At 64.5% G+C, this 265990-nt stretch overlaps 80 non-coding genes across 80 annotated transcripts; all 80 read left to right on the forward strand.

The window, feature by feature from the left end:
- The first annotated feature begins 335 nt into the window (after positions 1–335).
- Positions 336–454, forward strand: LOC132512271 (5S ribosomal RNA). The gene has a single exon (XR_009538004.1). It is a non-coding gene; the product is annotated as a 5S ribosomal RNA (ribosomal RNA).
- A 2691-nt stretch (positions 455–3145) lies between these two features.
- Positions 3146–3264, forward strand: LOC132512272 (5S ribosomal RNA). The gene has a single exon (XR_009538005.1). It is a non-coding gene; the product is annotated as a 5S ribosomal RNA (ribosomal RNA).
- A 2724-nt stretch (positions 3265–5988) lies between these two features.
- On the forward strand, positions 5989–6107 carry LOC132512273 (5S ribosomal RNA). Its single transcript, XR_009538006.1, has one exon. It is a non-coding gene; the product is annotated as a 5S ribosomal RNA (ribosomal RNA).
- Positions 6108–8836: 2729 nt separating this feature from the next.
- On the forward strand, positions 8837–8955 carry LOC132512275 (5S ribosomal RNA). The gene has a single exon (XR_009538007.1). It is a non-coding gene; the product is annotated as a 5S ribosomal RNA (ribosomal RNA).
- A 936-nt stretch (positions 8956–9891) lies between these two features.
- LOC132512276 (5S ribosomal RNA) lies at positions 9892–10010 on the forward strand. The gene has a single exon (XR_009538008.1). It is a non-coding gene; the product is annotated as a 5S ribosomal RNA (ribosomal RNA).
- Positions 10011–12698: 2688 nt separating this feature from the next.
- LOC132512277 (5S ribosomal RNA) lies at positions 12699–12817 on the forward strand. The gene has a single exon (XR_009538009.1). It is a non-coding gene; the product is annotated as a 5S ribosomal RNA (ribosomal RNA).
- Positions 12818–15543: 2726 nt separating this feature from the next.
- Positions 15544–15662, forward strand: LOC132512278 (5S ribosomal RNA). Its single transcript, XR_009538010.1, has one exon. It is a non-coding gene; the product is annotated as a 5S ribosomal RNA (ribosomal RNA).
- A 2729-nt stretch (positions 15663–18391) lies between these two features.
- Positions 18392–18510, forward strand: LOC132512279 (5S ribosomal RNA). The gene has a single exon (XR_009538011.1). It is a non-coding gene; the product is annotated as a 5S ribosomal RNA (ribosomal RNA).
- Positions 18511–19447: 937 nt separating this feature from the next.
- LOC132512281 (5S ribosomal RNA) lies at positions 19448–19566 on the forward strand. The gene has a single exon (XR_009538013.1). It is a non-coding gene; the product is annotated as a 5S ribosomal RNA (ribosomal RNA).
- A 2725-nt stretch (positions 19567–22291) lies between these two features.
- LOC132512282 (5S ribosomal RNA) lies at positions 22292–22410 on the forward strand. Its single transcript, XR_009538014.1, has one exon. It is a non-coding gene; the product is annotated as a 5S ribosomal RNA (ribosomal RNA).
- Positions 22411–23346: 936 nt separating this feature from the next.
- LOC132512283 (5S ribosomal RNA) lies at positions 23347–23465 on the forward strand. The gene has a single exon (XR_009538015.1). It is a non-coding gene; the product is annotated as a 5S ribosomal RNA (ribosomal RNA).
- Positions 23466–24402: 937 nt separating this feature from the next.
- Positions 24403–24521, forward strand: LOC132512284 (5S ribosomal RNA). The gene has a single exon (XR_009538016.1). It is a non-coding gene; the product is annotated as a 5S ribosomal RNA (ribosomal RNA).
- Positions 24522–27245: 2724 nt separating this feature from the next.
- LOC132512285 (5S ribosomal RNA) lies at positions 27246–27364 on the forward strand. The gene has a single exon (XR_009538017.1). It is a non-coding gene; the product is annotated as a 5S ribosomal RNA (ribosomal RNA).
- Positions 27365–30093: 2729 nt separating this feature from the next.
- On the forward strand, positions 30094–30212 carry LOC132512286 (5S ribosomal RNA). Its single transcript, XR_009538018.1, has one exon. It is a non-coding gene; the product is annotated as a 5S ribosomal RNA (ribosomal RNA).
- Positions 30213–31149: 937 nt separating this feature from the next.
- Positions 31150–31268, forward strand: LOC132512287 (5S ribosomal RNA). The gene has a single exon (XR_009538019.1). It is a non-coding gene; the product is annotated as a 5S ribosomal RNA (ribosomal RNA).
- Positions 31269–33993: 2725 nt separating this feature from the next.
- Positions 33994–34112, forward strand: LOC132512288 (5S ribosomal RNA). Its single transcript, XR_009538020.1, has one exon. It is a non-coding gene; the product is annotated as a 5S ribosomal RNA (ribosomal RNA).
- A 936-nt stretch (positions 34113–35048) lies between these two features.
- LOC132512289 (5S ribosomal RNA) lies at positions 35049–35167 on the forward strand. The gene has a single exon (XR_009538021.1). It is a non-coding gene; the product is annotated as a 5S ribosomal RNA (ribosomal RNA).
- A 937-nt stretch (positions 35168–36104) lies between these two features.
- LOC132512290 (5S ribosomal RNA) lies at positions 36105–36223 on the forward strand. The gene has a single exon (XR_009538022.1). It is a non-coding gene; the product is annotated as a 5S ribosomal RNA (ribosomal RNA).
- Positions 36224–38912: 2689 nt separating this feature from the next.
- LOC132512292 (5S ribosomal RNA) lies at positions 38913–39031 on the forward strand. Its single transcript, XR_009538024.1, has one exon. It is a non-coding gene; the product is annotated as a 5S ribosomal RNA (ribosomal RNA).
- Positions 39032–41722: 2691 nt separating this feature from the next.
- Positions 41723–41841, forward strand: LOC132512293 (5S ribosomal RNA). Its single transcript, XR_009538025.1, has one exon. It is a non-coding gene; the product is annotated as a 5S ribosomal RNA (ribosomal RNA).
- Positions 41842–44572: 2731 nt separating this feature from the next.
- On the forward strand, positions 44573–44691 carry LOC132512294 (5S ribosomal RNA). Its single transcript, XR_009538026.1, has one exon. It is a non-coding gene; the product is annotated as a 5S ribosomal RNA (ribosomal RNA).
- Positions 44692–47420: 2729 nt separating this feature from the next.
- LOC132512295 (5S ribosomal RNA) lies at positions 47421–47539 on the forward strand. Its single transcript, XR_009538027.1, has one exon. It is a non-coding gene; the product is annotated as a 5S ribosomal RNA (ribosomal RNA).
- Positions 47540–48475: 936 nt separating this feature from the next.
- LOC132512296 (5S ribosomal RNA) lies at positions 48476–48594 on the forward strand. The gene has a single exon (XR_009538028.1). It is a non-coding gene; the product is annotated as a 5S ribosomal RNA (ribosomal RNA).
- A 937-nt stretch (positions 48595–49531) lies between these two features.
- LOC132512297 (5S ribosomal RNA) lies at positions 49532–49650 on the forward strand. Its single transcript, XR_009538029.1, has one exon. It is a non-coding gene; the product is annotated as a 5S ribosomal RNA (ribosomal RNA).
- Positions 49651–52375: 2725 nt separating this feature from the next.
- Positions 52376–52494, forward strand: LOC132512298 (5S ribosomal RNA). Its single transcript, XR_009538030.1, has one exon. It is a non-coding gene; the product is annotated as a 5S ribosomal RNA (ribosomal RNA).
- A 2724-nt stretch (positions 52495–55218) lies between these two features.
- On the forward strand, positions 55219–55337 carry LOC132512299 (5S ribosomal RNA). Its single transcript, XR_009538031.1, has one exon. It is a non-coding gene; the product is annotated as a 5S ribosomal RNA (ribosomal RNA).
- Positions 55338–56274: 937 nt separating this feature from the next.
- Positions 56275–56393, forward strand: LOC132512363 (5S ribosomal RNA). Its single transcript, XR_009538099.1, has one exon. It is a non-coding gene; the product is annotated as a 5S ribosomal RNA (ribosomal RNA).
- A 2724-nt stretch (positions 56394–59117) lies between these two features.
- LOC132512300 (5S ribosomal RNA) lies at positions 59118–59236 on the forward strand. The gene has a single exon (XR_009538033.1). It is a non-coding gene; the product is annotated as a 5S ribosomal RNA (ribosomal RNA).
- Positions 59237–60173: 937 nt separating this feature from the next.
- Positions 60174–60292, forward strand: LOC132512301 (5S ribosomal RNA). The gene has a single exon (XR_009538034.1). It is a non-coding gene; the product is annotated as a 5S ribosomal RNA (ribosomal RNA).
- Positions 60293–63016: 2724 nt separating this feature from the next.
- LOC132512303 (5S ribosomal RNA) lies at positions 63017–63135 on the forward strand. Its single transcript, XR_009538036.1, has one exon. It is a non-coding gene; the product is annotated as a 5S ribosomal RNA (ribosomal RNA).
- Positions 63136–64072: 937 nt separating this feature from the next.
- LOC132512304 (5S ribosomal RNA) lies at positions 64073–64191 on the forward strand. Its single transcript, XR_009538037.1, has one exon. It is a non-coding gene; the product is annotated as a 5S ribosomal RNA (ribosomal RNA).
- Positions 64192–66915: 2724 nt separating this feature from the next.
- LOC132512305 (5S ribosomal RNA) lies at positions 66916–67034 on the forward strand. The gene has a single exon (XR_009538039.1). It is a non-coding gene; the product is annotated as a 5S ribosomal RNA (ribosomal RNA).
- Positions 67035–69759: 2725 nt separating this feature from the next.
- On the forward strand, positions 69760–69878 carry LOC132512306 (5S ribosomal RNA). Its single transcript, XR_009538040.1, has one exon. It is a non-coding gene; the product is annotated as a 5S ribosomal RNA (ribosomal RNA).
- Positions 69879–72602: 2724 nt separating this feature from the next.
- On the forward strand, positions 72603–72721 carry LOC132512307 (5S ribosomal RNA). Its single transcript, XR_009538041.1, has one exon. It is a non-coding gene; the product is annotated as a 5S ribosomal RNA (ribosomal RNA).
- Positions 72722–73658: 937 nt separating this feature from the next.
- Positions 73659–73777, forward strand: LOC132512308 (5S ribosomal RNA). Its single transcript, XR_009538042.1, has one exon. It is a non-coding gene; the product is annotated as a 5S ribosomal RNA (ribosomal RNA).
- Positions 73778–76502: 2725 nt separating this feature from the next.
- LOC132512309 (5S ribosomal RNA) lies at positions 76503–76621 on the forward strand. The gene has a single exon (XR_009538043.1). It is a non-coding gene; the product is annotated as a 5S ribosomal RNA (ribosomal RNA).
- Positions 76622–79307: 2686 nt separating this feature from the next.
- LOC132512310 (5S ribosomal RNA) lies at positions 79308–79426 on the forward strand. Its single transcript, XR_009538044.1, has one exon. It is a non-coding gene; the product is annotated as a 5S ribosomal RNA (ribosomal RNA).
- A 2724-nt stretch (positions 79427–82150) lies between these two features.
- Positions 82151–82269, forward strand: LOC132512311 (5S ribosomal RNA). The gene has a single exon (XR_009538045.1). It is a non-coding gene; the product is annotated as a 5S ribosomal RNA (ribosomal RNA).
- A 2731-nt stretch (positions 82270–85000) lies between these two features.
- On the forward strand, positions 85001–85119 carry LOC132512312 (5S ribosomal RNA). Its single transcript, XR_009538046.1, has one exon. It is a non-coding gene; the product is annotated as a 5S ribosomal RNA (ribosomal RNA).
- Positions 85120–87844: 2725 nt separating this feature from the next.
- Positions 87845–87963, forward strand: LOC132512314 (5S ribosomal RNA). The gene has a single exon (XR_009538048.1). It is a non-coding gene; the product is annotated as a 5S ribosomal RNA (ribosomal RNA).
- A 2688-nt stretch (positions 87964–90651) lies between these two features.
- LOC132512315 (5S ribosomal RNA) lies at positions 90652–90770 on the forward strand. Its single transcript, XR_009538049.1, has one exon. It is a non-coding gene; the product is annotated as a 5S ribosomal RNA (ribosomal RNA).
- Positions 90771–91707: 937 nt separating this feature from the next.
- LOC132512316 (5S ribosomal RNA) lies at positions 91708–91826 on the forward strand. Its single transcript, XR_009538050.1, has one exon. It is a non-coding gene; the product is annotated as a 5S ribosomal RNA (ribosomal RNA).
- A 2693-nt stretch (positions 91827–94519) lies between these two features.
- On the forward strand, positions 94520–94638 carry LOC132512317 (5S ribosomal RNA). The gene has a single exon (XR_009538051.1). It is a non-coding gene; the product is annotated as a 5S ribosomal RNA (ribosomal RNA).
- Positions 94639–95575: 937 nt separating this feature from the next.
- Positions 95576–95694, forward strand: LOC132512318 (5S ribosomal RNA). The gene has a single exon (XR_009538052.1). It is a non-coding gene; the product is annotated as a 5S ribosomal RNA (ribosomal RNA).
- Positions 95695–98379: 2685 nt separating this feature from the next.
- On the forward strand, positions 98380–98498 carry LOC132512320 (5S ribosomal RNA). Its single transcript, XR_009538054.1, has one exon. It is a non-coding gene; the product is annotated as a 5S ribosomal RNA (ribosomal RNA).
- A 2731-nt stretch (positions 98499–101229) lies between these two features.
- On the forward strand, positions 101230–101348 carry LOC132512362 (5S ribosomal RNA). Its single transcript, XR_009538098.1, has one exon. It is a non-coding gene; the product is annotated as a 5S ribosomal RNA (ribosomal RNA).
- A 937-nt stretch (positions 101349–102285) lies between these two features.
- LOC132512321 (5S ribosomal RNA) lies at positions 102286–102404 on the forward strand. The gene has a single exon (XR_009538055.1). It is a non-coding gene; the product is annotated as a 5S ribosomal RNA (ribosomal RNA).
- Positions 102405–103341: 937 nt separating this feature from the next.
- On the forward strand, positions 103342–103460 carry LOC132512322 (5S ribosomal RNA). The gene has a single exon (XR_009538056.1). It is a non-coding gene; the product is annotated as a 5S ribosomal RNA (ribosomal RNA).
- Positions 103461–106185: 2725 nt separating this feature from the next.
- Positions 106186–106304, forward strand: LOC132512323 (5S ribosomal RNA). Its single transcript, XR_009538057.1, has one exon. It is a non-coding gene; the product is annotated as a 5S ribosomal RNA (ribosomal RNA).
- Positions 106305–109029: 2725 nt separating this feature from the next.
- LOC132512324 (5S ribosomal RNA) lies at positions 109030–109148 on the forward strand. Its single transcript, XR_009538058.1, has one exon. It is a non-coding gene; the product is annotated as a 5S ribosomal RNA (ribosomal RNA).
- A 2692-nt stretch (positions 109149–111840) lies between these two features.
- Positions 111841–111959, forward strand: LOC132512326 (5S ribosomal RNA). The gene has a single exon (XR_009538060.1). It is a non-coding gene; the product is annotated as a 5S ribosomal RNA (ribosomal RNA).
- A 937-nt stretch (positions 111960–112896) lies between these two features.
- Positions 112897–113015, forward strand: LOC132512327 (5S ribosomal RNA). The gene has a single exon (XR_009538061.1). It is a non-coding gene; the product is annotated as a 5S ribosomal RNA (ribosomal RNA).
- Positions 113016–115700: 2685 nt separating this feature from the next.
- LOC132512328 (5S ribosomal RNA) lies at positions 115701–115819 on the forward strand. Its single transcript, XR_009538062.1, has one exon. It is a non-coding gene; the product is annotated as a 5S ribosomal RNA (ribosomal RNA).
- A 2724-nt stretch (positions 115820–118543) lies between these two features.
- On the forward strand, positions 118544–118662 carry LOC132512329 (5S ribosomal RNA). Its single transcript, XR_009538063.1, has one exon. It is a non-coding gene; the product is annotated as a 5S ribosomal RNA (ribosomal RNA).
- A 2728-nt stretch (positions 118663–121390) lies between these two features.
- LOC132512330 (5S ribosomal RNA) lies at positions 121391–121509 on the forward strand. Its single transcript, XR_009538064.1, has one exon. It is a non-coding gene; the product is annotated as a 5S ribosomal RNA (ribosomal RNA).
- A 2731-nt stretch (positions 121510–124240) lies between these two features.
- LOC132512331 (5S ribosomal RNA) lies at positions 124241–124359 on the forward strand. The gene has a single exon (XR_009538065.1). It is a non-coding gene; the product is annotated as a 5S ribosomal RNA (ribosomal RNA).
- Positions 124360–127053: 2694 nt separating this feature from the next.
- On the forward strand, positions 127054–127172 carry LOC132512332 (5S ribosomal RNA). Its single transcript, XR_009538066.1, has one exon. It is a non-coding gene; the product is annotated as a 5S ribosomal RNA (ribosomal RNA).
- A 937-nt stretch (positions 127173–128109) lies between these two features.
- On the forward strand, positions 128110–128228 carry LOC132512360 (5S ribosomal RNA). The gene has a single exon (XR_009538096.1). It is a non-coding gene; the product is annotated as a 5S ribosomal RNA (ribosomal RNA).
- An 899-nt stretch (positions 128229–129127) lies between these two features.
- On the forward strand, positions 129128–129246 carry LOC132512333 (5S ribosomal RNA). Its single transcript, XR_009538067.1, has one exon. It is a non-coding gene; the product is annotated as a 5S ribosomal RNA (ribosomal RNA).
- A 2717-nt stretch (positions 129247–131963) lies between these two features.
- LOC132512334 (5S ribosomal RNA) lies at positions 131964–132082 on the forward strand. The gene has a single exon (XR_009538068.1). It is a non-coding gene; the product is annotated as a 5S ribosomal RNA (ribosomal RNA).
- A 2727-nt stretch (positions 132083–134809) lies between these two features.
- On the forward strand, positions 134810–134928 carry LOC132512335 (5S ribosomal RNA). The gene has a single exon (XR_009538069.1). It is a non-coding gene; the product is annotated as a 5S ribosomal RNA (ribosomal RNA).
- A 2724-nt stretch (positions 134929–137652) lies between these two features.
- Positions 137653–137771, forward strand: LOC132512337 (5S ribosomal RNA). The gene has a single exon (XR_009538071.1). It is a non-coding gene; the product is annotated as a 5S ribosomal RNA (ribosomal RNA).
- A 937-nt stretch (positions 137772–138708) lies between these two features.
- On the forward strand, positions 138709–138827 carry LOC132512338 (5S ribosomal RNA). Its single transcript, XR_009538072.1, has one exon. It is a non-coding gene; the product is annotated as a 5S ribosomal RNA (ribosomal RNA).
- A 2724-nt stretch (positions 138828–141551) lies between these two features.
- Positions 141552–141670, forward strand: LOC132512339 (5S ribosomal RNA). The gene has a single exon (XR_009538073.1). It is a non-coding gene; the product is annotated as a 5S ribosomal RNA (ribosomal RNA).
- A 937-nt stretch (positions 141671–142607) lies between these two features.
- Positions 142608–142726, forward strand: LOC132512340 (5S ribosomal RNA). Its single transcript, XR_009538075.1, has one exon. It is a non-coding gene; the product is annotated as a 5S ribosomal RNA (ribosomal RNA).
- A 2725-nt stretch (positions 142727–145451) lies between these two features.
- LOC132512341 (5S ribosomal RNA) lies at positions 145452–145570 on the forward strand. The gene has a single exon (XR_009538076.1). It is a non-coding gene; the product is annotated as a 5S ribosomal RNA (ribosomal RNA).
- A 2725-nt stretch (positions 145571–148295) lies between these two features.
- On the forward strand, positions 148296–148414 carry LOC132512342 (5S ribosomal RNA). Its single transcript, XR_009538077.1, has one exon. It is a non-coding gene; the product is annotated as a 5S ribosomal RNA (ribosomal RNA).
- Positions 148415–151138: 2724 nt separating this feature from the next.
- On the forward strand, positions 151139–151257 carry LOC132512343 (5S ribosomal RNA). The gene has a single exon (XR_009538078.1). It is a non-coding gene; the product is annotated as a 5S ribosomal RNA (ribosomal RNA).
- A 937-nt stretch (positions 151258–152194) lies between these two features.
- LOC132512344 (5S ribosomal RNA) lies at positions 152195–152313 on the forward strand. The gene has a single exon (XR_009538079.1). It is a non-coding gene; the product is annotated as a 5S ribosomal RNA (ribosomal RNA).
- Positions 152314–155037: 2724 nt separating this feature from the next.
- Positions 155038–155156, forward strand: LOC132512345 (5S ribosomal RNA). Its single transcript, XR_009538081.1, has one exon. It is a non-coding gene; the product is annotated as a 5S ribosomal RNA (ribosomal RNA).
- Positions 155157–156093: 937 nt separating this feature from the next.
- LOC132512346 (5S ribosomal RNA) lies at positions 156094–156212 on the forward strand. Its single transcript, XR_009538082.1, has one exon. It is a non-coding gene; the product is annotated as a 5S ribosomal RNA (ribosomal RNA).
- A 2724-nt stretch (positions 156213–158936) lies between these two features.
- On the forward strand, positions 158937–159055 carry LOC132512348 (5S ribosomal RNA). The gene has a single exon (XR_009538084.1). It is a non-coding gene; the product is annotated as a 5S ribosomal RNA (ribosomal RNA).
- A 937-nt stretch (positions 159056–159992) lies between these two features.
- Positions 159993–160111, forward strand: LOC132512349 (5S ribosomal RNA). Its single transcript, XR_009538085.1, has one exon. It is a non-coding gene; the product is annotated as a 5S ribosomal RNA (ribosomal RNA).
- Positions 160112–162836: 2725 nt separating this feature from the next.
- LOC132512350 (5S ribosomal RNA) lies at positions 162837–162955 on the forward strand. The gene has a single exon (XR_009538086.1). It is a non-coding gene; the product is annotated as a 5S ribosomal RNA (ribosomal RNA).
- A 2730-nt stretch (positions 162956–165685) lies between these two features.
- On the forward strand, positions 165686–165804 carry LOC132512351 (5S ribosomal RNA). Its single transcript, XR_009538087.1, has one exon. It is a non-coding gene; the product is annotated as a 5S ribosomal RNA (ribosomal RNA).
- A 2730-nt stretch (positions 165805–168534) lies between these two features.
- LOC132512352 (5S ribosomal RNA) lies at positions 168535–168653 on the forward strand. The gene has a single exon (XR_009538088.1). It is a non-coding gene; the product is annotated as a 5S ribosomal RNA (ribosomal RNA).
- A 2713-nt stretch (positions 168654–171366) lies between these two features.
- LOC132512353 (5S ribosomal RNA) lies at positions 171367–171485 on the forward strand. The gene has a single exon (XR_009538089.1). It is a non-coding gene; the product is annotated as a 5S ribosomal RNA (ribosomal RNA).
- A 2714-nt stretch (positions 171486–174199) lies between these two features.
- On the forward strand, positions 174200–174318 carry LOC132512354 (5S ribosomal RNA). The gene has a single exon (XR_009538090.1). It is a non-coding gene; the product is annotated as a 5S ribosomal RNA (ribosomal RNA).
- A 2725-nt stretch (positions 174319–177043) lies between these two features.
- On the forward strand, positions 177044–177162 carry LOC132512355 (5S ribosomal RNA). Its single transcript, XR_009538091.1, has one exon. It is a non-coding gene; the product is annotated as a 5S ribosomal RNA (ribosomal RNA).
- Positions 177163–179874: 2712 nt separating this feature from the next.
- On the forward strand, positions 179875–179993 carry LOC132512356 (5S ribosomal RNA). Its single transcript, XR_009538092.1, has one exon. It is a non-coding gene; the product is annotated as a 5S ribosomal RNA (ribosomal RNA).
- The last annotated feature ends 85997 nt before the right edge of the window (positions 179994–265990 follow it).

Genomic DNA, 265990 nt, shown 5'->3' on the forward strand with positions numbered 1-265990 from the left:
GGCCGGGCTGCGCCTAGCGCCGCGTGGGCGGGCAGGGCCGAGGCCCAAGGGACCGCGGGCCCCGGGCCCTGAAGCCTCCGGGGCCACGTGCCTGTGAGCGACGTGCGGGATCTTGGGCGGGGCGCCAAGCGCCGAAGGGTTTGCTGGGTCACGGCCGCCCTGGGCTGGGAGGTGGTCGCCAAACCCTCCGCCGCCGCCCGATACCCGAGACCTCCGTTCCCCCTGCCTGGGCGGGCGAGGGGGCCCTGCCGGGGCGGGCCGGCCGCCGGGCTGGCGTTAAGGCGCCAGCGCCAGCGAAAGTGGGCCTCAAGAGGCAGCCCGCGGCCCCCGCCCCCGTCTACGGCCATACCACCCTGAACGCGCCCGATCTCGTCTGATCTCGGAAGCTAAGCAGGGTCGGGCCTGGTTAGTACTTGGATGGGAGACCGCCTGGGAATACCGGGTGCTGTAGGCTTTTTGCCTCCCGCTCCGCCCGCCTTCTCCTTCACTCGCCCGCGGCGGGGGGGGGGGGGGTGGGGTGGGGGTGGGGGTGGGGGGCAGCCGGCTCCGCCCCCGCCGAGCCCCGCTGCAGGCAGTAGTCAAGGTGGTTTGCCTGCCCGAGCAGGAAGCTTGGGCGATGGCAGAAGCGGGAAGAAACTCTTGAGCACAGGTTCTTGGGATCCACGGAGCAGCGCATGCACATGCGATGGCTGCCTACACAGCTGGCTTGCTTGTCTGTGGGGAAAGGCGAGATGGGTCAGGGCCTGGGTTCCTGAGGGGCTGAGAATCAAGGCAGGGATAGAAGAAAGGGGACAGGCCCACATCCCCTGAACCCACGCCGGCGCCCACTCACCTTTGTGGAAAATACGATTGAAAAGTGCCCGCAAGAATCTCTTCAGATGCCTCCAGAGTTGAGGGAAGAAGGGGAGGGGGGAGGCCGGGAGCAGGGTGAGCCCTGAAATCCAACCCTTGTCCGGTCACACCCCAGCAGCCCTCCCACCTCAGCCCCTTCAAGACCCCAGGGCTCCCCCAACCGCGCTGCACAGATCCTGCCCTGACCATAGTCACCACGTTGATCCCCACGTTGAGCAAGATGAAGCTGACCGGGATCAGAAGAATTGAGTATCCTTGCTCCTGGCATTTCCTGGGGATGGGGCCAGTGAACGGCTCGGCTCGGTAGTAGTTTCGCTCACCCATGGCCGTTGGTCCCAGGACTGCCTGGGCCCCCTGCCCTCCAGTTTTAACTGGGAGCCAGACTGGGTCATAATGGGGCAGGTGGTGAGGTCACAGTGAGGGAGGGGGATGAAAAGGAGGGCCCAGAGTGGCATTCCCTGGTAACCAGGGTCAGGTAAGCTGAGGCTGGACAGTCAAACAGGGCCCGGTGGCCGGCATACATCCCCTCGAGCGGTCATTCATTCGCTCACCGCCCGCTGACTCACTTGTTCAAATGACACATTGCGTCTCTTGGCCCCTCTTGAGACTAGGAAGACCTTGGCCTCAGAGGCCTGCTGAAGGCCTGGCTGGAGTCCAGAGCCTCAGCCTTCTTCATGCCCTTCACTGGGCCTGGAGCTGGACCTGCCCAGATGTGGAACCTCCCAGTTTGGAAGCAACTTCTTGTATGAGGCTCTCTGTGGACAGGGACAGCTGAGACACAGAGGAGGTGCCCAGAGACCAGGGGTTTGGAGTCTGCAGCTGCAGATGTACTTAGTGCATGGTATAGGACCAGGAGGGGCCTGCTGGCGGAACTGTGGCCACTAAACCAAAGGGACCCTCAGGCCAAGAAGGGGACACTGGCTTCTTATTGCAGGAAGCCAAGCGCAGGGACCCAGGCTGGCAGAAGGAGTGGCGCTTCCAAGCCACAGACCACCAATGTTTCCTGGACTCTGGCGCTCTTTATTCCTCTCTCCATGCCCTGCCGCCCCCTGCCCCTGCCCCCATTTGCTGCTGGTAAGTTCATTTTCCCAGTCTGGCTCCCGTGCAGAGAGGGCCTGGAGGCCGAGGTGGAAGGTAGCAGCGAGTTGGCCCGCGCTTGGCCCTCCTGCGGTTGCCGCTTCAGCACCAGACGGTCATACACCTGGTAGTTGGCATTGCCTCCCGGGTTCCGGCTGAGTGGCATGAAGGTGGGCGGGGGTGGAGGGTGCTCGGTAGCCTGGACGTCGGGCAGGAGGTGAGAGGGGCGGAGGAGCAGCGCTGAGCTGGGAGCCGGGGCCCGCTGGTCCGAGGCCTCGGCCAGTACCGTGAGGGAGGCGGAGGTGGCCACAGGGCGCCGCAAGGGCAGGATCTCAGCCCATTCGGCCGCCGGGTGCCGCACCTCGTGGGGATCGCGGGAGTAATCCAAGTGTCCCGTGGAGGGGTGCAGGCTGCGGTTGGACTCGCTGTGAGCACAGCTGGGGAGGCTACGTCTGTGGGCCGGTGGGGTGTCGCGCTACCAGGCTTCGGGCCGGTAGCCCCGAGGCACCAGAGCGGATGGAGGCTCAGAGCCCTCCAGACCCAGACTCCGCCGCGGGCCCAGTTGCCGTCCTTTCGGCCCGCGAGCCCCTCGACCTGCACCTGGCCGCCCCCACCGGCGCCCAGCCCCGGCGCCGCCACCTGTGTGCCGGTGTGTCCCTCCACAGCTCCCTCCGACTTAAGCCCCCCCACACACCACCCCGCCCCTCTGGCGTGTCACCGCGGCCGGGTGCGGGAGCGGGATCGAGGGCAGGGGCCGCTTCCCCGGGCCTGCCGGCCACCAGGGGCGGGGTCCTGAGCTCGGCGGGGGCTGTGGGGGCAAGGGTGGCCTGGCCGGGGCTGAGGGGCCGTGGCGACTCAATGGTGGCTCCCAGTGGCTTCGGGCCAGCTGCTGTCAGGCAGGAGGGCCGGCCCGGGCTGCGGCCGGGCTGCGCCTAGCGCCGCGTGGGCGGGCAGGGCCGAGGCCCAAGGGACCTGTGAGCGACGTGCGGGATCTTGGGCGGGGCGCCAAGCGCCGAAGGGTTTGCTGGGTCACGGCCGCCCTGGGCTGGGAGGTGGTCGCCAAACCCTCCGCCGCCGCCCGATACCCGAGACCTCCGTTCCCCCTGCCTGGGCGGGCGAGGGGGCCCTGCCGGGGCGGGCCGGCCGCCGGGCTGGCGTTAAGGCGCCAGCGCCAGCGAAAGTGGGCCTCAAGAGGCAGCCCGCGGCCCCCGCCCCCGTCTACGGCCATACCACCCTGAACGCGCCCGATCTCGTCTGATCTCGGAAGCTAAGCAGGGTCGGGCCTGGTTAGTACTTGGATGGGAGACCGCCTGGGAATACCGGGTGCTGTAGGCTTTTTGCCTCCCGCTCCGCCCGCCTTCTCCTTCACTCGCCCGCGGCGGGGGGGGGGGGGGTGGGGGTGGGGGTGGGGGGCAGCCGGCTCCGCCCCCGCCGAGCCCCGCTGCAGGCAGTAGTCAAGGTGGTTTGCCTGCCCGAGCAGGAAGCTTGGGCGATGGCAGAAGCGGGAAGAAACTCTTGAGCACAGGTTCTTGGGATCCACGGAGCAGCGCATGCACATGCGATGGCTGCCTACACAGCTGGCTTGCTTGTCTGTGGGGAAAGGCGAGATGGGTCAGGGCCTGGGTTCCTGAGGGGCTGAGAATCAAGGCAGGGATAGAAGAAAGGGGACAGGCCCACATCCCCTGAACCCACGCCGGCGCCCACTCACCTTTGTGGAAAATACGATTGAAAAGTGCCCGCAAGAATCTCTTCAGATGCCTCCAGAGTTGAGGGAAGAAGGGGAGGGGGGAGGCCGGGAGCAGGGTGAGCCCTGAAATCCAACCCTTGTCCGGTCACACCCCAGCAGCCCTCCCACCTCAGCCCCTTCAAGACCCCAGGGCTCCCCCAACCGCGCTGCACAGATCCTGCCCTGACCATAGTCACCACGTTGATCCCCACGTTGAGCAAGATGAAGCTGACCGGGATCAGAAGAATTGAGTATCCTTGCTCCTGGCATTTCCTGGGGATGGGGCCAGTGAACGGCTCGGCTCGGTAGTAGTTTCGCTCACCCATGGCCGTTGGTCCCAGGACTGCCTGGGCCCCCTGCCCTCCAGTTTTAACTGGGAGCCAGACTGGGTCATAATGGGGCAGGTGGTGAGGTCACAGTGAGGGAGGGGGATGAAAAGGAGGGCCCAGAGTGGCATTCCCTGGTAACCAGGGTCAGGTAAGCTGAGGCTGGACAGTCAAACAGGGCCCGGTGGCCGGCATACATCCCCTCGAGCGGTCATTCATTCGCTCACCGCCCGCTGACTCACTTGTTCAAATGACACATTGCGTCTCTTGGCCCCTCTTGAGACTAGGAAGACCTTGGCCTCAGAGGCCTGCTGAAGGCCTGGCTGGAGTCCAGAGCCTCAGCCTTCTTCATGCCCTTCACTGGGCCTGGAGCTGGACCTGCCCAGATGTGGAACCTCCCAGTTTGGAAGCAACTTCTTGTATGAGGCTCTCTGTGGACAGGGACAGCTGAGACACAGAGGAGGTGCCCAGAGACCAGGGGTTTGGAGTCTGCAGCTGCAGATGTACTTAGTGCATGGTATAGGACCAGGAGGGGCCTGCTGGCGGAACTGTGGCCACTAAACCAAAGGGACCCTCAGGCCAAGAAGGGGACACTGGCTTCTTATTGCAGGAAGCCAAGCGCAGGGACCCAGGCTGGCAGAAGGAGTGGCGCTTCCAAGCCACAGACCACCAATGTTTCCTGGACTCTGGCGCTCTTTATTCCTCTCTCCATGCCCTGCCGCCCCCTGCCCCTACCCCCATTTGCTGCTGGTAAGTTCATTTTCCCAGTCTGGCTCCCGTGCAGAGAGGGCCTGGAGGCCGAGGTGGAAGGTAGCAGCGAGTTGGCCCGCGCTTGGCCCTCCTGCGGTTGCCGCTTCAGCACCAGACTGTCATACACCTGGTAGTTGGCATGGCCTCCCGGGTTCCGGCTGAGTGGCATGAAGGTGGGCGGGGGTGGAGGGTGCTCGGTAGCCTGGACGTCGGGCAGGAGGTGAGAGGGGCGGAGGAGCAGCGCTGAGCTGGGAGCCGGGGCCCGCTGGTCCGAGGCCTCGGCCAGTACCGTGAGGGAGGCGGAGGTGGCCACAGGGCGGCGCAAGGGCAGGATCTCAGCCCATTCGGCCGCCGGGTGCCGCACCTCGTGGGGATCGCGGGAGTAATCCAAGTGTCCCGTGGAGGGGTGCAGGCTGCGGTTGGACTCGCTGTGAGCACAGCTGGGGAGGCTACGTCTGTGGGCCGGTGGGGTGTCGCGCTACCAGGCTTCGGGCCGGTAGCCCCGAGGCACCAGAGCGGATGGAGGCTCAGAGCCCTCCAGACCCAGACTCCGCCGCGGGCCCAGTTGCCGTCCTTTCGGCCCGCGAGCCCCTCGACCTGCACCTGGCCGCCCCCACCGGCGCCCAGCCCCGGCGCCGCCACCTGTGTGCCGGTGTGTCCCTCCACAGCTCCCTCCGACAAAAGCCCCCACCACCACCACCCCGCCCCTCTGGCGTGTCACCGCGGCCGGGTGCGGGAGCGGGATCGAGGGCAGGGGCCGCTTCCGCGGGCCTGCCGGCCACCAGGGGCGGGGTCCTGAGCTCGGCGGGGGCTGTGGGGGCAAGGGTGGCCTGGCCGGGGCTGAGGGGCCGTGGCGACTCAATGGTGGCTCCCAGTGGCTTCGGGCCAGCTGCTGTCGGGCAGGAGGGCCGGCCCGGGCTGCGGCCGGGCTGCGCCTAGCGCCGCGTGGGCGGGCAGGGCCGAGGCCCAAGGGACCGCGGGCCCCGGGCCCTGAAGCCTCCGGGGCCACGTGCCTGTGAGCGACGTGCGGGATCTTGGGCGGGGCGCCAAGCGCCGAAGGGTTTGCTGGGTCACGGCCGCCCTGGGCTGGGAGGTGGTCGCCAAACCCTCCGCCGCCGCCCGATACCCGAGACCTCCGTTCCCCCTGCCTGGGCGGGCGAGGGGGCCCTGCCGGGGCGGGCCGGCCGCCGGGCTGGCGTTAAGGCGCCAGCGCCAGCGAAAGTGGGCCTCAAGAGGCAGCCCGCGGCCCCCGCCCCCGTCTACGGCCATACCACCCTGAACGCGCCCGATCTCGTCTGATCTCGGAAGCTAAGCAGGGTCGGGCCTGGTTAGTACTTGGATGGGAGACCGCCTGGGAATACCGGGTGCTGTAGGCTTTTTGCCTCCCGCTCCGCCCGCCTTCTCCTTCACTCGCCCGCGGCGGGGGGGGGGGGGGTGGGGTGGGGGTGGGGGTGGGGGGCAGCCGGCTCCGCCCCCGCCGAGCCCCGCTGCAGGCAGTAGTCAAGGTGGTTTGCCTGCCCGAGCAGGAAGCTTGGGCGATGGCAGAAGCGGGAAGAAACTCTTGAGCACAGGTTCTTGGGATCCACGGAGCAGCGCATGCACATGCGATGGCTGCCTACACAGCTGGCTTGCTTGTCTGTGGGGAAAGGCGAGATGGGTCAGGGCCTGGGTTCCTGAGGGGCTGAGAATCAAGGCAGGGATAGAAGAAAGGGGACAGGCCCACATCCCCTGAACCCACGCCGGCGCCCACTCACCTTTGTGGAAAATACGATTGAAAAGTGCCCGCAAGAATCTCTTCAGATGCCTCCAGAGTTGAGGGAAGAAGGGGAGGGGGGAGGCCGGGAGCAGGGTGAGCCCTGAAATCCAACCCTTGTCCGGTCACACCCCAGCAGCCCTCCCACCTCAGCCCCTTCAAGACCCCAGGGCTCCCCCAACCGCGCTGCACAGATCCTGCCCTGACCATAGTCACCACGTTGATCCCCACGTTGAGCAAGATGAAGCTGACCGGGATCAGAAGAATTGAGTATCCTTGCTCCTGGCATTTCCTGGGGATGGGGCCAGTGAACGGCTCGGCTCGGTAGTAGTTTCGCTCACCCATGGCCGTTGGTCCCAGGACTGCCTGGGCCCCCTGCCCTCCAGTTTTAACTGGGAGCCAGACTGGGTCATAATGGGGCAGGTGGTGAGGTCACAGTGAGGGAGGGGGATGAAAAGGAGGGCCCAGAGTGGCATTCCCTGGTAACCAGGGTCAGGTAAGCTGAGGCTGGACAGTCAAACAGGGCCCGGTGGCCGGCATACATCCCCTCGAGCGGTCATTCATTCGCTCACCGCCCGCTGACTCACTTGTTCAAATGACACATTGCGTCTCTTGGCCCCTCTTGAGACTAGGAAGACCTTGGCCTCAGAGGCCTGCTGAAGGCCTGGCTGGAGTCCAGAGCCTCAGCCTTCTTCATGCCCTTCACTGGGCCTGGAGCTGGACCTGCCCAGATGTGGAACCTCCCAGTTTGGAAGCAACTTCTTGTATGAGGCTCTCTGTGGACAGGGACAGCTGAGACACAGAGGAGGTGCCCAGAGACCAGGGGTTTGGAGTCTGCAGCTGCAGATGTACTTAGTGCATGGTATAGGACCAGGAGGGGCCTGCTGGCGGAACTGTGGCCACTAAACCAAAGGGACCCTCAGGCCAAGAAGGGGACACTGGCTTCTTATTGCAGGAAGCCAAGCGCAGGGACCCAGGCTGGCAGAAGGAGTGGCGCTTCCAAGCCACAGACCACCAATGTTTCCTGGACTCTGGCGCTCTTTATTCCTCTCTCCATGCCCTGCCGCCCCCTGCCCCTGCCCCCATTTGCTGCTGGTAAGTTCATTTTCCCAGTCTGGCTCCCGTGCAGAGAGGGCCTGGAGGCCGAGGTGGAAGGTAGCAGCGAGTTGGCCCGCGCTTGGCCCTCCTGCGGTTGCCGCTTCAGCACCAGACTGTCATACACCTGGTAGTTGGCATGGCCTCCCGGGTTCCGGCTGAGTGGCATGAAGGTGGGCGGGGGTGGAGGGTGCTCGGTAGCCTGGACGTCGGGCAGGAGGTGAGAGGGGCGGAGGAGCAGCGCTGAGCTGGGAGCCGGGGCCCGCTGGTCCGAGGCCTCGGCCAGTACCGTGAGGGAGGCGGAGGTGGCCACAGGGCGCCGCAAGGGCAGGATCTCAGCCCATTCGGCCGCCGGGTGCCGCACCTCGTGGGGATCGCGGGAGTAATCCAAGTGTCCCGTGGAGGGGTGCGGGCTGCGGTTGGACTCGCTGTGAGCACAGCTGGGGAGGCTACGTCTGTGGGCCGGTGGGGTGTCGCGCTACCAGGCTTCGGGCCGGTAGCCCCGAGGCACCAGAGCGGATGGAGGCTCAGAGCCCTCCAGACCCAGACTCCGCCGCGGGCCCAGTTGCCGTCCTTTCGGCCCGCGAGCCCCTCGACCTGCACCTGGCCGCCCCCACCGGCGCCCAGCCCCGGCGCCGCCACCTGTGTGCCGGTGTGTCCCTCCACAGCTCCCTCCGACAGAAGCCCCCCCCCACACCACCCCGCCCCTCTGGCGTGTCACCGCGGCCGGGTGCGGGAGCGGGATCGAGGGCAGGGGCCGCTTCCCCGGGCCTGCCGGCCACCAGGGGCGGGGTCCTGAGCTCGGCGGGGGCTGTGGGGGCAAGGGTGGCCTGGCCGGGGCTGAGGGGCCGTGGCGACTCAATGGTGGCTCCCAGTGGCTTCGGGCCAGCTGCTGTCGGGCAGGAGGGCCGGCCCGGGCTGCGGCCGGGCTGCGCCTAGCGCCGCGTGGGCGGGCAGGGCCGAGGCCCAAGGGACCGCGGGCCCCGGGCCCTGAAGCCTCCGGGGCCACGTGCCTGTGAGCGACGTGCGGGATCTTGGGCGGGGCGCCAAGCGCCGAAGGGTTTGCTGGGTCACGGCCGCCCTGGGCTGGGAGGTGGTCGCCAAACCCTCCGCCGCCGCCCGATACCCGAGACCTCCGTTCCCCCTGCCTGGGCGGGCGAGGGGGCCCTGCCGGGGCGGGCCGGCCGCCGGGCTGGCGTTAAGGCGCCAGCGCCAGCGAAAGTGGGCCTCAAGAGGCAGCCCGCGGCCCCCGCCCCCGTCTACGGCCATACCACCCTGAACGCGCCCGATCTCGTCTGATCTCGGAAGCTAAGCAGGGTCGGGCCTGGTTAGTACTTGGATGGGAGACCGCCTGGGAATACCGGGTGCTGTAGGCTTTTTGCCTCCCGCTCCGCCCGCCTTCTCCTTCACTCGCCCGCGGCGGGGGCCGCCGGCACCGCCCCCGCCGGGCCCCGCTGCAGGCCCCGCCTCCTCAGGCCCCTCCCACCACGGCGCGCGCCGGCGGGGGCGCTCCCCGCCGGCCCGGCCGGCCAGGCGGCCAGAAGGCGGCCCTGGAAGGCAGCCGCACCCCAGACGCTCCTGGGGCGGCTGGCCCGGACTCAGACTCCGCCGCGGGCCCAGTTGCCGTCCTTTCGGCCCGCGAGCCCCTCGACCTGCACCTGGCCGCCCCCACCGGCGCCCAGCCCCGGCGCCGCCACCTGTGTGCCGGTGTGTCCCTCCACAGCTCCCTCCGACAAAAGCCCCCACCACCACCACCCCGCCCCTCTGGCGTGTCACCGCGGCCGGGTGCGGGAGCGGGATCGAGGGCAGGGGCCGCTTCCCCGGGCCTGCCGGCCACCAGGGGCGGGGTCCTGAGCTCGGCGGGGGCTGTGGGGGCAAGGGTGGCCTGGCCGGGGCTGAGGGGCCGTGGCGACTCAATGGTGGCTCCCAGTGGCTTCGGGCCAGCTGCTGTCGGGCAGGAGGGCCGGCCCGGGCTGCGGCCGGGCTGCGCCTAGCGCCGCGTGGGCGGGCAGGGCCGAGGCCCAAGGGACCGCGGGCCCCGGGCCCTGAAGCCTCCGGGGCCACGTGCCTGTGAGCGACGTGCGGGATCTTGGGCGGGGCGCCAAGCGCCGAAGGGTTTGCTGGGTCACGGCCGCCCTGGGCTGGGAGGTGGTCGCCAAACCCTCCGCCGCCGCCCGATACCCGAGACCTCCGTTCCCCCTGCCTGGGCGGGCGAGGGGGCCCTGCCGGGGCGGGCCGGCCGCCGGGCTGGCGTTAAGGCGCCAGCGCCAGCGAAAGTGGGCCTCAAGAGGCAGCCCGCGGCCCCCGCCCCCGTCTACGGCCATACCACCCTGAACGCGCCCGATCTCGTCTGATCTCGGAAGCTAAGCAGGGTCGGGCCTGGTTAGTACTTGGATGGGAGACCGCCTGGGAATACCGGGTGCTGTAGGCTTTTTGCCTCCCGCTCCGCCCGCCTTCTCCTTCACTCGCCCGCGGCGGGGGGGGGGGGGGGGGTGGGGGTGGGGGGGGGGGCAGCCGGCTCCGCCCCCGCCGAGCCCCGCTGCAGGCAGTAGTCAAGGTGGTTTGCCTGCCCGAGCAGGAAGCTTGGGCGATGGCAGAAGCGGGAAGAAACTCTTGAGCACAGGTTCTTGGGATCCACGGAGCAGCGCATGCACATGCGATGGCTGCCTACACAGCTGGCTTGCTTGTCTGTGGGGAAAGGCGAGATGGGTCAGGGCCTGGGTTCCTGAGGGGCTGAGAATCAAGGCAGGGATAGAAGAAAGGGGACAGGCCCACATCCCCTGAACCCACGCCGGCGCCCACTCACCTTTGTGGAAAATACGATTGAAAAGTGCCCGCAAGAATCTCTTCAGATGCCTCCAGAGTTGAGGGAAGAAGGGGAGGGGGGAGGCCGGGAGCAGGGTGAGCCCTGAAATCCAACCCTTGTCCGGTCACACCCCAGCAGCCCTCCCACCTCAGCCCCTTCAAGACCCCAGGGCTCCCCCAACCGCGCTGCACAGATCCTGCCCTGACCATAGTCACCACGTTGATCCCCACGTTGAGCAAGATGAAGCTGACCGGGATCAGAAGAATTGAGTATCCTTGCTCCTGGCATTTCCTGGGGATGGGGCCAGTGAACGGCTCGGCTCGGTAGTAGTTTCGCTCACCCATGGCCGTTGGTCCCAGGACTGCCTGGGCCCCCTGCCCTCCAGTTTTAACTGGGAGCCAGACTGGGTCATAATGGGGCAGGTGGTGAGGTCACAGTGAGGGAGGGGGATGAAAAGGAGGGCCCAGAGTGGCATTCCCTGGTAACCAGGGTCAGGTAAGCTGAGGCTGGACAGTCAAACAGGGCCCGGTGGCCGGCATACATCCCCTCGAGCGGTCATTCATTCGCTCACCGCCCGCTGACTCACTTGTTCAAATGACACATTGCGTCTCTTGGCCCCTCTTGAGACTAGGAAGACCTTGGCCTCAGAGGCCTGCTGAAGGCCTGGCTGGAGTCCAGAGCCTCAGCCTTCTTCATGCCCTTCACTGGGCCTGGAGCTGGACCTGCCCAGATGTGGAACCTCCCAGTTTGGAAGCAACTTCTTGTATGAGGCTCTCTGTGGACAGGGACAGCTGAGACACAGAGGAGGTGCCCAGAGACCAGGGGTTTGGAGTCTGCAGCTGCAGATGTACTTAGTGCATGGTATAGGACCAGGAGGGGCCTGCTGGCGGAACTGTGGCCACTAAACCAAAGGGACCCTCAGGCCAAGAAGGGGACACTGGCTTCTTATTGCAGGAAGCCAAGCGCAGGGACCCAGGCTGGCAGAAGGAGTGGCGCTTCCAAGCCACAGACCACCAATGTTTCCTGGACTCTGGCGCTCTTTATTCCTCTCTCCATGCCCTGCCGCCCCCTGCCCCTGCCCCCATTTGCTGCTGGTAAGTTCATTTTCCCAGTCTGGCTCCCGTGCAGAGAGGGCCTGGAGGCCGAGGTGGAAGGTAGCAGCGAGTTGGCCCGCGCTTGGCCCTCCTGCGGTTGCCGCTTCAGCACCAGACGGTCATACACCTGGTAGTTGGCATTGCCTCCCGGGTTCCGGCTGAGTGGCATGAAGGTGGGCGGGGGTGGAGGGTGCTCGGTAGCCTGGACGTCGGGCAGGAGGTGAGAGGGGCGGAGGAGCAGCGCTGAGCTGGGAGCCGGGGCCCGCTGGTCCGAGGCCTCGGCCAGTACCGTGAGGGAGGCGGAGGTGGCCACAGGGCGCCGCAAGGGCAGGATCTCAGCCCATTCGGCCGCCGGGTGCCGCACCTCGTGGGGATCGCGGGAGTAATCCAAGTGTCCCGTGGAGGGGTGCAGGCTGCGGTTGGACTCGCTGTGAGCACAGCTGGGGAGGCTACGTCTGTGGGCCGGTGGGGTGTCGCGCTACCAGGCTTCGGGCCGGTAGCCCCGAGGCACCAGAGCGGATGGAGGCTCAGAGCCCTCCAGACCCAGACTCCGCCGCGGGCCCAGTTGCCGTCCTTTCGGCCCGCGAGCCCCTCGACCTGCACCTGGCCGCCCCCACCGGCGCCCAGCCCCGGCGCCGCCACCTGTGTGCCGGTGTGTCCCTCCACAGCTCCCTCCGACAGAAGCCCCCCCACACACCACCCCGCCCCTCTGGCGTGTCACCGCGGCCGGGTGCGGGAGCGGGATCGAGGGCAGGGGCCGCTTCCCCGGGCCTGCCGGCCACCAGGGGCGGGGTCCTGAGCTCGGCGGGGGCTGTGGGGGCAAGGGTGGCCTGGCCGGGGCTGAGGGGCCGTGGCGACTCAATGGTGGCTCCCAGTGGCTTCGGGCCAGCTGCTGTCAGGCAGGAGGGCCGGCCCGGGCTGCGGCCGGGCTGCGCCTAGCGCCGCGTGGGCGGGCAGGGCCGAGGCCCAAGGGACCTGTGAGCGACGTGCGGGATCTTGGGCGGGGCGCCAAGCGCCGAAGGGTTTGCTGGGTCACGGCCGCCCTGGGCTGGGAGGTGGTCGCCAAACCCTCCGCCGCCGCCCGATACCCGAGACCTCCGTTCCCCCTGCCTGGGCGGGCGAGGGGGCCCTGCCGGGGCGGGCCGGCCGCCGGGCTGGCGTTAAGGCGCCAGCGCCAGCGAAAGTGGGCCTCAAGAGGCAGCCCGCGGCCCCCGCCCCCGTCTACGGCCATACCACCCTGAACGCGCCCGATCTCGTCTGATCTCGGAAGCTAAGCAGGGTCGGGCCTGGTTAGTACTTGGATGGGAGACCGCCTGGGAATACCGGGTGCTGTAGGCTTTTTGCCTCCCGCTCCGCCCGCCTTCTCCTTCACTCGCCCGCGGCGGGGGGGGGGGGGGGGGGTGGGGGTGGGGGTGGGGGGCAGCCGGCTCCGCCCCCGCCGAGCCCCGCTGCAGGCAGTAGTCAAGGTGGTTTGCCTGCCCGAGCAGGAAGCTTGGGCGATGGCAGAAGCGGGAAGAAACTCTTGAGCACAGGTTCTTGGGATCCACGGAGCAGCGCATGCACATGCGATGGCTGCCTACACAGCTGGCTTGCTTGTCTGTGGGGAAAGGCGAGATGGGTCAGGGCCTGGGTTCCTGAGGGGCTGAGAATCAAGGCAGGGATAGAAGAAAGGGGACAGGCCCACATCCCCTGAACCCACGCCGGCGCCCACTCACCTTTGTGGAAAATACGATTGAAAAGTGCCCGCAAGAATCTCTTCAGATGCCTCCAGTTGAGGGAAGAAGGGGAGGGGGGAGGCCGGGAGCAGGGTGAGCCCTGAAATCCAACCCTTGTCCGGTCACACCCCAGCAGCCCTCCCACCTCAGCCCCTTCAAGACCCCAGGGCTCCCCCAACCGCGCTGCACAGATCCTGCCCTGACCATAGTCACCACGTTGATCCCCACGTTGAGCAAGATGAAGCTGACCGGGATCAGAAGAATTGAGTATCCTTGCTCCTGGCATTTCCTGGGGATGGGGCCAGTGAACGGCTCGGCTCGGTAGTAGTTTCGCTCACCCATGGCCGTTGGTCCCAGGACTGCCTGGGCCCCCTGCCCTCCAGTTTTAACTGGGAGCCAGACTGGGTCATAATGGGGCAGGTGGTGAGGTCACAGTGAGGGAGGGGGATGAAAAGGAGGGCCCAGAGTGGCATTCCCTGGTAACCAGGGTCAGGTAAGCTGAGGCTGGACAGTCAAACAGGGCCCGGTGGCCGGCATACATCCCCTCGAGCGGTCATTCATTCGCTCACCGCCCGCTGACTCACTTGTTCAAATGACACATTGCGTCTCTTGGCCCCTCTTGAGACTAGGAAGACCTTGGCCTCAGAGGCCTGCTGAAGGCCTGGCTGGAGTCCAGAGCCTCAGCCTTCTTCATGCCCTTCACTGGGCCTGGAGCTGGACCTGCCCAGATGTGGAACCTCCCAGTTTGGAAGCAACTTCTTGTATGAGGCTCTCTGTGGACAGGGACAGCTGAGACACAGAGGAGGTGCCCAGAGACCAGGGGTTTGGAGTCTGCAGCTGCAGATGTACTTAGTGCATGGTATAGGACCAGGAGGGGCCTGCTGGCGGAACTGTGGCCACTAAACCAAAGGGACCCTCAGGCCAAGAAGGGGACACTGGCTTCTTATTGCAGGAAGCCAAGCGCAGGGACCCAGGCTGGCAGAAGGAGTGGCGCTTCCAAGCCACAGACCACCAATGTTTCCTGGACTCTGGCGCTCTTTATTCCTCTCTCCATGCCCTGCCGCCCCCTGCCCCTACCCCCATTTGCTGCTGGTAAGTTCATTTTCCCAGTCTGGCTCCCGTGCAGAGAGGGCCTGGAGGCCGAGGTGGAAGGTAGCAGCGAGTTGGCCCGCGCTTGGCCCTCCTGCGGTTGCCGCTTCAGCACCAGACTGTCATACACCTGGTAGTTGGCATGGCCTCCCGGGTTCCGGCTGAGTGGCATGAAGGTGGGCGGGGGTGGAGGGTGCTCGGTAGCCTGGACGTCGGGCAGGAGGTGAGAGGGGCGGAGGAGCAGCGCTGAGCTGGGAGCCGGGGCCCGCTGGTCCGAGGCCTCGGCCAGTACCGTGAGGGAGGCGGAGGTGGCCACAGGGCGGCGCAAGGGCAGGATCTCAGCCCATTCGGCCGCCGGGTGCCGCACCTCGTGGGGATCGCGGGAGTAATCCAAGTGTCCCGTGGAGGGGTGCAGGCTGCGGTTGGACTCGCTGTGAGCACAGCTGGGGAGGCTACGTCTGTGGGCCGGTGGGGTGTCGCGCTACCAGGCTTCGGGCCGGTAGCCCCGAGGCACCAGAGCGGATGGAGGCTCAGAGCCCTCCAGACCCAGACTCCGCCGCGGGCCCAGTTGCCGTCCTTTCGGCCCGCGAGCCCCTCGACCTGCACCTGGCCGCCCCCACCGGCGCCCAGCCCCGGCGCCGCCACCTGTGTGCCGGTGTGTCCCTCCACAGCTCCCTCCGACAAAAGCCCCCACCACCACCACCCCGCCCCTCTGGCGTGTCACCGCGGCCGGGTGCGGGAGCGGGATCGAGGGCAGGGGCCGCTTCCGCGGGCCTGCCGGCCACCAGGGGCGGGGTCCTGAGCTCGGCGGGGGCTGTGGGGGCAAGGGTGGCCTGGCCGGGGCTGAGGGGCCGTGGCGACTCAATGGTGGCTCCCAGTGGCTTCGGGCCAGCTGCTGTCGGGCAGGAGGGCCGGCCCGGGCTGCGGCCGGGCTGCGCCTAGCGCCGCGTGGGCGGGCAGGGCCGAGGCCCAAGGGACCGCGGGCCCCGGGCCCTGAAGCCTCCGGGGCCACGTGCCTGTGAGCGACGTGCGGGATCTTGGGCGGGGCGCCAAGCGCCGAAGGGTTTGCTGGGTCACGGCCGCCCTGGGCTGGGAGGTGGTCGCCAAACCCTCCGCCGCCGCCCGATACCCGAGACCTCCGTTCCCCCTGCCTGGGCGGGCGAGGGGGCCCTGCCGGGGCGGGCCGGCCGCCGGGCTGGCGTTAAGGCGCCAGCGCCAGCGAAAGTGGGCCTCAAGAGGCAGCCCGCGGCCCCCGCCCCCGTCTACGGCCATACCACCCTGAACGCGCCCGATCTCGTCTGATCTCGGAAGCTAAGCAGGGTCGGGCCTGGTTAGTACTTGGATGGGAGACCGCCTGGGAATACCGGGTGCTGTAGGCTTTTTGCCTCCCGCTCCGCCCGCCTTCTCCTTCACTCGCCCGCGGCGGGGGGGGGGGGGGTGGGGTGGGGGTGGGGGTGGGGGGCAGCCGGCTCCGCCCCCGCCGAGCCCCGCTGCAGGCAGTAGTCAAGGTGGTTTGCCTGCCCGAGCAGGAAGCTTGGGCGATGGCAGAAGCGGGAAGAAACTCTTGAGCACAGGTTCTTGGGATCCACGGAGCAGCGCATGCACATGCGATGGCTGCCTACACAGCTGGCTTGCTTGTCTGTGGGGAAAGGCGAGATGGGTCAGGGCCTGGGTTCCTGAGGGGCTGAGAATCAAGGCAGGGATAGAAGAAAGGGGACAGGCCCACATCCCCTGAACCCACGCCGGCGCCCACTCACCTTTGTGGAAAATACGATTGAAAAGTGCCCGCAAGAATCTCTTCAGATGCCTCCAGAGTTGAGGGAAGAAGGGGAGGGGGGAGGCCGGGAGCAGGGTGAGCCCTGAAATCCAACCCTTGTCCGGTCACACCCCAGCAGCCCTCCCACCTCAGCCCCTTCAAGACCCCAGGGCTCCCCCAACCGCGCTGCACAGATCCTGCCCTGACCATAGTCACCACGTTGATCCCCACGTTGAGCAAGATGAAGCTGACCGGGATCAGAAGAATTGAGTATCCTTGCTCCTGGCATTTCCTGGGGATGGGGCCAGTGAACGGCTCGGCTCGGTAGTAGTTTCGCTCACCCATGGCCGTTGGTCCCAGGACTGCCTGGGCCCCCTGCCCTCCAGTTTTAACTGGGAGCCAGACTGGGTCATAATGGGGCAGGTGGTGAGGTCACAGTGAGGGAGGGGGATGAAAAGGAGGGCCCAGAGTGGCATTCCCTGGTAACCAGGGTCAGGTAAGCTGAGGCTGGACAGTCAAACAGGGCCCGGTGGCCGGCATACATCCCCTCGAGCGGTCATTCATTCGCTCACCGCCCGCTGACTCACTTGTTCAAATGACACATTGCGTCTCTTGGCCCCTCTTGAGACTAGGAAGACCTTGGCCTCAGAGGCCTGCTGAAGGCCTGGCTGGAGTCCAGAGCCTCAGCCTTCTTCATGCCCTTCACTGGGCCTGGAGCTGGACCTGCCCAGATGTGGAACCTCCCAGTTTGGAAGCAACTTCTTGTATGAGGCTCTCTGTGGACAGGGACAGCTGAGACACAGAGGAGGTGCCCAGAGACCAGGGGTTTGGAGTCTGCAGCTGCAGATGTACTTAGTGCATGGTATAGGACCAGGAGGGGCCTGCTGGCGGAACTGTGGCCACTAAACCAAAGGGACCCTCAGGCCAAGAAGGGGACACTGGCTTCTTATTGCAGGAAGCCAAGCGCAGGGACCCAGGCTGGCAGAAGGAGTGGCGCTTCCAAGCCACAGACCACCAATGTTTCCTGGACTCTGGCGCTCTTTATTCCTCTCTCCATGCCCTGCCGCCCCCTGCCCCTGCCCCCATTTGCTGCTGGTAAGTTCATTTTCCCAGTCTGGCTCCCGTGCAGAGAGGGCCTGGAGGCCGAGGTGGAAGGTAGCAGCGAGTTGGCCCGCGCTTGGCCCTCCTGCGGTTGCCGCTTCAGCACCAGACTGTCATACACCTGGTAGTTGGCATGGCCTCCCGGGTTCCGGCTGAGTGGCATGAAGGTGGGCGGGGGTGGAGGGTGCTCGGTAGCCTGGACGTCGGGCAGGAGGTGAGAGGGGCGGAGGAGCAGCGCTGAGCTGGGAGCCGGGGCCCGCTGGTCCGAGGCCTCGGCCAGTACCGTGAGGGAGGCGGAGGTGGCCACAGGGCGCCGCAAGGGCAGGATCTCAGCCCATTCGGCCGCCGGGTGCCGCACCTCGTGGGGATCGCGGGAGTAATCCAAGTGTCCCGTGGAGGGGTGCGGGCTGCGGTTGGACTCGCTGTGAGCACAGCTGGGGAGGCTACGTCTGTGGGCCGGTGGGGTGTCGCGCTACCAGGCTTCGGGCCGGTAGCCCCGAGGCACCAGAGCGGATGGAGGCTCAGAGCCCTCCAGACCCAGACTCCGCCGCGGGCCCAGTTGCCGTCCTTTCGGCCCGCGAGCCCCTCGACCTGCACCTGGCCGCCCCCACCGGCGCCCAGCCCCGGCGCCGCCACCTGTGTGCCGGTGTGTCCCTCCACAGCTCCCTCCGACAGAAGCCCCCCCCCACACCACCCCGCCCCTCTGGCGTGTCACCGCGGCCGGGTGCGGGAGCGGGATCGAGGGCAGGGGCCGCTTCCCCGGGCCTGCCGGCCACCAGGGGCGGGGTCCTGAGCTCGGCGGGGGCTGTGGGGGCAAGGGTGGCCTGGCCGGGGCTGAGGGGCCGTGGCGACTCAATGGTGGCTCCCAGTGGCTTCGGGCCAGCTGCTGTCGGGCAGGAGGGCCGGCCCGGGCTGCGGCCGGGCTGCGCCTAGCGCCGCGTGGGCGGGCAGGGCCGAGGCCCAAGGGACCGCGGGCCCCGGGCCCTGAAGCCTCCGGGGCCACGTGCCTGTGAGCGACGTGCGGGATCTTGGGCGGGGCGCCAAGCGCCGAAGGGTTTGCTGGGTCACGGCCGCCCTGGGCTGGGAGGTGGTCGCCAAACCCTCCGCCGCCGCCCGATACCCGAGACCTCCGTTCCCCCTGCCTGGGCGGGCGAGGGGGCCCTGCCGGGGCGGGCCGGCCGCCGGGCTGGCGTTAAGGCGCCAGCGCCAGCGAAAGTGGGCCTCAAGAGGCAGCCCGCGGCCCCCGCCCCCGTCTACGGCCATACCACCCTGAACGCGCCCGATCTCGTCTGATCTCGGAAGCTAAGCAGGGTCGGGCCTGGTTAGTACTTGGATGGGAGACCGCCTGGGAATACCGGGTGCTGTAGGCTTTTTGCCTCCCGCTCCGCCCGCCTTCTCCTTCACTCGCCCGCGGCGGGGGCCGCCGGCACCGCCCCCGCCGGGCCCCGCTGCAGGCCCCGCCTCCTCAGGCCCCTCCCACCACGGCGCGCGCCGGCGGGGGCGCTCCCCGCCGGCCCGGCCGGCCAGGCGGCCAGAAGGCGGCCCTGGAAGGCAGCCGCACCCCAGACGCTCCTGGGGCGGCTGGCCCGGACTCAGACTCCGCCGCGGGCCCAGTTGCCGTCCTTTCGGCCCGCGAGCCCCTCGACCTGCACCTGGCCGCCCCCACCGGCGCCCAGCCCCGGCGCCGCCACCTGTGTGCCGGTGTGTCCCTCCACAGCTCCCTCCGACAAAAGCCCCCCCCCCACACCACCCCGCCCCTCTGGCGTGTCACCGCGGCCGGGTGCGGGAGCGGGATCGAGGGCAGGGGCCGCTTCCCCGGGCCTGCCGGCCACCAGGGGCGGGGTCCTGAGCTCGGCGGGGGCTGTGGGGGCAAGGGTGGCCTGGCCGGGGCTGAGGGGCCGTGGCGACTCAATGGTGGCTCCCAGTGGCTTCGGGCCAGCTGCTGTCGGGCAGGAGGGCCGGCCCGGGCTGCGGCCGGGCTGCGCCTAGCGCCGCGTGGGCGGGCAGGGCCGAGGCCCAAGGGACCGCGGGCCCCGGGCCCTGAAGCCTCCGGGGCCACGTGCCTGTGAGCGACGTGCGGGATCTTGGGCGGGGCGCCAAGCGCCGAAGGGTTTGCTGGGTCACGGCCGCCCTGGGCTGGGAGGTGGTCGCCAAACCCTCCGCCGCCGCCCGATACCCGAGACCTCCGTTCCCCCTGCCTGGGCGGGCGAGGGGGCCCTGCCGGGGCGGGCCGGCCGCCGGGCTGGCGTTAAGGCGCCAGCGCCAGCGAAAGTGGGCCTCAAGAGGCAGCCCGCGGCCCCCGCCCCCGTCTACGGCCATACCACCCTGAACGCGCCCGATCTCGTCTGATCTCGGAAGCTAAGCAGGGTCGGGCCTGGTTAGTACTTGGATGGGAGACCGCCTGGGAATACCGGGTGCTGTAGGCTTTTTGCCTCCCGCTCCGCCCGCCTTCTCCTTCACTCGCCCGCGGCGGGGGGGGTGGGGGGTGGGGGTGGGGGTGGGGGGCAGCCGGCTCCGCCCCCGCCGAGCCCCGCTGCAGGCAGTAGTCAAGGTGGTTTGCCTGCCCGAGCAGGAAGCTTGGGCGATGGCAGAAGCGGGAAGAAACTCTTGAGCACAGGTTCTTGGGATCCACGGAGCAGCGCATGCACATGCGATGGCTGCCTACACAGCTGGCTTGCTTGTCTGTGGGGAAAGGCGAGATGGGTCAGGGCCTGGGTTCCTGAGGGGCTGAGAATCAAGGCAGGGATAGAAGAAAGGGGACAGGCCCACATCCCCTGAACCCACGCCGGCGCCCACTCACCTTTGTGGAAAATACGATTGAAAAGTGCCCGCAAGAATCTCTTCAGATGCCTCCAGAGTTGAGGGAAGAAGGGGAGGGGGGAGGCCGGGAGCAGGGTGAGCCCTGAAATCCAACCCTTGTCCGGTCACACCCCAGCAGCCCTCCCACCTCAGCCCCTTCAAGACCCCAGGGCTCCCCCAACCGCGCTGCACAGATCCTGCCCTGACCATAGTCACCACGTTGATCCCCACGTTGAGCAAGATGAAGCTGACCGGGATCAGAAGAATTGAGTATCCTTGCTCCTGGCATTTCCTGGGGATGGGGCCAGTGAACGGCTCGGCTCGGTAGTAGTTTCGCTCACCCATGGCCGTTGGTCCCAGGACTGCCTGGGCCCCCTGCCCTCCAGTTTTAACTGGGAGCCAGACTGGGTCATAATGGGGCAGGTGGTGAGGTCACAGTGAGGGAGGGGGATGAAAAGGAGGGCCCAGAGTGGCATTCCCTGGTAACCAGGGTCAGGTAAGCTGAGGCTGGACAGTCAAACAGGGCCCGGTGGCCGGCATACATCCCCTCGAGCGGTCATTCATTCGCTCACCGCCCGCTGACTCACTTGTTCAAATGACACATTGCGTCTCTTGGCCCCTCTTGAGACTAGGAAGACCTTGGCCTCAGAGGCCTGCTGAAGGCCTGGCTGGAGTCCAGAGCCTCAGCCTTCTTCATGCCCTTCACTGGGCCTGGAGCTGGACCTGCCCAGATGTGGAACCTCCCAGTTTGGAAGCAACTTCTTGTATGAGGCTCTCTGTGGACAGGGACAGCTGAGACACAGAGGAGGTGCCCAGAGACCAGGGGTTTGGAGTCTGCAGCTGCAGATGTACTTAGTGCATGGTATAGGACCAGGAGGGGCCTGCTGGCGGAACTGTGGCCACTAAACCAAAGGGACCCTCAGGCCAAGAAGGGGACACTGGCTTCTTATTGCAGGAAGCCAAGCGCAGGGACCCAGGCTGGCAGAAGGAGTGGCGCTTCCAAGCCACAGACCACCAATGTTTCCTGGACTCTGGCGCTCTTTATTCCTCTCTCCATGCCCTGCCGCCCCCTGCCCCTGCCCCCATTTGCTGCTGGTAAGTTCATTTTCCCAGTCTGGCTCCCGTGCAGAGAGGGCCTGGAGGCCGAGGTGGAAGGTAGCAGCGAGTTGGCCCGCGCTTGGCCCTCCTGCGGTTGCCGCTTCAGCACCAGACTGTCATAAACCTGGTAGTTGGCATTGCCTCCCGGGTTCCGGCTGAGTGGCATGAAGGTGGGCGGGGGTGGAGGGTGCTCGGTAGCCTGGACGTCGGGCAGGAGGTGAGAGGGGCGGAGGAGCAGCGCTGAGCTGGGAGCCGGGGCCCGCTGGTCCGAGGCCTCGGCCAGTACCGTGAGGGAGGCGGAGGTGGCCACAGGGCGCCGCAAGGGCAGGATCTCAGCCCATTCGGCCGCCGGGTGCCGCACCTCGTGGGGATCGCGGGAGTAATCCAAGTGTCCCGTGGAGGGGTGCAGGCTGCGGTTGGACTCGCTGTGAGCACAGCTGGGGAGGCTACGTCTGTGGGCCGGTGGGGTGTCGCGCTACCAGGCTTCGGGCCGGTAGCCCCGAGGCACCAGAGCGGATGGAGGCTCAGAGCCCTCCAGACCCAGACTCCGCCGCGGGCCCAGTTGCCGTCCTTTCGGCCCGCGAGCCCCTCGACCTGCACCTGGCCGCCCCCACCGGCGCCCAGCCCCGGCGCCGCCACCTGTGTGCCGGTGTGTCCCTCCACAGCTCCCTCCGACAGAAGCCCCCCCCCACACCACCCCGCCCCTCTGGCGTGTCACCGCGGCCGGGTGCGGGAGCGGGATCGAGGGCAGGGGCCGCTTCCCCGGGCCTGCCGGCCACCAGGGGCGGGGTCCTGAGCTCGGCGGGGGCTGTGGGGGCAAGGGTGGCCTGGCCGGGGCTGAGGGGCCGTGGCGACTCAATGGTGGCTCCCAGTGGCTTCGGGCCAGCTGCTGTCGGGCAGGAGGGCCGGCCCGGGCTGCGGCCGGGCTGCGCCTAGCGCCGCGTGGGCGGGCAGGGCCGAGGCCCAAGGGACCGCGGGCCCCGGGCCCTGAAGCCTCCGGGGCCACGTGCCTGTGAGCGACGTGCGGGATCTTGGGCGGGGCGCCAAGCGCCGAAGGGTTTGCTGGGTCACGGCCGCCCTGGGCTGGGAGGTGGTCGCCAAACCCTCCGCCGCCGCCCGATACCCGAGACCTCCGTTCCCCCTGCCTGGGCGGGCGAGGGGGCCCTGCCGGGGCGGGCCGGCCGCCGGGCTGGCGTTAAGGCGCCAGCGCCAGCGAAAGTGGGCCTCAAGAGGCAGCCCGCGGCCCCCGCCCCCGTCTACGGCCATACCACCCTGAACGCGCCCGATCTCGTCTGATCTCGGAAGCTAAGCAGGGTCGGGCCTGGTTAGTACTTGGATGGGAGACCGCCTGGGAATACCGGGTGCTGTAGGCTTTTTGCCTCCCGCTCCGCCCGCCTTCTCCTTCACTCGCCCGCGGCGGGGGCCGCCGGCACCGCCCCCGCCGGGCCCCGCTGCAGGCCCCGCCTCCTCAGGCCCCTCCCACCACGGCGCGCGCCGGCGGGGGCGCTCCCCGCCGGCCCGGCCGGCCAGGCGGCCAGAAGGCGGCCCTGGAAGGCAGCCGCACCCCAGACGCTCCTGGGGCGGCTGGCCCGGACTCAGACTCCGCCGCGGGCCCAGTTGCCGTCCTTTCGGCCCGCGAGCCCCTCGACCTGCACCTGGCCGCCCCCACCGGCGCCCAGCCCCGGCGCCGCCACCTGTGTGCCGGTGTGTCCCTCCACAGCTCCCTCCGACAAAAGCCCCCCCCCACACCACCCCGCCCCTCTGGCGTGTCACCGCGGCCGGGTGCGGGAGCGGGATCGAGGGCAGGGGCCGCTTCCCCGGGCCTGCCGGCCACCAGGGGCGGGGTCCTGAGCTCGGCGGGGGCTGTGGGGGCAAGGGTGGCCTGGCCGGGGCTGAGGGGCCGTGGCGACTCAATGGTGGCTCCCAGTGGCTTCGGGCCAGCTGCTGTCGGGCAGGAGGGCCGGCCCGGGCTGCGGCCGGGCTGCGCCTAGCGCCGCGTGGGCGGGCAGGGCCGAGGCCCAAGGGACCGCGGGCCCCGGGCCCTGAAGCCTCCGGGGCCACGTGCCTGTGAGCGACGTGCGGGATCTTGGGCGGGGCGCCAAGCGCCGAAGGGTTTGCTGGGTCACGGCCGCCCTGGGCTGGGAGGTGGTCGCCAAACCCTCCGCCGCCGCCCGATACCCGAGACCTCCGTTCCCCCTGCCTGGGCGGGCGAGGGGGCCCTGCCGGGGCGGGCCGGCCGCCGGGCTGGCGTTAAGGCGCCAGCGCCAGCGAAAGTGGGCCTCAAGAGGCAGCCCGCGGCCCCCGCCCCCGTCTACGGCCATACCACCCTGAACGCGCCCGATCTCGTCTGATCTCGGAAGCTAAGCAGGGTCGGGCCTGGTTAGTACTTGGATGGGAGACCGCCTGGGAATACCGGGTGCTGTAGGCTTTTTGCCTCCCGCTCCGCCCGCCTTCTCCTTCACTCGCCCGCGGCGGGGGCCGCCGGCACCGCCCCCGCCGGGCCCCGCTGCAGGCCCCGCCTCCTCAGGCCCCTCCCACCACGGCGCGCGCCGGCGGGGGCGCTCCCCGCCGGCCCGGCCGGCCAGGCGGCCAGAAGGCGGCCCTGGAAGGCAGCCGCACCCCAGACGCTCCTGGGGCGGCTGGCCCGGACTCAGACTCCGCCGCGGGCCCAGTTGCCGTCCTTTCGGCCCGCGAGCCCCTCGACCTGCACCTGGCCGCCCCCACCGGCGCCCAGCCCCGGCGCCGCCACCTGTGTGCCGGTGTGTCCCTCCACAGCTCCCTCCGACAAAAGCCCCCCCCCCACACCACCCCGCCCCTCTGGCGTGTCACCGCGGCCGGGTGCGGGAGCGGGATCGAGGGCAGGGGCCGCTTCCCCGGGCCTGCCGGCCACCAGGGGCGGGGTCCTGAGCTCGGCGGGGGCTGTGGGGGCAAGGGTGGCCTGGCCGGGGCTGAGGGGCCGTGGCGACTCAATGGTGGCTCCCAGTGGCTTCGGGCCAGCTGCTGTCGGGCAGGAGAGCCGGCCCGGGCTGCGGCCGGGCTGCGCCTAGCGCCGCGTGGGCGGGCAGGGCCGAGGCCCAAGGGACCGCGGGCCCCGGGCCCTGAAGCCTCCGGGGCCACGTGCCTGTGAGCGACGTGCGGGATCTTGGGCGGGGCGCCAAGCGCCGAAGGGTTTGCTGGGTCACGGCCGCCCTGGGCTGGGAGGTGGTCGCCAAACCCTCCGCCGCCGCCCGATACCCGAGACCTCCGTTCCCCCTGCCTGGGCGGGCGAGGGGGCCCTGCCGGGGCGGGCCGGCCGCCGGGCTGGCGTTAAGGCGCCAGCGCCAGCGAAAGTGGGCCTCAAGAGGCAGCCCGCGGCCCCCGCCCCCGTCTACGGCCATACCACCCTGAACGCGCCCGATCTCGTCTGATCTCGGAAGCTAAGCAGGGTCGGGCCTGGTTAGTACTTGGATGGGAGACCGCCTGGGAATACCGGGTGCTGTAGGCTTTTTGCCTCCCGCTCCGCCCGCCTTCTCCTTCACTCGCCCGCGGCGGGGGGGTGGGGGGTGGGGGTGGGGGTGGGGGGCAGCCGGCTCCGCCCCCGCCGAGCCCCGCTGCAGGCAGTAGTCAAGGTGGTTTGCCTGCCCGAGCAGGAAGCTTGGGCGATGGCAGAAGCGGGAAGAAACTCTTGAGCACAGGTTCTTGGGATCCACGGAGCAGCGCATGCACATGCGATGGCTGCCTACACAGCTGGCTTGCTTGTCTGTGGGGAAAGGCGAGATGGGTCAGGGCCTGGGTTCCTGAGGGGCTGAGAATCAAGGCAGGGATAGAAGAAAGGGGACAGGCCCACATCCCCTGAACCCACGCCGGCGCCCACTCACCTTTGTGGAAAATACGATTGAAAAGTGCCCGCAAGAATCTCTTCAGATGCCTCCAGAGTTGAGGGAAGAAGGGGAGGGGGGAGGCCGGGAGCAGGGTGAGCCCTGAAATCCAACCCTTGTCCGGTCACACCCCAGCAGCCCTCCCACCTCAGCCCCTTCAAGACCCCAGGGCTCCCCCAACCGCGCTGCACAGATCCTGCCCTGACCATAGTCACCACGTTGATCCCCACGTTGAGCAAGATGAAGCTGACCGGGATCAGAAGAATTGAGTATCCTTGCTCCTGGCATTTCCTGGGGATGGGGCCAGTGAACGGCTCGGCTCGGTAGTAGTTTCGCTCACCCATGGCCGTTGGTCCCAGGACTGCCTGGGCCCCCTGCCCTCCAGTTTTAACTGGGAGCCAGACTGGGTCATAATGGGGCAGGTGGTGAGGTCACAGTGAGGGAGGGGGATGAAAAGGAGGGCCCAGAGTGGCATTCCCTGGTAACCAGGGTCAGGTAAGCTGAGGCTGGACAGTCAAACAGGGCCCGGTGGCCGGCATACATCCCCTCGAGCGGTCATTCATTCGCTCACCGCCCGCTGACTCACTTGTTCAAATGACACATTGCGTCTCTTGGCCCCTCTTGAGACTAGGAAGACCTTGGCCTCAGAGGCCTGCTGAAGGCCTGGCTGGAGTCCAGAGCCTCAGCCTTCTTCATGCCCTTCACTGGGCCTGGAGCTGGACCTGCCCAGATGTGGAACCTCCCAGTTTGGAAGCAACTTCTTGTATGAGGCTCTCTGTGGACAGGGACAGCTGAGACACAGAGGAGGTGCCCAGAGACCAGGGGTTTGGAGTCTGCAGCTGCAGATGTACTTAGTGCATGGTATAGGACCAGGAGGGGCCTGCTGGCGGAACTGTGGCCACTAAACCAAAGGGACCCTCAGGCCAAGAAGGGGACACTGGCTTCTTATTGCAGGAAGCCAAGCGCAGGGACCCAGGCTGGCAGAAGGAGTGGCGCTTCCAAGCCACAGACCACCAATGTTTCCTGGACTCTGGCGCTCTTTATTCCTCTCTCCATGCCCTGCCGCCCCCTGCCCCTACCCCCATTTGCTGCTGGTAAGTTCATTTTCCCAGTCTGGCTCCCGTGCAGAGAGGGCCTGGAGGCCGAGGTGGAAGGTAGCAGCGAGTTGGCCCGCGCTTGGCCCTCCTGCGGTTGCCGCTTCAGCACCAGACTGTCATACACCTGGTAGTTGGCATGGCCTCCCGGGTTCCGGCTGAGTGGCATGAAGGTGGGCGGGGGTGGAGGGTGCTCGGTAGCCTGGACGTCGGGCAGGAGGTGAGAGGGGCGGAGGAGCAGCGCTGAGCTGGGAGCCGGGGCCCGCTGGTCCGAGGCCTCGGCCAGTACCGTGAGGGAGGCGGAGGTGGCCACAGGGCGGCGCAAGGGCAGGATCTCAGCCCATTCGGCCGCCGGGTGCCGCACCTCGTGGGGATCGCGGGAGTAATCCAAGTGTCCCGTGGAGGGGTGCAGGCTGCGGTTGGACTCGCTGTGAGCACAGCTGGGGAGGCTACGTCTGTGGGCCGGTGGGGTGTCGCGCTACCAGGCTTCGGGCCGGTAGCCCCGAGGCACCAGAGCGGATGGAGGCTCAGAGCCCTCCAGACCCAGACTCCGCCGCGGGCCCAGTTGCCGTCCTTTCGGCCCGCGAGCCCCTCGACCTGCACCTGGCCGCCCCCACCGGCGCCCAGCCCCGGCGCCGCCACCTGTGTGCCGGTGTGTCCCTCCACAGCTCCCTCCGACAAAAGCCCCCACCACCACCACCCCGCCCCTCTGGCGTGTCACCGCGGCCGGGTGCGGGAGCGGGATCGAGGGCAGGGGCCGCTTCCCCGGGCCTGCCGGCCACCAGGGGCGGGGTCCTGAGCTCGGCGGGGGCTGTGGGGGCAAGGGTGGCCTGGCCGGGGCTGAGGGGCCGTGGCGACTCAATGGTGGCTCCCAGTGGCTTCGGGCCAGCTGCTGTCGGGCAGGAGGGCCGGCCCGGGCTGCGGCCGGGCTGCGCCTAGCGCCGCGTGGGCGGGCAGGGCCGAGGCCCAAGGGACCGCGGGCCCCGGGCCCTGAAGCCTCCGGGGCCACGTGCCTGTGAGCGACGTGCGGGATCTTGGGCGGGGCGCCAAGCGCCGAAGGGTTTGCTGGGTCACGGCCGCCCTGGGCTGGGAGGTGGTCGCCAAACCCTCCGCCGCCGCCCGATACCCGAGACCTCCGTTCCCCCTGCCTGGGCGGGCGAGGGGGCCCTGCCGGGGCGGGCCGGCCGCCGGGCTGGCGTTAAGGCGCCAGCGCCAGCGAAAGTGGGCCTCAAGAGGCAGCCCGCGGCCCCCGCCCCCGTCTACGGCCATACCACCCTGAACGCGCCCGATCTCGTCTGATCTCGGAAGCTAAGCAGGGTCGGGCCTGGTTAGTACTTGGATGGGAGACCGCCTGGGAATACCGGGTGCTGTAGGCTTTTTGCCTCCCGCTCCGCCCGCCTTCTCCTTCACTCGCCCGCGGCGGGGGGGGGGGGGGTGGGGTGGGGGTGGGGGTGGGGGGCAGCCGGCTCCGCCCCCGCCGAGCCCCGCTGCAGGCAGTAGTCAAGGTGGTTTGCCTGCCCGAGCAGGAAGCTTGGGCGATGGCAGAAGCGGGAAGAAACTCTTGAGCACAGGTTCTTGGGATCCACGGAGCAGCGCATGCACATGCGATGGCTGCCTACACAGCTGGCTTGCTTGTCTGTGGGGAAAGGCGAGATGGGTCAGGGCCTGGGTTCCTGAGGGGCTGAGAATCAAGGCAGGGATAGAAGAAAGGGGACAGGCCCACATCCCCTGAACCCACGCCGGCGCCCACTCACCTTTGTGGAAAATACGATTGAAAAGTGCCCGCAAGAATCTCTTCAGATGCCTCCAGAGTTGAGGGAAGAAGGGGAGGGGGGAGGCCGGGAGCAGGGTGAGCCCTGAAATCCAACCCTTGTCCGGTCACACCCCAGCAGCCCTCCCACCTCAGCCCCTTCAAGACCCCAGGGCTCCCCCAACCGCGCTGCACAGATCCTGCCCTGACCATAGTCACCACGTTGATCCCCACGTTGAGCAAGATGAAGCTGACCGGGATCAGAAGAATTGAGTATCCTTGCTCCTGGCATTTCCTGGGGATGGGGCCAGTGAACGGCTCGGCTCGGTAGTAGTTTCGCTCACCCATGGCCGTTGGTCCCAGGACTGCCTGGGCCCCCTGCCCTCCAGTTTTAACTGGGAGCCAGACTGGGTCATAATGGGGCAGGTGGTGAGGTCACAGTGAGGGAGGGGGATGAAAAGGAGGGCCCAGAGTGGCATTCCCTGGTAACCAGGGTCAGGTAAGCTGAGGCTGGACAGTCAAACAGGGCCCGGTGGCCGGCATACATCCCCTCGAGCGGTCATTCATTCGCTCACCGCCCGCTGACTCACTTGTTCAAATGACACATTGCGTCTCTTGGCCCCTCTTGAGACTAGGAAGACCTTGGCCTCAGAGGCCTGCTGAAGGCCTGGCTGGAGTCCAGAGCCTCAGCCTTCTTCATGCCCTTCACTGGGCCTGGAGCTGGACCTGCCCAGATGTGGAACCTCCCAGTTTGGAAGCAACTTCTTGTATGAGGCTCTCTGTGGACAGGGACAGCTGAGACACAGAGGAGGTGCCCAGAGACCAGGGGTTTGGAGTCTGCAGCTGCAGATGTACTTAGTGCATGGTATAGGACCAGGAGGGGCCTGCTGGCGGAACTGTGGCCACTAAACCAAAGGGACCCTCAGGCCAAGAAGGGGACACTGGCTTCTTATTGCAGGAAGCCAAGCGCAGGGACCCAGGCTGGCAGAAGGAGTGGCGCTTCCAAGCCACAGACCACCAATGTTTCCTGGACTCTGGCGCTCTTTATTCCTCTCTCCATGCCCTGCCGCCCCCTGCCCCTGCCCCCATTTGCTGCTGGTAAGTTCATTTTCCCAGTCTGGCTCCCGTGCAGAGAGGGCCTGGAGGCCGAGGTGGAAGGTAGCAGCGAGTTGGCCCGCGCTTGGCCCTCCTGCGGTTGCCGCTTCAGCACCAGACTGTCATACACCTGGTAGTTGGCATGGCCTCCCGGGTTCCGGCTGAGTGGCATGAAGGTGGGCGGGGGTGGAGGGTGCTCGGTAGCCTGGACGTCGGGCAGGAGGTGAGAGGGGCGGAGGAGCAGCGCTGAGCTGGGAGCCGGGGCCCGCTGGTCCGAGGCCTCGGCCAGTACCGTGAGGGAGGCGGAGGTGGCCACAGGGCGCCGCAAGGGCAGGATCTCAGCCCATTCGGCCGCCGGGTGCCGCACCTCGTGGGGATCGCGGGAGTAATCCAAGTGTCCCGTGGAGGGGTGCGGGCTGCGGTTGGACTCGCTGTGAGCACAGCTGGGGAGGCTACGTCTGTGGGCCGGTGGGGTGTCGCGCTACCAGGCTTCGGGCCGGTAGCCCCGAGGCACCAGAGCGGATGGAGGCTCAGAGCCCTCCAGACCCAGACTCCGCCGCGGGCCCAGTTGCCGTCCTTTCGGCCCGCGAGCCCCTCGACCTGCACCTGGCCGCCCCCACCGGCGCCCAGCCCCGGCGCCGCCACCTGTGTGCCGGTGTGTCCCTCCACAGCTCCCTCCGACAGAAGCCCCCCCACACACCACCCCGCCCCTCTGGCGTGTCACCGCGGCCGGGTGCGGGAGCGGGATCGAGGGCAGGGGCCGCTTCCCCGGGCCTGCCGGCCACCAGGGGCGGGGTCCTGAGCTCGGCGGGGGCTGTGGGGGCAAGGGTGGCCTGGCCGGGGCTGAGGGGCCGTGGCGACTCAATGGTGGCTCCCAGTGGCTTCGGGCCAGCTGCTGTCGGGCAGGAGGGCCGGCCCGGGCTGCGGCCGGGCTGCGCCTAGCGCCGCGTGGGCGGGCAGGGCCGAGGCCCAAGGGACCGCGGGCCCCGGGCCCTGAAGCCTCCGGGGCCACGTGCCTGTGAGCGACGTGCGGGATCTTGGGCGGGGCGCCAAGCGCCGAAGGGTTTGCTGGGTCACGGCCGCCCTGGGCTGGGAGGTGGTCGCCAAACCCTCCGCCGCCGCCCGATACCCGAGACCTCCGTTCCCCCTGCCTGGGCGGGCGAGGGGGCCCTGCCGGGGCGGGCCGGCCGCCGGGCTGGCGTTAAGGCGCCAGCGCCAGCGAAAGTGGGCCTCAAGAGGCAGCCCGCGGCCCCCGCCCCCGTCTACGGCCATACCACCCTGAACGCGCCCGATCTCGTCTGATCTCGGAAGCTAAGCAGGGTCGGGCCTGGTTAGTACTTGGATGGGAGACCGCCTGGGAATACCGGGTGCTGTAGGCTTTTTGCCTCCCGCTCCGCCCGCCTTCTCCTTCACTCGCCCGCGGCGGGGGCCGCCGGCACCGCCCCCGCCGGGCCCCGCTGCAGGCCCCGCCTCCTCAGGCCCCTCCCACCACGGCGCGCGCCGGCGGGGGCGCTCCCCGCCGGCCCGGCCGGCCAGGCGGCCAGAAGGCGGCCCTGGAAGGCAGCCGCACCCCAGACGCTCCTGGGGCGGCTGGCCCGGACTCAGACTCCGCCGCGGGCCCAGTTGCCGTCCTTTCGGCCCGCGAGCCCCTCGACCTGCACCTGGCCGCCCCCACCGGCGCCCAGCCCCGGCGCCGCCACCTGTGTGCCGGTGTGTCCCTCCACAGCTCCCTCCGACAAAAGCCCCCCCCCCACACCACCCCGCCCCTCTGGCGTGTCACCGCGGCCGGGTGCGGGAGCGGGATCGAGGGCAGGGGCCGCTTCCCCGGGCCTGCCGGCCACCAGGGGCGGGGTCCTGAGCTCGGCGGGGGCTGTGGGGGCAAGGGTGGCCTGGCCGGGGCTGAGGGGCCGTGGCGACTCAATGGTGGCTCCCAGTGGCTTCGGGCCAGCTGCTGTCGGGCAGGAGGGCCGGCCCGGGCTGCGGCCGGGCTGCGCCTAGCGCCGCGTGGGCGGGCAGGGCCGAGGCCCAAGGGACCGCGGGCCCCGGGCCCTGAAGCCTCCGGGGCCACGTGCCTGTGAGCGACGTGCGGGATCTTGGGCGGGGCGCCAAGCGCCGAAGGGTTTGCTGGGTCACGGCCGCCCTGGGCTGGGAGGTGGTCGCCAAACCCTCCGCCGCCGCCCGATACCCGAGACCTCCGTTCCCCCTGCCTGGGCGGGCGAGGGGGCCCTGCCGGGGCGGGCCGGCCGCCGGGCTGGCGTTAAGGCGCCAGCGCCAGCGAAAGTGGGCCTCAAGAGGCAGCCCGCGGCCCCCGCCCCCGTCTACGGCCATACCACCCTGAACGCGCCCGATCTCGTCTGATCTCGGAAGCTAAGCAGGGTCGGGCCTGGTTAGTACTTGGATGGGAGACCGCCTGGGAATACCGGGTGCTGTAGGCTTTTTGCCTCCCGCTCCGCCCGCCTTCTCCTTCACTCGCCCGCGGCGGGGGGGGTGGGGGGTGGGGGTGGGGGTGGGGGGCAGCCGGCTCCGCCCCCGCCGAGCCCCGCTGCAGGCAGTAGTCAAGGTGGTTTGCCTGCCCGAGCAGGAAGCTTGGGCGATGGCAGAAGCGGGAAGAAACTCTTGAGCACAGGTTCTTGGGATCCACGGAGCAGCGCATGCACATGCGATGGCTGCCTACACAGCTGGCTTGCTTGTCTGTGGGGAAAGGCGAGATGGGTCAGGGCCTGGGTTCCTGAGGGGCTGAGAATCAAGGCAGGGATAGAAGAAAGGGGACAGGCCCACATCCCCTGAACCCACGCCGGCGCCCACTCACCTTTGTGGAAAATACGATTGAAAAGTGCCCGCAAGAATCTCTTCAGATGCCTCCAGAGTTGAGGGAAGAAGGGGAGGGGGGAGGCCGGGAGCAGGGTGAGCCCTGAAATCCAACCCTTGTCCGGTCACACCCCAGCAGCCCTCCCACCTCAGCCCCTTCAAGACCCCAGGGCTCCCCCAACCGCGCTGCACAGATCCTGCCCTGACCATAGTCACCACGTTGATCCCCACGTTGAGCAAGATGAAGCTGACCGGGATCAGAAGAATTGAGTATCCTTGCTCCTGGCATTTCCTGGGGATGGGGCCAGTGAACGGCTCGGCTCGGTAGTAGTTTCGCTCACCCATGGCCGTTGGTCCCAGGACTGCCTGGGCCCCCTGCCCTCCAGTTTTAACTGGGAGCCAGACTGGGTCATAATGGGGCAGGTGGTGAGGTCACAGTGAGGGAGGGGGATGAAAAGGAGGGCCCAGAGTGGCATTCCCTGGTAACCAGGGTCAGGTAAGCTGAGGCTGGACAGTCAAACAGGGCCCGGTGGCCGGCATACATCCCCTCGAGCGGTCATTCATTCGCTCACCGCCCGCTGACTCACTTGTTCAAATGACACATTGCGTCTCTTGGCCCCTCTTGAGACTAGGAAGACCTTGGCCTCAGAGGCCTGCTGAAGGCCTGGCTGGAGTCCAGAGCCTCAGCCTTCTTCATGCCCTTCACTGGGCCTGGAGCTGGACCTGCCCAGATGTGGAACCTCCCAGTTTGGAAGCAACTTCTTGTATGAGGCTCTCTGTGGACAGGGACAGCTGAGACACAGAGGAGGTGCCCAGAGACCAGGGGTTTGGAGTCTGCAGCTGCAGATGTACTTAGTGCATGGTATAGGACCAGGAGGGGCCTGCTGGCGGAACTGTGGCCACTAAACCAAAGGGACCCTCAGGCCAAGAAGGGGACACTGGCTTCTTATTGCAGGAAGCCAAGCGCAGGGACCCAGGCTGGCAGAAGGAGTGGCGCTTCCAAGCCACAGACCACCAATGTTTCCTGGACTCTGGCGCTCTTTATTCCTCTCTCCATGCCCTGCCGCCCCCTGCCCCTGCCCCCATTTGCTGCTGGTAAGTTCATTTTCCCAGTCTGGCTCCCGTGCAGAGAGGGCCTGGAGGCCGAGGTGGAAGGTAGCAGCGAGTTGGCCCGCGCTTGGCCCTCCTGCGGTTGCCGCTTCAGCACCAGACTGTCATAAACCTGGTAGTTGGCATTGCCTCCCGGGTTCCGGCTGAGTGGCATGAAGGTGGGCGGGGGTGGAGGGTGCTCGGTAGCCTGGACGTCGGGCAGGAGGTGAGAGGGGCGGAGGAGCAGCGCTGAGCTGGGAGCCGGGGCCCGCTGGTCCGAGGCCTCGGCCAGTACCGTGAGGGAGGCGGAGGTGGCCACAGGGCGCCGCAAGGGCAGGATCTCAGCCCATTCGGCCGCCGGGTGCCGCACCTCGTGGGGATCGCGGGAGTAATCCAAGTGTCCCGTGGAGGGGTGCAGGCTGCGGTTGGACTCGCTGTGAGCACAGCTGGGGAGGCTACGTCTGTGGGCCGGTGGGGTGTCGCGCTACCAGGCTTCGGGCCGGTAGCCCCGAGGCACCAGAGCGGATGGAGGCTCAGAGCCCTCCAGACCCAGACTCCGCCGCGGGCCCAGTTGCCGTCCTTTCGGCCCGCGAGCCCCTCGACCTGCACCTGGCCGCCCCCACCGGCGCCCAGCCCCGGCGCCGCCACCTGTGTGCCGGTGTGTCCCTCCACAGCTCCCTCCGACAAAAGCCCCCCCCCACACCACCCCGCCCCTCTGGCGTGTCACCGCGGCCGGGTGCGGGAGCGGGATCGAGGGCAGGGGCCGCTTCCCCGGGCCTGCCGGCCACCAGGGGCGGGGTCCTGAGCTCGGCGGGGGCTGTGGGGGCAAGGGTGGCCTGGCCGGGGCTGAGGGGCCGTGGCGACTCAATGGTGGCTCCCAGTGGCTTCGGGCCAGCTGCTGTCGGGCAGGAGGGCCGGCCCGGGCTGCGGCCGGGCTGCGCCTAGCGCCGCGTGGGCGGGCAGGGCCGAGGCCCAAGGGACCGCGGGCCCCGGGCCCTGAAGCCTCCGGGGCCACGTGCCTGTGAGCGACGTGCGGGATCTTGGGCGGGGCGCCAAGCGCCGAAGGGTTTGCTGGGTCACGGCCGCCCTGGGCTGGGAGGTGGTCGCCAAACCCTCCGCCGCCGCCCGATACCCGAGACCTCCGTTCCCCCTGCCTGGGCGGGCGAGGGGGCCCTGCCGGGGCGGGCCGGCCGCCGGGCTGGCGTTAAGGCGCCAGCGCCAGCGAAAGTGGGCCTCAAGAGGCAGCCCGCGGCCCCCGCCCCCGTCTACGGCCATACCACCCTGAACGCGCCCGATCTCGTCTGATCTCGGAAGCTAAGCAGGGTCGGGCCTGGTTAGTACTTGGATGGGAGACCGCCTGGGAATACCGGGTGCTGTAGGCTTTTTGCCTCCCGCTCCGCCCGCCTTCTCCTTCACTCGCCCGCGGCGGGGGCCGCCGGCACCGCCCCCGCCGGGCCCCGCTGCAGGCCCCGCCTCCTCAGGCCCCTCCCACCACGGCGCGCGCCGGCGGGGGCGCTCCCCGCCGGCCCGGCCGGCCAGGCGGCCAGAAGGCGGCCCTGGAAGGCAGCCGCACCCCAGACGCTCCTGGGGCGGCTGGCCCGGACTCAGACTCCGCCGCGGGCCCAGTTGCCGTCCTTTCGGCCCGCGAGCCCCTCGACCTGCACCTGGCCGCCCCCACCGGCGCCCAGCCCCGGCGCCGCCACCTGTGTGCCGGTGTGTCCCTCCACAGCTCCCTCCGACAAAAGCCCCCACCACCACCACCCCGCCCCTCTGGCGTGTCACCGCGGCCGGGTGCGGGAGCGGGATCGAGGGCAGGGGCCGCTTCCGCGGGCCTGCCGGCCACCAGGGGCGGGGTCCTGAGCTCGGCGGGGGCTGTGGGGGCAAGGGTGGCCTGGCCGGGGCTGAGGGGCCGTGGCGACTCAATGGTGGCTCCCAGTGGCTTCGGGCCAGCTGCTGTCGGGCAGGAGGGCCGGCCCGGGCTGCGGCCGGGCTGCGCCTAGCGCCGCGTGGGCGGGCAGGGCCGAGGCCCAAGGGACCGCGGGCCCCGGGCCCTGAAGCCTCCGGGGCCACGTGCCTGTGAGCGACGTGCGGGATCTTGGGCGGGGCGCCAAGCGCCGAAGGGTTTGCTGGGTCACGGCCGCCCTGGGCTGGGAGGTGGTCGCCAAACCCTCCGCCGCCGCCCGATACCCGAGACCTCCGTTCCCCCTGCCTGGGCGGGCGAGGGGGCCCTGCCGGGGCGGGCCGGCCGCCGGGCTGGCGTTAAGGCGCCAGCGCCAGCGAAAGTGGGCCTCAAGAGGCAGCCCGCGGCCCCCGCCCCCGTCTACGGCCATACCACCCTGAACGCGCCCGATCTCGTCTGATCTCGGAAGCTAAGCAGGGTCGGGCCTGGTTAGTACTTGGATGGGAGACCGCCTGGGAATACCGGGTGCTGTAGGCTTTTTGCCTCCCGCTCCGCCCGCCTTCTCCTTCACTCGCCCGCGGCGGGGGCCGCCGGCACCGCCCCCGCCGGGCCCCGCTGCAGGCCCCGCCTCCTCAGGCCCCTCCCACCACGGCGCGCGCCGGCGGGGGCGCTCCCCGCCGGCCCGGCCGGCCAGGCGGCCAGAAGGCGGCCCTGGAAGGCAGCCGCACCCCAGACGCTCCTGGGGCGGCTGGCCCGGACTCAGACTCCGCCGCGGGCCCAGTTGCCGTCCTTTCGGCCCGCGAGCCCCTCGACCTGCACCTGGCCGCCCCCACCGGCGCCCAGCCCCGGCGCCGCCACCTGTGTGCCGGTGTGTCCCTCCACAGCTCCCTCCGACAGAAGCCCCCCCCCCACACCACCCCGCCCCTCTGGCGTGTCACCGCGGCCGGGTGCGGGAGCGGGATCGAGGGCAGGGGCCGCTTCCCCGGGCCTGCCGGCCACCAGGGGCGGGGTCCTGAGCTCGGCGGGGGCTGTGGGGGCAAGGGTGGCCTGGCCGGGGCTGAGGGGCCGTGGCGACTCAATGGTGGCTCCCAGTGGCTTCGGGCCAGCTGCTGTCGGGCAGGAGGGCCGGCCCGGGCTGCGGCCGGGCTGCGCCTAGCGCCGCGTGGGCGGGCAGGGCCGAGGCCCAAGGGACCGCGGGCCCCGGGCCCTGAAGCCTCCGGGGCCACGTGCCTGTGAGCGACGTGCGGGATCTTGGGCGGGGCGCCAAGCGCCGAAGGGTTTGCTGGGTCACGGCCGCCCTGGGCTGGGAGGTGGTCGCCAAACCCTCCGCCGCCGCCCGATACCCGAGACCTCCGTTCCCCCTGCCTGGGCGGGCGAGGGGGCCCTGCCGGGGCGGGCCGGCCGCCGGGCTGGCGTTAAGGCGCCAGCGCCAGCGAAAGTGGGCCTCAAGAGGCAGCCCGCGGCCCCCGCCCCCGTCTACGGCCATACCACCCTGAACGCGCCCGATCTCGTCTGATCTCGGAAGCTAAGCAGGGTCGGGCCTGGTTAGTACTTGGATGGGAGACCGCCTGGGAATACCGGGTGCTGTAGGCTTTTTGCCTCCCGCTCCGCCCGCCTTCTCCTTCACTCGCCCGCGGCGGGGGGGGGGGGGGGGGGTGGGGGTGGGGGGGGGGGCAGCCGGCTCCGCCCCCGCCGAGCCCCGCTGCAGGCAGTAGTCAAGGTGGTTTGCCTGCCCGAGCAGGAAGCTTGGGCGATGGCAGAAGCGGGAAGAAACTCTTGAGCACAGGTTCTTGGGATCCACGGAGCAGCGCATGCACATGCGATGGCTGCCTACACAGCTGGCTTGCTTGTCTGTGGGGAAAGGCGAGATGGGTCAGGGCCTGGGTTCCTGAGGGGCTGAGAATCAAGGCAGGGATAGAAGAAAGGGGACAGGCCCACATCCCCTGAACCCACGCCGGCGCCCACTCACCTTTGTGGAAAATACGATTGAAAAGTGCCCGCAAGAATCTCTTCAGATGCCTCCAGAGTTGAGGGAAGAAGGGGAGGGGGGAGGCCGGGAGCAGGGTGAGCCCTGAAATCCAACCCTTGTCCGGTCACACCCCAGCAGCCCTCCCACCTCAGCCCCTTCAAGACCCCAGGGCTCCCCCAACCGCGCTGCACAGATCCTGCCCTGACCATAGTCACCACGTTGATCCCCACGTTGAGCAAGATGAAGCTGACCGGGATCAGAAGAATTGAGTATCCTTGCTCCTGGCATTTCCTGGGGATGGGGCCAGTGAACGGCTCGGCTCGGTAGTAGTTTCGCTCACCCATGGCCGTTGGTCCCAGGACTGCCTGGGCCCCCTGCCCTCCAGTTTTAACTGGGAGCCAGACTGGGTCATAATGGGGCAGGTGGTGAGGTCACAGTGAGGGAGGGGGATGAAAAGGAGGGCCCAGAGTGGCATTCCCTGGTAACCAGGGTCAGGTAAGCTGAGGCTGGACAGTCAAACAGGGCCCGGTGGCCGGCATACATCCCCTCGAGCGGTCATTCATTCGCTCACCGCCCGCTGACTCACTTGTTCAAATGACACATTGCGTCTCTTGGCCCCTCTTGAGACTAGGAAGACCTTGGCCTCAGAGGCCTGCTGAAGGCCTGGCTGGAGTCCAGAGCCTCAGCCTTCTTCATGCCCTTCACTGGGCCTGGAGCTGGACCTGCCCAGATGTGGAACCTCCCAGTTTGGAAGCAACTTCTTGTATGAGGCTCTCTGTGGACAGGGACAGCTGAGACACAGAGGAGGTGCCCAGAGACCAGGGGTTTGGAGTCTGCAGCTGCAGATGTACTTAGTGCATGGTATAGGACCAGGAGGGGCCTGCTGGCGGAACTGTGGCCACTAAACCAAAGGGACCCTCAGGCCAAGAAGGGGACACTGGCTTCTTATTGCAGGAAGCCAAGCGCAGGGACCCAGGCTGGCAGAAGGAGTGGCGCTTCCAAGCCACAGACCACCAATGTTTCCTGGACTCTGGCGCTCTTTATTCCTCTCTCCATGCCCTGCCGCCCCCTGCCCCTGCCCCCATTTGCTGCTGGTAAGTTCATTTTCCCAGTCTGGCTCCCGTGCAGAGAGGGCCTGGAGGCCGAGGTGGAAGGTAGCAGCGAGTTGGCCCGCGCTTGGCCCTCCTGCGGTTGCCGCTTCAGCACCAGACGGTCATACACCTGGTAGTTGGCATTGCCTCCCGGGTTCCGGCTGAGTGGCATGAAGGTGGGCGGGGGTGGAGGGTGCTCGGTAGCCTGGACGTCGGGCAGGAGGTGAGAGGGGCGGAGGAGCAGCGCTGAGCTGGGAGCCGGGGCCCGCTGGTCCGAGGCCTCGGCCAGTACCGTGAGGGAGGCGGAGGTGGCCACAGGGCGCCGCAAGGGCAGGATCTCAGCCCATTCGGCCGCCGGGTGCCGCACCTCGTGGGGATCGCGGGAGTAATCCAAGTGTCCCGTGGAGGGGTGCAGGCTGCGGTTGGACTCGCTGTGAGCACAGCTGGGGAGGCTACGTCTGTGGGCCGGTGGGGTGTCGCGCTACCAGGCTTCGGGCCGGTAGCCCCGAGGCACCAGAGCGGATGGAGGCTCAGAGCCCTCCAGACCCAGACTCCGCCGCGGGCCCAGTTGCCGTCCTTTCGGCCCGCGAGCCCCTCGACCTGCACCTGGCCGCCCCCACCGGCGCCCAGCCCCGGCGCCGCCACCTGTGTGCCGGTGTGTCCCTCCACAGCTCCCTCCGACAGAAGCCCCCCCACACACCACCCCGCCCCTCTGGCGTGTCACCGCGGCCGGGTGCGGGAGCGGGATCGAGGGCAGGGGCCGCTTCCCCGGGCCTGCCGGCCACCAGGGGCGGGGTCCTGAGCTCGGCGGGGGCTGTGGGGGCAAGGGTGGCCTGGCCGGGGCTGAGGGGCCGTGGCGACTCAATGGTGGCTCCCAGTGGCTTCGGGCCAGCTGCTGTCAGGCAGGAGGGCCGGCCCGGGCTGCGGCCGGGCTGCGCCTAGCGCCGCGTGGGCGGGCAGGGCCGAGGCCCAAGGGACCTGTGAGCGACGTGCGGGATCTTGGGCGGGGCGCCAAGCGCCGAAGGGTTTGCTGGGTCACGGCCGCCCTGGGCTGGGAGGTGGTCGCCAAACCCTCCGCCGCCGCCCGATACCCGAGACCTCCGTTCCCCCTGCCTGGGCGGGCGAGGGGGCCCTGCCGGGGCGGGCCGGCCGCCGGGCTGGCGTTAAGGCGCCAGCGCCAGCGAAAGTGGGCCTCAAGAGGCAGCCCGCGGCCCCCGCCCCCGTCTACGGCCATACCACCCTGAACGCGCCCGATCTCGTCTGATCTCGGAAGCTAAGCAGGGTCGGGCCTGGTTAGTACTTGGATGGGAGACCGCCTGGGAATACCGGGTGCTGTAGGCTTTTTGCCTCCCGCTCCGCCCGCCTTCTCCTTCACTCGCCCGCGGCGGGGGGGGGGGGGGGGGGGTGGGGGTGGGGGTGGGGGGCAGCCGGCTCCGCCCCCGCCGAGCCCCGCTGCAGGCAGTAGTCAAGGTGGTTTGCCTGCCCGAGCAGGAAGCTTGGGCGATGGCAGAAGCGGGAAGAAACTCTTGAGCACAGGTTCTTGGGATCCACGGAGCAGCGCATGCACATGCGATGGCTGCCTACACAGCTGGCTTGCTTGTCTGTGGGGAAAGGCGAGATGGGTCAGGGCCTGGGTTCCTGAGGGGCTGAGAATCAAGGCAGGGATAGAAGAAAGGGGACAGGCCCACATCCCCTGAACCCACGCCGGCGCCCACTCACCTTTGTGGAAAATACGATTGAAAAGTGCCCGCAAGAATCTCTTCAGATGCCTCCAGAGTTGAGGGAAGAAGGGGAGGGGGGAGGCCGGGAGCAGGGTGAGCCCTGAAATCCAACCCTTGTCCGGTCACACCCCAGCAGCCCTCCCACCTCAGCCCCTTCAAGACCCCAGGGCTCCCCCAACCGCGCTGCACAGATCCTGCCCTGACCATAGTCACCACGTTGATCCCCACGTTGAGCAAGATGAAGCTGACCGGGATCAGAAGAATTGAGTATCCTTGCTCCTGGCATTTCCTGGGGATGGGGCCAGTGAACGGCTCGGCTCGGTAGTAGTTTCGCTCACCCATGGCCGTTGGTCCCAGGACTGCCTGGGCCCCCTGCCCTCCAGTTTTAACTGGGAGCCAGACTGGGTCATAATGGGGCAGGTGGTGAGGTCACAGTGAGGGAGGGGGATGAAAAGGAGGGCCCAGAGTGGCATTCCCTGGTAACCAGGGTCAGGTAAGCTGAGGCTGGACAGTCAAACAGGGCCCGGTGGCCGGCATACATCCCCTCGAGCGGTCATTCATTCGCTCACCGCCCGCTGACTCACTTGTTCAAATGACACATTGCGTCTCTTGGCCCCTCTTGAGACTAGGAAGACCTTGGCCTCAGAGGCCTGCTGAAGGCCTGGCTGGAGTCCAGAGCCTCAGCCTTCTTCATGCCCTTCACTGGGCCTGGAGCTGGACCTGCCCAGATGTGGAACCTCCCAGTTTGGAAGCAACTTCTTGTATGAGGCTCTCTGTGGACAGGGACAGCTGAGACACAGAGGAGGTGCCCAGAGACCAGGGGTTTGGAGTCTGCAGCTGCAGATGTACTTAGTGCATGGTATAGGACCAGGAGGGGCCTGCTGGCGGAACTGTGGCCACTAAACCAAAGGGACCCTCAGGCCAAGAAGGGGACACTGGCTTCTTATTGCAGGAAGCCAAGCGCAGGGACCCAGGCTGGCAGAAGGAGTGGCGCTTCCAAGCCACAGACCACCAATGTTTCCTGGACTCTGGCGCTCTTTATTCCTCTCTCCATGCCCTGCCGCCCCCTGCCCCTGCCCCCATTTGCTGCTGGTAAGTTCATTTTCCCAGTCTGGCTCCCGTGCAGAGAGGGCCTGGAGGCCGAGGTGGAAGGTAGCAGCGAGTTGGCCCGCGCTTGGCCCTCCTGCGGTTGCCGCTTCAGCACCAGACGGTCATACACCTGGTAGTTGGCATGGCCTCCCGGGTTCCGGCTGAGTGGCATGAAGGTGGGCGGGGGTGGAGGGTGCTCGGTAGCCTGGACGTCGGGCAGGAGGTGAGAGGGGCGGAGGAGCAGCGCTGAGCTGGGAGCCGGGGCCCGCTGGTCCGAGGCCTCGGCCAGTACCGTGAGGGAGGCGGAGGTGGCCACAGGGCGCCGCAAGGGCAGGATCTCAGCCCATTCGGCCGCCGGGTGCCGCACCTCGTGGGGATCGCGGGAGTAATCCAAGTGTCCCGTGGAGGGGTGCAGGCTGCGGTTGGACTCGCTGTGAGCACAGCTGGGGAGGCTACGTCTGTGGGCCGGTGGGGTGTCGCGCTACCAGGCTTCGGGCCGGTAGCCCCGAGGCACCAGAGCGGATGGAGGCTCAGAGCCCTCCAGACCCAGACTCCGCCGCGGGCCCAGTTGCCGTCCTTTCGGCCCGCGAGCCCCTCGACCTGCACCTGGCCGCCCCCACCGGCGCCCAGCCCCGGCGCCGCCACCTGTGTGCCGGTGTGTCCCTCCACAGCTCCCTCCGACAGAAGCCCCCCCACACACCACCCCGCCCCTCTGGCGTGTCACCGCGGCCGGGTGCGGGAGCGGGATCGAGGGCAGGGGCCGCTTCCCCGGGCCTGCCGGCCACCAGGGGCGGGGTCCTGAGCTCGGCGGGGGCTGTGGGGGCAAGGGTGGCCTGGCCGGGGCTGAGGGGCCGTGGCGACTCAATGGTGGCTCCCAGTGGCTTCGGGCCAGCTGCTGTCAGGCAGGAGGGCCGGCCCGGGCTGCGGCCGGGCTGCGCCTAGCGCCGCGTGGGCGGGCAGGGCCGAGGCCCAAGGGACCTGTGAGCGACGTGCGGGATCTTGGGCGGGGCGCCAAGCGCCGAAGGGTTTGCTGGGTCACGGCCGCCCTGGGCTGGGAGGTGGTCGCCAAACCCTCCGCCGCCGCCCGATACCCGAGACCTCCGTTCCCCCTGCCTGGGCGGGCGAGGGGGCCCTGCCGGGGCGGGCCGGCCGCCGGGCTGGCGTTAAGGCGCCAGCGCCAGCGAAAGTGGGCCTCAAGAGGCAGCCCGCGGCCCCCGCCCCCGTCTACGGCCATACCACCCTGAACGCGCCCGATCTCGTCTGATCTCGGAAGCTAAGCAGGGTCGGGCCTGGTTAGTACTTGGATGGGAGACCGCCTGGGAATACCGGGTGCTGTAGGCTTTTTGCCTCCCGCTCCGCCCGCCTTCTCCTTCACTCGCCCGCGGCGGGGGGGGGGTGGGGGGGGGGTGGGGGTGGGGGTGGGGGGCAGCCGGCTCCGCCCCCGCCGAGCCCCGCTGCAGGCAGTAGTCAAGGTGGTTTGCCTGCCCGAGCAGGAAGCTTGGGCGATGGCAGAAGCGGGAAGAAACTCTTGAGCACAGGTTCTTGGGATCCACGGAGCAGCGCATGCACATGCGATGGCTGCCTACACAGCTGGCTTGCTTGTCTGTGGGGAAAGGCGAGATGGGTCAGGGCCTGGGTTCCTGAGGGGCTGAGAATCAAGGCAGGGATAGAAGAAAGGGGACAGGCCCACATCCCCTGAACCCACGCCGGCGCCCACTCACCTTTGTGGAAAATACGATTGAAAAGTGCCCGCAAGAATCTCTTCAGATGCCTCCAGAGTTGAGGGAAGAAGGGGAGGGGGGAGGCCGGGAGCAGGGTGAGCCCTGAAATCCAACCCTTGTCCGGTCACACCCCAGCAGCCCTCCCACCTCAGCCCCTTCAAGACCCCAGGGCTCCCCCAACCGCGCTGCACAGATCCTGCCCTGACCATAGTCACCACGTTGATCCCCACGTTGAGCAAGATGAAGCTGACCGGGATCAGAAGAATTGAGTATCCTTGCTCCTGGCATTTCCTGGGGATGGGGCCAGTGAACGGCTCGGCTCGGTAGTAGTTTCGCTCACCCATGGCCGTTGGTCCCAGGACTGCCTGGGCCCCCTGCCCTCCAGTTTTAACTGGGAGCCAGACTGGGTCATAATGGGGCAGGTGGTGAGGTCACAGTGAGGGAGGGGGATGAAAAGGAGGGCCCAGAGTGGCATTCCCTGGTAACCAGGGTCAGGTAAGCTGAGGCTGGACAGTCAAACAGGGCCCGGTGGCCGGCATACATCCCCTCGAGCGGTCATTCATTCGCTCACCGCCCGCTGACTCACTTGTTCAAATGACACATTGCGTCTCTTGGCCCCTCTTGAGACTAGGAAGACCTTGGCCTCAGAGGCCTGCTGAAGGCCTGGCTGGAGTCCAGAGCCTCAGCCTTCTTCATGCCCTTCACTGGGCCTGGAGCTGGACCTGCCCAGATGTGGAACCTCCCAGTTTGGAAGCAACTTCTTGTATGAGGCTCTCTGTGGACAGGGACAGCTGAGACACAGAGGAGGTGCCCAGAGACCAGGGGTTTGGAGTCTGCAGCTGCAGATGTACTTAGTGCATGGTATAGGACCAGGAGGGGCCTGCTGGCGGAACTGTGGCCACTAAACCAAAGGGACCCTCAGGCCAAGAAGGGGACACTGGCTTCTTATTGCAGGAAGCCAAGCGCAGGGACCCAGGCTGGCAGAAGGAGTGGCGCTTCCAAGCCACAGACCACCAATGTTTCCTGGACTCTGGCGCTCTTTATTCCTCTCTCCATGCCCTGCCGCCCCCTGCCCCTACCCCCATTTGCTGCTGGTAAGTTCATTTTCCCAGTCTGGCTCCCGTGCAGAGAGGGCCTGGAGGCCGAGGTGGAAGGTAGCAGCGAGTTGGCCCGCGCTTGGCCCTCCTGCGGTTGCCGCTTCAGCACCAGACTGTCATACACCTGGTAGTTGGCATGGCCTCCCGGGTTCCGGCTGAGTGGCATGAAGGTGGGCGGGGGTGGAGGGTGCTCGGTAGCCTGGACGTCGGGCAGGAGGTGAGAGGGGCGGAGGAGCAGCGCTGAGCTGGGAGCCGGGGCCCGCTGGTCCGAGGCCTCGGCCAGTACCGTGAGGGAGGCGGAGGTGGCCACAGGGCGGCGCAAGGGCAGGATCTCAGCCCATTCGGCCGCCGGGTGCCGCACCTCGTGGGGATCGCGGGAGTAATCCAAGTGTCCCGTGGAGGGGTGCAGGCTGCGGTTGGACTCGCTGTGAGCACAGCTGGGGAGGCTACGTCTGTGGGCCGGTGGGGTGTCGCGCTACCAGGCTTCGGGCCGGTAGCCCCGAGGCACCAGAGCGGATGGAGGCTCAGAGCCCTCCAGACCCAGACTCCGCCGCGGGCCCAGTTGCCGTCCTTTCGGCCCGCGAGCCCCTCGACCTGCACCTGGCCGCCCCCACCGGCGCCCAGCCCCGGCGCCGCCACCTGTGTGCCGGTGTGTCCCTCCACAGCTCCCTCCGACAAAAGCCCCCACCACCACCACCCCGCCCCTCTGGCGTGTCACCGCGGCCGGGTGCGGGAGCGGGATCGAGGGCAGGGGCCGCTTCCGCGGGCCTGCCGGCCACCAGGGGCGGGGTCCTGAGCTCGGCGGGGGCTGTGGGGGCAAGGGTGGCCTGGCCGGGGCTGAGGGGCCGTGGCGACTCAATGGTGGCTCCCAGTGGCTTCGGGCCAGCTGCTGTCGGGCAGGAGGGCCGGCCCGGGCTGCGGCCGGGCTGCGCCTAGCGCCGCGTGGGCGGGCAGGGCCGAGGCCCAAGGGACCGCGGGCCCCGGGCCCTGAAGCCTCCGGGGCCACGTGCCTGTGAGCGACGTGCGGGATCTTGGGCGGGGCGCCAAGCGCCGAAGGGTTTGCTGGGTCACGGCCGCCCTGGGCTGGGAGGTGGTCGCCAAACCCTCCGCCGCCGCCCGATACCCGAGACCTCCGTTCCCCCTGCCTGGGCGGGCGAGGGGGCCCTGCCGGGGCGGGCCGGCCGCCGGGCTGGCGTTAAGGCGCCAGCGCCAGCGAAAGTGGGCCTCAAGAGGCAGCCCGCGGCCCCCGCCCCCGTCTACGGCCATACCACCCTGAACGCGCCCGATCTCGTCTGATCTCGGAAGCTAAGCAGGGTCGGGCCTGGTTAGTACTTGGATGGGAGACCGCCTGGGAATACCGGGTGCTGTAGGCTTTTTGCCTCCCGCTCCGCCCGCCTTCTCCTTCACTCGCCCGCGGCGGGGGGTGGGGGGGTGGGGTGGGGGTGGGGGTGGGGGGCAGCCGGCTCCGCCCCCGCCGAGCCCCGCTGCAGGCAGTAGTCAAGGTGGTTTGCCTGCCCGAGCAGGAAGCTTGGGCGATGGCAGAAGCGGGAAGAAACTCTTGAGCACAGGTTCTTGGGATCCACGGAGCAGCGCATGCACATGCGATGGCTGCCTACACAGCTGGCTTGCTTGTCTGTGGGGAAAGGCGAGATGGGTCAGGGCCTGGGTTCCTGAGGGGCTGAGAATCAAGGCAGGGATAGAAGAAAGGGGACAGGCCCACATCCCCTGAACCCACGCCGGCGCCCACTCACCTTTGTGGAAAATACGATTGAAAAGTGCCCGCAAGAATCTCTTCAGATGCCTCCAGAGTTGAGGGAAGAAGGGGAGGGGGGAGGCCGGGAGCAGGGTGAGCCCTGAAATCCAACCCTTGTCCGGTCACACCCCAGCAGCCCTCCCACCTCAGCCCCTTCAAGACCCCAGGGCTCCCCCAACCGCGCTGCACAGATCCTGCCCTGACCATAGTCACCACGTTGATCCCCACGTTGAGCAAGATGAAGCTGACCGGGATCAGAAGAATTGAGTATCCTTGCTCCTGGCATTTCCTGGGGATGGGGCCAGTGAACGGCTCGGCTCGGTAGTAGTTTCGCTCACCCATGGCCGTTGGTCCCAGGACTGCCTGGGCCCCCTGCCCTCCAGTTTTAACTGGGAGCCAGACTGGGTCATAATGGGGCAGGTGGTGAGGTCACAGTGAGGGAGGGGGATGAAAAGGAGGGCCCAGAGTGGCATTCCCTGGTAACCAGGGTCAGGTAAGCTGAGGCTGGACAGTCAAACAGGGCCCGGTGGCCGGCATACATCCCCTCGAGCGGTCATTCATTCGCTCACCGCCCGCTGACTCACTTGTTCAAATGACACATTGCGTCTCTTGGCCCCTCTTGAGACTAGGAAGACCTTGGCCTCAGAGGCCTGCTGAAGGCCTGGCTGGAGTCCAGAGCCTCAGCCTTCTTCATGCCCTTCACTGGGCCTGGAGCTGGACCTGCCCAGATGTGGAACCTCCCAGTTTGGAAGCAACTTCTTGTATGAGGCTCTCTGTGGACAGGGACAGCTGAGACACAGAGGAGGTGCCCAGAGACCAGGGGTTTGGAGTCTGCAGCTGCAGATGTACTTAGTGCATGGTATAGGACCAGGAGGGGCCTGCTGGCGGAACTGTGGCCACTAAACCAAAGGGACCCTCAGGCCAAGAAGGGGACACTGGCTTCTTATTGCAGGAAGCCAAGCGCAGGGACCCAGGCTGGCAGAAGGAGTGGCGCTTCCAAGCCACAGACCACCAATGTTTCCTGGACTCTGGCGCTCTTTATTCCTCTCTCCATGCCCTGCCGCCCCCTGCCCCTGCCCCCATTTGCTGCTGGTAAGTTCATTTTCCCAGTCTGGCTCCCGTGCAGAGAGGGCCTGGAGGCCGAGGTGGAAGGTAGCAGCGAGTTGGCCCGCGCTTGGCCCTCCTGCGGTTGCCGCTTCAGCACCAGACGGTCATACACCTGGTAGTTGGCATGGCCTCCCGGGTTCCGGCTGAGTGGCATGAAGGTGGGCGGGGGTGGAGGGTGCTCGGTAGCCTGGACGTCGGGCAGGAGGTGAGAGGGGCGGAGGAGCAGCGCTGAGCTGGGAGCCGGGGCCCGCTGGTCCGAGGCCTCGGCCAGTACCGTGAGGGAGGCGGAGGTGGCCACAGGGCGCCGCAAGGGCAGGATCTCAGCCCATTCGGCCGCCGGGTGCCGCACCTCGTGGGGATCGCGGGAGTAATCCAAGTGTCCCGTGGAGGGGTGCGGGCTGCGGTTGGACTCGCTGTGAGCACAGCTGGGGAGGCTACGTCTGTGGGCCGGTGGGGTGTCGCGCTACCAGGCTTCGGGCCGGTAGCCCCGAGGCACCAGAGCGGATGGAGGCTCAGAGCCCTCCAGACCCAGACTCCGCCGCGGGCCCAGTTGCCGTCCTTTCGGCCCGCGAGCCCCTCGACCTGCACCTGGCCGCCCCCACCGGCGCCCAGCCCCGGCGCCGCCACCTGTGTGCCGGTGTGTCCCTCCACAGCTCCCTCCGACAGAAGCCCCCCCCCACACCACCCCGCCCCTCTGGCGTGTCACCGCGGCCGGGTGCGGGAGCGGGATCGAGGGCAGGGGCCGCTTCCCCGGGCCTGCCGGCCACCAGGGGCGGGGTCCTGAGCTCGGCGGGGGCTGTGGGGGCAAGGGTGGCCTGGCCGGGGCTGAGGGGCCGTGGCGACTCAATGGTGGCTCCCAGTGGCTTCGGGCCAGCTGCTGTCGGGCAGGAGGGCCGGCCCGGGCTGCGGCCGGGCTGCGCCTAGCGCCGCGTGGGCGGGCAGGGCCGAGGCCCAAGGGACCGCGGGCCCCGGGCCCTGAAGCCTCCGGGGCCACGTGCCTGTGAGCGACGTGCGGGATCTTGGGCGGGGCGCCAAGCGCCGAAGGGTTTGCTGGGTCACGGCCGCCCTGGGCTGGGAGGTGGTCGCCAAACCCTCCGCCGCCGCCCGATACCCGAGACCTCCGTTCCCCCTGCCTGGGCGGGCGAGGGGGCCCTGCCGGGGCGGGCCGGCCGCCGGGCTGGCGTTAAGGCGCCAGCGCCAGCGAAAGTGGGCCTCAAGAGGCAGCCCGCGGCCCCCGCCCCCGTCTACGGCCATACCACCCTGAACGCGCCCGATCTCGTCTGATCTCGGAAGCTAAGCAGGGTCGGGCCTGGTTAGTACTTGGATGGGAGACCGCCTGGGAATACCGGGTGCTGTAGGCTTTTTGCCTCCCGCTCCGCCCGCCTTCTCCTTCACTCGCCCGCGGCGGGGGCCGCCGGCACCGCCCCCGCCGGGCCCCGCTGCAGGCCCCGCCTCCTCAGGCCCCTCCCACCACGGCGCGCGCCGGCGGGGGCGCTCCCCGCCGGCCCGGCCGGCCAGGCGGCCAGAAGGCGGCCCTGGAAGGCAGCCGCACCCCAGACGCTCCTGGGGCGGCTGGCCCGGACTCAGACTCCGCCGCGGGCCCAGTTGCCGTCCTTTCGGCCCGCGAGCCCCTCGACCTGCACCTGGCCGCCCCCACCGGCGCCCAGCCCCGGCGCCGCCACCTGTGTGCCGGTGTGTCCCTCCACAGCTCCCTCCGACAAAAGCCCCCCCCCACACCACCCCGCCCCTCTGGCGTGTCACCGCGGCCGGGTGCGGGAGCGGGATCGAGGGCAGGGGCCGCTTCCCCGGGCCTGCCGGCCACCAGGGGCGGGGTCCTGAGCTCGGCGGGGGCTGTGGGGGCAAGGGTGGCCTGGCCGGGGCTGAGGGGCCGTGGCGACTCAATGGTGGCTCCCAGTGGCTTCGGGCCAGCTGCTGTCGGGCAGGAGGGCCGGCCCGGGCTGCGGCCGGGCTGCGCCTAGCGCCGCGTGGGCGGGCAGGGCCGAGGCCCAAGGGACCGCGGGCCCCGGGCCCTGAAGCCTCCGGGGCCACGTGCCTGTGAGCGACGTGCGGGATCTTGGGCGGGGCGCCAAGCGCCGAAGGGTTTGCTGGGTCACGGCCGCCCTGGGCTGGGAGGTGGTCGCCAAACCCTCCGCCGCCGCCCGATACCCGAGACCTCCGTTCCCCCTGCCTGGGCGGGCGAGGGGGCCCTGCCGGGGCGGGCCGGCCGCCGGGCTGGCGTTAAGGCGCCAGCGCCAGCGAAAGTGGGCCTCAAGAGGCAGCCCGCGGCCCCCGCCCCCGTCTACGGCCATACCACCCTGAACGCGCCCGATCTCGTCTGATCTCGGAAGCTAAGCAGGGTCGGGCCTGGTTAGTACTTGGATGGGAGACCGCCTGGGAATACCGGGTGCTGTAGGCTTTTTGCCTCCCGCTCCGCCCGCCTTCTCCTTCACTCGCCCGCGGCGGGGGCCGCCGGCACCGCCCCCGCCGGGCCCCGCTGCAGGCCCCGCCTCCTCAGGCCCCTCCCACCACGGCGCGCGCCGGCGGGGGCGCTCCCCGCCGGCCCGGCCGGCCAGGCGGCCAGAAGGCGGCCCTGGAAGGCAGCCGCACCCCAGACGCTCCTGGGGCGGCTGGCCCGGACTCAGACTCCGCCGCGGGCCCAGTTGCCGTCCTTTCGGCCCGCGAGCCCCTCGACCTGCACCTGGCCGCCCCCACCGGCGCCCAGCCCCGGCGCCGCCACCTGTGTGCCGGTGTGTCCCTCCACAGCTCCCTCCGACAAAAGCCCCCCCCCCACACCACCCCGCCCCTCTGGCGTGTCACCGCGGCCGGGTGCGGGAGCGGGATCGAGGGCAGGGGCCGCTTCCCCGGGCCTGCCGGCCACCAGGGGCGGGGTCCTGAGCTCGGCGGGGGCTGTGGGGGCAAGGGTGGCCTGGCCGGGGCTGAGGGGCCGTGGCGACTCAATGGTGGCTCCCAGTGGCTTCGGGCCAGCTGCTGTCGGGCAGGAGAGCCGGCCCGGGCTGCGGCCGGGCTGCGCCTAGCGCCGCGTGGGCGGGCAGGGCCGAGGCCCAAGGGACCGCGGGCCCCGGGCCCTGAAGCCTCCGGGGCCACGTGCCTGTGAGCGACGTGCGGGATCTTGGGCGGGGCGCCAAGCGCCGAAGGGTTTGCTGGGTCACGGCCGCCCTGGGCTGGGAGGTGGTCGCCAAACCCTCCGCCGCCGCCCGATACCCGAGACCTCCGTTCCCCCTGCCTGGGCGGGCGAGGGGGCCCTGCCGGGGCGGGCCGGCCGCCGGGCTGGCGTTAAGGCGCCAGCGCCAGCGAAAGTGGGCCTCAAGAGGCAGCCCGCGGCCCCCGCCCCCGTCTACGGCCATACCACCCTGAACGCGCCCGATCTCGTCTGATCTCGGAAGCTAAGCAGGGTCGGGCCTGGTTAGTACTTGGATGGGAGACCGCCTGGGAATACCGGGTGCTGTAGGCTTTTTGCCTCCCGCTCCGCCCGCCTTCTCCTTCACTCGCCCGCGGCGGGGGGGTGGGGGGTGGGGGTGGGGGTGGGGGGCAGCCGGCTCCGCCCCCGCCGAGCCCCGCTGCAGGCAGTAGTCAAGGTGGTTTGCCTGCCCGAGCAGGAAGCTTGGGCGATGGCAGAAGCGGGAAGAAACTCTTGAGCACAGGTTCTTGGGATCCACGGAGCAGCGCATGCACATGCGATGGCTGCCTACACAGCTGGCTTGCTTGTCTGTGGGGAAAGGCGAGATGGGTCAGGGCCTGGGTTCCTGAGGGGCTGAGAATCAAGGCAGGGATAGAAGAAAGGGGACAGGCCCACATCCCCTGAACCCACGCCGGCGCCCACTCACCTTTGTGGAAAATACGATTGAAAAGTGCCCGCAAGAATCTCTTCAGATGCCTCCAGAGTTGAGGGAAGAAGGGGAGGGGGGAGGCCGGGAGCAGGGTGAGCCCTGAAATCCAACCCTTGTCCGGTCACACCCCAGCAGCCCTCCCACCTCAGCCCCTTCAAGACCCCAGGGCTCCCCCAACCGCGCTGCACAGATCCTGCCCTGACCATAGTCACCACGTTGATCCCCACGTTGAGCAAGATGAAGCTGACCGGGATCAGAAGAATTGAGTATCCTTGCTCCTGGCATTTCCTGGGGATGGGGCCAGTGAACGGCTCGGCTCGGTAGTAGTTTCGCTCACCCATGGCCGTTGGTCCCAGGACTGCCTGGGCCCCCTGCCCTCCAGTTTTAACTGGGAGCCAGACTGGGTCATAATGGGGCAGGTGGTGAGGTCACAGTGAGGGAGGGGGATGAAAAGGAGGGCCCAGAGTGGCATTCCCTGGTAACCAGGGTCAGGTAAGCTGAGGCTGGACAGTCAAACAGGGCCCGGTGGCCGGCATACATCCCCTCGAGCGGTCATTCATTCGCTCACCGCCCGCTGACTCACTTGTTCAAATGACACATTGCGTCTCTTGGCCCCTCTTGAGACTAGGAAGACCTTGGCCTCAGAGGCCTGCTGAAGGCCTGGCTGGAGTCCAGAGCCTCAGCCTTCTTCATGCCCTTCACTGGGCCTGGAGCTGGACCTGCCCAGATGTGGAACCTCCCAGTTTGGAAGCAACTTCTTGTATGAGGCTCTCTGTGGACAGGGACAGCTGAGACACAGAGGAGGTGCCCAGAGACCAGGGGTTTGGAGTCTGCAGCTGCAGATGTACTTAGTGCATGGTATAGGACCAGGAGGGGCCTGCTGGCGGAACTGTGGCCACTAAACCAAAGGGACCCTCAGGCCAAGAAGGGGACACTGGCTTCTTATTGCAGGAAGCCAAGCGCAGGGACCCAGGCTGGCAGAAGGAGTGGCGCTTCCAAGCCACAGACCACCAATGTTTCCTGGACTCTGGCGCTCTTTATTCCTCTCTCCATGCCCTGCCGCCCCCTGCCCCTGCCCCCATTTGCTGCTGGTAAGTTCATTTTCCCAGTCTGGCTCCCGTGCAGAGAGGGCCTGGAGGCCGAGGTGGAAGGTAGCAGCGAGTTGGCCCGCGCTTGGCCCTCCTGCGGTTGCCGCTTCAGCACCAGACTGTCATACACCTGGTAGTTGGCATGGCCTCCCGGGTTCCGGCTGAGTGGCATGAAGGTGGGCGGGGGTGGAGGGTGCTCGGTAGCCTGGACGTCGGGCAGGAGGTGAGAGGGGCGGAGGAGCAGCGCTGAGCTGGGAGCCGGGGCCCGCTGGTCCGAGGCCTCGGCCAGTACCGTGAGGGAGGCGGAGGTGGCCACAGGGCGCCGCAAGGGCAGGATCTCAGCCCATTCGGCCGCCGGGTGCCGCACCTCGTGGGGATCGCGGGAGTAATCCAAGTGTCCCGTGGAGGGGTGCGGGCTGCGGTTGGACTCGCTGTGAGCACAGCTGGGGAGGCTACGTCTGTGGGCCGGTGGGGTGTCGCGCTACCAGGCTTCGGGCCGGTAGCCCCGAGGCACCAGAGCGGATGGAGGCTCAGAGCCCTCCAGACCCAGACTCCGCCGCGGGCCCAGTTGCCGTCCTTTCGGCCCGCGAGCCCCTCGACCTGCACCTGGCCGCCCCCACCGGCGCCCAGCCCCGGCGCCGCCACCTGTGTGCCGGTGTGTCCCTCCACAGCTCCCTCCGACAAAAGCCCCCCCCCCACACCACCCCGCCCCTCTGGCGTGTCACCGCGGCCGGGTGCGGGAGCGGGATCGAGGGCAGGGGCCGCTTCCCCGGGCCTGCCGGCCACCAGGGGCGGGGTCCTGAGCTCGGCGGGGGCTGTGGGGGCAAGGGTGGCCTGGCCGGGGCTGAGGGGCCGTGGCGACTCAATGGTGGCTCCCAGTGGCTTCGGGCCAGCTGCTGTCGGGCAGGAGGGCCGGCCCGGGCTGCGGCTGGGCTGCGCCTAGCGCCGCGTGGGCGGGCAGGGCCGAGGCCCAAGGGACCGCGGGCCCCGGGCCCTGAAGCCTCCGGGGCCACGTGCCTGTGAGCGACGTGCGGGATCTTGGGCGGGGCGCCAAGCGCCGAAGGGTTTGCTGGGTCACGGCCGCCCTGGGCTGGGAGGTGGTCGCCAAACCCTCCGCCGCCGCCCGATACCCGAGACCTCCGTTCCCCCTGCCTGGGCGGGCGAGGGGGCCCTGCCGGGGCGGGCCGGCCGCCGGGCTGGCGTTAAGGCGCCAGCGCCAGCGAAAGTGGGCCTCAAGAGGCAGCCCGCGGCCCCCGCCCCCGTCTACGGCCATACCACCCTGAACGCGCCCGATCTCGTCTGATCTCGGAAGCTAAGCAGGGTCGGGCCTGGTTAGTACTTGGATGGGAGACCGCCTGGGAATACCGGGTGCTGTAGGCTTTTTGCCTCCCGCTCCGCCCGCCTTCTCCTTCACTCGCCCGCGGCGGGGGGGTGGGGGGTGGGGGTGGGGGTGGGGGGCAGCCGGCTCCGCCCCCGCCGAGCCCCGCTGCAGGCAGTAGTCAAGGTGGTTTGCCTGCCCGAGCAGGAAGCTTGGGCGATGGCAGAAGCGGGAAGAAACTCTTGAGCACAGGTTCTTGGGATCCACGGAGCAGCGCATGCACATGCGATGGCTGCCTACACAGCTGGCTTGCTTGTCTGTGGGGAAAGGCGAGATGGGTCAGGGCCTGGGTTCCTGAGGGGCTGAGAATCAAGGCAGGGATAGAAGAAAGGGGACAGGCCCACATCCCCTGAACCCACGCCGGCGCCCACTCACCTTTGTGGAAAATACGATTGAAAAGTGCCCGCAAGAATCTCTTCAGATGCCTCCACAGTTGAGGGAAGAAGGGGAGGGGGGAGGCCGGGAGCAGGGTGAGCCCTGAAATCCAACCCTTGTCCGGTCACACCCCAGCAGCCCTCCCACCTCAGCCCCTTCAAGACCCCAGGGCTCCCCCAACCGCGCTGCACAGATCCTGCCCTGACCATAGTCACCACGTTGATCCCCACGTTGAGCAAGATGAAGCTGACCGGGATCAGAAGAATTGAGTATCCTTGCTCCTGGCATTTCCTGGGGATGGGGCCAGTGAACGGCTCGGCTCGGTAGTAGTTTCGCTCACCCATGGCCGTTGGTCCCAGGACTGCCTGGGCCCCCTGCCCTCCAGTTTTAACTGGGAGCCAGACTGGGTCATAATGGGGCAGGTGGTGAGGTCACAGTGAGGGAGGGGGATGAAAAGGAGGGCCCAGAGTGGCATTCCCTGGTAACCAGGGTCAGGTAAGCTGAGGCTGGACAGTCAAACAGGGCCCGGTGGCCGGCATACATCCCCTCGAGCGGTCATTCATTCGCTCACCGCCCGCTGACTCACTTGTTCAAATGACACATTGCGTCTCTTGGCCCCTCTTGAGACTAGGAAGACCTTGGCCTCAGAGGCCTGCTGAAGGCCTGGCTGGAGTCCAGAGCCTCAGCCTTCTTCATGCCCTTCACTGGGCCTGGAGCTGGACCTGCCCAGATGTGGAACCTCCCAGTTTGGAAGCAACTTCTTGTATGAGGCTCTCTGTGGACAGGGACAGCTGAGACACAGAGGAGGTGCCCAGAGACCAGGGGTTTGGAGTCTGCAGCTGCAGATGTACTTAGTGCATGGTATAGGACCAGGAGGGGCCTGCTGGCGGAACTGTGGCCACTAAACCAAAGGGACCCTCAGGCCAAGAAGGGGACACTGGCTTCTTATTGCAGGAAGCCAAGCGCAGGGACCCAGGCTGGCAGAAGGAGTGGCGCTTCCAAGCCACAGACCACCAATGTTTCCTGGACTCTGGCGCTCTTTATTCCTCTCTCCATGCCCTGCCGCCCCCTGCCCCTGCCCCCATTTGCTGCTGGTAAGTTCATTTTCCCAGTCTGGCTCCCGTGCAGAGAGGGCCTGGAGGCCGAGGTGGAAGGTAGCAGCGAGTTGGCCCGCGCTTGGCCCTCCTGCGGTTGCCGCTTCAGCACCAGACGGTCATACACCTGGTAGTTGGCATGGCCTCCCGGGTTCCGGCTGAGTGGCATGAAGGTGGGCGGGGGTGGAGGGTGCTCGGTAGCCTGGACGTCGGGCAGGAGGTGAGAGGGGCGGAGGAGCAGCGCTGAGCTGGGAGCCGGGGCCCGCTGGTCCGAGGCCTCGGCCAGTACCGTGAGGGAGGCGGAGGTGGCCACAGGGCGCCGCAAGGGCAGGATCTCAGCCCATTCGGCCGCCGGGTGCCGCACCTCGTGGGGATCGCGGGAGTAATCCAAGTGTCCCGTGGAGGGGTGCGGGCTGCGGTTGGACTCGCTGTGAGCACAGCTGGGGAGGCTACGTCTGTGGGCCGGTGGGGTGTCGCGCTACCAGGCTTCGGGCCGGTAGCCCCGAGGCACCAGAGCGGATGGAGGCTCAGAGCCCTCCAGACCCAGACTCCGCCGCGGGCCCAGTTGCCGTCCTTTCGGCCCGCGAGCCCCTCGACCTGCACCTGGCCGCCCCCACCGGCGCCCAGCCCCGGCGCCGCCACCTGTGTGCCGGTGTGTCCCTCCACAGCTCCCTCCGACAGAAGCCCCCCCCCACACCACCCCGCCCCTCTGGCGTGTCACCGCGGCCGGGTGCGGGAGCGGGATCGAGGGCAGGGGCCGCTTCCCCGGGCCTGCCGGCCACCAGGGGCGGGGTCCTGAGCTCGGCGGGGGCTGTGGGGGCAAGGGTGGCCTGGCCGGGGCTGAGGGGCCGTGGCGACTCAATGGTGGCTCCCAGTGGCTTCGGGCCAGCTGCTGTCGGGCAGGAGGGCCGGCCCGGGCTGCGGCCGGGCTGCGCCTAGCGCCGCGTGGGCGGGCAGGGCCGAGGCCCAAGGGACCGCGGGCCCCGGGCCCTGAAGCCTCCGGGGCCACGTGCCTGTGAGCGACGTGCGGGATCTTGGGCGGGGCGCCAAGCGCCGAAGGGTTTGCTGGGTCACGGCCGCCCTGGGCTGGGAGGTGGTCGCCAAACCCTCCGCCGCCGCCCGATACCCGAGACCTCCGTTCCCCCTGCCTGGGCGGGCGAGGGGGCCCTGCCGGGGCGGGCCGGCCGCCGGGCTGGCGTTAAGGCGCCAGCGCCAGCGAAAGTGGGCCTCAAGAGGCAGCCCGCGGCCCCCGCCCCCGTCTACGGCCATACCACCCTGAACGCGCCCGATCTCGTCTGATCTCGGAAGCTAAGCAGGGTCGGGCCTGGTTAGTACTTGGATGGGAGACCGCCTGGGAATACCGGGTGCTGTAGGCTTTTTGCCTCCCGCTCCGCCCGCCTTCTCCTTCACTCGCCCGCGGCGGGGGCCGCCGGCACCGCCCCCGCCGGGCCCCGCTGCAGGCCCCGCCTCCTCAGGCCCCTCCCACCACGGCGCGCGCCGGCGGGGGCGCTCCCCGCCGGCCCGGCCGGCCAGGCGGCCAGAAGGCGGCCCTGGAAGGCAGCCGCACCCCAGACGCTCCTGGGGCGGCTGGCCCGGACTCAGACTCCGCCGCGGGCCCAGTTGCCATACTTTCGGCCCGCGAGCCCCTCGACCTGCACCTGGCCGCCCCCACCGGCGCCCAGCCCCGGCGCCGCCACCTGTGTGCCGGTGTGTCCCTCCACAGCTCCCTCCGACAAAAGCCCCCCCCCCACACCACCCCGCCCCTCTGGCGTGTCACCGCGGCCGGGTGCGGGAGCGGGATCGAGGGCAGGGGCCGCTTCCCCGGGCCTGCCGGCCACCAGGGGCGGGGTCCTGAGCTCGGCGGGGGCTGTGGGGGCAAGGGTGGCCTGGCCGGGGCTGAGGGGCCGTGGCGACTCAATGGTGGCTCCCAGTGGCTTCGGGCCAGCTGCTGTCGGGCAGGAGGGCCGGCCCGGGCTGCGGCCGGGCTGCGCCTAGCGCCGCGTGGGCGGGCAGGGCCGAGGCCCAAGGGACCGCGGGCCCCGGGCCCTGAAGCCTCCGGGGCCACGTGCCTGTGAGCGACGTGCGGGATCTTGGGCGGGGCGCCAAGCGCCGAAGGGTTTGCTGGGTCACGGCCGCCCTGGGCTGGGAGGTGGTCGCCAAACCCTCCGCCGCCGCCCGATACCCGAGACCTCCGTTCCCCCTGCCTGGGCGGGCGAGGGGGCCCTGCCGGGGCGGGCCGGCCGCCGGGCTGGCGTTAAGGCGCCAGCGCCAGCGAAAGTGGGCCTCAAGAGGCAGCCCGCGGCCCCCGCCCCCGTCTACGGCCATACCACCCTGAACGCGCCCGATCTCGTCTGATCTCGGAAGCTAAGCAGGGTCGGGCCTGGTTAGTAGTTGGATGGGAGACCGCCTGGGAATACCGGGTGCTGTAGGCTTTTTGCCTCCCGCTCCGCCCGCCTTCTCCTTCACTCGCCCGCGGCGGGGGGGTGGGGGGTGGGGGTGGGGGTGGGGGGCAGCCGGCTCCGCCCCCGCCGAGCCCCGCTGCAGGCAGTAGTCAAGGTGGTTTGCCTGCCCGAGCAGGAAGCTTGGGCGATGGCAGAAGCGGGAAGAAACTCTTGAGCACAGGTTCTTGGGATCCACGGAGCAGCGCATGCACATGCGATGGCTGCCTACACAGCTGGCTTGCTTGTCTGTGGGGAAAGGCGAGATGGGTCAGGGCCTGGGTTCCTGAGGGGCTGAGAATCAAGGCAGGGATAGAAGAAAGGGGACAGGCCCACATCCCCTGAACCCACGCCGGCGCCCACTCACCTTTGTGGAAAATACGATTGAAAAGTGCCCGCAAGAATCTCTTCAGATGCCTCCAGAGTTGAGGGAAGAAGGGGAGGGGGGAGGCCGGGAGCAGGGTGAGCCCTGAAATCCAACCCTTGTCCGGTCACACCCCAGCAGCCCTCCCACCTCAGCCCCTTCAAGACCCCAGGGCTCCCCCAACCGCGCTGCACAGATCCTGCCCTGACCATAGTCACCACGTTGATCCCCACGTTGAGCAAGATGAAGCTGACCGGGATCAGAAGAATTGAGTATCCTTGCTCCTGGCATTTCCTGGGGATGGGGCCAGTGAACGGCTCGGCTCGGTAGTAGTTTCGCTCACCCATGGCCGTTGGTCCCAGGACTGCCTGGGCCCCCTGCCCTCCAGTTTTAACTGGGAGCCAGACTGGGTCATAATGGGGCAGGTGGTGAGGTCACAGTGAGGGAGGGGGATGAAAAGGAGGGCCCAGAGTGGCATTCCCTGGTAACCAGGGTCAGGTAAGCTGAGGCTGGACAGTCAAACAGGGCCCGGTGGCCGGCATACATCCCCTCGAGCGGTCATTCATTCGCTCACCGCCCGCTGACTCACTTGTTCAAATGACACATTGCGTCTCTTGGCCCCTCTTGAGACTAGGAAGACCTTGGCCTCAGAGGCCTGCTGAAGGCCTGGCTGGAGTCCAGAGCCTCAGCCTTCTTCATGCCCTTCACTGGGCCTGGAGCTGGACCTGCCCAGATGTGGAACCTCCCAGTTTGGAAGCAACTTCTTGTATGAGGCTCTCTGTGGACAGGGACAGCTGAGACACAGAGGAGGTGCCCAGAGACCAGGGGTTTGGAGTCTGCAGCTGCAGATGTACTTAGTGCATGGTATAGGACCAGGAGGGGCCTGCTGGCGGAACTGTGGCCACTAAACCAAAGGGACCCTCAGGCCAAGAAGGGGACACTGGCTTCTTATTGCAGGAAGCCAAGCGCAGGGACCCAGGCTGGCAGAAGGAGTGGCGCTTCCAAGCCACAGACCACCAATGTTTCCTGGACTCTGGCGCTCTTTATTCCTCTCTCCATGCCCTGCCGCCCCCTGCCCCTGCCCCCATTTGCTGCTGGTAAGTTCATTTTCCCAGTCTGGCTCCCGTGCAGAGAGGGCCTGGAGGCCGAGGTGGAAGGTAGCAGCGAGTTGGCCCGCGCTTGGCCCTCCTGCGGTTGCCGCTTCAGCACCAGACGGTCATACACCTGGTAGTTGGCATGGCCTCCCGGGTTCCGGCTGAGTGGCATGAAGGTGGGCGGGGGTGGAGGGTGCTCGGTAGCCTGGACGTCGGGCAGGAGGTGAGAGGGGCGGAGGAGCAGCGCTGAGCTGGGAGCCGGGGCCCGCTGGTCCGAGGCCTCGGCCAGTACCGTGAGGGAGGCGGAGGTGGCCACAGGGCGCCGCAAGGGCAGGATCTCAGCCCATTCGGCCGCCGGGTGCCGCACCTCGTGGGGATCGCGGGAGTAATCCAAGTGTCCCGTGGAGGGGTGCGGGCTGCGGTTGGACTCGCTGTGAGCACAGCTGGGGAGGCTACGTCTGTGGGCCGGTGGGGTGTCGCGCTACCAGGCTTCGGGCCGGTAGCCCCGAGGCACCAGAGCGGATGGAGGCTCAGAGCCCTCCAGACCCAGACTCCGCCGCGGGCCCAGTTGCCGTCCTTTCGGCCCGCGAGCCCCTCGACCTGCACCTGGCCGCCCCCACCGGCGCCCAGCCCCGGCGCCGCCACCTGTGTGCCGGTGTGTCCCTCCACAGCTCCCTCCGACAAAAGCCCCCACCACCACCACCCCGCCCCTCTGGCGTGTCACCGCGGCCGGGTGCGGGAGCGGGATCGAGGGCAGGGGCCGCTTCCGCGGGCCTGCCGGCCACCAGGGGCGGGGTCCTGAGCTCGGCGGGGGCTGTGGGGGCAAGGGTGGCCTGGCCGGGGCTGAGGGGCCGTGGCGACTCAATGGTGGCTCCCAGTGGCTTCGGGCCAGCTGCTGTCGGGCAGGAGGGCCGGCCCGGGCTGCGGCCGGGCTGCGCCTAGCGCCGCGTGGGCGGGCAGGGCCGAGGCCCAAGGGACCGCGGGCCCCGGGCCCTGAAGCCTCCGGGGCCACGTGCCTGTGAGCGACGTGCGGGATCTTGGGCGGGGCGCCAAGCGCCGAAGGGTTTGCTGGGTCACGGCCGCCCTGGGCTGGGAGGTGGTCGCCAAACCCTCCGCCGCCGCCCGATACCCGAGACCTCCGTTCCCCCTGCCTGGGCGGGCGAGGGGGCCCTGCCGGGGCGGGCCGGCCGCCGGGCTGGCGTTAAGGCGCCAGCGCCAGCGAAAGTGGGCCTCAAGAGGCAGCCCGCGGCCCCCGCCCCCGTCTACGGCCATACCACCCTGAACGCGCCCGATCTCGTCTGATCTCGGAAGCTAAGCAGGGTCGGGCCTGGTTAGTACTTGGATGGGAGACCGCCTGGGAATACCGGGTGCTGTAGGCTTTTTGCCTCCCGCTCCGCCCGCCTTCTCCTTCACTCGCCCGCGGCGGGGGCCGCCGGCACCGCCCCCGCCGGGCCCCGCTGCAGGCCCCGCCTCCTCAGGCCCCTCCCACCACGGCGCGCGCCGGCGGGGGCGCTCCCCGCCGGCCCGGCCGGCCAGGCGGCCAGAAGGCGGCCCTGGAAGGCAGCCGCACCCCAGACGCTCCTGGGGCGGCTGGCCCGGACTCAGACTCCGCCGCGGGCCCAGTTGCCGTCCTTTCGGCCCGCGAGCCCCTCGACCTGCACCTGGCCGCCCCCACCGGCGCCCAGCCCCGGCGCCGCCACCTGTGTGCCGGTGTGTCCCTCCACAGCTCCCTCCGACAAAAGCCCCCCCCCCACACCACCCCGCCCCTCTGGCGTGTCACCGCGGCCGGGTGCGGGAGCGGGATCGAGGGCAGGGGCCGCTTCCCCGGGCCTGCCGGCCACCAGGGGCGGGGTCCTGAGCTCGGCGGGGGCTGTGGGGGCAAGGGTGGCCTGGCCGGGGCTGAGGGGCCGTGGCGACTCAATGGTGGCTCCCAGTGGCTTCGGGCCAGCTGCTGTCGGGCAGGAGGGCCGGCCCGGGCTGCGGCCGGGCTGCGCCTAGCGCCGCGTGGGCGGGCAGGGCCGAGGCCCAAGGGACCGCGGGCCCCGGGCCCTGAAGCCTCCGGGGCCACGTGCCTGTGAGCGACGTGCGGGATCTTGGGCGGGGCGCCAAGCGCCGAAGGGTTTGCTGGGTCACGGCCGCCCTGGGCTGGGAGGTGGTCGCCAAACCCTCCGCCGCCGCCCGATACCCGAGACCTCCGTTCCCCCTGCCTGGGCGGGCGAGGGGGCCCTGCCGGGGCGGGCCGGCCGCCGGGCTGGCGTTAAGGCGCCAGCGCCAGCGAAAGTGGGCCTCAAGAGGCAGCCCGCGGCCCCCGCCCCCGTCTACGGCCATACCACCCTGAACGCGCCCGATCTCGTCTGATCTCGGAAGCTAAGCAGGGTCGGGCCTGGTTAGTACTTGGATGGGAGACCGCCTGGGAATACCGGGTGCTGTAGGCTTTTTGCCTCCCGCTCCGCCCGCCTTCTCCTTCACTCGCCCGCGGCGGGGGGGTGGGGGGTGGGGGTGGGGGTGGGGGGCAGCCGGCTCCGCCCCCGCCGAGCCCCGCTGCAGGCAGTAGTCAAGGTGGTTTGCCTGCCCGAGCAGGAAGCTTGGGCGATGGCAGAAGCGGGAAGAAACTCTTGAGCACAGGTTCTTGGGATCCACGGAGCAGCGCATGCACATGCGATGGCTGCCTACACAGCTGGCTTGCTTGTCTGTGGGGAAAGGCGAGATGGGTCAGGGCCTGGGTTCCTGAGGGGCTGAGAATCAAGGCAGGGATAGAAGAAAGGGGACAGGCCCACATCCCCTGAACCCACGCCGGCGCCCACTCACCTTTGTGGAAAATACGATTGAAAAGTGCCCGCAAGAATCTCTTCAGATGCCTCCAGAGTTGAGGGAAGAAGGGGAGGGGGGAGGCCGGGAGCAGGGTGAGCCCTGAAATCCAACCCTTGTCCGGTCACACCCCAGCAGCCCTCCCACCTCAGCCCCTTCAAGACCCCAGGGCTCCCCCAACCGCGCTGCACAGATCCTGCCCTGACCATAGTCACCACGTTGATCCCCACGTTGAGCAAGATGAAGCTGACCGGGATCAGAAGAATTGAGTATCCTTGCTCCTGGCATTTCCTGGGGATGGGGCCAGTGAACGGCTCGGCTCGGTAGTAGTTTCGCTCACCCATGGCCGTTGGTCCCAGGACTGCCTGGGCCCCCTGCCCTCCAGTTTTAACTGGGAGCCAGACTGGGTCATAATGGGGCAGGTGGTGAGGTCACAGTGAGGGAGGGGGATGAAAAGGAGGGCCCAGAGTGGCATTCCCTGGTAACCAGGGTCAGGTAAGCTGAGGCTGGACAGTCAAACAGGGCCCGGTGGCCGGCATACATCCCCTCGAGCGGTCATTCATTCGCTCACCGCCCGCTGACTCACTTGTTCAAATGACACATTGCGTCTCTTGGCCCCTCTTGAGACTAGGAAGACCTTGGCCTCAGAGGCCTGCTGAAGGCCTGGCTGGAGTCCAGAGCCTCAGCCTTCTTCATGCCCTTCACTGGGCCTGGAGCTGGACCTGCCCAGATGTGGAACCTCCCAGTTTGGAAGCAACTTCTTGTATGAGGCTCTCTGTGGACAGGGACAGCTGAGACACAGAGGAGGTGCCCAGAGACCAGGGGTTTGGAGTCTGCAGCTGCAGATGTACTTAGTGCATGGTATAGGACCAGGAGGGGCCTGCTGGCGGAACTGTGGCCACTAAACCAAAGGGACCCTCAGGCCAAGAAGGGGACACTGGCTTCTTATTGCAGGAAGCCAAGCGCAGGGACCCAGGCTGGCAGAAGGAGTGGCGCTTCCAAGCCACAGACCACCAATGTTTCCTGGACTCTGGCGCTCTTTATTCCTCTCTCCATGCCCTGCCGCCCCCTGCCCCTGCCCCCATTTGCTGCTGGTAAGTTCATTTTCCCAGTCTGGCTCCCGTGCAGAGAGGGCCTGGAGGCCGAGGTGGAAGGTAGCAGCGAGTTGGCCCGCGCTTGGCCCTCCTGCGGTTGCCGCTTCAGCACCAGACGGTCATACACCTGGTAGTTGGCATTGCCTCCCGGGTTCCGGCTGAGTGGCATGAAGGTGGGCGGGGGTGGAGGGTGCTCGGTAGCCTGGACGTCGGGCAGGAGGTGAGAGGGGCGGAGGAGCAGCGCTGAGCTGGGAGCCGGGGCCCGCTGGTCCGAGGCCTCGGCCAGTACCGTGAGGGAGGCGGAGGTGGCCACAGGGCGCCGCAAGGGCAGGATCTCAGCCCATTCGGCCGCCGGGTGCCGCACCTCGTGGGGATCGCGGGAGTAATCCAAGTGTCCCGTGGAGGGGTGCGGGCTGCGGTTGGACTCGCTGTGAGCACAGCTGGGGAGGCTACGTCTGTGGGCCGGTGGGGTGTCGCGCTACCAGGCTTCGGGCCGGTAGCCCCGAGGCACCAGAGCGGATGGAGGCTCAGAGCCCTCCAGACCCAGACTCCGCCGCGGGCCCAGTTGCCGTCCTTTCGGCCCGCGAGCCCCTCGACCTGCACCTGGCCGCCCCCACCGGCGCCCAGCCCCGGCGCCGCCACCTGTGTGCCGGTGTGTCCCTCCACAGCTCCCTCCGACAGAAGCCCCCCCCCACACCACCCCGCCCCTCTGGCGTGTCACCGCGGCCGGGTGCGGGAGCGGGATCGAGGGCAGGGGCCGCTTCCCCGGGCCTGCCGGCCACCAGGGGCGGGGTCCTGAGCTCGGCGGGGGCTGTGGGGGCAAGGGTGGCCTGGCCGGGGCTGAGGGGCCGTGGCGACTCAATGGTGGCTCCCAGTGGCTTCGGGCCAGCTGCTGTCGGGCAGGAGGGCCGGCCCGGGCTGCGGCCGGGCTGCGCCTAGCGCCGCGTGGGCGGGCAGGGCCGAGGCCCAAGGGACCGCGGGCCCCGGGCCCTGAAGCCTCCGGGGCCACGTGCCTGTGAGCGACGTGCGGGATCTTGGGCGGGGCGCCAAGCGCCGAAGGGTTTGCTGGGTCACGGCCGCCCTGGGCTGGGAGGTGGTCGCCAAACCCTCCGCCGCCGCCCGATACCCGAGACCTCCGTTCCCCCTGCCTGGGCGGGCGAGGGGGCCCTGCCGGGGCGGGCCGGCCGCCGGGCTGGCGTTAAGGCGCCAGCGCCAGCGAAAGTGGGCCTCAAGAGGCAGCCCGCGGCCCCCGCCCCCGTCTACGGCCATACCACCCTGAACGCGCCCGATCTCGTCTGATCTCGGAAGCTAAGCAGGGTCGGGCCTGGTTAGTACTTGGATGGGAGACCGCCTGGGAATACCGGGTGCTGTAGGCTTTTTGCCTCCCGCTCCGCCCGCCTTCTCCTTCACTCGCCCGCGGCGGGGGCCGCCGGCACCGCCCCCGCCGGGCCCCGCTGCAGGCCCCGCCTCCTCAGGCCCCTCCCACCACGGCGCGCGCCGGCGGGGGCGCTCCCCGCCGGCCCGGCCGGCCAGGCGGCCAGAAGGCGGCCCTGGAAGGCAGCCGCACCCCAGACGCTCCTGGGGCGGCTGGCCCGGACTCAGACTCCGCCGCGGGCCCAGTTGCCGTCCTTTCGGCCCGCGAGCCCCTCGACCTGCACCTGGCCGCCCCCACCGGCGCCCAGCCCCGGCGCCGCCACCTGTGTGCCGGTGTGTCCCTCCACAGCTCCCTCCGACAAAAGCCCCCCCCCCACACCACCCCGCCCCTCTGGCGTGTCACCGCGGCCGGGTGCGGGAGCGGGATCGAGGGCAGGGGCCGCTTCCCCGGGCCTGCCGGCCACCAGGGGCGGGGTCCTGAGCTCGGCGGGGGCTGTGGGGGCAAGGGTGGCCTGGCCGGGGCTGAGGGGCCGTGGCGACTCAATGGTGGCTCCCAGTGGCTTCGGGCCAGCTGCTGTCGGGCAGGAGGGCCGGCCCGGGCTGCGGCCGGGCTGCGCCTAGCGCCGCGTGGGCGGGCAGGGCCGAGGCCCAAGGGACCGCGGGCCCCGGGCCCTGAAGCCTCCGGGGCCACGTGCCTGTGAGCGACGTGCGGGATCTTGGGCGGGGCGCCAAGCGCCGAAGGGTTTGCTGGGTCACGGCCGCCCTGGGCTGGGAGGTGGTCGCCAAACCCTCCGCCGCCGCCCGATACCCGAGACCTCCGTTCCCCCTGCCTGGGCGGGCGAGGGGGCCCTGCCGGGGCGGGCCGGCCGCCGGGCTGGCGTTAAGGCGCCAGCGCCAGCGAAAGTGGGCCTCAAGAGGCAGCCCGCGGCCCCCGCCCCCGTCTACGGCCATACCACCCTGAACGCGCCCGATCTCGTCTGATCTCGGAAGCTAAGCAGGGTCGGGCCTGGTTAGTACTTGGATGGGAGACCGCCTGGGAATACCGGGTGCTGTAGGCTTTTTGCCTCCCGCTCCGCCCGCCTTCTCCTTCACTCGCCCGCGGCGGGGGGGTGGGGGGTGGGGGTGGGGGTGGGGGGCAGCCGGCTCCGCCCCCGCCGAGCCCCGCTGCAGGCAGTAGTCAAGGTGGTTTGCCTGCCCGAGCAGGAAGCTTGGGCGATGGCAGAAGCGGGAAGAAACTCTTGAGCACAGGTTCTTGGGATCCACGGAGCAGCGCATGCACATGCGATGGCTGCCTACACAGCTGGCTTGCTTGTCTGTGGGGAAAGGCGAGATGGGTCAGGGCCTGGGTTCCTGAGGGGCTGAGAATCAAGGCAGGGATAGAAGAAAGGGGACAGGCCCACATCCCCTGAACCCACGCCGGCGCCCACTCACCTTTGTGGAAAATACGATTGAAAAGTGCCCGCAAGAATCTCTTCAGATGCCTCCAGAGTTGAGGGAAGAAGGGGAGGGGGGAGGCCGGGAGCAGGGTGAGCCCTGAAATCCAACCCTTGTCCGGTCACACCCCAGCAGCCCTCCCACCTCAGCCCCTTCAAGACCCCAGGGCTCCCCCAACCGCGCTGCACAGATCCTGCCCTGACCATAGTCACCACGTTGATCCCCACGTTGAGCAAGATGAAGCTGACCGGGATCAGAAGAATTGAGTATCCTTGCTCCTGGCATTTCCTGGGGATGGGGCCAGTGAACGGCTCGGCTCGGTAGTAGTTTCGCTCACCCATGGCCGTTGGTCCCAGGACTGCCTGGGCCCCCTGCCCTCCAGTTTTAACTGGGAGCCAGACTGGGTCATAATGGGGCAGGTGGTGAGGTCACAGTGAGGGAGGGGGATGAAAAGGAGGGCCCAGAGTGGCATTCCCTGGTAACCAGGGTCAGGTAAGCTGAGGCTGGACAGTCAAACAGGGCCCGGTGGCCGGCATACATCCCCTCGAGCGGTCATTCATTCGCTCACCGCCCGCTGACTCACTTGTTCAAATGACACATTGCGTCTCTTGGCCCCTCTTGAGACTAGGAAGACCTTGGCCTCAGAGGCCTGCTGAAGGCCTGGCTGGAGTCCAGAGCCTCAGCCTTCTTCATGCCCTTCACTGGGCCTGGAGCTGGACCTGCCCAGATGTGGAACCTCCCAGTTTGGAAGCAACTTCTTGTATGAGGCTCTCTGTGGACAGGGACAGCTGAGACACAGAGGAGGTGCCCAGAGACCAGGGGTTTGGAGTCTGCAGCTGCAGATGTACTTAGTGCATGGTATAGGACCAGGAGGGGCCTGCTGGCGGAACTGTGGCCACTAAACCAAAGGGACCCTCAGGCCAAGAAGGGGACACTGGCTTCTTATTGCAGGAAGCCAAGCGCAGGGACCCAGGCTGGCAGAAGGAGTGGCGCTTCCAAGCCACAGACCACCAATGTTTCCTGGACTCTGGCGCTCTTTATTCCTCTCTCCATGCCCTGCCGCCCCCTGCCCCTGCCCCCATTTGCTGCTGGTAAGTTCATTTTCCCAGTCTGGCTCCCGTGCAGAGAGGGCCTGGAGGCCGAGGTGGAAGGTAGCAGCGAGTTGGCCCGCGCTTGGCCCTCCTGCGGTTGCCGCTTCAGCACCAGACGGTCATACACCTGGTAGTTGGCATTGCCTCCCGGGTTCCGGCTGAGTGGCATGAAGGTGGGCGGGGGTGGAGGGTGCTCGGTAGCCTGGACGTCGGGCAGGAGGTGAGAGGGGCGGAGGAGCAGCGCTGAGCTGGGAGCCGGGGCCCGCTGGTCCGAGGCCTCGGCCAGTACCGTGAGGGAGGCGGAGGTGGCCACAGGGCGCCGCAAGGGCAGGATCTCAGCCCATTCGGCCGCCGGGTGCCGCACCTCGTGGGGATCGCGGGAGTAATCCAAGTGTCCCGTGGAGGGGTGCGGGCTGCGGTTGGACTCGCTGTGAGCACAGCTGGGGAGGCTACGTCTGTGGGCCGGTGGGGTGTCGCGCTACCAGGCTTCGGGCCGGTAGCCCCGAGGCACCAGAGCGGATGGAGGCTCAGAGCCCTCCAGACCCAGACTCCGCCGCGGGCCCAGTTGCCGTCCTTTCGGCCCGCGAGCCCCTCGACCTGCACCTGGCCGCCCCCACCGGCGCCCAGCCCCGGCGCCGCCACCTGTGTGCCGGTGTGTCCCTCCACAGCTCCCTCCGACAGAAGCCCCCCCACACACCACCCCGCCCCTCTGGCGTGTCACCGCGGCCGGGTGCGGGAGCGGGATCGAGGGCAGGGGCCGCTTCCCCGGGCCTGCCGGCCACCAGGGGCGGGGTCCTGAGCTCGGCGGGGGCTGTGGGGGCAAGGGTGGCCTGGCCGGGGCTGAGGGGCCGTGGCGACTCAATGGTGGCTCCCAGTGGCTTCGGGCCAGCTGCTGTCGGGCAGGAGGGCCGGCCCGGGCTGCGGCCGGGCTGCGCCTAGCGCCGCGTGGGCGGGCAGGGCCGAGGCCCAAGGGACCGCGGGCCCCGGGCCCTGAAGCCTCCGGGGCCACGTGCCTGTGAGCGACGTGCGGGATCTTGGGCGGGGCGCCAAGCGCCGAAGGGTTTGCTGGGTCACGGCCGCCCTGGGCTGGGAGGTGGTCGCCAAACCCTCCGCCGCCGCCCGATACCCGAGACCTCCGTTCCCCCTGCCTGGGCGGGCGAGGGGGCCCTGCCGGGGCGGGCCGGCCGCCGGGCTGGCGTTAAGGCGCCAGCGCCAGCGAAAGTGGGCCTCAAGAGGCAGCCCGCGGCCCCCGCCCCCGTCTACGGCCATACCACCCTGAACGCGCCCGATCTCGTCTGATCTCGGAAGCTAAGCAGGGTCGGGCCTGGTTAGTACTTGGATGGGAGACCGCCTGGGAATACCGGGTGCTGTAGGCTTTTTGCCTCCCGCTCCGCCCGCCTTCTCCTTCACTCGCCCGCGGCGGGGGGGTGGGGGGTGGGGGTGGGGGTGGGGGGCAGCCGGCTCCGCCCCCGCCGAGCCCCGCTGCAGGCAGTAGTCAAGGTGGTTTGCCTGCCCGAGCAGGAAGCTTGGGCGATGGCAGAAGCGGGAAGAAACTCTTGAGCACAGGTTCTTGGGATCCACGGAGCAGCGCATGCACATGCGATGGCTGCCTACACAGCTGGCTTGCTTGTCTGTGGGGAAAGGCGAGATGGGTCAGGGCCTGGGTTCCTGAGGGGCTGAGAATCAAGGCAGGGATAGAAGAAAGGGGACAGGCCCACATCCCCTGAACCCACGCCGGCGCCCACTCACCTTTGTGGAAAATACGATTGAAAAGTGCCCGCAAGAATCTCTTCAGATGCCTCCAGAGTTGAGGGAAGAAGGGGAGGGGGGAGGCCGGGAGCAGGGTGAGCCCTGAAATCCAACCCTTGTCCGGTCACACCCCAGCAGCCCTCCCACCTCAGCCCCTTCAAGACCCCAGGGCTCCCCCAACCGCGCTGCACAGATCCTGCCCTGACCATAGTCACCACGTTGATCCCCACGTTGAGCAAGATGAAGCTGACCGGGATCAGAAGAATTGAGTATCCTTGCTCCTGGCATTTCCTGGGGATGGGGCCAGTGAACGGCTCGGCTCGGTAGTAGTTTCGCTCACCCATGGCCGTTGGTCCCAGGACTGCCTGGGCCCCCTGCCCTCCAGTTTTAACTGGGAGCCAGACTGGGTCATAATGGGGCAGGTGGTGAGGTCACAGTGAGGGAGGGGGATGAAAAGGAGGGCCCAGAGTGGCATTCCCTGGTAACCAGGGTCAGGTAAGCTGAGGCTGGACAGTCAAACAGGGCCCGGTGGCCGGCATACATCCCCTCGAGCGGTCATTCATTCGCTCACCGCCCGCTGACTCACTTGTTCAAATGACACATTGCGTCTCTTGGCCCCTCTTGAGACTAGGAAGACCTTGGCCTCAGAGGCCTGCTGAAGGCCTGGCTGGAGTCCAGAGCCTCAGCCTTCTTCATGCCCTTCACTGGGCCTGGAGCTGGACCTGCCCAGATGTGGAACCTCCCAGTTTGGAAGCAACTTCTTGTATGAGGCTCTCTGTGGACAGGGACAGCTGAGACACAGAGGAGGTGCCCAGAGACCAGGGGTTTGGAGTCTGCAGCTGCAGATGTACTTAGTGCATGGTATAGGACCAGGAGGGGCCTGCTGGCGGAACTGTGGCCACTAAACCAAAGGGACCCTCAGGCCAAGAAGGGGACACTGGCTTCTTATTGCAGGAAGCCAAGCGCAGGGACCCAGGCTGGCAGAAGGAGTGGCGCTTCCAAGCCACAGACCACCAATGTTTCCTGGACTCTGGCGCTCTTTATTCCTCTCTCCATGCCCTGCCGCCCCCTGCCCCTGCCCCCATTTGCTGCTGGTAAGTTCATTTTCCCAGTCTGGCTCCCGTGCAGAGAGGGCCTGGAGGCCGAGGTGGAAGGTAGCAGCGAGTTGGCCCGCGCTTGGCCCTCCTGCGGTTGCCGCTTCAGCACCAGACTGTCATACACCTGGTAGTTGGCATGGCCTCCCGGGTTCCGGCTGAGTGGCATGAAGGTGGGCGGGGGTGGAGGGTGCTCGGTAGCCTGGACGTCGGGCAGGAGGTGAGAGGGGCGGAGGAGCAGCGCTGAGCTGGGAGCCGGGGCCCGCTGGTCCGAGGCCTCGGCCAGTACCGTGAGGGAGGCGGAGGTGGCCACAGGGCGCCGCAAGGGCAGGATCTCAGCCCATTCGGCCGCCGGGTGCCGCACCTCGTGGGGATCGCGGGAGTAATCCAAGTGTCCCGTGGAGGGGTGCAGGCTGCGGTTGGACTCGCTGTGAGCACAGCTGGGGAGGCTACGTCTGTGGGCCGGTGGGGTGTCGCGCTACCAGGCTTCGGGCCGGTAGCCCCGAGGCACCAGAGCGGATGGAGGCTCAGAGCCCTCCAGACCCAGACTCCGCCGCGGGCCCAGTTGCCGTCCTTTCGGCCCGCGAGCCCCTCGACCTGCACCTGGCCGCCCCCACCGGCGCCCAGCCCCGGCGCCGCCACCTGTGTGCCGGTGTGTCCCTCCACAGCTCCCTCCGACAGAAGCCCCCCCCCCACACCACCCCGCCCCTCTGGCGTGTCACCGCGGCCGGGTGCGGGAGCGGGATCGAGGGCAGGGGCCGCTTCCCCGGGCCTGCCGGCCACCAGGGGCGGGGTCCTGAGCTCGGCGGGGGCTGTGGGGGCAAGGGTGGCCTGGCCGGGGCTGAGGGGCCGTGGCGACTCAATGGTGGCTCCCAGTGGCTTCGGGCCAGCTGCTGTCGGGCAGGAGGGCCGGCCCGGGCTGCGGCCGGGCTGCGCCTAGCGCCGCGTGGGCGGGCAGGGCCGAGGCCCAAGGGACCGCGGGCCCCGGGCCCTGAAGCCTCCGGGGCCACGTGCCTGTGAGCGACGTGCGGGATCTTGGGCGGGGCGCCAAGCGCCGAAGGGTTTGCTGGGTCACGGCCGCCCTGGGCTGGGAGGTGGTCGCCAAACCCTCCGCCGCCGCCCGATACCCGAGACCTCCGTTCCCCCTGCCTGGGCGGGCGAGGGGGCCCTGCCGGGGCGGGCCGGCCGCCGGGCTGGCGTTAAGGCGCCAGCGCCAGCGAAAGTGGGCCTCAAGAGGCAGCCCGCGGCCCCCGCCCCCGTCTACGGCCATACCACCCTGAACGCGCCCGATCTCGTCTGATCTCGGAAGCTAAGCAGGGTCGGGCCTGGTTAGTACTTGGATGGGAGACCGCCTGGGAATACCGGGTGCTGTAGGCTTTTTGCCTCCCGCTCCGCCCGCCTTCTCCTTCACTCGCCCGCGGCGGGGGGGTGGGGGGTGGGGGTGGGGGTGGGGGGCAGCCGGCTCCGCCCCCGCCGAGCCCCGCTGCAGGCAGTAGTCAAGGTGGTTTGCCTGCCCGAGCAGGAAGCTTGGGCGATGGCAGAAGCGGGAAGAAACTCTTGAGCACAGGTTCTTGGGATCCACGGAGCAGCGCATGCACATGCGATGGCTGCCTACACAGCTGGCTTGCTTGTCTGTGGGGAAAGGCGAGATGGGTCAGGGCCTGGGTTCCTGAGGGGCTGAGAATCAAGGCAGGGATAGAAGAAAGGGGACAGGCCCACATCCCCTGAACCCACGCCGGCGCCCACTCACCTTTGTGGAAAATACGATTGAAAAGTGCCCGCAAGAATCTCTTCAGATGCCTCCAGAGTTGAGGGAAGAAGGGGAGGGGGGAGGCCGGGAGCAGGGTGAGCCCTGAAATCCAACCCTTGTCCGGTCACACCCCAGCAGCCCTCCCACCTCAGCCCCTTCAAGACCCCAGGGCTCCCCCAACCGCGCTGCACAGATCCTGCCCTGACCATAGTCACCACGTTGATCCCCACGTTGAGCAAGATGAAGCTGACCGGGATCAGAAGAATTGAGTATCCTTGCTCCTGGCATTTCCTGGGGATGGGGCCAGTGAACGGCTCGGCTCGGTAGTAGTTTCGCTCACCCATGGCCGTTGGTCCCAGGACTGCCTGGGCCCCCTGCCCTCCAGTTTTAACTGGGAGCCAGACTGGGTCATAATGGGGCAGGTGGTGAGGTCACAGTGAGGGAGGGGGATGAAAAGGAGGGCCCAGAGTGGCATTCCCTGGTAACCAGGGTCAGGTAAGCTGAGGCTGGACAGTCAAACAGGGCCCGGTGGCCGGCATACATCCCCTCGAGCGGTCATTCATTCGCTCACCGCCCGCTGACTCACTTGTTCAAATGACACATTGCGTCTCTTGGCCCCTCTTGAGACTAGGAAGACCTTGGCCTCAGAGGCCTGCTGAAGGCCTGGCTGGAGTCCAGAGCCTCAGCCTTCTTCATGCCCTTCACTGGGCCTGGAGCTGGACCTGCCCAGATGTGGAACCTCCCAGTTTGGAAGCAACTTCTTGTATGAGGCTCTCTGTGGACAGGGACAGCTGAGACACAGAGGAGGTGCCCAGAGACCAGGGGTTTGGAGTCTGCAGCTGCAGATGTACTTAGTGCATGGTATAGGACCAGGAGGGGCCTGCTGGCGGAACTGTGGCCACTAAACCAAAGGGACCCTCAGGCCAAGAAGGGGACACTGGCTTCTTATTGCAGGAAGCCAAGCGCAGGGACCCAGGCTGGCAGAAGGAGTGGCGCTTCCAAGCCACAGACCACCAATGTTTCCTGGACTCTGGCGCTCTTTATTCCTCTCTCCATGCCCTGCCGCCCCCTGCCCCTGCCCCCATTTGCTGCTGGTAAGTTCATTTTCCCAGTCTGGCTCCCGTGCAGAGAGGGCCTGGAGGCCGAGGTGGAAGGTAGCAGCGAGTTGGCCCGCGCTTGGCCCTCCTGCGGTTGCCGCTTCAGCACCAGACGGTCATACACCTGGTAGTTGGCATGGCCTCCCGGGTTCCGGCTGAGTGGCATGAAGGTGGGCGGGGGTGGAGGGTGCTCGGTAGCCTGGACGTCGGGCAGGAGGTGAGAGGGGCGGAGGAGCAGCGCTGAGCTGGGAGCCGGGGCCCGCTGGTCCGAGGCCTCGGCCAGTACCGTGAGGGAGGCGGAGGTGGCCACAGGGCGCCGCAAGGGCAGGATCTCAGCCCATTCGGCCGCCGGGTGCCGCACCTCGTGGGGATCGCGGGAGTAATCCAAGTGTCCCGTGGAGGGGTGCGGGCTGCGGTTGGACTCGCTGTGAGCACAGCTGGGGAGGCTACGTCTGTGGGCCGGTGGGGTGTCGCGCTACCAGGCTTCGGGCCGGTAGCCCCGAGGCACCAGAGCGGATGGAGGCTCAGAGCCCTCCAGACCCAGACTCCGCCGCGGGCCCAGTTGCCGTCCTTTCGGCCCGCGAGCCCCTCGACCTGCACCTGGCCGCCCCCACCGGCGCCCAGCCCCGGCGCCGCCACCTGTGTGCCGGTGTGTCCCTCCACAGCTCCCTCCGACAGAAGCCCCCCCCCCCACCACCCCGCCCCTCTGGCGTGTCACCGCGGCCGGGTGCGGGAGCGGGATCGAGGGCAGGGGCCGCTTCCCCGGGCCTGCCGGCCACCAGGGGCGGGGTCCTGAGCTCGGCGGGGGCTGTGGGGGCAAGGGTGGCCTGGCCGGGGCTGAGGGGCCGTGGCGACTCAATGGTGGCTCCCAGTGGCTTCGGGCCAGCTGCTGTCGGGCAGGAGGGCCGGCCCGGGCTGCGGCCGGGCTGCGCCTAGCGCCGCGTGGGCGGGCAGGGCCGAGGCCCAAGGGACCGCGGGCCCCGGGCCCTGAAGCCTCCGGGGCCACGTGCCTGTGAGCGACGTGCGGGATCTTGGGCGGGGCGCCAAGCGCCGAAGGGTTTGCTGGGTCACGGCCGCCCTGGGCTGGGAGGTGGTCGCCAAACCCTCCGCCGCCGCCCGATACCCGAGACCTCCGTTCCCCCTGCCTGGGCGGGCGAGGGGGCCCTGCCGGGGCGGGCCGGCCGCCGGGCTGGCGTTAAGGCGCCAGCGCCAGCGAAAGTGGGCCTCAAGAGGCAGCCCGCGGCCCCCGCCCCCGTCTACGGCCATACCACCCTGAACGCGCCCGATCTCGTCTGATCTCGGAAGCTAAGCAGGGTCGGGCCTGGTTAGTACTTGGATGGGAGACCGCCTGGGAATACCGGGTGCTGTAGGCTTTTTGCCTCCCGCTCCGCCCGCCTTCTCCTTCACTCGCCCGCGGCGGGGGCCGCCGGCACCGCCCCCGCCGGGCCCCGCTGCAGGCCCCGCCTCCTCAGGCCCCTCCCACCACGGCGCGCGCCGGCGGGGGCGCTCCCCGCCGGCCCGGCCGGCCAGGCGGCCAGAAGGCGGCCCTGGAAGGCAGCCGCACCCCAGACGCTCCTGGGGCGGCTGGCCCGGACTCAGACTCCGCCGCGGGCCCAGTTGCCGTCCTTTCGGCCCGCGAGCCCCTCGACCTGCACCTGGCCGCCCCCACCGGCGCCCAGCCCCGGCGCCGCCACCTGTGTGCCGGTGTGTCCCTCCACAGCTCCCTCCGACAAAAGCCCCCCCCCCACACCACCCCGCCCCTCTGGCGTGTCACCGCGGCCGGGTGCGGGAGCGGGATCGAGGGCAGGGGCCGCTTCCCCGGGCCTGCCGGCCACCAGGGGCGGGGTCCTGAGCTCGGCGGGGGCTGTGGGGGCAAGGGTGGCCTGGCCGGGGCTGAGGGGCCGTGGCGACTCAATGGTGGCTCCCAGTGGCTTCGGGCCAGCTGCTGTCGGGCAGGAGGGCCGGCCCGGGCTGCGGCCGGGCTGCGCCTAGCGCCGCGTGGGCGGGCAGGGCCGAGGCCCAAGGGACCGCGGGCCCCGGGCCCTGAAGCCTCCGGGGCCACGTGCCTGTGAGCGACGTGCGGGATCTTGGGCGGGGCGCCAAGCGCCGAAGGGTTTGCTGGGTCACGGCCGCCCTGGGCTGGGAGGTGGTCGCCAAACCCTCCGCCGCCGCCCGATACCCGAGACCTCCGTTCCCCCTGCCTGGGCGGGCGAGGGGGCCCTGCCGGGGCGGGCCGGCCGCCGGGCTGGCGTTAAGGCGCCAGCGCCAGCGAAAGTGGGCCTCAAGAGGCAGCCCGCGGCCCCCGCCCCCGTCTACGGCCATACCACCCTGAACGCGCCCGATCTCGTCTGATCTCGGAAGCTAAGCAGGGTCGGGCCTGGTTAGTACTTGGATGGGAGACCGCCTGGGAATACCGGGTGCTGTAGGCTTTTTGCCTCCCGCTCCGCCCGCCTTCTCCTTCACTCGCCCGCGGCGGGGGGGTGGGGGGTGGGGGTGGGGGTGGGGGGCAGCCGGCTCCGCCCCCGCCGAGCCCCGCTGCAGGCAGTAGTCAAGGTGGTTTGCCTGCCCGAGCAGGAAGCTTGGGCGATGGCAGAAGCGGGAAGAAACTCTTGAGCACAGGTTCTTGGGATCCACGGAGCAGCGCATGCACATGCGATGGCTGCCTACACAGCTGGCTTGCTTGTCTGTGGGGAAAGGCGAGATGGGTCAGGGCCTGGGTTCCTGAGGGGCTGAGAATCAAGGCAGGGATAGAAGAAAGGGGACAGGCCCACATCCCCTGAACCCACGCCGGCGCCCACTCACCTTTGTGGAAAATACGATTGAAAAGTGCCCGCAAGAATCTCTTCAGATGCCTCCAGAGTTGAGGGAAGAAGGGGAGGGGGGAGGCCGGGAGCAGGGTGAGCCCTGAAATCCAACCCTTGTCCGGTCACACCCCAGCAGCCCTCCCACCTCAGCCCCTTCAAGACCCCAGGGCTCCCCCAACCGCGCTGCACAGATCCTGCCCTGACCATAGTCACCACGTTGATCCCCACGTTGAGCAAGATGAAGCTGACCGGGATCAGAAGAATTGAGTATCCTTGCTCCTGGCATTTCCTGGGGATGGGGCCAGTGAACGGCTCGGCTCGGTAGTAGTTTCGCTCACCCATGGCCGTTGGTCCCAGGACTGCCTGGGCCCCCTGCCCTCCAGTTTTAACTGGGAGCCAGACTGGGTCATAATGGGGCAGGTGGTGAGGTCACAGTGAGGGAGGGGGATGAAAAGGAGGGCCCAGAGTGGCATTCCCTGGTAACCAGGGTCAGGTAAGCTGAGGCTGGACAGTCAAACAGGGCCCGGTGGCCGGCATACATCCCCTCGAGCGGTCATTCATTCGCTCACCGCCCGCTGACTCACTTGTTCAAATGACACATTGCGTCTCTTGGCCCCTCTTGAGACTAGGAAGACCTTGGCCTCAGAGGCCTGCTGAAGGCCTGGCTGGAGTCCAGAGCCTCAGCCTTCTTCATGCCCTTCACTGGGCCTGGAGCTGGACCTGCCCAGATGTGGAACCTCCCAGTTTGGAAGCAACTTCTTGTATGAGGCTCTCTGTGGACAGGGACAGCTGAGACACAGAGGAGGTGCCCAGAGACCAGGGGTTTGGAGTCTGCAGCTGCAGATGTACTTAGTGCATGGTATAGGACCAGGAGGGGCCTGCTGGCGGAACTGTGGCCACTAAACCAAAGGGACCCTCAGGCCAAGAAGGGGACACTGGCTTCTTATTGCAGGAAGCCAAGCGCAGGGACCCAGGCTGGCAGAAGGAGTGGCGCTTCCAAGCCACAGACCACCAATGTTTCCTGGACTCTGGCGCTCTTTATTCCTCTCTCCATGCCCTGCCGCCCCCTGCCCCTGCCCCCATTTGCTGCTGGTAAGTTCATTTTCCCAGTCTGGCTCCCATGCAGAGAGGGCCTGGAGGCCGAGGTGGAAGGTAGCAGCGAGTTGGCCCGCGCTTGGCCCTCCTGCGGTTGCCGCTTCAGCACCAGACTGTCATACACCTGGTAGTTGGCATTGCCTCCCGGGTTCCGGCTGAGTGGCATGAAGGTGGGCGGGGGTGGAGGGTGCTCGGTAGCCTGGACGTCGGGCAGGAGGTGAGAGGGGCGGAGGAGCAGCGCTGAGCTGGGAGCCGGGGCCCGCTGGTCCGAGGCCTCGGCCAGTACCGTGAGGGAGGCGGAGGTGGCCACAGGGCGCCGCAAGGGCAGGATCTCAGCCCATTCGGCCGCCGGGTGCCGCACCTCGTGGGGATCGCGGGAGTAATCCAAGTGTCCCGTGGAGGGGTGCAGGCTGCGGTTGGACTCGCTGTGAGCACAGCTGGGGAGGCTACGTCTGTGGGCCGGTGGGGTGTCGCGCTACCAGGCTTCGGGCCGGTAGCCCCGAGGCACCAGAGCGGATGGAGGCTCAGAGCCCTCCAGACCCAGACTCCGCCGCGGGCCCAGTTGCCGTCCTTTCGGCCCGCGAGCCCCTCGACCTGCACCTGGCCGCCCCCACCGGCGCCCAGCCCCGGCGCCGCCACCTGTGTGCCGGTGTGTCCCTCCACAGCTCCCTCCGACAGAAGCCCCCCCCCCACACCACCCCGCCCCTCTGGCGTGTCACCGCGGCCGGGTGCGGGAGCGGGATCGAGGGCAGGGGCCGCTTCCCCGGGCCTGCCGGCCACCAGGGGCGGGGTCCTGAGCTCGGCGGGGGCTGTGGGGGCAAGGGTGGCCTGGCCGGGGCTGAGGGGCCGTGGCGACTCAATGGTGGCTCCCAGTGGCTTCGGGCCAGCTGCTGTCGGGCAGGAGGGCCGGCCCGGGCTGCGGCCGGGCTGCGCCTAGCGCCGCGTGGGCGGGCAGGGCCGAGGCCCAAGGGACCGCGGGCCCCGGGCCCTGAAGCCTCCGGGGCCACGTGCCTGTGAGCGACGTGCGGGATCTTGGGCGGGGCGCCAAGCGCCGAAGGGTTTGCTGGGTCACGGCCGCCCTGGGCTGGGAGGTGGTCGCCAAACCCTCCGCCGCCGCCCGATACCCGAGACCTCCGTTCCCCCTGCCTGGGCGGGCGAGGGGGCCCTGCCGGGGCGGGCCGGCCGCCGGGCTGGCGTTAAGGCGCCAGCGCCAGCGAAAGTGGGCCTCAAGAGGCAGCCCGCGGCCCCCGCCCCCGTCTACGGCCATACCACCCTGAACGCGCCCGATCTCGTCTGATCTCGGAAGCTAAGCAGGGTCGGGCCTGGTTAGTACTTGGATGGGAGACCGCCTGGGAATACCGGGTGCTGTAGGCTTTTTGCCTCCCGCTCCGCCCGCCTTCTCCTTCACTCGCCCGCGGCGGGGGGGTGGGGGGTGGGGGTGGGGGTGGGGGGCAGCCGGCTCCGCCCCCGCCGAGCCCCGCTGCAGGCAGTAGTCAAGGTGGTTTGCCTGCCCGAGCAGGAAGCTTGGGCGATGGCAGAAGCGGGAAGAAACTCTTGAGCACAGGTTCTTGGGATCCACGGAGCAGCGCATGCACATGCGATGGCTGCCTACACAGCTGGCTTGCTTGTCTGTGGGGAAAGGCGAGATGGGTCAGGGCCTGGGTTCCTGAGGGGCTGAGAATCAAGGCAGGGATAGAAGAAAGGGGACAGGCCCACATCCCCTGAACCCACGCCGGCGCCCACTCACCTTTGTGGAAAATACGATTGAAAAGTGCCCGCAAGAATCTCTTCAGATGCCTCCAGAGTTGAGGGAAGAAGGGGAGGGGGGAGGCCGGGAGCAGGGTGAGCCCTGAAATCCAACCCTTGTCCGGTCACACCCCAGCAGCCCTCCCACCTCAGCCCCTTCAAGACCCCAGGGCTCCCCCAACCGCGCTGCACAGATCCTGCCCTGACCATAGTCACCACGTTGATCCCCACGTTGAGCAAGATGAAGCTGACCGGGATCAGAAGAATTGAGTATCCTTGCTCCTGGCATTTCCTGGGGATGGGGCCAGTGAACGGCTCGGCTCGGTAGTAGTTTCGCTCACCCATGGCCGTTGGTCCCAGGACTGCCTGGGCCCCCTGCCCTCCAGTTTTAACTGGGAGCCAGACTGGGTCATAATGGGGCAGGTGGTGAGGTCACAGTGAGGGAGGGGGATGAAAAGGAGGGCCCAGAGTGGCATTCCCTGGTAACCAGGGTCAGGTAAGCTGAGGCTGGACAGTCAAACAGGGCCCGGTGGCCGGCATACATCCCCTCGAGCGGTCATTCATTCGCTCACCGCCCGCTGACTCACTTGTTCAAATGACACATTGCGTCTCTTGGCCCCTCTTGAGACTAGGAAGACCTTGGCCTCAGAGGCCTGCTGAAGGCCTGGCTGGAGTCCAGAGCCTCAGCCTTCTTCATGCCCTTCACTGGGCCTGGAGCTGGACCTGCCCAGATGTGGAACCTCCCAGTTTGGAAGCAACTTCTTGTATGAGGCTCTCTGTGGACAGGGACAGCTGAGACACAGAGGAGGTGCCCAGAGACCAGGGGTTTGGAGTCTGCAGCTGCAGATGTACTTAGTGCATGGTATAGGACCAGGAGGGGCCTGCTGGCGGAACTGTGGCCACTAAACCAAAGGGACCCTCAGGCCAAGAAGGGGACACTGGCTTCTTATTGCAGGAAGCCAAGCGCAGGGACCCAGGCTGGCAGAAGGAGTGGCGCTTCCAAGCCACAGACCACCAATGTTTCCTGGACTCTGGCGCTCTTTATTCCTCTCTCCATGCCCTGCCGCCCCCTGCCCCTGCCCCCATTTGCTGCTGGTAAGTTCATTTTCCCAGTCTGGCTCCCGTGCAGAGAGGGCCTGGAGGCCGAGGTGGAAGGTAGCAGCGAGTTGGCCCGCGCTTGGCCCTCCTGCGGTTGCCGCTTCAGCACCAGACGGTCATACACCTGGTAGTTGGCATTGCCTCCCGGGTTCCGGCTGAGTGGCATGAAGGTGGGCGGGGGTGGAGGGTGCTCGGTAGCCTGGACGTCGGGCAGGAGGTGAGAGGGGCGGAGGAGCAGCGCTGAGCTGGGAGCCGGGGCCCGCTGGTCCGAGGCCTCGGCCAGTACCGTGAGGGAGGCGGAGGTGGCCACAGGGCGCCGCAAGGGCAGGATCTCAGCCCATTCGGCCGCCGGGTGCCGCACCTCGTGGGGATCGCGGGAGTAATCCAAGTGTCCCGTGGAGGGGTGCAGGCTGCGGTTGGACTCGCTGTGAGCACAGCTGGGGAGGCTACGTCTGTGGGCCGGTGGGGTGTCGCGCTACCAGGCTTCGGGCCGGTAGCCCCGAGGCACCAGAGCGGATGGAGGCTCAGAGCCCTCCAGACCCAGACTCCGCCGCGGGCCCAGTTGCCGTCCTTTCGGCCCGCGAGCCCCTCGACCTGCACCTGGCCGCCCCCACCGGCGCCCAGCCCCGGCGCCGCCACCTGTGTGCCGGTGTGTCCCTCCACAGCTCCCTCCGACAGAAGCCCCCACACACACCACCCCGCCCCTCTGGCGTGTCACCGCGGCCGGGTGCGGGAGCGGGATCGAGGGCAGGGGCCGCTTCCCCGGGCCTGCCGGCCACCAGGGGCGGGGTCCTGAGCTCGGCGGGGGCTGTGGGGGCAAGGGTGGCCTGGCCGGGGCTGAGGGGCCGTGGCGACTCAATGGTGGCTCCCAGTGGCTTCGGGCCAGCTGCTGTCAGGCAGGAGGGCCGGCCCGGGCTGCGGCCGGGCTGCGCCTAGCGCCGCGTGGGCGGGCAGGGCCGAGGCCCAAGGGACCTGTGAGCGACGTGCGGGATCTTGGGCGGGGCGCCAAGCGCCGAAGGGTTTGCTGGGTCACGGCCGCCCTGGGCTGGGAGGTGGTCGCCAAACCCTCCGCCGCCGCCCGATACCCGAGACCTCCGTTCCCCCTGCCTGGGCGGGCGAGGGGGCCCTGCCGGGGCGGGCCGGCCGCCGGGCTGGCGTTAAGGCGCCAGCGCCAGCGAAAGTGGGCCTCAAGAGGCAGCCCGCGGCCCCCGCCCCCGTCTACGGCCATACCACCCTGAACGCGCCCGATCTCGTCTGATCTCGGAAGCTAAGCAGGGTCGGGCCTGGTTAGTACTTGGATGGGAGACCGCCTGGGAATACCGGGTGCTGTAGGCTTTTTGCCTCCCGCTCCGCCCGCCTTCTCCTTCACTCGCCCGCGGCGGGGGGGGGGGGGGTGGGGGTGGGGGTGGGGGGCAGCCGGCTCCGCCCCCGCCGAGCCCCGCTGCAGGCAGTAGTCAAGGTGGTTTGCCTGCCCGAGCAGGAAGCTTGGGCAATGGCAGAAGCGGGAAGAAACTCTTGAGCACAGGTTCTTGGGATCCACGGAGCAGCGCATGCACATGCGATGGCTGCCTACACAGCTGGCTTGCTTGTCTGTGGGGAAAGGCGAGATGGGTCAGGGCCTGGGTTCCTGAGGGGCTGAGAATCAAGGCAGGGATAGAAGAAAGGGGACAGGCCCACATCCCCTGAACCCACGCCGGCGCCCACTCACCTTTGTGGAAAATACGATTGAAAAGTGCCCGCAAGAATCTCTTCAGATGCCTCCAGAGTTGAGGGAAGAAGGGGAGGGGGGAGGCCGGGAGCAGGGTGAGCCCTGAAATCCAACCCTTGTCCGGTCACACCCCAGCAGCCCTCCCACCTCAGCCCCTTCAAGACCCCAGGGCTCCCCCAACCGCGCTGCACAGATCCTGCCCTGACCATAGTCACCACGTTGATCCCCACGTTGAGCAAGATGAAGCTGACCGGGATCAGAAGAATTGAGTATCCTTGCTCCTGGCATTTCCTGGGGATGGGGCCAGTGAACGGCTCGGCTCGGTAGTAGTTTCGCTCACCCATGGCCGTTGGTCCCAGGACTGCCTGGGCCCCCTGCCCTCCAGTTTTAACTGGGAGCCAGACTGGGTCATAATGGGGCAGGTGGTGAGGTCACAGTGAGGGAGGGGGATGAAAAGGAGGGCCCAGAGTGGCATTCCCTGGTAACCAGGGTCAGGTAAGCTGAGGCTGGACAGTCAAACAGGGCCCGGTGGCCGGCATACATCCCCTCGAGCGGTCATTCATTCGCTCACCGCCCGCTGACTCACTTGTTCAAATGACACATTGCGTCTCTTGGCCCCTCTTGAGACTAGGAAGACCTTGGCCTCAGAGGCCTGCTGAAGGCCTGGCTGGAGTCCAGAGCCTCAGCCTTCTTCATGCCCTTCACTGGGCCTGGAGCTGGACCTGCCCAGATGTGGAACCTCCCAGTTTGGAAGCAACTTCTTGTATGAGGCTCTCTGTGGACAGGGACAGCTGAGACACAGAGGAGGTGCCCAGAGACCAGGGGTTTGGAGTCTGCAGCTGCAGATGTACTTAGTGCATGGTATAGGACCAGGAGGGGCCTGCTGGCGGAACTGTGGCCACTAAACCAAAGGGACCCTCAGGCCAAGAAGGGGACACTGGCTTCTTATTGCAGGAAGCCAAGCGCAGGGACCCAGGCTGGCAGAAGGAGTGGCGCTTCCAAGCCACAGACCACCAATGTTTCCTGGACTCTGGCGCTCTTTATTCCTCTCTCCATGCCCTGCCGCCCCCTGCCCCTACCCCCATTTGCTGCTGGTAAGTTCATTTTCCCAGTCTGGCTCCCGTGCAGAGAGGGCCTGGAGGCCGAGGTGGAAGGTAGCAGCGAGTTGGCCCGCGCTTGGCCCTCCTGCGGTTGCCGCTTCAGCACCAGACGGTCATACACCTGGTAGTTGGCATTGCCTCCCGGGTTCCGGCTGAGTGGCATGAAGGTGGGCGGGGGTGGAGGGTGCTCGGTAGCCTGGACGTCGGGCAGGAGGTGAGAGGGGCGGAGGAGCAGCGCTGAGCTGGGAGCCGGGGCCCGCTGGTCCGAGGCCTCGGCCAGTACCGTGAGGGAGGCGGAGGTGGCCACAGGGCGGCGCAAGGGCAGGATCTCAGCCCATTCGGCCGCCGGGTGCCGCACCTCGTGGGGATCGCGGGAGTAATCCAAGTGTCCCGTGGAGGGGTGCAGGCTGCGGTTGGACTCGCTGTGAGCACAGCTGGGGAGGCTACGTCTGTGGGCCGGTGGGGTGTCGCGCTACCAGGCTTCGGGCCGGTAGCCCCGAGGCACCAGAGCGGATGGAGGCTCAGAGCCCTCCAGACCCAGACTCCGCCGCGGGCCCAGTTGCCGTCCTTTCGGCCCGCGAGCCCCTCGACCTGCACCTGGCCGCCCCCACCGGCGCCCAGCCCCGGCGCCGCCACCTGTGTGCCGGTGTGTCCCTCCACAGCTCCCTCCGACAAAAGCCCCCACCACCACCACCCCGCCCCTCTGGCGTGTCACCGCGGCCGGGTGCGGGAGCGGGATCGAGGGCAGGGGCCGCTTCCGCGGGCCTGCCGGCCACCAGGGGCGGGGTCCTGAGCTCGGCGGGGGCTGTGGGGGCAAGGGTGGCCTGGCCGGGGCTGAGGGGCCGTGGCGACTCAATGGTGGCTCCCAGTGGCTTCGGGCCAGCTGCTGTCGGGCAGGAGGGCCGGCCCGGGCTGCGGCCGGGCTGCGCCTAGCGCCGCGTGGGCGGGCAGGGCCGAGGCCCAAGGGACCGCGGGCCCCGGGCCCTGAAGCCTCCGGGGCCACGTGCCTGTGAGCGACGTGCGGGATCTTGGGCGGGGCGCCAAGCGCCGAAGGGTTTGCTGGGTCACGGCCGCCCTGGGCTGGGAGGTGGTCGCCAAACCCTCCGCCGCCGCCCGATACCCGAGACCTCCGTTCCCCCTGCCTGGGCGGGCGAGGGGGCCCTGCCGGGGCGGGCCGGCCGCCGGGCTGGCGTTAAGGCGCCAGCGCCAGCGAAAGTGGGCCTCAAGAGGCAGCCCGCGGCCCCCGCCCCCGTCTACGGCCATACCACCCTGAACGCGCCCGATCTCGTCTGATCTCGGAAGCTAAGCAGGGTCGGGCCTGGTTAGTACTTGGATGGGAGACCGCCTGGGAATACCGGGTGCTGTAGGCTTTTTGCCTCCCGCTCCGCCCGCCTTCTCCTTCACTCGCCCGCGGCGGGGGGGGGGGGGGGGGGGGGTGGGGGTGGGGGTGGGGGGCAGCCGGCTCCGCCCCCGCCGAGCCCCGCTGCAGGCAGTAGTCAAGGTGGTTTGCCTGCCCGAGCAGGAAGCTTGGGCGATGGCAGAAGCGGGAAGAAACTCTTGAGCACAGGTTCTTGGGATCCACGGAGCAGCGCATGCACATGCGATGGCTGCCTACACAGCTGGCTTGCTTGTCTGTGGGGAAAGGCGAGATGGGTCAGGGCCTGGGTTCCTGAGGGGCTGAGAATCAAGGCAGGGATAGAAGAAAGGGGACAGGCCCACATCCCCTGAACCCACGCCGGCGCCCACTCACCTTTGTGGAAAATACGATTGAAAAGTGCCCGCAAGAATCTCTTCAGATGCCTCCAGAGTTGAGGGAAGAAGGGGAGGGGGGAGGCCGGGAGCAGGGTGAGCCCTGAAATCCAACCCTTGTCCGGTCACACCCCAGCAGCCCTCCCACCTCAGCCCCTTCAAGACCCCAGGGCTCCCCCAACCGCGCTGCACAGATCCTGCCCTGACCATAGTCACCACGTTGATCCCCACGTTGAGCAAGATGAAGCTGACCGGGATCAGAAGAATTGAGTATCCTTGCTCCTGGCATTTCCTGGGGATGGGGCCAGTGAACGGCTCGGCTCGGTAGTAGTTTCGCTCACCCATGGCCGTTGGTCCCAGGACTGCCTGGGCCCCCTGCCCTCCAGTTTTAACTGGGAGCCAGACTGGGTCATAATGGGGCAGGTGGTGAGGTCACAGTGAGGGAGGGGGATGAAAAGGAGGGCCCAGAGTGGCATTCCCTGGTAACCAGGGTCAGGTAAGCTGAGGCTGGACAGTCAAACAGGGCCCGGTGGCCGGCATACATCCCCTCGAGCGGTCATTCATTCGCTCACCGCCCGCTGACTCACTTGTTCAAATGACACATTGCGTCTCTTGGCCCCTCTTGAGACTAGGAAGACCTTGGCCTCAGAGGCCTGCTGAAGGCCTGGCTGGAGTCCAGAGCCTCAGCCTTCTTCATGCCCTTCACTGGGCCTGGAGCTGGACCTGCCCAGATGTGGAACCTCCCAGTTTGGAAGCAACTTCTTGTATGAGGCTCTCTGTGGACAGGGACAGCTGAGACACAGAGGAGGTGCCCAGAGACCAGGGGTTTGGAGTCTGCAGCTGCAGATGTACTTAGTGCATGGTATAGGACCAGGAGGGGCCTGCTGGCGGAACTGTGGCCACTAAACCAAAGGGACCCTCAGGCCAAGAAGGGGACACTGGCTTCTTATTGCAGGAAGCCAAGCGCAGGGACCCAGGCTGGCAGAAGGAGTGGCGCTTCCAAGCCACAGACCACCAATGTTTCCTGGACTCTGGCGCTCTTTATTCCTCTCTCCATGCCCTGCCGCCCCCTGCCCCTGCCCCCATTTGCTGCTGGTAAGTTCATTTTCCCAGTCTGGCTCCCGTGCAGAGAGGGCCTGGAGGCCGAGGTGGAAGGTAGCAGCGAGTTGGCCCGCGCTTGGCCCTCCTGCGGTTGCCGCTTCAGCACCAGACTGTCATACACCTGGTAGTTGGCATTGCCTCCCGGGTTCCGGCTGAGTGGCATGAAGGTGGGTGGGGGTGGAGGGTGCTCGGTAGCCTGGACGTCGGGCAGGAGGTGAGAGGGGCGGAGGAGCAGCGCTGAGCTGGGAGCCGGGGCCCGCTGGTCCGAGGCCTCGGCCAGTACCGTGAGGGAGGCGGAGGTGGCCACAGGGCGCCGCAAGGGCAGGATCTCAGCCCATTCGGCCGCCGGGTGCCGCACCTCGTGGGGATCGCGGGAGTAATCCAAGTGTCCCGTGGAGGGGTGCAGGCTGCGGTTGGACTCGCTGTGAGCACAGCTGGGGAGGCTACGTCTGTGGGCCGGTGGGGTGTCGCGCTACCAGGCTTCGGGCCGGTAGCCCCGAGGCACCAGAGCGGATGGAGGCTCAGAGCCCTCCAGACCCAGACTCCGCCGCGGGCCCAGTTGCCGTCCTTTCGGCCCGCGAGCCCCTCGACCTGCACCTGGCCGCCCCCACCGGCGCCCAGCCCCGGCGCCGCCACCTGTGTGCCGGTGTGTCCCTCCACAGCTCCCTCCGACAGAAGCCCCCCCCCACACCACCCCGCCCCTCTGGCGTGTCACCGCGGCCGGGTGCGGGAGCGGGATCGAGGGCAGGGGCCGCTTCCGCGGGCCTGCCGGCCACCAGGGGCGGGGTCCTGAGCTCGGCGGGGGCTGTGGGGGCAAGGGTGGCCTGGCCGGGGCTGAGGGGCCGTGGCGACTCAATGGTGGCTCCCAGTGGCTTCGGGCCAGCTGCTGTCGGGCAGGAGGGCCGGCCCGGGCTGCGGCCGGGCTGCGCCTAGCGCCGCGTGGGCGGGCAGGGCCGAGGCCCAAGGGACCGCGGGCCCCGGGCCCTGAAGCCTCCGGGGCCACGTGCCTGTGAGCGACGTGCGGGATCTTGGGCGGGGCGCCAAGCGCCGAAGGGTTTGCTGGGTCACGGCCGCCCTGGGCTGGGAGGTGGTCGCCAAACCCTCCGCCGCCGCCCGATACCCGAGACCTCCGTTCCCCCTGCCTGGGCGGGCGAGGGGGCCCTGCCGGGGCGGGCCGGCCGCCGGGCTGGCGTTAAGGCGCCAGCGCCAGCGAAAGTGGGCCTCAAGAGGCAGCCCGCGGCCCCCGCCCCCGTCTACGGCCATACCACCCTGAACGCGCCCGATCTCGTCTGATCTCGGAAGCTAAGCAGGGTCGGGCCTGGTTAGTACTTGGATGGGAGACCGCCTGGGAATACCGGGTGCTGTAGGCTTTTTGCCTCCCGCTCCGCCCGCCTTCTCCTTCACTCGCCCGCGGCGGGGGGGTGGGGGGTGGGGGTGGGGGTGGGGGGCAGCCGGCTCCGCCCCCGCCGAGCCCCGCTGCAGGCAGTAGTCAAGGTGGTTTGCCTGCCCGAGCAGGAAGCTTGGGCGATGGCAGAAGCGGGAAGAAACTCTTGAGCACAGGTTCTTGGGATCCACGGAGCAGCGCATGCACATGCGATGGCTGCCTACACAGCTGGCTTGCTTGTCTGTGGGGAAAGGCGAGATGGGTCAGGGCCTGGGTTCCTGAGGGGCTGAGAATCAAGGCAGGGATAGAAGAAAGGGGACAGGCCCACATCCCCTGAACCCACGCCGGCGCCCACTCACCTTTGTGGAAAATACGATTGAAAAGTGCCCGCAAGAATCTCTTCAGATGCCTCCAGAGTTGAGGGAAGAAGGGGAGGGGGGAGGCCGGGAGCAGGGTGAGCCCTGAAATCCAACCCTTGTCCGGTCACACCCCAGCAGCCCTCCCACCTCAGCCCCTTCAAGACCCCAGGGCTCCCCCAACCGCGCTGCACAGATCCTGCCCTGACCATAGTCACCACGTTGATCCCCACGTTGAGCAAGATGAAGCTGACCGGGATCAGAAGAATTGAGTATCCTTGCTCCTGGCATTTCCTGGGGATGGGGCCAGTGAACGGCTCGGCTCGGTAGTAGTTTCGCTCACCCATGGCCGTTGGTCCCAGGACTGCCTGGGCCCCCTGCCCTCCAGTTTTAACTGGGAGCCAGACTGGGTCATAATGGGGCAGGTGGTGAGGTCACAGTGAGGGAGGGGGATGAAAAGGAGGGCCCAGAGTGGCATTCCCTGGTAACCAGGGTCAGGTAAGCTGAGGCTGGACAGTCAAACAGGGCCCGGTGGCCGGCATACATCCCCTCGAGCGGTCATTCATTCGCTCACCGCCCGCTGACTCACTTGTTCAAATGACGCATTGCGTCTCTTGGCCCCTCTTGAGACTAGGAAGACCTTGGCCTCAGAGGCCTGCTGAAGGCCTGGCTGGAGTCCAGAGCCTCAGCCTTCTTCATGCCCTTCACTGGGCCTGGAGCTGGACCTGCCCAGATGTGGAACCTCCCAGTTTGGAAGCAACTTCTTGTATGAGGCTCTCTGTGGACAGGGACAGCTGAGACACAGAGGAGGTGCCCAGAGACCAGGGGTTTGGAGTCTGCAGCTGCAGATGTACTTAGTGCATGGTATAGGACCAGGAGGGGCCTGCTGGCGGAACTGTGGCCACTAAACCAAAGGGACCCTCAGGCCAAGAAGGGGACACTGGCTTCTTATTGCAGGAAGCCAAGCGCAGGGACCCAGGCTGGCAGAAGGAGTGGCGCTTCCAAGCCACAGACCACCAATGTTTCCTGGACTCTGGCGCTCTTTATTCCTCTCTCCATGCCCTGCCGCCCCCTGCCCCTGCCCCCATTTGCTGCTGGTAAGTTCATTTTCCCAGTCTGGCTCCCGTGCAGAGAGGGCCTGGAGGCCGAGGTGGAAGGTAGCAGCGAGTTGGCCCGCGCTTGGCCCTCCTGCGGTTGCCGCTTCAGCACCAGACTGTCATACACCTGGTAGTTGGCATGGCCTCCCGGGTTCCGGCTGAGTGGCATGAAGGTGGGCGGGGGTGGAGGGTGCTCGGTAGCCTGGACGTCGGGCAGGAGGTGAGAGGGGCGGAGGAGCAGCGCTGAGCTGGGAGCCGGGGCCCGCTGGTCCGAGGCCTCGGCCAGTACCGTGAGGGAGGCGGAGGTGGCCACAGGGCGCCGCAAGGGCAGGATCTCAGCCCATTCGGCCGCCGGGTGCCGCACCTCGTGGGGATCGCGGGAGTAATCCAAGTGTCCCGTGGAGGGGTGCGGGCTGCGGTTGGACTCGCTGTGAGCACAGCTGGGGAGGCTACGTCTGTGGGCCGGTGGGGTGTCGCGCTACCAGGCTTCGGGCCGGTAGCCCCGAGGCACCAGAGCGGATGGAGGCTCAGAGCCCTCCAGACCCAGACTCCGCCGCGGGCCCAGTTGCCGTCCTTTCGGCCCGCGAGCCCCTCGACCTGCACCTGGCCGCCCCCACCGGCGCCCAGCCCCGGCGCCGCCACCTGTGTGCCGGTGTGTCCCTCCACAGCTCCCTCCGACAAAAGCCCCCCCCCCACACCACCCCGCCCCTCTGGCGTGTCACCGCGGCCGGGTGCGGGAGCGGGATCGAGGGCAGGGGCCGCTTCCCCGGGCCTGCCGGCCACCAGGGGCGGGGTCCTGAGCTCGGCGGGGGCTGTGGGGGCAAGGGTGGCCTGGCCGGGGCTGAGGGGCCGTGGCGACTCAATGGTGGCTCCCAGTGGCTTCGGGCCAGCTGCTGTCGGGCAGGAGGGCCGGCCCGGGCTGCGGCCGGGCTGCGCCTAGCGCCGCGTGGGCGGGCAGGGCCGAGGCCCAAGGGACCGCGGGCCCCGGGCCCTGAAGCCTCCGGGGCCACGTGCCTGTGAGCGACGTGCGGGATCTTGGGCGGGGCGCCAAGCGCCGAAGGGTTTGCTGGGTCACGGCCGCCCTGGGCTGGGAGGTGGTCGCCAAACCCTCCGCCGCCGCCCGATACCCGAGACCTCCGTTCCCCCTGCCTGGGCGGGCGAGGGGGCCCTGCCGGGGCGGGCCGGCCGCCGGGCTGGCGTTAAGGCGCCAGCGCCAGCGAAAGTGGGCCTCAAGAGGCAGCCCGCGGCCCCCGCCCCCGTCTACGGCCATACCACCCTGAACGCGCCCGATCTCGTCTGATCTCGGAAGCTAAGCAGGGTCGGGCCTGGTTAGTACTTGGATGGGAGACCGCCTGGGAATACCGGGTGCTGTAGGCTTTTTGCCTCCCGCTCCGCCCGCCTTCTCCTTCACTCGCCCGCGGCGGGGGGGGGGTGGGGGTGGGGGTGGGGGTGGGGGGCAGCCGGCTCCGCCCCCGCCGAGCCCCGCTGCAGGCAGTAGTCAAGGTGGTTTGCCTGCCCGAGCAGGAAGCTTGGGCGATGGCAGAAGCGGGAAGAAACTCTTGAGCACAGGTTCTTGGGATCCACGGAGCAGCGCATGCACATGCGATGGCTGCCTACACAGCTGGCTTGCTTGTCTGTGGGGAAAGGCGAGATGGGTCAGGGCCTGGGTTCCTGAGGGGCTGAGAATCAAGGCAGGGATAGAAGAAAGGGGACAGGCCCACATCCCCTGAACCCACGCCGGCGCCCACTCACCTTTGTGGAAAATACGATTGAAAAGTGCCCGCAAGAATCTCTTCAGATGCCTCCAGAGTTGAGGGAAGAAGGGGAGGGGGGAGGCCGGGAGCAGGGTGAGCCCTGAAATCCAACCCTTGTCCGGTCACACCCCAGCAGCCCTCCCACCTCAGCCCCTTCAAGACCCCAGGGCTCCCCCAACCGCGCTGCACAGATCCTGCCCTGACCATAGTCACCACGTTGATCCCCACGTTGAGCAAGATGAAGCTGACCGGGATCAGAAGAATTGAGTATCCTTGCTCCTGGCATTTCCTGGGGATGGGGCCAGTGAACGGCTCGGCTCGGTAGTAGTTTCGCTCACCCATGGCCGTTGGTCCCAGGACTGCCTGGGCCCCCTGCCCTCCAGTTTTAACTGGGAGCCAGACTGGGTCATAATGGGGCAGGTGGTGAGGTCACAGTGAGGGAGGGGGATGAAAAGGAGGGCCCAGAGTGGCATTCCCTGGTAACCAGGGTCAGGTAAGCTGAGGCTGGACAGTCAAACAGGGCCCGGTGGCCGGCATACATCCCCTCGAGCGGTCATTCATTCGCTCACCGCCCGCTGACTCACTTGTTCAAATGACACATTGCGTCTCTTGGCCCCTCTTGAGACTAGGAAGACCTTGGCCTCAGAGGCCTGCTGAAGGCCTGGCTGGAGTCCAGAGCCTCAGCCTTCTTCATGCCCTTCACTGGGCCTGGAGCTGGACCTGCCCAGATGTGGAACCTCCCAGTTTGGAAGCAACTTCTTGTATGAGGCTCTCTGTGGACAGGGACAGCTGAGACACAGAGGAGGTGCCCAGAGACCAGGGGTTTGGAGTCTGCAGCTGCAGATGTACTTAGTGCATGGTATAGGACCAGGAGGGGCCTGCTGGCGGAACTGTGGCCACTAAACCAAAGGGACCCTCAGGCCAAGAAGGGGACACTGGCTTCTTATTGCAGGAAGCCAAGCGCAGGGACCCAGGCTGGCAGAAGGAGTGGCGCTTCCAAGCCACAGACCACCAATGTTTCCTGGACTCTGGCGCTCTTTATTCCTCTCTCCATGCCCTGCCGCCCCCTGCCCCTGCCCCCATTTGCTGCTGGTAAGTTCATTTTCCCAGTCTGGCTCCCGTGCAGAGAGGGCCTGGAGGCCGAGGTGGAAGGTAGCAGCGAGTTGGCCCGCGCTTGGCCCTCCTGCGGTTGCCGCTTCAGCACCAGACGGTCATACACCTGGTAGTTGGCATTGCCTCCCGGGTTCCGGCTGAGTGGCATGAAGGTGGGCGGGGGTGGAGGGTGCTCGGTAGCCTGGACGTCGGGCAGGAGGTGAGAGGGGCGGAGGAGCAGCGCTGAGCTGGGAGCCGGGGCCCGCTGGTCCGAGGCCTCGGCCAGTACCGTGAGGGAGGCGGAGGTGGCCACAGGGCGCCGCAAGGGCAGGATCTCAGCCCATTCGGCCGCCGGGTGCCGCACCTCGTGGGGATCGCGGGAGTAATCCAAGTGTCCCGTGGAGGGGTGCAGGCTGCGGTTGGACTCGCTGTGAGCACAGCTGGGGAGGCTACGTCTGTGGGCCGGTGGGGTGTCGCGCTACCAGGCTTCGGGCCGGTAGCCCCGAGGCACCAGAGCGGATGGAGGCTCAGAGCCCTCCAGACCCAGACTCCGCCGCGGGCCCAGTTGCCGTCCTTTCGGCCCGCGAGCCCCTCGACCTGCACCTGGCCGCCCCCACCGGCGCCCAGCCCCGGCGCCGCCACCTGTGTGCCGGTGTGTCCCTCCACAGCTCCCTCCGACAGAAGCCCCCCCACACACCACCCCGCCCCTCTGGCGTGTCACCGCGGCCGGGTGCGGGAGCGGGATCGAGGACAGGGGCCGCTTCCCCGGGCCTGCCGGCCACCAGGGGCGGGGTCCTGAGCTCGGCGGGGGCTGTGGGGGCAAGGGTGGCCTGGCCGGGGCTGAGGGGCCGTGGCGACTCAATGGTGGCTCCCAGTGGCTTCGGGCCAGCTGCTGTCAGGCAGGAGGGCCGGCCCGGGCTGCGGCCGGGCTGCGCCTAGCGCCGCGTGGGCGGGCAGGGCCGAGGCCCAAGGGACCTGTGAGCGACGTGCGGGATCTTGGGCGGGGCGCCAAGCGCCGAAGGGTTTGCTGGGTCACGGCCGCCCTGGGCTGGGAGGTGGTCGCCAAACCCTCCGCCGCCGCCCGATACCCGAGACCTCCGTTCCCCCTGCCTGGGCGGGCGAGGGGGCCCTGCCGGGGCGGGCCGGCCGCCGGGCTGGCGTTAAGGCGCCAGCGCCAGCGAAAGTGGGCCTCAAGAGGCAGCCCGCGGCCCCCGCCCCCGTCTACGGCCATACCACCCTGAACGCGCCCGATCTCGTCTGATCTCGGAAGCTAAGCAGGGTCGGGCCTGGTTAGTACTTGGATGGGAGACCGCCTGGGAATACCGGGTGCTGTAGGCTTTTTGCCTCCCGCTCCGCCCGCCTTCTCCTTCACTCGCCCGCGGCGGGGGCCGCCGGCACCGCCCCCGCCGGGCCCCGCTGCAGGCCCCGCCTCCTCAGGCCCCTCCCACCACGGCGCGCGCCGGCGGGGGCGCTCCCCGCCGGCCCGGCCGGCCAGGCGGCCAGAAGGCGGCCCTGGAAGGCAGCCGCACCCCAGACGCTCCTGGGGCGGCTGGCCCGGACTCAGACTCCGCCGCGGGCCCAGTTGCCGTCCTTTCGGCCCGCGAGCCCCTCGACCTGCACCTGGCCGCCCCCACCGGCGCCCAGCCCCGGCGCCGCCACCTGTGTGCCGGTGTGTCCCTCCACAGCTCCCTCCGACAAAAGCCCCCCCCCCACACCACCCCGCCCCTCTGGCGTGTCACCGCGGCCGGGTGCGGGAGCGGGATCGAGGGCAGGGGCCGCTTCCCCGGGCCTGCCGGCCACCAGGGGCGGGGTCCTGAGCTCGGCGGGGGCTGTGGGGGCAAGGGTGGCCTGGCCGGGGCTGAGGGGCCGTGGCGACTCAATGGTGGCTCCCAGTGGCTTCGGGCCAGCTGCTGTCGGGCAGGAGGGCCGGCCCGGGCTGCGGCCGGGCTGCGCCTAGCGCCGCGTGGGCGGGCAGGGCCGAGGCCCAAGGGACCGCGGGCCCCGGGCCCTGAAGCCTCCGGGGCCACGTGCCTGTGAGCGACGTGCGGGATCTTGGGCGGGGCGCCAAGCGCCGAAGGGTTTGCTGGGTCACGGCCGCCCTGGGCTGGGAGGTGGTCGCCAAACCCTCCGCCGCCGCCCGATACCCGAGACCTCCGTTCCCCCTGCCTGGGCGGGCGAGGGGGCCCTGCCGGGGCGGGCCGGCCGCCGGGCTGGCGTTAAGGCGCCAGCGCCAGCGAAAGTGGGCCTCAAGAGGCAGCCCGCGGCCCCCGCCCCCGTCTACGGCCATACCACCCTGAACGCGCCCGATCTCGTCTGATCTCGGAAGCTAAGCAGGGTCGGGCCTGGTTAGTACTTGGATGGGAGACCGCCTGGGAATACCGGGTGCTGTAGGCTTTTTGCCTCCCGCTCCGCCCGCCTTCTCCTTCACTCGCCCGCGGCGGGGGGGGGGTGGGGGTGGGGGTGGGGGTGGGGGGCAGCCGGCTCCGCCCCCGCCGAGCCCCGCTGCAGGCAGTAGTCAAGGTGGTTTGCCTGCCCGAGCAGGAAGCTTGGGCGATGGCAGAAGCGGGAAGAAACTCTTGAGCACAGGTTCTTGGGATCCACGGAGCAGCGCATGCACATGCGATGGCTGCCTACACAGCTGGCTTGCTTGTCTGTGGGGAAAGGCGAGATGGGTCAGGGCCTGGGTTCCTGAGGGGCTGAGAATCAAGGCAGGGATAGAAGAAAGGGGACAGGCCCACATCCCCTGAACCCACGCCGGCGCCCACTCACCTTTGTGGAAAATACGATTGAAAAGTGCCCGCAAGAATCTCTTCAGATGCCTCCAGAGTTGAGGGAAGAAGGGGAGGGGGGAGGCCGGGAGCAGGGTGAGCCCTGAAATCCAACCCTTGTCCGGTCACACCCCAGCAGCCCTCCCACCTCAGCCCCTTCAAGACCCCAGGGCTCCCCCAACCGCGCTGCACAGATCCTGCCCTGACCATAGTCACCACGTTGATCCCCACGTTGAGCAAGATGAAGCTGACCGGGATCAGAAGAATTGAGTATCCTTGCTCCTGGCATTTCCTGGGGATGGGGCCAGTGAACGGCTCGGCTCGGTAGTAGTTTCGCTCACCCATGGCCGTTGGTCCCAGGACTGCCTGGGCCCCCTGCCCTCCAGTTTTAACTGGGAGCCAGACTGGGTCATAATGGGGCAGGTGGTGAGGTCACAGTGAGGGAGGGGGATGAAAAGGAGGGCCCAGAGTGGCATTCCCTGGTAACCAGGGTCAGGTAAGCTGAGGCTGGACAGTCAAACAGGGCCCGGTGGCCGGCATACATCCCCTCGAGCGGTCATTCATTCGCTCACCGCCCGCTGACTCACTTGTTCAAATGACACATTGCGTCTCTTGGCCCCTCTTGAGACTAGGAAGACCTTGGCCTCAGAGGCCTGCTGAAGGCCTGGCTGGAGTCCAGAGCCTCAGCCTTCTTCATGCCCTTCACTGGGCCTGGAGCTGGACCTGCCCAGATGTGGAACCTCCCAGTTTGGAAGCAACTTCTTGTATGAGGCTCTCTGTGGACAGGGACAGCTGAGACACAGAGGAGGTGCCCAGAGACCAGGGGTTTGGAGTCTGCAGCTGCAGATGTACTTAGTGCATGGTATAGGACCAGGAGGGGCCTGCTGGCGGAACTGTGGCCACTAAACCAAAGGGACCCTCAGGCCAAGAAGGGGACACTGGCTTCTTATTGCAGGAAGCCAAGCGCAGGGACCCAGGCTGGCAGAAGGAGTGGCGCTTCCAAGCCACAGACCACCAATGTTTCCTGGACTCTGGCGCTCTTTATTCCTCTCTCCATGCCCTGCCGCCCCCTGCCCCTGCCCCCATTTGCTGCTGGTAAGTTCATTTTCCCAGTCTGGCTCCCGTGCAGAGAGGGCCTGGAGGCCGAGGTGGAAGGTAGCAGCGAGTTGGCCCGCGCTTGGCCCTCCTGCGGTTGCCGCTTCAGCACCAGACGGTCATACACCTGGTAGTTGGCATTGCCTCCCGGGTTCCGGCTGAGTGGCATGAAGGTGGGCGGGGGTGGAGGGTGCTCGGTAGCCTGGACGTCGGGCAGGAGGTGAGAGGGGCGGAGGAGCAGCGCTGAGCTGGGAGCCGGGGCCCGCTGGTCCGAGGCCTCGGCCAGTACCGTGAGGGAGGCGGAGGTGGCCACAGGGCGCCGCAAGGGCAGGATCTCAGCCCATTCGGCCGCCGGGTGCCGCACCTCGTGGGGATCGCGGGAGTAATCCAAGTGTCCCGTGGAGGGGTGCAGGCTGCGGTTGGACTCGCTGTGAGCACAGCTGGGGAGGCTACGTCTGTGGGCCGGTGGGGTGTCGCGCTACCAGGCTTCGGGCCGGTAGCCCCGAGGCACCAGAGCGGATGGAGGCTCAGAGCCCTCCAGACCCAGACTCCGCCGCGGGCCCAGTTGCCGTCCTTTCGGCCCGCGAGCCCCTCGACCTGCACCTGGCCGCCCCCACCGGCGCCCAGCCCCGGCGCCGCCACCTGTGTGCCGGTGTGTCCCTCCACAGCTCCCTCCGACAGAAGCCCCCCCACACACCACCCCGCCCCTCTGGCGTGTCACCGCGGCCGGGTGCGGGAGCGGGATCGAGGGCAGGGGCCGCTTCCCCGGGCCTGCCGGCCACCAGGGGCGGGGTCCTGAGCTCGGCGGGGGCTGTGGGGGCAAGGGTGGCCTGGCCGGGGCTGAGGGGCCGTGGCGACTCAATGGTGGCTCCCAGTGGCTTCGGGCCAGCTGCTGTCAGGCAGGAGGGCCGGCCCGGGCTGCGGCCGGGCTGCGCCTAGCGCCGCGTGGGCGGGCAGGGCCGAGGCCCAAGGGACCTGTGAGCGACGTGCGGGATCTTGGGCGGGGCGCCAAGCGCCGAAGGGTTTGCTGGGTCACGGCCGCCCTGGGCTGGGAGGTGGTCGCCAAACCCTCCGCCGCCGCCCGATACCCGAGACCTCCGTTCCCCCTGCCTGGGCGGGCGAGGGGGCCCTGCCGGGGCGGGCCGGCCCGGCCGCCGGGCTGGCGTTAAGGCGCCAGCGCCAGCGAAAGTGGGCCTCAAGAGGCAGCCCGCGGCCCCCGCCCCCGTCTACGGCCATACCACCCTGAACGCGCCCGATCTCGTCTGATCTCGGAAGCTAAGCAGGGTCGGGCCTGGTTAGTACTTGGATGGGAGACCGCCTGGGAATACCGGGTGCTGTAGGCTTTTTGCCTCCCGCTCCGCCCGCCTTCTCCTTCACTCGCCCGCGGCGGGGGCCGCCGGCACCGCCCCCGCCGGGCCCCGCTGCAGGCCCCGCCTCCTCAGGCCCCTCCCACCACGGCGCGCGCCGGCGGGGGCGCTCCCCGCCGGCCCGGCCGGCCAGGCGGCCAGAAGGCGGCCCTGGAAGGCAGCCGCACCCCAGACGCTCCTGGGGCGGCTGGCCCGGACTCAGACTCCGCCGCGGGCCCAGTTGCCGTCCTTTCGGCCCGCGAGCCCCTCGACCTGCACCTGGCCGCCCCCACCGGCGCCCAGCCCCGGCGCCGCCACCTGTGTGCCGGTGTGTCCCTCCACAGCTCCCTCCGACAAAAGCCCCCCCCCCACACCACCCCGCCCCTCTGGCGTGTCACCGCGGCCGGGTGCGGGAGCGGGATCGAGGGCAGGGGCCGCTTCCCCGGGCCTGCCGGCCACCAGGGGCGGGGTCCTGAGCTCGGCGGGGGCTGTGGGGGCAAGGGTGGCCTGGCCGGGGCTGAGGGGCCGTGGCGACTCAATGGTGGCTCCCAGTGGCTTCGGGCCAGCTGCTGTCGGGCAGGAGGGCCGGCCCGGGCTGCGGCCGGGCTGCGCCTAGCGCCGCGTGGGCGGGCAGGGCCGAGGCCCAAGGGACCGCGGGCCCCGGGCCCTGAAGCCTCCGGGGCCACGTGCCTGTGAGCGACGTGCGGGATCTTGGGCGGGGCGCCAAGCGCCGAAGGGTTTGCTGGGTCACGGCCGCCCTGGGCTGGGAGGTGGTCGCCAAACCCTCCGCCGCCGCCCGATACCCGAGACCTCCGTTCCCCCTGCCTGGGCGGGCGAGGGGGCCCTGCCGGGGCGGGCCGGCCGCCGGGCTGGCGTTAAGGCGCCAGCGCCAGCGAAAGTGGGCCTCAAGAGGCAGCCCGCGGCCCCCGCCCCCGTCTACGGCCATACCACCCTGAACGCGCCCGATCTCGTCTGATCTCGGAAGCTAAGCAGGGTCGGGCCTGGTTAGTACTTGGATGGGAGACCGCCTGGGAATACCGGGTGCTGTAGGCTTTTTGCCTCCCGCTCCGCCCGCCTTCTCCTTCACTCGCCCGCGGCGGGGGGGGGGGGGTGGGGGTGGGGGTGGGGGGCAGCCGGCTCCGCCCCCGCCGAGCCCCGCTGCAGGCAGTAGTCAAGGTGGTTTGCCTGCCCGAGCAGGAAGCTTGGGCGATGGCAGAAGCGGGAAGAAACTCTTGAGCACAGGTTCTTGGGATCCACGGAGCAGCGCATGCACATGCGATGGCTGCCTACACAGCTGGCTTGCTTGTCTGTGGGGAAAGGCGAGATGGGTCAGGGCCTGGGTTCCTGAGGGGCTGAGAATCAAGGCAGGGATAGAAGAAAGGGGACAGGCCCACATCCCCTGAACCCACGCCGGCGCCCACTCACCTTTGTGGAAAATACGATTGAAAAGTGCCCGCAAGAATCTCTTCAGATGCCTCCAGAGTTGAGGGAAGAAGGGGAGGGGGGAGGCCGGGAGCAGGGTGAGCCCTGAAATCCAACCCTTGTCCGGTCACACCCCAGCAGCCCTCCCACCTCAGCCCCTTCAAGACCCCAGGGCTCCCCCAACCGCGCTGCACAGATCCTGCCCTGACCATAGTCACCACGTTGATCCCCACGTTGAGCAAGATGAAGCTGACCGGGATCAGAAGAATTGAGTATCCTTGCTCCTGGCATTTCCTGGGGATGGGGCCAGTGAACGGCTCGGCTCGGTAGTAGTTTCGCTCACCCATGGCCGTTGGTCCCAGGACTGCCTGGGCCCCCTGCCCTCCAGTTTTAACTGGGAGCCAGACTGGGTCATAATGGGGCAGGTGGTGAGGTCACAGTGAGGGAGGGGGATGAAAAGGAGGGCCCAGAGTGGCATTCCCTGGTAACCAGGGTCAGGTAAGCTGAGGCTGGACAGTCAAACAGGGCCCGGTGGCCGGCATACATCCCCTCGAGCGGTCATTCATTCGCTCACCGCCCGCTGACTCACTTGTTCAAATGACACATTGCGTCTCTTGGCCCCTCTTGAGACTAGGAAGACCTTGGCCTCAGAGGCCTGCTGAAGGCCTGGCTGGAGTCCAGAGCCTCAGCCTTCTTCATGCCCTTCACTGGGCCTGGAGCTGGACCTGCCCAGATGTGGAACCTCCCAGTTTGGAAGCAACTTCTTGTATGAGGCTCTCTGTGGACAGGGACAGCTGAGACACAGAGGAGGTGCCCAGAGACCAGGGGTTTGGAGTCTGCAGCTGCAGATGTACTTAGTGCATGGTATAGGACCAGGAGGGGCCTGCTGGCGGAACTGTGGCCACTAAACCAAAGGGACCCTCAGGCCAAGAAGGGGACACTGGCTTCTTATTGCAGGAAGCCAAGCGCAGGGACCCAGGCTGGCAGAAGGAGTGGCGCTTCCAAGCCACAGACCACCAATGTTTCCTGGACTCTGGCGCTCTTTATTCCTCTCTCCATGCCCTGCCGCCCCCTGCCCCTGCCCCCATTTGCTGCTGGTAAGTTCATTTTCCCAGTCTGGCTCCCGTGCAGAGAGGGCCTGGAGGCCGAGGTGGAAGGTAGCAGCGAGTTGGCCCGCGCTTGGCCCTCCTGCGGTTGCCGCTTCAGCACCAGACGGTCATACACCTGGTAGTTGGCATTGCCTCCCGGGTTCCGGCTGAGTGGCATGAAGGTGGGCGGGGGTGGAGGGTGCTCGGTAGCCTGGACGTCGGGCAGGAGGTGAGAGGGGCGGAGGAGCAGCGCTGAGCTGGGAGCCGGGGCCCGCTGGTCCGAGGCCTCGGCCAGTACCGTGAGGGAGGCGGAGGTGGCCACAGGGCGCCGCAAGGGCAGGATCTCAGCCCATTCGGCCGCCGGGTGCCGCACCTCGTGGGGATCGCGGGAGTAATCCAAGTGTCCCGTGGAGGGGTGCAGGCTGCGGTTGGACTCGCTGTGAGCACAGCTGGGGAGGCTACGTCTGTGGGCCGGTGGGGTGTCGCGCTACCAGGCTTCGGGCCGGTAGCCCCGAGGCACCAGAGCGGATGGAGGCTCAGAGCCCTCCAGACCCAGACTCCGCCGCGGGCCCAGTTGCCGTCCTTTCGGCCCGCGAGCCCCTCGACCTGCACCTGGCCGCCCCCACCGGCGCCCAGCCCCGGCGCCGCCACCTGTGTGCCGGTGTGTCCCTCCACAGCTCCCTCCGACAGAAGCCCCCCCACACACCACCCCGCCCCTCTGGCGTGTCACCGCGGCCGGGTGCGGGAGCGGGATCGAGGGCAGGGGCCGCTTCCCCGGGCCTGCCGGCCACCAGGGGCGGGGTCCTGAGCTCGGCGGGGGCTGTGGGGGCAAGGGTGGCCTGGCCGGGGCTGAGGGGCCGTGGCGACTCAATGGTGGCTCCCAGTGGCTTCGGGCCAGCTGCTGTCAGGCAGGAGGGCCGGCCCGGGCTGCGGCCGGGCTGCGCCTAGCGCCGCGTGGGCGGGCAGGGCCGAGGCCCAAGGGACCTGTGAGCGACGTGCGGGATCTTGGGCGGGGCGCCAAGCGCCGAAGGGTTTGCTGGGTCACGGCCGCCCTGGGCTGGGAGGTGGTCGCCAAACCCTCCGCCGCCGCCCGATACCCGAGACCTCCGTTCCCCCTGCCTGGGCGGGCGAGGGGGCCCTGCCGGGGCGGGCCGGCCGCCGGGCTGGCGTTAAGGCGCCAGCGCCAGCGAAAGTGGGCCTCAAGAGGCAGCCCGCGGCCCCCGCCCCCGTCTACGGCCATACCACCCTGAACGCGCCCGATCTCGTCTGATCTCGGAAGCTAAGCAGGGTCGGGCCTGGTTAGTACTTGGATGGGAGACCGCCTGGGAATACCGGGTGCTGTAGGCTTTTTGCCTCCCGCTCCGCCCGCCTTCTCCTTCACTCGCCCGCGGCGGGGGGGGGGGGGGGTGGGGGTGGGGGTGGGGGGCAGCCGGCTCCGCCCCCGCCGAGCCCCGCTGCAGGCAGTAGTCAAGGTGGTTTGCCTGCCCGAGCAGGAAGCTTGGGCGATGGCAGAAGCGGGAAGAAACTCTTGAGCACAGGTTCTTGGGATCCACGGAGCAGCGCATGCACATGCGATGGCTGCCTACACAGCTGGCTTGCTTGTCTGTGGGGAAAGGCGAGATGGGTCAGGGCCTGGGTTCCTGAGGGGCTGAGAATCAAGGCAGGGATAGAAGAAAGGGGACAGGCCCACATCCCCTGAACCCACGCCGGCGCCCACTCACCTTTGTGGAAAATACGATTGAAAAGTGCCCGCAAGAATCTCTTCAGATGCCTCCAGAGTTGAGGGAAGAAGGGGAGGGGGGAGGCCGGGAGCAGGGTGAGCCCTGAAATCCAACCCTTGTCCGGTCACACCCCAGCAGCCCTCCCACCTCAGCCCCTTCAAGACCCCAGGGCTCCCCCAACCGCGCTGCACAGATCCTGCCCTGACCATAGTCACCACGTTGATCCCCACGTTGAGCAAGATGAAGCTGACCGGGATCAGAAGAATTGAGTATCCTTGCTCCTGGCATTTCCTGGGGATGGGGCCAGTGAACGGCTCGGCTCGGTAGTAGTTTCGCTCACCCATGGCCGTTGGTCCCAGGACTGCCTGGGCCCCCTGCCCTCCAGTTTTAACTGGGAGCCAGACTGGGTCATAATGGGGCAGGTGGTGAGGTCACAGTGAGGGAGGGGGATGAAAAGGAGGGCCCAGAGTGGCATTCCCTGGTAACCAGGGTCAGGTAAGCTGAGGCTGGACAGTCAAACAGGGCCCGGTGGCCGGCATACATCCCCTCGAGCGGTCATTCATTCGCTCACCGCCCGCTGACTCACTTGTTCAAATGACGCATTGCGTCTCTTGGCCCCTCTTGAGACTAGGAAGACCTTGGCCTCAGAGGCCTGCTGAAGGCCTGGCTGGAGTCCAGAGCCTCAGCCTTCTTCATGCCCTTCACTGGGCCTGGCCTGGAGCTGGACCTGCCCAGATGTGGAACCTCCCAGTTTGGAAGCAACTTCTTGTATGAGGCTCTCTGTGGACAGGGACAGCTGAGACACAGAGGAGGTGCCCAGAGACCAGGGGTTTGGAGTCTGCAGCTGCAGATGTACTTAGTGCATGGTATAGGACCAGGAGGGGCCTGCTGGCGGAACTGTGGCCACTAAACCAAAGGGACCCTCAGGCCAAGAAGGGGACACTGGCTTCTTATTGCAGGAAGCCAAGCGCAGGGACCCAGGCTGGCAGAAGGAGTGGCGCTTCCAAGCCACAGACCACCAATGTTTCCTGGACTCTGGCGCTCTTTATTCCTCTCTCCATGCCCTGCCGCCCCCTGCCCCTGCCCCCATTTGCTGCTGGTAAGTTCATTTTCCCAGTCTGGCTCCCGTGCAGAGAGGGCCTGGAGGCCGAGGTGGAAGGTAGCAGCGAGTTGGCCCGCGCTTGGCCCTCCTGCGGTTGCCGCTTCAGCACCAGACTGTCATACACCTGGTAGTTGGCATGGCCTCCCGGGTTCCGGCTGAGTGGCATGAAGGTGGGCGGGGGTGGAGGGTGCTCGGTAGCCTGGACGTCGGGCAGGAGGTGAGAGGGGCGGAGGAGCAGCGCTGAGCTGGGAGCCGGGGCCCGCTGGTCCGAGGCCTCGGCCAGTACCGTGAGGGAGGCGGAGGTGGCCACAGGGCGCCGCAAGGGCAGGATCTCAGCCCATTCGGCCGCCGGGTGCCGCACCTCGTGGGGATCGCGGGAGTAATCCAAGTGTCCCGTGGAGGGGTGCGGGCTGCGGTTGGACTCGCTGTGAGCACAGCTGGGGAGGCTACGTCTGTGGGCCGGTGGGGTGTCGCGCTACCAGGCTTCGGGCCGGTAGCCCCGAGGCACCAGAGCGGATGGAGGCTCAGAGCCCTCCAGACCCAGACTCCGCCGCGGGCCCAGTTGCCGTCCTTTCGGCCCGCGAGCCCCTCGACCTGCACCTGGCCGCCCCCACCGGCGCCCAGCCCCGGCGCCGCCACCTGTGTGCCGGTGTGTCCCTCCACAGCTCCCTCCGACAAAAGCCCCCCCCCCACACCACCCCGCCCCTCTGGCGTGTCACCGCGGCCGGGTGCGGGAGCGGGATCGAGGGCAGGGGCCGCTTCCCCGGGCCTGCCGGCCACCAGGGGCGGGGTCCTGAGCTCGGCGGGGGCTGTGGGGGCAAGGGTGGCCTGGCCGGGGCTGAGGGGCCGTGGCGACTCAATGGTGGCTCCCAGTGGCTTCGGGCCAGCTGCTGTCGGGCAGGAGGGCCGGCCCGGGCTGCGGCCGGGCTGCGCCTAGCGCCGCGTGGGCGGGCAGGGCCGAGGCCCAAGGGACCGCGGGCCCCGGGCCCTGAAGCCTCCGGGGCCACGTGCCTGTGAGCGACGTGCGGGATCTTGGGCGGGGCGCCAAGCGCCGAAGGGTTTGCTGGGTCACGGCCGCCCTGGGCTGGGAGGTGGTCGCCAAACCCTCCGCCGCCGCCCGATACCCGAGACCTCCGTTCCCCCTGCCTGGGCGGGCGAGGGGGCCCTGCCGGGGCGGGCCGGCCGCCGGGCTGGCGTTAAGGCGCCAGCGCCAGCGAAAGTGGGCCTCAAGAGGCAGCCCGCGGCCCCCGCCCCCATCTACGGCCATACCACCCTGAACGCGCCCGATCTCGTCTGATCTCGGAAGCTAAGCAGGGTCGGGCCTGGTTAGTACTTGGATGGGAGACCGCCTGGGAATACCGGGTGCTGTAGGCTTTTTGCCTCCCGCTCCGCCCGCCTTCTCCTTCACTCGCCCGCGGCGGGGGCCGCCGGCACCGCCCCCGCCGGGCCCCGCTGCAGGCCCCGCCTCCTCAGGCCCCTCCCACCACGGCGCGCGCCGGCGGGGGCGCTCCCCGCCGGCCCGGCCGGCCAGGCGGCCAGAAGGCGGCCCTGGAAGGCAGCCGCACCCCAGACGCTCCTGGGGCGGCTGGCCCGGACTCAGACTCCGCCGCGGGCCCAGTTGCCGTCCTTTCGGCCCGCGAGCCCCTCGACCTGCACCTGGCCGCCCCCACCGGCGCCCAGCCCCGGCGCCGCCACCTGTGTGCCGGTGTGTCCCTCCACAGCTCCCTCCGACAAAAGCCCCCCCCCCACACCACCCCGCCCCTCTGGCGTGTCACCGCGGCCGGGTGCGGGAGCGGGATCGAGGGCAGGGGCCGCTTCCCCGGGCCTGCCGGCCACCAGGGGCGGGGTCCTGAGCTCGGCGGGGGCTGTGGGGGCAAGGGTGGCCTGGCCGGGGCTGAGGGGCCGTGGCGACTCAATGGTGGCTCCCAGTGGCTTCGGGCCAGCTGCTGTCGGGCAGGAGGGCCGGCCCGGGCTGCGGCCGGGCTGCGCCTAGCGCCGCGTGGGCGGGCAGGGCCGAGGCCCAAGGGACCGCGGGCCCCGGGCCCTGAAGCCTCCGGGGCCACGTGCCTGTGAGCGACGTGCGGGATCTTGGGCGGGGCGCCAAGCGCCGAAGGGTTTGCTGGGTCACGGCCGCCCTGGGCTGGGAGGTGGTCGCCAAACCCTCCGCCGCCGCCCGATACCCGAGACCTCCGTTCCCCCTGCCTGGGCGGGCGAGGGGGCCCTGCCGGGGCGGGCCGGCCGCCGGGCTGGCGTTAAGGCGCCAGCGCCAGCGAAAGTGGGCCTCAAGAGGCAGCCCGCGGCCCCCGCCCCCGTCTACGGCCATACCACCCTGAACGCGCCCGATCTCGTCTGATCTCGGAAGCTAAGCAGGGTCGGGCCTGGTTAGTACTTGGATGGGAGACCGCCTGGGAATACCGGGTGCTGTAGGCTTTTTGCCTCCCGCTCCGCCCGCCTTCTCCTTCACTCGCCCGCGGCGGGGGCCGCCGGCACCGCCCCCGCCGGGCCCCGCTGCAGGCCCCGCCTCCTCAGGCCCCTCCCACCACGGCGCGCGCCGGCGGGGGCGCTCCCCGCCGGCCCGGCCGGCCAGGCGGCCAGAAGGCGGCCCTGGAAGGCAGCCGCACCCCAGACGCTCCTGGGGCGGCTGGCCCGGACTCAGACTCCGCCGCGGGCCCAGTTGCCGTCCTTTCGGCCCGCGAGCCCCTCGACCTGCACCTGGCCGCCCCCACCGGCGCCCAGCCCCGGCGCCGCCACCTGTGTGCCGGTGTGTCCCTCCACAGCTCCCTCCGACAAAAGCCCCCCCCCCACACCACCCCGCCCCTCTGGCGTGTCACCGCGGCCGGGTGCGGGAGCGGGATCGAGGGCAGGGGCCGCTTCCCCGGGCCTGCCGGCCACCAGGGGCGGGGTCCTGAGCTCGGCGGGGGCTGTGGGGGCAAGGGTGGCCTGGCCGGGGCTGAGGGGCCGTGGCGACTCAATGGTGGCTCCCAGTGGCTTCGGGCCAGCTGCTGTCGGGCAGGAGGGCCGGCCCGGGCTGCGGCCGGGCTGCGCCTAGCGCCGCGTGGGCGGGCAGGGCCGAGGCCCAAGGGACCGCGGGCCCCGGGCCCTGAAGCCTCCGGGGCCACGTGCCTGTGAGCGACGTGCGGGATCTTGGGCGGGGCGCCAAGCGCCGAAGGGTTTGCTGGGTCACGGCCGCCCTGGGCTGGGAGGTGGTCGCCAAACCCTCCGCCGCCGCCCGATACCCGAGACCTCCGTTCCCCCTGCCTGGGCGGGCGAGGGGGCCCTGCCGGGGCGGGCCGGCCGCCGGGCTGGCGTTAAGGCGCCAGCGCCAGCGAAAGTGGGCCTCAAGAGGCAGCCCGCGGCCCCCGCCCCCGTCTACGGCCATACCACCCTGAACGCGCCCGATCTCGTCTGATCTCGGAAGCTAAGCAGGGTCGGGCCTGGTTAGTACTTGGATGGGAGACCGCCTGGGAATACCGGGTGCTGTAGGCTTTTTGCCTCCCGCTCCGCCCGCCTTCTCCTTCACTCGCCCGCGGCGGGGGGGGGGGGGGGTGGGGGTGGGGGTGGGGGGCAGCCGGCTCCGCCCCCGCCGAGCCCCGCTGCAGGCAGTAGTCAAGGTGGTTTGCCTGCCCGAGCAGGAAGCTTGGGCGATGGCAGAAGCGGGAAGAAACTCTTGAGCACAGGTTCTTGGGATCCACGGAGCAGCGCATGCACATGCGATGGCTGCCTACACAGCTGGCTTGCTTGTCTGTGGGGAAAGGCGAGATGGGTCAGGGCCTGGGTTCCTGAGGGGCTGAGAATCAAGGCAGGGATAGAAGAAAGGGGACAGGCCCACATCCCCTGAACCCACGCCGGCGCCCACTCACCTTTGTGGAAAATACGATTGAAAAGTGCCCGCAAGAATCTCTTCAGATGCCTCCAGAGTTGAGGGAAGAAGGGGAGGGGGGAGGCCGGGAGCAGGGTGAGCCCTGAAATCCAACCCTTGTCCGGTCACACCCCAGCAGCCCTCCCACCTCAGCCCCTTCAAGACCCCAGGGCTCCCCCAACCGCGCTGCACAGATCCTGCCCTGACCATAGTCACCACGTTGATCCCCACGTTGAGCAAGATGAAGCTGACCGGGATCAGAAGAATTGAGTATCCTTGCTCCTGGCATTTCCTGGGGATGGGGCCAGTGAACGGCTCGGCTCGGTAGTAGTTTCGCTCACCCATGGCCGTTGGTCCCAGGACTGCCTGGGCCCCCTGCCCTCCAGTTTTAACTGGGAGCCAGACTGGGTCATAATGGGGCAGGTGGTGAGGTCACAGTGAGGGAGGGGGATGAAAAGGAGGGCCCAGAGTGGCATTCCCTGGTAACCAGGGTCAGGTAAGCTGAGGCTGGACAGTCAAACAGGGCCCGGTGGCCGGCATACATCCCCTCGAGCGGTCATTCATTCGCTCACCGCCCGCTGACTCACTTGTTCAAATGACACATTGCGTCTCTTGGCCCCTCTTGAGACTAGGAAGACCTTGGCCTCAGAGGCCTGCTGAAGGCCTGGCTGGAGTCCAGAGCCTCAGCCTTCTTCATGCCCTTCACTGGGCCTGGAGCTGGACCTGCCCAGATGTGGAACCTCCCAGTTTGGAAGCAACTTCTTGTATGAGGCTCTCTGTGGACAGGGACAGCTGAGACACAGAGGAGGTGCCCAGAGACCAGGGGTTTGGAGTCTGCAGCTGCAGATGTACTTAGTGCATGGTATAGGACCAGGAGGGGCCTGCTGGCGGAACTGTGGCCACTAAACCAAAGGGACCCTCAGGCCAAGAAGGGGACACTGGCTTCTTATTGCAGGAAGCCAAGCGCAGGGACCCAGGCTGGCAGAAGGAGTGGCGCTTCCAAGCCACAGACCACCAATGTTTCCTGGACTCTGGCGCTCTTTATTCCTCTCTCCATGCCCTGCCGCCCCCTGCCCCTGCCCCCATTTGCTGCTGGTAAGTTCATTTTCCCAGTCTGGCTCCCGTGCAGAGAGGGCCTGGAGGCCGAGGTGGAAGGTAGCAGCGAGTTGGCCCGCGCTTGGCCCTCCTGCGGTTGCCGCTTCAGCACCAGACTGTCATACACCTGGTAGTTGGCATTGCCTCCCGGGTTCCGGCTGAGTGGCATGAAGGTGGGTGGGGGTGGAGGGTGCTCGGTAGCCTGGACGTCGGGCAGGAGGTGAGAGGGGCGGAGGAGCAGCGCTGAGCTGGGAGCCGGGGCCCGCTGGTCCGAGGCCTCGGCCAGTACCGTGAGGGAGGCGGAGGTGGCCACAGGGCGCCGCAAGGGCAGGATCTCAGCCCATTCGGCCGCCGGGTGCCGCACCTCGTGGGGATCGCGGGAGTAATCCAAGTGTCCCGTGGAGGGGTGCAGGCTGCGGTTGGACTCGCTGTGAGCACAGCTGGGGAGGCTACGTCTGTGGGCCGGTGGGGTGTCGCGCTACCAGGCTTCGGGCCGGTAGCCCCGAGGCACCAGAGCGGATGGAGGCTCAGAGCCCTCCAGACCCAGACTCCGCCGCGGGCCCAGTTGCCGTCCTTTCGGCCCGCGAGCCCCTCGACCTGCACCTGGCCGCCCCCACCGGCGCCCAGCCCCGGCGCCGCCACCTGTGTGCCGGTGTGTCCCTCCACAGCTCCCTCCGACAGAAGCCCCCCTCCACACCACCCCGCCCCTCTGGCGTGTCACCGCGGCCGGGTGCGGGAGCGGGATCGAGGGCAGGGGCCGCTTCCGCGGGCCTGCCGGCCACCAGGGGCGGGGTCCTGAGCTCGGCGGGGGCTGTGGGGGCAAGGGTGGCCTGGCCGGGGCTGAGGGGCCGTGGCAACTCAATGGTGGCTCCCAGTGGCTTCGGGCCAGCTGCTGTCGGGCAGGAGGGCCGGCCCGGGCTGCGGCCGGGCTGCGCCTAGCGCCGCGTGGGCGGGCAGGGCCGAGGCCCAAGGGACCGCGGGCCCCGGGCCCTGAAGCCTCCGGGGCCACGTGCCTGTGAGCGACGTGCGGGATCTTGGGCGGGGCGCCAAGCGCCGAAGGGTTTGCTGGGTCACGGCCGCCCTGGGCTGGGAGGTGGTCGCCAAACCCTCCGCCGCCGCCCGATACCCGAGACCTCCGTTCCCCCTGCCTGGGCGGGCGAGGGGGCCCTGCCGGGGCGGGCCGGCCGCCGGGCTGGCGTTAAGGCGCCAGCGCCAGCGAAAGTGGGCCTCAAGAGGCAGCCCGCGGCCCCCGCCCCCGTCTACGGCCATACCACCCTGAACGCGCCCGATCTCGTCTGATCTCGGAAGCTAAGCAGGGTCGGGCCTGGTTAGTACTTGGATGGGAGACCGCCTGGGAATACCGGGTGCTGTAGGCTTTTTGCCTCCCGCTCCGCCCGCCTTCTCCTTCACTCGCCCGCGGCGGGGGGGGGGGGGGTGGGGGTGGGGGTGGGGGGCAGCCGGCTCCGCCCCCGCCGAGCCCCGCTGCAGGCAGTAGTCAAGGTGGTTTGCCTGCCCGAGCAGGAAGCTTGGGCGATGGCAGAAGCGGGAAGAAACTCTTGAGCACAGGTTCTTGGGATCCACGGAGCAGCGCATGCACATGCGATGGCTGCCTACACAGCTGGCTTGCTTGTCTGTGGGGAAAGGCGAGATGGGTCAGGGCCTGGGTTCCTGAGGGGCTGAGAATCAAGGCAGGGATAGAAGAAAGGGGACAGGCCCACATCCCCTGAACCCACGCCGGCGCCCACTCACCTTTGTGGAAAATACGATTGAAAAGTGCCCGCAAGAATCTCTTCAGATGCCTCCAGAGTTGAGGGAAGAAGGGGAGGGGGGAGGCCGGGAGCAGGGTGAGCCCTGAAATCCAACCCTTGTCCGGTCACACCCCAGCAGCCCTCCCACCTCAGCCCCTTCAAGACCCCAGGGCTCCCCCAACCGCGCTGCACAGATCCTGCCCTGACCATAGTCACCACGTTGATCCCCACGTTGAGCAAGATGAAGCTGACCGGGATCAGAAGAATTGAGTATCCTTGCTCCTGGCATTTCCTGGGGATGGGGCCAGTGAACGGCTCGGCTCGGTAGTAGTTTCGCTCACCCATGGCCGTTGGTCCCAGGACTGCCTGGGCCCCCTGCCCTCCAGTTTTAACTGGGAGCCAGACTGGGTCATAATGGGGCAGGTGGTGAGGTCACAGTGAGGGAGGGGGATGAAAAGGAGGGCCCAGAGTGGCATTCCCTGGTAACCAGGGTCAGGTAAGCTGAGGCTGGACAGTCAAACAGGGCCCGGTGGCCGGCATACATCCCCTCGAGCGGTCATTCATTCGCTCACCGCCCGCTGACTCACTTGTTCAAATGACACATTGCGTCTCTTGGCCCCTCTTGAGACTAGGAAGACCTTGGCCTCAGAGGCCTGCTGAAGGCCTGGCTGGAGTCCAGAGCCTCAGCCTTCTTCATGCCCTTCACTGGGCCTGGAGCTGGACCTGCCCAGATGTGGAACCTCCCAGTTTGGAAGCAACTTCTTGTATGAGGCTCTCTGTGGACAGGGACAGCTGAGACACAGAGGAGGTGCCCAGAGACCAGGGGTTTGGAGTCTGCAGCTGCAGATGTACTTAGTGCATGGTATAGGACCAGGAGGGGCCTGCTGGCGGAACTGTGGCCACTAAACCAAAGGGACCCTCAGGCCAAGAAGGGGACACTGGCTTCTTATTGCAGGAAGCCAAGCGCAGGGACCCAGGCTGGCAGAAGGAGTGGCGCTTCCAAGCCACAGACCACCAATGTTTCCTGGACTCTGGCGCTCTTTATTCCTCTCTCCATGCCCTGCCGCCCCCTGCCCCTGCCCCCATTTGCTGCTGGTAAGTTCATTTTCCCAGTCTGGCTCCCGTGCAGAGAGGGCCTGGAGGCCGAGGTGGAAGGTAGCAGCGAGTTGGCCCGCGCTTGGCCCTCCTGCGGTTGCCGCTTCAGCACCAGACTGTCATACACCTGGTAGTTGGCATGGCCTCCCGGGTTCCGGCTGAGTGGCATGAAGGTGGGCGGGGGTGGAGGGTGCTCGGTAGCCTGGACGTCGGGCAGGAGGTGAGAGGGGCGGAGGAGCAGCGCTGAGCTGGGAGCCGGGGCCCGCTGGTCCGAGGCCTCGGCCAGTACCGTGAGGGAGGCGGAGGTGGCCACAGGGCGCCGCAAGGGCAGGATCTCAGCCCATTCGGCCGCCGGGTGCCGCACCTCGTGGGGATCGCGGGAGTAATCCAAGTGTCCCGTGGAGGGGTGCGGGCTGCGGTTGGACTCGCTGTGAGCACAGCTGGGGAGGCTACGTCTGTGGGCCGGTGGGGTGTCGCGCTACCAGGCTTCAGGCCGGTAGCCCCGAGGCACCAGAGCGGATGGAGGCTCAGAGCCCTCCAGACCCAGACTCCGCCGCGGGCCCAGTTGCCGTCCTTTCGGCCCGCGAGCCCCTCGACCTGCACCTGGCCGCCCCCACCGGCGCCCAGCCCCGGCGCCGCCACCTGTGTGCCGGTGTGTCCCTCCACAGCTCCCTCCGACAAAAGCCCCCCCCCCACACCACCCCGCCCCTCTGGCGTGTCACCGCGGCCGGGTGCGGGAGCGGGATCGAGGGCAGGGGCCGCTTCCCCGGGCCTGCCGGCCACCAGGGGCGGGGTCCTGAGCTCGGCGGGGGCTGTGGGGGCAAGGGTGGCCTGGCCGGGGCTGAGGGGCCGTGGCGACTCAATGGTGGCTCCCAGTGGCTTCGGGCCAGCTGCTGTCGGGCAGGAGGGCCGGCCCGGGCTGCGGCCGGGCTGCGCCTAGCGCCGCGTGGGCGGGCAGGGCCGAGGCCCAAGGGACCGCGGGCCCCGGGCCCTGAAGCCTCCGGGGCCACGTGCCTGTGAGCGACGTGCGGGATCTTGGGCGGGGCGCCAAGCGCCGAAGGGTTTGCTGGGTCACGGCCGCCCTGGGCTGGGAGGTGGTCGCCAAACCCTCCGCCGCCGCCCGATACCCGAGACCTCCGTTCCCCCTGCCTGGGCGGGCGAGGGGGCCCTGCCGGGGCGGGCCGGCCGCCGGGCTGGCGTTAAGGCGCCAGCGCCAGCGAAAGTGGGCCTCAAGAGGCAGCCCGCGGCCCCCGCCCCCGTCTACGGCCATACCACCCTGAACGCGCCCGATCTCGTCTGATCTCGGAAGCTAAGCAGGGTCGGGCCTGGTTAGTACTTGGATGGGAGACCGCCTGGGAATACCGGGTGCTGTAGGCTTTTTGCCTCCCGCTCCGCCCGCCTTCTCCTTCACTCGCCCGCGGCGGGGGGGGGGGGGGGTGGGGGTGGGGGTGGGGGGCAGCCGGCTCCGCCCCCGCCGAGCCCCGCTGCAGGCAGTAGTCAAGGTGGTTTGCCTGCCCGAGCAGGAAGCTTGGGCGATGGCAGAAGCGGGAAGAAACTCTTGAGCACAGGTTCTTGGGATCCACGGAGCAGCGCATGCACATGCGATGGCTGCCTACACAGCTGGCTTGCTTGTCTGTGGGGAAAGGCGAGATGGGTCAGGGCCTGGGTTCCTGAGGGGCTGAGAATCAAGGCAGGGATAGAAGAAAGGGGACAGGCCCACATCCCCTGAACCCACGCCGGCGCCCACTCACCTTTGTGGAAAATACGATTGAAAAGTGCCCGCAAGAATCTCTTCAGATGCCTCCAGAGTTGAGGGAAGAAGGGGAGGGGGGAGGCCGGGAGCAGGGTGAGCCCTGAAATCCAACCCTTGTCCGGTCACACCCCAGCAGCCCTCCCACCTCAGCCCCTTCAAGACCCCAGGGCTCCCCCAACCGCGCTGCACAGATCCTGCCCTGACCATAGTCACCACGTTGATCCCCACGTTGAGCAAGATGAAGCTGACCGGGATCAGAAGAATTGAGTATCCTTGCTCCTGGCATTTCCTGGGGATGGGGCCAGTGAACGGCTCGGCTCGGTAGTAGTTTCGCTCACCCATGGCCGTTGGTCCCAGGACTGCCTGGGCCCCCTGCCCTCCAGTTTTAACTGGGAGCCAGACTGGGTCATAATGGGGCAGGTGGTGAGGTCACAGTGAGGGAGGGGGATGAAAAGGAGGGCCCAGAGTGGCATTCCCTGGTAACCAGGGTCAGGTAAGCTGAGGCTGGACAGTCAAACAGGGCCCGGTGGCCGGCATACATCCCCTCGAGCGGTCATTCATTCGCTCACCGCCCGCTGACTCACTTGTTCAAATGACACATTGCGTCTCTTGGCCCCTCTTGAGACTAGGAAGACCTTGGCCTCAGAGGCCTGCTGAAGGCCTGGCTGGAGTCCAGAGCCTCAGCCTTCTTCATGCCCTTCACTGGGCCTGGAGCTGGACCTGCCCAGATGTGGAACCTCCCAGTTTGGAAGCAACTTCTTGTATGAGGCTCTCTGTGGACAGGGACAGCTGAGACACAGAGGAGGTGCCCAGAGACCAGGGGTTTGGAGTCTGCAGCTGCAGATGTACTTAGTGCATGGTATAGGACCAGGAGGGGCCTGCTGGCGGAACTGTGGCCACTAAACCAAAGGGACCCTCAGGCCAAGAAGGGGACACTGGCTTCTTATTGCAGGAAGCCAAGCGCAGGGACCCAGGCTGGCAGAAGGAGTGGCGCTTCCAAGCCACAGACCACCAATGTTTCCTGGACTCTGGCGCTCTTTATTCCTCTCTCCATGCCCTGCCGCCCCCTGCCCCTGCCCCCATTTGCTGCTGGTAAGTTCATTTTCCCAGTCTGGCTCCCGTGCAGAGAGGGCCTGGAGGCCGAGGTGGAAGGTAGCAGCGAGTTGGCCCGCGCTTGGCCCTCCTGCGGTTGCCGCTTCAGCACCAGACGGTCATACACCTGGTAGTTGGCATTGCCTCCCGGGTTCCGGCTGAGTGGCATGAAGGTGGGCGGGGGTGGAGGGTGCTCGGTAGCCTGGACGTCGGGCAGGAGGTGAGAGGGGCGGAGGAGCAGCGCTGAGCTGGGAGCCGGGGCCCGCTGGTCCGAGGCCTCGGCCAGTACCGTGAGGGAGGCGGAGGTGGCCACAGGGCGCCGCAAGGGCAGGATCTCAGCCCATTCGGCCGCCGGGTGCCGCACCTCGTGGGGATCGCGGGAGTAATCCAAGTGTCCCGTGGAGGGGTGCAGGCTGCGGTTGGACTCGCTGTGAGCACAGCTGGGGAGGCTACGTCTGTGGGCCGGTGGGGTGTCGCGCTACCAGGCTTCGGGCCGGTAGCCCCGAGGCACCAGAGCGGATGGAGGCTCAGAGCCCTCCAGACCCAGACTCCGCCGCGGGCCCAGTTGCCGTCCTTTCGGCCCGCGAGCCCCTCGACCTGCACCTGGCCGCCCCCACCGGCGCCCAGCCCCGGCGCCGCCACCTGTGTGCCGGTGTGTCCCTCCACAGCTCCCTCCGACAGAAGCCCCCCCACACACCACCCCGCCCCTCTGGCGTGTCACCGCGGCCGGGTGCGGGAGCGGGATCGAGGGCAGGGGCCGCTTCCCCGGGCCTGCCGGCCACCAGGGGCGGGGTCCTGAGCTCGGCGGGGGCTGTGGGGGCAAGGGTGGCCTGGCCGGGGCTGAGGGGCCGTGGCGACTCAATGGTGGCTCCCAGTGGCTTCGGGCCAGCTGCTGTCAGGCAGGAGGGCCGGCCCGGGCTGCGGCCGGGCTGCGCCTAGCGCCGCGTGGGCGGGCAGGGCCGAGGCCCAAGGGACCTGTGAGCGACGTGCGGGATCTTGGGCGGGGCGCCAAGCGCCGAAGGGTTTGCTGGGTCACGGCCGCCCTGGGCTGGGAGGTGGTCGCCAAACCCTCCGCCGCCGCCCGATACCCGAGACCTCCGTTCCCCCTGCCTGGGCGGGCGAGGGGGCCCTGCCGGGGCGGGCCGGCCCGGCCGCCGGGCTGGCGTTAAGGCGCCAGCGCCAGCGAAAGTGGGCCTCAAGAGGCAGCCCGCGGCCCCCGCCCCCGTCTACGGCCATACCACCCTGAACGCGCCCGATCTCGTCTGATCTCGGAAGCTAAGCAGGGTCGGGCCTGGTTAGTACTTGGATGGGAGACCGCCTGGGAATACCGGGTGCTGTAGGCTTTTTGCCTCCCGCTCCGCCCGCCTTCTCCTTCACTCGCCCGCGGCGGGGGCCGCCGGCACCGCCCCCGCCGGGCCCCGCTGCAGGCCCCGCCTCCTCAGGCCCCTCCCACCACGGCGCGCGCCGGCGGGGGCGCTCCCCGCCGGCCCGGCCGGCCAGGCGGCCAGAAGGCGGCCCTGGAAGGCAGCCGCACCCCAGACGCTCCTGGGGCGGCTGGCCCGGACTCAGACTCCGCCGCGGGCCCAGTTGCCGTCCTTTCGGCCCGCGAGCCCCTCGACCTGCACCTGGCCGCCCCCACCGGCGCCCAGCCCCGGCGCCGCCACCTGTGTGCCGGTGTGTCCCTCCACAGCTCCCTCCGACAAAAGCCCCCCCCCCACACCACCCCGCCCCTCTGGCGTGTCACCGCGGCCGGGTGCGGGAGCGGGATCGAGGGCAGGGGCCGCTTCCCCGGGCCTGCCGGCCACCAGGGGCGGGGTCCTGAGCTCGGCGGGGGCTGTGGGGGCAAGGGTGGCCTGGCCGGGGCTGAGGGGCCGTGGCGACTCAATGGTGGCTCCCAGTGGCTTCGGGCCAGCTGCTGTCGGGCAGGAGGGCCGGCCCGGGCTGCGGCCGGGCTGCGCCTAGCGCCGCGTGGGCGGGCAGGGCCGAGGCCCAAGGGACCGCGGGCCCCGGGCCCTGAAGCCTCCGGGGCCACGTGCCTGTGAGCGACGTGCGGGATCTTGGGCGGGGCGCCAAGCGCCGAAGGGTTTGCTGGGTCACGGCCGCCCTGGGCTGGGAGGTGGTCGCCAAACCCTCCGCCGCCGCCCGATACCCGAGACCTCCGTTCCCCCTGCCTGGGCGGGCGAGGGGGCCCTGCCGGGGCGGGCCGGCCGCCGGGCTGGCGTTAAGGCGCCAGCGCCAGCGAAAGTGGGCCTCAAGAGGCAGCCCGCGGCCCCCGCCCCCGTCTACGGCCATACCACCCTGAACGCGCCCGATCTCGTCTGATCTCGGAAGCTAAGCAGGGTCGGGCCTGGTTAGTACTTGGATGGGAGACCGCCTGGGAATACCGGGTGCTGTAGGCTTTTTGCCTCCCGCTCCGCCCGCCTTCTCCTTCACTCGCCCGCGGCGGGGGGGGGGGGGTGGGGGTGGGGGTGGGGGGCAGCCGGCTCCGCCCCCGCCGAGCCCCGCTGCAGGCAGTAGTCAAGGTGGTTTGCCTGCCCGAGCAGGAAGCTTGGGCGATGGCAGAAGCGGGAAGAAACTCTTGAGCACAGGTTCTTGGGATCCACGGAGCAGCGCATGCACATGCGATGGCTGCCTACACAGCTGGCTTGCTTGTCTGTGGGGAAAGGCGAGATGGGTCAGGGCCTGGGTTCCTGAGGGGCTGAGAATCAAGGCAGGGATAGAAGAAAGGGGACAGGCCCACATCCCCTGAACCCACGCCGGCGCCCACTCACCTTTGTGGAAAATACGATTGAAAAGTGCCCGCAAGAATCTCTTCAGATGCCTCCAGAGTTGAGGGAAGAAGGGGAGGGGGGAGGCCGGGAGCAGGGTGAGCCCTGAAATCCAACCCTTGTCCGGTCACACCCCAGCAGCCCTCCCACCTCAGCCCCTTCAAGACCCCAGGGCTCCCCCAACCGCGCTGCACAGATCCTGCCCTGACCATAGTCACCACGTTGATCCCCACGTTGAGCAAGATGAAGCTGACCGGGATCAGAAGAATTGAGTATCCTTGCTCCTGGCATTTCCTGGGGATGGGGCCAGTGAACGGCTCGGCTCGGTAGTAGTTTCGCTCACCCATGGCCGTTGGTCCCAGGACTGCCTGGGCCCCCTGCCCTCCAGTTTTAACTGGGAGCCAGACTGGGTCATAATGGGGCAGGTGGTGAGGTCACAGTGAGGGAGGGGGATGAAAAGGAGGGCCCAGAGTGGCATTCCCTGGTAACCAGGGTCAGGTAAGCTGAGGCTGGACAGTCAAACAGGGCCCGGTGGCCGGCATACATCCCCTCGAGCGGTCATTCATTCGCTCACCGCCCGCTGACTCACTTGTTCAAATGACACATTGCGTCTCTTGGCCCCTCTTGAGACTAGGAAGACCTTGGCCTCAGAGGCCTGCTGAAGGCCTGGCTGGAGTCCAGAGCCTCAGCCTTCTTCATGCCCTTCACTGGGCCTGGAGCTGGACCTGCCCAGATGTGGAACCTCCCAGTTTGGAAGCAACTTCTTGTATGAGGCTCTCTGTGGACAGGGACAGCTGAGACACAGAGGAGGTGCCCAGAGACCAGGGGTTTGGAGTCTGCAGCTGCAGATGTACTTAGTGCATGGTATAGGACCAGGAGGGGCCTGCTGGCGGAACTGTGGCCACTAAACCAAAGGGACCCTCAGGCCAAGAAGGGGACACTGGCTTCTTATTGCAGGAAGCCAAGCGCAGGGACCCAGGCTGGCAGAAGGAGTGGCGCTTCCAAGCCACAGACCACCAATGTTTCCTGGACTCTGGCGCTCTTTATTCCTCTCTCCATGCCCTGCCGCCCCCTGCCCCTGCCCCCATTTGCTGCTGGTAAGTTCATTTTCCCAGTCTGGCTCCCGTGCAGAGAGGGCCTGGAGGCCGAGGTGGAAGGTAGCAGCGAGTTGGCCCGCGCTTGGCCCTCCTGCGGTTGCCGCTTCAGCACCAGACGGTCATACACCTGGTAGTTGGCATTGCCTCCCGGGTTCCGGCTGAGTGGCATGAAGGTGGGCGGGGGTGGAGGGTGCTCGGTAGCCTGGACGTCGGGCAGGAGGTGAGAGGGGCGGAGGAGCAGCGCTGAGCTGGGAGCCGGGGCCCGCTGGTCCGAGGCCTCGGCCAGTACCGTGAGGGAGGCGGAGGTGGCCACAGGGCGCCGCAAGGGCAGGATCTCAGCCCATTCGGCCGCCGGGTGCCGCACCTCGTGGGGATCGCGGGAGTAATCCAAGTGTCCCGTGGAGGGGTGCAGGCTGCGGTTGGACTCGCTGTGAGCACAGCTGGGGAGGCTACGTCTGTGGGCCGGTGGGGTGTCGCGCTACCAGGCTTCGGGCCGGTAGCCCCGAGGCACCAGAGCGGATGGAGGCTCAGAGCCCTCCAGACCCAGACTCCGCCGCGGGCCCAGTTGCCGTCCTTTCGGCCCGCGAGCCCCTCGACCTGCACCTGGCCGCCCCCACCGGCGCCCAGCCCCGGCGCCGCCACCTGTGTGCCGGTGTGTCCCTCCACAGCTCCCTCCGACAGAAGCCCCCCCACACACCACCCCGCCCCTCTGGCGTGTCACCGCGGCCGGGTGCGGGAGCGGGATCGAGGGCAGGGGCCGCTTCCCCGGGCCTGCCGGCCACCAGGGGCGGGGTCCTGAGCTCGGCGGGGGCTGTGGGGGCAAGGGTGGCCTGGCCGGGGCTGAGGGGCCGTGGCGACTCAATGGTGGCTCCCAGTGGCTTCGGGCCAGCTGCTGTCAGGCAGGAGGGCCGGCCCGGGCTGCGGCCGGGCTGCGCCTAGCGCCGCGTGGGCGGGCAGGGCCGAGGCCCAAGGGACCTGTGAGCGACGTGCGGGATCTTGGGCGGGGCGCCAAGCGCCGAAGGGTTTGCTGGGTCACGGCCGCCCTGGGCTGGGAGGTGGTCGCCAAACCCTCCGCCGCCGCCCGATACCCGAGACCTCCGTTCCCCCTGCCTGGGCGGGCGAGGGGGCCCTGCCGGGGCGGGCCGGCCGCCGGGCTGGCGTTAAGGCGCCAGCGCCAGCGAAAGTGGGCCTCAAGAGGCAGCCCGCGGCCCCCGCCCCCGTCTACGGCCATACCACCCTGAACGCGCCCGATCTCGTCTGATCTCGGAAGCTAAGCAGGGTCGGGCCTGGTTAGTACTTGGATGGGAGACCGCCTGGGAATACCGGGTGCTGTAGGCTTTTTGCCTCCCGCTCCGCCCGCCTTCTCCTTCACTCGCCCGCGGCGGGGGGGGGGGGGGTGGGGGTGGGGGTGGGGGGCAGCCGGCTCCGCCCCCGCCGAGCCCCGCTGCAGGCAGTAGTCAAGGTGGTTTGCCTGCCCGAGCAGGAAGCTTGGGCGATGGCAGAAGCGGGAAGAAACTCTTGAGCACAGGTTCTTGGGATCCACGGAGCAGCGCATGCACATGCGATGGCTGCCTACACAGCTGGCTTGCTTGTCTGTGGGGAAAGGCGAGATGGGTCAGGGCCTGGGTTCCTGAGGGGCTGAGAATCAAGGCAGGGATAGAAGAAAGGGGACAGGCCCACATCCCCTGAACCCACGCCGGCGCCCACTCACCTTTGTGGAAAATACGATTGAAAAGTGCCCGCAAGAATCTCTTCAGATGCCTCCAGAGTTGAGGGAAGAAGGGGAGGGGGGAGGCCGGGAGCAGGGTGAGCCCTGAAATCCAACCCTTGTCCGGTCACACCCCAGCAGCCCTCCCACCTCAGCCCCTTCAAGACCCCAGGGCTCCCCCAACCGCGCTGCACAGATCCTGCCCTGACCATAGTCACCACGTTGATCCCCACGTTGAGCAAGATGAAGCTGACCGGGATCAGAAGAATTGAGTATCCTTGCTCCTGGCATTTCCTGGGGATGGGGCCAGTGAACGGCTCGGCTCGGTAGTAGTTTCGCTCACCCATGGCCGTTGGTCCCAGGACTGCCTGGGCCCCCTGCCCTCCAGTTTTAACTGGGAGCCAGACTGGGTCATAATGGGGCAGGTGGTGAGGTCACAGTGAGGGAGGGGGATGAAAAGGAGGGCCCAGAGTGGCATTCCCTGGTAACCAGGGTCAGGTAAGCTGAGGCTGGACAGTCAAACAGGGCCCGGTGGCCGGCATACATCCCCTCGAGCGGTCATTCATTCGCTCACCGCCCGCTGACTCACTTGTTCAAATGACACATTGCGTCTCTTGGCCCCTCTTGAGACTAGGAAGACCTTGGCCTCAGAGGCCTGCTGAAGGCCTGGCTGGAGTCCAGAGCCTCAGCCTTCTTCATGCCCTTCACTGGGCCTGGAGCTGGACCTGCCCAGATGTGGAACCTCCCAGTTTGGAAGCAACTTCTTGTATGAGGCTCTCTGTGGACAGGGACAGCTGAGACACAGAGGAGGTGCCCAGAGACCAGGGGTTTGGAGTCTGCAGCTGCAGATGTACTTAGTGCATGGTATAGGACCAGGAGGGGCCTGCTGGCGGAACTGTGGCCACTAAACCAAAGGGACCCTCAGGCCAAGAAGGGGACACTGGCTTCTTATTGCAGGAAGCCAAGCGCAGGGACCCAGGCTGGCAGAAGGAGTGGCGCTTCCAAGCCACAGACCACCAATGTTTCCTGGACTCTGGCGCTCTTTATTCCTCTCTCCATGCCCTGCCGCCCCCTGCCCCTACCCCCATTTGCTGCTGGTAAGTTCATTTTCCCAGTCTGGCTCCCGTGCAGAGAGGGCCTGGAGGCCGAGGTGGAAGGTAGCAGCGAGTTGGCCCGCGCTTGGCCCTCCTGCGGTTGCCGCTTCAGCACCAGACTGTCATACACCTGGTAGTTGGCATGGCCTCCCGGGTTCCGGCTGAGTGGCATGAAGGTGGGCGGGGGTGGAGGGTGCTCGGTAGCCTGGACGTCGGGCAGGAGGTGAGAGGGGCGGAGGAGCAGCGCTGAGCTGGGAGCCGGGGCCCGCTGGTCCGAGGCCTCGGCCAGTACCGTGAGGGAGGCGGAGGTGGCCACAGGGCGGCGCAAGGGCAGGATCTCAGCCCATTCGGCCGCCGGGTGCCGCACCTCGTGGGGATCGCGGGAGTAATCCAAGTGTCCCGTGGAGGGGTGCAGGCTGCGGTTGGACTCGCTGTGAGCACAGCTGGGGAGGCTACGTCTGTGGGCCGGTGGGGTGTCGCGCTACCAGGCTTCGGGCCGGTAGCCCCGAGGCACCAGAGCGGATGGAGGCTCAGAGCCCTCCAGACCCAGACTCCGCCGCGGGCCCAGTTGCCGTCCTTTCGGCCCGCGAGCCCCTCGACCTGCACCTGGCCGCCCCCACCGGCGCCCAGCCCCGGCGCCGCCACCTGTGTGCCGGTGTGTCCCTCCACAGCTCCCTCCGACAAAAGCCCCCACCACCACCACCCCGCCCCTCTGGCGTGTCACCGCGGCCGGGTGCGGGAGCGGGATCGAGGGCAGGGGCCGCTTCCGCGGGCCTGCCGGCCACCAGGGGCGGGGTCCTGAGCTCGGCGGGGGCTGTGGGGGCAAGGGTGGCCTGGCCGGGGCTGAGGGGCCGTGGCGACTCAATGGTGGCTCCCAGTGGCTTCGGGCCAGCTGCTGTCGGGCAGGAGGGCCGGCCCGGGCTGCGGCCGGGCTGCGCCTAGCGCCGCGTGGGCGGGCAGGGCCGAGGCCCAAGGGACCGCGGGCCCCGGGCCCTGAAGCCTCCGGGGCCACGTGCCTGTGAGCGACGTGCGGGATCTTGGGCGGGGCGCCAAGCGCCGAAGGGTTTGCTGGGTCACGGCCGCCCTGGGCTGGGAGGTGGTCGCCAAACCCTCCGCCGCCGCCCGATACCCGAGACCTCCGTTCCCCCTGCCTGGGCGGGCGAGGGGGCCCTGCCGGGGCGGGCCGGCCGCCGGGCTGGCGTTAAGGCGCCAGCGCCAGCGAAAGTGGGCCTCAAGAGGCAGCCCGCGGCCCCCGCCCCCGTCTACGGCCATACCACCCTGAACGCGCCCGATCTCGTCTGATCTCGGAAGCTAAGCAGGGTCGGGCCTGGTTAGTACTTGGATGGGAGACCGCCTGGGAATACCGGGTGCTGTAGGCTTTTTGCCTCCCGCTCCGCCCGCCTTCTCCTTCACTCGCCCGCGGCGGGGGGGGGGGGGTGGGGTGGGGGTGGGGGTGGGGGGCAGCCGGCTCCGCCCCCGCCGAGCCCCGCTGCAGGCAGTAGTCAAGGTGGTTTGCCTGCCCGAGCAGGAAGCTTGGGCGATGGCAGAAGCGGGAAGAAACTCTTGAGCACAGGTTCTTGGGATCCACGGAGCAGCGCATGCACATGCGATGGCTGCCTACACAGCTGGCTTGCTTGTCTGTGGGGAAAGGCGAGATGGGTCAGGGCCTGGGTTCCTGAGGGGCTGAGAATCAAGGCAGGGATAGAAGAAAGGGGACAGGCCCACATCCCCTGAACCCACGCCGGCGCCCACTCACCTTTGTGGAAAATACGATTGAAAAGTGCCCGCAAGAATCTCTTCAGATGCCTCCAGAGTTGAGGGAAGAAGGGGAGGGGGGAGGCCGGGAGCAGGGTGAGCCCTGAAATCCAACCCTTGTCCGGTCACACCCCAGCAGCCCTCCCACCTCAGCCCCTTCAAGACCCCAGGGCTCCCCCAACCGCGCTGCACAGATCCTGCCCTGACCATAGTCACCACGTTGATCCCCACGTTGAGCAAGATGAAGCTGACCGGGATCAGAAGAATTGAGTATCCTTGCTCCTGGCATTTCCTGGGGATGGGGCCAGTGAACGGCTCGGCTCGGTAGTAGTTTCGCTCACCCATGGCCGTTGGTCCCAGGACTGCCTGGGCCCCCTGCCCTCCAGTTTTAACTGGGAGCCAGACTGGGTCATAATGGGGCAGGTGGTGAGGTCACAGTGAGGGAGGGGGATGAAAAGGAGGGCCCAGAGTGGCATTCCCTGGTAACCAGGGTCAGGTAAGCTGAGGCTGGACAGTCAAACAGGGCCCGGTGGCCGGCATACATCCCCTCGAGCGGTCATTCATTCGCTCACCGCCCGCTGACTCACTTGTTCAAATGACACATTGCGTCTCTTGGCCCCTCTTGAGACTAGGAAGACCTTGGCCTCAGAGGCCTGCTGAAGGCCTGGCTGGAGTCCAGAGCCTCAGCCTTCTTCATGCCCTTCACTGGGCCTGGAGCTGGACCTGCCCAGATGTGGAACCTCCCAGTTTGGAAGCAACTTCTTGTATGAGGCTCTCTGTGGACAGGGACAGCTGAGACACAGAGGAGGTGCCCAGAGACCAGGGGTTTGGAGTCTGCAGCTGCAGATGTACTTAGTGCATGGTATAGGACCAGGAGGGGCCTGCTGGCGGAACTGTGGCCACTAAACCAAAGGGACCCTCAGGCCAAGAAGGGGACACTGGCTTCTTATTGCAGGAAGCCAAGCGCAGGGACCCAGGCTGGCAGAAGGAGTGGCGCTTCCAAGCCACAGACCACCAATGTTTCCTGGACTCTGGCGCTCTTTATTCCTCTCTCCATGCCCTGCCGCCCCCTGCCCCTGCCCCCATTTGCTGCTGGTAAGTTCATTTTCCCAGTCTGGCTCCTGTGCAGAGAGGGCCTGGAGGCCGAGGTGGAAGGTAGCAGCGAGTTGGCCCGCGCTTGGCCCTCCTGCGGTTGCCGCTTCAGCACCAGACTGTCATACACCTGGTAGTTGGCATGGCCTCCCGGGTTCCGGCTGAGTGGCATGAAGGTGGGCGGGGGTGGAGGGTGCTCGGTAGCCTGGACGTCGGGCAGGAGGTGAGAGGGGCGGAGGAGCAGCGCTGAGCTGGGAGCCGGGGCCCGCTGGTCCGAGGCCTCGGCCAGTACCGTGAGGGAGGCGGAGGTGGCCACAGGGCGCCGCAAGGGCAGGATCTCAGCCCATTCGGCCGCCGGGTGCCGCACCTCGTGGGGATCGCGGGAGTAATCCAAGTGTCCCGTGGAGGGGTGCGGGCTGCGGTTGGACTCGCTGTGAGCACAGCTGGGGAGGCTACGTCTGTGGGCCGGTGGGGTGTCGCGCTACCAGGCTTCGGGCCGGTAGCCCCGAGGCACCAGAGCGGATGGAGGCTCAGAGCCCTCCAGACCCAGACTCCGCCGCGGGCCCAGTTGCCGTCCTTTCGGCCCGCGAGCCCCTCGACCTGCACCTGGCCGCCCCCACCGGCGCCCAGCCCCGGCGCCGCCACCTGTGTGCCGGTGTGTCCCTCCACAGCTCCCTCCGACAGAAGCCCCCCCCCACACCACCCCGCCCCTCTGGCGTGTCACCGCGGCCGGGTGCGGGAGCGGGATCGAGGGCAGGGGCCGCTTCCCCGGGCCTGCCGGCCACCAGGGGCGGGGTCCTGAGCTCGGCGGGGGCTGTGGGGGCAAGGGTGGCCTGGCCGGGGCTGAGGGGCCGTGGCGACTCAATGGTGGCTCCCAGTGGCTTCGGGCCAGCTGCTGTCGGGCAGGAGGGCCGGCCCGGGCTGCGGCCGGGCTGCGCCTAGCGCCGCGTGGGCGGGCAGGGCCGAGGCCCAAGGGACCGCGGGCCCCGGGCCCTGAAGCCTCCGGGGCCACGTGCCTGTGAGCGACGTGCGGGATCTTGGGCGGGGCGCCAAGCGCCGAAGGGTTTGCTGGGTCACGGCCGCCCTGGGCTGGGAGGTGGTCGCCAAACCCTCCGCCGCCGCCCGATACCCGAGACCTCCGTTCCCCCTGCCTGGGCGGGCGAGGGGGCCCTGCCGGGGCGGGCCGGCCGCCGGGCTGGCGTTAAGGCGCCAGCGCCAGCGAAAGTGGGCCTCAAGAGGCAGCCCGCGGCCCCCGCCCCCGTCTACGGCCATACCACCCTGAACGCGCCCGATCTCGTCTGATCTCGGAAGCTAAGCAGGGTCGGGCCTGGTTAGTACTTGGATGGGAGACCGCCTGGGAATACCGGGTGCTGTAGGCTTTTTGCCTCCCGCTCCGCCCGCCTTCTCCTTCACTCGCCCGCGGCGGGGGGGGTGGGGGGTGGGGTGGGGGTGGGGGTGGGGGGCAGCCGGCTCCGCCCCCGCCGAGCCCCGCTGCAGGCAGTAGTCAAGGTGGTTTGCCTGCCCGAGCAGGAAGCTTGGGCGATGGCAGAAGCGGGAAGAAACTCTTGAGCACAGGTTCTTGGGATCCACGGAGCAGCGCATGCACATGCGATGGCTGCCTACACAGCTGGCTTGCTTGTCTGTGGGGAAAGGCGAGATGGGTCAGGGCCTGGGTTCCTGAGGGGCTGAGAATCAAGGCAGGGATAGAAGAAAGGGGACAGGCCCACATCCCCTGAACCCACGCCGGCGCCCACTCACCTTTGTGGAAAATACGATTGAAAAGTGCCCGCAAGAATCTCTTCAGATGCCTCCAGAGTTGAGGGAAGAAGGGGAGGGGGGAGGCCGGGAGCAGGGTGAGCCCTGAAATCCAACCCTTGTCCGGTCACACCCCAGCAGCCCTCCCACCTCAGCCCCTTCAAGACCCCAGGGCTCCCCCAACCGCGCTGCACAGATCCTGCCCTGACCATAGTCACCACGTTGATCCCCACGTTGAGCAAGATGAAGCTGACCGGGATCAGAAGAATTGAGTATCCTTGCTCCTGGCATTTCCTGGGGATGGGGCCAGTGAACGGCTCGGCTCGGTAGTAGTTTCGCTCACCCATGGCCGTTGGTCCCAGGACTGCCTGGGCCCCCTGCCCTCCAGTTTTAACTGGGAGCCAGACTGGGTCATAATGGGGCAGGTGGTGAGGTCACAGTGAGGGAGGGGGATGAAAAGGAGGGCCCAGAGTGGCATTCCCTGGTAACCAGGGTCAGGTAAGCTGAGGCTGGACAGTCAAACAGGGCCCGGTGGCCGGCATACATCCCCTCGAGCGGTCATTCATTCGCTCACCGCCCGCTGACTCACTTGTTCAAATGACACATTGCGTCTCTTGGCCCCTCTTGAGACTAGGAAGACCTTGGCCTCAGAGGCCTGCTGAAGGCCTGGCTGGAGTCCAGAGCCTCAGCCTTCTTCATGCCCTTCACTGGGCCTGGAGCTGGACCTGCCCAGATGTGGAACCTCCCAGTTTGGAAGCAACTTCTTGTATGAGGCTCTCTGTGGACAGGGACAGCTGAGACACAGAGGAGGTGCCCAGAGACCAGGGGTTTGGAGTCTGCAGCTGCAGATGTACTTAGTGCATGGTATAGGACCAGGAGGGGCCTGCTGGCGGAACTGTGGCCACTAAACCAAAGGGACCCTCAGGCCAAGAAGGGGACACTGGCTTCTTATTGCAGGAAGCCAAGCGCAGGGACCCAGGCTGGCAGAAGGAGTGGCGCTTCCAAGCCACAGACCACCAATGTTTCCTGGACTCTGGCGCTCTTTATTCCTCTCTCCATGCCCTGCCGCCCCCTGCCCCTGCCCCCATTTGCTGCTGGTAAGTTCATTTTCCCAGTCTGGCTCCCGTGCAGAGAGGGCCTGGAGGCCGAGGTGGAAGGTAGCAGCGAGTTGGCCCGCGCTTGGCCCTCCTGCGGTTGCCGCTTCAGCACCAGACTGTCATACACCTGGTAGTTGGCATGGCCTCCCGGGTTCCGGCTGAGTGGCATGAAGGTGGGCGGGGGTGGAGGGTGCTCGGTAGCCTGGACGTCGGGCAGGAGGTGAGAGGGGCGGAGGAGCAGCGCTGAGCTGGGAGCCGGGGCCCGCTGGTCCGAGGCCTCGGCCAGTACCGTGAGGGAGGCGGAGGTGGCCACAGGGCGCCGCAAGGGCAGGATCTCAGCCCATTCGGCCGCCGGGTGCCGCACCTCGTGGGGATCGCGGGAGTAATCCAAGTGTCCCGTGGAGGGGTGCGGGCTGCGGTTGGACTCGCTGTGAGCACAGCTGGGGAGGCTACGTCTGTGGGCCGGTGGGGTGTCGCGCTACCAGGCTTCGGGCCGGTAGCCCCGAGGCACCAGAGCGGATGGAGGCTCAGAGCCCTCCAGACCCAGACTCCGCCGCGGGCCCAGTTGCCGTCCTTTCGGCCCGCGAGCCCCTCGACCTGCACCTGGCCGCCCCCACCGGCGCCCAGCCCCGGCGCCGCCACCTGTGTGCCGGTGTGTCCCTCCACAGCTCCCTCCGACAGAAGCCCCCCCCCCACACCACCCCGCCCCTCTGGCGTGTCACCGCGGCCGGGTGCGGGAGCGGGATCGAGGGCAGGGGCCGCTTCCCCGGGCCTGCCGGCCACCAGGGGCGGGGTCCTGAGCTCGGCGGGGGCTGTGGGGGCAAGGGTGGCCTGGCCGGGGCTGAGGGGCCGTGGCGACTCAATGGTGGCTCCCAGTGGCTTCGGGCCAGCTGCTGTCGGGCAGGAGGGCCGGCCCGGGCTGCGGCCGGGCTGCGCCTAGCGCCGCGTGGGCGGGCAGGGCCGAGGCCCAAGGGACCGCGGGCCCCGGGCCCTGAAGCCTCCGGGGCCACGTGCCTGTGAGCGACGTGCGGGATCTTGGGCGGGGCGCCAAGCGCCGAAGGGTTTGCTGGGTCACGGCCGCCCTGGGCTGGGAGGTGGTCGCCAAACCCTCCGCCGCCGCCCGATACCCGAGACCTCCGTTCCCCCTGCCTGGGCGGGCGAGGGGGCCCTGCCGGGGCGGGCCGGCCGCCGGGCTGGCGTTAAGGCGCCAGCGCCAGCGAAAGTGGGCCTCAAGAGGCAGCCCGCGGCCCCCGCCCCCGTCTACGGCCATACCACCCTGAACGCGCCCGATCTCGTCTGATCTCGGAAGCTAAGCAGGGTCGGGCCTGGTTAGTACTTGGATGGGAGACCGCCTGGGAATACCGGGTGCTGTAGGCTTTTTGCCTCCCGCTCCGCCCGCCTTCTCCTTCACTCGCCCGCGGCGGGGGGGGGGGGGGGGGTGGGGGTGGGGTTGGGGGGCAGCCGGCTCCGCCCCCGCCGAGCCCCGCTGCAGGCAGTAGTCAAGGTGGTTTGCCTGCCCGAGCAGGAAGCTTGGGCGATGGCAGAAGCGGGAAGAAACTCTTGAGCACAGGTTCTTGGGATCCACGGAGCAGCGCATGCACATGCGATGGCTGCCTACACAGCTGGCTTGCTTGTCTGTGGGGAAAGGCGAGATGGGTCAGGGCCTGGGTTCCTGAGGGGCTGAGAATCAAGGCAGGGATAGAAGAAAGGGGACAGGCCCACATCCCCTGAACCCACGCCGGCGCCCACTCACCTTTGTGGAAAATACGATTGAAAAGTGCCCGCAAGAATCTCTTCAGATGCCTCCAGAGTTGAGGGAAGAAGGGGAGGGGGGAGGCCGGGAGCAGGGTGAGCCCTGAAATCCAACCCTTGTCCGGTCACACCCCAGCAGCCCTCCCACCTCAGCCCCTTCAAGACCCCAGGGCTCCCCCAACCGCGCTGCACAGATCCTGCCCTGACCATAGTCACCACGTTGATCCCCACGTTGAGCAAGATGAAGCTGACCGGGATCAGAAGAATTGAGTATCCTTGCTCCTGGCATTTCCTGGGGATGGGGCCAGTGAACGGCTCGGCTCGGTAGTAGTTTCGCTCACCCATGGCCGTTGGTCCCAGGACTGCCTGGGCCCCCTGCCCTCCAGTTTTAACTGGGAGCCAGACTGGGTCATAATGGGGCAGGTGGTGAGGTCACAGTGAGGGAGGGGGATGAAAAGGAGGGCCCAGAGTGGCATTCCCTGGTAACCAGGGTCAGGTAAGCTGAGGCTGGACAGTCAAACAGGGCCCGGTGGCCGGCATACATCCCCTCGAGCGGTCATTCATTCGCTCACCGCCCGCTGACTCACTTGTTCAAATGACACATTGCGTCTCTTGGCCCCTCTTGAGACTAGGAAGACCTTGGCCTCAGAGGCCTGCTGAAGGCCTGGCTGGAGTCCAGAGCCTCAGCCTTCTTCATGCCCTTCACTGGGCCTGGAGCTGGACCTGCCCAGATGTGGAACCTCCCAGTTTGGAAGCAACTTCTTGTATGAGGCTCTCTGTGGACAGGGACAGCTGAGACACAGAGGAGGTGCCCAGAGACCAGGGGTTTGGAGTCTGCAGCTGCAGATGTACTTAGTGCATGGTATAGGACCAGGAGGGGCCTGCTGGCGGAACTGTGGCCACTAAACCAAAGGGACCCTCAGGCCAAGAAGGGGACACTGGCTTCTTATTGCAGGAAGCCAAGCGCAGGGACCCAGGCTGGCAGAAGGAGTGGCGCTTCCAAGCCACAGACCACCAATGTTTCCTGGACTCTGGCGCTCTTTATTCCTCTCTCCATGCCCTGCCGCCCCCTGCCCCTGCCCCCATTTGCTGCTGGTAAGTTCATTTTCCCAGTCTGGCTCCCGTGCAGAGAGGGCCTGGAGGCCGAGGTGGAAGGTAGCAGCGAGTTGGCCCGCGCTTGGCCCTCCTGCGGTTGCCGCTTCAGCACCAGACGGTCATACACCTGGTAGTTGGCATTGCCTCCCGGGTTCCGGCTGAGTGGCATGAAGGTGGGCGGGGGTGGAGGGTGCTCGGTAGCCTGGACGTCGGGCAGGAGGTGAGAGGGGCGGAGGAGCAGCGCTGAGCTGGGAGCCGGGGCCCGCTGGTCCGAGGCCTCGGCCAGTACCGTGAGGGAGGCGGAGGTGGCCACAGGGCGGCGCAAGGGCAGGATCTCAGCCCATTCGGCCGCCGGGTGCCGCACCTCGTGGGGATCGCGGGAGTAATCCAAGTGTCCCGTGGAGGGGTGCAGGCTGCGGTTGGACTCGCTGTGAGCACAGCTGGGGAGGCTACGTCTGTGGGCCGGTGGGGTGTCGCGCTACCAGGCTTCGGGCCGGTAGCCCCGAGGCACCAGAGCGGATGGAGGCTCAGAGCCCTCCAGACCCAGACTCCGCCGCGGGCCCAGTTGCCGTCCTTTCGGCCCGCGAGCCCCTCGACCTGCACCTGGCCGCCCCCACCGGCGCCCAGCCCCGGCGCCGCCACCTGTGTGCCGGTGTGTCCCTCCACAGCTCCCTCCGACAGAAGCCCCCCCCCACACCACCCCGCCCCTCTGGCGTGTCACCGCGGCCGGGTGCGGGAGCGGGATCGAGGGCAGGGGCCGCTTCCCCGGGCCTGCCGGCCACCAGGGGCGGGGTCCTGAGCTCGGCGGGGGCTGTGGGGGCAAGGGTGGCCTGGCCGGGGCTGAGGGGCCGTGGCGACTCAATGGTGGCTCCCAGTGGCTTCGGGCCAGCTGCTGTCAGGCAGGAGGGCCGGCCCGGGCTGCGGCCGGGCTGCGCCTAGCGCCGCGTGGGCGGGCAGGGCCGAGGCCCAAGGGACCTGTGAGCGACGTGCGGGATCTTGGGCGGGGCGCCAAGCGCCGAAGGGTTTGCTGGGTCACGGCCGCCCTGGGCTGGGAGGTGGTCGCCAAACCCTCCGCCGCCGCCCGATACCCGAGACCTCCGTTCCCCCTGCCTGGGCGGGCGAGGGGGCCCTGCCGGGGCGGGCCGGCCCGGCCTCCGGGCTGGCGTTAAGGCGCCAGCGCCAGCGAAAGTGGGCCTCAAGAGGCAGCCCGCGGCCCCCGCCCCCGTCTACGGCCATACCACCCTGAACGCGCCCGATCTCGTCTGATCTCGGAAGCTAAGCAGGGTCGGGCCTGGTTAGTACTTGGATGGGAGACCGCCTGGGAATACCGGGTGCTGTAGGCTTTTTGCCTCCCGCTCCGCCCGCCTTCTCCTTCACTCGCCCGCGGCGGGGGCCGCCGGCACCGCCCCCGCCGGGCCCCGCTGCAGGCCCCGCCTCCTCAGGCCCCTCCCACCACGGCGCGCGCCGGCGGGGGCGCTCCCCGCCGGCCCGGCCGGCCAGGCGGCCAGAAGGCGGCCCTGGAAGGCAGCCGCACCCCAGACGCTCCTGGGGCGGCTGGCCCGGACTCAGACTCCGCCGCGGGCCCAGTTGCCGTCCTTTCGGCCCGCGAGCCCCTCGACCTGCACCTGGCCGCCCCCACCGGCGCCCAGCCCCGGCGCCGCCACCTGTGTGCCGGTGTGTCCCTCCACAGCTCCCTCCGACAAAAGCCCCCCCCCCACACCACCCCGCCCCTCTGGCGTGTCACCGCGGCCGGGTGCGGGAGCGGGATCGAGGGCAGGGGCCGCTTCCCCGGGCCTGCCGGCCACCAGGGGCGGGGTCCTGAGCTCGGCGGGGGCTGTGGGGGCAAGGGTGGCCTGGCCGGGGCTGAGGGGCCGTGGCGACTCAATGGTGGCTCCCAGTGGCTTCGGGCCAGCTGCTGTCGGGCAGGAGGGCCGGCCCGGGCTGCGGCCGGGCTGCGCCTAGCGCCGCGTGGGCGGGCAGGGCCGAGGCCCAAGGGACCGCGGGCCCCGGGCCCTGAAGCCTCCGGGGCCACGTGCCTGTGAGCGACGTGCGGGATCTTGGGCGGGGCGCCAAGCGCCGAAGGGTTTGCTGGGTCACGGCCGCCCTGGGCTGGGAGGTGGTCGCCAAACCCTCCGCCGCCGCCCGATACCCGAGACCTCCGTTCCCCCTGCCTGGGCGGGCGAGGGGGCCCTGCCGGGGCGGGCCGGCCGCCGGGCTGGCGTTAAGGCGCCAGCGCCAGCGAAAGTGGGCCTCAAGAGGCAGCCCGCGGCCCCCGCCCCCGTCTACGGCCATACCACCCTGAACGCGCCCGATCTCGTCTGATCTCGGAAGCTAAGCAGGGTCGGGCCTGGTTAGTACTTGGATGGGAGACCGCCTAGGAATACCGGGTGCTGTAGGCTTTTTGCCTCCCGCTCCGCCCGCCTTCTCCTTCACTCGCCCGCGGCGGGGGCCGCCGGCACCGCCCCCGCCGGGCCCCGCTGCAGGCCCCGCCTCCTCAGGCCCCTCCCACCACGGCGCGCGCCGGCGGGGGCGCTCCCCGCCGGCCCGGCCGGCCAGGCGGCCAGAAGGCGGCCCTGGAAGGCAGCCGCACCCCAGACGCTCCTGGGGCGGCTGGCCCGGACTCAGACTCCGCCGCGGGCCCAGTTGCCGTCCTTTCGGCCCGCGAGCCCCTCGACCTGCACCTGGCCGCCCCCACCGGCGCCCAGCCCCGGCGCCGCCACCTGTGTGCCGGTGTGTCCCTCCACAGCTCCCTCCGACAAAAGCCCCCCCCCCACACCACCCCGCCCCTCTGGCGTGTCACCGCGGCCGGGTGCGGGAGCGGGATCGAGGGCAGGGGCCGCTTCCCCGGGCCTGCCGGCCACCAGGGGCGGGGTCCTGAGCTCGGCGGGGGCTGTGGGGGCAAGGGTGGCCTGGCCGGGGCTGAGGGGCCGTGGCGACTCAATGGTGGCTCCCAGTGGCTTCGGGCCAGCTGCTGTCGGGCAGGAGGGCCGGCCCGGGCTGCGGCCGGGCTGCGCCTAGCGCCGCGTGGGCGGGCAGGGCCGAGGCCCAAGGGACCTGTGAGCGACGTGCGGGATCTTGGGCGGGGCGCCAAGCGCCGAAGGGTTTGCTGGGTCACGGCCGCCCTGGGCTGGGAGGTGGTCGCCAAACCCTCCGCCGCCGCCCGATACCCGAGACCTCCGTTCCCCCTGCCTGGGCGGGCGAGGGGGCCCTGCCGGGGCGGGCCGGCCGCCGGGCTGGCGTTAAGGCGCCAGCGCCAGCGAAAGTGGGCCTCAAGAGGCAGCCCGCGGCCCCCGCCCCCGTCTACGGCCATACCACCCTGAACGCGCCCGATCTCGTCTGATCTCGGAAGCTAAGCAGGGTCGGGCCTGGTTAGTACTTGGATGGGAGACCGCCTGGGAATACCGGGTGCTGTAGGCTTTTTGCCTCCCGCTCCGCCCGCCTTCTCCTTCACTCGCCCGCGGCGGGGGGGGGGGGGTGGGGGTGGGGGTGGGGGGCAGCCGGCTCCGCCCCCGCCGAGCCCCGCTGCAGGCAGTAGTCAAGGTGGTTTGCCTGCCCGAGCAGGAAGCTTGGGCGATGGCAGAAGCGGGAAGAAACTCTTGAGCACAGGTTCTTGGGATCCACGGAGCAGCGCATGCACATGCGATGGCTGCCTACACAGCTGGCTTGCTTGTCTGTGGGGAAAGGCGAGATGGGTCAGGGCCTGGGTTCCTGAGGGGCTGAGAATCAAGGCAGGGATAGAAGAAAGGGGACAGGCCCACATCCCCTGAACCCACGCCGGCGCCCACTCACCTTTGTGGAAAATACGATTGAAAAGTGCCCGCAAGAATCTCTTCAGATGCCTCCAGAGTTGAGGGAAGAAGGGGAGGGGGGAGGCCGGGAGCAGGGTGAGCCCTGAAATCCAACCCTTGTCCGGTCACACCCCAGCAGCCCTCCCACCTCAGCCCCTTCAAGACCCCAGGGCTCCCCCAACCGCGCTGCACAGATCCTGCCCTGACCATAGTCACCACGTTGATCCCCACGTTGAGCAAGATGAAGCTGACCGGGATCAGAAGAATTGAGTATCCTTGCTCCTGGCATTTCCTGGGGATGGGGCCAGTGAACGGCTCGGCTCGGTAGTAGTTTCGCTCACCCATGGCCGTTGGTCCCAGGACTGCCTGGGCCCCCTGCCCTCCAGTTTTAACTGGGAGCCAGACTGGGTCATAATGGGGCAGGTGGTGAGGTCACAGTGAGGGAGGGGGATGAAAAGGAGGGCCCAGAGTGGCATTCCCTGGTAACCAGGGTCAGGTAAGCTGAGGCTGGACAGTCAAACAGGGCCCGGTGGCCGGCATACATCCCCTCGAGCGGTCATTCATTCGCTCACCGCCCGCTGACTCACTTGTTCAAATGACACATTGCGTCTCTTGGCCCCTCTTGAGACTAGGAAGACCTTGGCCTCAGAGGCCTGCTGAAGGCCTGGCTGGAGTCCAGAGCCTCAGCCTTCTTCATGCCCTTCACTGGGCCTGGAGCTGGACCTGCCCAGATGTGGAACCTCCCAGTTTGGAAGCAACTTCTTGTATGAGGCTCTCTGTGGACAGGGACAGCTGAGACACAGAGGAGGTGCCCAGAGACCAGGGGTTTGGAGTCTGCAGCTGCAGATGTACTTAGTGCATGGTATAGGACCAGGAGGGGCCTGCTGGCGGAACTGTGGCCACTAAACCAAAGGGACCCTCAGGCCAAGAAGGGGACACTGGCTTCTTATTGCAGGAAGCCAAGCGCAGGGACCCAGGCTGGCAGAAGGAGTGGCGCTTCCAAGCCACAGACCACCAATGTTTCCTGGACTCTGGCGCTCTTTATTCCTCTCTCCATGCCCTGCCGCCCCCTGCCCCTACCCCCATTTGCTGCTGGTAAGTTCATTTTCCCAGTCTGGCTCCCGTGCAGAGAGGGCCTGGAGGCCGAGGTGGAAGGTAGCAGCGAGTTGGCCCGCGCTTGGCCCTCCTGCGGTTGCCGCTTCAGCACCAGACTGTCATACACCTGGTAGTTGGCATGGCCTCCCGGGTTCCGGCTGAGTGGCATGAAGGTGGGCGGGGGTGGAGGGTGCTCGGTAGCCTGGACGTCGGGCAGGAGGTGAGAGGGGCGGAGGAGCAGCGCTGAGCTGGGAGCCGGGGCCCGCTGGTCCGAGGCCTCGGCCAGTACCGTGAGGGAGGCGGAGGTGGCCACAGGGCGGCGCAAGGGCAGGATCTCAGCCCATTCGGCCGCCGGGTGCCGCACCTCGTGGGGATCGCGGGAGTAATCCAAGTGTCCCGTGGAGGGGTGCAGGCTGCGGTTGGACTCGCTGTGAGCACAGCTGGGGAGGCTACGTCTGTGGGCCGGTGGGGTGTCGCGCTACCAGGCTTCGGGCCGGTAGCCCCGAGGCACCAGAGCGGATGGAGGCTCAGAGCCCTCCAGACCCAGACTCCGCCGCGGGCCCAGTTGCCGTCCTTTCGGCCCGCGAGCCCCTCGACCTGCACCTGGCCGCCCCCACCGGCGCCCAGCCCCGGCGCCGCCACCTGTGTGCCGGTGTGTCCCTCCACAGCTCCCTCCGACAAAAGCCCCCACCACCACCACCCCGCCCCTCTGGCGTGTCACCGCGGCCGGGTGCGGGAGCGGGATCGAGGGCAGGGGCCGCTTCCCCGGGCCTGCCGGCCACCAGGGGCGGGGTCCTGAGCTCGGCGGGGGCTGTGGGGGCAAGGGTGGCCTGGCCGGGGCTGAGGGGCCGTGGCGACTCAATGGTGGCTCCCAGTGGCTTCGGGCCAGCTGCTGTCGGGCAGGAGGGCCGGCCCGGGCTGCGGCCGGGCTGCGCCTAGCGCCGCGTGGGCGGGCAGGGCCGAGGCCCAAGGGACCGCGGGCCCCGGGCCCTGAAGCCTCCGGGGCCACGTGCCTGTGAGCGACGTGCGGGATCTTGGGCGGGGCGCCAAGCGCCGAAGGGTTTGCTGGGTCACGGCCGCCCTGGGCTGGGAGGTGGTCGCCAAACCCTCCGCCGCCGCCCGATACCCGAGACCTCCGTTCCCCCTGCCTGGGCGGGCGAGGGGGCCCTGCCGGGGCGGGCCGGCCGCCGGGCTGGCGTTAAGGCGCCAGCGAAAGTGGGCCTCAAGAGGCAGCCCGCGGCCCCCGCCCCCGTCTACGGCCATACCACCCTGAACGCGCCCGATCTCGTCTGATCTCGGAAGCTAAGCAGGGTCGGGCCTGGTTAGTACTTGGATGGGAGACCGCCTGGGAATACCGGGTGCTGTAGGCTTTTTGCCTCCCGCTCCGCCCGCCTTCTCCTTCACTCGCCCGCGGCGGGGGGGGGGGGGGGGTGGGGGTGGGGGTGGGGGGCAGCCGGCTCCGCCCCCGCCGAGCCCCGCTGCAGGCAGTAGTCAAGGTGGTTTGCCTGCCCGAGCAGGAAGCTTGGGCGATGGCAGAAGCGGGAAGAAACTCTTGAGCACAGGTTCTTGGGATCCACGGAGCAGCGCATGCACATGCGATGGCTGCCTACACAGCTGGCTTGCTTGTCTGTGGGGAAAGGCGAGATGGGTCAGGGCCTGGGTTCCTGAGGGGCTGAGAATCAAGGCAGGGATAGAAGAAAGGGGACAGGCCCACATCCCCTGAACCCACGCCGGCGCCCACTCACCTTTGTGGAAAATACGATTGAAAAGTGCCCGCAAGAATCTCTTCAGATGCCTCCAGAGTTGAGGGAAGAAGGGGAGGGGGGAGGCCGGGAGCAGGGTGAGCCCTGAAATCCAACCCTTGTCCGGTCACACCCCAGCAGCCCTCCCACCTCAGCCCCTTCAAGACCCCAGGGCTCCCCCAACCGCGCTGCACAGATCCTGCCCTGACCATAGTCACCACGTTGATCCCCACGTTGAGCAAGATGAAGCTGACCGGGATCAGAAGAATTGAGTATCCTTGCTCCTGGCATTTCCTGGGGATGGGGCCAGTGAACGGCTCGGCTCGGTAGTAGTTTCGCTCACCCATGGCCGTTGGTCCCAGGACTGCCTGGGCCCCCTGCCCTCCAGTTTTAACTGGGAGCCAGACTGGGTCATAATGGGGCAGGTGGTGAGGTCACAGTGAGGGAGGGGGATGAAAAGGAGGGCCCAGAGTGGCATTCCCTGGTAACCAGGGTCAGGTAAGCTGAGGCTGGACAGTCAAACAGGGCCCGGTGGCCGGCATACATCCCCTCGAGCGGTCATTCATTCGCTCACCGCCCGCTGACTCACTTGTTCAAATGACACATTGCGTCTCTTGGCCCCTCTTGAGACTAGGAAGACCTTGGCCTCAGAGGCCTGCTGAAGGCCTGGCTGGAGTCCAGAGCCTCAGCCTTCTTCATGCCCTTCACTGGGCCTGGAGCTGGACCTGCCCAGATGTGGAACCTCCCAGTTTGGAAGCAACTTCTTGTATGAGGCTCTCTGTGGACAGGGACAGCTGAGACACAGAGGAGGTGCCCAGAGACCAGGGGTTTGGAGTCTGCAGCTGCAGATGTACTTAGTGCATGGTATAGGACCAGGAGGGGCCTGCTGGCGGAACTGTGGCCACTAAACCAAAGGGACCCTCAGGCCAAGAAGGGGACACTGGCTTCTTATTGCAGGAAGCCAAGCGCAGGGACCCAGGCTGGCAGAAGGAGTGGCGCTTCCAAGCCACAGACCACCAATGTTTCCTGGACTCTGGCGCTCTTTATTCCTCTCTCCATGCCCTGCCGCCCCCTGCCCCTGCCCCCATTTGCTGCTGGTAAGTTCATTTTCCCAGTCTGGCTCCCGTGCAGAGAGGGCCTGGAGGCCGAGGTGGAAGGTAGCAGCGAGTTGGCCCGCGCTTGGCCCTCCTGCGGTTGCCGCTTCAGCACCAGACTGTCATACACCTGGTAGTTGGCATGGCCTCCCGGGTTCCGGCTGAGTGGCATGAAGGTGGGCGGGGGTGGAGGGTGCTCGGTAGCCTGGACGTCGGGCAGGAGGTGAGAGGGGCGGAGGAGCAGCGCTGAGCTGGGAGCCGGGGCCCGCTGGTCCGAGGCCTCGGCCAGTACCGTGAGGGAGGCGGAGGTGGCCACAGGGCGCCGCAAGGGCAGGATCTCAGCCCATTCGGCCGCCGGGTGCCGCACCTCGTGGGGATCGCGGGAGTAATCCAAGTGTCCCGTGGAGGGGTGCGGGCTGCGGTTGGACTCGCTGTGAGCACAGCTGGGGAGGCTACGTCTGTGGGCCGGTGGGGTGTCGCGCTACCAGGCTTCGGGCCGGTAGCCCCGAGGCACCAGAGCGGATGGAGGCTCAGAGCCCTCCAGACCCAGACTCCGCCGCGGGCCCAGTTGCCGTCCTTTCGGCCCGCGAGCCCCTCGACCTGCACCTGGCCGCCCCCACCGGCGCCCAGCCCCGGCGCCGCCACCTGTGTGCCGGTGTGTCCCTCCACAGCTCCCTCCGACAAAAGCCCCCCCCCCACACCACCCCGCCCCTCTGGCGTGTCACCGCGGCCGGGTGCGGGAGCGGGATCGAGGGCAGGGGCCGCTTCCCCGGGCCTGCCGGCCACCAGGGGCGGGGTCCTGAGCTCGGCGGGGGCTGTGGGGGCAAGGGTGGCCTGGCCGGGGCTGAGGGGCCGTGGCGACTCAATGGTGGCTCCCAGTGGCTTCGGGCCAGCTGCTGTCGGGCAGGAGGGCCGGCCCGGGCTGCGGCCGGGCTGCGCCTAGCGCCGCGTGGGCGGGCAGGGCCGAGGCCCAAGGGACCGCGGGCCCCGGGCCCTGAAGCCTCCGGGGCCACGTGCCTGTGAGCGACGTGCGGGATCTTGGGCGGGGCGCCAAGCGCCGAAGGGTTTGCTGGGTCACGGCCGCCCTGGGCTGGGAGGTGGTCGCCAAACCCTCCGCCGCCGCCCGATACCCGAGACCTCCGTTCCCCCTGCCTGGGCGGGCGAGGGGGCCCTGCCGGGGCGGGCCGGCCGCCGGGCTGGCGTTAAGGCGCCAGCGCCAGCGAAAGTGGGCCTCAAGAGGCAGCCCGCGGCCCCCGCCCCCGTCTACGGCCATACCACCCTGAACGCGCCCGATCTCGTCTGATCTCGGAAGCTAAGCAGGGTCGGGCCTGGTTAGTACTTGGATGGGAGACCGCCTGGGAATACCGGGTGCTGTAGGCTTTTTGCCTCCCGCTCCGCCCGCCTTCTCCTTCACTCGCCCGCGGCGGGGGGGGGGGGGGTGGGGGGTGGGGGGGGGGGCAGCCGGCTCCGCCCCCGCCGAGCCCCGCTGCAGGCAGTAGTCAAGGTGGTTTGCCTGCCCGAGCAGGAAGCTTGGGCGATGGCAGAAGCGGGAAGAAACTCTTGAGCACAGGTTCTTGGGATCCACGGAGCAGCGCATGCACATGCGATGGCTGCCTACACAGCTGGCTTGCTTGTCTGTGGGGAAAGGCGAGATGGGTCAGGGCCTGGGTTCCTGAGGGGCTGAGAATCAAGGCAGGGATAGAAGAAAGGGGACAGGCCCACATCCCCTGAACCCACGCCGGCGCCCACTCACCTTTGTGGAAAATACGATTGAAAAGTGCCCGCAAGAATCTCTTCAGATGCCTCCAGAGTTGAGGGAAGAAGGGGAGGGGGGAGGCCGGGAGCAGGGTGAGCCCTGAAATCCAACCCTTGTCCGGTCACACCCCAGCAGCCCTCCCACCTCAGCCCCTTCAAGACCCCAGGGCTCCCCCAACCGCGCTGCACAGATCCTGCCCTGACCATAGTCACCACGTTGATCCCCACGTTGAGCAAGATGAAGCTGACCGGGATCAGAAGAATTGAGTATCCTTGCTCCTGGCATTTCCTGGGGATGGGGCCAGTGAACGGCTCGGCTCGGTAGTAGTTTCGCTCACCCATGGCCGTTGGTCCCAGGACTGCCTGGGCCCCCTGCCCTCCAGTTTTAACTGGGAGCCAGACTGGGTCATAATGGGGCAGGTGGTGAGGTCACAGTGAGGGAGGGGGATGAAAAGGAGGGCCCAGAGTGGCATTCCCTGGTAACCAGGGTCAGGTAAGCTGAGGCTGGACAGTCAAACAGGGCCCGGTGGCCGGCATACATCCCCTCGAGCGGTCATTCATTCGCTCACCGCCCGCTGACTCACTTGTTCAAATGACACATTGCGTCTCTTGGCCCCTCTTGAGACTAGGAAGACCTTGGCCTCAGAGGCCTGCTGAAGGCCTGGCTGGAGTCCAGAGCCTCAGCCTTCTTCATGCCCTTCACTGGGCCTGGAGCTGGACCTGCCCAGATGTGGAACCTCCCAGTTTGGAAGCAACTTCTTGTATGAGGCTCTCTGTGGACAGGGACAGCTGAGACACAGAGGAGGTGCCCAGAGACCAGGGGTTTGGAGTCTGCAGCTGCAGATGTACTTAGTGCATGGTATAGGACCAGGAGGGGCCTGCTGGCGGAACTGTGGCCACTAAACCAAAGGGACCCTCAGGCCAAGAAGGGGACACTGGCTTCTTATTGCAGGAAGCCAAGCGCAGGGACCCAGGCTGGCAGAAGGAGTGGCGCTTCCAAGCCACAGACCACCAATGTTTCCTGGACTCTGGCGCTCTTTATTCCTCTCTCCATGCCCTGCCGCCCCCTGCCCCTGCCCCCATTTGCTGCTGGTAAGTTCATTTTCCCAGTCTGGCTCCCGTGCAGAGAGGGCCTGGAGGCCGAGGTGGAAGGTAGCAGCGAGTTGGCCCGCGCTTGGCCCTCCTGCGGTTGCCGCTTCAGCACCAGACGGTCATACACCTGGTAGTTGGCATGGCCTCCCGGGTTCCGGCTGAGTGGCATGAAGGTGGGCGGGGGTGGAGGGTGCTCGGTAGCCTGGACGTCGGGCAGGAGGTGAGAGGGGCGGAGGAGCAGCGCTGAGCTGGGAGCCGGGGCCCGCTGGTCCGAGGCCTCGGCCAGTACCGTGAGGGAGGCGGAGGTGGCCACAGGGCGCCGCAAGGGCAGGATCTCAGCCCATTCGGCCGCCGGGTGCCGCACCTCGTGGGGATCGCGGGAGTAATCCAAGTGTCCCGTGGAGGGGTGCGGGCTGCGGTTGGACTCGCTGTGAGCACAGCTGGGGAGGCTACGTCTGTGGGCCGGTGGGGTGTCGCGCTACCAGGCTTCGGGCCGGTAGCCCCGAGGCACCAGAGCGGATGGAGGCTCAGAGCCCTCCAGACCCAGACTCCGCCGCGGGCCCAGTTGCCGTCCTTTCGGCCCGCGAGCCCCTCGACCTGCACCTGGCCGCCCCCACCGGCGCCCAGCCCCGGCGCCGCCACCTGTGTGCCGGTGTGTCCCTCCACAGCTCCCTCCGACAGAAGCCCCCCCCCACACCACCCCGCCCCTCTGGCGTGTCACCGCGGCCGGGTGCGGGAGCGGGATCGAGGGCAGGGGCCGCTTCCCCGGGCCTGCCGGCCACCAGGGGCGGGGTCCTGAGCTCGGCGGGGGCTGTGGGGGCAAGGGTGGCCTGGCCGGGGCTGAGGGGCCGTGGCGACTCAATGGTGGCTCCCAGTGGCTTCGGGCCAGCTGCTGTCGGGCAGGAGGGCCGGCCCGGGCTGCGGCCGGGCTGCGCCTAGCGCCGCGTGGGCGGGCAGGGCCGAGGCCCAAGGGACCGCGGGCCCCGGGCCCTGAAGCCTCCGGGGCCACGTGCCTGTGAGCGACGTGCGGGATCTTGGGCGGGGCGCCAAGCGCCGAAGGGTTTGCTGGGTCACGGCCGCCCTGGGCTGGGAGGTGGTCGCCAAACCCTCCGCCGCCGCCCGATACCCGAGACCTCCGTTCCCCCTGCCTGGGCGGGCGAGGGGGCCCTGCCGGGGCGGGCCGGCCGCCGGGCTGGCGTTAAGGCGCCAGCGCCAGCGAAAGTGGGCCTCAAGAGGCAGCCCGCGGCCCCCGCCCCCGTCTACGGCCATACCACCCTGAACGCGCCCGATCTCGTCTGATCTCGGAAGCTAAGCAGGGTCGGGCCTGGTTAGTACTTGGATGGGAGACCGCCTGGGAATACCGGGTGCTGTAGGCTTTTTGCCTCCCGCTCCGCCCGCCTTCTCCTTCACTCGCCCGCGGCGGGGGCCGCCGGCACCGCCCCCGCCGGGCCCCGCTGCAGGCCCCGCCTCCTCAGGCCCCTCCCACCACGGCGCGCGCCGGCGGGGGCGCTCCCCGCCGGCCCGGCCGGCCAGGCGGCCAGAAGGCGGCCCTGGAAGGCAGCCGCACCCCAGACGCTCCTGGGGCGGCTGGCCCGGACTCAGACTCCGCCGCGGGCCCAGTTGCCGTCCTTTCGGCCCGCGAGCCCCTCGACCTGCACCTGGCCGCCCCCACCGGCGCCCAGCCCCGGCGCCGCCACCTGTGTGCCGGTGTGTCCCTCCACAGCTCCCTCCGACAAAAGCCCCCCCCCCACACCACCCCGCCCCTCTGGCGTGTCACCGCGGCCGGGTGCGGGAGCGGGATCGAGGGCAGGGGCCGCTTCCCCGGGCCTGCCGGCCACCAGGGGCGGGGTCCTGAGCTCGGCGGGGGCTGTGGGGGCAAGGGTGGCCTGGCCGGGGCTGAGGGGCCGTGGCGACTCAATGGTGGCTCCCAGTGGCTTCGGGCCAGCTGCTGTCGGGCAGGAGGGCCGGCCCGGGCTGCGGCCGGGCTGCGCCTAGCGCCGCGTGGGCGGGCAGGGCCGAGGCCCAAGGGACCGCGGGCCCCGGGCCCTGAAGCCTCCGGGGCCACGTGCCTGTGAGCGACGTGCGGGATCTTGGGCGGGGCGCCAAGCGCCGAAGGGTTTGCTGGGTCACGGCCGCCCTGGGCTGGGAGGTGGTCGCCAAACCCTCCGCCGCCGCCCGATACCCGAGACCTCCGTTCCCCCTGCCTGGGCGGGCGAGGGGGCCCTGCCGGGGCGGGCCGGCCGCCGGGCTGGCGTTAAGGCGCCAGCGCCAGCGAAAGTGGGCCTCAAGAGGCAGCCCGCGGCCCCCGCCCCCGTCTACGGCCATACCACCCTGAACGCGCCCGATCTCGTCTGATCTCGGAAGCTAAGCAGGGTCGGGCCTGGTTAGTACTTGGATGGGAGACCGCCTGGGAATACCGGGTGCTGTAGGCTTTTTGCCTCCCGCTCCGCCCGCCTTCTCCTTCACTCGCCCGCGGCGGGGGGGTGGGGGGTGGGGGTGGGGGTGGGGGGCAGCCGGCTCCGCCCCCGCCGAGCCCCGCTGCAGGCAGTAGTCAAGGTGGTTTGCCTGCCCGAGCAGGAAGCTTGGGCGATGGCAGAAGCGGGAAGAAACTCTTGAGCACAGGTTCTTGGGATCCACGGAGCAGCGCATGCACATGCGATGGCTGCCTACACAGCTGGCTTGCTTGTCTGTGGGGAAAGGCGAGATGGGTCAGGGCCTGGGTTCCTGAGGGGCTGAGAATCAAGGCAGGGATAGAAGAAAGGGGACAGGCCCACATCCCCTGAACCCACGCCGGCGCCCACTCACCTTTGTGGAAAATACGATTGAAAAGTGCCCGCAAGAATCTCTTCAGATGCCTCCAGAGTTGAGGGAAGAAGGGGAGGGGGGAGGCCGGGAGCAGGGTGAGCCCTGAAATCCAACCCTTGTCCGGTCACACCCCAGCAGCCCTCCCACCTCAGCCCCTTCAAGACCCCAGGGCTCCCCCAACCGCGCTGCACAGATCCTGCCCTGACCATAGTCACCACGTTGATCCCCACGTTGAGCAAGATGAAGCTGACCGGGATCAGAAGAATTGAGTATCCTTGCTCCTGGCATTTCCTGGGGATGGGGCCAGTGAACGGCTCGGCTCGGTAGTAGTTTCGCTCACCCATGGCCGTTGGTCCCAGGACTGCCTGGGCCCCCTGCCCTCCAGTTTTAACTGGGAGCCAGACTGGGTCATAATGGGGCAGGTGGTGAGGTCACAGTGAGGGAGGGGGATGAAAAGGAGGGCCCAGAGTGGCATTCCCTGGTAACCAGGGTCAGGTAAGCTGAGGCTGGACAGTCAAACAGGGCCCGGTGGCCGGCATACATCCCCTCGAGCGGTCATTCATTCGCTCACCGCCCGCTGACTCACTTGTTCAAATGACACATTGCGTCTCTTGGCCCCTCTTGAGACTAGGAAGACCTTGGCCTCAGAGGCCTGCTGAAGGCCTGGCTGGAGTCCAGAGCCTCAGCCTTCTTCATGCCCTTCACTGGGCCTGGAGCTGGACCTGCCCAGATGTGGAACCTCCCAGTTTGGAAGCAACTTCTTGTATGAGGCTCTCTGTGGACAGGGACAGCTGAGACACAGAGGAGGTGCCCAGAGACCAGGGGTTTGGAGTCTGCAGCTGCAGATGTACTTAGTGCATGGTATAGGACCAGGAGGGGCCTGCTGGCGGAACTGTGGCCACTAAACCAAAGGGACCCTCAGGCCAAGAAGGGGACACTGGCTTCTTATTGCAGGAAGCCAAGCGCAGGGACCCAGGCTGGCAGAAGGAGTGGCGCTTCCAAGCCACAGACCACCAATGTTTCCTGGACTCTGGCGCTCTTTATTCCTCTCTCCATGCCCTGCCGCCCCCTGCCCCTGCCCCCATTTGCTGCTGGTAAGTTCATTTTCCCAGTCTGGCTCCCGTGCAGAGAGGGCCTGGAGGCCGAGGTGGAAGGTAGCAGCGAGTTGGCCCGCGCTTGGCCCTCCTGCGGTTGCCGCTTCAGCACCAGACGGTCATACACCTGGTAGTTGGCATGGCCTCCCGGGTTCCGGCTGAGTGGCATGAAGGTGGGCGGGGGTGGAGGGTGCTCGGTAGCCTGGACGTCGGGCAGGAGGTGAGAGGGGCGGAGGAGCAGCGCTGAGCTGGGAGCCGGGGCCCGCTGGTCCGAGGCCTCGGCCAGTACCGTGAGGGAGGCGGAGGTGGCCACAGGGCGCCGCAAGGGCAGGATCTCAGCCCATTCGGCCGCCGGGTGCCGCACCTCGTGGGGATCGCGGGAGTAATCCAAGTGTCCCGTGGAGGGGTGCGGGCTGCGGTTGGACTCGCTGTGAGCACAGCTGGGGAGGCTACGTCTGTGGGCCGGTGGGGTGTCGCGCTACCAGGCTTCGGGCCGGTAGCCCCGAGGCACCAGAGCGGATGGAGGCTCAGAGCCCTCCAGACCCAGACTCCGCCGCGGGCCCAGTTGCCGTCCTTTCGGCCCGCGAGCCCCTCGACCTGCACCTGGCCGCCCCCACCGGCGCCCAGCCCCGGCGCCGCCACCTGTGTGCCGGTGTGTCCCTCCACAGCTCCCTCCGACAGAAGCCCCCCCCCACACCACCCCGCCCCTCTGGCGTGTCACCGCGGCCGGGTGCGGGAGCGGGATCGAGGGCAGGGGCCGCTTCCCCGGGCCTGCCGGCCACCAGGGGCGGGGTCCTGAGCTCGGCGGGGGCTGTGGGGGCAAGGGTGGCCTGGCCGGGGCTGAGGGGCCGTGGCGACTCAATGGTGGCTCCCAGTGGCTTCGGGCCAGCTGCTGTCGGGCAGGAGGGCCGGCCCGGGCTGCGGCCGGGCTGCGCCTAGCGCCGCGTGGGCGGGCAGGGCCGAGGCCCAAGGGACCGCGGGCCCCGGGCCCTGAAGCCTCCGGGGCCACGTGCCTGTGAGCGACGTGCGGGATCTTGGGCGGGGCGCCAAGCGCCGAAGGGTTTGCTGGGTCACGGCCGCCCTGGGCTGGGAGGTGGTCGCCAAACCCTCCGCCGCCGCCCGATACCCGAGACCTCCGTTCCCCCTGCCTGGGCGGGCGAGGGGGCCCTGCCGGGGCGGGCCGGCCGCCGGGCTGGCGTTAAGGCGCCAGCGCCAGCGAAAGTGGGCCTCAAGAGGCAGCCCGCGGCCCCCGCCCCCGTCTACGGCCATACCACCCTGAACGCGCCCGATCTCGTCTGATCTCGGAAGCTAAGCAGGGTCGGGCCTGGTTAGTACTTGGATGGGAGACCGCCTGGGAATACCGGGTGCTGTAGGCTTTTTGCCTCCCGCTCCGCCCGCCTTCTCCTTCACTCGCCCGCGGCGGGGGCCGCCGGCACCGCCCCCGCCGGGCCCCGCTGCAGGCCCCGCCTCCTCAGGCCCCTCCCACCACGGCGCGCGCCGGCGGGGGCGCTCCCCGCCGGCCCGGCCGGCCAGGCGGCCAGAAGGCGGCCCTGGAAGGCAGCCGCACCCCAGACGCTCCTGGGGCGGCTGGCCCGGACTCAGACTCCGCCGCGGGCCCAGTTGCCGTCCTTTCGGCCCGCGAGCCCCTCGACCTGCACCTGGCCGCCCCCACCGGCGCCCAGCCCCGGCGCCGCCACCTGTGTGCCGGTGTGTCCCTCCACAGCTCCCTCCGACAAAAGCCCCCCCCCCACACCACCCCGCCCCTCTGGCGTGTCACCGCGGCCGGGTGCGGGAGCGGGATCGAGGGCAGGGGCCGCTTCCCCGGGCCTGCCGGCCACCAGGGGCGGGGTCCTGAGCTCGGCGGGGGCTGTGGGGGCAAGGGTGGCCTGGCCGGGGCTGAGGGGCCGTGGCGACTCAATGGTGGCTCCCAGTGGCTTCGGGCCAGCTGCTGTCGGGCAGGAGGGCCGGCCCGGGCTGCGGCCGGGCTGCGCCTAGCGCCGCGTGGGCGGGCAGGGCCGAGGCCCAAGGGACCGCGGGCCCCGGGCCCTGAAGCCTCCGGGGCCACGTGCCTGTGAGCGACGTGCGGGATCTTGGGCGGGGCGCCAAGCGCCGAAGGGTTTGCTGGGTCACGGCCGCCCTGGGCTGGGAGGTGGTCGCCAAACCCTCCGCCGCCGCCCGATACCCGAGACCTCCGTTCCCCCTGCCTGGGCGGGCGAGGGGGCCCTGCCGGGGCGGGCCGGCCGCCGGGCTGGCGTTAAGGCGCCAGCGCCAGCGAAAGTGGGCCTCAAGAGGCAGCCCGCGGCCCCCGCCCCCGTCTACGGCCATACCACCCTGAACGCGCCCGATCTCGTCTGATCTCGGAAGCTAAGCAGGGTCGGGCCTGGTTAGTACTTGGATGGGAGACCGCCTGGGAATACCGGGTGCTGTAGGCTTTTTGCCTCCCGCTCCGCCCGCCTTCTCCTTCACTCGCCCGCGGCGGGGGGGTGGGGGGTGGGGGTGGGGGTGGGGGGCAGCCGGCTCCGCCCCCGCCGAGCCCCGCTGCAGGCAGTAGTCAAGGTGGTTTGCCTGCCCGAGCAGGAAGCTTGGGCGATGGCAGAAGCGGGAAGAAACTCTTGAGCACAGGTTCTTGGGATCCACGGAGCAGCGCATGCACATGCGATGGCTGCCTACACAGCTGGCTTGCTTGTCTGTGGGGAAAGGCGAGATGGGTCAGGGCCTGGGTTCCTGAGGGGCTGAGAATCAAGGCAGGGATAGAAGAAAGGGGACAGGCCCACATCCCCTGAACCCACGCCGGCGCCCACTCACCTTTGTGGAAAATACGATTGAAAAGTGCCCGCAAGAATCTCTTCAGATGCCTCCAGAGTTGAGGGAAGAAGGGGAGGGGGGAGGCCGGGAGCAGGGTGAGCCCTGAAATCCAACCCTTGTCCGGTCACACCCCAGCAGCCCTCCCACCTCAGCCCCTTCAAGACCCCAGGGCTCCCCCAACCGCGCTGCACAGATCCTGCCCTGACCATAGTCACCACGTTGATCCCCACGTTGAGCAAGATGAAGCTGACCGGGATCAGAAGAATTGAGTATCCTTGCTCCTGGCATTTCCTGGGGATGGGGCCAGTGAACGGCTCGGCTCGGTAGTAGTTTCGCTCACCCATGGCCGTTGGTCCCAGGACTGCCTGGGCCCCCTGCCCTCCAGTTTTAACTGGGAGCCAGACTGGGTCATAATGGGGCAGGTGGTGAGGTCACAGTGAGGGAGGGGGATGAAAAGGAGGGCCCAGAGTGGCATTCCCTGGTAACCAGGGTCAGGTAAGCTGAGGCTGGACAGTCAAACAGGGCCCGGTGGCCGGCATACATCCCCTCGAGCGGTCATTCATTCGCTCACCGCCCGCTGACTCACTTGTTCAAATGACACATTGCGTCTCTTGGCCCCTCTTGAGACTAGGAAGACCTTGGCCTCAGAGGCCTGCTGAAGGCCTGGCTGGAGTCCAGAGCCTCAGCCTTCTTCATGCCCTTCACTGGGCCTGGAGCTGGACCTGCCCAGATGTGGAACCTCCCAGTTTGGAAGCAACTTCTTGTATGAGGCTCTCTGTGGACAGGGACAGCTGAGACACAGAGGAGGTGCCCAGAGACCAGGGGTTTGGAGTCTGCAGCTGCAGATGTACTTAGTGCATGGTATAGGACCAGGAGGGGCCTGCTGGCGGAACTGTGGCCACTAAACCAAAGGGACCCTCAGGCCAAGAAGGGGACACTGGCTTCTTATTGCAGGAAGCCAAGCGCAGGGACCCAGGCTGGCAGAAGGAGTGGCGCTTCCAAGCCACAGACCACCAATGTTTCCTGGACTCTGGCGCTCTTTATTCCTCTCTCCATGCCCTGCCGCCCCCTGCCCCTGCCCCCATTTGCTGCTGGTAAGTTCATTTTCCCAGTCTGGCTCCCGTGCAGAGAGGGCCTGGAGGCCGAGGTGGAAGGTAGCAGCGAGTTGGCCCGCGCTTGGCCCTCCTGCGGTTGCCGCTTCAGCACCAGACGGTCATACACCTGGTAGTTGGCATGGCCTCCCGGGTTCCGGCTGAGTGGCATGAAGGTGGGCGGGGGTGGAGGGTGCTCGGTAGCCTGGACGTCGGGCAGGAGGTGAGAGGGGCGGAGGAGCAGCGCTGAGCTGGGAGCCGGGGCCCGCTGGTCCGAGGCCTCGGCCAGTACCGTGAGGGAGGCGGAGGTGGCCACAGGGCGCCGCAAGGGCAGGATCTCAGCCCATTCGGCCGCCGGGTGCCGCACCTCGTGGGGATCGCGGGAGTAATCCAAGTGTCCCGTGGAGGGGTGCGGGCTGCGGTTGGACTCGCTGTGAGCACAGCTGGGGAGGCTACGTCTGTGGGCCGGTGGGGTGTCGCGCTACCAGGCTTCGGGCCGGTAGCCCCGAGGCACCAGAGCGGATGGAGGCTCAGAGCCCTCCAGACCCAGACTCCGCCGCGGGCCCAGTTGCCGTCCTTTCGGCCCGCGAGCCCCTCGACCTGCACCTGGCCGCCCCCACCGGCGCCCAGCCCCGGCGCCGCCACCTGTGTGCCGGTGTGTCCCTCCACAGCTCCCTCCGACAGAAGCCCCCCCCCCACACCACCCCGCCCCTCTGGCGTGTCACCGCGGCCGGGTGCGGGAGCGGGATCGAGGGCAGGGGCCGCTTCCCCGGGCCTGCCGGCCACCAGGGGCGGGGTCCTGAGCTCGGCGGGGGCTGTGGGGGCAAGGGTGGCCTGGCCGGGGCTGAGGGGCCGTGGCGACTCAATGGTGGCTCCCAGTGGCTTCGGGCCAGCTGCTGTCGGGCAGGAGGGCCGGCCCGGGCTGCGGCCGGGCTGCGCCTAGCGCCGCGTGGGCGGGCAGGGCCGAGGCCCAAGGGACCGCGGGCCCCGGGCCCTGAAGCCTCCGGGGCCACGTGCCTGTGAGCGACGTGCGGGATCTTGGGCGGGGCGCCAAGCGCCGAAGGGTTTGCTGGGTCACGGCCGCCCTGGGCTGGGAGGTGGTCGCCAAACCCTCCGCCGCCGCCCGATACCCGAGACCTCCGTTCCCCCTGCCTGGGCGGGCGAGGGGGCCCTGCCGGGGCGGGCCGGCCGCCGGGCTGGCGTTAAGGCGCCAGCGCCAGCGAAAGTGGGCCTCAAGAGGCAGCCCGCGGCCCCCGCCCCCGTCTACGGCCATACCACCCTGAACGCGCCCGATCTCGTCTGATCTCGGAAGCTAAGCAGGGTCGGGCCTGGTTAGTACTTGGATGGGAGACCGCCTGGGAATACCGGGTGCTGTAGGCTTTTTGCCTCCCGCTCCGCCCGCCTTCTCCTTCACTCGCCCGCGGCGGGGGGGTGGGGGGTGGGGGTGGGGGTGGGGGGCAGCCGGCTCCGCCCCCGCCGAGCCCCGCTGCAGGCAGTAGTCAAGGTGGTTTGCCTGCCCGAGCAGGAAGCTTGGGCGATGGCAGAAGCGGGAAGAAACTCTTGAGCACAGGTTCTTGGGATCCACGGAGCAGCGCATGCACATGCGATGGCTGCCTACACAGCTGGCTTGCTTGTCTGTGGGGAAAGGCGAGATGGGTCAGGGCCTGGGTTCCTGAGGGGCTGAGAATCAAGGCAGGGATAGAAGAAAGGGGACAGGCCCACATCCCCTGAACCCACGCCGGCGCCCACTCACCTTTGTGGAAAATACGATTGAAAAGTGCCCGCAAGAATCTCTTCAGATGCCTCCACAGTTGAGGGAAGAAGGGGAGGGGGGAGGCCGGGAGCAGGGTGAGCCCTGAAATCCAACCCTTGTCCGGTCACACCCCAGCAGCCCTCCCACCTCAGCCCCTTCAAGACCCCAGGGCTCCCCCAACCGCGCTGCACAGATCCTGCCCTGACCATAGTCACCACGTTGATCCCCACGTTGAGCAAGATGAAGCTGACCGGGATCAGAAGAATTGAGTATCCTTGCTCCTGGCATTTCCTGGGGATGGGGCCAGTGAACGGCTCGGCTCGGTAGTAGTTTCGCTCACCCATGGCCGTTGGTCCCAGGACTGCCTGGGCCCCCTGCCCTCCAGTTTTAACTGGGAGCCAGACTGGGTCATAATGGGGCAGGTGGTGAGGTCACAGTGAGGGAGGGGGATGAAAAGGAGGGCCCAGAGTGGCATTCCCTGGTAACCAGGGTCAGGTAAGCTGAGGCTGGACAGTCAAACAGGGCCCGGTGGCCGGCATACATCCCCTCGAGCGGTCATTCATTCGCTCACCGCCCGCTGACTCACTTGTTCAAATGACACATTGCGTCTCTTGGCCCCTCTTGAGACTAGGAAGACCTTGGCCTCAGAGGCCTGCTGAAGGCCTGGCTGGAGTCCAGAGCCTCAGCCTTCTTCATGCCCTTCACTGGGCCTGGAGCTGGACCTGCCCAGATGTGGAACCTCCCAGTTTGGAAGCAACTTCTTGTATGAGGCTCTCTGTGGACAGGGACAGCTGAGACACAGAGGAGGTGCCCAGAGACCAGGGGTTTGGAGTCTGCAGCTGCAGATGTACTTAGTGCATGGTATAGGACCAGGAGGGGCCTGCTGGCGGAACTGTGGCCACTAAACCAAAGGGACCCTCAGGCCAAGAAGGGGACACTGGCTTCTTATTGCAGGAAGCCAAGCGCAGGGACCCAGGCTGGCAGAAGGAGTGGCGCTTCCAAGCCACAGACCACCAATGTTTCCTGGACTCTGGCGCTCTTTATTCCTCTCTCCATGCCCTGCCGCCCCCTGCCCCTGCCCCCATTTGCTGCTGGTAAGTTCATTTTCCCAGTCTGGCTCCCATGCAGAGAGGGCCTGGAGGCCGAGGTGGAAGGTAGCAGCGAGTTGGCCCGCGCTTGGCCCTCCTGCGGTTGCCGCTTCAGCACCAGACTGTCATACACCTGGTAGTTGGCATTGCCTCCCGGGTTCCGGCTGAGTGGCATGAAGGTGGGCGGGGGTGGAGGGTGCTCGGTAGCCTGGACGTCGGGCAGGAGGTGAGAGGGGCGGAGGAGCAGCGCTGAGCTGGGAGCCGGGGCCCGCTGGTCCGAGGCCTCGGCCAGTACCGTGAGGGAGGCGGAGGTGGCCACAGGGCGCCGCAAGGGCAGGATCTCAGCCCATTCGGCCGCCGGGTGCCGCACCTCGTGGGGATCGCGGGAGTAATCCAAGTGTCCCGTGGAGGGGTGCAGGCTGCGGTTGGACTCGCTGTGAGCACAGCTGGGGAGGCTACGTCTGTGGGCCGGTGGGGTGTCGCGCTACCAGGCTTCGGGCCGGTAGCCCCGAGGCACCAGAGCGGATGGAGGCTCAGAGCCCTCCAGACCCAGACTCCGCCGCGGGCCCAGTTGCCGTCCTTTCGGCCCGCGAGCCCCTCGACCTGCACCTGGCCGCCCCCACCGGCGCCCAGCCCCGGCGCCGCCACCTGTGTGCCGGTGTGTCCCTCCACAGCTCCCTCCGACAGAAGCCCCCCCCCCACACCACCCCGCCCCTCTGGCGTGTCACCGCGGCCGGGTGCGGGAGCGGGATCGAGGGCAGGGGCCGCTTCCCCGGGCCTGCCGGCCACCAGGGGCGGGGTCCTGAGCTCGGCGGGGGCTGTGGGGGCAAGGGTGGCCTGGCCGGGGCTGAGGGGCCGTGGCGACTCAATGGTGGCTCCCAGTGGCTTCGGGCCAGCTGCTGTCGGGCAGGAGGGCCGGCCCGGGCTGCGGCCGGGCTGCGCCTAGCGCCGCGTGGGCGGGCAGGGCCGAGGCCCAAGGGACCGCGGGCCCCGGGCCCTGAAGCCTCCGGGGCCACGTGCCTGTGAGCGACGTGCGGGATCTTGGGCGGGGCGCCAAGCGCCGAAGGGTTTGCTGGGTCACGGCCGCCCTGGGCTGGGAGGTGGTCGCCAAACCCTCCGCCGCCGCCCGATACCCGAGACCTCCGTTCCCCCTGCCTGGGCGGGCGAGGGGGCCCTGCCGGGGCGGGCCGGCCGCCGGGCTGGCGTTAAGGCGCCAGCGCCAGCGAAAGTGGGCCTCAAGAGGCAGCCCGCGGCCCCCGCCCCCGTCTACGGCCATACCACCCTGAACGCGCCCGATCTCGTCTGATCTCGGAAGCTAAGCAGGGTCGGGCCTGGTTAGTACTTGGATGGGAGACCGCCTGGGAATACCGGGTGCTGTAGGCTTTTTGCCTCCCGCTCCGCCCGCCTTCTCCTTCACTCGCCCGCGGCGGGGGGGTGGGGGGTGGGGGTGGGGGTGGGGGGCAGCCGGCTCCGCCCCCGCCGAGCCCCGCTGCAGGCAGTAGTCAAGGTGGTTTGCCTGCCCGAGCAGGAAGCTTGGGCGATGGCAGAAGCGGGAAGAAACTCTTGAGCACAGGTTCTTGGGATCCACGGAGCAGCGCATGCACATGCGATGGCTGCCTACACAGCTGGCTTGCTTGTCTGTGGGGAAAGGCGAGATGGGTCAGGGCCTGGGTTCCTGAGGGGCTGAGAATCAAGGCAGGGATAGAAGAAAGGGGACAGGCCCACATCCCCTGAACCCACGCCGGCGCCCACTCACCTTTGTGGAAAATACGATTGAAAAGTGCCCGCAAGAATCTCTTCAGATGCCTCCACAGTTGAGGGAAGAAGGGGAGGGGGGAGGCCGGGAGCAGGGTGAGCCCTGAAATCCAACCCTTGTCCGGTCACACCCCAGCAGCCCTCCCACCTCAGCCCCTTCAAGACCCCAGGGCTCCCCCAACCGCGCTGCACAGATCCTGCCCTGACCATAGTCACCACGTTGATCCCCACGTTGAGCAAGATGAAGCTGACCGGGATCAGAAGAATTGAGTATCCTTGCTCCTGGCATTTCCTGGGGATGGGGCCAGTGAACGGCTCGGCTCGGTAGTAGTTTCGCTCACCCATGGCCGTTGGTCCCAGGACTGCCTGGGCCCCCTGCCCTCCAGTTTTAACTGGGAGCCAGACTGGGTCATAATGGGGCAGGTGGTGAGGTCACAGTGAGGGAGGGGGATGAAAAGGAGGGCCCAGAGTGGCATTCCCTGGTAACCAGGGTCAGGTAAGCTGAGGCTGGACAGTCAAACAGGGCCCGGTGGCCGGCATACATCCCCTCGAGCGGTCATTCATTCGCTCACCGCCCGCTGACTCACTTGTTCAAATGACACATTGCGTCTCTTGGCCCCTCTTGAGACTAGGAAGACCTTGGCCTCAGAGGCCTGCTGAAGGCCTGGCTGGAGTCCAGAGCCTCAGCCTTCTTCATGCCCTTCACTGGGCCTGGAGCTGGACCTGCCCAGATGTGGAACCTCCCAGTTTGGAAGCAACTTCTTGTATGAGGCTCTCTGTGGACAGGGACAGCTGAGACACAGAGGAGGTGCCCAGAGACCAGGGGTTTGGAGTCTGCAGCTGCAGATGTACTTAGTGCATGGTATAGGACCAGGAGGGGCCTGCTGGCGGAACTGTGGCCACTAAACCAAAGGGACCCTCAGGCCAAGAAGGGGACACTGGCTTCTTATTGCAGGAAGCCAAGCGCAGGGACCCAGGCTGGCAGAAGGAGTGGCGCTTCCAAGCCACAGACCACCAATGTTTCCTGGACTCTGGCGCTCTTTATTCCTCTCTCCATGCCCTGCCGCCCCCTGCCCCTGCCCCCATTTGCTGCTGGTAAGTTCATTTTCCCAGTCTGGCTCCCGTGCAGAGAGGGCCTGGAGGCCGAGGTGGAAGGTAGCAGCGAGTTGGCCCGCGCTTGGCCCTCCTGCGGTTGCCGCTTCAGCACCAGACGGTCATACACCTGGTAGTTGGCATGGCCTCCCGGGTTCCGGCTGAGTGGCATGAAGGTGGGCGGGGGTGGAGGGTGCTCGGTAGCCTGGACGTCGGGCAGGAGGTGAGAGGGGCGGAGGAGCAGCGCTGAGCTGGGAGCCGGGGCCCGCTGGTCCGAGGCCTCGGCCAGTACCGTGAGGGAGGCGGAGGTGGCCACAGGGCGCCGCAAGGGCAGGATCTCAGCCCATTCGGCCGCCGGGTGCCGCACCTCGTGGGGATCGCGGGAGTAATCCAAGTGTCCCGTGGAGGGGTGCGGGCTGCGGTTGGACTCGCTGTGAGCACAGCTGGGGAGGCTACGTCTGTGGGCCGGTGGGGTGTCGCGCTACCAGGCTTCGGGCCGGTAGCCCCGAGGCACCAGAGCGGATGGAGGCTCAGAGCCCTCCAGACCCAGACTCCGCCGCGGGCCCAGTTGCCGTCCTTTCGGCCCGCGAGCCCCTCGACCTGCACCTGGCCGCCCCCACCGGCGCCCAGCCCCGGCGCCGCCACCTGTGTGCCGGTGTGTCCCTCCACAGCTCCCTCCGACAGAAGCCCCCCCCCACACCACCCCGCCCCTCTGGCGTGTCACCGCGGCCGGGTGCGGGAGCGGGATCGAGGGCAGGGGCCGCTTCCCCGGGCCTGCCGGCCACCAGGGGCGGGGTCCTGAGCTCGGCGGGGGCTGTGGGGGCAAGGGTGGCCTGGCCGGGGCTGAGGGGCCGTGGCGACTCAATGGTGGCTCCCAGTGGCTTCGGGCCAGCTGCTGTCGGGCAGGAGGGCCGGCCCGGGCTGCGGCCGGGCTGCGCCTAGCGCCGCGTGGGCGGGCAGGGCCGAGGCCCAAGGGACCGCGGGCCCCGGGCCCTGAAGCCTCCGGGGCCACGTGCCTGTGAGCGACGTGCGGGATCTTGGGCGGGGCGCCAAGCGCCGAAGGGTTTGCTGGGTCACGGCCGCCCTGGGCTGGGAGGTGGTCGCCAAACCCTCCGCCGCCGCCCGATACCCGAGACCTCCGTTCCCCCTGCCTGGGCGGGCGAGGGGGCCCTGCCGGGGCGGGCCGGCCGCCGGGCTGGCGTTAAGGCGCCAGCGCCAGCGAAAGTGGGCCTCAAGAGGCAGCCCGCGGCCCCCGCCCCCGTCTACGGCCATACCACCCTGAACGCGCCCGATCTCGTCTGATCTCGGAAGCTAAGCAGGGTCGGGCCTGGTTAGTACTTGGATGGGAGACCGCCTGGGAATACCGGGTGCTGTAGGCTTTTTGCCTCCCGCTCCGCCCGCCTTCTCCTTCACTCGCCCGCGGCGGGGGCCGCCGGCACCGCCCCCGCCGGGCCCCGCTGCAGGCCCCGCCTCCTCAGGCCCCTCCCACCACGGCGCGCGCCGGCGGGGGCGCTCCCCGCCGGCCCGGCCGGCCAGGCGGCCAGAAGGCGGCCCTGGAAGGCAGCCGCACCCCAGACGCTCCTGGGGCGGCTGGCCCGGACTCAGACTCCGCCGCGGGCCCAGTTGCCGTCCTTTCGGCCCGCGAGCCCCTCGACCTGCACCTGGCCGCCCCCACCGGCGCCCAGCCCCGGCGCCGCCACCTGTGTGCCGGTGTGTCCCTCCACAGCTCCCTCCGACAAAAGCCCCCCCCCCACACCACCCCGCCCCTCTGGCGTGTCACCGCGGCCGGGTGCGGGAGCGGGATCGAGGGCAGGGGCCGCTTCCCCGGGCCTGCCGGCCACCAGGGGCGGGGTCCTGAGCTCGGCGGGGGCTGTGGGGGCAAGGGTGGCCTGGCCGGGGCTGAGGGGCCGTGGCGACTCAATGGTGGCTCCCAGTGGCTTCGGGCCAGCTGCTGTCGGGCAGGAGGGCCGGCCCGGGCTGCGGCCGGGCTGCGCCTAGCGCCGCGTGGGCGGGCAGGGCCGAGGCCCAAGGGACCGCGGGCCCCGGGCCCTGAAGCCTCCGGGGCCACGTGCCTGTGAGCGACGTGCGGGATCTTGGGCGGGGCGCCAAGCGCCGAAGGGTTTGCTGGGTCACGGCCGCCCTGGGCTGGGAGGTGGTCGCCAAACCCTCCGCCGCCGCCCGATACCCGAGACCTCCGTTCCCCCTGCCTGGGCGGGCGAGGGGGCCCTGCCGGGGCGGGCCGGCCGCCGGGCTGGCGTTAAGGCGCCAGCGCCAGCGAAAGTGGGCCTCAAGAGGCAGCCCGCGGCCCCCGCCCCCGTCTACGGCCATACCACCCTGAACGCGCCCGATCTCGTCTGATCTCGGAAGCTAAGCAGGGTCGGGCCTGGTTAGTACTTGGATGGGAGACCGCCTGGGAATACCGGGTGCTGTAGGCTTTTTGCCTCCCGCTCCGCCCGCCTTCTCCTTCACTCGCCCGCGGCGGGGGGGTGGGGGGTGGGGGTGGGGGTGGGGGGCAGCCGGCTCCGCCCCCGCCGAGCCCCGCTGCAGGCAGTAGTCAAGGTGGTTTGCCTGCCCGAGCAGGAAGCTTGGGCGATGGCAGAAGCGGGAAGAAACTCTTGAGCACAGGTTCTTGGGATCCACGGAGCAGCGCATGCACATGCGATGGCTGCCTACACAGCTGGCTTGCTTGTCTGTGGGGAAAGGCGAGATGGGTCAGGGCCTGGGTTCCTGAGGGGCTGAGAATCAAGGCAGGGATAGAAGAAAGGGGACAGGCCCACATCCCCTGAACCCACGCCGGCGCCCACTCACCTTTGTGGAAAATACGATTGAAAAGTGCCCGCAAGAATCTCTTCAGATGCCTCCAGAGTTGAGGGAAGAAGGGGAGGGGGGAGGCCGGGAGCAGGGTGAGCCCTGAAATCCAACCCTTGTCCGGTCACACCCCAGCAGCCCTCCCACCTCAGCCCCTTCAAGACCCCAGGGCTCCCCCAACCGCGCTGCACAGATCCTGCCCTGACCATAGTCACCACGTTGATCCCCACGTTGAGCAAGATGAAGCTGACCGGGATCAGAAGAATTGAGTATCCTTGCTCCTGGCATTTCCTGGGGATGGGGCCAGTGAACGGCTCGGCTCGGTAGTAGTTTCGCTCACCCATGGCCGTTGGTCCCAGGACTGCCTGGGCCCCCTGCCCTCCAGTTTTAACTGGGAGCCAGACTGGGTCATAATGGGGCAGGTGGTGAGGTCACAGTGAGGGAGGGGGATGAAAAGGAGGGCCCAGAGTGGCATTCCCTGGTAACCAGGGTCAGGTAAGCTGAGGCTGGACAGTCAAACAGGGCCCGGTGGCCGGCATACATCCCCTCGAGCGGTCATTCATTCGCTCACCGCCCGCTGACTCACTTGTTCAAATGACACATTGCGTCTCTTGGCCCCTCTTGAGACTAGGAAGACCTTGGCCTCAGAGGCCTGCTGAAGGCCTGGCTGGAGTCCAGAGCCTCAGCCTTCTTCATGCCCTTCACTGGGCCTGGAGCTGGACCTGCCCAGATGTGGAACCTCCCAGTTTGGAAGCAACTTCTTGTATGAGGCTCTCTGTGGACAGGGACAGCTGAGACACAGAGGAGGTGCCCAGAGACCAGGGGTTTGGAGTCTGCAGCTGCAGATGTACTTAGTGCATGGTATAGGACCAGGAGGGGCCTGCTGGCGGAACTGTGGCCACTAAACCAAAGGGACCCTCAGGCCAAGAAGGGGACACTGGCTTCTTATTGCAGGAAGCCAAGCGCAGGGACCCAGGCTGGCAGAAGGAGTGGCGCTTCCAAGCCACAGACCACCAATGTTTCCTGGACTCTGGCGCTCTTTATTCCTCTCTCCATGCCCTGCCGCCCCCTGCCCCTGCCCCCATTTGCTGCTGGTAAGTTCATTTTCCCAGTCTGGCTCCCGTGCAGAGAGGGCCTGGAGGCCGAGGTGGAAGGTAGCAGCGAGTTGGCCCGCGCTTGGCCCTCCTGCGGTTGCCGCTTCAGCACCAGACGGTCATACACCTGGTAGTTGGCATGGCCTCCCGGGTTCCGGCTGAGTGGCATGAAGGTGGGCGGGGGTGGAGGGTGCTCGGTAGCCTGGACGTCGGGCAGGAGGTGAGAGGGGCGGAGGAGCAGCGCTGAGCTGGGAGCCGGGGCCCGCTGGTCCGAGGCCTCGGCCAGTACCGTGAGGGAGGCGGAGGTGGCCACAGGGCGCCGCAAGGGCAGGATCTCAGCCCATTCGGCCGCCGGGTGCCGCACCTCGTGGGGATCGCGGGAGTAATCCAAGTGTCCCGTGGAGGGGTGCAGGCTGCGGTTGGACTCGCTGTGAGCACAGCTGGGGAGGCTACGTCTGTGGGCCGGTGGGGTGTCGCGCTACCAGGCTTCGGGCCGGTAGCCCCGAGGCACCAGAGCGGATGGAGGCTCAGAGCCCTCCAGACCCAGACTCCGCCGCGGGCCCAGTTGCCGTCCTTTCGGCCCGCGAGCCCCTCGACCTGCACCTGGCCGCCCCCACCGGCGCCCAGCCCCGGCGCCGCCACCTGTGTGCCGGTGTGTCCCTCCACAGCTCCCTCCGACAAAAGCCCCCACCACCACCACCCCGCCCCTCTGGCGTGTCACCGCGGCCGGGTGCGGGAGCGGGATCGAGGGCAGGGGCCGCTTCCGCGGGCCTGCCGGCCACCAGGGGCGGGGTCCTGAGCTCGGCGGGGGCTGTGGGGGCAAGGGTGGCCTGGCCGGGGCTGAGGGGCCGTGGCGACTCAATGGTGGCTCCCAGTGGCTTCGGGCCAGCTGCTGTCGGGCAGGAGGGCCGGCCCGGGCTGCGGCCGGGCTGCGCCTAGCGCCGCGTGGGCGGGCAGGGCCGAGGCCCAAGGGACCGCGGGCCCCGGGCCCTGAAGCCTCCGGGGCCACGTGCCTGTGAGCGACGTGCGGGATCTTGGGCGGGGCGCCAAGCGCCGAAGGGTTTGCTGGGTCACGGCCGCCCTGGGCTGGGAGGTGGTCGCCAAACCCTCCGCCGCCGCCCGATACCCGAGACCTCCGTTCCCCCTGCCTGGGCGGGCGAGGGGGCCCTGCCGGGGCGGGCCGGCCGCCGGGCTGGCGTTAAGGCGCCAGCGCCAGCGAAAGTGGGCCTCAAGAGGCAGCCCGCGGCCCCCGCCCCCGTCTACGGCCATACCACCCTGAACGCGCCCGATCTCGTCTGATCTCGGAAGCTAAGCAGGGTCGGGCCTGGTTAGTACTTGGATGGGAGACCGCCTGGGAATACCGGGTGCTGTAGGCTTTTTGCCTCCCGCTCCGCCCGCCTTCTCCTTCACTCGCCCGCGGCGGGGGCCGCCGGCACCGCCCCCGCCGGGCCCCGCTGCAGGCCCCGCCTCCTCAGGCCCCTCCCACCACGGCGCGCGCCGGCGGGGGCGCTCCCCGCCGGCCCGGCCGGCCAGGCGGCCAGAAGGCGGCCCTGGAAGGCAGCCGCACCCCAGACGCTCCTGGGGCGGCTGGCCCGGACTCAGACTCCGCCGCGGGCCCAGTTGCCGTCCTTTCGGCCCGCGAGCCCCTCGACCTGCACCTGGCCGCCCCCACCGGCGCCCAGCCCCGGCGCCGCCACCTGTGTGCCGGTGTGTCCCTCCACAGCTCCCTCCGACAAAAGCCCCCCCCCCACACCACCCCGCCCCTCTGGCGTGTCACCGCGGCCGGGTGCGGGAGCGGGATCGAGGGCAGGGGCCGCTTCCCCGGGCCTGCCGGCCACCAGGGGCGGGGTCCTGAGCTCGGCGGGGGCTGTGGGGGCAAGGGTGGCCTGGCCGGGGCTGAGGGGCCGTGGCGACTCAATGGTGGCTCCCAGTGGCTTCGGGCCAGCTGCTGTCGGGCAGGAGGGCCGGCCCGGGCTGCGGCCGGGCTGCGCCTAGCGCCGCGTGGGCGGGCAGGGCCGAGGCCCAAGGGACCGCGGGCCCCGGGCCCTGAAGCCTCCGGGGCCACGTGCCTGTGAGCGACGTGCGGGATCTTGGGCGGGGCGCCAAGCGCCGAAGGGTTTGCTGGGTCACGGCCGCCCTGGGCTGGGAGGTGGTCGCCAAACCCTCCGCCGCCGCCCGATACCCGAGACCTCCGTTCCCCCTGCCTGGGCGGGCGAGGGGGCCCTGCCGGGGCGGGCCGGCCGCCGGGCTGGCGTTAAGGCGCCAGCGCCAGCGAAAGTGGGCCTCAAGAGGCAGCCCGCGGCCCCCGCCCCCGTCTACGGCCATACCACCCTGAACGCGCCCGATCTCGTCTGATCTCGGAAGCTAAGCAGGGTCGGGCCTGGTTAGTACTTGGATGGGAGACCGCCTGGGAATACCGGGTGCTGTAGGCTTTTTGCCTCCCGCTCCGCCCGCCTTCTCCTTCACTCGCCCGCGGCGGGGGGGTGGGGGGTGGGGGTGGGGGTGGGGGGCAGCCGGCTCCGCCCCCGCCGAGCCCCGCTGCAGGCAGTAGTCAAGGTGGTTTGCCTGCCCGAGCAGGAAGCTTGGGCGATGGCAGAAGCGGGAAGAAACTCTTGAGCACAGGTTCTTGGGATCCACGGAGCAGCGCATGCACATGCGATGGCTGCCTACACAGCTGGCTTGCTTGTCTGTGGGGAAAGGCGAGATGGGTCAGGGCCTGGGTTCCTGAGGGGCTGAGAATCAAGGCAGGGATAGAAGAAAGGGGACAGGCCCACATCCCCTGAACCCACGCCGGCGCCCACTCACCTTTGTGGAAAATACGATTGAAAAGTGCCCGCAAGAATCTCTTCAGATGCCTCCAGAGTTGAGGGAAGAAGGGGAGGGGGGAGGCCGGGAGCAGGGTGAGCCCTGAAATCCAACCCTTGTCCGGTCACACCCCAGCAGCCCTCCCACCTCAGCCCCTTCAAGACCCCAGGGCTCCCCCAACCGCGCTGCACAGATCCTGCCCTGACCATAGTCACCACGTTGATCCCCACGTTGAGCAAGATGAAGCTGACCGGGATCAGAAGAATTGAGTATCCTTGCTCCTGGCATTTCCTGGGGATGGGGCCAGTGAACGGCTCGGCTCGGTAGTAGTTTCGCTCACCCATGGCCGTTGGTCCCAGGACTGCCTGGGCCCCCTGCCCTCCAGTTTTAACTGGGAGCCAGACTGGGTCATAATGGGGCAGGTGGTGAGGTCACAGTGAGGGAGGGGGATGAAAAGGAGGGCCCAGAGTGGCATTCCCTGGTAACCAGGGTCAGGTAAGCTGAGGCTGGACAGTCAAACAGGGCCCGGTGGCCGGCATACATCCCCTCGAGCGGTCATTCATTCGCTCACCGCCCGCTGACTCACTTGTTCAAATGACACATTGCGTCTCTTGGCCCCTCTTGAGACTAGGAAGACCTTGGCCTCAGAGGCCTGCTGAAGGCCTGGCTGGAGTCCAGAGCCTCAGCCTTCTTCATGCCCTTCACTGGGCCTGGAGCTGGACCTGCCCAGATGTGGAACCTCCCAGTTTGGAAGCAACTTCTTGTATGAGGCTCTCTGTGGACAGGGACAGCTGAGACACAGAGGAGGTGCCCAGAGACCAGGGGTTTGGAGTCTGCAGCTGCAGATGTACTTAGTGCATGGTATAGGACCAGGAGGGGCCTGCTGGCGGAACTGTGGCCACTAAACCAAAGGGACCCTCAGGCCAAGAAGGGGACACTGGCTTCTTATTGCAGGAAGCCAAGCGCAGGGACCCAGGCTGGCAGAAGGAGTGGCGCTTCCAAGCCACAGACCACCAATGTTTCCTGGACTCTGGCGCTCTTTATTCCTCTCTCCATGCCCTGCCGCCCCCTGCCCCTGCCCCCATTTGCTGCTGGTAAGTTCATTTTCCCAGTCTGGCTCCCGTGCAGAGAGGGCCTGGAGGCCGAGGTGGAAGGTAGCAGCGAGTTGGCCCGCGCTTGGCCCTCCTGCGGTTGCCGCTTCAGCACCAGACGGTCATACACCTGGTAGTTGGCATTGCCTCCCGGGTTCCGGCTGAGTGGCATGAAGGTGGGCGGGGGTGGAGGGTGCTCGGTAGCCTGGACGTCGGGCAGGAGGTGAGAGGGGCGGAGGAGCAGCGCTGAGCTGGGAGCCGGGGCCCGCTGGTCCGAGGCCTCGGCCAGTACCGTGAGGGAGGCGGAGGTGGCCACAGGGCGCCGCAAGGGCAGGATCTCAGCCCATTCGGCCGCCGGGTGCCGCACCTCGTGGGGATCGCGGGAGTAATCCAAGTGTCCCGTGGAGGGGTGCGGGCTGCGGTTGGACTCGCTGTGAGCACAGCTGGGGAGGCTACGTCTGTGGGCCGGTGGGGTGTCGCGCTACCAGGCTTCGGGCCGGTAGCCCCGAGGCACCAGAGCGGATGGAGGCTCAGAGCCCTCCAGACCCAGACTCCGCCGCGGGCCCAGTTGCCGTCCTTTCGGCCCGCGAGCCCCTCGACCTGCACCTGGCCGCCCCCACCGGCGCCCAGCCCCGGCGCCGCCACCTGTGTGCCGGTGTGTCCCTCCACAGCTCCCTCCGACAGAAGCCCCCCCACACACCACCCCGCCCCTCTGGCGTGTCACCGCGGCCGGGTGCGGGAGCGGGATCGAGGGCAGGGGCCGCTTCCCCGGGCCTGCCGGCCACCAGGGGCGGGGTCCTGAGCTCGGCGGGGGCTGTGGGGGCAAGGGTGGCCTGGCCGGGGCTGAGGGGCCGTGGCGACTCAATGGTGGCTCCCAGTGGCTTCGGGCCAGCTGCTGTCGGGCAGGAGGGCCGGCCCGGGCTGCGGCCGGGCTGCGCCTAGCGCCGCGTGGGCGGGCAGGGCCGAGGCCCAAGGGACCGCGGGCCCCGGGCCCTGAAGCCTCCGGGGCCACGTGCCTGTGAGCGACGTGCGGGATCTTGGGCGGGGCGCCAAGCGCCGAAGGGTTTGCTGGGTCACGGCCGCCCTGGGCTGGGAGGTGGTCGCCAAACCCTCCGCCGCCGCCCGATACCCGAGACCTCCGTTCCCCCTGCCTGGGCGGGCGAGGGGGCCCTGCCGGGGCGGGCCGGCCGCCGGGCTGGCGTTAAGGCGCCAGCGCCAGCGAAAGTGGGCCTCAAGAGGCAGCCCGCGGCCCCCGCCCCCGTCTACGGCCATACCACCCTGAACGCGCCCGATCTCGTCTGATCTCGGAAGCTAAGCAGGGTCGGGCCTGGTTAGTACTTGGATGGGAGACCGCCTGGGAATACCGGGTGCTGTAGGCTTTTTGCCTCCCGCTCCGCCCGCCTTCTCCTTCACTCGCCCGCGGCGGGGGCCGCCGGCACCGCCCCCGCCGGGCCCCGCTGCAGGCCCCGCCTCCTCAGGCCCCTCCCACCACGGCGCGCGCCGGCGGGGGCGCTCCCCGCCGGCCCGGCCGGCCAGGCGGCCAGAAGGCGGCCCTGGAAGGCAGCCGCACCCCAGACGCTCCTGGGGCGGCTGGCCCGGACTCAGACTCCGCCGCGGGCCCAGTTGCCGTCCTTTCGGCCCGCGAGCCCCTCGACCTGCACCTGGCCGCCCCCACCGGCGCCCAGCCCCGGCGCCGCCACCTGTGTGCCGGTGTGTCCCTCCACAGCTCCCTCCGACAAAAGCCCCCCCCCCACACCACCCCGCCCCTCTGGCGTGTCACCGCGGCCGGGTGCGGGAGCGGGATCGAGGGCAGGGGCCGCTTCCCCGGGCCTGCCGGCCACCAGGGGCGGGGTCCTGAGCTCGGCGGGGGCTGTGGGGGCAAGGGTGGCCTGGCCGGGGCTGAGGGGCCGTGGCGACTCAATGGTGGCTCCCAGTGGCTTCGGGCCAGCTGCTGTCGGGCAGGAGGGCCGGCCCGGGCTGCGGCCGGGCTGCGCCTAGCGCCGCGTGGGCGGGCAGGGCCGAGGCCCAAGGGACCGCGGGCCCCGGGCCCTGAAGCCTCCGGGGCCACGTGCCTGTGAGCGACGTGCGGGATCTTGGGCGGGGCGCCAAGCGCCGAAGGGTTTGCTGGGTCACGGCCGCCCTGGGCTGGGAGGTGGTCGCCAAACCCTCCGCCGCCGCCCGATACCCGAGACCTCCGTTCCCCCTGCCTGGGCGGGCGAGGGGGCCCTGCCGGGGCGGGCCGGCCGCCGGGCTGGCGTTAAGGCGCCAGCGCCAGCGAAAGTGGGCCTCAAGAGGCAGCCCGCGGCCCCCGCCCCCGTCTACGGCCATACCACCCTGAACGCGCCCGATCTCGTCTGATCTCGGAAGCTAAGCAGGGTCGGGCCTGGTTAGTACTTGGATGGGAGACCGCCTGGGAATACCGGGTGCTGTAGGCTTTTTGCCTCCCGCTCCGCCCGCCTTCTCCTTCACTCGCCCGCGGCGGGGGGGTGGGGGGTGGGGGTGGGGGTGGGGGGCAGCCGGCTCCGCCCCCGCCGAGCCCCGCTGCAGGCAGTAGTCAAGGTGGTTTGCCTGCCCGAGCAGGAAGCTTGGGCGATGGCAGAAGCGGGAAGAAACTCTTGAGCACAGGTTCTTGGGATCCACGGAGCAGCGCATGCACATGCGATGGCTGCCTACACAGCTGGCTTGCTTGTCTGTGGGGAAAGGCGAGATGGGTCAGGGCCTGGGTTCCTGAGGGGCTGAGAATCAAGGCAGGGATAGAAGAAAGGGGACAGGCCCACATCCCCTGAACCCACGCCGGCGCCCACTCACCTTTGTGGAAAATACGATTGAAAAGTGCCCGCAAGAATCTCTTCAGATGCCTCCAGAGTTGAGGGAAGAAGGGGAGGGGGGAGGCCGGGAGCAGGGTGAGCCCTGAAATCCAACCCTTGTCCGGTCACACCCCAGCAGCCCTCCCACCTCAGCCCCTTCAAGACCCCAGGGCTCCCCCAACCGCGCTGCACAGATCCTGCCCTGACCATAGTCACCACGTTGATCCCCACGTTGAGCAAGATGAAGCTGACCGGGATCAGAAGAATTGAGTATCCTTGCTCCTGGCATTTCCTGGGGATGGGGCCAGTGAACGGCTCGGCTCGGTAGTAGTTTCGCTCACCCATGGCCGTTGGTCCCAGGACTGCCTGGGCCCCCTGCCCTCCAGTTTTAACTGGGAGCCAGACTGGGTCATAATGGGGCAGGTGGTGAGGTCACAGTGAGGGAGGGGGATGAAAAGGAGGGCCCAGAGTGGCATTCCCTGGTAACCAGGGTCAGGTAAGCTGAGGCTGGACAGTCAAACAGGGCCCGGTGGCCGGCATACATCCCCTCGAGCGGTCATTCATTCGCTCACCGCCCGCTGACTCACTTGTTCAAATGACACATTGCGTCTCTTGGCCCCTCTTGAGACTAGGAAGACCTTGGCCTCAGAGGCCTGCTGAAGGCCTGGCTGGAGTCCAGAGCCTCAGCCTTCTTCATGCCCTTCACTGGGCCTGGAGCTGGACCTGCCCAGATGTGGAACCTCCCAGTTTGGAAGCAACTTCTTGTATGAGGCTCTCTGTGGACAGGGACAGCTGAGACACAGAGGAGGTGCCCAGAGACCAGGGGTTTGGAGTCTGCAGCTGCAGATGTACTTAGTGCATGGTATAGGACCAGGAGGGGCCTGCTGGCGGAACTGTGGCCACTAAACCAAAGGGACCCTCAGGCCAAGAAGGGGACACTGGCTTCTTATTGCAGGAAGCCAAGCGCAGGGACCCAGGCTGGCAGAAGGAGTGGCGCTTCCAAGCCACAGACCACCAATGTTTCCTGGACTCTGGCGCTCTTTATTCCTCTCTCCATGCCCTGCCGCCCCCTGCCCCTGCCCCCATTTGCTGCTGGTAAGTTCATTTTCCCAGTCTGGCTCCCGTGCAGAGAGGGCCTGGAGGCCGAGGTGGAAGGTAGCAGCGAGTTGGCCCGCGCTTGGCCCTCCTGCGGTTGCCGCTTCAGCACCAGACTGTCATACACCTGGTAGTTGGCATTGCCTCCCGGGTTCCGGCTGAGTGGCATGAAGGTGGGCGGGGGTGGAGGGTGCTCGGTAGCCTGGACGTCGGGCAGGAGGTGAGAGGGGCGGAGGAGCAGCGCTGAGCTGGGAGCCGGGGCCCGCTGGTCCGAGGCCTCGGCCAGTACCGTGAGGGAGGCGGAGGTGGCCACAGGGCGCCGCAAGGGCAGGATCTCAGCCCATTCGGCCGCCGGGTGCCGCACCTCGTGGGGATCGCGGGAGTAATCCAAGTGTCCCGTGGAGGGGTGCGGGCTGCGGTTGGACTCGCTGTGAGCACAGCTGGGGAGGCTACGTCTGTGGGCCGGTGGGGTGTCGCGCTACCAGGCTTCGGGCCGGTAGCCCCGAGGCACCAGAGCGGATGGAGGCTCAGAGCCCTCCAGACCCAGACTCCGCCGCGGGCCCAGTTGCCGTCCTTTCGGCCCGCGAGCCCCTCGACCTGCACCTGGCCGCCCCCACCGGCGCCCAGCCCCGGCGCCGCCACCTGTGTGCCGGTGTGTCCCTCCACAGCTCCCTCCGACAGAAGCCCCCCCCCCACACCACCCCGCCCCTCTGGCGTGTCACCGCGGCCGGGTGCGGGAGCGGGATCGAGGGCAGGGGCCGCTTCCCCGGGCCTGCCGGCCACCAGGGGCGGGGTCCTGAGCTCGGCGGGGGCTGTGGGGGCAAGGGTGGCCTGGCCGGGGCTGAGGGGCCGTGGCGACTCAATGGTGGCTCCCAGTGGCTTCGGGCCAGCTGCTGTCGGGCAGGAGGGCCGGCCCGGGCTGCGGCCGGGCTGCGCCTAGCGCCGCGTGGGCGGGCAGGGCCGAGGCCCAAGGGACCGCGGGCCCCGGGCCCTGAAGCCTCCGGGGCCACGTGCCTGTGAGCGACGTGCGGGATCTTGGGCGGGGCGCCAAGCGCCGAAGGGTTTGCTGGGTCACGGCCGCCCTGGGCTGGGAGGTGGTCGCCAAACCCTCCGCCGCCGCCCGATACCCGAGACCTCCGTTCCCCCTGCCTGGGCGGGCGAGGGGGCCCTGCCGGGGCGGGCCGGCCGCCGGGCTGGCGTTAAGGCGCCAGCGCCAGCGAAAGTGGGCCTCAAGAGGCAGCCCGCGGCCCCCGCCCCCGTCTACGGCCATACCACCCTGAACGCGCCCGATCTCGTCTGATCTCGGAAGCTAAGCAGGGTCGGGCCTGGTTAGTACTTGGATGGGAGACCGCCTGGGAATACCGGGTGCTGTAGGCTTTTTGCCTCCCGCTCCGCCCGCCTTCTCCTTCACTCGCCCGCGGCGGGGGGGTGGGGGGTGGGGGTGGGGGTGGGGGTGGGGGGCAGCCGGCTCCGCCCCCGCCGAGCCCCGCTGCAGGCAGTAGTCAAGGTGGTTTGCCTGCCCGAGCAGGAAGCTTGGGCGATGGCAGAAGCGGGAAGAAACTCTTGAGCACAGGTTCTTGGGATCCACGGAGCAGCGCATGCACATGCGATGGCTGCCTACACAGCTGGCTTGCTTGTCTGTGGGGAAAGGCGAGATGGGTCAGGGCCTGGGTTCCTGAGGGGCTGAGAATCAAGGCAGGGATAGAAGAAAGGGGACAGGCCCACATCCCCTGAACCCACGCCGGCGCCCACTCACCTTTGTGGAAAATACGATTGAAAAGTGCCCGCAAGAATCTCTTCAGATGCCTCCAGAGTTGAGGGAAGAAGGGGAGGGGGGAGGCCGGGAGCAGGGTGAGCCCTGAAATCCAACCCTTGTCCGGTCACACCCCAGCAGCCCTCCCACCTCAGCCCCTTCAAGACCCCAGGGCTCCCCCAACCGCGCTGCACAGATCCTGCCCTGACCATAGTCACCACGTTGATCCCCACGTTGAGCAAGATGAAGCTGACCGGGATCAGAAGAATTGAGTATCCTTGCTCCTGGCATTTCCTGGGGATGGGGCCAGTGAACGGCTCGGCTCGGTAGTAGTTTCGCTCACCCATGGCCGTTGGTCCCAGGACTGCCTGGGCCCCCTGCCCTCCAGTTTTAACTGGGAGCCAGACTGGGTCATAATGGGGCAGGTGGTGAGGTCACAGTGAGGGAGGGGGATGAAAAGGAGGGCCCAGAGTGGCATTCCCTGGTAACCAGGGTCAGGTAAGCTGAGGCTGGACAGTCAAACAGGGCCCGGTGGCCGGCATACATCCCCTCGAGCGGTCATTCATTCGCTCACCGCCCGCTGACTCACTTGTTCAAATGACACATTGCGTCTCTTGGCCCCTCTTGAGACTAGGAAGACCTTGGCCTCAGAGGCCTGCTGAAGGCCTGGCTGGAGTCCAGAGCCTCAGCCTTCTTCATGCCCTTCACTGGGCCTGGAGCTGGACCTGCCCAGATGTGGAACCTCCCAGTTTGGAAGCAACTTCTTGTATGAGGCTCTCTGTGGACAGGGACAGCTGAGACACAGAGGAGGTGCCCAGAGACCAGGGGTTTGGAGTCTGCAGCTGCAGATGTACTTAGTGCATGGTATAGGACCAGGAGGGGCCTGCTGGCGGAACTGTGGCCACTAAACCAAAGGGACCCTCAGGCCAAGAAGGGGACACTGGCTTCTTATTGCAGGAAGCCAAGCGCAGGGACCCAGGCTGGCAGAAGGAGTGGCGCTTCCAAGCCACAGACCACCAATGTTTCCTGGACTCTGGCGCTCTTTATTCCTCTCTCCATGCCCTGCCGCCCCCTGCCCCTGCCCCCATTTGCTGCTGGTAAGTTCATTTTCCCAGTCTGGCTCCCGTGCAGAGAGGGCCTGGAGGCCGAGGTGGAAGGTAGCAGCGAGTTGGCCCGCGCTTGGCCCTCCTGCGGTTGCCGCTTCAGCACCAGACGGTCATACACCTGGTAGTTGGCATTGCCTCCCGGGTTCCGGCTGAGTGGCATGAAGGTGGGCGGGGGTGGAGGGTGCTCGGTAGCCTGGACGTCGGGCAGGAGGTGAGAGGGGCGGAGGAGCAGCGCTGAGCTGGGAGCCGGGGCCCGCTGGTCCGAGGCCTCGGCCAGTACCGTGAGGGAGGCGGAGGTGGCCACAGGGCGCCGCAAGGGCAGGATCTCAGCCCATTCGGCCGCCGGGTGCCGCACCTCGTGGGGATCGCGGGAGTAATCCAAGTGTCCCGTGGAGGGGTGCAGGCTGCGGTTGGACTCGCTGTGAGCACAGCTGGGGAGGCTACGTCTGTGGGCCGGTGGGGTGTCGCGCTACCAGGCTTCGGGCCGGTAGCCCCGAGGCACCAGAGCGGATGGAGGCTCAGAGCCCTCCAGACCCAGACTCCGCCGCGGGCCCAGTTGCCGTCCTTTCGGCCCGCGAGCCCCTCGACCTGCACCTGGCCGCCCCCACCGGCGCCCAGCCCCGGCGCCGCCACCTGTGTGCCGGTGTGTCCCTCCACAGCTCCCTCCGACAGAAGCCCCCCCCCACACCACCCCGCCCCTCTGGCGTGTCACCGCGGCCGGGTGCGGGAGCGGGATCGAGGGCAGGGGCCGCTTCCCCGGGCCTGCCGGCCACCAGGGGCGGGGTCCTGAGCTCGGCGGGGGCTGTGGGGGCAAGGGTGGCCTGGCCGGGGCTGAGGGGCCGTGGCGACTCAATGGTGGCTCCCAGTGGCTTCGGGCCAGCTGCTGTCAGGCAGGAGGGCCGGCCCGGGCTGCGGCCGGGCTGCGCCTAGCGCCGCGTGGGCGGGCAGGGCCGAGGCCCAAGGGACCGCGGGCCCCGGGCCCTGAAGCCTCCGGGGCCACGTGCCTGTGAGCGACGTGCGGGATCTTGGGCGGGGCGCCAAGCGCCGAAGGGTTTGCTGGGTCACGGCCGCCCTGGGCTGGGAGGTGGTCGCCAAACCCTCCGCCGCCGCCCGATACCCGAGACCTCCGTTCCCCCTGCCTGGGCGGGCGAGGGGGCCCTGCCGGGGCGGGCCGGCCGCCGGGCTGGCGTTAAGGCGCCAGCGCCAGCGAAAGTGGGCCTCAAGAGGCAGCCCGCGGCCCCCGCCCCCGTCTACGGCCATACCACCCTGAACGCGCCCGATCTCGTCTGATCTCGGAAGCTAAGCAGGGTCGGGCCTGGTTAGTACTTGGATGGGAGACCGCCTGGGAATACCGGGTGCTGTAGGCTTTTTGCCTCCCGCTCCGCCCGCCTTCTCCTTCACTCGCCCGCGGCGGGGGGGTGGGGGGTGGGGGTGGGGGTGGGGGTGGGGGGCAGCCGGCTCCGCCCCCGCCGAGCCCCGCTGCAGGCAGTAGTCAAGGTGGTTTGCCTGCCCGAGCAGGAAGCTTGGGCGATGGCAGAAGCGGGAAGAAACTCTTGAGCACAGGTTCTTGGGATCCACGGAGCAGCGCATGCACATGCGATGGCTGCCTACACAGCTGGCTTGCTTGTCTGTGGGGAAAGGCGAGATGGGTCAGGGCCTGGGTTCCTGAGGGGCTGAGAATCAAGGCAGGGATAGAAGAAAGGGGACAGGCCCACATCCCCTGAACCCACGCCGGCGCCCACTCACCTTTGTGGAAAATACGATTGAAAAGTGCCCGCAAGAATCTCTTCAGATGCCTCCAGAGTTGAGGGAAGAAGGGGAGGGGGGAGGCCGGGAGCAGGGTGAGCCCTGAAATCCAACCCTTGTCCGGTCACACCCCAGCAGCCCTCCCACCTCAGCCCCTTCAAGACCCCAGGGCTCCCCCAACCGCGCTGCACAGATCCTGCCCTGACCATAGTCACCACGTTGATCCCCACGTTGAGCAAGATGAAGCTGACCGGGATCAGAAGAATTGAGTATCCTTGCTCCTGGCATTTCCTGGGGATGGGGCCAGTGAACGGCTCGGCTCGGTAGTAGTTTCGCTCACCCATGGCCGTTGGTCCCAGGACTGCCTGGGCCCCCTGCCCTCCAGTTTTAACTGGGAGCCAGACTGGGTCATAATGGGGCAGGTGGTGAGGTCACAGTGAGGGAGGGGGATGAAAAGGAGGGCCCAGAGTGGCATTCCCTGGTAACCAGGGTCAGGTAAGCTGAGGCTGGACAGTCAAACAGGGCCCGGTGGCCGGCATACATCCCCTCGAGCGGTCATTCATTCGCTCACCGCCCGCTGACTCACTTGTTCAAATGACACATTGCGTCTCTTGGCCCCTCTTGAGACTAGGAAGACCTTGGCCTCAGAGGCCTGCTGAAGGCCTGGCTGGAGTCCAGAGCCTCAGCCTTCTTCATGCCCTTCACTGGGCCTGGAGCTGGACCTGCCCAGATGTGGAACCTCCCAGTTTGGAAGCAACTTCTTGTATGAGGCTCTCTGTGGACAGGGACAGCTGAGACACAGAGGAGGTGCCCAGAGACCAGGGGTTTGGAGTCTGCAGCTGCAGATGTACTTAGTGCATGGTATAGGACCAGGAGGGGCCTGCTGGCGGAACTGTGGCCACTAAACCAAAGGGACCCTCAGGCCAAGAAGGGGACACTGGCTTCTTATTGCAGGAAGCCAAGCGCAGGGACCCAGGCTGGCAGAAGGAGTGGCGCTTCCAAGCCACAGACCACCAATGTTTCCTGGACTCTGGCGCTCTTTATTCCTCTCTCCATGCCCTGCCGCCCCCTGCCCCTGCCCCCATTTGCTGCTGGTAAGTTCATTTTCCCAGTCTGGCTCCCGTGCAGAGAGGGCCTGGAGGCCGAGGTGGAAGGTAGCAGCGAGTTGGCCCGCGCTTGGCCCTCCTGCGGTTGCCGCTTCAGCACCAGACGGTCATACACCTGGTAGTTGGCATTGCCTCCCGGGTTCCGGCTGAGTGGCATGAAGGTGGGCGGGGGTGGAGGGTGCTCGGTAGCCTGGACGTCGGGCAGGAGGTGAGAGGGGCGGAGGAGCAGCGCTGAGCTGGGAGCCGGGGCCCGCTGGTCCGAGGCCTCGGCCAGTACCGTGAGGGAGGCGGAGGTGGCCACAGGGCGCCGCAAGGGCAGGATCTCAGCCCATTCGGCCGCCGGGTGCCGCACCTCGTGGGGATCGCGGGAGTAATCCAAGTGTCCCGTGGAGGGGTGCAGGCTGCGGTTGGACTCGCTGTGAGCACAGCTGGGGAGGCTACGTCTGTGGGCCGGTGGGGTGTCGCGCTACCAGGCTTCGGGCCGGTAGCCCCGAGGCACCAGAGCGGATGGAGGCTCAGAGCCCTCCAGACCCAGACTCCGCCGCGGGCCCAGTTGCCGTCCTTTCGGCCCGCGAGCCCCTCGACCTGCACCTGGCCGCCCCCACCGGCGCCCAGCCCCGGCGCCGCCACCTGTGTGCCGGTGTGTCCCTCCACAGCTCCCTCCGACAGAAGCCCCCCCCCACACCACCCCGCCCCTCTGGCGTGTCACCGCGGCCGGGTGCGGGAGCGGGATCGAGGGCAGGGGCCGCTTCCCCGGGCCTGCCGGCCACCAGGGGCGGGGTCCTGAGCTCGGCGGGGGCTGTGGGGGCAAGGGTGGCCTGGCCGGGGCTGAGGGGCCGTGGCGACTCAATGGTGGCTCCCAGTGGCTTCGGGCCAGCTGCTGTCGGGCAGGAGGGCCGGCCCGGGCTGCGGCCGGGCTGCGCCTAGCGCCGCGTGGGCGGGCAGGGCCGAGGCCCAAGGGACCGCGGGCCCCGGGCCCTGAAGCCTCCGGGGCCACGTGCCTGTGAGCGACGTGCGGGATCTTGGGCGGGGCGCCAAGCGCCGAAGGGTTTGCTGGGTCACGGCCGCCCTGGGCTGGGAGGTGGTCGCCAAACCCTCCGCCGCCGCCCGATACCCGAGACCTCCGTTCCCCCTGCCTGGGCGGGCGAGGGGGCCCTGCCGGGGCGGGCCGGCCGCCGGGCTGGCGTTAAGGCGCCAGCGCCAGCGAAAGTGGGCCTCAAGAGGCAGCCCGCGGCCCCCGCCCCCGTCTACGGCCATACCACCCTGAACGCGCCCGATCTCGTCTGATCTCGGAAGCTAAGCAGGGTCGGGCCTGGTTAGTACTTGGATGGGAGACCGCCTGGGAATACCGGGTGCTGTAGGCTTTTTGCCTCCCGCTCCGCCCGCCTTCTCCTTCACTCGCCCGCGGCGGGGGGGTGGGGGGTGGGGGGCAGCCGGCTCCGCCCCCGCCGAGCCCCGCTGCAGGCAGTAGTCAAGGTGGTTTGCCTGCCCGAGCAGGAAGCTTGGGCGATGGCAGAAGCGGGAAGAAACTCTTGAGCACAGGTTCTTGGGATCCACGGAGCAGCGCATGCACATGCGATGGCTGCCTACACAGCTGGCTTGCTTGTCTGTGGGGAAAGGCGAGATGGGTCAGGGCCTGGGTTCCTGAGGGGCTGAGAATCAAGGCAGGGATAGAAGAAAGGGGACAGGCCCACATCCCCTGAACCCACGCCGGCGCCCACTCACCTTTGTGGAAAATACGATTGAAAAGTGCCCGCAAGAATCTCTTCAGATGCCTCCAGAGTTGAGGGAAGAAGGGGAGGGGGGAGGCCGGGAGCAGGGTGAGCCCTGAAATCCAACCCTTGTCCGGTCACACCCCAGCAGCCCTCCCACCTCAGCCCCTTCAAGACCCCAGGGCTCCCCCAACCGCGCTGCACAGATCCTGCCCTGACCATAGTCACCACGTTGATCCCCACGTTGAGCAAGATGAAGCTGACCGGGATCAGAAGAATTGAGTATCCTTGCTCCTGGCATTTCCTGGGGATGGGGCCAGTGAACGGCTCGGCTCGGTAGTAGTTTCGCTCACCCATGGCCGTTGGTCCCAGGACTGCCTGGGCCCCCTGCCCTCCAGTTTTAACTGGGAGCCAGACTGGGTCATAATGGGGCAGGTGGTGAGGTCACAGTGAGGGAGGGGGATGAAAAGGAGGGCCCAGAGTGGCATTCCCTGGTAACCAGGGTCAGGTAAGCTGAGGCTGGACAGTCAAACAGGGCCCGGTGGCCGGCATACATCCCCTCGAGCGGTCATTCATTCGCTCACCGCCCGCTGACTCACTTGTTCAAATGACACATTGCGTCTCTTGGCCCCTCTTGAGACTAGGAAGACCTTGGCCTCAGAGGCCTGCTGAAGGCCTGGCTGGAGTCCAGAGCCTCAGCCTTCTTCATGCCCTTCACTGGGCCTGGAGCTGGACCTGCCCAGATGTGGAACCTCCCAGTTTGGAAGCAACTTCTTGTATGAGGCTCTCTGTGGACAGGGACAGCTGAGACACAGAGGAGGTGCCCAGAGACCAGGGGTTTGGAGTCTGCAGCTGCAGATGTACTTAGTGCATGGTATAGGACCAGGAGGGGCCTGCTGGCGGAACTGTGGCCACTAAACCAAAGGGACCCTCAGGCCAAGAAGGGGACACTGGCTTCTTATTGCAGGAAGCCAAGCGCAGGGACCCAGGCTGGCAGAAGGAGTGGCGCTTCCAAGCCACAGACCACCAATGTTTCCTGGACTCTGGCGCTCTTTATTCCTCTCTCCATGCCCTGCCGCCCCCTGCCCCTGCCCCCATTTGCTGCTGGTAAGTTCATTTTCCCAGTCTGGCTCCCGTGCAGAGAGGGCCTGGAGGCCGAGGTGGAAGGTAGCAGCGAGTTGGCCCGCGCTTGGCCCTCCTGCGGTTGCCGCTTCAGCACCAGACTGTCATACACCTGGTAGTTGGCATGGCCTCCCGGGTTCCGGCTGAGTGGCATGAAGGTGGGCGGGGGTGGAGGGTGCTCGGTAGCCTGGACGTCGGGCAGGAGGTGAGAGGGGCGGAGGAGCAGCGCTGAGCTGGGAGCCGGGGCCCGCTGGTCCGAGGCCTCGGCCAGTACCGTGAGGGAGGCGGAGGTGGCCACAGGGCGCCGCAAGGGCAGGATCTCAGCCCATTCGGCCGCCGGGTGCCGCACCTCGTGGGGATCGCGGGAGTAATCCAAGTGTCCCGTGGAGGGGTGCAGGCTGCGGTTGGACTCGCTGTGAACACAGCTGGGGAGGCTACGTCTGTGGGCCGGTGGGGTGTCGCGCTACCAGGCTTCGGGCCGGTAGCCCCGAGGCACCAGAGCGGATGGAGGCTCAGAGCCCTCCAGACCCAGACTCCGCCGCGGGCCCAGTTGCCGTCCTTTCGGCCCGCGAGCCCCTCGACCTGCACCTGGCCGCCCCCACCGGCGCCCAGCCCCGGCGCCGCCACCTGTGTGCCGGTGTGTCCCTCCACAGCTCCCTCCGACAGAAGCCCCCCCCCCACACCACCCCGCCCCTCTGGCGTGTCACCGCGGCCGGGTGCGGGAGCGGGATCGAGGGCAGGGGCCGCTTCCCCGGGCCTGCCGGCCACCAGGGGCGGGGTCCTGAGCTCGGCGGGGGCTGTGGGGGCAAGGGTGGCCTGGCCGGGGCTGAGGGGCCGTGGCGACTCAATGGTGGCTCCCAGTGGCTTCGGGCCAGCTGCTGTCGGGCAGGAGGGCCGGCCCGGGCTGCGGCCGGGCTGCGCCTAGCGCCGCGTGGGCGGGCAGGGCCGAGGCCCAAGGGACCGCGGGCCCCGGGCCCTGAAGCCTCCGGGGCCACGTGCCTGTGAGCGACGTGCGGGATCTTGGGCGGGGCGCCAAGCGCCGAAGGGTTTGCTGGGTCACGGCCGCCCTGGGCTGGGAGGTGGTCGCCAAACCCTCCGCCGCCGCCCGATACCCGAGACCTCCGTTCCCCCTGCCTGGGCGGGCGAGGGGGCCCTGCCGGGGCGGGCCGGCCGCCGGGCTGGCGTTAAGGCGCCAGCGCCAGCGAAAGTGGGCCTCAAGAGGCAGCCCGCGGCCCCCGCCCCCGTCTACGGCCATACCACCCTGAACGCGCCCGATCTCGTCTGATCTCGGAAGCTAAGCAGGGTCGGGCCTGGTTAGTACTTGGATGGGAGACCGCCTGGGAATACCGGGTGCTGTAGGCTTTTTGCCTCCCGCTCCGCCCGCCTTCTCCTTCACTCGCCCGCGGCGGGGGGGGGGGGGGGTGGGGGGCAGCCGGCTCCGCCCCCGCCGAGCCCCGCTGCAGGCAGTAGTCAAGGTGGTTTGCCTGCCCGAGCAGGAAGCTTGGGCGATGGCAGAAGCGGGAAGAAACTCTTGAGCACAGGTTCTTGGGATCCACGGAGCAGCGCATGCACATGCGATGGCTGCCTACACAGCTGGCTTGCTTGTCTGTGGGGAAAGGCGAGATGGGTCAGGGCCTGGGTTCCTGAGGGGCTGAGAATCAAGGCAGGGATAGAAGAAAGGGGACAGGCCCACATCCCCTGAACCCACGCCGGCGCCCACTCACCTTTGTGGAAAATACGATTGAAAAGTGCCCGCAAGAATCTCTTCAGATGCCTCCAGAGTTGAGGGAAGAAGGGGAGGGGGGAGGCCGGGAGCAGGGTGAGCCCTGAAATCCAACCCTTGTCCGGTCACACCCCAGCAGCCCTCCCACCTCAGCCCCTTCAAGACCCCAGGGCTCCCCCAACCGCGCTGCACAGATCCTGCCCTGACCATAGTCACCACGTTGATCCCCACGTTGAGCAAGATGAAGCTGACCGGGATCAGAAGAATTGAGTATCCTTGCTCCTGGCATTTCCTGGGGATGGGGCCAGTGAACGGCTCGGCTCGGTAGTAGTTTCGCTCACCCATGGCCGTTGGTCCCAGGACTGCCTGGGCCCCCTGCCCTCCAGTTTTAACTGGGAGCCAGACTGGGTCATAATGGGGCAGGTGGTGAGGTCACAGTGAGGGAGGGGGATGAAAAGGAGGGCCCAGAGTGGCATTCCCTGGTAACCAGGGTCAGGTAAGCTGAGGCTGGACAGTCAAACAGGGCCCGGTGGCCGGCATACATCCCCTCGAGCGGTCATTCATTCGCTCACCGCCCGCTGACTCACTTGTTCAAATGACACATTGCGTCTCTTGGCCCCTCTTGAGACTAGGAAGACCTTGGCCTCAGAGGCCTGCTGAAGGCCTGGCTGGAGTCCAGAGCCTCAGCCTTCTTCATGCCCTTCACTGGGCCTGGAGCTGGACCTGCCCAGATGTGGAACCTCCCAGTTTGGAAGCAACTTCTTGTATGAGGCTCTCTGTGGACAGGGACAGCTGAGACACAGAGGAGGTGCCCAGAGACCAGGGGTTTGGAGTCTGCAGCTGCAGATGTACTTAGTGCATGGTATAGGACCAGGAGGGGCCTGCTGGCGGAACTGTGGCCACTAAACCAAAGGGACCCTCAGGCCAAGAAGGGGACACTGGCTTCTTATTGCAGGAAGCCAAGCGCAGGGACCCAGGCTGGCAGAAGGAGTGGCGCTTCCAAGCCACAGACCACCAATGTTTCCTGGACTCTGGCGCTCTTTATTCCTCTCTCCATGCCCTGCCGCCCCCTGCCCCTGCCCCCATTTGCTGCTGGTAAGTTCATTTTCCCAGTCTGGCTCCCGTGCAGAGAGGGCCTGGAGGCCGAGGTGGAAGGTAGCAGCGAGTTGGCCCGCGCTTGGCCCTCCTGCGGTTGCCGCTTCAGCACCAGACTGTCATACACCTGGTAGTTGGCATGGCCTCCCGGGTTCCGGCTGAGTGGCATGAAGGTGGGCGGGGGTGGAGGGTGCTCGGTAGCCTGGACGTCGGGCAGGAGGTGAGAGGGGCGGAGGAGCAGCGCTGAGCTGGGAGCCGGGGCCCGCTGGTCCGAGGCCTCGGCCAGTACCGTGAGGGAGGCGGAGGTGGCCACAGGGCGCCGCAAGGGCAGGATCTCAGCCCATTCGGCCGCCGGGTGCCGCACCTCGTGGGGATCGCGGGAGTAATCCAAGTGTCCCGTGGAGGGGTGCAGGCTGCGGTTGGACTCGCTGTGAGCACAGCTGGGGAGGCTACGTCTGTGGGCCGGTGGGGTGTCGCGCTACCAGGCTTCGGGCCGGTAGCCCCGAGGCACCAGAGCGGATGGAGGCTCAGAGCCCTCCAGACCCAGACTCCGCCGCGGGCCCAGTTGCCGTCCTTTCGGCCCGCGAGCCCCTCGACCTGCACCTGGCCGCCCCCACCGGCGCCCAGCCCCGGCGCCGCCACCTGTGTGCCGGTGTGTCCCTCCACAGCTCCCTCCGACAGAAGCCCCCCCCCCACACCACCCCGCCCCTCTGGCGTGTCACCGCGGCCGGGTGCGGGAGCGGGATCGAGGGCAGGGGCCGCTTCCCCGGGCCTGCCGGCCACCAGGGGCGGGGTCCTGAGCTCGGCGGGGGCTGTGGGGGCAAGGGTGGCCTGGCCGGGGCTGAGGGGCCGTGGCGACTCAATGGTGGCTCCCAGTGGCTTCGGGCCAGCTGCTGTCGGGCAGGAGGGCCGGCCCGGGCTGCGGCCGGGCTGCGCCTAGCGCCGCGTGGGCGGGCAGGGCCGAGGCCCAAGGGACCGCGGGCCCCGGGCCCTGAAGCCTCCGGGGCCACGTGCCTGTGAGCGACGTGCGGGATCTTGGGCGGGGCGCCAAGCGCCGAAGGGTTTGCTGGGTCACGGCCGCCCTGGGCTGGGAGGTGGTCGCCAAACCCTCCGCCGCCGCCCGATACCCGAGACCTCCGTTCCCCCTGCCTGGGCGGGCGAGGGGGCCCTGCCGGGGCGGGCCGGCCGCCGGGCTGGCGTTAAGGCGCCAGCGCCAGCGAAAGTGGGCCTCAAGAGGCAGCCCGCGGCCCCCGCCCCCGTCTACGGCCATACCACCCTGAACGCGCCCGATCTCGTCTGATCTCGGAAGCTAAGCAGGGTCGGGCCTGGTTAGTACTTGGATGGGAGACCGCCTGGGAATACCGGGTGCTGTAGGCTTTTTGCCTCCCGCTCCGCCCGCCTTCTCCTTCACTCGCCCGCGGCGGGGGGGTGGGGGGTGGGGGTGGGGGTGGGGGGCAGCCGGCTCCGCCCCCGCCGAGCCCCGCTGCAGGCAGTAGTCAAGGTGGTTTGCCTGCCCGAGCAGGAAGCTTGGGCGATGGCAGAAGCGGGAAGAAACTCTTGAGCACAGGTTCTTGGGATCCACGGAGCAGCGCATGCACATGCGATGGCTGCCTACACAGCTGGCTTGCTTGTCTGTGGGGAAAGGCGAGATGGGTCAGGGCCTGGGTTCCTGAGGGGCTGAGAATCAAGGCAGGGATAGAAGAAAGGGGACAGGCCCACATCCCCTGAACCCACGCCGGCGCCCACTCACCTTTGTGGAAAATACGATTGAAAAGTGCCCGCAAGAATCTCTTCAGATGCCTCCAGAGTTGAGGGAAGAAGGGGAGGGGGGAGGCCGGGAGCAGGGTGAGCCCTGAAATCCAACCCTTGTCCGGTCACACCCCAGCAGCCCTCCCACCTCAGCCCCTTCAAGACCCCAGGGCTCCCCCAACCGCGCTGCACAGATCCTGCCCTGACCATAGTCACCACGTTGATCCCCACGTTGAGCAAGATGAAGCTGACCGGGATCAGAAGAATTGAGTATCCTTGCTCCTGGCATTTCCTGGGGATGGGGCCAGTGAACGGCTCGGCTCGGTAGTAGTTTCGCTCACCCATGGCCGTTGGTCCCAGGACTGCCTGGGCCCCCTGCCCTCCAGTTTTAACTGGGAGCCAGACTGGGTCATAATGGGGCAGGTGGTGAGGTCACAGTGAGGGAGGGGGATGAAAAGGAGGGCCCAGAGTGGCATTCCCTGGTAACCAGGGTCAGGTAAGCTGAGGCTGGACAGTCAAACAGGGCCCGGTGGCCGGCATACATCCCCTCGAGCGGTCATTCATTCGCTCACCGCCCGCTGACTCACTTGTTCAAATGACACATTGCGTCTCTTGGCCCCTCTTGAGACTAGGAAGACCTTGGCCTCAGAGGCCTGCTGAAGGCCTGGCTGGAGTCCAGAGCCTCAGCCTTCTTCATGCCCTTCACTGGGCCTGGAGCTGGACCTGCCCAGATGTGGAACCTCCCAGTTTGGAAGCAACTTCTTGTATGAGGCTCTCTGTGGACAGGGACAGCTGAGACACAGAGGAGGTGCCCAGAGACCAGGGGTTTGGAGTCTGCAGCTGCAGATGTACTTAGTGCATGGTATAGGACCAGGAGGGGCCTGCTGGCGGAACTGTGGCCACTAAACCAAAGGGACCCTCAGGCCAAGAAGGGGACACTGGCTTCTTATTGCAGGAAGCCAAGCGCAGGGACCCAGGCTGGCAGAAGGAGTGGCGCTTCCAAGCCACAGACCACCAATGTTTCCTGGACTCTGGCGCTCTTTATTCCTCTCTCCATGCCCTGCCGCCCCCTGCCCCTGCCCCCATTTGCTGCTGGTAAGTTCATTTTCCCAGTCTGGCTCCCGTGCAGAGAGGGCCTGGAGGCCGAGGTGGAAGGTAGCAGCGAGTTGGCCCGCGCTTGGCCCTCCTGCGGTTGCCGCTTCAGCACCAGACTGTCATACACCTGGTAGTTGGCATGGCCTCCCGGGTTCCGGCTGAGTGGCATGAAGGTGGGCGGGGGTGGAGGGTGCTCGGTAGCCTGGACGTCGGGCAGGAGGTGAGAGGGGCGGAGGAGCAGCGCTGAGCTGGGAGCCGGGGCCCGCTGGTCCGAGGCCTCGGCCAGTACCGTGAGGGAGGCGGAGGTGGCCACAGGGCGCCGCAAGGGCAGGATCTCAGCCCATTCGGCCGCCGGGTGCCGCACCTCGTGGGGATCGCGGGAGTAATCCAAGTGTCCCGTGGAGGGGTGCAGGCTGCGGTTGGACTCGCTGTGAGCACAGCTGGGGAGGCTACGTCTGTGGGCCGGTGGGGTGTCGCGCTACCAGGCTTCGGGCCGGTAGCCCCGAGGCACCAGAGCGGATGGAGGCTCAGAGCCCTCCAGACCCAGACTCCGCCGCGGGCCCAGTTGCCGTCCTTTCGGCCCGCGAGCCCCTCGACCTGCACCTGGCCGCCCCCACCGGCGCCCAGCCCCGGCGCCGCCACCTGTGTGCCGGTGTGTCCCTCCACAGCTCCCTCCGACAGAAGCCCCCCCCCCACACCACCCCGCCCCTCTGGCGTGTCACCGCGGCCGGGTGCGGGAGCGGGATCGAGGGCAGGGGCCGCTTCCCCGGGCCTGCCGGCCACCAGGGGCGGGGTCCTGAGCTCGGCGGGGGCTGTGGGGGCAAGGGTGGCCTGGCCGGGGCTGAGGGGCCGTGGCGACTCAATGGTGGCTCCCAGTGGCTTCGGGCCAGCTGCTGTCGGGCAGGAGGGCCGGCCCGGGCTGCGGCCGGGCTGCGCCTAGCGCCGCGTGGGCGGGCAGGGCCGAGGCCCAAGGGACCGCGGGCCCCGGGCCCTGAAGCCTCCGGGGCCACGTGCCTGTGAGCGACGTGCGGGATCTTGGGCGGGGCGCCAAGCGCCGAAGGGTTTGCTGGGTCACGGCCGCCCTGGGCTGGGAGGTGGTCGCCAAACCCTCCGCCGCCGCCCGATACCCGAGACCTCCGTTCCCCCTGCCTGGGCGGGCGAGGGGGCCCTGCCGGGGCGGGCCGGCCGCCGGGCTGGCGTTAAGGCGCCAGCGCCAGCGAAAGTGGGCCTCAAGAGGCAGCCCGCGGCCCCCGCCCCCGTCTACGGCCATACCACCCTGAACGCGCCCGATCTCGTCTGATCTCGGAAGCTAAGCAGGGTCGGGCCTGGTTAGTACTTGGATGGGAGACCGCCTGGGAATACCGGGTGCTGTAGGCTTTTTGCCTCCCGCTCCGCCCGCCTTCTCCTTCACTCGCCCGCGGCGGGGGGGGGGGGGGTGGGGGGCAGCCGGCTCCGCCCCCGCCGAGCCCCGCTGCAGGCAGTAGTCAAGGTGGTTTGCCTGCCCGAGCAGGAAGCTTGGGCGATGGCAGAAGCGGGAAGAAACTCTTGAGCACAGGTTCTTGGGATCCACGGAGCAGCGCATGCACATGCGATGGCTGCCTACACAGCTGGCTTGCTTGTCTGTGGGGAAAGGCGAGATGGGTCAGGGCCTGGGTTCCTGAGGGGCTGAGAATCAAGGCAGGGATAGAAGAAAGGGGACAGGCCCACATCCCCTGAACCCACGCCGGCGCCCACTCACCTTTGTGGAAAATACGATTGAAAAGTGCCCGCAAGAATCTCTTCAGATGCCTCCAGAGTTGAGGGAAGAAGGGGAGGGGGGAGGCCGGGAGCAGGGTGAGCCCTGAAATCCAACCCTTGTCCGGTCACACCCCAGCAGCCCTCCCACCTCAGCCCCTTCAAGACCCCAGGGCTCCCCCAACCGCGCTGCACAGATCCTGCCCTGACCATAGTCACCACGTTGATCCCCACGTTGAGCAAGATGAAGCTGACCGGGATCAGAAGAATTGAGTATCCTTGCTCCTGGCATTTCCTGGGGATGGGGCCAGTGAACGGCTCGGCTCGGTAGTAGTTTCGCTCACCCATGGCCGTTGGTCCCAGGACTGCCTGGGCCCCCTGCCCTCCAGTTTTAACTGGGAGCCAGACTGGGTCATAATGGGGCAGGTGGTGAGGTCACAGTGAGGGAGGGGGATGAAAAGGAGGGCCCAGAGTGGCATTCCCTGGTAACCAGGGTCAGGTAAGCTGAGGCTGGACAGTCAAACAGGGCCCGGTGGCCGGCATACATCCCCTCGAGCGGTCATTCATTCGCTCACCGCCCGCTGACTCACTTGTTCAAATGACACATTGCGTCTCTTGGCCCCTCTTGAGACTAGGAAGACCTTGGCCTCAGAGGCCTGCTGAAGGCCTGGCTGGAGTCCAGAGCCTCAGCCTTCTTCATGCCCTTCACTGGGCCTGGAGCTGGACCTGCCCAGATGTGGAACCTCCCAGTTTGGAAGCAACTTCTTGTATGAGGCTCTCTGTGGACAGGGACAGCTGAGACACAGAGGAGGTGCCCAGAGACCAGGGGTTTGGAGTCTGCAGCTGCAGATGTACTTAGTGCATGGTATAGGACCAGGAGGGGCCTGCTGGCGGAACTGTGGCCACTAAACCAAAGGGACCCTCAGGCCAAGAAGGGGACACTGGCTTCTTATTGCAGGAAGCCAAGCGCAGGGACCCAGGCTGGCAGAAGGAGTGGCGCTTCCAAGCCACAGACCACCAATGTTTCCTGGACTCTGGCGCTCTTTATTCCTCTCTCCATGCCCTGCCGCCCCCTGCCCCTGCCCCCATTTGCTGCTGGTAAGTTCATTTTCCCAGTCTGGCTCCCGTGCAGAGAGGGCCTGGAGGCCGAGGTGGAAGGTAGCAGCGAGTTGGCCCGCGCTTGGCCCTCCTGCGGTTGCCGCTTCAGCACCAGACTGTCATACACCTGGTAGTTGGCATGGCCTCCCGGGTTCCGGCTGAGTGGCATGAAGGTGGGCGGGGGTGGAGGGTGCTCGGTAGCCTGGACGTCGGGCAGGAGGTGAGAGGGGCGGAGGAGCAGCGCTGAGCTGGGAGCCGGGGCCCGCTGGTCCGAGGCCTCGGCCAGTACCGTGAGGGAGGCGGAGGTGGCCACAGGGCGCCGCAAGGGCAGGATCTCAGCCCATTCGGCCGCCGGGTGCCGCACCTCGTGGGGATCGCGGGAGTAATCCAAGTGTCCCGTGGAGGGGTGCAGGCTGCGGTTGGACTCGCTGTGAGCACAGCTGGGGAGGCTACGTCTGTGGGCCGGTGGGGTGTCGCGCTACCAGGCTTCGGGCCGGTAGCCCCGAGGCACCAGAGCGGATGGAGGCTCAGAGCCCTCCAGACCCAGACTCCGCCGCGGGCCCAGTTGCCGTCCTTTCGGCCCGCGAGCCCCTCGACCTGCACCTGGCCGCCCCCACCGGCGCCCAGCCCCGGCGCCGCCACCTGTGTGCCGGTGTGTCCCTCCACAGCTCCCTCCGACAAAAGCCCCCACCACCACCACCCCGCCCCTCTGGCGTGTCACCGCGGCCGGGTGCGGGAGTGGGATCGAGGGCAGGGGCCGCTTCCGCGGGCCTGCCGGCCACCAGGGGCGGGGTCCTGAGCTCGGCGGGGGCTGTGGGGGCAAGGGTGGCCTGGCCGGGGCTGAGGGGCCGTGGCGACTCAATGGTGGCTCCCAGTGGCTTCGGGCCAGCTGCTGTCGGGCAGGAGGGCCGGCCCGGGCTGTGGCCGGTCTGCGCCTAGCGCCGCGTGGGCGGGCAGGGCCGAGGCCCAAGGGACCGCGGGCCCCGGGCCCTGAAGCCTCCGGGGCCACGTGCCTGTGAGCGACGTGCGGGATCTTGGGCGGGGCGCCAAGCGCCGAAGGGTTTGCTGGGTCACGGCCGCCCTGGGCTGGGAGGTGGTCGCCAAACCCTCCGCCGCCGCCCGATACCCGAGACCTCCGTTCCCCCTGCCTGGGCGGGCGAGGGGGCCCTGCCGGGGCGGGCCGGCCGCCGGGCTGGCGTTAAGGCGCCAGCGCCAGCGAAAGTGGGCCTCAAGAGGCAGCCCGCGGCCCCCGCCCCCGTCTACGGCCATACCACCCTGAACGCGCCCGATCTCGTCTGATCTCGGAAGCTAAGCAGGGTCGGGCCTGGTTAGTACTTGGATGGGAGACCGCCTGGGAATACCGGGTGCTGTAGGCTTTTTGCCTCCCGCTCCGCCCGCCTTCTCCTTCACTCGCCCGCGGCGGGGGGGGGGGGGGGGGGGGGGGGGTGGGCATCCGGCTCCGCCCCCGCCGAGCCCCGCTGCAGGCAGTAGTCAAGGTGGTTTGCCTGCCCGAGCAGGAAGCTTGGGCGATGGCAGAAGCGGGAAGAAACTCTTGAGCACAGGTTCTTGGGATCCACGGAGCAGCGCATGCACATGCGATGGCTGCCTACACAGCTGGCTTGCTTGTCTGTGGGGAAAGGCGAGATGGGTCAGGGCCTGGGTTCCTGAGGGGCTGAGAATCAAGGCAGGGATAGAAGAAAGGGGACAGGCCCACATCCCCTGAACCCACGCCGGCGCCCACTCACCTTTGTGGAAAATACGATTGAAAAGTGCCCGCAAGAATCTCTTCAGATGCCTCCAGAGTTGAGGGAAGAAGGGGAGGGGGGAGGCCGGGAGCAGGGTGAGCCCTGAAATCCAACCCTTGTCCGGTCACACCCCAGCAGCCCTCCCACCTCAGCCCCTTCAAGACCCCAGGGCTCCCCCAACCGCGCTGCACAGATCCTGCCCTGACCATAGTCACCACGTTGATCCCCACGTTGAGCAAGATGAAGCTGACCGGGATCAGAAGAATTGAGTATCCTTGCTCCTGGCATTTCCTGGGGATGGGGCCAGTGAACGGCTCGGCTCGGTAGTAGTTTCGCTCACCCATGGCCGTTGGTCCCAGGACTGCCTGGGCCCCCTGCCCTCCAGTTTTAACTGGGAGCCAGACTGGGTCATAATGGGGCAGGTGGTGAGGTCACAGTGAGGGAGGGGGATGAAAAGGAGGGCCCAGAGTGGCATTCCCTGGTAACCAGGGTCAGGTAAGCTGAGGCTGGACAGTCAAACAGGGCCCGGTGGCCGGCATACATCCCCTCGAGCGGTCATTCATTCGCTCACCGCCCGCTGACTCACTTGTTCAAATGACACATTGCGTCTCTTGGCCCCTCTTGAGACTAGGAAGACCTTGGCCTCAGAGGCCTGCTGAAGGCCTGGCTGGAGTCCAGAGCCTCAGCCTTCTTCATGCCCTTCACTGGGCCTGGAGCTGGACCTGCCCAGATGTGGAACCTCCCAGTTTGGAAGCAACTTCTTGTATGAGGCTCTCTGTGGACAGGGACAGCTGAGACACAGAGGAGGTGCCCAGAGACCAGGGGTTTGGAGTCTGCAGCTGCAGATGTACTTAGTGCATGGTATAGGACCAGGAGGGGCCTGCTGGCGGAACTGTGGCCACTAAACCAAAGGGACCCTCAGGCCAAGAAGGGGACACTGGCTTCTTATTGCAGGAAGCCAAGCGCAGGGACCCAGGCTGGCAGAAGGAGTGGCGCTTCCAAGCCACAGACCACCAATGTTTCCTGGACTCTGGCGCTCTTTATTCCTCTCTCCATGCCCTGCCGCCCCCTGCCCCTGCCCCCATTTGCTGCTGGTAAGTTCATTTTCCCAGTCTGGCTCCCGTGCAGAGAGGGCCTGGAGGCCGAGGTGGAAGGTAGCAGCGAGTTGGCCCGCGCTTGGCCCTCCTGCGGTTGCCGCTTCAGCACCAGACTGTCATACACCTGGTAGTTGGCATGGCCTCCCGGGTTCCGGCTGAGTGGCATGAAGGTGGGCGGGGGTGGAGGGTGCTCGGTAGCCTGGACGTCGGGCAGGAGGTGAGAGGGGCGGAGGAGCAGCGCTGAGCTGGGAGCCGGGGCCCGCTGGTCCGAGGCCTCGGCCAGTACCGTGAGGGAGGCGGAGGTGGCCACAGGGCGCCGCAAGGGCAGGATCTCAGCCCATTCGGCCGCCGGGTGCCGCACCTCGTGGGGATCGCGGGAGTAATCCAAGTGTCCCGTGGAGGGGTGCAGGCTGCGGTTGGACTCGCTGTGAGCACAGCTGGGGAGGCTACGTCTGTGGGCCGGTGGGGTGTCGCGCTACCAGGCTTCGGGCCGGTAGCCCCGAGGCACCAGAGCGGATGGAGGCTCAGAGCCCTCCAGACCCAGACTCCGCCGCGGGCCCAGTTGCCGTCCTTTCGGCCCGCGAGCCCCTCGACCTGCACCTGGCCGCCCCCACCGGCGCCCAGCCCCGGCGCCGCCACCTGTGTGCCGGTGTGTCCCTCCACAGCTCCCTCCGACAAAAGCCCCCACCACCACCACCCCGCCCCTCTGGCGTGTCACCGCGGCCGGGTGCGGGAGTGGGATCGAGGGCAGGGGCCGCTTCCGCGGGCCTGCCGGCCACCAGGGGCGGGGTCCTGAGCTCGGCGGGGGCTGTGGGGGCAAGGGTGGCCTGGCCGGGGCTGAGGGGCCGTGGCGACTCAATGGTGGCTCCCAGTGGCTTCGGGCCAGCTGCTGTCGGGCAGGAGGGCCGGCCCGGGCTGCGGCCGGGCTGCGCCTAGCGCCGCGTGGGCGGGCAGGGCCGAGGCCCAAGGGACCGCGGGCCCCGGGCCCTGAAGCCTCCGGGGCCACGTGCCTGTGAGCGACGTGCGGGATCTTGGGCGGGGCGCCAAGCGCCGAAGGGTTTGCTGGGTCACGGCCGCCCCCGGATGGGAGGTTATCCAAAGCACAGTGTTTTCTCATGACAGTACACAAGGGCCATAACAAGTCTTCCTGGGCACTTCGGCCTCACCAGAAATGGGGTCCTGTGTCCGTTCGAGGACTCTGGAAATGTAGTTCTCGTCAAGGAACGTGTAGTGTTTTGCCCGTCACTCGGCACACTCAGAGGGCCTCCACCGGACAGACCAATGGGGCTCGATGTTGCTAAGCTGGCCCACAGGGGTCTGGAGGTATTCAGTGACATTGGACGCAAAATGATGCACTCCTGAGAGACCTAAGATTCTTCAAAGTGGTACTTCCTTTAAAGTAAAGCAGAACAGGGACTAAGAACTCATGGAAACAGCTGTATGCCTCCCTTTCTGCCCGGCTACTCAGGATCCAAACTGGAGGGAAGTTCCCACGTTGAGTTTCCTTTTAGCTCTAGAGCTTGTCAGGCTGACCACCACCACGGCCATGGAAGCACGTGGTTTAGACAGAGCAAACTCATTTTCTCCCCAGAAGCATTCTTACAGGGTTTACAGGCCTATCAAGTGCAGGGAATCTCAGGCAGCTTCAAGGCAGCATGAATGCAGCCTTCAAAATGGGAAAGCAGGGCTTCCCTGGAGGCGCAGTGGTTGCGAATCCGCCTGCCAATGCAGGGGACACGGGTTCGTGTCCAGGGCCGGGAAGATCCCACGTGCCGCGGAGCGGCTGGGCCCGTGAGCCATGGCTGCTGAGCTTGCGCGTCCGGAGCCTGTGCTCCGCAACGGGAGAGGCCACAACAGTGAGAGGCCCGGTACCGCAAAAAAAATAAAAAAATAAAGATATGCATGTTGTCATCTATCTTTAAAAAAAAAAAAAAAAGGGAAAGCAAGGCTAGTTCCAGCAGGCCCCCGTTTCCATGGGCACACTCAGCATACCCCACTGTGGTTTCTAACAAGCCCAAAGAGACACAGGTTACCCTGTGTTTCCTTCCCTGAATCAGCTTCTCGAAGTAGGGTGTCCCGCTTCAAGCGAACTGCCTCAACCAAGGAACGCCGTAGCTGCTCCCCTGGGCCTGTGGCTATTCAGAAGCCTGCAGTGCCACAGGAAGAACAGGACTTAAACTGCAGTCAGAACGCAAGCCGACTTCCTCGAGGAGGCACGGTGATTTCAGGCAGGAGGTCCTAGATGGAATGCGAAGCCGAGGGCTACTCTGAGTGCTGCTCACACTAAGGCGACGCCTAAGACTTCTACGCCATGCGGGACGTGCCAGAACGGCGTTCGTGAACGTGCCCGAGTGCTGAGGAAATTCGGATGCTCCAAAAGACAGTGCAGTGCCTTTCCCTATGCTCGGCATGCACGGAGGGGCCCTGAAGGGCTACGGGAGTGGACGTTGCTTAGCAGACCCAGGTGCGCCTGGGGGTACTCAGTGTTCCTGCCGGCAACAGGGTGCCCACGCTAGCCTCCTAGGTGTCCAGAAAACTGTGCTGCCGTTAACGGTACGCAGAACACAGGCCACCGGCTCATGGAAACCGCTGCACGCCTCCGCTTCTGCATGGCAAATCAGGGCCTTACTTTCAGGCATGTGTTTCCGCTGGGTGTGCCGTCAGCGACGGCGCATGGCAAGATGCTGACTTTCTCCTCGAGCAGAGTGACTCCAGGTACGAGGGCCTCGAAGCATTCAAAGCAGAGTGTTGTCACATGGCAGCTCACACAAGGGCCATGACAAAGTCTTCCTGGGCCCTTCGGACTCAGCAGCAATGTTGGCCTGAGGCCGTTCGAGGTCTCTGGAAATGTAGCTCTCCTCAAGGAACGTACAGGGTGTTGCCCGTCTCTAGGCACGCACAGAGGGCCTCCAAGGGATCAACAAATGGGACTCGAAGTTTCGCAGCCGGCCCACAGGGGTCTGGAGGTACTCAGTGAACTTGGAGGGGAAATGATGCATACCCGAGAGGACTAGGAGTCCTCAGACGTGTACTTCCTTTCAAAGAAAGCGTATAAGCGACTAAGAACTCACGGAAAGAGCTGTATGCCTCCGTATCTACATGGCTACTAAGGGCTTAAACTGGAGGCAAGTTCACACGTTGAGTTTCCTTTCAGTGCTAGAGCTTGGCAGGCTGACCACACCGCAGTCACGGAAGCACCTGGTTTGGACAGCAAATTCATTCTCTCCCCGGAAGCATTCTTACAGTGTTTACAGGCCTAGCAAGTGCAGGGAATGTCAGGCAGCTTCAAGGCAGCGTGAATGCAGCCTTCAAAATGGGAAAGCAAGGCTAGTTCCAGCAGGCCCCCGTTTCCATGGGCACACTCAGCATACCCCACTGTGGTTTCTAACAAGCCCAAAGAGACACAGGTTACCCTGCGTTTCCTTCCCTGAATCAGCGTCTCGAAGTAGGGTGTCCCGCTTCAAGCGAACTGCCTCAACCAAGGAACGCCGTAGCCGCTCCCCTGGGCCTGTGGCTATTCAGAAGCCTGCAGTGCCACAGGAAGAACAGGACTTAAACTGCAGTCAGAACGCAAGCCGACTTCCTCGAGGAGGCACGGTGATTTCAGGCAGGAGGTCCTAGATGGAATGCGAAGCCGAGGGCTACTCTGAGTGCTGCTCAGACTAAGGCGACGCCTAAGACTTCTACGCCATGCGGGACGTGCCAGAACGGCGTTCGTGAACGTGCCCGAGTGCTGAGGAAATTCGGATGCTCCAAAAGACAGTGCAGTGCCTTTCCCTATGCTCGGCATGCACGGAGGGGCCCTGAAGGGCTACGGGAGTGGACGTTGCTTAGCAGACCCAGGTGCGCCTGGGGGTACTCAGTGTTCCTGCCGGCAACAGGGTGCCCACGCTAGCCTCCTAGGTGCCCAGAAAACTGTGCTGCCGTTAACGGTACGCAGAACACAGGCCACCGGCTCATGGAAACCGCTGCACGCCTCCGCTTCTGCACGGCAAATCAGGGCCTTACTTCCAGGCATGTGTTTCCGCTGGGTGTGCCGTCAGCGACGGCGCATGGCAAGATGCTGACTTTCTCCTCGAGCAGAGTGACTCCAGGTACGAGGGCCTCGAAGCATTCAAAGCAGGGTGTTGTCACATGGCAGCTCACACAAGGGCCATGACAAAGTCTTCCTGGGCCCTTCGGACTCAGCAGCAATGTTGGCCTGAGGCCGTTCGAGGTCTCTGGAAATGTAGCTCTCCTCAAGGAACGTACAGGGTGTCGCCCGTCTCTAGGCACGCACAGAGGGCCTCCAAGGGATCAACAAATGGGACTCGAAGTTTCGCAGCCGGCCCACGGGGGTCTGGAGGTACTCAGTGAACTTGGAGGGGAAATGATGCATACCCGAGAGGACTAGGAGTCCTCAGACGTGTACTTCCTTTCAAAGAAAGCGTATAAGCGACTAAGAACTCACGGAAAGAGCTGTATGCCTCCGTATCTACATGGCTACTAAGGGCTTAAACTGGAGGCAAGTTCACACGTTGAGTTTCCTTTCAGTGCTAGAGCTTGGCAGGCTGACCACACCGCAGTCACGGAAGCACCTGGTTTGGACAGCAAATTCATTCTCTCCCCGGAAGCATTCTTACAGTGTTTACAGGCCTAGCAAGTGCAGGGAATGTCAGGCAGCTTCAAGGCAGCGTGAATGCAGCCTTCAAAATGGGAAAGCAAGGCTAGTTCCAGCAGGCCCCCGTTTCCATGGGCACACTCAGCATACCCCACTGTGGTTTCTAACAAGCCCAAAGAGACACAGGTTACCCTGCGTTTCCTTCCCTGAATCAGCGTCTCGAAGTAGGGTGTCCCGCTTCAAGCGAACTGCCTCAACCAAGGAACGCCGTAGCCGCTCCCCTGGGCCTGTGGCTATTCAGAAGCCTGCAGTGCCACAGGAAGAACAGGACTTAAACTGCAGTCAGAACGCAAGCCGACTTCCTCGAGGAGGCACGGTGATTTCAGGCAGGAGGTCCTAGATGGAATGCGAAGCCGAGGGCTACTCTGAGTGCTGCTCAGACTAAGGCGACGCCTAAGACTTCTACGCCATGCGGGACGTGCCAGAACGGCGTTCGTGAACGTGCCCGAGTGCTGAGGAAATTCGGATGCTCCAAAAGACAGTGCAGTGCCTTTCCCTATGCTCGGCATGCACGGAGGGGCCCTGAAGGGCTACGGGAGTGGACGTTGCTTAGCAGACCCAGGTGCGCCTGGGGGTACTCAGTGTTCCTGCCGGCAACAGGGTGCCCACGCTAGCCTCCTAGGTGCCCAGAAAACTGTGCTGCCATAACGGTACGCAGAACACAGGCCACCGGCTCATGGAAACCGCTGCACGCCTCCGCTTCTGCACGGCAAATCAGGGCCTTACTTCCAGGCATGTGTTTCCGCTGGGTGTGCCGTCAGCGACGGCGCATGGCAAGATGCTGACTTTCTCCTCGAGCAGAGTGACTCCAGGTACGAGGGCCTCGAAGCATTCAAAGCAGGGTGTTGTCACATGGCAGCTCACACAAGGGCCATGACAAAGTCTTCCTGGGCCCTTCGGACTCAGCAGCAATGTTGGCCTGAGGCCGTTCGAGGTCTCTGGAAATGTAGCTCTCCTCAAGGAACGTACAGGGTGTCGCCCGTCTCTAGGCACGCACAGAGGGCCTCCAAGGGATCAACAAATGGGACTCGAAGTTTCGCAGCCGGCCCACGGGGGTCTGGAGGTACTCAGTGAACTTGGAGGGGAAATGATGCATACCCGAGAGGACTAGGAGTCCTCAGACGTGTACTTCCTTTCAAAGAAAGCGTATAAGCGACTAAGAACTCACGGAAAGAGCTGTACGCCTCCGTATCTACATGGCTACTAAGGGCTTAAACTGGAGGCAAGTTCACACGTTGAGTTTCCTTTCAGTGCTAGAGCTTGGCAGGCTGACCACACCGCAGTCACGGAAGCACCTGGTTTGGACAGCAAATTCATTCTCTCCCCGGAAGCATTCTTACAGTGTTTACAGGCCTAGCAAGTGCAGGGAATGTCAGGCAGCTTCAAGGCAGCGTGAATGCAGCCTTCAAAATGGGAAAGCAAGGCTAGTTCCAGCAGGCCCCCGTTTCCATGGGCACACTCAGCATACCCCACTGTGGTTTCTAACAAGCCCAAAGAGACACATGTTACCCTGTGTTTCCTTCCCTGAATCAGCGTCTCGAAGTAGGGTGTCCCGCTTCAAGCGAACTGCCTCAACCAAGGAACGCCGTAGCCGCTCCCCTGGGCCTGTGGCTATTCAGAAGCCTGCAGTGCCACAGGAAGAACAGGACTTAAACTGCAGTCAGAACGCAAGCCGACTTCCTCGAGGAGGCACGGTGATTTCAGGCAGGAGGTCCTAGATGGAATGCGAAGCCGAGGGCTACTCTGAGTGCTGCTCAGACTAAGGCGACGCCTAAGACTTCTACGCCATGCGGGACGTGCCAGAACGGCGTTCGTGCACGTGCCCGAGTGCTGAGGAAATTCGGATGCTCCAAAAGACAGTGCAGTGCGTTTCCCTATGCTCGGCATGCTCGGAGGGGCCCTGAAGGGCTACGGGAGTGGACGTTGCTTAGCAGACCCAGGTGCGCCTGGGGGTACTCAGTGTTCCTGCCGGCAACAGGGTGCCCACGCTAGCCTCCTAGGTGCCCAGGAAACTGTGCTGCCGTTAAAGGTACGCAGAACACAGGCCACCGGCTCATGGAAACCGCTGCACGCCTCCGCTTCTGCACGGCAAATCAGGGCCTTACTTCCAGGCATGTGTTTCCGCTGGGTGTGCCGTCAGCGATGGCGCATGGCAAGATGCTGACTTTCTCCTCGAGCAGAGTGACTCCAGGTACGAGGGCCTCGAAGCATTCAAAGCAGGGTGTTGTCACATGGCAGCTCACACAAGGGCCATGACAAAGTCTTCCTGGGCCCTTCGGACTCAGCAGCAATGTTGGCCTGAGGCCGTTCGAGGTCTCTGGAAATGTAGCTCTCCTCAAGGAACGTACAGGGTGTCGCCCGTCTCTAGGCACGCACAGAGGGCCTCCAAGGGATCAACAAATGGGACTCGAAGTTTCGCAGCCGGCCCACGGGGGTCTGGAGGTACTCAGTGAACTTGGAGGGGAAATGATGCATACCCGAGAGGACTAGGAGTCCTCAGACGTGTACTTCCTTTCAAAGAAAGCGTATAAGCGACTAAGAACTCACGGAAAGAGCTGTATGCCTCCGTATCTACATGGCTACTAAGGGCTTAAACTGGAGGCAAGTTCACACGTTGAGTTTCCTTTCAGTGCTAGAGCTTGGCAGGCTGACCACACCGCAGTCACGGAAGCACCTGGTTTGGACAGCAAATTCATTCTCTCCCCGGAAGCATTCTTACAGTGTTTACAGGCCTAGCAAGTGCAGGGAATGTCAGGCAGCTTCAAGGCAGCGTGAATGCAGCCTTCAAAATGGGAAAGCAAGGCTAGTTCCAGCAGGCCCCCGTTTCCATGGGCACACTCAGCATACCCCACTGTGGTGTCTAACAAGCCCAAAGAGACACAGGTTACCCTGTGTTTCCTTCCCTGAATCAGCGTCTCGAAGTAGGGTGTCCCGCTTCAAGCGAACTGCCTCAACCAAGGAACGCCGTAGCCGCTCCCCTGGGCCTGTGGCTATTCAGAAGCCTGCAGTGCCACAGGAAGAACAGGACTTAAACTGCAGTCAGAACGCAAGCCGACTTCCTCGAGGAGGCACGGTGATTTCAGGCAGGAGGTCCTAGATGGAATGCGAAGCCGAGGGCTACTCTGAGTGCTGCTCAGACTAAGGCGACGCCTAAGACTTCTACGCCATGCGGGACGTGCCAGAACGGCGTTCGTGAACGTGCCCGAGTGCTGAGGAAATTCGGATGCTCCAAAAGACAGTGCAGTGCCTTTCCCTATGCTCGGCATGCACGGAGGGGCCCTGAAGGGCTACGGGAGTGGACGTTGCTTAGCAGACCCAGGTGCGCCTGGGGGTACTCAGTGTTCCTGCCGGCAACAGGGTGCCCACGCTAGCCTCCTAGGTGCCCAGGAAACTGTGCTGCCGTTAACGGTACGCAGAACACAGGCCACCGGCTCATGGAAACCGCTGCACGCCTCCGCTTCTGCACGGCAAATCAGGGGCTTACTTCCAGGCATGTGTTTCCGCTGGGTGTGCCGTCAGCGACGGCGCATGGCAAGATGCTGACTTTCTCCTCGAGCAGAGTGACTCCAGGTACGAGGGCCTCGAAGCATTCAAAGCAGGGTGTTGTCACATGGCAGCTCACACAAGGGCCATGACAAAGTCTTCCTGGGCCCTTCGGACTCAGCAGCAATGTTGGCCTGAGGCCGTTCGAGGTCTCTGGAAATGTAGCTCTCCTCAAGGAACGTACAGGGTGTCGCCCGTCTCTAGGCACGCACAGAGGGCCTCCAAGGGATCAACAAATGGGACTCGAAGTTTCGCAGCCGGCCCACGGGGGTCTGGAGGTACTCAGTGAACTTGGAGGGGAAATGATGCATACCCGAGAGGACTAGGAGTCCTCAGACGTGTACTTGCTTTCAAAGAAAGCGTATAAGCGACTAAGAACTCACGGAAAGAGCTGTACGCCTCCGTATCTACATGGCTACTAAGGGCTTAAACTGGAGGCAAGTTCACACGTTGAGTTTCCTTTCAGTGCTAGAGCTTGGCAGGCTGACCACACCGCAGTCACGGAAGCACCTGGTTTGGACAGCAAATTCATTCTCTCCCCGGAAGCATTCTTACAGTGTTTACAGGCCTAGCAAGTGCAGGGAATGTCAGGCAGCTTCAAGGCAGCGTGAATGCAGCCTTCAAAATGGGAAAGCAAGGCTAGTTCCAGCAGGCCCCCGTTTCCATGGGCACACTCAGCATACCCCACTGTGGTGTCTAACAAGCCCAAAGAGACACAGGTTACCCTGTGTTTCCTTCCCTGAATCAGCTTCTCGAAGTAGGGTGTCCCGCTTCAAGCGAACTGCCTCAACCAAGGAACGCCGTAGCCGCTCCCCTGGGCCTGTGGCTATTCAGAAGCCTGCAGTGCCACAGGAAGAACAGGACTTAAACTGCAGTCAGAACGCAAGCCGACTTCCTCGAGGAGGCACGGTGATTTCAGGCAGGAGGTCCTAGATGGAATGCGAAGCCGAGGGCTACTCTGAGTGCTGCTCAGACTAAGGCGACGCCTAAGACTTCTACGCCATGCGGGACGTGCCAGAACGGCGTTCGTGCACGTGCCCGAGTGCTGAGGAAATTCAGATGCTCCAAAAGACAGTGCAGTGCGTTTCCCTATGCTCGGCATGCTCGGAGGGGCCCTGAAGGGCTACGGGAGTGGACGTTGCTTAGCAGACCCAGGTGCGCCTGGGGGTACTCAGTGTTCCTGCCGGCAACAGGGTGCCCACGCTAGCCTCCTAGGTGCCCAGAAAACTGTGCTGCCGTTAAAGGTACGCAGAACACAGGCCACCGGCTCATGGAAACCGCTGCACGCCTCCGCTTCTGCACGGCAAATCAGGGGCTTACTTCCAGGCATGTGTTTCCGCTGGGTGTGCCGTCAGCGACGGCGCATGGCAAGATGCTGACTTTCTCCTCGAGCAGAGTGACTCCAGGTACGAGGGCCTCGAAGCATTCAAAGCAGGGTGTTGTCACATGGCAGCTCACACAAGGGCCATGACAAAGTCTTCCTGGGCCCTTCGGACTCAGCAGCAATGTTGGCCTGAGGCCGTTCGAGGTCTCTGGAAATGTAGCTCTCCTCAAGGAACGTACAGGGTGTCGCCCGTCTCTAGGCACGCACAGAGGGCCTCCAAGGGATCAACAAATGGGACTCGAAGTTTCGCAGCCGGCCCACGGGGGTCTGGAGGTACTCAGTGAACTTGGAGGGGAAATGATGCATACCCGAGAGGACTAGGAGTCCTCAGACGTGTACTTCCTTTCAAAGAAAGCGTATAAGCGACTAAGAACTCACGGAAAGAGCTGTACGCCTCCGTATCTACATGGCTACTAAGGGCTTAAACTGGAGGCAAGTTCACACGTTGAGTTTCCTTTCAGTGCTAGAGCTTGGCAGGCTGACCACACCGCAGTCACGGAAGCACCTGGTTTGGACAGCAAATTCATTCTCTCCCCGGAAGCATTCTTACAGTGTTTACAGGCCTAGCAAGTGCAGGGAATGTCAGGCAGCTTCAAGGCAGCGTGAATGCAGCCTTCAAAATGGGAAAGCAAGGCTAGTTCCAGCAGGCCCCCGTTTCCATGGGCACACTCAGCATACCCCACTGTGGTTTCTAACAAGCCCAAAGAGACACAGGTTACCCTGTGTTTCCTTCCCTGAATCAGCTTCTCGAAGTAGGGTGTCCCGCTTCAAGCGAACTGCCTCAACCAAGGAACGCCGTAGCCGCTCCCCTGGGCCTGTGGCTATTCAGAAGCCTGCAGTGCCACAGGAAGAACAGGACTTAAACTGCAGTCAGAACGCAAGCCGACTTCCTCGAGGAGGCACGGTGATTTCAGGCAGGAGGTCCTAGATGGAATGCGAAGCCGAGGGCTACTCTGAGTGCTGCTCAGACTAAGGCGACGCCTAAGACTTCTACGCCATGCGGGACGTGCCAGAACGGCGTTCGTGCACGTGCCCGAGTGCTGAGGAAATTCAGATGCTCCAAAAGACAGTGCAGTGCGTTTCCCTATGCTCGGCATGCTCGGAGGGGCCCTGAAGGGCTACGGGAGTGGACGTTGCTTAGCAGACCCAGGTGCGCCTGGGGGTACTCAGTGTTCCTGCCGGCAACAGGGTGCCCTCGCTAGCCTCCTAGGTGCCCAGGAAACTGTGCTGCCGTTAACGGTACGCAGAACACAGGCCACCGGCTCATGGAAGCCGCTGCACGCCTCCGCTTCTGCACGGCAAATCAGGGCCTTACTTCCAGGCATGTGTTTCCGCTGGGTGTGCCGTCAGCGACGGCGCATGGCAAGATGCTGACTTTCTCCTCGAGCAGAGTGACTCCAGGTACGAGGGCCTCGAAGCATTCAAAGCAGGGTGTTGTCACATGGCAGCTCACACAAGGGCCATGACAAAGTCTTCCTGGGCCCTTCGGACTCAGCAGCAATGTTGGCCTGAGGCCGTTCGAGGTCTCTGGAAATGTAGCTCTCCTCAAGGAACGTACAGGGTGTCGCCCGTCTCTAGGCACGCACAGAGGGCCTCCAAGGGATCAACAAATGGGACTCGAAGTTTCGCAGCCGGCCCACGGGGGTCTGGAGGTACTCAGTGAACTTGGAGGGGAAATGATGCATACCCGAGAGGACTAGGAGTCCTCAGACGTGTACTTCCTTTCAAAGAAAGCGTATAAGCGACTAAGAACTCACGGAAAGAGCTGTACGCCTCCGTATCTACATGGCTACTAAGGGCTTAAACTGGAGGCAAGTTCACACGTTGAGTTTCCTTTCAGTGCTAGAGCTTGGCAGGCTGACCACACCGCAGTCACGGAAGCACCTGGTTTGGACAGCAAATTCATTCTCCCCCCGGAAGCATTCTTACAGTGTTTACAGGCCTATCAAGTGCAGGGAATGTCAGGCAGCTTCAAGGCAGCGTGAATGCAGCCTTCAAAATGGGAAAGCAAGGCTAGTTCCAGCAGGCCCCCGTTTCCATGGGCACACTCAGCATACCCCACTGTGGTGTCTAACAAGCCCAAAGAGACACAGGTTACCCTGTGTTTCCTTCCCTGAGTCAGCTTCTCGAAGTAGGGTGTCCCGCTTCAAGCGAACTGCCTCAACCAAGGAACGCCGTAGCCGCTCCCCTGGGCCTGTGGCTATTCAGAAGCCTGCAGTGCCACAGGAAGAACAGGACTTAAACTGCAGTCAGAACGCAAGCCGACTTCCTCGAGGAGGCACGGTGATTTCAGGCAGGAGGTCCTAGATGGAATGCGAAGCCGAGGGCTACTCTGAGTGCTGCTCAGACTAAGGCGACGCCTAAGACTTCTACGCCATGCGGGACGTGCCAGAACGGCGTTCGTGCACGTGCCCGAGTGCTGAGGAAATTCAGATGCTCCAAAAGACAGTGCAGTGCGTTTCCCTATGCTCGGCATGCTCGGAGGGGCCCTGAAGGGCTACGGGAGTGGACGTTGCTTAGCAGACCCAGGTGCGCCTGGGGGTACTCAGTGTTCCTGCCGGCAACAGGGTGCCCACGCTAGCCTCCTAGGTGCCCAGAAAACTGTGCTGCCGTTAAAGGTACGCAGAACACAGGCCACCGGCTCATGGAAACCGCTGCACGCCTCCGCTTCTGCACGGCAAATCAGGGCCTTACTTCCAGGCATGTGTTTCCGCTGGGTGTGCCGTCAGCGACGGCGCATGGCAAGATGCTGACTTTCTCCTCGAGCAGAGTGACTCCAGGTACGAGGGCCTTGAAGCATTCAAAGCAGAGTGTTGTCACATGGCAGCTCACACAAGGGCCATGACAAAGTCTTCCTGGGCCCTTCGGACTCAGCAGCAATGTTGGCCTGAGGCCGTTCGAGGTCTCTGGAAATGTAGCTCTCCTCAAGGAACGTACAGGGTGTCGCCCGTCTCTAGGCACGCACAGAGGGCCTCCAAGGGATCAACAAATGGGACTCGAAGTTTCGCAGCCGGCCCACGGGGGTCTGGAGGTACTCAGTGAACTTGGAGGGGAAATGATGCATACCCGAGAGGACTAGGAGTCCTCAGACGTGTACTTCCTTTCAAAGAAAGCGTATAAGCGACTAAGAACTCACGGAAAGAGCTGTACGCCTCCGTATCTACATGGCTACTAAGGGCTTAAACTGGAGGCAAGTTCACACGTTGAGTTTCCTTTCAGTGCTAGAGCTTGGCAGGCTGACCACACCGCAGTCACGGAAGCACCTGGTTTGGACAGCAAATTCATTCTCTCCCCGGAAGCATTCTTACAGTGTTTACAGGCCTAGCAAGTGCAGGGAATGTCAGGCAGCTTCAAGGCAGCGTGAATGCAGCCTTCAAAATGGGAAAGCAAGGCTAGTTCCAGCAGGCCCCCGTTTCCATGGGCACACTCAGCATACCCCACTGTGGTTTCTAACAAGCCCAAAGAGACACAGGTTACCCTGTGTTTCCTTCCCTGAATCAGCTTCTCGAAGTAGGGTGTCCCGCTTCAAGCGAACTGCCTCAACCAAGGAACGCCGTAGCCGCTCCCCTGGGCCTGTGGCTATTCAGAAGCCTGCAGTGCCACAGGAAGAACAGGACTTAAACTGCAGTCAGAACGCAAGCCGACTTCCTCGAGGAGGCACGGTGATTTCAGGCAGGAGGTCCTAGATGGAATGCGAAGCCGAGGGCTACTCTGAGTGCTGCTCAGACTAAGGCGACGCCTAAGACTTCTACGCCATGCGGGACGTGCCAGAACGGCGTTCGTGCACGTGCCCGAGTGCTGAGGAAATTCAGATGCTCCAAAAGACAGTGCAGTGCGTTTCCCTATGCTCGGCATGCTCGGAGGGGCCCTGAAGGGCTACGGGAGTGGACGTTGCTTAGCAGACCCAGGTGCGCCTGGGGGTACTCAGTGTTCCTGCCGGCAACAGGGTGCCCTCGCTAGCCTCCTAGGTGCCCAGGAAACTGTGCTGCCGTTAACGGTACGCAGAACACAGGCCACCGGCTCATGGAAACCGCTGCACGCCTCCGCTTCTGCACGGCAAATCAGGGCCTTACTTCCAGGCATGTGTTTCCGCTGGGTGTGCCGTCAGCGACGGCGCATGGCAAGATGCTGACTTTCTCCTCGAGCAGAGTGACTCCAGGTACGAGGGCCTCGAAGCATTCAAAGCAGGGTGTTGTCACATGGCAGCTCACACAAGGGCCATGACAAAGTCTTCCTGGGCCCTTCGGACTCAGCAGCAATGTTGGCCTGAGGCCGTTCGAGGTCTCTGGAAATGTAGCTCTCCTCAAGGAACGTACAGGGTGTCGCCCGTCTCTAGGCACGCACAGAGGGCCTCCAAGGGATCAACAAATGGGACTCGAAGTTTCGCAGCCGGCCCACGGGGGTCTGGAGGTACTCAGTGAACTTGGAGGGGAAATGATGCATACCCGAGAGGACTAGGAGTCCTCAGACGTGTACTTCCTTTCAAAGAAAGCGTATAAGCGACTAAGAACTCACGGAAAGAGCTGTACGCCTCCGTATCTACATGGCTACTAAGGGCTTAAACTGGAGGCAAGTTCACACGTTGAGTTTCCTTTCAGTGCTAGAGCTTGGCAGGCTGACCACACCGCAGTCACGGAAGCACCTGGTTTGGACAGCAAATTCATTCTCCCCCCGGAAGCATTCTTACAGTGTTTACAGGCCTATCAAGTGCAGGGAATGTCAGGCAGCTTCAAGGCAGCGTGAATGCAGCCTTCAAAATGGGAAAGCAAGGCTAGTTCCAGCAGGCCCCCGTTTCCATGGGCACACTCAGCATACCCCACTGTGGTGTCTAACAAGCCCAAAGAGACACAGGTTACCCTGTGTTTCCTTCCCTGAGTCAGCTTCTCGAAGTAGGGTGTCCCGCTTCAAGCGAACTGCCTCAACCAAGGAACGCCGTAGCCGCTCCCCTGGGCCTGTGGCTATTCAGAAGCCTGCAGTGCCACAGGAAGAACAGGACTTAAACTGCAGTCAGAACGCAAGCCGACTTCCTCGAGGAGGCACGGTGATTTCAGGCAGGAGGTCCTAGATGGAATGCGAAGCCGAGGGCTACTCTGAGTGCTGCTCAGACTAAGGCGACGCCTAAGACTTCTACGCCATGCGGGACGTGCCAGAACGGCGTTCGTGCACGTGCCCGAGTGCTGAGGAAATTCAGATGCTCCAAAAGACAGTGCAGTGCGTTTCCCTATGCTCGGCATGCTCGGAGGGGCCCTGAAGGGCTACGGGAGTGGACGTTGCTTAGCAGACCCAGGTGCGCCTGGGGGTACTCAGTGTTCCTGCCGGCAACAGGGTGCCCACGCTAGCCTCCTAGGTGCCCAGAAAACTGTGCTGCCGTTAAAGGTACGCAGAACACAGGCCACCGGCTCATGGAAACCGCTGCACGCCTCCGCTTCTGCACGGCAAATCAGGGCCTTACTTCCAGGCATGTGTTTCCGCTGGGTGTGCCGTCAGCGACGGCGCATGGCAAGATGCTGACTTTCTCCTCGAGCAGAGTGACTCCAGGTACGAGGGCCTTGAAGCATTCAAAGCAGAGTGTTGTCACATGGCAGCTCACACAAGGGCCATGACAAAGTCTTCCTGGGCCCTTCGGACTCAGCAGCAATGTTGGCCTGAGGCCGTTCGAGGTCTCTGGAAATGTAGCTCTCCTCAAGGAACGTACAGGGTGTCGCCCGTCTCTAGGCACGCACAGAGGGCCTCCAAGGGATCAACAAATGGGACTCGAAGTTTCGCAGCCGGCCCACGGGGGTCTGGAGGTACTCAGTGAACTTGGAGGGGAAATGATGCATACCCGAGAGGACTAGGAGTCCTCAGACGTGTACTTCCTTTCAAAGAAAGCGTATAAGCGACTAAGAACTCACGGAAAGAGCTGTACGCCTCCGTATCTACATGGCTACTAAGGGCTTAAACTGGAGGCAAGTTCACACATTGAGTTTCCTTTCAGTGCTAGAGCTTGGCAGGCTGACCACACCGCAGTCACGGAAGCACCTGGTTTGGACAGCAAATTCATTCTCTCCCCGGAAGCATTCTTACAGTGTTTACAGGCCTAGCAAGTGCAGGGAATGTCAGGCAGCTTCAAGGCAGCGTGAATGCAGCCTTCAAAATGGGAAAGCAAGGCTAGTTCCAGCAGGCCCCCGTTTCCATGGGCACACTCAGCATACCCCACTGTGGTTTCTAACAAGCCCAAAGAGACACAGGTTACCCTGTGTTTCCTTCCCTGAATCAGCTTCTCGAAGTAGGGTGTCCCGCTTCAAGCGAACTGCCTCAACCAAGGAACGCCGTAGCCGCTCCCCTGGGCCTGTGGCTATTCAGAAGCCTGCAGTGCCACAGGAAGAACAGGACTTAAACTGCAGTCAGAACGCAAGCCGACTTCCTCGAGGAGGCACGGTGATTTCAGGCAGGAGGTCCTAGATGGAATGCGAAGCCGAGGGCTACTCTGAGTGCTGCTCAGACTAAGGCGACGCCTAAGACTTCTGCGCCATGCGGGACGTGCCAGAACGGCGTTCGTGCACGTGCCCGAGTGCTGAGGAAATTCAGATGCTCCAAAAGACAGTGCAGTGCGTTTCCCTATGCTCGGCATGCTCGGAGGGGCCCTGAAGGGCTACGGGAGTGGACGTTGCTTAGCAGACCCAGGTGCGCCTGGGGGTACTCAGTGTTCCTGCCGGCAACAGGGTGCCCTCGCTAGCCTCCTAGGTGCCCAGGAAACTGTGCTGCCGTTAACGGTACGCAGAACACAGGCCACCGGCTCATGGAAACCGCTGCACGCCTCCGCTTCTGCACGGCAAATCAGGGCCTTACTTCCAGGCATGTGTTTCCGCTGGGTGTGCCGTCAGCGACGGCGCATGGCAAGATGCTGACTTTCTCCTCGAGCAGAGTGACTCCAGGTACGAGGGCCTCGAAGCATTCAAAGCAGGGTGTTGTCACATGGCAGCTCACACAAGGGCCATGACAAAGTCTTCCTGGGCCCTTCGGACTCAGCAGCAATGTTGGCCTGAGGCCGTTCGAGGTCTCTGGAAATGTAGCTCTCCTCAAGGAACGTACAGGGTGTCGCCCGTCTCTAGGCACGCACAGAGGGCCTCCAAGGGATCAACAAATGGGACTCGAAGTTTCGCAGCCGGCCCACGGGGGTCTGGAGGTACTCAGTGAACTTGGAGGGGAAATGATGCATACCCGAGAGGACTAGGAGTCCTCAGACGTGTACTTCCTTTCAAAGAAAGCGTATAAGCGACTAAGAACTCACGGAAAGAGCTGTACGCCTCCGTATCTACATGGCTACTAAGGGCTTAAACTGGAGGCAAGTTCACACGTTGAGTTTCCTTTCAGTGCTAGAGCTTGGCAGGCTGACCACACCGCAGTCACGGAAGCACCTGGTTTGGACAGCAAATTCATTCTCCCCCCGGAAGCATTCTTACAGTGTTTACAGGCCTATCAAGTGCAGGGAATGTCAGGCAGCTTCAAGGCAGCGTGAATGCAGCCTTCAAAATGGGAAAGCAAGGCTAGTTCCAGCAGGCCCCCGTTTCCATGGGCACACTCAGCATACCCCACTGTGGTGTCTAACAAGCCCAAAGAGACACAGGTTACCCTGTGTTTCCTTCCCTGAGTCAGCTTCTCGAAGTAGGGTGTCCCGCTTCAAGCGAACTGCCTCAACCAAGGAACGCCGTAGCCGCTCCCCTGGGCCTGTGGCTATTCAGAAGCCTGCAGTGCCACAGGAAGAACAGGACTTAAACTGCAGTCAGAACGCAAGCCGACTTCCTCGAGGAGGCACGGTGATTTCAGGCAGGAGGTCCTAGATGGAATGCGAAGCCGAGGGCTACTCTGAGTGCTGCTCAGACTAAGGCGACGCCTAAGACTTCTACGCCATGCGGGACGTGCCAGAACGGCGTTCGTGCACGTGCCCGAGTGCTGAGGAAATTCAGATGCTCCAAAAGACAGTGCAGTGCGTTTCCCTATGCTCGGCATGCTCGGAGGGGCCCTGAAGGGCTACGGGAGTGGACGTTGCTTAGCAGACCCAGGTGCGCCTGGGGGTACTCAGTGTTCCTGCCGGCAACAGGGTGCCCACGCTAGCCTCCTAGGTGCCCAGAAAACTGTGCTGCCGTTAAAGGTACGCAGAACACAGGCCACCGGCTCATGGAAACCGCTGCATGCCTCCGCTTCTGCACGGCAAATCAGGGCCTTACTTCCAGGCATGTGTTTCCGCTGGGTGTGCCGTCAGCGACGGCGCATGGCAAGATGCTGACTTTCTCCTCGAGCAGAGTGACTCCAGGTACGAGGGCCTCGAAGCATTCAAAGCAGAGTGTTGTCACATGGCAGCTCACACAAGGGCCATGACAAAGTCTTCCTGAGCCCTTCGGACTCAGCAGCAATGTTGGCCTGAGGCCGTTCGAGGTCTCTGGAAATGTAGCTCTCCTCAAGGAACGTACAGGGTGTCGCCCGTCTCTAGGCACGCACAGAGGGCCTCCAAGGGATCAACAAATGGGACTCGAAGTTTCGCAGCCGGCCCACGGGGGTCTGGAGGTACTCAGTGAACTTGGAGGGGAAATGATGCATACCCGAGAGGACTAGGAGTCCTCAGACGTGTACTTCCTTTCAAAGAAAGCGTATAAGCGACTAAGAACTCACGGAAAGAGCTGTATGCCTCCGTATCTACATGGCTACTAAGGGCTTAAACTGGAGGCAAGTTCACACGTTGAGTTTCCTTTCAGTGCTAGAGCTTGGCAGGCTGACCACACCGCAGTCACGGAAGCACCTGGTTTGGACAGCAAATTCATTCTCTCCCCGGAAGCATTCTTACAGTGTTTACAGGCCTATCAAGTGCAGGGAATGTCAGGCAGCTTCAAGGCAGCGTGAATGCAGCCTTCAAAATGGGAAAGCAAGGCTAGTTCCAGCAGGCCCCCGTTTCCATGGGCACACTCAGCATACCCCACTGTGGTTTCTAACAAGCCCAAAGAGACACAGGTTACCCTGTGTTTCCTTCCCTGAATCAGCGTCTCGAAGTAGGGTGTCCCGCTTCAAGCGAACTGCCTCAACCAAGGAACGCCGTAGCCGCTCCCCTGGGCCTGTGGCTATTCAGAAGCCTGCAGTGCCACAGGAAGAACAGGACTTAAACTGCAGTCAGAACGCAAGCCGACTTCCTCGAGGAGGCACGGTGATTTCAGGCAGGAGGTCCTAGATGGAATGCGAAGCCGAGGGCTACTCTGAGTGCTGCTCAGACTAAGGCGACGCCTAAGACTTCTACGCCATGCGGGACGTGCCAGAACGGCGTTCGTGAACGTGCCCGAGTGCTGAGGAAATTCGGATGCTCCAAAAGACAGTGCAGTGCCTTTCCCTATGCTCGGCATGCACGGAGGGGCCCTGAAGGGCTACGGGAGTGGACGTTGCTTAGCAGACCCAGGTGCGCCTGGGGGTACTCAGTGTTCCTGCCGGCAACAGGGTGCCCACGCTAGCCTCCTAGGTGTCCAGGAAACTGTGCTGCCGTTAACGGTACGCAGAACACAGGCCACCGGCTCATGGAAACCGCTGCACGCCTCCGCTTCTGCACGGCAAATCAGGGCCTTACTTTCAGGCATGTGTTTCTGCTGGGTGTGCCGTCAGCGACGGCGCATGGCAAGATGCTGACTTTCTCCTCGAGCAGAGTGACTCCAGGTACGAGGGCCTCGAAGCATTCAAAGCAGAGTGTTGTCACATGGCAGCTCACACAAGGGCCATGACAAAGTCTTCCTGGGCCCTTCGGACTCAGCAGCAATGTTGGCCTGAGGCCGTTCGAGGTCTCTGGAAATGTAGCTCTCCTCAAGGAACGTACAGGGTGTTGCCCGTCTCTAGGCACGCACAGAGGGCCTCCAAGGGATCAACAAATGGGACTCGAAGTTTCGCAGCCGGCCCACGGGGGTCTGGAGGTACTCAGTGAACTTGGAGGGGAAATGATGCATACCCGAGAGGACTAGGAGTCCTCAGACGTGTACTTCCTTTCAAAGAAAGCGTATAAGCGACTAAGAACTCACGGAAAGAGCTGTATGCCTCCGTATCTACATGGCTACTAAGGGCTTAAACTGGAGGCAAGTTCACACGTTGAGTTTCCTTTCAGTGCTAGAGCTTGGCAGGCTGACCACACCGCAGTCACGGAAGCACCTGGTTTGGACAGCAAATTCATTCTCTCCCCGGAAGCATTCTTACAGTGTTTACAGGCCTAGCAAGTGCAGGGAATGTCAGGCAGCTTCAAGGCAGCGTGAATGCAGCCTTCAAAATGGGAAAGCAAGGCTAGTTCCAGCAGGCCCCCGTTTCCATGGGCACACTCAGCATACCCCACTGTGGTTTCTAACAAGCCCAAAGAGACACAGGTTACCCTGCGTTTCCTTCCCTGAATCAGCGTCTCGAAGTAGGGTGTCCCGCTTCAAGCGAACTGCCTCAACCAAGGAACGCCGTAGCCGCTCCCCTGGGCCTGTGGCTATTCAGAAGCCTGCAGTGCCACAGGAAGAACAGGACTTAAACTGCAGTCAGAACGCAAGCCGACTTCCTCGAGGAGGCACGGTGATTTCAGGCAGGAGGTCCTAGATGGAATGCGAAGCCGAGGGCTACTCTGAGTGCTGCTCAGACTAAGGCGACGCCTAAGACTTCTACGCCATGCGGGACGTGCCAGAACGGCGTTCGTGAACGTGCCCGAGTGCTGAGGAAATTCGGATGCTCCAAAAGACAGTGCAGTGCCTTTCCCTATGCTCGGCATGCACGGAGGGGCCCTGAAGGGCTACGGGAGTGGACGTTGCTTAGCAGACCCAGGTGCGCCTGGGGGTACTCAGTGTTCCTGCCGGCAACAGGGTGCCCACGCTAGCCTCCTAGGTGCCCAGAAAACTGTGCTGCCGTTAACGGTACGCAGAACACAGGCCACCGGCTCATGGAAACCGCTGCACGCCTCCGCTTCTGCACGGCAAATCAGGGCCTTACTTCCAGGCATGTGTTTCCGCTGGGTGTGCCGTCAGCGACGGCGCATGGCAAGATGCTGACTTTCTCCTCGAGCAGAGTGACTCCAGGTACGAGGGCCTCGAAGCATTCAAAGCAGGGTGTTGTCACATGGCAGCTCACACAAGGGCCATGACAAAGTCTTCCTGGGCCCTTCGGACTCAGCAGCAATGTTGGCCTGAGGCCGTTCGAGGTCTCTGGAAATGTAGCTCTCCTCAAGGAACGTACAGGGTGTCGCCCGTCTCTAGGCACGCACAGAGGGCCTCCAAGGGATCAACAAATGGGACTCGAAGTTTCGCAGCCGGCCCACGGGGGTCTGGAGGTACTCAGTGAACTTGGAGGGGAAATGATGCATACCCGAGAGGACTAGGAGTCCTCAGACGTGTACTTCCTTTCAAAGAAAGCGTATAAGCGACTAAGAACTCACGGAAAGAGCTGTATGCCTCCGTATCTACATGGCTACTAAGGGCTTAAACTGGAGGCAAGTTCACACGTTGAGTTTCCTTTCAGTGCTAGAGCTTGGCAGGCTGACCACACCGCAGTCACGGAAGCACCTGGTTTGGACAGCAAATTCATTCTCTCCCCGGAAGCATTCTTACAGTGTTTACAGGCCTAGCAAGTGCAGGGAATGTCAGGCAGCTTCAAGGCAGCGTGAATGCAGCCTTCAAAATGGGAAAGCAAGGCTAGTTCCAGCAGGCCCCCGTTTCCATGGGCACACTCAGCATACCCCACTGTGGTTTCTAACAAGCCCAAAGAGACACAGGTTACCCTGCGTTTCCTTCCCTGAATCAGCTTCTCGAAGTAGGGTGTCCCGCTTCAAGCGAACTGCCTCAACCAAGGAACGCCGTAGCCGCTCCCCTGGGCCTGTGGCTATTCAGAAGCCTGCAGTGCCACAGGAAGAACAGGACTTAAACTGCAGTCAGAACGCAAGCCGACTTCCTCGAGGAGGCACGGTGATTTCAGGCAGGAGGTCCTAGATGGAATGCGAAGCCGAGGGCTACTCTGAGTGCTGCTCAGACTAAGGCGACGCCTAAGACTTCTACGCCATGCGGGACGTGCCAGAACGGCGTTCGTGAACGTGCCCGTGTGCTGAGGAAATTCGGATGCTCCAAAAGACAGTGCAGTGCCTTTCCCTATGCTCGGCATGCACGGAGGGGCTCTGAAGGGCTACGGGAGTGGACGTTGCTTAGCAGACCCAGGTGCGCCTGGGGGTACTCAGTGTTCCTGCCGGCAACAGGGTGCCCACGCTAGCCTCCTAGGTGCCCAGGAAACTGTGCTGCCGTTAACGGTACGCAGAACACAGGCCACCGGCTCATGGAAACCGCTGCACGCCTCCGCTTCTGCACGGCAAATCAGGGCCTTACTTCCAGGCATGTGTTTCCGCTGGGTGTGCCGTCAGCGACGGCGCATGGCAAGATGCTGACTTTCTCCTCGAGCAGAGTGACTCCAGGTACGAGGGCCTCGAAGCATTCAAAGCAGAGTGTTGTCACATGGCAGCTCACACAAGGGCCATGACAAAGTCTTCCTGGGCCCTTCGGACTCAGCAGCAATGTTGGCCTGAGGCCGTTCGAGGTCTCTGGAAATGTAGCTCTCCTCAAGGAGCGTACAGGGTGTCGCCCGTCTCTAGGCACGCACAGAGGGCCTCCAAGGGATCAACAAATGGGACTCGAAGTTTCGCAGCCGGCCCACAGGGGTCTGGAGGTACTCAGTGAACTTGGAGGGGAAATGATGCATACCCGAGAGGACTAGGAGTCCTCAGACGTGTACTTCCTTTCAAAGAAAGCGTATAAGCGACTAAGAACTCACGGAAAGAGCTGTATGCCTCCGTATCTACATGGCTACTAAGGGCTTAAACTGGAGGCAAGTTCACACGTTGAGTTTCCTTTCAGTGCTAGAGCTTGGCAGGCTGACCACACCGCAGTCACGGAAGCACCTGGTTTGGACAGCAAATTCATTCTCTCCCCGGAAGCATTCTTACAGTGTTTACAGGCCTAGCAAGTGCAGGGAATGTCAGGCAGCTTCAAGGCAGCGTGAATGCAGCCTTCAAAATGGGAAAGCAAGGCTAGTTCCAGCAGGCCCCCGTTTCCATGGGCACACTCAGCATACCCCACTGTGGTTTCTAACAAGCCCAAAGAGACACAGGTTACCCTGTGTTTCCTTCCCTGAATCAGCGTCTCGAAGTAGGGTGTCCCGCTTCAAGCGAACTGCCTCAACCAAGGAACGCCGTAGCCGCTCCCCTGGGCCTGTGGCTATTCAGAAGCCTGCAGTGCCACAGGAAGAACAGGACTTAAACTGCAGTCAGAACGCAAGCCGACTTCCTCGAGGAGGCACGGTGATTTCAGGCAGGAGGTCCTAGATGGAATGCGAAGCCGAGGGCTACTCTGAGTGCTGCTCAGACTAAGGCGACGCCTAAGACTTCTACGCCATGCGGGACGTGCCAGAACGGCGTTCGTGAACGTGCCCGAGTGCTGAGGAAATTCGGATGCTCCAAAAGACAGTGCAGTGCCTTTCCCTATGCTCGGCATGCACGGAGGGGCTCTGAAGGGCTACGGGAGTGGACGTTGCTTAGCAGACCCAGGTGCGCCTGGGGGTACTCAGTGTTCCTGCCGGCAACAGGGTGCCCACGCTAGCCTCCTAGGTGCCCAGAAAACTGTGCTGCCGTTAACGGTACGCAGAACACAGGCCACCGGCTCATGGAAACCGCTGCACGCCTCCGCTTCTGCACGGCAAATCAGGGCCTTACTTCCAGGCATGTGTTTCCGCTGGGTGTGCCGTCAGCGACGGCGCATGGCAAGATGCTGACTTTCTCCTCGAGCAGAGTGACTCCAGGTACGAGGGCCTCGAAGCATTCAAAGCAGGGTGTTGTCACATGGCAGCTCACACAAGGGCCATGACAAAGTCTTCCTGGGCCCTTCGGACTCAGCAGCAATGTTGGCCTGAGGCCGTTCGAGGTCTCTGGAAATGTAGCTCTCCTCAAGGAACGTACAGGGTGTCGCCCGTCTCTAGGCACGCACAGAGGGCCTCCAAGGGATCAACAAATGGGACTCGAAGTTTCGCAGCCGGCCCACGGGGGTCTGGAGGTACTCAGTGAACTTGGAGGGGAAATGATGCATACCCGAGAGGACTAGGAGTCCTCAGACGTGTACTTCCTTTCAAAGAAAGCGTATAAGCGACTAAGAACTCACGGAAAGAGCTGTACGCCTCCGTATCTACATGGCTACTAAGGGCTTAAACTGGAGGCAAGTTCACACGTTGAGTTTCCTTTCAGTGCTAGAGCTTGGCAGGCTGACCACACCGCAGTCACGGAAGCACCTGGTTTGGACAGCAAATTCATTCTCTCCCCGGAAGCATTCTTACAGTGTTTACAGGCCTAGCAAGTGCAGGGAATGTCAGGCAGCTTCAAGGCAGCGTGAATGCAGCCTTCAAAATGGGAAAGCAAGGCTAGTTCCAGCAGGCCCCCGTTTCCATGGGCACACTCAGCATACCCCACTGTGGTTTCTAACAAGCCCAAAGAGACACAGGTTACCCTGTGTTTCCTTCCCTGAATCAGCGTCTCGAAGTAGGGTGTCCCGCTTCAAGCGAACTGCCTCAACCAAGGAACGCCGTAGCCGCTCCCCTGGGCCTGTGGCTATTCAGAAGCCTGCAGTGCCACAGGAAGAACAGGACTTAAACTGCAGTCAGAACGCAAGCCGACTTCCTCGAGGAGGCACGGTGATTTCAGGCAGGAGGTCCTAGATGGAATGCGAAGCCGAGGGCTACTCTGAGTGCTGCTCAGACTAAGGCGACGCCTAAGACTTCTACGCCATGCGGGACGTGCCAGAACGGCGTTCGTGCACGTGCCCGAGTGCTGAGGAAATTCGGATGCTCCAAAAGACAGTGCAGTGCGTTTCCCTATGCTCGGCATGCTCGGAGGGGCCCTGAAGGGCTACGGGAGTGGACGTTGCTTAGCAGACCCAGGTGCGCCTGGGGGTACTCAGTGTTCCTGCCGGCAACAGGGTGCCCACGCTAGCCTCCTAGGTGCCCAGGAAACTGTGCTGCCGTTAAAGGTACGCAGAACACAGGCCACCGGCTCATGGAAACCGCTGCACGCCTCCGCTTCTGCACGGCAAATCAGGGCCTTACTTCCAGGCATGTGTTTCCGCTGGGTGTGCCGTCAGCGATGGCGCATGGCAAGATGCTGACTTTCTCCTCGAGCAGAGTGACTCCAGGTACGAGGGCCTCGAAGCATTCAAAGCAGGGTGTTGTCACATGGCAGCTCACACAAGGGCCATGACAAAGTCTTCCTGGGCCCTTCGGACTCAGCAGCAATGTTGGCCTGAGGCCGTTCGAGGTCTCTGGAAATGTAGCTCTCCTCAAGGAACGTACAGGGTGTCGCCCGTCTCTAGGCACGCACAGAGGGCCTCCAAGGGATCAACAAATGGGACTCGAAGTTTCGCAGCCGGCCCACGGGGGTCTGGAGGTACTCAGTGAACTTGGAGGGGAAATGATGCATACCCGAGAGGACTAGGAGTCCTCAGACGTGTACTTCCTTTCAAAGAAAGCGTATAAGCGACTAAGAACTCACGGAAAGAGCTGTATGCCTCCGTATCTACATGGCTACTAAGGGCTTAAACTGGAGGCAAGTTCACACGTTGAGTTTCCTTTCAGTGCTAGAGCTTGGCAGGCTGACCACACCGCAGTCACGGAAGCACCTGGTTTGGACAGCAAATTCATTCTCTCCCCGGAAGCATTCTTACAGTGTTTACAGGCCTAGCAAGTGCAGGGAATGTCAGGCAGCTTCAAGGCAGCGTGAATGCAGCCTTCAAAATGGGAAAGCAAGGCTAGTTCCAGCAGGCCCCCGTTTCCATGGGCACACTCAGCATACCCCACTGTGGTGTCTAACAAGCCCAAAGAGACACAGGTTACCCTGTGTTTCCTTCCCTGAATCAGCGTCTCGAAGTAGGGTGTCCCGCTTCAAGCGAACTGCCTCAACCAAGGAACGCCGTAGCCGCTCCCCTGGGCCTGTGGCTATTCAGAAGCCTGCAGTGCCACAGGAAGAACAGGACTTAAACTGCAGTCAGAACGCAAGCCGACTTCCTCGAGGAGGCACGGTGATTTCAGGCAGGAGGTCCTAGATGGAATGCGAAGCCGAGGGCTACTCTGAGTGCTGCTCAGACTAAGGCGACGCCTAAGACTTCTACGCCATGCGGGACGTGCCAGAACGGCGTTCGTGCACGTGCCCGAGTGCTGAGGAAATTCGGATGCTCCAAAAGACAGTGCAGTGCCTTTCCCTATGCTCGGCATGCACGGAGGGGCCCTGAAGGGCTACGGGAGTGGACGTTGCTTAGCAGACCCAGGTGCGCCTGGGGGTACTCAGTGTTCCTGCCGGCAACAGGGTGCCCACGCTAGCCTCCTAGGTGCCCAGGAAACTGTGCTGCCGTTAACGGTACGCAGAACACAGGCCACCGGCTCATGGAAACCGCTGCACGCCTCCGCTTCTGCACGGCAAATCAGGGGCTTACTTCCAGGCATGTGTTTCCGCTGGGTGTGCCGTCAGCGACGGCGCATGGCAAGATGCTGACTTTCTCCTCGAGCAGAGTGACTCCAGGTACGAGGGCCTCGAAGCATTCAAAGCAGGGTGTTGTCACATGGCAGCTCACACAAGGGCCATGACAAAGTCTTCCTGGGCCCTTCGGACTCAGCAGCAATGTTGGCCTGAGGCCGTTCGAGGTCTCTGGAAATGTAGCTCTCCTCAAGGAACGTACAGGGTGTCGCCCGTCTCTAGGCACGCACAGAGGGCCTCCAAGGGATCAACAAATGGGACTCGAAGTTTCGCAGCCGGCCCACGGGGGTCTGGAGGTACTCAGTGAACTTGGAGGGGAAATGATGCATACCCGAGAGGACTAGGAGTCCTCAGACGTGTACTTGCTTTCAAAGAAAGCGTATAAGCGACTAAGAACTCACGGAAAGAGCTGTACGCCTCCGTATCTACATGGCTACTAAGGGCTTAAACTGGAGGCAAGTTCACACGTTGAGTTTCCTTTCAGTGCTAGAGCTTGGCAGGCTGACCACACCGCAGTCACGGAAGCACCTGGTTTGGACAGCAAATTCATTCTCTCCCCGGAAGCATTCTTACAGTGTTTACAGGCCTAGCAAGTGCAGGGAATGTCAGGCAGCTTCAAGGCAGCGTGAATGCAGCCTTCAAAATGGGAAAGCAAGGCTAGTTCCAGCAGGCCCCCGTTTCCATGGGCACACTCAGCATACCCCACTGTGGTTTCTAACAAGCCCAAAGAGACACAGGTTACCCTGTGTTTCCTTCCCTGAATCAGCTTCTCGAAGTAGGGTGTCCCGCTTCAAGCGAACTGCCTCAACCAAGGAACGCCGTAGCCGCTCCCCTGGGCCTGTGGCTATTCAGAAGCCTGCAGTGCCACAGGAAGAACAGGACTTAAACTGCAGTCAGAACGCAAGCCGACTTCCTCGAGGAGGCACGGTGATTTCAGGCAGGAGGTCCTAGATGGAATGCGAAGCCGAGGGCTACTCTGAGTGCTGCTCAGACTAAGGCGACGCCTAAGACTTCTACGCCATGCGGGACGTGCCAGAACGGCGTTCGTGCACGTGCCCGAGTGCTGAGGAAATTCAGATGCTCCAAAAGACAGTGCAGTGCGTTTCCCTATGCTCGGCATGCTCGGAGGGGCCCTGAAGGGCTACGGGAGTGGACGTTGCTTAGCAGACCCAGGTGCGCCTGGGGGTACTCAGTGTTCCTGCCGGCAACAGGGTGCCCTCGCTAGCCTCCTAGGTGCCCAGGAAACTGTGCTGCCGTTAACGGTACGCAGAACACAGGCCACCGGCTCATGGAAACCGCTGCACGCCTCCGCTTCTGCACGGCAAATCAGGGCCTTACTTCCAGGCATGTGTTTCCGCTGGGTGTGCCGTCAGCGACGGCGCATGGCAAGATGCTGACTTTCTCCTCGAGCAGAGTGACTCCAGGTACGAGGGCCTCGAAGCATTCAAAGCAGGGTGTTGTCACATGGCAGCTCACACAAGGGCCATGACAAAGTCTTCCTGGGCCCTTCGGACTCAGCAGCAATGTTGGCCTGAGGCCGTTCGAGGTCTCTGGAAATGTAGCTCTCCTCAAGGAACGTACAGGGTGTCGCCCGTCTCTAGGCACGCACAGAGGGCCTCCAAGGGATCAACAAATGGGACTCGAAGTTTCGCAGCCGGCCCACGGGGGTCTGGAGGTACTCAGTGAACTTGGAGGGGAAATGATGCATACCCGAGAGGACTAGGAGTCCTCAGACGTGTACTTCCTTTCAAAGAAAGCGTATAAGCGACTAAGAACTCACGGAAAGAGCTGTACGCCTCCGTATCTACATGGCTACTAAGGGCTTAAACTGGAGGCAAGTTCACACGTTGAGTTTCCTTTCAGTGCTAGAGCTTGGCAGGCTGACCACACCGCAGTCACGGAAGCACCTGGTTTGGACAGCAAATTCATTCTCCCCCCGGAAGCATTCTTACAGTGTTTACAGGCCTATCAAGTGCAGGGAATGTCAGGCAGCTTCAAGGCAGCGTGAATGCAGCCTTCAAAATGGGAAAGCAAGGCTAGTTCCAGCAGGCCCCCGTTTCCATGGGCACACTCAGCATACCCCACTGTGGTGTCTAACAAGCCCAAAGAGACACAGGTTACCCTGTGTTTCCTTCCCTGAGTCAGCTTCTCGAAGTAGGGTGTCCCGCTTCAAGCGAACTGCCTCAACCAAGGAACGCCGTAGCCGCTCCCCTGGGCCTGTGGCTATTCAGAAGCCTGCAGTGCCACAGGAAGAACAGGACTTAAACTGCAGTCAGAACGCAAGCCGACTTCCTCGAGGAGGCACGGTGATTTCAGGCAGGAGGTCCTAGATGGAATGCGAAGCCGAGGGCTACTCTGAGTGCTGCTCAGACTAAGGCGACGCCTAAGACTTCTACGCCATGCGGGACGTGCCAGAACGGCGTTCGTGCACGTGCCCGAGTGCTGAGGAAATTCAGATGCTCCAAAAGACAGTGCAGTGCGTTTCCCTATGCTCGGCATGCTCGGAGGGGCCCTGAAGGGCTACGGGAGTGGACGTTGCTTAGCAGACCCAGGTGCGCCTGGGGGTACTCAGTGTTCCTGCCGGCAACAGGGTGCCCACGCTAGCCTCCTAGGTGCCCAGAAAACTGTGCTGCCGTTAAAGGTACGCAGAACACAGGCCACCGGCTCATGGAAACCGCTGCACGCCTCCGCTTCTGCACGGCAAATCAGGGCCTTACTTCCAGGCATGTGTTTCCGCTGGGTGTGCCGTCAGCGACGGCGCATGGCAAGATGCTGACTTTCTCCTCGAGCAGAGTGACTCCAGGTACGAGGGCCTTGAAGCATTCAAAGCAGAGTGTTGTCACATGGCAGCTCACACAAGGGCCATGACAAAGTCTTCCTGGGCCCTTCGGACTCAGCAGCAATGTTGGCCTGAGGCCGTTCGAGGTCTCTGGAAATGTAGCTCTCCTCAAGGAACGTACAGGGTGTCGCCCGTCTCTAGGCACGCACAGAGGGCCTCCAAGGGATCAACAAATGGGACTCGAAGTTTCGCAGCCGGCCCACGGGGGTCTGGAGGTACTCAGTGAACTTGGAGGGGAAATGATGCATACCCGAGAGGACTAGGAGTCCTCAGACGTGTACTTCCTTTCAAAGAAAGCGTATAAGCGACTAAGAACTCACGGAAAGAGCTGTACGCCTCCGTATCTACATGGCTACTAAGGGCTTAAACTGGAGGCAAGTTCACACATTGAGTTTCCTTTCAGTGCTAGAGCTTGGCAGGCTGACCACACCGCAGTCACGGAAGCACCTGGTTTGGACAGCAAATTCATTCTCTCCCCGGAAGCATTCTTACAGTGTTTACAGGCCTAGCAAGTGCAGGGAATGTCAGGCAGCTTCAAGGCAGCGTGAATGCAGCCTTCAAAATGGGAAAGCAAGGCTAGTTCCAGCAGGCCCCCGTTTCCATGGGCACACTCAGCATACCCCACTGTGGTTTCTAACAAGCCCAAAGAGACACAGGTTACCCTGTGTTTCCTTCCCTGAATCAGCTTCTCGAAGTAGGGTGTCCCGCTTCAAGCGAACTGCCTCAACCAAGGAACGCCGTAGCCGCTCCCCTGGGCCTGTGGCTATTCAGAAGCCTGCAGTGCCACAGGAAGAACAGGACTTAAACTGCAGTCAGAACGCAAGCCGACTTCCTCGAGGAGGCACGGTGATTTCAGGCAGGAGGTCCTAGATGGAATGCGAAGCCGAGGGCTACTCTGAGTGCTGCTCAGACTAAGGCGACGCCTAAGACTTCTACGCCATGCGGGACGTGCCAGAACGGCGTTCGTGCACGTGCCCGAGTGCTGAGGAAATTCAGATGCTCCAAAAGACAGTGCAGTGCGTTTCCCTATGCTCGGCATGCTCGGAGGGGCCCTGAAGGGCTACGGGAGTGGACGTTGCTTAGCAGACCCAGGTGCGCCTGGGGGTACTCAGTGTTCCTGCCGGCAACAGGGTGCCCTCGCTAGCCTCCTAGGTGCCCAGGAAACTGTGCTGCCGTTAACGGTACGCAGAACACAGGCCACCGGCTCATGGAAACCGCTGCACGCCTCCGCTTCTGCACGGCAAATCAGGGCCTTACTTCCAGGCATGTGTTTCCGCTGGGTGTGCCGTCAGCGACGGCGCATGGCAAGATGCTGACTTTCTCCTCGAGCAGAGTGACTCCAGGTACGAGGGCCTCGAAGCATTCAAAGCAGGGTGTTGTCACATGGCAGCTCACACAAGGGCCATGACAAAGTCTTCCTGGGCCCTTCGGACTCAGCAGCAATGTTGGCCTGAGGCCGTTCGAGGTCTCTGGAAATGTAGCTCTCCTCAAGGAACGTACAGGGTGTCGCCCGTCTCTAGGCACGCACAGAGGGCCTCCAAGGGATCAACAAATGGGACTCGAAGTTTCGCAGCCGGCCCACGGGGGTCTGGAGGTACTCAGTGAACTTGGAGGGGAAATGATGCATACCCGAGAGGACTAGGAGTCCTCAGACGTGTACTTCCTTTCAAAGAAAGCGTATAAGCGACTAAGAACTCACGGAAAGAGCTGTACGCCTCCGTATCTACATGGCTACTAAGGGCTTAAACTGGAGGCAAGTTCACACGTTGAGTTTCCTTTCAGTGCTAGAGCTTGGCAGGCTGACCACACCGCAGTCACGGAAGCACCTGGTTTGGACAGCAAATTCATTCTCCCCCCGGAAGCATTCTTACAGTGTTTACAGGCCTATCAAGTGCAGGGAATGTCAGGCAGCTTCAAGGCAGCGTGAATGCAGCCTTCAAAATGGGAAAGCAAGGCTAGTTCCAGCAGGCCCCCGTTTCCATGGGCACACTCAGCATACCCCACTGTGGTGTCTAACAAGCCCAAAGAGACACAGGTTACCCTGTGTTTCCTTCCCTGAGTCAGCTTCTCGAAGTAGGGTGTCCCGCTTCAAGCGAACTGCCTCAACCAAGGAACGCCGTAGCCGCTCCCCTGGGCCTGTGGCTATTCAGAAGCCTGCAGTGCCACAGGAAGAACAGGACTTAAACTGCAGTCAGAACGCAAGCCGACTTCCTCGAGGAGGCACGGTGATTTCAGGCAGGAGGTCCTAGATGGAATGCGAAGCCGAGGGCTACTCTGAGTGCTGCTCAGACTAAGGCGACGCCTAAGACTTCTACGCCATGCGGGACGTGCCAGAACGGCGTTCGTGCACGTGCCCGAGTGCTGAGGAAATTCAGATGCTCCAAAAGACAGTGCAGTGCGTTTCCCTATGCTCGGCATGCTCGGAGGGGCCCTGAAGGGCTACGGGAGTGGACGTTGCTTAGCAGACCCAGGTGCGCCTGGGGGTACTCAGTGTTCCTGCCGGCAACAGGGTGCCCACGCTAGCCTCCTAGGTGCCCAGAAAACTGTGCTGCCGTTAAAGGTACGCAGAACACAGGCCACCGGCTCATGGAAACCGCTGCACGCCTCCGCTTCTGCACGGCAAATCAGGGCCTTACTTCCAGGCATGTGTTTCCGCTGGGTGTGCCGTCAGCGACGGCGCATGGCAAGATGCTGACTTTCTCCTCGAGCAGAGTGACTCCAGGTACGAGGGCCTTGAAGCATTCAAAGCAGAGTGTTGTCACATGGCAGCTCACACAAGGGCCATGACAAAGTCTTCCTGGGCCCTTCGGACTCAGCAGCAATGTTGGCCTGAGGCCGTTCGAGGTCTCTGGAAATGTAGCTCTCCTCAAGGAACGTACAGGGTGTCGCCCGTCTCTAGGCACGCACAGAGGGCCTCCAAGGGATCAACAAATGGGACTCGAAGTTTCGCAGCCGGCCCACGGGGGTCTGGAGGTACTCAGTGAACTTGGAGGGGAAATGATGCATACCCGAGAGGACTAGGAGTCCTCAGACGTGTACTTCCTTTCAAAGAAAGCGTATAAGCGACTAAGAACTCACGGAAAGAGCTGTACGCCTCCGTATCTACATGGCTACTAAGGGCTTAAACTGGAGGCAAGTTCACACATTGAGTTTCCTTTCAGTGCTAGAGCTTGGCAGGCTGACCACACCGCAGTCACGGAAGCACCTGGTTTGGACAGCAAATTCATTCTCTCCCCGGAAGCATTCTTACAGTGTTTACAGGCCTAGCAAGTGCAGGGAATGTCAGGCAGCTTCAAGGCAGCGTGAATGCAGCCTTCAAAATGGGAAAGCAAGGCTAGTTCCAGCAGGCCCCCGTTTCCATGGGCACACTCAGCATACCCCACTGTGGTTTCTAACAAGCCCAAAGAGACACAGGTTACCCTGTGTTTCCTTCCCTGAATCAGCTTCTCGAAGTAGGGTGTCCCGCTTCAAGCGAACTGCCTCAACCAAGGAACGCCGTAGCCGCTCCCCTGGGCCTGTGGCTATTCAGAAGCCTGCAGTGCCACAGGAAGAACAGGACTTAAACTGCAGTCAGAACGCAAGCCGACTTCCTCGAGGAGGCACGGTGATTTCAGGCAGGAGGTCCTAGATGGAATGCGAAGCCGAGGGCTACTCTGAGTGCTGCTCAGACTAAGGCGACGCCTAAGACTTCTGCGCCATGCGGGACGTGCCAGAACGGCGTTCGTGCACGTGCCCGAGTGCTGAGGAAATTCAGATGCTCCAAAAGACAGTGCAGTGCGTTTCCCTATGCTCGGCATGCTCGGAGGGGCCCTGAAGGGCTACGGGAGTGGACGTTGCTTAGCAGACCCAGGTGCGCCTGGGGGTACTCAGTGTTCCTGCCGGCAACAGGGTGCCCTCGCTAGCCTCCTAGGTGCCCAGGAAACTGTGCTGCCGTTAACGGTACGCAGAACACAGGCCACCGGCTCATGGAAACCGCTGCACGCCTCCGCTTCTGCACGGCAAATCAGGGCCTTACTTCCAGGCATGTGTTTCCGCTGGGTGTGCCGTCAGCGACGGCGCATGGCAAGATGCTGACTTTCTCCTCGAGCAGAGTGACTCCAGGTACGAGGGCCTCGAAGCATTCAAAGCAGGGTGTTGTCACATGGCAGCTCACACAAGGGCCATGACAAAGTCTTCCTGGGCCCTTCGGACTCAGCAGCAATGTTGGCCTGAGGCCGTTCGAGGTCTCTGGAAATGTAGCTCTCCTCAAGGAACGTACAGGGTGTCGCCCGTCTCTAGGCACGCACAGAGGGCCTCCAAGGGATCAACAAATGGGACTCGAAGTTTCGCAGCCGGCCCACGGGGGTCTGGAGGTACTCAGTGAACTTGGAGGGGAAATGATGCATACCCGAGAGGACTAGGAGTCCTCAGACGTGTACTTCCTTTCAAAGAAAGCGTATAAGCGACTAAGAACTCACGGAAAGAGCTGTACGCCTCCGTATCTACATGGCTACTAAGGGCTTAAACTGGAGGCAAGTTCACACGTTGAGTTTCCTTTCAGTGCTAGAGCTTGGCAGGCTGACCACACCGCAGTCACGGAAGCACCTGGTTTGGACAGCAAATTCATTCTCCCCCCGGAAGCATTCTTACAGTGTTTACAGGCCTATCAAGTGCAGGGAATGTCAGGCAGCTTCAAGGCAGCGTGAATGCAGCCTTCAAAATGGGAAAGCAAGGCTAGTTCCAGCAGGCCCCCGTTTCCATGGGCACACTCAGCATACCCCACTGTGGTGTCTAACAAGCCCAAAGAGACACAGGTTACCCTGTGTTTCCTTCCCTGAGTCAGCTTCTCGAAGTAGGGTGTCCCGCTTCAAGCGAACTGCCTCAACCAAGGAACGCCGTAGCCGCTCCCCTGGGCCTGTGGCTATTCAGAAGCCTGCAGTGCCACAGGAAGAACAGGACTTAAACTGCAGTCAGAACGCAAGCCGACTTCCTCGAGGAGGCACGGTGATTTCAGGCAGGAGGTCCTAGATGGAATGCGAAGCCGAGGGCTACTCTGAGTGCTGCTCAGACTAAGGCGACGCCTAAGACTTCTACGCCATGCGGGACGTGCCAGAACGGCGTTCGTGCACGTGCCCGAGTGCTGAGGAAATTCAGATGCTCCAAAAGACAGTGCAGTGCGTTTCCCTATGCTCGGCATGCTCGGAGGGGCCCTGAAGGGCTACGGGAGTGGACGTTGCTTAGCAGACCCAGGTGCGCCTGGGGGTACTCAGTGTTCCTGCCGGCAACAGGGTGCCCACGCTAGCCTCCTAGGTGCCCAGAAAACTGTGCTGCCGTTAAAGGTACGCAGAACACAGGCCACCGGCTCATGGAAACCGCTGCATGCCTCCGCTTCTGCACGGCAAATCAGGGCCTTACTTCCAGGCATGTGTTTCCGCTGGGTGTGCCGTCAGCGACGGCGCATGGCAAGATGCTGACTTTCTCCTCGAGCAGAGTGACTCCAGGTACGAGGGCCTCGAAGCATTCAAAGCAGAGTGTTGTCACATGGCAGCTCACACAAGGGCCATGACAAAGTCTTCCTGAGCCCTTCGGACTCAGCAGCAATGTTGGCCTGAGGCCGTTCGAGGTCTCTGGAAATGTAGCTCTCCTCAAGGAACGTACAGGGTGTCGCCCGTCTCTAGGCACGCACAGAGGGCCTCCAAGGGATCAACAAATGGGACTCGAAGTTTCGCAGCCGGCCCACGGGGGTCTGGAGGTACTCAGTGAACTTGGAGGGGAAATGATGCATACCCGAGAGGACTAGGAGTCCTCAGACGTGTACTTCCTTTCAAAGAAAGCGTATAAGCGACTAAGAACTCACGGAAAGAGCTGTATGCCTCCGTATCTACATGGCTACTAAGGGCTTAAACTGGAGGCAAGTTCACACGTTGAGTTTCCTTTCAGTGCTAGAGCTTGGCAGGCTGACCACACCGCAGTCACGGAAGCACCTGGTTTGGACAGCAAATTCATTCTCTCCCCGGAAGCATTCTTACAGTGTTTACAGGCCTAGCAAGTGCAGGGAATGTCAGGCAGCTTCAAGGCAGCGTGAATGCAGCCTTCAAAATGGGAAAGCAAGGCTAGTTCCAGCAGGCCCCCGTTTCCATGGGCACACTCAGCATACCCCACTGTGGTGTCTAACAAGCCCAAAGAGACACAGGTTACCCTGTGTTTCCTTCCCTGAGTCAGCTTCTCGAAGTAGGGTGTCCCGCTTCAAGCGAACTGCCTCAACCAAGGAACGCCGTAGCCGCTCCCCTGGGCCTGTGGCTATTCAGAAGCCTGCAGTGCCACAGGAAGAACAGGACTTAAACTGCAGTCAGAACGCAAGCCGACTTCCTCGAGGAGGCACGGTGATTTCAGGCAGGAGGTCCTAGATGGAATGCGAAGCCGAGGGCTACTCTGAGTGCTGCTCAGACTAAGGCGACGCCTAAGACTTCTACGCCATGCGGGACGTGCCAGAACGGCGTTCGTGCACGTGCCCGAGTGCTGAGGAAATTCAGATGCTCCAAAAGACAGTGCAGTGCGTTTCCCTATGCTCGGCATGCTCGGAGGGGCCCTGAAGGGCTACGGGAGTGGACGTTGCTTAGCAGACCCAGGTGCGCCTGGGGGTACTCAGTGTTCCTGCCGGCAACAGGGTGCCCTCGCTAGCCTCCTAGGTGCCCAGGAAACTGTGCTGCCGTTAACGGTACGCAGAACACAGGCCACCGGCTCATGGAAACCGCTGCACGCCTCCGCTTCTGCACGGCAAATCAGGGCCTTACTTCCAGGCATGTGTTTCCGCTGGGTGTGCCGTCAGCGACGGCGCATGGCAAGATGCTGACTTTCTCCTCGAGCAGAGTGACTCCAGGTACGAGGGCCTCGAAGCATTCAAAGCAGGGTGTTGTCACATGGCAGCTCACACAAGGGCCATGACAAAGTCTTCCTGGGCCCTTCGGACTCAGCAGCAATGTTGGCCTGAGGCCGTTCGAGGTCTCTGGAAATGTAGCTCTCCTCAAGGAACGTACAGGGTGTCGCCCGTCTCTAGGCACGCACAGAGGGCCTCCAAGGGATCAACAAATGGGACTCGAAGTTTCGCAGCCGGCCCACGGGGGTCTGGAGGTACTCAGTGAACTTGGAGGGGAAATGATGCATACCCGAGAGGACTAGGAGTCCTCAGACGTGTACTTCCTTTCAAAGAAAGCGTATAAGCGACTAAGAACTCACGGAAAGAGCTGTACGCCTCCGTATCTACATGGCTACTAAGGGCTTAAACTGGAGGCAAGTTCACACGTTGAGTTTCCTTTCAGTGCTAGAGCTTGGCAGGCTGACCACACCGCAGTCACGGAAGCACCTGGTTTGGACAGCAAATTCATTCTCCCCCCGGAAGCATTCTTACAGTGTTTACAGGCCTATCAAGTGCAGGGAATGTCAGGCAGCTTCAAGGCAGCGTGAATGCAGCCTTCAAAATGGGAAAGCAAGGCTAGTTCCAGCAGGCCCCCGTTTCCATGGGCACACTCAGCATACCCCACTGTGGTGTCTAACAAGCCCAAAGAGACACAGGTTACCCTGTGTTTCCTTCCCTGAGTCAGCTTCTCGAAGTAGGGTGTCCCGCTTCAAGCGAACTGCCTCAACCAAGGAACGCCGTAGCCGCTCCCCTGGGCCTGTGGCTATTCAGAAGCCTGCAGTGCCACAGGAAGAACAGGACTTAAACTGCAGTCAGAACGCAAGCCGACTTCCTCGAGGAGGCACGGTGATTTCAGGCAGGAGGTCCTAGATGGAATGCGAAGCCGAGGGCTACTCTGAGTGCTGCTCAGACTAAGGCGACGCCTAAGACTTCTACGCCATGCGGGACGTGCCAGAACGGCGTTCGTGCACGTGCCCGAGTGCTGAGGAAATTCAGATGCTCCAAAAGACAGTGCAGTGCGTTTCCCTATGCTCGGCATGCTCGGAGGGGCCCTGAAGGGCTACGGGAGTGGACGTTGCTTAGCAGACCCAGGTGCGCCTGGGGGTACTCAGTGTTCCTGCCGGCAACAGGGTGCCCACGCTAGCCTCCTAGGTGCCCAGAAAACTGTGCTGCCGTTAAAGGTACGCAGAACACAGGCCACCGGCTCATGGAAACCGCTGCATGCCTCCGCTTCTGCACGGCAAATCAGGGCCTTACTTCCAGGCATGTGTTTCCGCTGGGTGTGCCGTCAGCGACGGCGCATGGCAAGATGCTGACTTTCTCCTCGAGCAGAGTGACTCCAGGTACGAGGGCCTCGAAGCATTCAAAGCAGAGTGTTGTCACATGGCAGCTCACACAAGGGCCATGACAAAGTCTTCCTGGGCCCTTCGGACTCAGCAGCAATGTTGGCCTGAGGCCGTTCGAGGTCTCTGGAAATGTAGCTCTCCTCAAGGAACGTACAGGGTGTCGCCCGTCTCTAGGCACGCACAGAGGGCCTCCAAGGGATCAACAAATGGGACTCGAAGTTTCGCAGCCGGCCCACGGGGGTCTGGAGGTACTCAGTGAACTTGGAGGGGAAATGATGCATACCCGAGAGGACTAGGAGTCCTCAGACGTGTACTTCCTTTCAAAGAAAGCGTATAAGCGACTAAGAACTCACGGAAAGAGCTGTATGCCTCCGTATCTACATGGCTACTAAGGGCTTAAACTGGAGGCAAGTTCACACGTTGAGTTTCCTTTCAGTGCTAGAGCTTGGCAGGCTGACCACACCGCAGTCACGGAAGCACCTGGTTTGGACAGCAAATTCATTCTCTCCCCGGAAGCATTCTTACAGTGTTTACAGGCCTAGCAAGTGCAGGGAATGTCAGGCAGCTTCAAGGCAGCGTGAATGCAGCCTTCAAAATGGGAAAGCAAGGCTAGTTCCAGCAGGCCCCCGTTTCCATGGGCACACTCAGCATACCCCACTGTGGTGTCTAACAAGCCCAAAGAGACACAGGTTACCCTGTGTTTCCTTCCCTGAATCAGCTTCTCGAAGTAGGGTGTCCCGCTTCAAGCGAACTGCCTCAACCAAGGAACGCCGTAGCCGCTCCCCTGGGCCTGTGGCTATTCAGAAGCCTGCAGTGCCACAGGAAGAACAGGACTTAAACTGCAGTCAGAACGCAAGCCGACTTCCTCGAGGAGGCACGGTGATTTCAGGCAGGAGGTCCTAGATGGAATGCGAAGCCGAGGGCTACTCTGAGTGCTGCTCAGACTAAGGCGACGCCTAAGACTTCTACGCCATGCGGGACGTGCCAGAACGGCGTTCGTGCACGTGCCCGAGTGCTGAGGAAATTCAGATGCTCCAAAAGACAGTGCAGTGCGTTTCCCTATGCTCGGCATGCTCGGAGGGGCCCTGAAGGGCTACGGGAGTGGACGTTGCTTAGCAGACCCAGGTGCGCCTGGGGGTACTCAGTGTTCCTGCCGGCAACAGGGTGCCCACGCTAGCCTCCTAGGTGCCCAGAAAACTGTGCTGCCGTTAAAGGTACGCAGAACACAGGCCACCGGCTCATGGAAACCGCTGCACGCCTCCGCTTCTGCACGGCAAATCAGGGGCTTACTTCCAGGCATGTGTTTCCGCTGGGTGTGCCGTCAGCGACGGCGCATGGCAAGATGCTGACTTTCTCCTCGAGCAGAGTGACTCCAGGTACGAGGGCCTCGAAGCATTCAAAGCAGAGTGTTGTCACATGGCAGCTCACACAAGGGCCATGACAAAGTCTTCCTGGGCCCTTCGGACTCAGCAGCAATGTTGGCCTGAGGCCGTTCGAGGTCTCTGGAAATGTAGCTCTCCTCAAGGAACGTACAGGGTGTCGCCCGTCTCTAGGCACGCACAGAGGGCCTCCAAGGGATCAACAAATGGGACTCGAAGTTTCGCAGCCGGCCCACGGGGGTCTGGAGGTACTCAGTGAACTTGGAGGGGAAATGATGCATACCCGAGAGGACTAGGAGTCCTCAGACGTGTACTTCCTTTCAAAGAAAGCGTATAAGCGACTAAGAACTCACGGAAAGAGCTGTACGCCTCCGTATCTACATGGCTACTAAGGGCTTAAACTGGAGGCAAGTTCACACGTTGAGTTTCCTTTCAGTGCTAGAGCTTGGCAGGCTGACCACACCGCAGTCACGGAAGCACCTGGTTTGGACAGCAAATTCATTCTCTCCCCGGAAGCATTCTTACAGTGTTTACAGGCCTAGCAAGTGCAGGGAATGTCAGGCAGCTTCAAGGCAGCGTGAATGCAGCCTTCAAAATGGGAAAGCAAGGCTAGTTCCAGCAGGACCCCGTTTCCATGGGCACACTCAGCATACCCCACTGTGGTTTCTAACAAGCCCAAAGAGACACAGGTTACCCTGTGTTTCCTTCCCTGAATCAGCGTCTCGAAGTAGGGTGTCCCGCTTCAAGCGAACTGCCTCAACCAAGGAACGCCGTAGCCGCTCCCCTGGGCCTGTGGCTATTCAGAAGCCTGCAGTGCCACAGGAAGAACAGGACTTAAACTGCAGTCAGAACGCAAGCCGACTTCCTCGAGGAGGCACGGTGATTTCAGGCAGGAGGTCCTAGATGGAATGCGAAGCCGAGGGCTACTCTGAGTGCTGCTCAGACTAAGGCGACGCCTAAGACTTCTACGCCATGCGGGACGTGCCAGAACGGCGTTCGTGAACGTGCCCGAGTGCTGAGGAAATTCGGATGCTCCAAAAGACAGTGCAGTGCCTTTCCCTATGCTCGGCATGCACGGAGGGGCCCTGAAGGGCTACGGGAGTGGACGTTGCTTAGCAGACCCAGGTGCGCCTGGGGGTACTCAGTGTTCCTGCCGGCAACAGGGTGCCCACGCTAGCCTCCTAGGTGCCCAGGAAACTGTGCTGCCGTTAACGGTACGCAGAACACAGGCCACCGGCTCATGGAAACCGCTGCACGCCTCCGCTTCTGCACGGCAAATCAGGGCCTTACTTCCAGGCATGTGTTTCCGCTGGGTGTGCCGTCAGCGACGGCGCATGGCAAGATGCTGACTTTCTCCTCGAGCAGAGTGACTCCAGGTACGAGGGCCTCGAAGCATTCAAAGCAGGGTGTTGTCACATGGCAGCTCACACAAGGGCCATGACAAAGTCTTCCTGGGCCCTTCGGACTCAGCAGCAATGTTGGCCTGAGGCCGTTCGAGGTCTCTGGAAATGTAGCTCTCCTCAAGGAACGTACAGGGTGTCGCCCGTCTCTAGGCACGCACAGAGGGCCTCCAAGGGATCAACAAATGGGACTCGAAGTTTCGCAGCCGGCCCACGGGGGTCTGGAGGTACTCAGTGAACTTGGAGGGGAAATGATGCATACCCGAGAGGACTAGGAGTCCTCAGACGTGTACTTCCTTTCAAAGAAAGCGTATAAGCGACTAAGAACTCACGGAAAGAGCTGTACGCCTCCGTATCTACATGGCTACTAAGGGCTTAAACTGGAGGCAAGTTCACACGTTGAGTTTCCTTTCAGTGCTAGAGCTTGGCAGGCTGACCACACCGCAGTCACGGAAGCACCTGGTTTGGACAGCAAATTCATTCTCTCCCCGGAAGCATTCTTACAGTGTTTACAGGCCTAGCAAGTGCAGGGAATGTCAGGCAGCTTCAAGGCAGCGTGAATGCAGCCTTCAAAATGGGAAAGCAAGGCTAGTTCCAGCAGGCCCCCGTTTCCATGGGCACACTCAGCATACCCCACTGTGGTGTCTAACAAGCCCAAAGAGACACAGGTTACCCTGTGTTTCCTTCCCTGAATCAGCTTCTCGAAGTAGGGTGTCCCGCTTCAAGCGAACTGCCTCAACCAAGGAACGCCGTAGCCGCTCCCCTGGGCCTGTGGCTATTCAGAAGCCTGCAGTGCCACAGGAAGAACAGGACTTAAACTGCAGTCAGAACGCAAGCCGACTTCCTCGAGGAGGCACGGTGATTTCAGGCAGGAGGTCCTAGATGGAATGCGAAGCCGAGGGCTACTCTGAGTGCTGCTCAGACTAAGGCGACGCCTAAGACTTCTACGCCATGCGGGACGTGCCAGAACGGCGTTCGTGCACGTGCCCGAGTGCTGAGGAAATTCAGATGCTCCAAAAGACAGTGCAGTGCGTTTCCCTATGCTCGGCATGCTCGGAGGGGCCCTGAAGGGCTACGGGAGTGGACGTTGCTTAGCAGACCCAGGTGCGCCTGGGGGTACTCAGTGTTCCTGCCGGCAACAGGGTGCCCACGCTAGCCTCCTAGGTGCCCAGAAAACTGTGCTGCCGTTAAAGGTACGCAGAACACAGGCCACCGGCTCATGGAAACCGCTGCACGCCTCCGCTTCTGCACGGCAAATCAGGGGCTTACTTCCAGGCATGTGTTTCCGCTGGGTGTGCCGTCAGCGACGGCGCATGGCAAGATGCTGACTTTCTCCTCGAGCAGAGTGACTCCAGGTACGAGGGCCTCGAAGCATTCAAAGCAGGGTGTTGTCACATGGCAGCTCACACAAGGGCCATGACAAAGTCTTCCTGGGCCCTTCGGACTCAGCAGCAATGTTGGCCTGAGGCCGTTCGAGGTCTCTGGAAATGTAGCTCTCCTCAAGGAACGTACAGGGTGTCGCCCGTCTCTAGGCACGCACAGAGGGCCTCCAAGGGATCAACAAATGGGACTCGAAGTTTCGCAGCCGGCCCACGGGGGTCTGGAGGTACTCAGTGAACTTGGAGGGGAAATGATGCATACCCGAGAGGACTAGGAGTCCTCAGACGTGTACTTCCTTTCAAAGAAAGCGTATAAGCGACTAAGAACTCACGGAAAGAGCTGTACGCCTCCGTATCTACATGGCTACTAAGGGCTTAAACTGGAGGCAAGTTCACACGTTGAGTTTCCTTTCAGTGCTAGAGCTTGGCAGGCTGACCACACCGCAGTCACGGAAGCACCTGGTTTGGACAGCAAATTCATTCTCTCCCCGGAAGCATTCTTACAGTGTTTACAGGCCTAGCAAGTGCAGGGAATGTCAGGCAGCTTCAAGGCAGCGTGAATGCAGCCTTCAAAATGGGAAAGCAAGGCTAGTTCCAGCAGGCCCCCGTTTCCATGGGCACACTCAGCATACCCCACTGTGGTGTCTAACAAGCCCAAAGAGACACAGGTTACCCTGTGTTTCCTTCCCTGAATCAGCTTCTCGAAGTAGGGTGTCCCGCTTCAAGCGAACTGCCTCAACCAAGGAACGCCGTAGCCGCTCCCCTGGGCCTGTGGCTATTCAGAAGCCTGCAGTGCCACAGGAAGAACAGGACTTAAACTGCAGTCAGAACGCAAGCCGACTTCCTCGAGGAGGCACGGTGATTTCAGGCAGGAGGTCCTAGATGGAATGCGAAGCCGAGGGCTACTCTGAGTGCTGCTCAGACTAAGGCGACGCCTAAGACTTCTACGCCATGCGGGACGTGCCAGAACGGCGTTCGTGCACGTGCCCGAGTGCTGAGGAAATTCAGATGCTCCAAAAGACAGTGCAGTGCGTTTCCCTATGCTCGGCATGCTCGGAGGGGCCCTGAAGGGCTACGGGAGTGGACGTTGCTTAGCAGACCCAGGTGCGCCTGGGGGTACTCAGTGTTCCTGCCGGCAACAGGGTGCCCACGCTAGCCTCCTAGGTGCCCAGAAAACTGTGCTGCCGTTAAAGGTACGCAGAACACAGGCCACCGGCTCATGGAAACCGCTGCACGCCTCCGCTTCTGCACGGTAAATCAGGGCCTTACTTCCAGGCATGTGTTTCCGCTGGGTGTGCCGTCAGCGACGGCGCATGGCAAGATGCTGACTTTCTCCTCGAGCAGAGTGACTCCAGGTACGAGGGCCTCGAAGCATTCAAAGCAGGGTGTTGTCACATGGCAGCTCACACAAGGGCCATGACAAAGTCTTCCTGGGCCCTTCGGACTCAGCAGCAATGTTGGCCTGAGGCCGTTCGAGGTCTCTGGAAATGTAGCTCTCCTCAAGGAACGTACAGGGTGTCGCCCGTCTCTAGGCACGCACAGAGGGCCTCCAAGGGATCAACAAATGGGACTCGAAGTTTCGCAGCCGGCCCACGGGGGTCTGGAGGTACTCAGTGAACTTGGAGGGGAAATGATGCATACGCGAGAGGACTAGGAGTCCTCAGACGTGTACTTCCTTTCAAAGAAAGCGTATAAGCGACTAAGAACTCACGGAAAGAGCTGTACGCCTCCGTATCTACATGGCTACTAAGGGCTTAAACTGGAGGCAAGTTCACACGTTGAGTTTCCTTCCAGTGCTAGAGCTTGGCAGGCTGACCACACCGCAGTCACGGAAGCACCTGGTTTGGACAGCAAATTCATTCTCTCCCCGGAAGCATTCTTACAGTGTTTACAGGCCTATCAAGTGCAGGGAATGTCAGGCAGCTTCAAGGCAGCGTGAATGCAGCCTTCAAAATGGGAAAGCAAGGCTAGTTCCAGCAGGCCCCCGTTTCCATGGGCACACTCAGCATACCCCACTGTGGTGTCTAACAAGCCCAAAGAGACACAGGTTACCCTGCGTTTCCTTCCCTGAATCAGCTTCTCGAAGTAGGGTGTCCCGCTTCAAGCGAACTGCCTCAACCAAGGAACGCCGTAGCCGCTCCCCTGGGCCTGTGGCTATTCAGAAGCCTGCAGTGCCACAGGAAGAACAGGACTTAAACTGCAGTCAGAACGCAAGCCGACTTCCTCGAGGAGGCACGGTGATTTCAGGCAGGAGGTCCTAGATGGAATGCGAAGCCGAGGGCTACTCTGAGTGCTGCTCAGACTAAGGCGACGCCTAAGACTTCTACGCCATGCGGGACGTGCCAGAACGGCGTTCGTGCACGTGCCCGAGTGCTGAGGAAATTCAGATGCTCCAAAAGACAGTGCAGTGCGTTTCCCTATGCTCGGCATGCTCGGAGGGGCCCTGAAGGGCTACGGGAGTGGACGTTGCTTAGCAGACCCAGGTGCGCCTGGGGGTACTCAGTGTTCCTGCCGGCAACAGGGTGCCCACGCTAGCCTCCTAGGTGCCCAGAAAACTGTGCTGCCGTTAAAGGTACGCAGAACACAGGCCACCGGCTCATGGAAACCGCTGCACGCCTCCGCTTCTGCACGGCAAATCAGGGGCTTACTTCCAGGCATGTGTTTCCGCTGGGTGTGCCGTCAGCGACGGCGCATGGCAAGATGCTGACTTTCTCCTCGAGCAGAGTGACTCCAGGTACGAGGGCCTCGAAGCATTCAAAGCAGAGTGTTGTCACATGGCAGCTCACACAAGGGCCATGACAAAGTCTTCCTGGGCCCTTCGGACTCAGCAGCAATGTTGGCCTGAGGCCGTTCGAGGTCTCTGGAAATGTAGCTCTCCTCAAGGAACGTACAGGGTGTCGCCCGTCTCTAGGCACGCACAGAGGGCCTCCAAGGGATCAACAAATGGGACTCGAAGTTTCGCAGCCGGCCCACGGGGGTCTGGAGGTACTCAGTGAACTTGGAGGGGAAATGATGCATACCCGAGAGGACTAGGAGTCCTCAGACGTGTACTTCCTTTCAAAGAAAGCGTATAAGCGACTAAGAACTCACGGAAAGAGCTGTACGCCTCCGTATCTACATGGCTACTAAGGGCTTAAACTGGAGGCAAGTTCACACGTTGAGTTTCCTTTCAGTGCTAGAGCTTGGCAGGCTGACCACACCGCAGTCACGGAAGCACCTGGTTTGGACAGCAAATTCATTCTCTCCCCGGAAGCATTCTTACAGTGTTTACAGGCCTATCAAGTGCAGGGAATGTCAGGCAGCTTCAAGGCAGCGTGAATGCAGCCTTCAAAATGGGAAAGCAAGGCTAGTTCCAGCAGGCCCCCGTTTCCATGGGCACACTCAGCATACCCCACTGTGGTGTCTAACAAGCCCAAAGAGACACAGGTTACCCTGTGTTTCCTTCCCTGAATCAGCTTCTCGAAGTAGGGTGTCCCGCTTCAAGCGAACTGCCTCAACCAAGGAACGCCGTAGCCGCTCCCCTGGGCCTGTGGCTATTCAGAAGCCTGCAGTGCCACAGGAAGAACAGGACTTAAACTGCAGTCAGAACGCAAGCCGACTTCCTCGAGGAGGCACGGTGATTTCAGGCAGGAGGTCCTAGATGGAATGCGAAGCCGAGGGCTACTCTGAGTGCTGCTCAGACTAAGGCGACGCCTAAGACTTCTACGCCATGCGGGACGTGCCAGAACGGCGTTCGTGCACGTGCCCGAGTGCTGAGGAAATTCAGATGCTCCAAAAGACAGTGCAGTGCGTTTCCCTATGCTCGGCATGCTCGGAGGGGCCCTGAAGGGCTACGGGAGTGGACGTTGCTTAGCAGACCCAGGTGCGCCTGGGGGTACTCAGTGTTCCTGCCGGCAACAGGGTGCCCACGCTAGCCTCCTAGGTGCCCAGAAAACTGTGCTGCCGTTAAAGGTACGCAGAACACAGGCCACCGGCTCATGGAAACCGCTGCACGCCTCCGCTTCTGCACGGTAAATCAGGGCCTTACTTCCAGGCATGTGTTTCCGCTGGGTGTGCCGTCAGCGACGGCGCATGGCAAGATGCTGACTTTCTCCTCGAGCAGAGTGACTCCAGGTACGAGGGCCTCGAAGCATTCAAAGCAGGGTGTTGTCACATGGCAGCTCACACAAGGGCCATGACAAAGTCTTCCTGGGCCCTTCGGACTCAGCAGCAATGTTGGCCTGAGGCCGTTCGAGGTCTCTGGAAATGTAGCTCTCCTCAAGGAACGTACAGGGTGTCGCCCGTCTCTAGGCACGCACAGAGGGCCTCCAAGGGATCAACAAATGGGACTCGAAGTTTCGCAGCCGGCCCACGGGGGTCTGGAGGTACTCAGTGAACTTGGAGGGGAAATGATGCATACGCGAGAGGACTAGGAGTCCTCAGACGTGTACTTCCTTTCAAAGAAAGCGTATAAGCGACTAAGAACTCACGGAAAGAGCTGTACGCCTCCGTATCTACATGGCTACTAAGGGCTTAAACTGGAGGCAAGTTCACACGTTGAGTTTCCTTCCAGTGCTAGAGCTTGGCAGGCTGACCACACCGCAGTCACGGAAGCACCTGGTTTGGACAGCAAATTCATTCTCTCCCCGGAAGCATTCTTACAGTGTTTACAGGCCTATCAAGTGCAGGGAATGTCAGGCAGCTTCAAGGCAGCGTGAATGCAGCCTTCAAAATGGGAAAGCAAGGCTAGTTCCAGCAGGCCCCCGTTTCCATGGGCACACTCAGCATACCCCACTGTGGTGTCTAACAAGCCCAAAGAGACACAGGTTACCCTGCGTTTCCTTCCCTGAATCAGCTTCTCGAAGTAGGGTGTCCCGCTTCAAGCGAACTGCCTCAACCAAGGAACGCCGTAGCCGCTCCCCTGGGCCTGTGGCTATTCAGAAGCCTGCAGTGCCACAGGAAGAACAGGACTTAAACTGCAGTCAGAACGCAAGCCGACTTCCTCGAGGAGGCACGGTGATTTCAGGCAGGAGGTCCTAGATGGAATGCGAAGCCGAGGGCTACTCTGAGTGCTGCTCAGACTAAGGCGACGCCTAAGACTTCTACGCCATGCGGGACGTGCCAGAACGGCGTTCGTGCACGTGCCCGAGTGCTGAGGAAATTCAGATGCTCCAAAAGACAGTGCAGTGCGTTTCCCTATGCTCGGCATGCTCGGAGGGGCCCTGAAGGGCTACGGGAGTGGACGTTGCTTAGCAGACCCAGGTGCGCCTGGGGGTACTCAGTGTTCCTGCCGGCAACAGGGTGCCCACGCTAGCCTCCTAGGTGCCCAGAAAACTGTGCTGCCGTTAAAGGTACGCAGAACACAGGCCACCGGCTCATGGAAACCGCTGCACGCCTCCGCTTCTGCACGGCAAATCAGGGGCTTACTTCCAGGCATGTGTTTCCGCTGGGTGTGCCGTCAGCGACGGCGCATGGCAAGATGCTGACTTTCTCCTCGAGCAGAGTGACTCCAGGTACGAGGGCCTCGAAGCATTCAAAGCAGAGTGTTGTCACATGGCAGCTCACACAAGGGCCATGACAAAGTCTTCCTGGGCCCTTCGGACTCAGCAGCAATGTTGGCCTGAGGCCGTTCGAGGTCTCTGGAAATGTAGCTCTCCTCAAGGAACGTACAGGGTGTCGCCCGTCTCTAGGCACGCACAGAGGGCCTCCAAGGGATCAACAAATGGGACTCGAAGTTTCGCAGCCGGCCCACGGGGGTCTGGAGGTACTCAGTGAACTTGGAGGGGAAATGATGCATACCCGAGAGGACTAGGAGTCCTCAGACGTGTACTTCCTTTCAAAGAAAGCGTATAAGCGACTAAGAACTCACGGAAAGAGCTGTACGCCTCCGTATCTACATGGCTACTAAGGGCTTAAACTGGAGGCAAGTTCACACGTTGAGTTTCCTTTCAGTGCTAGAGCTTGGCAGGCTGACCACACCGCAGTCACGGAAGCACCTGGTTTGGACAGCAAATTCATTCTCTCCCCGGAAGCATTCTTACAGTGTTTACAGGCCTATCAAGTGCAGGGAATGTCAGGCAGCTTCAAGGCAGCGTGAATGCAGCCTTCAAAATGGGAAAGCAAGGCTAGTTCCAGCAGGCCCCCGTTTCCATGGGCACACTCAGCATACCCCACTGTGGTGTCTAACAAGCCCAAAGAGACACAGGTTACCCTGTGTTTCCTTCCCTGAATCAGCTTCTCGAAGTAGGGTGTCCCGCTTCAAGCGAACTGCCTCAACCAAGGAACGCCGTAGCCGCTCCCCTGGGCCTGTGGCTATTCAGAAGCCTGCAGTGCCACAGGAAGAACAGGACTTAAACTGCAGTCAGAACGCAAGCCGACTTCCTCGAGGAGGCACGGTGATTTCAGGCAGGAGGTCCTAGATGGAATGCGAAGCCGAGGGCTACTCTGAGTGCTGCTCAGACTAAGGCGACGCCTAAGACTTCTACGCCATGCGGGACGTGCCAGAACGGCGTTCGTGCACGTGCCCGAGTGCTGAGGAAATTCAGATGCTCCAAAAGACAGTGCAGTGCGTTTCCCTATGCTCGGCATGCTCGGAGGGGCCCTGAAGGGCTACGGGAGTGGACGTTGCTTAGCAGACCCAGGTGCGCCTGGGGGTACTCAGTGTTCCTGCCGGCAACAGGGTGCCCACGCTAGCCTCCTAGGTGCCCAGAAAACTGTGCTGCCGTTAAAGGTACGCAGAACACAGGCCACCGGCTCATGGAAACCGCTGCACGCCTCCGCTTCTGCACGGCAAATCAGGGCCTTACTTCCAGGCATGTGTTTCCGCTGGGTGTGCCGTCAGCGACGGCGCATGGCAAGATGCTGACTTTCTCCTCGAGCAGAGTGACTCCAGGTACGAGGGCCTCGAAGCATTCAAAGCAGGGTGTTGTCACATGGCAGCTCACACAAGGGCCATGACAAAGTCTTCCTGGGCCCTTCGGACTCAGCAGCAATGTTGGCCTGAGGCCGTTCGAGGTCTCTGGAAATGTAGCTCTCCTCAAGGAACGTACAGTGTGTCGCCCGTCTCTAGGCACGCACAGAGGGCCTCCAAGGGATCAACAAATGGGACTCGAAGTTTCGCAGCCGGCCCACGGGGGTCTGGAGGTACTCAGTGAACTTGGAGGGGAAATGATGCATACCCGAGAGGACTAGGAGTCCTCAGACGTGTACTTCCTTTCAAAGAAAGCGTATAAGCGACTAAGAACTCACGGAAAGAGCTGTACGCCTCCGTATCTACATGGCTACTAAGGGCTTAAACTGGAGGCAAGTTCACACGTTGAGTTTCCTTTCAGTGCTAGAGCTTGGCAGGCTGACCACACCGCAGTCACGGAAGCACCTGGTTTGGACAGCAAATTCATTCTCTCCCCGGAAGCATTCTTACAGTGTTTACAGGCCTAGCAAGTGCAGGGAATGTCAGGCAGCTTCAAGGCAGCGTGAATGCAGCCTTCAAAATGGGAAAGCAAGGCTAGTTCCAGCAGGCCCCCGTTTCCATGGGCACACTCAGCATACCCCACTGTGGTGTCTAACAAGCCCAAAGAGACACAGGTTACCCTGTGTTTCCTTCCCTGAATCAGCTTCTCGAAGTAGGGTGTCCCGCTTCAAGCGAACTGCCTCAACCAAGGAACGCCGTAGCCGCTCCCCTGGGCCTGTGGCTATTCAGAAGCCTGCAGTGCCACAGGAAGAACAGGACTTAAACTGCAGTCAGAACGCAAGCCGACTTCCTCGAGGAGGCACGGTGATTTCAGGCAGGAGGTCCTAGATGGAATGCGAAGCCGAGGGCTACTCTGAGTGCTGCTCAGACTAAGGCGACGCCTAAGACTTCTACGCCATGCGGGACGTGCCAGAACGGCGTTCGTGCACGTGCCCGAGTGCTGAGGAAATTCAGATGCTCCAAAAGACAGTGCAGTGCGTTTCCCTATGCTCGGCATGCTCGGAGGGGCCCTGAAGGGCTACGGGAGTGGACGTTGCTTAGCAGACCCAGGTGCGCCTGGGGGTACTCAGTGTTCCTGCCGGCAACAGGGTGCCCACGCTAGCCTCCTAGGTGCCCAGAAAACTGTGCTGCCGTTAAAGGTACGCAGAACACAGGCCACCGGCTCATGGAAACCGCTGCACGCCTCCGCTTCTGCACGGCAAATCAGGGCCTTACTTCCAGGCATGTGTTTCCGCTGGGTGTGCCGTCAGCGACGGCGCATGGCAAGATGCTGACTTTCTCCTCGAGCAGAGTGACTCCAGGTACGAGGGCCTCGAAGCATTCAAAGCAGGGTGTTGTCACATGGCAGCTCACACAAGGGCCATGACAAAGTCTTCCTGGGCCCTTCGGACTCAGCAGCAATGTTGGCCTGAGGCCGTTCGAGGTCTCTGGAAATGTAGCTCTCCTCAAGGAACGTACAGGGTGTCGCCCGTCTCTAGGCACGCACAGAGGGCCTCCAAGGGATCAACAAATGGGACTCGAAGTTTCGCAGCCGGCCCACGGGGGTCTGGAGGTACTCAGTGAACTTGGAGGGGAAATGATGCATACCCGAGAGGACTAGGAGTCCTCAGACGTGTACTTCCTTTCAAAGAAAGTGTATAAGCGACTAAGAACTCACGGAAAGAGCTGTATGCCTCCGTATCTACATGGCTACTAAGGGCTTAAACTGGAGGCAAGTTCACACGTTGAGTTTCCTTTCAGTGCTAGAGCTTGGCAGGCTGACCACACCGCAGTCACGGAAGCACCTGGTTTGGACAGCAAATTCATTCTCTCCCCGGAAGCATTCTTACAGTGTTTACAGGCCTAGCAAGTGCAGGGAATGTCAGGCAGCTTCAAGGCAGCGTGAATGCAGCCTTCAAAATGGGAAAGCAAGGCTAGTTCCAGCAGGCCCCCGTTTCCATGGGCACACTCAGCATACCCCACTGTGGTGTCTAACAAGCCCAAAGAGACACAGGTTACCCTGTGTTTCCTTCCCTGAATCAGCTTCTCGAAGTAGGGTGTCCCGCTTCAAGCGAACTGCCTCAACCAAGGAACGCCGTAGCCGCTCCCCTGGGCCTGTGGCTATTCAGAAGCCTGCAGTGCCACAGGAAGAACAGGACTTAAACTGCAGTCAGAACGCAAGCCGACTTCCTCGAGGAGGCACGGTGATTTCAGGCAGGAGGTCCTAGATGGAATGCGAAGCCGAGGGCTACTCTGAGTGCTGCTCAGACTAAGGCGACGCCTAAGACTTCTACGCCATGCGGGACGTGCCAGAACGGCGTTCGTGCACGTGCCCGAGTGCTGAGGAAATTCAGATGCTCCAAAAGACAGTGCAGTGCGTTTCCCTATGCTCGGCATGCTCGGAGGGGCCCTGAAGGGCTACGGGAGTGGACGTTGCTTAGCAGACCCAGGTGCGCCTGGGGGTACTCAGTGTTCCTGCCGGCAACAGGGTGCCCACGCTAGCCTCCTAGGTGCCCAGAAAACTGTGCTGCCGTTAAAGGTACGCAGAACACAGGCCACCGGCTCATGGAAACCGCTGCACGCCTCCGCTTCTGCACGGCAAATCAGGGCCTTACTTCCAGGCATGTGTTTCCGCTGGGTGTGCCGTCAGCGACGGCACATGGCAAGATGCTGACTTTCTCCTCGAGCAGAGTGACTCCAGGTACGAGGGCCTCGAAGCATTCAAAGCAGGGTGTTGTCACATGGCAGCTCACACAAGGGCCATGACAAAGTCTTCCTGGGCCCTTCGGACTCAGCAGCAATGTTGGCCTGAGGCCGTTCGAGGTCTCTGGAAATGTAGCTCTCCTCAAGGAACGTACAGTGTGTCGCCCGTCTCTAGGCACGCACAGAGGGCCTCCAAGGGATCAACAAATGGGACTCGAAGTTTCGCAGCCGGCCCACGGGGGTCTGGAGGTACTCAGTGAACTTGGAGGGGAAATGATGCATACCCGAGAGGACTAGGAGTCCTCAGACGTGTACTTCCTTTCAAAGAAAGCGTATAAGCGACTAAGAACTCACGGAAAGAGCTGTACGCCTCCGTATCTACATGGCTACTAAGGGCTTAAACTGGAGGCAAGTTCACACGTTGAGTTTCCTTTCAGTGCTAGAGCTTGGCAGGCTGACCACACCGCAGTCACGGAAGCACCTGGTTTGGACAGCAAATTCATTCTCTCCCCGGAAGCATTCTTACAGTGTTTACAGGCCTAGCAAGTGCAGGGAATGTCAGGCAGCTTCAAGGCAGCGTGAATGCAGCCTTCAAAATGGGAAAGCAAGGCTAGTTCCAGCAGGCCCCCGTTTCCATGGGCACACTCAGCATACCCCACTGTGGTGTCTAACAAGCCCAAAGAGACACAGGTTACCCTGTGTTTCCTTCCCTGAATCAGCTTCTCGAAGTAGGGTGTCCCGCTTCAAGCGAACTGCCTCAACCAAGGAACGCCGTAGCCGCTCCCCTGGGCCTGTGGCTATTCAGAAGCCTGCAGTGCCACAGGAAGAACAGGACTTAAACTGCAGTCAGAACGCAAGCCGACTTCCTCGAGGAGGCACGGTGATTTCAGGCAGGAGGTCCTAGATGGAATGCGAAGCCGAGGGCTACTCTGAGTGCTGCTCAGACTAAGGCGACGCCTAAGACTTCTACGCCATGCGGGACGTGCCAGAACGGCGTTCGTGCACGTGCCCGAGTGCTGAGGAAATTCAGATGCTCCAAAAGACAGTGCAGTGCGTTTCCCTATGCTCGGCATGCTCGGAGGGGCCCTGAAGGGCTACGGGAGTGGACGTTGCTTAGCAGACCCAGGTGCGCCTGGGGGTACTCAGTGTTCCTGCCGGCAACAGGGTGCCCACGCTAGCCTCCTAGGTGCCCAGAAAACTGTGCTGCCGTTAAAGGTACGCAGAACACAGGCCACCGGCTCATGGAAACCGCTGCACGCCTCCGCTTCTGCACGGCAAATCAGGGCCTTACTTCCAGGCATGTGTTTCCGCTGGGTGTGCCGTCAGCGACGGCGCATGGCAAGATGCTGACTTTCTCCTCGAGCAGAGTGACTCCAGGTACGAGGGCCTCGAAGCATTCAAAGCAGGGTGTTGTCACATGGCAGCTCACACAAGGGCCATGACAAAGTCTTCCTGGGCCCTTCGGACTCAGCAGCAATGTTGGCCTGAGGCCGTTCGAGGTCTCTGGAAATGTAGCTCTCCTCAAGGAACGTACAGGGTGTCGCCCGTCTCTAGGCACGCACAGAGGGCCTCCAAGGGATCAACAAATGGGACTCGAAGTTTCGCAGCCGGCCCACGGGGGTCTGGAGGTACTCAGTGAACTTGGAGGGGAAATGATGCATACCCGAGAGGACTAGGAGTCCTCAGACGTGTACTTCCTTTCAAAGAAAGCGTATAAGCGACTAAGAACTCACGGAAAGAGCTGTACGCCTCCGTATCTACATGGCTACTAAGGGCTTAAACTGGAGGCAAGTTCACACGTTGAGTTTCCTTTCAGTGCTAGAGCTTGGCAGGCTGACCACACCGCAGTCACGGAAGCACCTGGTTTGGACAGCAAATTCATTCTCTCCCCGGAAGCATTCTTACAGTGTTTACAGGCCTAGCAAGTGCAGGGAATGTCAGGCAGCTTCAAGGCAGCGTGAATGCAGCCTTCAAAATGGGAAAGCAAGGCTAGTTCCAGCAGGCCCCCGTTTCCATGGGCACACTCAGCATACCCCACTGTGGTGTCTAACAAGCCCAAAGAGACACAGGTTACCCTGTGTTTCCTTCCCTGAATCAGCTTCTCGAAGTAGGGTGTCCCGCTTCAAGCGAACTGCCTCAACCAAGGAACGCCGTAGCCGCTCCCCTGGGCCTGTGGCTATTCAGAAGCCTGCAGTGCCACAGGAAGAACAGGACTTAAACTGCAGTCAGAACGCAAGCCGACTTCCTCGAGGAGGCACGGTGATTTCAGGCAGGAGGTCCTAGATGGAATGCGAAGCCGAGGGCTACTCTGAGTGCTGCTCAGACTAAGGCGACGCCTAAGACTTCTACGCCATGCGGGACGTGCCAGAACGGCGTTCGTGCACGTGCCCGAGTGCTGAGGAAATTCAGATGCTCCAAAAGACAGTGCAGTGCGTTTCCCTATGCTCGGCATGCTCGGAGGGGCCCTGAAGGGCTACGGGAGTGGACGTTGCTTAGCAGACCCAGGTGCGCCTGGGGGTACTCAGTGTTCCTGCCGGCAACAGGGTGCCCACGCTAGCCTCCTAGGTGCCCAGAAAACTGTGCTGCCGTTAAAGGTACGCAGAACACAGGCCACCGGCTCATGGAAACCGCTGCACGCCTCCGCTTCTGCACGGCAAATCAGGGCCTTACTTCCAGGCATGTGTTTCCGCTGGGTGTGCCGTCAGCGACGGCGCATGGCAAGATGCTGACTTTCTCCTCGAGCAGAGTGACTCCAGGTACGAGGGCCTCGAAGCATTCAAAGCAGGGTGTTGTCACATGGCAGCTCACACAAGGGCCATGACAAAGTCTTCCTGGGCCCTTCGGACTCAGCAGCAATGTTGGCCTGAGGCCGTTCGAGGTCTCTGGAAATGTAGCTCTCCTCAAGGAACGTACAGGGTGTCGCCCGTCTCTAGGCACGCACAGAGGGCCTCCAAGGGATCAACAAATGGGACTCGAAGTTTCGCAGCCGGCCCACGGGGGTCTGGAGGTACTCAGTGAACTTGGAGGGGAAATGATGCATACGCGAGAGGACTAGGAGTCCTCAGACGTGTACTTCCTTTCAAAGAAAGCGTATAAGCGACTAAGAACTCACGGAAAGAGCTGTACGCCTCCGTATCTACATGGCTACTAAGGGCTTAAACTGGAGGCAAGTTCACACGTTGAGTTTCCTTCCAGTGCTAGAGCTTGGCAGGCTGACCACACCGCAGTCACGGAAGCACCTGGTTTGGACAGCAAATTCATTCTCTCCCCGGAAGCATTCTTACAGTGTTTACAGGCCTATCAAGTGCAGGGAATGTCAGGCAGCTTCAAGGCAGCGTGAATGCAGCCTTCAAAATGGGAAAGCAAGGCTAGTTCCAGCAGGCCCCCGTTTCCATGGGCACACTCAGCATACCCCACTGTGGTGTCTAACAAGCCCAAAGAGACACAGGTTACCCTGCGTTTCCTTCCCTGAATCAGCTTCTCGAAGTAGGGTGTCCCGCTTCAAGCGAACTGCCTCAACCAAGGAACGCCGTAGCCGCTCCCCTGGGCCTGTGGCTATTCAGAAGCCTGCAGTGCCACAGGAAGAACAGGACTTAAACTGCAGTCAGAACGCAAGCCGACTTCCTCGAGGAGGCACGGTGATTTCAGGCAGGAGGTCCTAGATGGAATGCGAAGCCGAGGGCTACTCTGAGTGCTGCTCAGACTAAGGCGACGCCTAAGACTTCTACGCCATGCGGGACGTGCCAGAACGGCGTTCGTGCACGTGCCCGAGTGCTGAGGAAATTCAGATGCTCCAAAAGACAGTGCAGTGCGTTTCCCTATGCTCGGCATGCTCGGAGGGGCCCTGAAGGGCTACGGGAGTGGACGTTGCTTAGCAGACCCAGGTGCGCCTGGGGGTACTCAGTGTTCCTGCCGGCAACAGGGTGCCCACGCTAGCCTCCTAGGTGCCCAGAAAACTGTGCTGCCGTTAAAGGTACGCAGAACACAGGCCACCGGCTCATGGAAACCGCTGCACGCCTCCGCTTCTGCACGGCAAATCAGGGGCTTACTTCCAGGCATGTGTTTCCGCTGGGTGTGCCGTCAGCGACGGCGCATGGCAAGATGCTGACTTTCTCCTCGAGCAGAGTGACTCCAGGTACGAGGGCCTCGAAGCATTCAAAGCAGAGTGTTGTCACATGGCAGCTCACACAAGGGCCATGACAAAGTCTTCCTGGGCCCTTCGGACTCAGCAGCAATGTTGGCCTGAGGCCGTTCGAGGTCTCTGGAAATGTAGCTCTCCTCAAGGAACGTACAGGGTGTCGCCCGTCTCTAGGCACGCACAGAGGGCCTCCAAGGGATCAACAAATGGGACTCGAAGTTTCGCAGCCGGCCCACGGGGGTCTGGAGGTACTCAGTGAACTTGGAGGGGAAATGATGCATACCCGAGAGGACTAGGAGTCCTCAGACGTGTACTTCCTTTCAAAGAAAGCGTATAAGCGACTAAGAACTCACGGAAAGAGCTGTATGCCTCCGTATCTACATGGCTACTAAGGGCTTAAACTGGAGGCAAGTTCACACGTTGAGTTTCCTTTCAGTGCTAGAGCTTGGCAGGCTGACCACACCGCAGTCACGGAAGCACCTGGTTTGGACAGCAAATTCATTCTCTCCCCGGAAGCATTCTTACAGTGTTTACAGGCCTAGCAAGTGCAGGGAATGTCAGGCAGCTTCAAGGCAGCGTGAATGCAGCCTTCAAAATGGGAAAGCAAGGCTAGTTCCAGCAGGCCCCCGTTTCCATGGGCACACTCAGCATACCCCACTGTGGTTTCTAACAAGCCCAAAGAGACACAGGTTACCCTGTGTTTCCTTCCCTGAATCAGCTTCTCGAAGTAGGGTGTCCCGCTTCAAGCGAACTGCCTCAACCAAGGAACGCCGTAGCCGCTCCCCTGGGCCTGTGGCTATTCAGAAGCCTGCAGTGCCACAGGAAGAACAGGACTTAAACTGCAGTCAGAACGCAAGCCGACTTCCTCGAGGAGGCACGGTGATTTCAGGCAGGAGGTCCTAGATGGAATGCGAAGCCGAGGGCTACTCTGAGTGCTGCTCAGACTAAGGCGACGCCTAAGACTTCTACGCCATGCGGGACGTGCCAGAACGGCGTTCGTGCACGTGCCCGAGTGCTGAGGAAATTCAGATGCTCCAAAAGACAGTGCAGTGCGTTTCCCTATGCTCGGCATGCTCGGAGGGGCCCTGAAGGGCTACGGGAGTGGACGTTGCTTAGCAGACCCAGGTGCGCCTGGGGGTACTCAGTGTTCCTGCCGGCAACAGGGTGCCCACGCTAGCCTCCTAGGTGCCCAGAAAACTGTGCTGCCGTTAAAGGTACGCAGAACACAGGCCACCGGCTCATGGAAACCGCTGCACGCCTCCGCTTCTGCACGGCAAATCAGGGCCTTACTTCCAGGCATGTGTTTCCGCTGGGTGTGCCGTCAGCGACGGCGCATGGCAAGATGCTGACTTTCTCCTCGAGCAGAGTGACTCCAGGTACGAGGGCCTCGAAGCATTCAAAGCAGGGTGTTGTCACATGGCAGCTCACACAAGGGCCATGACAAAGTCTTCCTGGGCCCTTCGGACTCAGCAGCAATGTTGGCCTGAGGCCGTTCGAGGTCTCTGGAAATGTAGCTCTCCTCAAGGAACGTACAGTGTGTCGCCCGTCTCTAGGCACGCACAGAGGGCCTCCAAGGGATCAACAAATGGGACTCGAAGTTTCGCAGCCGGCCCACGGGGGTCTGGAGGTACTCAGTGAACTTGGAGGGGAAATGATGCATACCCGAGAGGACTAGGAGTCCTCAGACGTGTACTTCCTTTCAAAGAAAGCGTATAAGCGACTAAGAACTCACGGAAAGAGCTGTACGCCTCCGTATCTACATGGCTACTAAGGGCTTAAACTGGAGGCAAGTTCACACGTTGAGTTTCCTTTCAGTGCTAGAGCTTGGCAGGCTGACCACACCGCAGTCACGGAAGCACCTGGTTTGGACAGCAAATTCATTCTCTCCCCGGAAGCATTCTTACAGTGTTTACAGGCCTAGCAAGTGCAGGGAATGTCAGGCAGCTTCAAGGCAGCGTGAATGCAGCCTTCAAAATGGGAAAGCAAGGCTAGTTCCAGCAGGCCCCCGTTTCCATGGGCACACTCAGCATACCCCACTGTGGTGTCTAACAAGCCCAAAGAGACACAGGTTACCCTGTGTTTCCTTCCCTGAATCAGCTTCTCGAAGTAGGGTGTCCCGCTTCAAGCGAACTGCCTCAACCAAGGAACGCCGTAGCCGCTCCCCTGGGCCTGTGGCTATTCAGAAGCCTGCAGTGCCACAGGAAGAACAGGACTTAAACTGCAGTCAGAACGCAAGCCGACTTCCTCGAGGAGGCACGGTGATTTCAGGCAGGAGGTCCTAGATGGAATGCGAAGCCGAGGGCTACTCTGAGTGCTGCTCAGACTAAGGCGACGCCTAAGACTTCTACGCCATGCGGGACGTGCCAGAACGGCGTTCGTGCACGTGCCCGAGTGCTGAGGAAATTCAGATGCTCCAAAAGACAGTGCAGTGCGTTTCCCTATGCTCGGCATGCTCGGAGGGGCCCTGAAGGGCTACGGGAGTGGACGTTGCTTAGCAGACCCAGGTGCGCCTGGGGGTACTCAGTGTTCCTGCCGGCAACAGGGTGCCCACGCTAGCCTCCTAGGTGCCCAGAAAACTGTGCTGCCGTTAAAGGTACGCAGAACACAGGCCACCGGCTCATGGAAACCGCTGCACGCCTCCGCTTCTGCACGGCAAATCAGGGCCTTACTTCCAGGCATGTGTTTCCGCTGGGTGTGCCGTCAGCGACGGCGCATGGCAAGATGCTGACTTTCTCCTCGAGCAGAGTGACTCCAGGTACGAGGGCCTCGAAGCATTCAAAGCAGAGTGTTGTCACATGGCAGCTCACACAAGGGCCATGACAAAGTCTTCCTGGGCCCTTCGGACTCAGCAGCAATGTGGGCCTGAGGCCGTTCGAGGTCTCTGGAAATGTAGCTCTCCTCAAGGAACGTACAGGGTGTCGCCCGTCTCTAGGCACGCACAGAGGGCCTCCAAGGGATCAACAAATGGGACTCGAAGTTTCGCAGCCGGCCCACGGGGGTCTGGAGGTACTCAGTGAACTTGGAGGGGAAATGATGCATACCCGAGAGGACTAGGAGTCCTCAGACGTGTACTTCCTTTCAAAGAAAGCGTATAAGCGACTAAGAACTCACGGAAAGAGCTGTACGCCTCCGTATCTACATGGCTACTAAGGGCTTAAACTGGAGGCAAGTTCACACGTTGAGTTTCCTTTCAGTGCTAGAGCTTGGCAGGCTGACCACACCGCAGTCACGGAAGCACCTGGTTTGGACAGCAAATTCATTCTCTCCCCGGAAGCATTCTTACAGTGTTTACAGGCCTAGCAAGTGCAGGGAATGTCAGGCAGCTTCAAGGCAGCGTGAATGCAGCCTTCAAAATGGGAAAGCAAGGCTAGTTCCAGCAGGCCCCCGTTTCCATGGGCACACTCAGCATACCCCACTGTGGTTTCTAACAAGCCCAAAGAGACACAGGTTACCCTGTGTTTCCTTCCCTGAATCAGCGTCTCGAAGTAGGGTGTCCCGCTTCAAGCGAACTGCCTCAACCAAGGAACGCCGTAGCCGCTCCCCTGGGCCTGTGGCTATTCAGAAGCCTGCAGTGCCACAGGAAGAACAGGACTTAAACTGCAGTCAGAACGCAAGCCGACTTCCTCGAGGAGGCACGGTGATTTCAGGCAGGAGGTCCTAGATGGAATGCGAAGCCGAGGGCTACTCTGAGTGCTGCTCAGACTAAGGCGACGCCTAAGACTTCTACGCCATGCGGGACGTGCCAGAACGGCGTTCGTGAACGTGCCCGAGTGCTGAGGAAATTCGGATGCTCCAAAAGACAGTGCAGTGCCTTTCCCTATGCTCGGCATGCACGGAGGGGCCCTGAAGGGCTACGGGAGTGGACGTTGCTTAGCAGACCCAGGTGCGCCTGGGGGTACTCAGTGTTCCTGCCGGCAACAGGGTGCCCACGCTAGCCTCCTAGGTGCCCAGGAAACTGTGCTGCCGTTAACGGTACGCAGAACACAGGCCACCGGCTCATGGAAACCGCTGCACGCCTCCGCTTCTGCACGGCAAATCAGGGCCTTACTTCCAGGCATGTGTTTCCGCTGGGTGTGCCGTCAGCGACGGCGCATGGCAAGATGCTGACTTTCTCCTCGAGCAGAGTGACTCCAGGTACGAGGGCCTCGAAGCATTCAAAGCAGGGTGTTGTCACATGGCAGCTCACACAAGGGCCATGACAAAGTCTTCCTGGGCCCTTCGGACTCAGCAGCAATGTTGGCCTGAGGCCGTTCGAGGTCTCTGGAAATGTAGCTCTCCTCAAGGAACGTACAGGGTGTCGCCCGTCTCTAGGCACGCACAGAGGGCCTCCAAGGGATCAACAAATGGGACTCGAAGTTTCGCAGCCGGCCCACGGGGGTCTGGAGGTACTCAGTGAACTTGGAGGGGAAATGATGCATACCCGAGAGGACTAGGAGTCCTCAGACGTGTACTTCCTTTCAAAGAAAGCGTATAAGCGACTAAGAACTCACGGAAAGAGCTGTACGCCTCCGTATCTACATGGCTACTAAGGGCTTAAACTGGAGGCAAGTTCACACGTTGAGTTTCCTTTCAGTGCTAGAGCTTGGCAGGCTGACCACACCGCAGTCACGGAAGCACCTGGTTTGGACAGCAAATTCATTCTCTCCCCGGAAGCATTCTTACAGTGTTTACAGGCCTATCAAGTGCAGGGAATGTCAGGCAGCTTCAAGGCAGCGTGAATGCAGCCTTCAAAATGGGAAAGCAAGGCTAGTTCCAGCAGGCCCCCGTTTCCATGGGCACACTCAGCATGCCCCACTGTGGTTTCTAACAAGCCCAAAGAGACACAGGTTACCCTGTGTTTCCTTCCCTGAATCAGCTTCTCGAAGTAGGGTGTCCCGCTTCAAGCGAACTGCCTCAACCAAGGAACGCCGTAGCCGCTCCCCTGGGCCTGTGGCTATTCAGAAGCCTGCAGTGCCACAGGAAGAACAGGACTTAAACTGCAGTCAGAACGCAAGCCGACTTCCTCGAGGAGGCACGGTGATTTCAGGCAGGAGGTCCTAGATGGAATGCGAAGCCGAGGGCTACTCTGAGTGCTGCTCAGACTAAGGCGACGCCTAAGACTTCTACGCCATGCGGGACGTGCCAGAACGGCGTTCGTGCACGTGCCCGAGTGCTGAGGAAATTCAGATGCTCCAAAAGACAGTGCAGTGCGTTTCCCTATGCTCGGCATGCTCGGAGGGGCCCTGAAGGGCTACGGGAGTGGACGTTGCTTAGCAGACCCAGGTGCGCCTGGGGGTACTCAGTGTTCCTGCCGGCAACAGGGTGCCCACGCTAGCCTCCTAGGTGCCCAGAAAACTGTGCTGCCGTTAAAGGTACGCAGAACACAGGCCACCGGCTCATGGAAACCGCTGCACGCCTCCGCTTCTGCACGGCAAATCAGGGCCTTACTTCCAGGCATGTGTTTCCGCTGGGTGTGCCGTCAGCGACGGCGCATGGCAAGATGCTGACTTTCTCCTCGAGCAGAGTGACTCCAGGTACGAGGGCCTCGAAGCATTCAAAGCAGGGTGTTGTCACATGGCAGCTCACACAAGGGCCATGACAAAGTCTTCCTGGGCCCTTCGGACTCAGCAGCAATGTTGGCCTGAGGCCGTTCGAGGTCTCTGGAAATGTAGCTCTCCTCAAGGAACGTACAGGGTGTCGCCCGTCTCTAGGCACGCACAGAGGGCCTCCAAGGGATCAACAAATGGGACTCGAAGTTTCGCAGCCGGCCCACGGGGGTCTGGAGGTACTCAGTGAACTTGGAGGGGAAATGATGCATACCCGAGAGGACTAGCTGTCCTCAGACGTGTACTTCCTTTCAAAGAAAGCGTATAAGCGACTAAGAACTCACGGAAAGAGCTGTACGCCTCCGTATCTACATGGCTACTAAGGGCTTAAACTGGAGGCAAGTTCACACGTTGAGTTTCCTTTCAGTGCTAGAGCTTGGCAGGCTGACCACACCGCAGTCACGGAAGCACCTGGTTTGGACAGCAAATTCATTCTCTCCCCGGAAGCATTCTTACAGTGTTTACAGGCCTATCAAGTGCAGGGAATGTCAGGCAGCTTCAAGGCAGCGTGAATGCAGCCTTCAAAATGGGAAAGCAAGGCTAGTTCCAGCAGGCCCCCGTTTCCATGGGCACACTCAGCATACCCCACTGTGGTGTCTAACAAGCCCAAAGAGACACAGGTTACCCTGTGTTTCCTTCCCTGAATCAGCGTCTCGAAGTAGGGTGTCCCGCTTCAAGCGAACTGCCTCAACCAAGGAACGCCGTAGCCGCTCCCCTGGGCCTGTGGCTATTCAGAAGCCTGCAGTGCCACAGGAAGAACAGGACTTAAACTGCAGTCAGAACGCAAGCCGACTTCCTCGAGGAGGCACGGTGATTTCAGGCAGGAGGTCCTAGATGGAATGCGAAGCCGAGGGCTACTCTGAGTGCTGCTCAGACTAAGGCGACGCCTAAGACTTCTACGCCATGCGGGACGTGCCAGAACGGCGTTCGTGCACGTGCCCGAGTGCTGAGGAAATTCAGATGCTCCAAAAGACAGTGCAGTGCGTTTCCCTATGCTCGGCATGCTCGGAGGGGCCCTGAAGGGCTACGGGAGTGGACGTTGCTTAGCAGACCCAGGTGCGCCTGGGGGTACTCAGTGTTCCTGCCGGCAACAGGGTGCCCACGCTAGCCTCCTAGGTGCCCAGAAAACTGTGCTGCCGTTAAAGGTACGCAGAACACAGGCCACCGGCTCATGGAAACCGCTGCACGCCTCCGCTTCTGCACGACAAATCAGGGGCTTACTTCCAGGCATGTGTTTCCGCTGGGTGTGCCGTCAGCGACGGCGCATGGCAAGATGCTGACTTTCTCCTCGAGCAGAGTGACTCCAGGTACGAGGGCCTCGAAGCATTCAAAGCAGAGTGTTGTCACATGGCAGCTCACACAAGGGCCATGACAAAGTCTTCCTGGGCCCTTCGGACTCAGCAGCAATGTTGGCCTGAGGCCGTTCGAGGTCTCTGGAAATGTAGCTCTCCTCAAGGAACGTACAGGGTGTCGCCCGTCTCTAGGCACGCACAGAGGGCCTCCAAGGGATCAACAAATGGGACTCGAAGTTTCGCAGCCGGCCCACGGGGGTCTGGAGGTACTCAGTGAACTTGGAGGGGAAATGATGCATACCCGAGAGGACTAGGAGTCCTCAGACGTGTACTTCCTTTCAAAGAAAGCGTATAAGCGACTAAGAACTCACGGAAAGAGCTGTACGCCTCCGTATCTACATGGCTACTAAGGGCTTAAACTGGAGGCAAGTTCACACGTTGAGTTTCCTTTCAGTGCTAGAGCTTGGCAGGCTGACCACACCGCAGTCACGGAAGCACCTGGTTTGGACAGCAAATTCATTCTCTCCCCGGAAGCATTCTTACAGTGTTTACAGGCCTAGCAAGTGCAGGGAATGTCAGGCAGCTTCAAGGCAGCGTGAATGCAGCCTTCAAAATGGGAAAGCAAGGCTAGTTCCAGCAGGCCCCCGTTTCCATGGGCACACTCAGCATACCCCACTGTGGTGTCTAACAAGCCCAAAGAGACACAGGTTACCCTGTGTTTCCTTCCCTGAATCAGCGTCTCGAAGTAGGGTGTCCCGCTTCAAGCGAACTGCCTCAACCAAGGAACGCCGTAGCCGCTCCCCTGGGCCTGTGGCTATTCAGAAGCCTGCAGTGCCACAGGAAGAACAGGACTTAAACTGCAGTCAGAACGCAAGCCGACTTCCTCGAGGAGGCACGGTGATTTCAGGCAGGAGGTCCTAGATGGAATGCGAAGCCGAGGGCTACTCTGAGTGCTGCTCAGACTAAGGCGACGCCTAAGACTTCTGCGCCATGCGGGACGTGCCAGAACGGCGTTCGTGCACGTGCCCGAGTGCTGAGGAAATTCAGATGCTCCAAAAGACAGTGCAGTGCGTTTCCCTATGCTCGGCATGCTCGGAGGGGCCCTGAAGGGCTACGGGAGTGGACGTTGCTTAGCAGACCCAGGTGCGCCTGGGGGTACTCAGTGTTCCTGCCGGCAACAGGGTGCCCACGCTAGCCTCCTAGGTGCCCAGAAAACTGTGCTGCCGTTAAAGGTACGCAGAACACAGGCCACCGGCTCATGGAAACCGCTGCACGCCTCCGCTTCTGCACGGCAAATCAGGGCCTTACTTCCAGGCATGTGTTTCCGCTGGGTGTGCCGTCAGCGACGGCGCATGGCAAGATGCTGACTTTCTCCTCGAGCAGAGTGACTCCAGGTACGAGGGCCTCGAAGCATTCAAAGCAGAGTGTTGTCACATGGCAGCTCACACAAGGGCCATGACAAAGTCTTCCTGGGCCCTTCGGACTCAGCAGCAATGTTGGCCTGAGGCCGTTCGAGGTCTCTGGAAATGTAGCTCTCCTCAAGGAACGTACAGGGTGTCGCCCGTCTCTAGGCACGCACAGAGGGCCTCCAAGGGATCAACAAATGGGACTCGAAGTTTCGCAGCCGGCCCACGGGGGTCTGGAGGTACTCAGTGAACTTGGAGGGGAAATGATGCATACCCGAGAGGACTAGGAGTCCTCAGACGTGTACTTCCTTTCAAAGAAAGCGTATAAGCGACTAAGAACTCACGGAAAGAGCTGTATGCCTCCGTATCTACATGGCTACTAAGGGCTTAAACTGGAGGCAAGTTTACACGTTGAGTTTCCTTTCAGTGCTAGAGCTTGGCAGGCTGACCACACCGCAGTCACGGAAGCACCTGGTTTGGACAGCAAATTCATTCTCTCCCCGGAAGCATTCTTACAGTGTTTACAGGCCTAGCAAGTGCAGGGAATGTCAGGCAGCTTCAAGGCAGCGTGAATGCAGCCTTCAAAATGGGAAAGCAAGGCTAGTTCCAGCAGGCCCCCGTTTCCATGGGCACACTCAGCATACCCCACTGTGGTTTCTAACAAGCCCAAAGAGACACAGGTTACCCTGTGTTTCCTTCCCTGAATCAGCGTCTCGAAGTAGGGTGTCCCGCTTCAAGCGAACTGCCTCAACCAAGGAACGCCGTAGCCGCTCCCCTGGGCCTGTGGCTATTCAGAAGCCTGCAGTGCCACAGGAAGAACAGGACTTAAACTGCAGTCAGAACGCAAGCCGACTTCCTCGAGGAGGCACGGTGATTTCAGGCAGGAGGTCCTAGATGGAATGCGAAGCCGAGGGCTACTCTGAGTGCTGCTCAGACTAAGGCGACGCCTAAGACTTCTACGCCATGCGGGACGTGCCAGAACGGCGTTCGTGCACGTGCCCGAGTGCTGAGGAAATTCGGATGCTCCAAAAGACAGTGCAGTGCCTTTCCCTATGCTCGGCATGCACGGAGGGGCCCTGAAGGGCTACGGGAGTGGACGTTGCTTAGCAGACCCAGGTGCGCCTGGGGGTACTCAGTGTTCCTGCCGGCAACAGGGTGCCCACGCTAGCCTCCTAGGTGCCCAGAAAACTGTGCTGCCGTTAAAGGTACGCAGAACACAGGCCACCGGCTCATGGAAACCGCTGCACGCCTCCGCTTCTGCACGGCAAATCAGGGCCTTACTTCCAGGCATGTGTTTCCGCTGGGTGTGCCGTCAGCGACGGCGCATGGCAAGATGCTGACTTTCTCCTCGAGCAGAGTGACTCCAGGTACGAGGGCCTCGAAGCATTCAAAGCAGGGTGTTGTCACATGGCAGCTCACACAAGGGCCATGACAAAGTCTTCCTGGGCCCTTCGGACTCAGCAGCAATGTTGGCCTGAGGCCGTTCGAGGTCTCTGGAAATGTAGCTCTCCTCAAAGAACGTACAGGGTGTCGCCCGTCTCTAGGCACGCACAGAGGGCCTCCAAGGGATCAACAAATGGGACTCGAAGTTTCGCAGCCGGCCCACGGGGGTCTGGAGGTACTCAGTGAACTTGGAGGGGAAATGATGCATACCCGAGAGGACTAGGAGTCCTCAGACGTGTACTTCCTTTCAAAGAAAGCGTATAAGCGACTAAGAACTCACGGAAAGAGCTGTACGCCTCCGTATCTACATGGCTACTAAGGGCTTAAACTGGAGGCAAGTTCACACGTTGAGTTTCCTTTCAGTGCTAGAGCTTGGCAGGCTGACCACACCGCAGTCACGGAAGCACCTGGTTTGGACAGCAAATTCATTCTCTCCCCGGAAGCATTCTTACAGTGTTTACAGGCCTATCAAGTGCAGGGAATGTCAGGCAGCTTCAAGGCAGCGTGAATGCAGCCTTCAAAATGGGAAAGCAAGGCTAGTTCCAGCAGGCCCCCGTTTCCATGGGCACACTCAGCATACCCCACTGTGGTGTCTAACAAGCCCAAAGAGACACAGGTTACCCTGTGTTTCCTTCCCTGAATCAGCTTCTCGAAGTAGGGTGTCCCGCTTCAAGCGAACTGCCTCAACCAAGGAACGCCGTAGCCGCTCCCCTGGGCCTGTGGCTATTCAGAAGCCTGCAGTGCCACAGGAAGAACAGGACTTAAACTGCAGTCAGAACGCAAGCCGACTTCCTCGAGGAGGCACGGTGATTTCAGGCAGGAGGTCCTAGATGGAATGCGAAGCCGAGGGCTACTCTGAGTGCTGCTCAGACTAAGGCGACGCCTAAGACTTCTACGCCATGCGGGACGTGCCAGAACGGCGTTCGTGCACGTGCCCGAGTGCTGAGGAAATTCAGATGCTCCAAAAGACAGTGCAGTGCGTTTCCCTATGCTCGGCATGCTCGGAGGGGCCCTGAAGGGCTACGGGAGTGGACGTTGCTTAGCAGACCCAGGTGCGCCTGGGGGTACTCAGTGTTCCTGCCGGCAACAGGGTGCCCACGCTAGCCTCCTAGGTGCCCAGAAAACTGTGCTGCCGTTAAAGGTACGCAGAACACAGGCCACCGGCTCATGGAAACCGCTGCACGCCTCCGCTTCTGCACGGCAAATCAGGGCCTTACTTCCAGGCATGTGTTTCCGCTGGGTGTGCCGTCAGCGACGGCGCATGGCAAGATGCTGACTTTCTCCTCGAGCAGAGTGACTCCAGGTACGAGGGCCTCGAAGCATTCAAAGCAGGGTGTTGTCACATGGCAGCTCACACAAGGGCCATGACAAAGTCTTCCTGGGCCCTTCGGACTCAGCAGCAATGTTGGCCTGAGGCCGTTCGAGGTCTCTGGAAATGTAGCTCTCCTCAAGGAACGTACAGGGTGTCGCCCGTCTCTAGGCACGCACAGAGGGCCTCCAAGGGATCAACAAATGGGACTCGAAGTTTCACAGCCGGCCCACGGGGGTCTGGAGGTACTCAGTGAACTTGGAGGGGAAATGATGCATACCCGAGAGGACTAGCTGTCCTCAGACGTGTACTTCCTTTCAAAGAAAGCGTATAAGCGACTAAGAACTCACGGAAAGAGCTGTACGCCTCCGTATCTACATGGCTACTAAGGGCTTAAACTGGAGGCAAGTTCACACGTTGAGTTTCCTTTCAGTGCTAGAGCTTGGCAGGCTGACCACACCGCAGTCACGGAAGCACCTGGTTTGGACAGCAAATTCATTCTCTCCCCGGAAGCATTCTTACAGTGTTTACAGGCCTATCAAGTGCAGGGAATGTCAGGCAGCTTCAAGGCAGCGTGAATGCAGCCTTCAAAATGGGAAAGCAAGGCTAGTTCCAGCAGGCCCCCGTTTCCATGGGCACACTCAGCATACCCCACTGTGGTTTCTAACAAGCCCAAAGAGACACAGGTTACCCTGTGTTTCCTTCCCTGAATCAGCTTCTCGAAGTAGGGTGTCCCGCTTCAAGCGAACTGCCTCAACCAAGGAACGCCGTAGCCGCTCCCCTGGGCCTGTGGCTATTCAGAAGCCTGCAGTGCCACAGGAAGAACAGGACTTAAACTGCAGTCAGAACGCAAGCCGACTTCCTCGAGGAGGCACGGTGATTTCAGGCAGGAGGTCCTAGGTGGAATGTGAAGCCGAGGGCTACTCTGAGTGCTGCTCAGACTAAGGCGACGCCTAAGACTTCTACGCCATGCGGGACGTGCCAGAACGGCGTTCGTGAACGTGCCCGAGTGCTGAGGAAATTCGGATGCTCCAAAAGACAGTGAAGTGCCTTTCCCTATGCTCGGCATGCACGGAAGGGCTCTGAAGGGCTACGGGAGTGGACGTTGCTTAGCAGACCCAGGTGCGCCTGGGGGTACTCAGTGTTCCTGCCGGCAACAGGGTGCCCACGCTAGCCTCCTAGGTGTCCAGGAAACTGTGCTGCCGTTAACGGTACGCAGAACACAGGCCACCGGCTCATGGAAACCGCTGCACGCCTCCGCTTCTGCACGGCAAATCAGGGCCTTACTTCCAGGCATGTGTTTCCGCTGGGTGTGCCGTCAGCGACGGCGCATGGCAAGATGCTGACTTTCTCCTCGAGCAGAGTGACTCCAGGTACGAGGGCCTCGAAGCATTCAAAGCAGGGTGTTGTCACATGGCAGCTCACACAAGGGCCATGACAAAGTCTTCCTGGGCCCTTCGGACTCAGCAGCAATGTTGGCCTGAGGCCGTTCGAGGTCTCTGGAAATGTAGCTCTCCTCAAGGAACGTACAGGGTGTCGCCCGTCTCTAGGCACGCACAGAGGGCCTCCAAGGGATCAACAAATGGGACTCGAAGTTTCGCAGCCGGCCCACGGGGGTCTGGAGGTACTCAGTGAACTTGGAGGGGAAATGATGCATACCCGAGAGGACTAGCTGTCCTCAGACGTGTACTTCCTTTCAAAGAAAGCGTATAAGCGACTAAGAACTCACGGAAAGGGCTGTATGCCTCCGTATCTACATGGCTACTAAGGGCTTAAACTGGAGGCAAGTTCACACGTTGAGTTTCCTTTCAGTGCTAGAGCTTGGCAGGCTGACCACACCGCAGTCACGGAAGCACCTGGTTTGGACAGCAAATTCATTCTCTCCCCGGAAGCATTCTTACAGTGTTTACAGGCCTAGCAAGTGCAGGGAATGTCAGGCAGCTTCAAGGCAGCGTGAATGCAGCCTTCAAAATGGGAAAGCAAGGCTAGTTCCAGCAGGCCCCCGTTTCCATGGGCACACTCAGCATACCCCACTGTGGTTTCTAACAAGCCCAAAGAGACACAGGTTACCCTGCGTTTCCTTCCCTGAATCAGCGTCTCGAAGTAGGGTGTCCCGCTTCAAGCGAACTGCCTCAACCAAGGAACGCCGTAGCTGCTCCCCTGGGCCTGTGGCTATTCAGAAGCCTGCAGTGCCACAGGAAGAACAGGACTTAAACTGCAGTCAGAACGCAAGCCGACTTCCTCGAGGAGGCACGGTGATTTCAGGCAGGAGGTCCTAGATGGAATGCGAAGCCGAGGGCTACTCTGAGTGCTGCTCAGACTAAGGCGACGCCTAAGACTTCTACGCCATGCGGGACGTGCCAGAACGGCGTTCGTGAACGTGCCCGAGTGCTGAGGAAATTCGGATGCTCCAAAAGACAGTGCAGTGCCTTTCCCTATGCTCGGCATGCACGGAGGGGCTCTGAAGGGCTACGGGAGTGGACGTTGCTTAGCAGACCCAGGTGCGCCTGGGGGTACTCAGTGTTCCTGCCGGCAACAGGGTGCCCACGCTAGCCTCCTAGGTGCCCAGAAAACTGTGCTGCCGTTAACGGTACGCAGAACACAGGCCACCGGCTCATGGAAACCGCTGCACGCCTCCGCTTCTGCACGGCAAATCAGGGCCTTACTTCCAGGCATGTGTTTCCGCTGGGTGTGCCGACAGCGACGGCGCATGGCAAGATGCTGACTTTCTCCTCGAGCAGAGTGACTCCAGGTACGAGGGCCTCGAAGCATTCAAAGCAGAGTGTTGTCACATGGCAGCTCACACAAGGGCCATGACAAAGTCTTCCTGGGCCCTTCGGACTCAGCAGCAATGTTGGCCTGAGGCCGTTCGAGGTCTCTGGAAATGTAGCTCTCCTCAAGGAACGTGCAGGGTGTCGCCCGTCTCTAGGCACGCACAGAGGGCCTCCAAGGGATCAACAAATGGGACTCGAAGTTTCGCAGCCGGCCCACGGGGGTCTGGAGGTACTCAGTGAACTTGGAGGGGAAATGATGCATACCCGAGAGGACTAGGAGTCCTCAGACGTGTACTTCCTTTCAAAGAAAGCGTATAAGCGACTAAGAACTCACGGAAAGAGCTGTACGCCTCCGTATCTACATGGCTACTAAGGGCTTAAACTGGAGGCAAGTTCACACGTTGAGTTTCCTTTCAGTGCTAGAGCTTGGCAGGCTGACCACACCGCAGTCACGGAAGCACCTGGTTTGGACAGCAAATTCATTCTCTCCCCGGAAGCATTCTTACAGTGTTTACAGGCCTAGCAAGTGCAGGGAATGTCAGGCAGCTTCAAGGCAGCGTGAATGCAGCCTTCAAAATGGGAAAGCAAGGCTAGTTCCAGCAGGCCCCCGTTTCCATGGGCACACTCAGCATACCCCACTGTGGTGTCTAACAAGCCCAAAGAGACACAGGTTACCCTGTGTTTCCTTCCCTGAATCAGCGTCTCGAAGTAGGGTGTCCCGCTTCAAGCGAACTGCCTCAACCAAGGAACGCCGTAGCCGCTCCCCTGGGCCTGTGGCTATTCAGAAGCCTGCAGTGCCACAGGAAGAACAGGACTTAAACTGCAGTCAGAACGCAAGCCGACTTCCTCGAGGAGGCACGGTGATTTCAGGCAGGAGGTCCTAGATGGAATGCGAAGCCGAGGGCTACTCTGAGTGCTGCTCAGACTAAGGCGACGCCTAAGACTTCTACGCCATGCGGGACGTGCCAGAACGGCGTTCGTGCACGTGCCCGAGTGCTGAGGAAATTCAGATGCTCCAAAAGACAGTGCAGTGCGTTTCCCTATGCTCGGCATGCTCGGAGGGGCCCTGAAGGGCTACGGGAGTGGACGTTGCTTAGCAGACCCAGGTGCGCCTGGGGGTACTCAGTGTTCCTGCCGGCAACAGGGTGCCCACGCTAGCCTCCTAGGTGCCCAGAAAACTGTGCTGCCGTTAAAGGTACGCAGAACACAGGCCACCGGCTCATGGAAACCGCTGCACGCCTCCGCTTCTGCACGGCAAATCAGGGCCTTACTTCCAGGCATGTGTTTCCGCTGGGTGTGCCGTCAGCGACGGCGCATGGCAAGATGCTGACTTTCTCCTCGAGCAGAGTGACTCCAGGTACGAGGGCCTCGAAGCATTCAAAGCAGAGTGTTGTCACATGGCAGCTCACACAAGGGCCATGACAAAGTCTTCCTGGGCCCTTCGGACTCAGCAGCAATGTTGGCCTGAGGCCGTTCGAGGTCTCTGGAAATGTAGCTCTCCTCAAGGAACGTACAGGGTGTCGCCCGTCTCTAGGCACGCACAGAGGGCCTCCAAGGGATCAACAAATGGGACTCGAAGTTTCGCAGCCGGCCCACGGGGGTCTGGAGGTACTCAGTGAACTTGGAGGGGAAATGATGCATACCCGAGAGGACTAGGAGTCCTCAGACGTGTACTTCCTTTCAAAGAAAGCGTATAAGCGACTAAGAACTCACGGAAAGAGCTGTATGCCTCCGTATCTACATGGCTACTAAGGGCTTAAACTGGAGGCAAGTTTACACGTTGAGTTTCCTTTCAGTGCTAGAGCTTGGCAGGCTGACCACACCGCAGTCACGGAAGCACCTGGTTTGGACAGCAAATTCATTCTCTCCCCGGAAGCATTCTTACAGTGTTTACAGGCCTAGCAAGTGCAGGGAATGTCAGGCAGCTTCAAGGCAGCGTGAATGCAGCCTTCAAAATGGGAAAGCAAGGCTAGTTCCAGCAGGCCCCCGTTTCCATGGGCACACTCAGCATACCCCACTGTGGTTTCTAACAAGCCCAAAGAGACACAGGTTACCCTGTGTTTCCTTCCCTGAATCAGCGTCTCGAAGTAGGGTGTCCCGCTTCAAGCGAACTGCCTCAACCAAGGAACGCCGTAGCCGCTCCCCTGGGCCTGTGGCTATTCAGAAGCCTGCAGTGCCACAGGAAGAACAGGACTTAAACTGCAGTCAGAACGCAAGCCGACTTCCTCGAGGAGGCACGGTGATTTCAGGCAGGAGGTCCTAGATGGAATGCGAAGCCGAGGGCTACTCTGAGTGCTGCTCAGACTAAGGCGACGCCTAAGACTTCTACGCCATGCGGGACGTGCCAGAACGGCGTTCGTGAACGTGCCCGAGTGCTGAGGAAATTCGGATGCTCCAAAAGACAGTGCAGTGCCTTTCCCTATGCTCGGCATGCACGGAGGGGCCCTGAAGGGCTACGGGAGTGGACGTTGCTTAGCAGACCCAGGTGCGCCTGGGGGTACTCAGTGTTCCTGCCGGCAACAGGGTGCCCACGCTAGCCTCCTAGGTGCCCAGGAAACTGTGCTGCCGTTAACGGTACGCAGAACACAGGCCACCGGCTCATGGAAACCGCTGCACGCCTCCGCTTCTGCACGGCAAATCAGGGCCTTACTTCCAGGCATGTGTTTCCGCTGGGTGTGCCGTCAGCGACGGCGCATGGCAAGATGCTGACTTTCTCCTCGAGCAGAGTGACTCCAGGTACGAGGGCCTCGAAGCATTCAAAGCAGGGTGTTGTCACATGGCAGCTCACACAAGGGCCATGACAAAGTCTTCCTGGGCCCTTCGGACTCAGCAGCAATGTTGGCCTGAGGCCGTTCGAGGTCTCTGGAAATGTAGCTCTCCTCAAGGAACGTACAGGGTGTCGCCCGTCTCTAGGCACGCACAGAGGGCCTCCAAGGGATCAACAAATGGGACTCGAAGTTTCGCAGCCGGCCCACGGGGGTCTGGAGGTACTCAGTGAACTTGGAGGGGAAATGATGCATACCCGAGAGGACTAGGAGTCCTCAGACGTGTACTTCCTTTCAAAGAAAGCGTATAAGCGACTAAGAACTCACGGAAAGAGCTGTATGCCTCCGTATCTACATGGCTACTAAGGGCTTAAACTGGAGGCAAGTTCACACGTTGAGTTTCCTTTCAGTGCTAGAGCTTGGCAGGCTGACCACACCGCAGTCACGGAAGCACCTGGTTTGGACAGCAAATTCATTCTCTCCCCGGAAGCATTCTTACAGTGTTTACAGGCCTAGCAAGTGCAGGGAATGTCAGGCAGCTTCAAGGCAGCGTGAATGCAGCCTTCAAAATGGGAAAGCAAGGCTAGTTCCAGCAGGCCCCCGTTTCCATGGGCACACTCAGCATACCCCACTGTGGTTTCTAACAAGCCCAAAGAGACACAGGTTACCCTGTGTTTCCTTCCCTGAATCAGCGTCTCGAAGTAGGGTGTCCCGCTTCAAGCGAACTGCCTCAACCAAGGAACGCCGTAGCCGCTCCCCTGGGCCTGTGGCTATTCAGAAGCCTGCAGTGCCACAGGAAGAACAGGACTTAAACTGCAGTCAGAACGCAAGCCGACTTCCTCGAGGAGGCACGGTGATTTCAGGCAGGAGGTCCTAGATGGAATGCGAAGCCGAGGGCTACTCTGAGTGCTGCTCAGACTAAGGCGACGCCTAAGACTTCTACGCCATGCGGGACGTGCCAGAACGGCGTTCGTGCACGTGCCCGAGTGCTGAGGAAATTCAGATGCTCCAAAAGACAGTGCAGTGCGTTTCCCTATGCTCGGCATGCTCGGAGGGGCCCTGAAGGGCTACGGGAGTGGACGTTGCTTAGCAGACCCAGGTGCGCCTGGGGGTACTCAGTGTTCCTGCCGGCAACAGGGTGCCCACGCTAGCCTCCTAGGTGCCCAGAAAACTGTGCTGCCGTTAAAGGTACGCAGAACACAGGCCACCGGCTCATGGAAACCGCTGCACGCCTCCGCTTCTGCACGGCAAATCAGGGCCTTACTTCCAGGCATGTGTTTCCGCTGGGTGTGCCGTCAGCGACGGCGCATGGCAAGATGCTGACTTTCTCCTCGAGCAGAGTGACTCCAGGTACGAGGGCCTCGAAGCATTCAAAGCAGGGTGTTGTCACATGGCAGCTCACACAAGGGCCATGACAAAGTCTTCCTGGGCCCTTCGGACTCAGCAGCAATGTTGGCCTGAGGCCGTTCGAGGTCTCTGGAAATGTAGCTCTCCTCAAGGAACGTACAGGGTGTCGCCCGTCTCTAGGCACGCACAGAGGGCCTCCAAGGGATCAACAAATGGGACTCGAAGTTTCGCAGCCGGCCCACGGGGGTCTGGAGGTACTCAGTGAACTTGGAGGGGAAATGATGCATACCCGAGAGGACTAGGAGTCCTCAGACGTGTACTTCCTTTCAAAGAAAGCGTATAAGCGACTAAGAACTCACGGAAAGAGCTGTACGCCTCCGTATCTACATGGCTACTAAGGGCTTAAACTGGAGGCAAGTTCACACGTTGAGTTTCCTTTCAGTGCTAGAGCTTGGCAGGCTGACCACACCGCAGTCACGGAAGCACCTGGTTTGGACAGCAAATTCATTCTCTCCCCGGAAGCATTCTTACAGTGTTTACAGGCCTATCAAGTGCAGGGAATGTCAGGCAGCTTCAAGGCAGCGTGAATGCAGCCTTCAAAATGGGAAAGCAAGGCTAGTTCCAGCAGGCCCCCGTTTCCATGGGCACACTCAGCATACCCCACTGTGGTTTCTAACAAGCCCAAAGAGACACAGGTTACCCTGTGTTTCCTTCCCTGAATCAGCTTCTCGAAGTAGGGTGTCCCGCTTCAAGCGAACTGCCTCAACCAAGGAACGCCGTAGCCGCTCCCCTGGGCCTGTGGCTATTCAGAAGCCTGCAGTGCCACAGGAAGAACAGGACTTAAACTGCAGTCAGAACGCAAGCCGACTTCCTCGAGGAGGCACGGTGATTTCAGGCAGGAGGTCCTAGATGGAATGCGAAGCCGAGGGCTACTCTGAGTGCTGCTCAGACTAAGGCGACGCCTAAGACTTCTACGCCATGCGGGACGTGCCAGAACGGCGTTCGTGCACGTGCCCGAGTGCTGAGGAAATTCAGATGCTCCAAAAGACAGTGCAGTGCGTTTCCCTATGCTCGGCATGCTCGGAGGGGCCCTGAAGGGCTACGGGAGTGGACGTTGCTTAGCAGACCCAGGTGCGCCTGGGGGTACTCAGTGTTCCTGCCGGCAACAGGGTGCCCACGCTAGCCTCCTAGGTGCCCAGAAAACTGTGCTGCCGTTAACGGTACGCAGAACACAGGCCACCGGCTCATGGAAACCGCTGCACGCCTCCGCTTCTGCACGGCAAATCAGGGCCTTACTTCCAGGCATGTGTTTCCGCTGGGTGTGCCGTCAGCGACGGCGCATGGCAAGATGCTGACTTTCTCCTCGAGCAGAGTGACTCCAGTTACGAGGGCCTCGAAGCATTCAAAGCAGGGTGTTGTCACATGGCAGCTCACACAAGGGCCATGACAAAGTCTTCCTGGGCCCTTCGGACTCAGCAGCAATGTTGGCCTGAGGCCGTTCGAGGTCTCTGGAAATGTAGCTCTCCTCAAGGAACGTACAGGGTGTCGCCCGTCTCTAGGCACGCACAGAGGGCCTCCAAGGGATCAACAAATGGGACTCGAAGTTTCGCAGCCGGCCCACGGGGGTCTGGAGGTACTCAGTGAACTTGGAGGGGAAATGATGCATACCCGAGAGGACTAGCTGTCCTCAGACGTGTACTTCCTTTCAAAGAAAGCGTATAAGCGACTAAGAACTCACGGAAAGAGCTGTACGCCTCCGTATCTACATGGCTACTAAGGGCTTAAACTGGAGGCAAGTTCACACGTTGAGTTTCCTTTCAGTGCTAGAGCTTGGCAGGCTGACCACACCGCAGTCACGGAAGCACCTGGTTTGGACAGCAAATTCATTCTCTCCCCGGAAGCATTCTTACAGTGTTTACAGGCCTATCAAGTGCAGGGAATGTCAGGCAGCTTCAAGGCAGCGTGAATGCAGCCTTCAAAATGGGAAAGCAAGGCTAGTTCCAGCAGGCCCCCGTTTCCATGGGCACACTCAGCATACCCCACTGTGGTTTCTAACAAGCCCAAAGAGACACAGGTTACCCTGTGTTTCCTTCCCTGAATCAGCTTCTCGAAGTAGGGTGTCCCGCTTCAAGCGAACTGCCTCAACCAAGGAACGCCGTAGCCGCTCCCCTGGGCCTGTGGCTATTCAGAAGCCTGCAGTGCCACAGGAAGAACAGGACTTAAACTGCAGTCAGAACGCAAGCCGACTTCCTCGAGGAGGCACGGTGATTTCAGGCAGGAGGTCCTAGGTGGAATGTGAAGCCGAGGGCTACTCTGAGTGCTGCTCAGACTAAGGCGACGCCTAAGACTTCTACGCCATGCGGGACGTGCCAGAACGGCGTTCGTGAACGTGCCCGAGTGCTGAGGAAATTCGGATGCTCCAAAAGACAGTGAAGTGCCTTTCCCTATGCTCGGCATGCACGGAAGGGCTCTGAAGGGCTACGGGAGTGGACGTTGCTTAGCAGACCCAGGTGCGCCTGGGGGTACTCAGTGTTCCTGCCGGCAACAGGGTGCCCACGCTAGCCTCCTAGGTGTCCAGGAAACTGTGCTGCCGTTAACGGTACGCAGAACACAGGCCACCGGCTCATGGAAACCGCTGCACGCCTCCGCTTCTGCACGGCAAATCAGGGCCTTACTTCCAGGCATGTGTTTCCGCTGGGTGTGCCGTCAGCGACGGCGCATGGCAAGATGCTGACTTTCTCCTCGAGCAGAGTGACTCCAGGTACGAGGGCCTCGAAGCATTCAAAGCAGAGTGTTGTCACATGGCAGCTCACACAAGGGCCATGACAAAGTCTTCCTGGGCCCTTCGGACTCAGCAGCAATGTTGGCCTGAGGCCGTTCGAGGTCTCTGGAAATGTAGCTCTCCTCAAGGAACGTACAGGGTGTCGCCCGTCTCTAGGCACGCACAGAGGGCCTCCAAGGGATCAACAAATGGGACTCGAAGTTTCGCAGCCGGCCCACGGGGGTCTGGAGGTACTCAGTGAACTTGGAGGGGAAATGATGCATACCCGAGAGGACTAGGAGTCCTCAGACGTGTACTTCCTTTCAAAGAAAGCGTATAAGCGACTAAGAACTCACGGAAAGAGCTGTATGCCTCCGTATCTACATGGCTACTAAGGGCTTAAACTGGAGGCAAGTTCACACGTTGAGTTTCCTTTCAGTGCTAGAGCTTGGCAGGCTGACCACACCGCAGTCACGGAAGCACCTGGTTTGGACAGCAAATTCATTCTCTCCCCGGAAGCATTCTTACAGTGTTTACAGGCCTAGCAAGTGCAGGGAATGTCAGGCAGCTTCAAGGCAGCGTGAATGCAGCCTTCAAAATGGGAAAGCAAGGCTAGTTCCAGCAGGCCCCCGTTTCCATGGGCACACTCAGCATACCCCACTGTGGTGTCTAACAAGCCCAAAGAGACACAGGTTACCCTGTGTTTCCTTCCCTGAATCAGCGTCTCGAAGTAGGGTGTCCCGCTTCAAGCGAACTGCCTCAACCAAGGAACGCCGTAGCCGCTCCCCTGGGCCTGTGGCTATTCAGAAGCCTGCAGTGCCACAGGAAGAACAGGACTTAAACTGCAGTCAGAACGCAAGCCGACTTCCTCGAGGAGGCACGGTGATTTCAGGCAGGAGGTCCTAGATGGAATGCGAAGCCGAGGGCTACTCTGAGTGCTGCTCAGACTAAGGCGACGCCTAAGACTTCTACGCCATGCGGGACGTGCCAGAACGGCGTTCGTGAACGTGCCCGAGTGCTGAGGAAATTCGGATGCTCCAAAAGACAGTGCAGTGCCTTTCCCTATGCTCGGCATGCACGGAGGGGCCCTGAAGGGCTACGGGAGTGGACGTTGCTTAGCAGACCCAGGTGCGCCTGGGGGTACTCAGTGTTCCTGCCGGCAACAGGGTGCCCACGCTAGCCTCCTAGGTGCCCAGGAAACTGTGCTGCCGTTAACGGTACGCAGAACACAGGCCACCGGCTCATGGAAACCGCTGCACGCCTCCGCTTCTGCACGGCAAATCAGGGCCTTACTTCCAGGCATGTGTTTCCGCTGGGTGTGCCGTCAGCGACGGCGCATGGCAAGATGCTGACTTTCTCCTCGAGCAGAGTGACTCCAGGTACGAGGGCCTCGAAGCATTCAAAGCAGGGTGTTGTCACATGGCAGCTCACACAAGGGCCATGACAAAGTCTTCCTGGGCCCTTCGGACTCAGCAGCAATGTTGGCCTGAGGCCGTTCGAGGTCTCTGGAAATGTAGCTCTCCTCAAGGAACGTACAGGGTGTCGCCCGTCTCTAGGCACGCACAGAGGGCCTCCAAGGGATCAACAAATGGGACTCGAAGTTTCGCAGCCGGCCCACGGGGGTCTGGAGGTACTCAGTGAACTTGGAGGGGAAATGATGCATACCCGAGAGGACTAGGAGTCCTCAGACGTGTACTTCCTTTCAAAGAAAGCGTATAAGCGACTAAGAACTCACGGAAAGAGCTGTATGCCTCCGTATCTACATGGCTACTAAGGGCTTAAACTGGAGGCAAGTTCACACGTTGAGTTTCCTTTCAGTGCTAGAGCTTGGCAGGCTGACCACACCGCAGTCACGGAAGCACCTGGTTTGGACAGCAAATTCATTCTCTCCCCGGAAGCATTCTTACAGTGTTTACAGGCCTAGCAAGTGCAGGGAATGTCAGGCAGCTTCAAGGCAGCGTGAATGCAGCCTTCAAAATGGGAAAGCAAGGCTAGTTCCAGCAGGCCCCCGTTTCCATGGGCACACTCAGCATACCCCACTGTGGTGTCTAACAAGCCCAAAGAGACACAGGTTACCCTGTGTTTCCTTCCCTGAATCAGCTTCTCGAAGTAGGGTGTCCCGCTTCAAGCGAACTGCCTCAACCAAGGAACGCCGTAGCCGCTCCCCTGGGCCTGTGGCTATTCAGAAGCCTGCAGTGCCACAGGAAGAACAGGACTTAAACTGCAGTCAGAACGCAAGCCGACTTCCTCGAGGAGGCACGGTGATTTCAGGCAGGAGGTCCTAGATGGAATGCGAAGCCGAGGGCTACTCTGAGTGCTGCTCAGACTAAGGCGACGCCTAAGACTTCTACGCCATGGGGGACGTGCCAGAACGGCGTTCGTGCACGTGCCCGAGTGCTGAGGAAATTCGGATGCTCCAAAAGACAGTGCAGTGCGTTTCCCTATGCTCGGCATGCTCGGAGGGGCCCTGAAGGGCTACGGGAGTGGACGTTGCTTAGCAGACCCAGGTGCGCCTGGGGGTACTCAGTGTTCCTGCCGGCAACAGGGTGCCCACGCTAGCCTCCTAGGTGCCCAGAAAACTGTGCTGCCGTTAAAGGTACGCAGAACACAGGCCACCGGCTCATGGAAACCGCTGCACGCCTCCGCTTCTGCACGGTAAATCAGGGCCTTACTTCCAGGCATGTGTTTCCGCTGGGTGTGCCGTCAGCGACGGCGCATGGCAAGATGCTGACTTTCTCCTCGAGCAGAGTGACTCCAGGTACGAGGGCCTCGAAGCATTCAAAGCAGGGTGTTGTCACATGGCAGCTCACACCAGGGCCATGACAAAGTCTTCCTGGGCCCTTCGGACTCAGCAGCAATGTTGGCCTGAGGCCGTTCGAGGTCTCTGGAAATGTAGCTCTCCTCAAGGAACGTACAGGGTGTCGCCCGTCTCTAGGCACGCACAGAGGGCCTCCAAGGGATCAACAAATGGGACTCGAAGTTTCGCAGCCGGCCCACGGGGGTCTGGAGGTACTCAGTGAACTTGGAGGGGAAATGATGCATACCCGAGAGGACTAGGAGTCCTCAGACGTGTACTTCCTTTCAAAGAAAGCGTATAAGCGACTAAGAACTCACGGAAAGAGCTGTATGCCTCCGTATCTACATGGCTACTAAGGGCTTAAACTGGAGGCAAGTTCACACGTTGAGTTTCCTTTCAGTGCTAGAGCTTGGCAGGCTGACCACACCGCAGTCACGGAAGCACCTGGTTTGGACAGCAAATTCATTCTCTCCCCGGAAGCATTCTTACAGTGTTTACAGGCCTAGCAAGTGCAGGGAATGTCAGGCAGCTTCAAGGCAGCGTGAATGCAGCCTTCAAAATGGGAAAGCAAGGCTAGTTCCAGCAGGCCCCCGTTTCCATGGGCACACTCAGCATACCCCACTGTGGTGTCTAACAAGCCCAAAGAGACACAGGTTACCCTGTGTTTCCTTCCCTGAATCAGCTTCTCGAAGTAGGGTGTCCCGCTTCAAGCGAACTGCCTCAACCAAGGAACGCCGTAGCCGCTCCCCTGGGCCTGTGGCTATTCAGAAGCCTGCAGTGCCACAGGAAGAACAGGACTTAAACTGCAGTCAGAACGCAAGCCGACTTCCTCGAGGAGGCACGGTGATTTCAGGCAGGAGGTCCTAGATGGAATGCGAAGCCGAGGGCTACTCTGAGTGCTGCTCAGACTAAGGCGACGCCTAAGACTTCTACGCCATGCGGGACGTGCCAGAACGGCGTTCGTGCACGTGCCCGAGTGCTGAGGAAATTCGGATGCTCCAAAAGACAGTGCAGTGCGTTTCCCTATGCTCGGCATGCTCGGAGGGGCCCTGAAGGGCTACGGGAGTGGACGTTGCTTAGCAGACCCAGGTGCGCCTGGGGGTACTCAGTGTTCCTGCCGGCAACAGGGTGCCCACGCTAGCCTCCTAGGTGCCCAGAAAACTGTGCTGCCGTTAAAGGTACGCAGAACACAGGCCACCGGCTCATGGAAACCGCTGCACGCCTCCGCTTCTGCACGGCAAATCAGGGCCTTACTTCCAGGCATGTGTTTCCGCTGGGTGTGCCGTCAGCGACGGCGCATGGCAAGATGCTGACTTTCTCCTCGAGCAGAGTGACTCCAGGTACGAGGGCCTCGAAGCATTCAAAGCAGGGTGTTGTCACATGGCAGCTCACACCAGGGCCATGACAAAGTCTTCCTGGGCCCTTCGGACTCAGCAGCAATGTTGGCCTGAGGCCGTTCGAGGTCTCTGGAAATGTAGCTCTCCTCAAGGAACGTACAGGGTGTCGCCCGTCTCTAGGCACGCACAGAGGGCCTCCAAGGGATCAACAAATGGGACTCGAAGTTTCGCAGCCGGCCCACGGGGGTCTGGAGGTACTCAGTGAACTTGGAGGGGAAATGATGCATACCCGAGAGGACTAGGAGTCCTCAGACGTGTACTTCCTTTCAAAGAAAGCGTATAAGCGACTAAGAACTCACGGAAAGAGCTGTACGCCTCCGTATCTACATGGCTACTAAGGGCTTAAACTGGAGGCAAGTTCACACGTTGAGTTTCCTTTCAGTGCTAGAGCTTGGCAGGCTGACCACACCGCAGTCACGGAAGCACCTGGTTTGGACAGCAAATTCATTCTCTCCCCGGAAGCATTCTTACAGTGTTTACAGGCCTAGCAAGTGCAGGGAATGTCAGGCAGCTTCAAGGCAGCGTGAATGCAGCCTTCAAAATGGGAAAGCAAGGCTAGTTCCAGCAGGCCCCCGTTTCCATGGGCACACTCAGCATACCCCACTGTGGTGTCTAACAAGCCCAAAGAGACACAGGTTACCCTGTGTTTCCTTCCCTGAATCAGCTTCTCGAAGTAGGGTGTCCCGCTTCAAGCGAACTGCCTCAACCAAGGAACGCCGTAGCCGCTCCCCTGGGCCTGTGGCTATTCAGAAGCCTGCAGTGCCACAGGAAGAACAGGACTTAAACTGCAGTCAGAACGCAAGCCGACTTCCTCGAGGAGGCACGGTGATTTCAGGCAGGAGGTCCTAGATGGAATGCGAAGCCGAGGGCTACTCTGAGTGCTGCTCAGACTAAGGCGACGCCTAAGACTTCTACGCCATGCGGGACGTGCCAGAACGGCGTTCGTGCACGTGCCCGAGTGCTGAGGAAATTCAGATGCTCCAAAAGACAGTGCAGTGCGTTTCCCTATGCTCGGCATGCTCGGAGGGGCCCTGAAGGGCTACGGGAGTGGACGTTGCTTAGCAGACCCAGGTGCGCCTGGGGGTACTCAGTGTTCCTGCCGGCAACAGGGTGCCCACGCTAGCCTCCTAGGTGCCCAGAAAACTGTGCTGCCGTTAAAGGTACGCAGAACACAGGCCACCGGCTCATGGAAACCGCTGCACGCCTCCGCTTCTGCACGGCAAATCAGGGCCTTACTTCCAGGCATGTGTTTCCGCTGGGTGTGCCGTCAGCGACGGCGCATGGCAAGATGCTGACTTTCTCCTCGAGCAGAGTGACTCCAGGTACGAGGGCCTCGAAGCATTCAAAGCAGAGTGTTGTCACATGGCAGCTCACACAAGGGCCATGACAAAGTCTTCCTGGGCCCTTCGGACTCAGCAGCAATGTTGGCCTGAGGCCGTTCGAGGTCTCTGGAAATGTAGCTCTCCTCAAGGAACATACAGGGTGTCGCCCGTCTCTAGGCACGCACAGAGGGCCTCCAAGGGATCAACAAATGGGACTCGAAGTTTCGCAGCCGGCCCACGGGGGTCTGGAGGTACTCAGTGAACTTGGAGGGGAAATGATGCATACCCGAGAGGACTAGGAGTCCTCAGACGTGTACTTCCTTTCAAAGAAAGCGTATAAGCGACTAAGAACTCACGGAAAGAGCTGTATGCCTCCGTATCTACATGGCTACTAAGGGCTTAAACTGGAGGCAAGTTCACACGTTGAGTTTCCTTTCAGTGCTAGAGCTTGGCAGGCTGACCACACCGCAGTCACGGAAGCACCTGGTTTGGACAGCAAATTCATTCTCTCCCCGGAAGCATTCTTACAGTGTTTACAGGCTTAGCAAGTGCAGGGAATGTCAGGCAGCTTCAAGGCAGCGTGAATGCAGCCTTCAAAATGGGAAAGCAAGGCTAGTTCCAGCAGGCCCCCGTTTCCATGGGCACACTCAGCATACCCCACTGTGGTGTCTAACAAGCCCAAAGAGACACAGGTTAACCTGCGTTTCCTTCCCTGAATCAGCTTCTCGAAGTAGGGTGTCCCGCTTCAAGCGAACTGCCTCAACCAAGGAACGCCGTAGCCGCTCCCCTGGGCCTGTGGTTATTCAGAAGCCTGCAGTGCCACAGGAAGAACAGGACTTAAACTGCAGTCAGAACGCAAGCCGACTTCCTCGAGGAGGCACGGTGATTTCAGGCAGGAGGTCCTAGATGGAATGCGAAGCCGAGGGCTACTCTGAGTGCTGCTCAGACTAAGGCGACGCCTAAGACTTCTACGCCATGCGGGACGTGCCAGAACGGCGTTCGTGCACGTGCCCGAGTGCTGAGGAAATTCAGATGCTCCAAAAGACAGTGCAGTGCGTTTCCCTATGCTCGGCATGCTCGGAGGGGCCCTGAAGGGCTACGGGAGTGGACGTTGCTTAGCAGACCCAGGTGCGCCTGGGGGTACTCAGTGTTCCTGCCGGCAACAGGGTGCCCACGCTAGCCTCCTAGGTGCCCAGAAAACTGTGCTGCCGTTAAAGGTACGCAGAACACAGGCCACCGGCTCATGGAAACCGCTGCACGCCTCCGCTTCTGCACGGCAAATCAGGGCCTTACTTCCAGGCATGTGTTTCCGCTGGGTGTGCCGTCAGCGACGGCGCATGGCAAGATGCTGACTTTCTCCTCGAGCAGAGTGACTCCAGGTACGAGGGCCTCGAAGCATTCAAAGCAGAGTGTTGTCACATGGCAGCTCACACAAGGGCCATGACAAAGTCTTCCTGGGCCCTTCGGACTCAGCAGCAATGTTGGCCTGAGGCCGTTCGAGGTCTCTGGAAATGTAGCTCTCCTCAAGGAACGTACAGGGTGTCGCCCGTCTCTAGGCACGCACAGAGGGCCTCCAAGGGATCAACAAATGGGACTCGAAGTTTCGCAGCCGGCCCACGGGGGTCTGGAGGTACTCAGTGAACTTGGAGGGGAAATGATGCATACCCGAGAGGACTAGGAGTCCTCAGACGTGTACTTCCTTTCAAAGAAAGCGTATAAGCGACTAAGAACTCACGGAAAGAGCTGTACGCCTCCGTATCTACATGGCTACTAAGGGCTTAAACTGGAGGCAAGTTCACACGTTGAGTTTCCTTTCAGTGCTAGAGCTTGGCAGGCTGACCACACCGCAGTCACGGAAGCACCTGGTTTGGACAGCAAATTCATTCTCTCCCCGGAAGCATTCTTACAGTGTTTACAGGCCTATCAAGTGCAGGGAATGTCAGGCAGCTTCAAGGCAGCGTGAATGCAGCCTTCAAAATGGGAAAGCAAGGCTAGTTCCAGCAGGCCCCCGTTTCCATGGGCACACTCAGCATACCCCACTGTGGTGTCTAACAAGCCCAAAGAGACACAGGTTACCCTGTGTTTCCTTCCCTGAATCAGCTTCTCGAAGTAGGGTGTCCCGCTTCAAGCGAACTGCCTCAACCAAGGAACGCCGTAGCCGCTCCCCTGGGCCTGTGGCTATTCAGAAGCCTGCAGTGCCACAGGAAGAACAGGACTTAAACTGCAGTCAGAACGCAAGCCGACTTCCTCGAGGAGGCACGGTGATTTCAGGCAGGAGGTCCTAGATGGAATGCGAAGCCGAGGGCTACTCTGAGTGCTGCTCAGACTAAGGCGACGCCTAAGACTTCTACGCCATGCGGGACGTGCCAGAACGGCGTTCGTGCACGTGCCCGAGTGCTGAGGAAATTCAGATGCTCCAAAAGACAGTGCAGTGCGTTTCCCTATGCTCGGCATGCTCGGAGGGGCCCTGAAGGGCTACGGGAGTGGACGTTGCTTAGCAGACCCAGGTGCGCCTGGGGGTACTCAGTGTTCCTGCCGGCAACAGGGTGCCCACGCTAGCCTCCTAGGTGCCCAGAAAACTGTGCTGCCGTTAAAGGTACGCAGAACACAGGCCACCGGCTCATGGAAACCGCTGCACGCCTCCGCTTCTGCACGGCAAATCAGGGCCTTACTTCCAGGCATGTGTTTCCGCTGGGTGTGCCGTCAGCGACGGCGCATGGCAAGATGCTGACTTTCTCCTCGAGCAGAGTGACTCCAGGTACGAGGGCCTCGAAGCATTCAAAGCAGGGTGTTGTCACATGGCAGCTCACACAAGGGCCATGACAAAGTCTTCCTGGGCCCTTCGGACTCAGCAGCAATGTTGGCCTGAGGCCGTTCGAGGTCTCTGGAAATGTAGCTCTCCTCAAGGAACGTACAGGGTGTCGCCCGTCTCTAGGCACGCACAGAGGGCCTCCAAGGGATCAACAAATGGGACTCGAAGTTTCGCAGCCGGCCCACGGGGGTCTGGAGGTACTCAGTGAACTTGGAGGGGAAATGATGCATACCCGAGAGGACTAGCTGTCCTCAGACGTGTACTTCCTTTCAAAGAAAGCGTATAAGCGACTAAGAACTCACGGAAAGAGCTGTACGCCTCCGTATCTACATGGCTACTAAGGGCTTAAACTGGAGGCAAGTTCACACGTTGAGTTTCCTTTCAGTGCTAGAGCTTGGCAGG

Source organism: Lagenorhynchus albirostris, chromosome 20, assembly GCF_949774975.1.
Source record: "Lagenorhynchus albirostris chromosome 20, mLagAlb1.1, whole genome shotgun sequence".
Taxonomy (NCBI): Eukaryota; Metazoa; Chordata; class Mammalia; order Artiodactyla; family Delphinidae; genus Lagenorhynchus; species Lagenorhynchus albirostris.